This window comes from Pseudophryne corroboree, chromosome 4 (assembly GCF_028390025.1).
Source record: "Pseudophryne corroboree isolate aPseCor3 chromosome 4, aPseCor3.hap2, whole genome shotgun sequence".
Classification (NCBI taxonomy): Eukaryota; Metazoa; Chordata; class Amphibia; order Anura; family Myobatrachidae; genus Pseudophryne; species Pseudophryne corroboree.
In genome coordinates, this window is record NC_086447.1 from 846,869,866 (window position 1) to 847,158,223 (window position 288,358).

The 288,358-nt window shown below is 48.5% G+C and overlaps 1 protein-coding gene, 1 long non-coding RNA gene and 1 pseudogene across 4 annotated transcripts; 1 reads left to right on the top strand and 2 right to left on the bottom strand.

Moving 5' to 3' along the window:
- Positions 1-205: 205 nt before the first annotated feature.
- On the bottom strand, positions 206-138,862 carry MTIF2 (mitochondrial translational initiation factor 2). 3 transcript variants are annotated; one of them, XM_063918629.1, is made up of 14 exons: positions 138,691-138,861; positions 135,392-135,599; positions 122,704-122,824; positions 116,277-116,448; positions 99,058-99,218; positions 69,726-69,902; positions 51,453-51,592; positions 43,727-43,851; positions 30,042-30,246; positions 13,926-14,178; positions 12,007-12,147; positions 11,019-11,183; positions 604-744; positions 206-519 (listed from the first exon to the last, which is right to left on the bottom strand). In XM_063918629.1, exons 2-14 carry the CDS (start codon positions 135,593-135,595, stop codon positions 347-349), a joined length of 2,178 nt encoding a protein of 725 aa, XP_063774699.1. In that variant the 5' UTR covers positions 135,596-135,599; positions 138,691-138,861; the 3' UTR covers positions 206-346. The 3 variants fall into 3 exon arrangements, with proteins under 3 accessions (XP_063774699.1, XP_063774698.1, XP_063774700.1); XM_063918628.1 differs by having other exon boundaries at positions 138,625-138,861; XM_063918630.1 differs by lacking the exon at positions 69,726-69,902 and having other exon boundaries at positions 138,625-138,862.
- A 114-nt stretch (positions 138,863-138,976) lies between these two features.
- LOC134911824 (uncharacterized) lies at positions 138,977-186,786 on the top strand. The gene is made up of 3 exons (XR_010176874.1): positions 138,977-139,086; positions 156,497-156,769; positions 184,519-186,786. It is a non-coding gene; the product is annotated as an uncharacterized LOC134911824 (long non-coding RNA).
- On the bottom strand, positions 176,055-176,173 carry LOC134912594 (5S ribosomal RNA; annotated as a pseudogene).
- Positions 186,787-288,358: the final 101,572 nt, after the last annotated feature.

The window sequence follows — 288,358 nt, forward strand, 5'->3', positions numbered from 1 at the left end:
AACCAAGACTGACATGGGGTCCATTAAAGGATAACGCAGGATAACATGGAGGCCGGATTAAAACAGTTCAGGACGGTCAATGGATACAGACACCTCAGCAACCACAACTCTCACCTTTTACACTGTACACACTGGCAGGCCCATTACACAGGCACCATCTAGTCACGGGATTAGGGAAAGCGACAGGTGGTGGATACTACTAATGTTCAATGAAAAAGTCTCATTTATTAAGTCCCGTTTACTAGGAGCGCACTCACATTAGTAGTACAATAGCAGCACCTCATTAATTGGGAGGACAGTACAGGTAAGTGCTCATGTGTATTACACACACCAAACAACTGGACACCTAAAATCCAGGATCCCATGATATTTTCTGAGGTACGGTTTTCTCCTCAATGCAGATTATTTCATCTCCAACTTTTATCTCAACATCATCATCATCCAAACTCATGCCGCACTCCACTCCTGTCTTTACTGTGGGGACATCGTTCTTGTGGTGCTTCAGGGATGTTAGTGACCCTGTGGGGAAAATCATTCAGAGTAAATGAAATGTTGACACATATATGGAGCTGACTAACGGAGGTCAGAATCCGCCTCATTTACCTTCCCAAATAACTTCACGGTTACGGATCAACCTAATTTTCATCTTCTTATCTATGACACCGCTCTGAACCCTGCAGCCTGCCACTTGTACCGTCTTCTTGCCTACGGCAACGTCAAATAAAGCCAGAACAGAAGCTTCTCCTGTACGGGTGAGAAATCATTTACGTTACTGATCTGTGCGGATGAATGCAGTGTATTGCCATGGGGTTACATCACCCTAAGATGAGACAGTACATTCTGACAGTAACCACAGAATACTGCTATAGTCATGCTTGCTTCATGTCATATTCCCTGCTGAGGAAGGAATCTGCTTGGGGACGTCAGTGTCATTCTCGTACTATACCGCTAAATGCGCAGCTCCTCGCAGATGTCAGCAGCCATTTGTGGACACAGATACAAAGGAACAGATGTGGTGTTGCCTATAGCAATCAATTAAATGTTTGCTTTAATTAACTGCCATATAATTTCTTGTGATGAGCAACTTCATCTTTTCATCGTTTTGCATCAATTTGAAAGAATACTCCCATTTGACAACGCAAAGATCGGCAATTTGTCTAATATGGTAGAAGGTGTTCTCAAAAATGACCCCCATGGACCATTATCAGACATGGCAGTCTATTTACTAAGCCCTGGACGGAGATAAAGTGGGCAAAGATAAAGCACCAGCCAATCAGCTTCTGTCAATTTTCAAACACAGCCTGTAACATGGCAGCTAGGAGCTGATTGGCTGGTACTTTATCTATGTCCAAGGCTTAGTAAATAGACCCCATGGGTGGTAAATGCTTTTTTATGGTTAGTTGCTTTTCCTTCTGTAATATAAAGAGGAGGAGCCAGGTTGGCTTGGAAACAATCGTTCTGTCGCCTCCTGTAGAAGACCAGAGCCCGCGGGACGGCTGTAGCAGTTACTTCACATCTAATTACTGCTACAGCCGCATCCTGCCTGATAGTACAAACCGTTCACATCACTCAGGTACTATGATCTGTACACAAGGAACAGAGACCTCTCTAAGGGTCAGATGTTGTATGCCTTAGAGGGCAGGATGTACTAAAGGTGAAAATGGGGCCAAAAATCCTGTTTTCTGTGGTTTGGCTGCATTTCCATAAGTACCAAGCTCCGGAATGCGCTACTTTCCGGAGCTTGGATCCTTATGTGGCGCTACCCAACAAAAGCCTTATGTGGCGCTACCCAACAAAAGCCTTATGTGGCGCTACCCAACAAAAGCCTTATGTGGCGCTACCCAGCAAAAGCCTTATGTGGCGCTACCCAGCAAAAGCCTTATGTGGCGATACCCAACAAAAGCCTTATGTGGCGCTACCCAGCAAAAGCCTTATGTGGCGATACCCAACAAAAGCCTTATGTGGCGATACCCAACAAAAGCCTTATGTGGCGCTACCCAGCAAAAGCCTTATGTGGCGATACCCAACAAAAGCCTTATGTGGCGATACCCAACAAAAGCCTTATGTGGCGATACCCAACAAAAGCCTTATGTGGCGATACCCAACAAAAGCCTTTGGGCTTCTCTTCACGTTTCCCCCTTTGTGTTATAAACGCCGGTATGTACCCGATAAGTAGCAAGATGTATCGCATCGCAGATGTGATTCTTTAGTACATCCCGTCCAGACAGCGATAAAGTGGAGAAAGAGATAAAGTACCAGCCAATCAGCTACTGTCATGTTACAGGAGGTGTTTGAAAAATGATAGTTAGGAGCTAACTGACCGGTACTTTATCTCTCTTCACTTTATCATTCTTCAAAGCTAGTACATATGCCCCTTAGGTAGTGATTTATCAAAGCTTTGAGTGAGAAACTATCAACCAATCAGCTCCTGTAATTTTTCAAACACAGCCTGTAAGACAAAAGTAAGAAGCCGATTGTTTCATTATGTCTCTCTACTTTATCTCTTGCTCCAAGATTTGATAAATCTCCTCCAAGATCACTTTAACCACTTGCCTGGCATGGTTGCATCAGATGCGACCATGCCTGCAAGTGCTTTATCTGACCTATACCACAAACAGAAAATGGTCACTCGCGCCCCTGCTGCGGCTCAGTACCAACCCCCAAGAGCACAACTCCTTGAGACAATTTATACAACAAAAAATAAGAATTTACTTACCGATAATTCTATTTCTCGTAGTCCGTAGTGGATGCTGGGGACTCCGTCAGGACCATGGGGATTAGCGGCTCCGCAGGAGACAGGGCACAAAAGTAAAAGCTTTAGGATCAGGTGGTGTGCACTGGCTCCTCCCCCCATGACCCTCCTCCAAGCCTCAGTTAGGATACTGTGCCCGGACGAGCGTACACAATAAGGAAGGATTTTGAATCCCGGGTAAGACTCATACCAGCCACACCAATCACACTGTACAACCTGTGATCTGAACCCAGTTAACAGCATGATAACAGCGGAGCCTCTGAAAAGATGGCTCACAACAATAATAACCCGATTTTTGTAACAATAACTATGTACAAGTAATGCAGACAATCCGCACTTGGGATGGGCGCCCAGCATCCACTACGGACTACGAGAAATAGAATTATCGGTAAGTAAATTCTTATTTTCTCTGACGTCCTAAGTGGATGCTGGGGACTCCGTCAGGACCATGGGGATTATACCAAAGCTCCCAAACGGGCGGGAGAGTGCGGATGACTCTGCAGCACCGAGTGAGAGAACTCCAGGTCCTCCTCAGCCAGGGTGTGCCCCTGACCAAGTAGCAGCTCGGCAAAGTTGTAAAGCCGAGACCCCTCGGGCAGCCGCCCAAGATGAGCCCACCTTCCTTGTGGAATGGGCATTTACATATTTTGGCTGTGGCAGGCCTGCCACAGAATGTGCAAGCTGAATTGTACTACACATCCAACTAGCAATCGTCTGCTTAGAAGCAAGAGCACCCAGTTTGTTGGGTGCATACAGGATAACAGCAAGTCAGTTTTCCTGACTCCAGCCGTCCTGGAAACCTATATTTTCAGGGCCCTGACAACATCTAGCAACTTGGAGTCCTCCAAGTCCCTAGTAGCCGCAGGTACCACAATAAGCTGGTTCAGGTGAAACGCTGACACCACCTTATGGAGAAACTGGGGACGAGTCCGCAGCTCTGCCCTGTCCGAATGGACAATCAGATATGGGCTTTTGTGAGACAAAGCCGCCAATTCTGACACTCGCCTGGCCGAGGCCAGGGCCAACATCATGGTCACTTTCCATGTGAAATATTTCAAATCCACAGATTTGAGCGGTTTAAACCAATGTGATTTAAGGAATCCCAGAACTACGTTGAGATCCCACAGTGCCACTGGAGGCACAAAAGGGGGTTGTATATGCAGTACTCCCTTGACAAACTTCTGGACTTCAGGAACTGAAGCCAATTCTTTCTGGAAGAAAATCGACAGGGCCGAAATTTGAACCTTAATGGACCCCAATTTGAGGCCCATAGACACTCCTGTTTGCAGGAAATGCAGGAATCGACCGAGTTGAAATTTCTTCGTGGGGCCTTCCTGGCCTCACACCACGCAACATATTTTTGCCACATGTGGTGATAATGTCGTGCGGTCACCTCCTTCCTGGCTTTGACCAGGGTAGGAATGACCTCTTCCGGAATGCCTTTTTCCCTTAGGATCCGGCGCTCAACCGCCATGCCGTCAAACGCAGCCGCGGTAAGTCTTGGAACAGACATGGTACTTGCTGAAGCAAGTCCCTTCTTAGCGGCAGAGGCCATGAGTCCTCTGTGAGCAACTCTTGAAGTTCCGGGTACCAAGTCCTTCTTGGCCAATCCGGAGCCACGAGTATAGTTCTTACTCCTCTACGTCTTATAATTCTCAGTACCTTAGATATGAGAAGCAGAGGAGGGAACACATACACCGACTGGTACACCCACGGTGTTACCAGAACGTCCACAGCTATTGCCTGAGGGTCTCTTGACCTGGCGCAATACCTGTCCAGTTTTTTGTTCAGGCGGGACGCCATCATGTCCACCTTTGGTCTTTCCCAACGGTTCACAATCATGTGGAAGACTTCCCGATGAAGTCCCCACTCTCCCGGGTGGAGGTCGTGCTGAGGAAGTCTGCTTCCCAGTTGTCCACTCCCGGAATGAACACTGCTGACAGTGCTAACACATGATTTTCCGCCCAGCGAAGAATCCTTGCAGTTTCTGCCATTGCCCTCCTGCTTCTTGTGCCGCCCAGTCTGTTTACGTGGGCGACTGCCGTGATGTTGTCCCACTGGATCAATACCGGCTGACCTTGAAGCAGAGGTCTTGCTAAGCTTAGAGCATTGTAAATTGCTCTTAGCTCCAGTATATTTATGTGGAGAGAAGTCTCCAGACTTGATCACACTCCCTGGAAATTTTTTCCTTGTGTGACTGCTCCCCAGCCGTTCAGGCTGGCATCCGTGGTCACCAGGACCCAGTCCTGAATGCCGAATCTGTGGCCCTTTAGTAGATGAGCACTCTGCAGCCACCACAGAAGAGACACCCTTGTCCTTGGAGACAGGGTTATCCGCTGATGCATCTGAAGATGCGATCCGGACCATTTTTCCAGCAGATCCCACTGAAAAGTTCTTGCGTGAAATCTGCCGAATGGAATCGCTTCGTAAGAAGCCACCATTTTTCCCAGGACCCTTGTGCAATGATGCACTGACACTTTTCCTGGTTTTAGGAGGTTCCTGACTAGCTCGGATAACTCCCTGGCTTTCTCCTCCCGGAGAAACACCTTTTTCTGGACTGTGTCCAGAATCATCCCTAGGAACAGCAGACGTGTCGTCGGAGACAGCTGCGATTTTGGAATATTTAGAATCCACCCGTGCTGTCGTAGAACTACTTGAGATAGTGCTACTCCGACCTCCAACTGTTCTCTGACCTTGCCCTTATCAGGAGATCGTCCAAGTAAGGGATAATTAAGACGCCTTTTCTTTGAAGAAGAATCATCATTTCGGCCATTACCTAGGTAAAGACCCGGGGTGCCGTGGACAATCCAAACGGCAGCGTCTGAAACTGATAGTGACAGTTTTGTACCACGAACCTGAGGTACCCTTGGTGAGAAGGGCAAATTGGGACATGGAGGTAAGCATCCTTGATGTCCAGGGACACCATATAGTCCCCTTCCTGGTTCGCTATCACTGCTCTGAGTGACTCCATCTTGATTTGAACCTTTGTATGTAAGCGTTCAAATATTTCAGATTTAGAATAGGTCTCACCGAGCCGTCTGGCTTCAGTACCACAATATAGTGTGGAATAATACCCCTTTCCTTGTTGTAGGAGGGGTACTTTGATTATCACCTGCTGGGAATACAGCTTGTGAATTGTTTCCAATATTGCCTCCCTGTCGGAGGGAGACGTTGGTAAAACAGACTTCAGGAACCTGCGAGGGGGAGACGTCTCGAACTTCCAATCTGTACCCCTGGGATACTACTTGTAGGATCCAGGGGTCCACTTGCGAGTGAGCCCACTGCGCGCTGAAACTCTTGAGACGACCCCCCACCGCAGCTGTTTGTACGGCCCCAGCGTCATGCTGAGGACTTGGCAAAAGCGGTGGAGGGCTTCTGTTCCTGGGAATGGGCTGCCTGCTGCAGTCTTCTTCCCTTTCCTCTATCCCTGGGCAGATATGACTGGCCTTTTGCCTGCTTGCCCTTATGGGGACGAAAGGACTGAGGCTGAAAAGACGGTGTCTTTTTCTGCTGAGATGTGACTTGGGGTAAAAAAGGTGGATTTTCCAGGTGTTGCCGTGGCCACCAGGTCCGATGGACCGACCCCAAATAACTCCTCCCCTTTATACGGCAATACTTCCATGTGCCGTTTGGAATCTGCATCACCTGACCACTGTCGTGTCCATAAACATCTTCTGGCAGATATGGACATCGCACTTACTCTTGATGCCAGAGTGCAAATATCCCTCTGTGCATCTCGCATATATAGAAATGCATCCTTTAAATGCTCTAGTCAATAAAATACTGTCCCTGTCAAGGGTATCAATATTTTTAGTCAGGGAATCCGACCAAGCCACCCCAGCGCTGCACATCCAGGCTGAGGCGATCGCTGGTCGCAGTATAACACCAGTATGTGTGTATATACTTTTTAGGATATTTTCCAGCCTCCTATCAGCTGGCTCCTTGAGGGCGGCCGTATCTGGAGACGGTAACGCCACTTGTTTTGATAAGCGTGTGAGCGCTTTATCCACCCTAAGGAGTGTTTCCCAACGCGCCCTAACTTCTGGCGGGAAAGGGTATAACGCCAATAATTTTCTATCGGGGAAAACCCACGCATCATCACACACTTCATTTAATTTATCTGATTCAGGAAAAACTACAGGTAGTTTTTTCACACCCCACATAATACCCTCTTTTGTGGTACTTGTAGTATCAGAAATATGTAACACCTCCTTCATTGCCCTTAACATGTAACGTGTGGCCCAAATGGAAAATACGTTTGTTTCTTCACCGTCGACACTGGAGTCAGTGTCCGTGTCTGTGTCGACCGACTGAGGTAAATGGGCGTTTTAAAGCCCCTGACGGTGTTTGAGACGCCTGGACAGGTACTAATTGGTTTGCCGGCCGTCTCATGTCGTCAACCGACCTTGCAGCGTGTTGACATTATCACGTAATTCCCTAAATAAGCCATCCATTCCGGTGTCGACTCCCTAGAGAGTGACATCACCATTACAGGCAATTGCTCCGCCTCCTCACCAACATCGTCCTCATACATGTCGACACACACATACCGACACACAGCACACACACAGGGAATGCTCTGATAGAGGACAGGACCCCACTAGCCCTTTGGGGAGACAGAGGGAGAGTTTGCCAGCACACACCAAAACGCTATAATTATACAGGGACAACCTTTATATAAGTGTTTTTCCCTTATAGCATCTTAATATATATAATCATATCGCCAAATAAGTGCCCCCCCTCTCTGTTTTAACCCTGTTTCTGTAGTGCAGTGCAGGGGAGAGCCTGGGAGCCTTCCCACCAGCATTTCTGTGAGGGAAAATGGCGCTGTGTGCTGAGGAGAATAGGCTCCGCCCCCTTTTCGGCGGGCTTCTTCTCCCGTTTTTCTGAGACCTGGCAGGGGTTAAATACATCCATATAGCCCCAGGGGCTATATGTGATGTATCTTTTAGCCAGTATAGGTATTTCATTGCTGCCCAGGGCGCCCCCCCCAGCGCCCTGCACCCTCAGTGACCGCTGGTGTGAAGTGTGCTGACAACAATGGCGCACAGCTGCAGTGCTGTGCGCTACCTCATGAAGACTGAAAAGTCTTCTGCCGCCGGTTTCTGGACCTCTTCACTCTTCGGCATCTGCAAGGGGGTCGGCGGCGCGGCTCTGGGACCGGACTCCATGGCTGGGCCTGTGTTCGATCCCTCTGGAGCTAATGGTGTCCAGTAGCCTAAGAAGCCAATCCATCCTGCACGCAGGTGAGTTCACTTCTTCTCCCCTAAGTCCCTCGTAGCAGTGAGCCTGTTGCCAGCAGGACTCACTGAAAATAAAAAAAACCTAACAAAACTTTTACTCTAAGCAGCTCTTTAGGAGAGCCACCTAGATTGCACCCTTCTCGGCCGGGCACAAAAATCTAACTGAGGCTTGGAGGAGGGTCATGGGGGGAGGAGCCAGTGCACACCACCTGATCCTAAAGCTTTTACTTTTGTGCCCTGTCTCCTGCGGAGCCGCTAATCCCATGGTCCTGACGGAGTCCCCAGCATCCTCTTAGGACGTCAGAGAAATATGGGGTGGTCCACAAGCGCTGCAGATAATGAATGAGTGGTTCTCAGTTTATCAGAACCATATACGACTTCACGGAACACATGGATTCTTCCAATACGTGACACTTTGCAACTTCTCAAAGGTTCGCACCTTACGACTAACCTCCTCAACACGGGATATATACGTCAAAAGGTTTCTTTAGACAATCTTCTCATCTATATTTATTTCTCCAGGATCACAATGATTCCACAACCCGTCCCTTAGAGGGGGCACTCACCTCATTAAGATGCCCTATATTCCTTGAAAGGTATCTTTATTGGCAGCAGGCCCCAAGGTTTCCACTGGTAACCAACGATTTTATAGCCGATCACAGCATGTCTCAAACTCTGTCTAAAGAAACCTTTTGACGTATATATCCCGTGTTGAGGAGGTTAGTCGTAAGGTGCGAACCTTTGAGAAGTTGCGAAGTGTCACGTATTGGAAGAATCCATGTGTTCTGTGAAGTCGTATATGGTTCTGATAAACTGAGAACCACTCATTCATTATCTGCAGCGCTTGTGGACCACCCCATATTTTTGCTTTATCTGACCTGATCGCACAAGATGCAACCAGGCAGATAAACTGTGTTAGCTGCGGTAGGGAAGAGAAACTTCCCTCCGCTGCTGCTGTCAGAGGGACCCGGAAGGTCCCTCTGCCTCCCTGCACCCCCCCTCCCCCCCTTGCTGTGTCTGCTGTGCTGCCGATCAGCAGATCGGTCAGCTTGGAGGATCCCCCACTCCCAGCGGCTGCAGACAACAGAGTGTAAATTAACCCCTTCCCAAGCCACACCCAGACCCCCCTTGTATACCTGGAGGCTGTCCGGGATCTAAAAAGTAAAGTTGCAATGTTACCGATGTTCTGATGGTTGCGATGTTCCCGATCGATGTTTGGGGGGGAAATATTTTTTTTTTAAATCCAAAAAATAATAATATTTTTTTAAGTCAAATCATTTTGGATAGGGTTAAATTCATGTTCTTCACCTAAATTCACTCATAAAAAAAAAAAACAATTTCGGAGCGTTTTTTTTGGAAAAAAATTGTCAGTTAAGTGGTTAAAAGAACAGTGAATCCAACGTCTCTTTTCTAGAACGGACCCAGTCTCCTATCAATCAGACTGGGGCTTAGGGGGCACTGCGTGTGAGGTCCTGTGCATGAGCAGCTCCCCAACCATCTGCTTGTACACAAACCATCAGGTCTGCGTACATGTCTGAATCAGGCCATAACTGCAAAGCAAAGCCTGCTGGAAGTAAACTGTGGGAGTGAAAGACATTAAGTTGCCCTATTTCTGCCAACTGGCAGCTTTGCTATAAGCAGTAAGATCCCATAAACAGTAGAAACCTCTGTGCTGCACCCGGCTTCCTCCATCAGATACACATCTGTAGAGAACATTAAAGGTGTTTGGATGATCTGATACATCCGGCAGTCACCCACGCTATTTGTTATGGACACGTTATTACACTACATCAGATGTGTCCGGAACGGAGAGCAGGAGCAGCAGCCAAAGTAGACACAACGGGTATCATATGTGGTCATTGGTTACTGTGCAATATTGTATTTCATATGGAGAGCGGGCCTGGACTGAACACTCTAGCTTCTTATAATGGGATGTGCTACCTTGCTGGGACTTAGTACTACAATATAGGAACAAGGTGCAGGTGCACCATACACCAGTAAAATTATAACCATAACATTCGAGGTTCTTGGCATATATTAGCCAGTATATCAGCCTGCCCACCTACTTCACGGTGACCTCGTTGGACAGGTCCCTAACACTATAGGGGTTCGCCTCTGGGGCGCAGAGCACCCCCAAACTACCCCAGCCACACCACCCCAGGGCATCACACAGAAAAAGAATAGGAGTGAAAGATGTGTTAAGCAAATGAAAGAGGCTGCTGAGTGTTAAAGAAAAAAAAGAGGACAGCAGTAAGGTGTCAGAGTGTAAGAAAGTGAGGTTTAGCTTGGGACGCCCTCATCTCTGGATTAGCACCCCACCCGCTGCCTCTCAGGCTTTTAAACAGGGAACCAGCACATGTTGACTGCACAAAAGGCATAGATAAGATCCTTTCAATTATATACAAAGTCAGTTCGGGGGGGGGGTGAACATTTGGGGCGTGGAGCTCCCTGTATTGCTCTGGCTGGGCCACTTTGAGGCATCACCACCTTACATTTATTTTTAACACATATCACCTTGTGTTTGTTTTATATTTATGTAGCATTTTTCACATATCATTTACACTTGTAACACTGCTCAGCTAAACCTCACTTTCTAACACTCTGACACCTTACTGCTGTCCTCTTTTTTTCTTTAACACTCAGCAGCCTCTTTCATTTGCTTAACACTTGTGTTTCACTCCTATTCTTTTTCTGTGTGATGCCTTGGGGTGGTGTGGCTGGGGTAGTTTGGGGGTGCTCTGCTACCCAGAGTGAAACCCCTATAGTGTTAGGGACCTGTCTGACGAGGTCACCGTGAAGTAGGTGGGCAGGCTGATATACTGGCCAATATATGCCAAGAACCTCGAATATTATGGTTATAATTTTAATGGTGTATGGTGCACCTGCACCTTGTTCCTACATTATTGTATTTCAAAGATAGGAGAACATGCTTAAGCCTATAATGTTCTCTTACTGGTGGGAATCTATTTATTACTGACTGTAGACCATTTACTGACAGTTGGCTATCGACTCCTGTTGCGCACCTTTTACAGTCTCTTCTACTAATGGCTGCAATTTACTGCTGAGTTCGCCTTTCAAATCTTCGATAAGATGATAGATGACCTTGTGAAGTTTGATGGAAACATCCTTCTTGGCTGCAAGCTGCTGGATGGACTTGTTAGCATTCACATTGAATCCATACACACAACCTGGTTAAAAAACAAACAACAACAACAACACAGATAACAAAAATGGGAAGCATTTATTTATCCAAATGTGATGTAACACCTACAAAAATATAGCCTTGTCAATCCTTCCCTGGCTTTCAAGTCTGAATTCAGCTATTAATGTGAAATCTTGGCAACCTAAATTATCTGCTTTGAACTTGTATCTTCAACTTTTGCAAGTGAGTAGTATTTGTGGTGTAGGATTCGATTTGTCCAATAGAGACACAGGACCTGATTCTGAGATGGAAATAAAGCAAGAAAGAGCAAGTAACTGTGCACTTGGACAAACCATGTTGCAATGCAAAAGGGACCAATACATTCATTGTTTTTGCATGCAGGGTAAATACTGACTGCTTTTGCATGAAGCCCACAAATACTGGACAGCTTTATTTGTACACTGCACTTTAGATTTGAGTTTGGACACTCCCCGCTCAGATCTAGTTACTTCTTTCTTGATTTATTCCCACCTCAAAATCAGGCCCAAAGTAATGACTTTATTTTAATTTTTGTGAGATTTTCCCTACAGTTGGTGCAAGACCAGCCAGCTGGATTTAGGCAATAAGAGAACAGATCCATTGTTTTGCTAAGTGTTTTACCTCTCTGTGATGCACTTTGTTACTCCGACACCAGAGGTAAAAAAAAAAATGATCACCTCCTCCCAAGTTCTTGTCTTCCAAAAGTGACATGTTCAAAATCTCCGATACAGGGTAATGCGAGGGTTGGGGCTCAGTGCAAAGAGCAGAATGGGGGTGGGAAACATATACGACCCTTTCAGCTGGGCTTGCCTAAATAATAGCAACTGTACCTTTAAATGTTTCTGCCAGAACAACGTCACTCTCACTGATGTCCCCAACTCCAAAATGGATCAAATCCAGGTCACACTCTTCCTCTGCATCATAGGAGTCTATAACATTGAGAATGGCTTCTACAGACCCATCAACATCACCTACATGGAGGAACAGAGAGGACATGAACAGCCACGGGTGGGATGTAGACTGATCCTTATAGGACACTTGTGATTCTCTAGCACTTGACCATTAAAACTACAAATGGTTAGCAAAATATTCTGGGAATTACTGCTCAGCACCACCAAGCAGTTCATCAGACAGCTAGTCTGCCTAACTGTGGATTAGGGGTTTGCTTTAGCTAAGTCTGCTTGGGTGAGGTTATCACTGAGATGGGTGGTCTTCACTTTGCCGGTGGCCGGGCTCCCGACGACCAGCATACCGGCGCCAGAATCCCGACTGCCAGCATACTGACTGTTCTTCTCCCTCTTGGGGGTCCACGACCCCCCTGGAGGGAGAATAAATAGCGCGGCAAGCGCAGCGAGCCCGCAAGGGGCTCATTTGCGCTCGCCCAGCTGTCGCTATGCCAGCGGTCGGGATTCCGGCGCCGGCATGCTGGTCGCCGGGAGCCCGGCCGCCGGCATAACATACTACACCCCACTGAGATACCGCAGTCGCATCCCCAATCATTGACCGATGAATTAGCCATTTTGCAAACTGGCGCTCCAGGGCGTTACATAAGTAAAGGTATATAAATAGTAGTTAAAAAAATCAAAGTTGCTTTAATGGAATGATTGACCTGTTATTGGGTATGATGAACGAAATAATAAAAGTAGTGTATTCTGCTTTTTTTATTAGAAGAATAAACTTTACAGACAGAGGCCTAAATGGGGCGAGCAAAATATCAAAGCACTCCATGTAACAGGCAGATTTAGTACATATATTACGTATGGCCTGACTTGGATCTGTGAAATGAAATAGCGAACCAGAGAACTAAAGTAAAGCTGCATACACACAGTGCAATGTAACCTTATATACTATATAGTCAAAATCGTAAGGAAAGTTAGTGCAAATCGCACCGTGTGTACACAGCTTGCGATACCGGTGAGCGGCCCCGATTTTACTATGAGATTTCCAAGCCCAGAAGCATCAATATGGTCTATACACACGGTGTGATTTTAGCTGTGGACGTTCTTGACTATACTTTGTACACAATATAGTGAAAATTGCCTTGCCTGCACAGTCTATTTTTCATGCGATACCGATGTGCGGCCCCACTGGGTCATTATTGCACGACAAAACAGACTGTACAGGCAAGGAAATGATGACTATATTGTGTACAATCTAGTACAAAGTATTAAGGAAACAGCGAACCAGAGGACTAAAACAACAGAGAGAGAGAGAAAATGGAACTAGGAAAAGAATTCTGCAACTGCAAGAATGGGGTTATAAATTGTGCACAATACGTGTAACAATGGAAAGTGGACACAGCTAGACTGACCGCAACACTCCACACTTGTGCTAGATGTTATTGGACACATCTCAAGCGATGTAGCACAGACCGCTCAGCACAGATCTCTGCCCCGCTCAGCACGATGTGTGCTGGGCGAGGGTGGGGGAACGGGAGGCGCTCGCTTCACACAGCAGTGAAGTGAGCAATCTCCTAGATTTGGCATGCATGCCTGCCAAATCTAGAGTCAGCGATAGTACCGCGCATCGCTACGGGCATACACACGGACAGATCCGTGCTTAATTTCTAAGCAATCAAGTCAGATTGCTTTGAATTTAGGCACGGATCTCTCCGTGTGTACCCCCCTTTACAGCTACTATATTCCAACTTGGTAAACAAGACCGGGCTTTCCACCAGAGGTTTCTTATCCCGATCTAAGCATCAAAAGCAACAGAGTTACACAAACGACAGCTAAAATTAAATAGTCACCTTTTATTATAAGAGGGACTACCGGTTTGTCATCTGTTAGCTTTTCCGATGGTCTCTTTCCCATGAGATACTTGTTAGCCTTATACAACATATATTTCTTCTGTTTCCAGGTCAGGCCCAGGTAAGTATCCAAATTTTGTCTGTGAGCCTCTCTGTGCTCTTTCTGCTTAACTTCAATCACTTCCATGTCCTTTTTGATTTCTTCCTGCTCTTCTACATACGTCCTCCACTGAAGAACTTCCTTGGCCCGGTGCTAGAAAGTGACAAGAACAGGAGATTTATGGTAAGACTTACCATTGTTAAATCTCTTGCTACGAGGTACACTGGTTTCCACAGGGAATAACATTGGGGTGTAGAGTTGGATCTTGATCCGAAGCACCAACAGGCTAAAGCTTTGACTGTTTGCAGGATGCACTGCACCGCCTTCTCTACAGCCCCACCTCCAGGCACAGGAGCTCAGTTTTGTTAACCAGTCCAATGCAGTAAAAGGTAAGAGACGGTAGATGTTAGTCACATAGAACCACATTCTCACGACAGGAGAAGGGACTAGCGGCTAATGCCATACGACCCCAAAGAAGCCAAGTGAGTCAGGGTGGGCGCCCTGTGGAAACCAGTGTACCTCGCAGAAAGAGATTTAACAATGGTAAGTCTTACCATAAATCTCCTTTTCTGCAGCGGGGTATACTGGTATTCCACAGGGAATAACATCAGGGATGTCCTAAAGCAGTTCCTTATGGGAGGGGACGCACTGTAGCAGGCACAAGAACCCGGCGTCCAAAGGAAGCATCCTGGGAGGCGGAAGTGTCAAAAGCATAGAACCTGATGAATGTGTTCACTGAGGACCATGTAGCCGCCTTGCACAAATGTTCTGCGGACGCGCCACGGTGGGCCGCCCGAGAAGGTCCAACAGACCGAGTAGAATGGGCTTTGATAGCAACAGGAGCTGGGAGCCCAGCCTGCGCATAGACTTGTGCAATCACCATTCTAATATCCATCTTGTTAAGGTTTGCTTATTCGCAGGCCAGCCACGTTTGTGAAAACCAGAAAATACAAAAAGGGAATCTGACCTCCTGATAGAGAGAGTCCTTTCCACATAAATACGGAGAGCCCGTACCACGTCCAAACATCTCTCTTTGGAGGACAAATCAGAAGAGATGAAGGCCGGAAACCACAATCTCCTGGTTAAGGTGAAAAGATGATACCACATTAGGTAAATAACCAGGGCACGTTCGAAGAAGTGCCCGGTCACGGTGAAAAATCAGAAAGGGCGGACGACAGGACAAAGCACCTAAGTCCGACACCCTCCTAGCAGAGGCAGTAGCCAACAGAAAAACGACATTAAATGTAAGGCATTTAAGGTCCACAGACTCAAGAGGTTCGAATGGAGACTCTTGCAGGGCATTTATTGACAACAGACAGATCCCATGGAGCCACAGGAGGGACATAGGGAGGCTGAATACCTAGAACTCCCTGAGTGAAAGTGTGAACATCAGGAAGAAACGCAATCTTTCTCTGAAACCACACCGACAAGGCAGATATATGAACCCTGAGGGAGGCCAGGCGAAGGCCCAAGCCTAGGCCTTGCTGTAGAAAATCCAAAAGTCTGGAAGCTTTGAAAGTATATGTATCATAATTCTTAGCAGCACACCACGTGAAGTAAGAATTCCAGACCCTGTAATAAATCTGAGCCGAAGCTGGTTTACGGACCTTCAACATAGGTTGAATGACCGCCTCAGAGAATCCTTTTGCTCTCAGGAGTGATGCTTCAAGAGCAATGCCGCCAAAGCCAGTCTGGTCAGGTCCGGGTAGACACAAGGGCCCTGAACGAGGAGTCCTGGGCGTTGAGGAAGTAGAAGAGGACGCTTTATCGAGTGACCCTGTAGATCTGAGAACCAATGTCGTCTGGGCCACGCTGGAGCGATTGGAAACAGTATTCTTCCTTGAACTTCCGTATTACCCTGGGCAGAAGTGACACGTACGGAAGCCGAAAGATCCATGGAATTGCCAGTGCGTCCACGAACGCTGCTTGATGATTCTTTGCCCTTGCTTCGAAGACCGGAATCTTGTGATTGTGTTGAGACGCCATCAGGTCTACATCTGGTAGGCCCCACTTGTTCACTAGGAGTTGAAAGACTTCTGGATGAAAGCTCCACTCTCCGGCGTGCACGTCCTAATGACTGTGGAAGTCCGCTTCCCAGTTGAGGACTCCTGGAATGAACACTGCCGATACAGTTGGCAGATGGCGTTCCACCCATCGGAGGATATTTGACTTTTCCAACATCGCCATGCAGCTTCGAGTGCCACCTTGATGATTTATGTACGCCACCGTGGTGGGGTTGTCTGAATGTACTTGAACAGGCCTGTTCTGTACCAGAGGCAGGGCCAGAGTCAACGCATTGAACACTGCCCGCAATTCCAGAATGTTTATCGGGAGGAGAGATTCCTCCCTGGTCCACCGACCCTGGAGAGAGTGTTGCTCCAACACCACGCCCCAACCTTGCAGACTGGCATCCATTGTCAGGAGGACACAGTTGGAGATCCAGAAGGGACGGCCCCTGCTAAACTGTTGGTCCTGTAGCCACCAGCTCAGTGACAGACATACCTCCAGAGTCAAGGAGATCAGTTGAGACCTGATCCGGTGAGGCAGTCCGTCCCATTTGGAAAGGTTTAACCTCTGTAGAGGGCGGGATTGAAATTGAGCGTCCTCTACCATGTCGAATGCCGACACCATGAGGCCTAGTACTTGCATCGCCGAGTGTACTGACACTCTCTGGCGAGAGAGAAGGCATCTGATCCTGTCCTGAAGTTTCAGGATCTTTTATGGAGACAAGAACACTCGATGGTTGTGCGTGTCCAACAATGCCCCCAGGTGTACCATGCTCCGAGCGAGGACTTCTTCCAGTTGATGAGCCACCTGTGGGCTTGTAGGAATTGGACCGTCTGTTCAAGATGACTGAGGAGAACCTCTGGGGAGTTCGCCAGGATCAGCAAGTCGTCCAGATACAGCAGGATCGTGACAACCTGACAGCGGAGAAGATCCGTCATGACTGCCATGACCTTGGTGAAGATCCAAGGAGCCGTGGTCAGTCCGAAAAGGCAAGGCCTGAAATTGATCATGTAGGTTGCCAATAGCAAACCGCAGATATTGCTGATGTGACATGGCAATAGGAATGTGCAGGTAAGCATCCTGTATGTCCAGGGATACCATACAGTCCTTGTGTTCCATGGCCAGAACAATAGAACGCAGAGTTTCCATACGGAATTTGGATACCCTCACAAATTTGTTCAAAGATTTGAGGTTGAGAATAGGCCGGGAGGACCCATTTGGTTTCGGGACTAGAAACAGGGTTGAATAGAAGCCCCTGCCTCTTTGCGACAGAGGCACCGGCACAATTACTCCAGTATCTAGTAGAGATTGTACAACCAAGTGTAAAGTCTGTGCTTTCAGCGGATCCGAAGGGATAACCGTTGAGCAGATTTGGTGAGGAGGACGTCTCTTGAATGAGATTGCGTACCCGTGAGAGACAACTTCCCGCACCCAGGTGTTTGAAGTAGTCTTTAACCAGGCCTGGGCAAAATGCAGAAGTCGGCCTCCCACCCTGGAGTCCCCCAGGGGGAGGCCCGCCCCGTCATGCAGCAGGCTTGTCCGGTTTGGAGGCAGGCTGATGGGCAGCCCATGAAAGTTCAGGTTTGGGCTTAGAGGATTTGGAAGTGCGAAACTGTCTCGGGTACGCCTGACTCTTTGCTTTACCTGGAGAGCGAAAGGAACGAAAAGTAGTACTCTTAGCTTTCGGAGCCGAATGATTAGTACTTGGGAGAAACGCAGTCTTGGCCGACAACAAGTCAATCACAATCTTATTCAAATCATCTCCATATAGTATATCTGCAAGGTCTTCTTAGAGTCCAGGTCCGCCGACCAGGACCGTAACCACAGAATTCGTCGAGCTAGGATAGACGTAGTAGATGCCTTAGCCGCCATAACGCCTGCATCAGTGGTCGCCTCCTGAATATAGTGGGAGGCTGTAGTAATATATGACAGATATTGTCTGGCAGTGTCCGAAAAATTCAGAGGTAGCTCTTCGTCAATAGCTTGAACCCATGCTTCAGTGCCTTTTGCAGCCCAAGAGGCTGCCATAGTGGGTCTATGTAAAGCGCCTGTAAGGGTGTAAATAGACTTCAAGCAACCTTCCACACGCTTATCCGTCGGTTCCTTCAAGGAGGTAACGGTGGTGACAGGCAGAGTAGATGACACCATAAGACGGGCTACATGTGAGTCCACTGGTGGCAGGGTTTCCCACTTGTTACTCAACTCCGCAGAAATAAAAAAACGAGCTATCAACTTTTTAGACAGGGAAAATTTCTTTCCTGGAGAAGACCAGGATTCCAGACGTATGTCAATTAATTGGTCAGAATGTGATAAAACTAATTTAGTAACCTTCTGATGTTTGAACTTATCAGGTCTTTAAGACAAGTCAGGAGGGTCAACGTCATCATTAATCTGAAGAATCCGCTTGATAGCCTCCACTAGGTCAGGGACATCTACCTGTGTTGTAGAATCATCATCAGAAGCAGCGGTATCAGCATCTGATGGATCAGTATATTCCCCATCCGAATCGGAAGAATCATCCGAAATATTAGTAGATTGTGAGGAAGAAATGGCCCGCTTAGATGACCCTTTGGTCCCAGTAGGGCGAGGGTTAGGTTTTTGTATAACCAAGGACTGATTTAATTGCTGTAACAGGGTTGACAGAATATCCGCTCATGGTGGATTAACTACAGGGACAATATGTGGTTGTAATGACACAGGAGGTCCCACGGGGAGGGGGGGCGTAAGCCGTGTTACAATCGTAGTCCGCATATTGGAAAATGCAGCCAAAGGTTGGACTTGATTTGCCACAGGTGCTGCGGGTTGACTAGGGGGGCAGAACACCCAGTACCTGAACCCTCAGCAGAAATCTTTTCCTCAGATAAATCCATGACCTCAGCACTGCATGATGCAGGAGCGTCTGCGGATTTCCCGCCCTGTGTAGCAGACATTATTGGGAATGTAGCCGTAGGGCATAATAGTACAATACAGCCAGACAAACACAATACCTGACAAAAAAAAGCTGTGTTATGTGACCGCAAATGCACAGGACAACAGAGGATTTAAGTGGTATGAGGTGACTGAAACACACAGTGCACCTAGACCCCCAGTGTACAGAATATAGTGATAGCAATATGAGTGGTACACAGAAAAGAATCCACACAGCAGCTATAGGCACACACAGTCACAGATGCAATGCAGAAATTATTACATATAATCAATAAAACTGCACTGGACTAGTAATACTACATATAGCTATGTATGTATACAGATATAACAATGCACAGTAACCACTGGATGTATATCACAGAATACTTATACTAAATATCCATATAGAGATGCACTTGTTCTTAACTAACGCTGTCTAAATGACATGTAGAATACTCAAGTGTTCTGTAAATGCACAGCACTGATAAGGCAGGTGGCTTTACAGAGGAGACAGTGCCCAGCAGACCCAGGATCAGCGCAGCTCTGTGAAATGGCACCCAAACACTGACAGGGAGTGAGAGTGAGAGTGAGTGAGTGAGTGAGTGAGTGAGTGAGTGAGAGAGAGAGAGAGAGAGAGAGAGAGAGAGAAGCAGATCCAGGGCAGGAATACCTGCTGTAGATGGGCATGGTGCTGGGGTAGGGGCTACAGGTCAGCTCCTTATCCCCTCTGCTGGACTTCACCACCGGGTACTATGGAGCCTATATTAAATGGATTTTAGTAAATCCGACCTGTGCGCCCTGCCCTGGTGGATATAGTGGGGTCCCTGCACGGCCACAGTGTCCACGCCAGTGGCGCGGTCCGTCTCCTGGGACCGCGCCCGTATCGCAATTTCGGCGGGTCCCAGTTAGGGGACCCTTTTACCTCCACCCTGAAGTGCGGCCACGCGATCCAGGAGAGAAGCAGTGGTGATGTGTGCCTTATGGGAACCGGAGAGCCTCCGCTGCAAGTACCCATCAACCAGGGTGCGGGAGTATGCAGACCGACATGCCTGTGCTGCAGCTCTTGAAGTCTTCTTTCTTCTATAAAAAAAAGCTCTTTTCAGGGCTGCCTAGCGCAGCCCCACCTGTTAGCTACCAACTTACAAACTGAGCTCCAGTGCCTGGAGGCGGTGCAGTGCATCCTGGGAACACTCAAAGCTTTAGCCTGTTGGTGCCTCGGATCAAGATCCAACTCTACACCCCCATGTTATTCCCTGTGGAATACCAGTGTACCCCGCTGCGGAAAATAAGAATTTACTCACCGGTAATTCTATTTCTCGTAGTCCGTAGTGGATGCTGGGAACTCCGTAATGACCATGGGGGAATAGCGGGCTCCGAAGGAGGCTGGGCACTCTAGAAAGATCTTAGACTACCTGGTGTGCACTGGCTCCTCCCACTATGACCCTCCTCCAAGCCTCAGTTAGGTACTGTGCCCGGACGAGCGTACACAATAAGGAAGGATTTTGAATCCCGGGTAAGACTCATACCAGCCACACCAATCACACCGTACAACTCGTGATATGAAACACAGTTAACAGTATGAAACAATAGAGCCTCTCAACAGATGGCTCAACAATAACCCGATTTAGTTAACAATAACTATGTACAAGTAATGCAGATAAACCGCACTTGGGATGGGCGCCCAGCATCCACTACGGACTACGAGAAATAGAATTACCGGTGAGTAAATTCTTATTTTCTCTAACGTCCTAGTGGATGCTGGGAACTCCGTAAGGACCATGGGGATTATACCAAAGCTCCCAAACGGGCGGGAGAGTGCGGATGACTCTGCAGCACCGAATGAGAGAACTCCAGGTCCTCCTCAGCCAGGGTATCAAATTTGTAGAATTTTGCAAACGTGTTTGCCCCTGACCAAGTAGCTGCTCGGCAAAGTTGTAAAGCCGAGACCCCTCGGGCAGCCGCCCAAGATGAGCCCACCTTCCTTGTGGAATGGGCATTGACAGATTTTGGCTGTGGCAGGCCTGCCACAGTATGTGCCAGTTGAATTGTACTACAAATCCAACGAGCAATAGTCTGCTTAGAAGCAGGAGCACCCAGCTTGTTGGGTGCATATAGGATAAACAGCGAGTCAGATTTTCTGACTCCAGCCGTCCTGGAAACATATATTTTCAGGGCCCTGACAACGTCTAGCAACTTGGAGTCCTCCAAATCCTTAGTAGCCGCAGGCACCACAATAGGCTGGTTCAGGTGAAACGCTGACACCACCTTAGGGAGAAACTGGGGACGAGTCCTCAATTCTGCCCTATCCATATGGAAAATCAAATAAGGGCTTTTACAAGACAAAGCCGCCAATTCTGATACTCGCCTGGCAGAAGCCAAGGCCAATAACATAACCACCTTCCATGTGAGATATTTCAGATCCACGGTTTTTAGTGGTTCAAACCAAAGTGATTTTAAGAAAACTCAACACCACGTTGAGATCCCAAGGTGCCACAGGAGGCACAAACGGGGGCTGACTATGCAGCACTCCTTTTATAAATGTCTGAACTTCAGGTACTGAAGCTAGTTATTTTTTTAAAGAAAATCGACAGAGCCGAGATCTGTACCTTAATGGAACCCAATTTAAGGCCCATAGTCACTCCTGCTTGCAGGAAATGCAGAAATCGACCTAGTTGAAATTCCTCTGTTGGGGCCCTTTCGGCCTCACACCATGCAACATATTTTCGCCATATGCGGTGATAATGAGTTGTTGTAACCTCTTTCCTGGCTTTAGTAAGCGTAGGAATTACTTCCTCCGGAATACCCTTTTCCTTTAGGATCCGGTGTTCAACCGCCATGCCGTCAAACGCAGCCGCGGTAAGTCTTGGAACAGACAGGGCCCCTGCTGCCGCAGGTCCTGACTGAGTGGCAGAGGCCATTGGTCCTCTGATATAAATTCTTGAAGTTCTGGGTACCAAGCTCTTCTTGGCCATCCACGAGTATCGTTCTTACTCCTCGCCTTCTTATTATTCTCAGTACCTTTGGTATGAGAGGCAGAGGGGAGAACACCTAAACCGACTGGTACACCCACGGTGTTACCAGAGCGTCCATAGCTATCGCCTGAGGGTCCCTTGACCTGGAGCAATATCTTTTATAGCTTTTTGTTAAGGCGGGACGCCATCATGTCCACCTGTGGCCTTTCCCAATGGTGTACAATCCTATTGGAAGACTTCTGGAGGAAGTCCCCATTCTCCCGGGTGGAGGTCGTGTCTGTTGAGAAGATCTGCTTCCCAGTTGTCCACTCCGGGAATGAACACTGCTGACAGTGCTAACACATGATTTTCCGCCTATCGGAGAATCCTTGTGGCTTCTGCCATCGCCATCCTGCTTTTTGTGCCGCCCTGTTGATTACATGGGCGACTGCCGTGATGTTGTCTGATTGGATCAGTACCGGCTGGTTTTGAAGCAGAGGCCTTGCTGGCCTCAGGGCATTGTAAATGGCCCTCAGATCCAGAATATTTATGTGTAGGGAAATAACCTGACTTGACCAAAGTCCCTGGAAGTTTCTTCCCTATGCGACTGCCCCCCAGCCTCAAAGGCTGGAATCCATGGTCACTAGGACCTAGTCCTGTATGCCGAACCTGCGGCCCTCTTGAAGATGGGCACTCTGCAGCCACCACAGTAGAGATACCCTGGTCCTTGGAGACAGGGTTATCAGCCTATGCATCGGAAGATGCGATCCGGACCACTTGTCCAACAGGTCCCTCTGAAAAGTTCTTGTATGGAACCTGCCTAATGGGATTGCTTCGTAAGAAGCTACCATTTTTCCCAGGACTCGCGTGCAATGATGCACCGCTACCTATTTTGGTTTCAGGAGGTCTCTGACTAGAGATGACAACTCCTTGGCTTTCTCCTCCGGGAGAAACACTATTTCTGGTTTATGTCCAGAACCATCCCCAGGAACAGTAGACGTGTCATAGGAACCAGCTGTGACTTTGGACTGTTTAGAATCCACCTATGCTGTTGTAGCACTTTCCAAAATAGTGCTACCCCGACTACCAACTGCTCCTTGGACCTCGCCCTTATAACGAGATTGTCCAATTACGGGATAATTACAACTCCCTTTTTTTTTTTGAAGGAGTATCATCATTTCGGCCATTACCTTGATAAAACACCCTCGGTGCCATGTACAGTCCAAACGGCAGTGTCTGGACTTGGTAATGGTAATCCTGTACCACAAATCTGAGGTACTCCTGGCGAGGATGGTAAATGGGGACATGCAGGTAAGCATCCTTGATGTCCCGGGATACCATGTAATCCCCCTCGTCCAGGCTTGCAATAACCGCCCTGAGCGATTCCATCTTGAACTTGAATTTTTTTATGTTCAAGGATTTTAAATATAAAATGGGTCACACCGAACCATGCGGTTTCGGTACCCCAACCCGTGTGGAATAGTAACCCCGTCCTTGTTGAAGTAGGGGCACCTTGAGTATTACCTGCTGGGAATACCGCTTATTAATTGCCTCTAGCACAGCCTCCCTGCTTGAGGGAGTTGTCAGCAAGGCATATTTTAGGAAACGGCTGGGGGGAGACATCTCTAATTCCAGCTTGTACCCCTGAAATACTACTTGGAAGAAACAGGGATCCACCTGTGAGCGAGCCCACTAATTGCTGAAATTTTTGAGGCGGCCCCCCACCGTACCTGGCTACACCTGTGGAGCACCCGCGTCATGGTGTGTACTCACAGGAGGCGGGGGAAGAATCTTGATTCTGGGAACAGGCTGACTGGTGCAGCTTTTTCCCTCTACCCTTGTCTCTGTACAGAAAGGAAGCGCCATTTGACCCGCTTGCTTTTCTGAAGCCGAAAGGACTGTACCTTTTTCTGTGAGGAAACCTGAGGTAAAATTATTTCTTCCCAGCAGTTGCTGTGGATACGAGGTCCCAGAGACCATCCCCAAATAATTCCTCACTCTTATAAGGCTCTCTATGCGCTTTTTAAGTCAGCATCACCTGTCCAGTGACAGGTCTCTAATACCCTCCTGACAGAATGGACATTACATTTATTTTGGATGCCAGCCGGCAAAATATCCCTCTGTGCATCCCCCATATATAAGACAACGTCTTTAATATGTTTTTATGTTTGCCAACTATTATCCCTGTTTGACAGGGTCAGCAACCATGCTGCAGCAGCACTATCTGCAGGTCTCAGTCTAGTACCTGAGTGTGTAAATACAGACTTCAGGATAGCCTCCTGTTTTTTTTATCAACAGGTACCTATTAAAGTGGCCGTATCCTAAGACGGCAGTGCCACCTTTTTTGACAAACGTGTGAGCGCCTTATCCACCCTAGGGGATATCTCCCAGCGTAACTTATCCTCCTGGCGGGAAAGGGTACGCCATCAGTAACTTTTTATAAATTACCAGTTTCTTAACGGGGGAACCCACGCTTTTCACACACTTCATTTATTCATCTGATGGGGGAACAAAACACTGCCTGTTTTTTCTCCCCAAACCTAAAACCCATTTATAGAGGTTAAAGTCAGAAATGTATAACACATTTTTTATTGCCGGGATCAAGTCACGGATTGGATTGTGTATATGTCTCCACCTTGTGGACACTGGAGTCAGACTCCGTGTCGACATCTGTGTCTGCCATCTGAGAGAGCGGGCGTTTTTGAGCCCCTGATGGCCTTTGAGACGCCTGGGCAGGCGCGGGCTGCGAAGCCGGCTGTCCCACAGCTGTTACGTCATCCACCCTTTTATGTAAGGAGTTGACACTGTCGGTTAATACCTTTTACCTCTCTATCCACTCTGGTGTCGGCCCCACAGGGGGCGACATCACATATATCGGCCTCTGTTCCGTCACCATATAAGCCTCCTCATTCAACATGTCGACACAGCCGTACCGACACACCGCAGACACACAGGGAATGCTCTAAACGAGGACAGGACCCACAAAAGCCCTTTGGGGGGACAGAGTGAGAGTATGCCAGCACACACCAGAGCGCTATATACTGCAGGGACTAACTGAGTTATGTCCCCTATAGCTTTATATCTATATATATAATGTATACTGCGCCTAAATTTAGTGCCCCCTCTCTCTTTTTTTTAACCCTTGTAGACTGCAGGGGAGAGCCAGGGAGCATCCCTCCAACGGAGCTGTGAGGGAAAATGGCGCCAGTGTGCTGAGGAGATAGGCTCCGCCCCTTTTTCGCGGCCTATTCTCCCGTTTTTTATGGACTTCTGGCAGGGGTATTTACCTCATATATAGCCCCTGGGGCTATATATTGAGGTATTTTTGCCAGCCAAGGTGTTTTTATTGCTGCCTCAGGGCGCCCCCCCCAGCGCCCTGCACCCTCAGTGACCGGAGTATGAAGTGTGTGAGAGGAGCAATGGCGCACAGCTGCAGTGCTGTGCGCTACCTTGGTGAAGACTGAGTCTTCATGCCGCCGATTTTCCGGACCATCTTCTTGCTTCTGGCTCTGTAAGGGGGACGGCGGCGCGGCTCCGGGACCGAACATCAAGGCTGGGCCTGCGGTCGATCCCTCTGGAGCTAATGGTGTCCAGTAGCCTAAGAAGCCCAATCCGGCTGCAAGCAGGCGAGTTCGCTTCTTCTCCCCTTAGTCCCTCGCTGCAGTGAGCCTGTTGCCAGCAGGTCTCACTGAAAAGAACAAATTCTAAGACTATAACTTTCTAAGAGCTCAGGAGAGCCCCTAGTGTGCATCCAACCTCGGCCGGGCACGAAATCTAACTGAGGCTTGGAGGAGGGTCATAGTGGGAGGAGCCAGTGCACACCAGGTAGTCTAAGATCTTTCTAGAGTGCCCAGCCTCCTTCGGAGCCCGCTATTCCCCCATGGTCCTTACGGAGTTCCCAGCATCCACTAGGACGTTAGAGAAAAGATCTATTTATAAACCACAGGGACTTATACGGAATCACAGACAATGCAAGCGTCATTCCGAATGCCACCTGCTAACGGGATGCCAATACGAATGTATGCACGTATTACAAGACGTATCCTCCTGCATAGGCAAATGCGTGGGGTGGGGGGTTCCGGATGCCAGGAAACCCCCCCTACTCTTGGCATGTGGCTCAAATTATGACAATCGCAGTGGTATAAAATAAGAGTTATGGTAAAAACTCTTATTCTCCAAGGTCCATCTACAGGGAACATTGGGGTGTAGGTTGAGGTGAGGACCAGGCACAAGACAGTTTAAGCTTTTCTGATCGTCGAAGACGTTCCGGTCCTTCCCACTATACCCCGCCCCCACCTCAGGGACTTCAGTTCTGTTAGCAAGCCCAGGCAGGAGCAGGATAACAGAGAGAAGGAAGACTGGTACATACAAGAAACACACTCTCACATGATAGAGAAAACAGTGACCAAGATAAAAACCCAGAGAAGCCAGGTGCATCAGGGTGGGCGACCTGTGGATCCTATGGACCTTGAAGAAAAAGAGTTAACAAGGTAAGTTTTACCATAAAGCTTTATTTTCTTCTTCAGGGTCTATAGTCTCCACAGGGAACAGCGGGGATGTCCCACAGCAGTTGTTTAAGGGAGGGGGCGCTCCTGAGCAGAGAGGAGTATTTGACGTCCATATGAAGCTCCCTGAGATGCAAATGTGTCAAAGGCATAAAGTGTGGACAGAGGACCACGTGGCCGCCTTGCATAGTTGTTCAGCAGAAGCCCCACCGCAGGCTACCCACAAAGGACACACAGACCGAGTAGAGTGAGTGGAGACTATATTTTGAACAGGGAGGTCCGCCTTTAAGTAGGCCTGTGATATAGTTGTGCAAATCCATCTGGCCAGGGTTTGTTGGGCGGCCAGACCCTCTTTTGGTATCCATGTAGGACAAAGAGGGAATCCGTTCGCCTAATAGAATTCATTTCATCCACATAAATATGGAGAGCACGGACCATATCCAGAAAGGCCTTGCCTGTTGAAAGATCCGGAGAATAGCAGGCCGTAACTATTATTTCTTCGTTTAGGTGGCAACTAGAAACCCCCTTGGGGAGGTATCCTGGTGTGGTCCGAAGAACAGCTCTATCCAGATGAAAAATCAGAAAGGGGGGGTGGACAGGAGAGCAAGAGAGAGCCCCTAAATCCGACACCCTTCCGGCAGATGTTCCATGTGGAGACTATGGACCCAGAAGAAGAAAATACTATTACTACAGCTGCACCATATGATGCAGTTTAAAGGAAAAGAGCAGAGCTGCTGCACATGCCCATGCACACAGTTTGCTGTGTGTGTAGATCTGAGTCCTGAATCAGTGCACTGGACCAGAGAGCAGCTACCAGGAAAACAGAGACAGGAGACTTACCATTAGGTGACAGAATGTGAGCTTAGAAAATGCATTACTGGTTCTATTATGTTTGTGTATTTATTTATTATGGTATGTTTAATCTTTTCCTGACCACTTATCTTATTTATATTATTTAAATATGTTTGATACAGCCTATAACCTAGATCAGTCGTCTCAAACCTTAATTGGGGTGTGAGCTACTCAAGAAAAAGGAAACCTCCTGAGAGCTACTAAAGTTTTTGAAAAATAAAATGCTGTACTTGAGTGGGTCTTGGGGCTCTCCCAGTGTTGAGACCAGACTTGTAAATTTTGCTCCCCACTGCCAGAAAAGTTTCTGGCACCCCATCCCATTGACCTGAAAAGTAAAGAAGTAGCTTCAAACAATGGGTGTGGCCTCACTGCAAGGGGCATGGCATTGCAGCAAATTAATACCTTATACCCCAGTTTTGCAGCCTGCATGCCCAGACATTGGCCACCAAAGGAAAAAAAAATGTTACTAGGTTCTTCTACCACTTCGAAGTGACTGTAACCAGTGACGATCATCTCCTGCCCATTGACGCGATTACCAGCTTGTGGTCAGCGTAACAACCAGTGTACCTGCAATAACGGTGAGCAACCAGCAGAGGGAACCGGAGCACTGTGGACAGTCCCCATTGATATCTACTCCAGATATTCTGCAGCAAACGGATGAGCACCAGCAGAGGGAGTTTAAAAGTGGGATTGTTTCAACAAATCTAAGTTTGGAGGTGACGTCGAGGCTAATAACGCATGGTAATTACCATGGTAATTACCCATTCAACAAATGTGTGCACACATGTTCATTTGGAACACTGACGAATTGAGGACACATGAACACATTAAGTGTTTGGAATAATTATTCCTAGCTAGTTCATTATAAAATCAGTGGACATTTCTAGATATCAGGGTCCAAGCCTCTGAATTTTAGTGAATTCCAGATAGCTATAACATATTATGGATTGTTTTAGTTTTTATGCTGCAGCATTGTATGTTAACAAATGAATTTACATTTTTAATGTGAAGATTTTCAGCTGTCTCCATTAATTGATGTGGTCAGCGCTCCTTTTTTTCTACAGGGGGTTATATCCCTGCAGTTAGTGTTGGTTCTTGTCTGATATAAGGAATGCAATTATATAAGGAGCAGCAGATCACACCATTATTTAATCTCCATCCTTGGTAGGGACCAGCGCCTGAGGGTGTATACACTTGTCCATACACCCACGAGTGTGTGGACGGCTGTATATACGTTTAGTGTGGGATTTAGTGTCTTCTACCACTCCCCAAGACTCCAACCTTTACTCCAATGTTCCACATAGTGGGAGATTTAAGACTGCATTTGGAACCCCCACTCTAGAAATTCTTTGTTTACCACTGCTCCTGCGTGATTACACTGCTCCATACCTCCATCCACGAAAGGAGCCACCCTCATTATCACTGCCACTTACATCAACGTAGGTGCAGGAGATATTTCTGAATTTGCATAACAAGTAACTCTGGCTACACGCCCACGGTTCTCTTGCCTTCACACCATCACCCAGAAGTGCCCATTTAGCAGCCACAGAGAAAAGGCTGAGATGTGTACGACTCTGAACTGATCGAGAGTTTGCAAAAATTTCTATGCGAGACCTCCCCATCTCCAAGTATAAGAAATCTCTGCTCAAGCACTTGATCAATGAAGCAAAATCGGTGGTTCCGGTTTATTGGAAAGTCCCCACCTTTCTCCGATATTAGTTTAGTTTCAAATACTTCATATGTACATGGACATAGAAGATCTATCACTTTCTAGCCAGGATATATATCAGGAATTTATTTCCACATGGTTTGCCTGGTTGGAATACAAAGTTCCAGCAAAGTACTGGGCCTGGCTGTGAGGATAGGGCTCGCCCAAACCACCCTATTACAGCATTTTCATACTTCATTGCTGGCCCCAGAGCCAACATTCACTATCGTCATAGACTTATTTTCATCCGACCCTCCACTTCCCCCTCCCCAACCCTTTATTTTATATTCCCCTGAGTTCTTTTCCTGTCTCCCTCCCTTCTCCATCATGTTTCATCCAAGTGTTTTTGTGAGTGGCTATGTCAAAAATTGCACTCACACCGTGATTTTGTACATTTGTGACTGCAAATAAACATTGATTACACAAAAAAAGGCATTCAATTGTCTAAAGCAGTGGTTCCCAACCGTGGTCCTCAAGTACCCCCAACAGTTCATTTTTTCCAGGTCTCCTCACAGGATTGCAAGGGAAATAATTTGCTCCACCTGTGGGTCTTTTAAAATGTGTCAGTGAGTAATGAATACACCTGTTCAGCTGCTAGGTGACATGGAAAACATGAACTGTTGGGGGTTCTTGAGGACTGAGGTAGGGAACCACTGATCTAAAACAATACTGTCAACATATCAACAAAGCAAACTGCACTTGACATTTAACTGCTCTAGTTATAGCAGGAATTCTCAACTCCAGTCCTCATCTACCACCAACAAGCAATGTTTTCTGGATTTTTTTTAAATCCTGCACAGGTGAGTTACCGTATTTTGCTGGCTCAGTAATTTTCCTGCCTGCTTCCCTAGACAGAAATCACCACCTGTTGGGGAATACTTGATGGTTAAGGTTGAAAACCACTGAAAAAAAAAAGTTTTTTTTTCACCCCACATTATGTGTACCTTACTGCAATGTACTATATAATATACTATATACTTGAATTTACTACATTAGTTTTACTGTATTATATATAATGTAATATATTCATAATATACAGTAAAGGTAGTGTAAAATGATGCACAGTGGATATAACAATATGCTTACCTCAGATTCTACTTCCAAGATTTCATCGCCAGCAGATGGCAGCTCTCTCCAGCCAACTATTTTTACGGGCATGCTGGGCTCCACGTTCTTCAGCACGGTGTCGTTTTCGTCCAGCATCACCCGTACCTTAGCCCAGGCTTTCCCTGCCACCAGCACTGCTCCCTCTTTCAGGGTTCCCCTCTGCACAATGGCTGTGGTTACTGGACTGAGGTTGTTAGAAAGAAAAAAAAAAAAAAAGGGATTTATGGTCTTACATGGTTAAATCCTTTTCATTGAGTCCATAGGGGGCAAAGGAGCATTACACTGGTTATAGGCTGGATAGGGAGCGAGGCAGGCACCAAAGAGTTACTTTTTTCTTCCCAGCATGCCTCAGTCTCTCTGTCCCCTATACCGCGCCCTAAACCCAAGGCCCACCAGTTTTAGTTAGCAAGCTCCGGGCAGGAGCGGGAAAGGAGAAGACAGGAAAACCACATCATCCTTAGAGACACACTCACAGGATGACCGGCCACACACCGCCAATTATAGGCAGAAGTACCTGCAGAACAGATGCGCCGGGAGGACGTCCTGTGCCCCCTATGGACTCAAAGAAAAGGATTTAATCAGGCAAGACCATAAATCCCTTTTTCTTATTCGTCCACTAGGGGGCACAGGAGCATTACACTGAGACGTCCTAAAGCTGTCCCCACAAGGGCAGGGACGCGCCAGGACAGCGCAAAGGACCTTACGCCCGAAGGCGTTGACACCTGATGCCAGGAGTCCTATAACCTGACGAAGGTCAGGACAGAAGATCACGAGGCTTCCCTGCAAGCTGTGCAACGGGGACCCACCCAGAAGCTGCCCTGAAACAGCAGAAGGAGCAGAAACTCCCCGGCAAGGGACAGAACATTCACCGTGAAAGAAGACCGGCAAATGGGCAACAAAGCAACCTGGCCCAGGTATTTTGTGAAGCTGGCCAGCCCCGTTTGTGGAAATCCGGACAGTGAGCATTCGGAGGCCCGTCCATAGGCCTGCAGAGAGCCCACAGAACAACCAACGAAGACACCACCGGAGTCAAAAACGGAAATACCCAAAGGACCATGCCCAGGTGAACCCAAAACCTGGAAACCACCGACAAGAAGTCCAAGCCCGTGCAAGGAACCACCCTGGCCAGAGAAAACAGTAGCAAGGGATAAAGGTCCACCAGGGGAGCCAACGCAGTCGCCCTGTGTCCAACGGGTCAAAAGGAGCCGAGTGGAGTGCCCGAAGAACTTGGGACACGTCCCCTGGAGTAACTTGAGAGCTTGCTGTTATTCACTTACAATACCCATTATTAAAAAACACATTTCAATATACTGCCATACCCAGGATTCAAACCTATAACCCGTTGAATTCTAATCATTGAGCTATTATGATCACTATATGAAGCTACTGATAACTTTGTAAAAAAAAATAATCAGCATTGAAATTGAGCAGATCTATGTAATGTGCAGCCACACATCCAATCTCTTGCAGCCACACACTACATAGATCTGCTCAGTCGCAATGCTAATCACCCCTCCACAAAGTACAAGGTAAGCTTCAAATAGAATTCTCTAGCTTAGAATTATCTACCTTTCTCTTTAAGGGCACATAGCTCAATGAATAGTGTGTTTGACTGCAATGCCACAGGCAATGGGTTACAATCCTGGACATGTCAGCATCTTGAAATGTAATAAAGGACAGTGTGACTGAATAACAAAGAAATCTCTAGTTGAGTTCATGAATGTTGTATAGGTATTCCCAACAGAAGGGGTGGGGGTAGGAGAAGGGGCGGTCAGGATATACTGGGCTTCAAAAAGGGGGAATCTGCAAGTGAAAGTAATTAAAACAGATAATTGACAAGTGCCAACCGCGCCCCCTATCCAGCAGCACTATGTGCTGTTCCCCCTCCGCACACACCAAGTTACGGCCCTGACTGGTGGTATAAACAGAAGCCGAACAAGAAGACAGCTCTGATGACTGGGAACTGATCCTGCTGACATTGAAAAACGGACTGCCAGAGCCAAGACCCTACTTCTAGAAGATGAAAGTTGTAGACCCATGTCCAGAACCGCCTGGAGAAAAACCAGCAGGGCTGAAAAGCTGAATGAACAGGGAGCAAAACCTTTGTGAGATCCTTAAGCAATGAAGAGTACCAAGCTCCCTGACAAACCTCAGGCTGAAACAGTCTCCCAGGCTCTGAGCATAGTATGAAGGGCTCGCCTGGAAAATCCCTTGATTGTAGGACGGAGGTTCAGACCCTAGGTTGACCCATAAAAGAGAAGGTTTTGGCCAGGATGCCGACCAGGGCCCTGAGACCGAAGAGGCGGTCCCAAAGGTAGCTCAGTCGATCAGCAATAGAGACGAAGGCCAATAGAAAGGCTCCGGAGATCCACGCAGCCCTGCCGAGAAGGCCGATCCAGAGCCAATCAAAATATCCTACCCTCTATCCACTTGGACCTGCAGATGCTTACAGAGGAATGGCTACTGTGTGAGACATGAACAGGGGAGAAAAGTCATGGCAGGATCACAGCATGGGAACCTGAACTCGGCACCCAGAGGACCTGCAAGACCGCATCATGTCTGTTCTTCAAAGGTCCAAACAGCCACTAGCAGTTGAAACCCTTCCAGGTGCGGACCACACCCGTCGAAAGTGTACGGCCTGGCTATGGCCCGATTAAGCATGCTGGTAATGAACCCAGCCAACCAAGCTGGTCTGACTTGACCATAACCAGACAACCCTAGAAGAGACTGAGCCAAGCCAAGCACTCAGCAAAGAGCCCAGAGCCCCCAGCCCTGGGTGGGGAGCTGGTGAACTGGAGGCGTCCTGCGTCCGTGATACCTGTGACCATAGGAAACCACCGACCCAGCGCTGCGTACTGGCAACAGAGGTGATCAAGTCCCAGTCTTGAATACAGAAGAGCAGGGACATTAGTCCAGGCCGTACTTGAGACACCCTCCTGCGAAGCAGTGGCGCACCCCTTGTGAGAGGACCAGGATCCTGAAATGGTATGTGCCAATGAGACCCATTCTAAGTGTAGATGACAAGGGCGGAACTGAACAGATCCCCTCCTGTGAAACGTGGCTACCGCGGAGCCCAGGGTCTCTGCAATGTAGCTCAGCGGTGGCCAACCTGTGGCTCTTGAGCCACATGCGGCTCTCTTTCTTTCTTCAAATGTGGCTCCTAACATACAAAGTCACATGACCACAACAGATCCGGTAACTACTGCTCTCCAGAAATACACGCAGCAGCACTACGGGGACTTAGAACTGAGGAAGCCAGATACTAGAGATGAGATACCCACCAGCATACAAGAGTACACATAAGGGGCTGCTGCAATGGCATGAATTGGGGGAAGCTCAAGTGACACATGAGGGTGCTGGCTGAAGTGACACATGAGGGTGCTGGCTGAAGTGACAGGAGGGTGCTGGCTGAAGTGACAGGATGGTGCTGGCTGAAGTGACAGGATGGTGCTGGCTGAAGTGACAGGAGGGTGCTGGCTGAAGTGACAGGAGGGTGCTGGCTGAAGTGACAGGAGGGTGCTGGCTGAAGTGACAGGAGGGTGCTGGCTGAAGTGACAGGAGGGTGCTGGCTGGAGTGACAAGAGGGTGCTGGCTGGAGTGACAAGAGGGTGCTGGTTGGAGTGACAAGAGGGTGCTGGTTGGAGTGACAAGAGCGTGCTGATTGGAGTGACAAGAGGGTGCTGATTGGAGTGACAAGAGGGTACTGATTGGAGTGACAAGAGGGTGCTGGTTGGAGTGACACATGGGGGAGCTGAAGTGTATTATGTGAATCTGGATTTTTCAATATATTTTATGTGGAAGTGGCTTTTTCAATGTATTTTATCATGTTGGATCTGGCTTTTTCAATGTATTTTATACCAGGGGCGTGGCCTAGAAAGCACAAGGCCACACCTCATTTTTGCATGTGCGCCTTCGGCTCGATGTCAGCTCTTGGATGTACATAACACATTTTTTTAGGCTCTTTGTCTCTGACTGGTTGGCCACCCCTGATATAGCCTATCCTCTGAAGCTGGGAAAGACAAGTCTGCCCCTCGAGCTTCTAGTCCCTAGGCTGAAGAAGCTCCACCATCTCCTGAACGTGCGCTGTCAAGAACTCTTGAGAAAGAGCCTGGAGAAGGAGGTCGACCAAACGTGGCAAATGCCTGACATCCCTGTGACGCAGATGTGCAGCCACAACCAACCACGGATGTCACTGACCTAAACGGCAATGTCCTAAGTGGCAGCGATGTACCTGCATGCCTAATTTGAGGACAAATAGACAAGCAAACAATCAAAACTGCATCCTAAATGCTCTGGGATGCCATGTAAACTCCCAGTCCCCTAACCCCCTCCGCAGGAAGAGGCACAGGAACTCCTCACGGAACCGGGGGACCTGAAGACCCAGTCAAGACTGGAAATGGAGAACAGGACGATAGGTGGCATGCACCACTGAACCTTACACAGAGATGCTGCAGAAAGCCACCGTAAAATAATGGAGAACCGGGGTAATGACCCTGGAGTCCGGGAGGGAGTCCACTGACTCCTGAAGAGCTTCAGCCTAACCGCTATCCCACGGAATACAGAGCCTGAAATCCACTGAGGATGGTTTACCCTAAAAATCATAGCAAGCCGTGAGAGACCAACTGTCTGTTGTGGTCCCAATCCACTGCAGAGTGAAAGACAGACGTAGCCCCCCCTCCATTCCTGGGAACCCCCTGGAGGAGGACCTGCCCGTCACACGGTAGGCCTGCAGCTGGGTCTGGGAGCTGGATGTCCGGTTACCCAGTGCCCTCAAGCGCAGGGCTGCGAACCCCCTGGCTGACGCTAGGTACCAGAAGAAGCCTGACTCTTAATCCTGCCCTGCAGGGGGAGGAAGTCAAGGACCAAGCTGGTGCAGCTAAAGTATAAACATTGTTATGGAAGCTGCCAGCGTGGAAACCATCTTATCCAAATCCTGTCACAGGAGGGTATCCTCGCCTGCCCTGCAGGCGGCGCAGGACGGAACCATCTAAGTTTTGGTAGGGGTAGAGTCAGTGCCAGTAATGGAGGTACAAGGTGCACCGGGTCACTATCATGAAAACCAACCCCCTGAAGGATAACCCTCCAGTGTCCCTGGCTGCACTCACCTAGTAGGTGAATGCCTTTCTAGATGTAAACCCAAAGTGAGCAACTCTGTCTTACTGATCTCAGAGGTAAAGAGCTCCTGTGTTACCACCTAGCTACCAACTACATTAACTACCTAGGTCCTTGAAAAGGGGGAGTGATATAAAGAGAAGACTGGAGGCACCTGTGTCCATGAGAGGACCAGTGCAGTGCTGCATGGAGCCTTGTAAGGAGGGGGCAAGGTCTGTCTCGCATCATGGCCACTAGCCTGTGTCTGAATTTCCGCTGAATGTAGGGGCAGACCTGGGGCCTCTATTCCTGTATGAGAAGAGCAGTCCTCAGAAAATACTCTCGATTTCCGACCGTTGGATCCATTGTATCTCTGAGGGACCAAGTGTCGAAAATAGGTTTGACCGAAGCCTGAGTAGCCGCATGCCCTGGGCATGCAAGCGGAACCACAGAAAGTCGGCTGATACTATGTACCCACTAGGAGGCTCTAGGTGAGCCGAAGAAGGAAACAGTGGTGAGTCCTTCTGTCCGATCATTGAAATTCGGGGCCAGCACGTACCGTGCGGAGGATTGCCTCCACAGCACCTACAGCCCCCCAGTCCCCCCCCCCCCCCCGTGTCAATAGTCAATATACACAGGGTCAGCACTAAGTGGCAGACCCATCGCTGGAAGGAGGGGCCGTGGAGGGGCAGGGTGAGCAATTAGATGCGCCCATACAAGATGTTGCTACGGCAGGCGTGTCCTGTGGAGGAGCTGGGAAGCAATGGACACCCAGGCTATCACTGTCGGGCCCCTGTGGGGATAGGGGGGAGGAGAAAGAGAGAGAGTGTGCACACCAACTCTGGAAGTGCGAGGCACTAGCTTCCCTGGAAACTGGCATCTGAAAGACATGCAATGCAGTGCCAAACCAAGTGTCAGACAATTGTGAAACAACAGGAGACAAGAGAGTAAAGCATACATGTTCAAATGGATATTAACTTTCAGACCCTGGGTCGTTTCCACACAAGCACGGGAAGAACATACAAACTCCACGTAGTCCGCGCCATGGTGGGAATCGAACCTATGACCTCAGTGCTGGGAGGCAGCGATGCTTACCATTACACTATCTCCCACAGGCACACCAGCTGAAAATACACAGGCACACAGAACCGTTTACGGCTGCGGGTCCTCCAATGCTGTGCGCCGATGTCCTGGAGATCTGCGGCGAAGTCATCGACCCAGTCGACGGTGCTGCCACCAACGGCGCCGGGTGTCTTGTAGTGTCCGTCCACACCGCTGCTCATCTTGTTGTTGAAAAAGAAAAGAAATCAAATAACGTAAATCAGGACTGATATACAACCACCTCATGTAAAAGGTGCATGCTCCTGCCCGGCACCAAAGAAAAAACTGGTTAAGGGAGGTGGGTATAGGGGACAGAGAGACCGAGGCATGCTGGGAAGAAAAAAGTAACTCATTGGTGCCTGCCTCGCTCCCTATCCAGCCTATACCCAGTGTAATGCTCCTGTACCTCCTAGTGGACGAATAAGAAAAAATAAGATTTTACTTACCGGTAAATCTATTTCTCGTAGTCCGTAGAGGATGCTGGGGACTCCGTAAGGACCATGGGGAATAGACGGGCTCCGCAGGAGATAGGGCACTTTAAGAAAGACTTTAGGATTCTGGGTGTGCACTGGCTCCTCCCTCTATGCCCCTCCTCCAGACCTCAGTTAGGGAAACTGTGCCCAGAGGAGACGGACAGTACGAGGAAAGGATTTTTGTTAATGGAAGGGCAAAATTCATACCAGCCACACCAATCACACCGTATAACTTGTGATATACTATCCAGTTAACAGCATGAACAACATAGACTCGGTTCAAACCGATGAAACTATAACATAACCCTTATGTAAGCAATAACTATATACAAGTCTTGCAAAAGAAGTCCGCACTTGGGACGGGCGCCCAGCATCCTCTACGGACTACGAGAAATAGATTTACCGGTAAGTAAAATCTTATTTTCTCTAACGTCCTAGAGGATGCTGGGGACTCCGTAAGGACCATGGGGATTATACCAAAGCTCCCAAACGGGCGGGAGAGTGCGGATGACTCTGCAGCACCGATTGAGCAAACAGGAGGTCCTCCTCAGCCAGGGTATCAAACTTATAGAACTTTGCAAAGGTGTTTGACCCCGACCAAGTAGCTGCTCGGCACAATTGTAATGCCGAGACCCCTCGGGCAGCCGCCCTAGAAGAGCCCACCTTCCTAGTGGAATGAGCCTTAACCGATTTAGGCAATGGCAATCCTGCCGTAGAATGCGCCTGCTGAATCGTGTTACAGATCCAGCGAGCAATAGTCTGCTTTGAAGCAGGAGCGTCAAACTTGTTGGCCGCATACAGAACAAACAGAGCCTCAGTCTTCCGGATTCTAGCTGTTCTGGACACATAAATCTTCAAAGCCCTGACCACATCCAGGGACTCGGAATCCCCCAAGTCCCGCGTAGCCACAGGCACAACAATAGGTTGGTTCATATGAAAAGATGACACCACCTTTGGCAGAAATTGAGGACGAGTCCTCAATTCTGCCCTAGCCACATAAAAAAACAGGTAGGGGCTTTTACATGACAAAGCCGCCAATTCCAAAACACGCCTTGCAGAAGCCAAAGCCAATAACATAACCACTTTCCAAGTGAGATATTTCAATTCCACCGTCTTGAGTGGTTCAAACCAAGGTGACTTGAGGAAACTTACTACCACGTTAAGATCCCAAGGCGCCACCGGAGGTACAAAGGGAGGCTGAATATGCAGTACCCCCTTCACAAATGTCTGTACTTCAGGAAGAGAAGCCAATTCTTTTTGGAAGAAAATGGATAAGGCCGAAATTTGGACCTTTATGGACCCTAATTTTAGGCCCAAATTCACCCGTTTGCAGGAAGTGAAGCAGACGGCCCAAATAGAACTCCTCCGCAGGAGCAGTTCTGGCCTCACACCAAGAAACATATTTTCGCCATATACGGTGATAATGTTTCGATGTCACATCCTTCCTAGCCTTGATCAGGGTAAGAATGACCTCCTCCGGAATACCTTTTTCCGCTAGGATCCGACGTTCAACCGCTATGCCGTCAAATGCAGCCGCGGTAAGTCTTGGAACAGACAGGGCCCCTGTTGCAACAGGTCCTGTCTTAGAGGAAGAGGCCACGGATCTTCTGTGAGCAACTCTTGCAGATCCGGATACCAAGTCCTTCGTGGCCAATCTGGAACAATGAGAATTGTTCTCACTCCTCTTTTTCTTATTATCATCAACACCTTGGGTATGAGAGGAAGAGGAGAAAACACATAGACCGACTGGAACACCCACGGTGTCACTAGGGCATCCACAGCTACCGCCTGAGGGTCTCTTGACCTGGCGCAATACCTTTGTAGCTTTTTGTTGAGACGGGACGCCATCATGTCTATCTGGGGCAGTCCCCACCGACCCACGATCAGTGCGAAGACTTCTGGATGAAGTCCCCACTCCCCCGGATGCAGGTCGTGTCTGCTGAGGAAGTCCGCTTCCCAGTTGTCCACCCCGGGGATGAATACTGCTGATAGGGCGCTTACATGGCCTTCCGCCCAGCGAAGAATCCTGGTCGCTTCTGCCATGGCCACTCTGCTCCTTGTGCCGCCTTGGCGGTTTACATGAGCCACTGCTGTGACATTGTCTGACTGAATCAGAACCGGTTTGTCCCGAAGCAATGCCTCCGCTTGGCGTAGGGCGTTGTATATGGCCCTCAACTCCAGGACGTTGATGTGGAGACCAGTCTCTAGATTTGACCAGTGACCTTGGAAATTTCTTCCCGGTGTGACCGCTCCCCAACCTCGGAGGCTTGCGTCCGTTGTCACCAGGATCCAGTCCTGAATTCCGAACCTGCGCCCTTCTAGGAGGTGAGCACTGTGCAGCCACCACATGAGAGATACCCTGGCTCTGGGAGACAGGGTGATCCTCTGATGCATTTGTAACTGGGACCCGGACCATTTGTCCAGTAGATCCCATTGAAAGGTCCTCGCATGGAACCTGCCGAAGGGGATGGCCTCGTACGATGCCACCATCTTCCCCAGGACACGTGTGCAATGATGCACTGAAACCGTTTTTAGCTTTAATAGGTTCCTGACCAGGAGCTCTTGAGCCTTTTCCATCGGAAGAAACACCTTTTTCTGGTCTGTGTCTAGAATCAGGCCCAAAAAGGTCAGACGCGTTGTAGGGACTAGCTGGGACTTCGGTAAATTGAGAATCCAGACGTGCCCCTGCAACATCCTTACCGACAGTGACACGCTGTCCAGCAACTTCTCCCGAGATTTCGCCTTTATGAGGAGATCGTGCAAGTATGGGATAATTGTAACACCCTGCTTGCGCAGGAGCACCATCATTTCCGCCATTACCTTGGTGAAAATTCTCGGGGCTGTGGAAAGCCCAAACGGCAACGTCTGAAAATGGTAATGACAGTCCTGTACTGCAAATCTCAGGAACGCCTGGTGAGGAGGGAAAATCGGAACATGAAGGTATGCATCCTTTATTTCCAGGGACACCATCCAATCCCCCCCTCCAGGCTGGCGATGACCGCTCTGAGCGATTCCATCTTGAACTTGAACTTTTCAAGTACAAGTTCAGGGATTTTAGATTCAAGATGGGCCTGACCGAACCGTCCGGTTTCGGGACCACAAACAGGGATGAGTAATACCCCTTTCCTTGCTGGAGAAGAGGAACTATGACTATTACCTGTTGAAGATACAAGTTTTGAATTGCAGTCAACACTAACTCCCTCTCTGACGGGGAAGCTGGCAGAGCAGATTTGAAAAACCAGCGAGGAGGCACGTCTTCGAATTCCAGCCTTTATCCCTGAGAAACAATCTCTATAGCCCAGGGATCCACCTGTGAGTGAACCCAGACCTGGCTGAAAAATCGAAGACTCGCCCCCACTTGAGCTGACTCCCCCCGGGAAGCCCCAGCGTCATGCGGTGGACTTTGCAGATGTAGGGGAGGACTTCTGCTCCTGGGAACTAGCTGCATGCAGCTTTTTTCCCTTGCCTTTTCCTCTGGCAAGGAAGGACGATCCCCGTACCTTCTTGCTTTTATTGGAACGAAAGGACTGCATTTGATAATGAGGTGCCTTTTTAGTATGCTGCGGGGGGACATAAGGTAAGAAATTCGATTTACTGGCCGTAGCAGTAGAGACAAGGTCCGAGAGGCCTTCTCCAAACAACTCCTTCCCCTTGTAAGGCAACGACTCCATATGCCGCTTTGAGTCGGCATCCCCCGTCCACTGTCGAGTCCACAGGAGTCGCCTAGTAGAAATAGACATAGCATTTATTCTGGAGCTTAGTAAACAAATGTCTCTTTGAGCATCCCTCATATATAAAGCAGCATCTTTGATATGCTCTAGGGCAGGCCTGGCCAACCTGTGGCTCTCCAGATGTTGTGAAACTACACATCCCAGCATGCCCTGCCACAGTTTTACCATTCCTTAATAGCAAAACTGTGGCAAAGCATGATGGGACTTGTAGTTTTGCAACAGCTGGAGAGCCACAGGTTGGCCAGGCCTGCTCTAGGGTCATTAGAATGGAATCCTTATCTAGGGTTTCAAGTTCCATAGATAAGGAATCTGTCCATGCTGCGATAGCACTACACACCCAGGCCGATGCCATAGCCGGTCTAACAATAGTACCGGAATGTGTGTAAATGTGCTTCATGGTAACCTCCTGCTTACGATCAGCAGGATCCTTGAGGGTAGCTGTATCCTGAGAAGGCAGTGCCACCTTCTTGGATAAGCGTGTCAGCGCCTTGTCTACCTTCGGCGAAGATTCCCATCGTATCCTGTCCTTTTGTGGAAAGGGATACGCCATAAGAATCCTTTTGGGAACTTGTAGTCTCCTATCTGGAGATTCCCAAGCCTTTTCTCACAAGTCGCTTAGTTCAAATGAGGACGAAAAAGTGACCTCAGGCTTTTTCCCTTTATACATGTATACCCTCGTGTCAGGGACAGGGGGTTCCTCAGTGATATGTAACGAATACCTTTCGCCACCTTTGGCTGTAATTTTGCATCCTCATAGTCGACACTAGAATCAGTATCTGTGTCGGTATCTGTGTCAGTGATCTGGGATATGGTGCGTTTTTGAGACCCCGAAGGTCCTGGTGTCGCAGGGACAGGCATGGTCTGACTACCTGACTGATCCCTAGCTTCAGCCTTGTCTAATCGTTTATGCAGTAAATTTACATTTGCATTCAAGACATTCCACATATCCACCCAGTCCGGTGTCGGCGTTGCCGACGGCGACCTGACCATCATGCACCCCCCCTCCTCCTTAGGTGAGCCTTCCTCGTCAAACATGTCGACACGCACGTACCGACACACTTCACACACACACACACACACACACACACACACACACACAGGGAATCTCTATTCTGAAGACAGGTTCCCCCTGAGGCCCTTTGGAGAGACAGAGAGAGAGTATGCCAGCACACACCCCAGGGCTATATGTCCCTGGAGAAAAACACAGAACGTTTACCCAGTAGCGCTGCTGTAGTGTATAAACGCCAATAATGTGCCCCACCTCTACTTTAAAACCCCCTTTCACCGTGTGTCAAGCAGGGGAGAGTCCGGGGAGCTTCCTCTCAGCGGTGCTGTGGAGTGAAAATGGCGCTGGTGAGTGCTGAGGGAGAAGCCCCGCCCCCTCGGCGGCGGGCTTCTATCCCGCTCAAACTTATTAAAAAATGATAGGGGGCTCTTTTATATACATGTACAGTGCCCACCTGTACATGTATATACACTTTTGCCATAGGAGAGGTTTTATTGCTTCCCAGGGTGCCCCCCCTGCGCCCTGCACCCTTACAGTGACCGGAGTGTGTGAGGTGTAGCGGAGCAATGACGCACAGCTGCAGTGCTGTGCGTTACCTCTGTGAAGCACCGAAGGCTTCTGCCGCCTGAGACGTCTTCTGTCTTCGTTTCTTCTGGCTCTGCGAGGAGAACGGCGGCGCGGCTCTTGTGAACGCCCAGGACGAACCTGTGTTCATTCCCTCTGGAGCTAATGGTGTCCAGTAGCCAAGGAATCAGAGCCTAACATTTAAGTAGGTCTGCTCCTCTCTCCTCAGTCCCTCGATGCAGGGAGCCTGTTGCCAGCAGTGCTCCCTGAAAAAAAAGAAAAAATCCTAACAAAAATGCTTTCTAAGCAGGAAACTCAGGAGAGCTCCCTGCAGTGCACCCATTCTCCTCTGGGCACAGGCTAAAACTGAGGTCTGGAGGAGGGACATAGAGGGAGGAGCCAGTGCACACCCAGAATCCTAAAGTCTTTCTTAAAGTGCCCTATCTCCTGCGGAGCCCGTCTATTCCCCATGGTCCTTACGGAGTCCCCAGCATCCTCTAGGACGTTAGAGAAATAATAATAAGCGTAAAGACAAAGACGTAGATTTATCAATCCTTGGAGACTGATAAATTGCACGGTGATAAAGTGCCAACCAATCAGCTCCTAACTGTAATTTTTCAAATATAGCCTGTAACACGGCAGTTAGGAGCTGATTGGCTGCCTGGTACTTTATCACCGTGCAATTTATAACTCCCCAAGGCTTGATAAATCTGGGCCATAGTTATTTCCTTGTGTGAGCATAATGTTATATACCACACTGGTTTAAAAACCTGGGGGAGATTTATCAAAGCTTGGAGAGAGAGAAAGTGGGGCAGATGTACTAAGCCTTGGAGAGGGATAAAGTACCAGCCTATCAGCTCCAGTAATTATTCAAACCTAGCCTGTAACATGGCAGTAAGGAGATGATTGGCTGGCTCTTTATCTCTGTCCATCTCTCTCCAAGGCTTAGTACATATACCCCAAAGTACCAACCAATCAGATCCTAACAGCTATGTTACAGGATGGGTTTGAAAAATGACAGGAGCTGATTGGCTGGGAATTTATCTGTTTCCACTTTAACACCCTCTAAGCGTCGACAAATCCCCCCGCCCCTGGTTCTTATGGCACCAAAAGTGCATCTCCTCATGTCATGTGAGCAGATTCTTGATACATTAGGCAAGGCCTAAAGCTGGCGACATGCACTGGTGTAATCCAGTTTTGCTTCCCAGCTCATTAATGGTCACATATGTGAGTAGTTTGTCTACACACGACCAGTCACAGGTAGCGCTGTAAAGGAGGCACATATACTTCCAGGTCAGCAATGACCTCCTACCACAGTGCATTTTGTTCATGCTGAATAACTGCTTCTGTAAGTGGCCAGAAAATGGCAATGTTGTTAGAGCAGAGTTCAGAATCCCAATACTGTAGAATGTGTGGCCGATAACAAACCTACTAAAAGAGAATCATTATATAGCATGGGGGAATATGTGGTTGGAAGGTGACTGCTATCAGCCTTTGTATGCAGTCATCTCTGGACGGCACTGCCAGGCTGCCCTGAAAGCTAGTAGTGATTCAGAGTATCCAACCGCTAGGTCCCATACAATTAGACTGTTCTCAAGTATTACCAAACTGTATGGCTGACAGTGATACTGTAGGATCGGCAGGTTTCTAGGCACCTTCATGCACCATGGCTATAAATGATACAATGTGGATATATACCCCTTTCCCTTGTCTGTAGATGATTCAATAACTGTTCCTTCCACTAGTCCTGTGGGGTCAGCCTTCAACTCCAGCACCTCTGCTAGGGTGATGATGGCTTCACCTAAGGCCTGCAAGTTTTCTCCCTGCAAAAGATAGGAATATTACACACACAGCCCCCCGTACTTATGACCAGCGACGACATAACTTTGCTATTTAGAGACGCAGCATTTATCCTTGCTGCGGAATTCTTTACATTCTTTAGAAAATAGCTTTTCCAGATCTGCCTAATCTCAACGTGTTGTTACCTTTGTGATAATGCAATCCCATAGTATCAGAACAGTTCTAGGTCTCACAACAAGTGCCATCAGATTTTAGGACATCTTCTATGCAATGCCCTGTACACAGGCGTGTCCTCTAAGATACACCTATCCTTTTGTCCAATGTGGCGCAACCTAGACAATCCAGCAAGAGTAGCGATTCCCGGTCTGGTGTATGTTTTACTTCTTAATTCGCACAGAGTGTACTAAGGGTCTGATTCAGAGTGGTATACAATGTCTGTATTTACGGAGATAAGGAATTACTGCGCATTGTCACGGTCGCACTGCACACGCGCCAAGGTTCCATAGGTATGTCACCCACAGTGACGATTCAGTCACAATGTTATTGACCGTCAAACCCTGTGTGGGGAGGTAATGGAGAGTGCTGGCAAAACTGCAGACTTCGAGTCCACATACACAAAACATGGCGCCGGTGCCTCAATTCCTTAGTAGGATCTGTGACCACCGCTGCGTATCTGTATGCAATTACTAGGATCTGTAAAGCCGCCTGTGGGTGTCTCAATACAAAGCCAGATGTCTCTGTCATTTGCATATTTTCATATAACCACTGTGCACGGGATCGCACTGGCACACATCTCTGAATCAGGTCCTTAGTACTTAGGATTAGTATTTATTGTCCCAGGAACTGGCATGGTGCGATCACGGTCTTTTGCCTTTTTACCCAGCTATTGTACTTGTTTTGTGTCTTGTTTTGCAATTGTGTAGTATGTGCTTAGGATGAGTATTTTTGTTGCAATAGAGGTAATACCTCCTTCCCTTTTCTTTACTGTACCTATTAACCGCAACCGCCCGCATTACACTTGATGTGAGTGCCGCTTTAAATTGTCAAAACCTGCAGCTTTGTAAATATAGCCCTTATGGGCCTAATTCAGAGTTGATCGCGGCAGCAAATTTGTTAGCAGTTGGGCAAAACCATGTGCACTGCACGGGGAGAAGATGTAACATGTGCAGAGAGAGTTAGATTTGGGTGGGGTGTGTTCAAACTGAAATCTAAATTGCAGTGTAAAAATAATAAGAATTTACTTACCGATAATTCTATTTCTCGTAGTCCGTAGTGGATGCTGGGAACTCCGTAAGGACCATGGGGAATAGCGGCTCCGCAGGAGACTGGGCACAAAAGTAAAAGCTTTAGGACTACCTGGTGTGCACTGGCTCCTCCCCCTATGACCCTCCTCCAAGCCTCAGTTAGGATACTGTGCCCGGACGAGCGTACACAATAAGGAAGGATTTTGAATCCCGGGTAAGACTCATACCAGCCACACCAATCACACCGTACAACCTGTGATCTGAACCCAGTTAACAGCATGATAACAGAGGAGCCTCTGAAAAGATGGCTCACAACAATAATAACCCGATTTTTGTAACAATAACTATGTACAAGTATTGCAGACAATCCGCACTTGGGATGGGCGCCCAGCATCCACTACGGACTACGAGAAATAGAATTATCGGTAAGTAAATTCTTATTTTCTCTGATGTCCTAGTGGATGCTGGGAACTCCGTAAGGACCATGGGGATTATACCAAAGCTCCCAAACGGGCGGGAGAGTGCGGATGACTCTGCAGCACCGAATGAGAGAACTCCAGGTCCTCCTCAGCCAGGGTATCAAATTTGTAGAATTTAGCAAACGTGTTTGCCCCTGACCAAGTAGCTGCTCGGCAAAGTTGTAAAGCCGAGACCCCTCGGGCAGCCGTCCAAGATGAGCCCACTTTCCTTGTGGAATGGGCTTTTACAGATTTTGGCTGTGGCAGGCCTGCCACAGAATGTGCAAGCTGAATTGTACTACAAATCCAACGAGCAATAGTCTGCTTAGAAGCAGGAGCACCCAGCTTGTTGGGTGCATACAGGATAAACAGCGAGTCAGACTTTCTGACTCCAGCCGTCCTGGAAACATATTTTCAGGGCCCTGACTACGTCCAGCAACTTGGAGTCCTCCAAGTCCCTAGTAGCCGCAGGTACCACAATAGGCTGGTTCAAGTGAAACGCTGAAACCACCTTAGGGAGAAATTGAGGACGAGTCCTCAATTCTGCCCTGTCCGTATGAAAAATTAGGTAAGGGCTTTTATAGGATAAAGCCGCCAATTCTGAGACACGCCTGGCTGACGCCAGGGCTAACAGCATTACCACTTTCCATGTGAGATATTTTAAGTCCACAGTGGTGAGTGGTTCAAACCAATGTGATTTTAGGAACCCCAAAACTACATTGAGATCCCAAGGTGCCACTGGAGGCACAAAAGGAGGCTGTATATGCAGTACCCCCTTGACAAACGTCTGAACTTCAGGAACTGATGCCAGTTCTTTCTGGAAGAAAATCGACAGGGCCGAAATTTGAACCTTAATGGACCCTAATTTTAGGCCCATAGACAGTCCTGTTTGCAGGAAATGCAGGAAACGACCCAGTTGAAATTCCTCTGTAGGGGCCTTCCTGGCCTCACACCACGCAACATATTTACGCCAAATACGGTGATAATGTTGCACGGTTACATCCTTCCTGGCTTTGATCAGGGTAGGGATTACTTCATCCGGAATGCCTTTTTCCTTCAGGATCCGGCGTTCAACCGCCATGCCGTCAAACGCAGCCGCGGTAAGTCTTGGAACAGACAGGGTCCCTGCTGGAGCAGGTCCTTTCTTAGAGGTAGAGGCCACGGGTCCTCCGTGAGCATCTCTTGAAGTTCCGGGTACCAAGTCCTTCTTGGCCAATCCGGAGCCACGAGTATAGTCCTTACTCTTCTCCTTCTTATGATTCTCAGTACCTTGGGTATGAGAGGCAGAGGAGGGAACACATACACTGACTGGTACACCCACGGTGTTACCAGAGCGTCCACAGCTATTGCCTGAGGGTCCCTTGACCTGGCGCAATATCTGTCTAGTTTTTTGTTGAGGCGGGACGCCATCATGTCCACCTTTGGTTTTTCCCAACGGTTCACAATCATGTGGAAGACTTCTGGGTGATGTCCCCACTCCCTCGGGTGGAGGTAGTGTCTGCTGAGGAAGTCTGCTTCCCAGTTGTCCACTCCCGGAATGAACACTGCTGACAGTGCTATCACATGATTTTCCGCCCAGCGAAGAATCCTTGCAACTTCTGCCATTGCCCTCCTGCTTCTTGTGCCGCCCTGTCTGTTTACGTGGGCGACTGCCGTGATGTTGTCCGACTGGATCAACACCGGCTGACCCTGAAGCAGAGGCCTTGCTTGACTTAGGGCATTGTAAATGGCCCTTAGTTCCAGGATATTTATGTGAAATGACGTTTCCATGCTTGACCACAAGCCCTGGAAATTTTTTCCCTGTGTGACTGCTCCCCAGCCTGGCATCAGGCTGGCATCCGTGGTCACCAGGACCCAGTCCTGAATGCCGAATCTGCGGCCCTCTAGAAGATGAGCACTCTGCAACCACCACAGGAGAGACACCCTTGTCCTTGGAGACAGGGTTATCCGCTGATGCATCTGAAGATGCGATCCGGACCATTTGTCCAGCAGATCCCACTGAAAAGTTCTTGCGTGGAATCTGCCGAATGGAATCGCTTCGTAAGAAGCCACCATTTTTCCCAGGACCCTTGTGCATTGATGCACTGACACTTGGCCTGGTTTTAGGAGGTTCCTGACTAGCTCGGATAACTCCCTGGCTTTCTCCTCCGGGAGAAACACCTTTTTCTGGACTGTGTCCAGAATCATCCCTAGGAACAGCAGACGTGTCGTCGGAATCAGCTGCGATTTTGGAATATTTAGAATCCACCCGTGCTGTCGTAGTACTACTTGAGATAGTGCTACTCCGACCTCTAACTGTTCCCTGGACCTTGCCCTTATCAGGAGATCGTCCAAGTAAGGGATAATTAAGACGCCTTTTCTTCAAAGAAGAATCATCATTTCGGCCATTACCTTGGTAAAGACCCGGGGTGCCGTGGACAATCCAAACGGCAGCGTCTGAAACTGATAGTGACAGTTCTGTACCACAAACCTGAGGTACCCTTAGTGAGAAGGGCAAATTGGGACATGGAGGTAAGCATCCTTGATGTCCAGAGACACCATATAGTCCCCTTCTTCCAGGTTCGCTATCACTGCTCTGAGTGACTCCATCTTGAATTTGAACCTTTGTATGTAAGTGTTCAATGATTTCAGATTTAAAATAGGTCTCACCGAGCCGTCCGGCTTCGGTACCACAAACAGCGTGGAATAATACCCCTTTCCCTGTTGTAGGAGGGGTACCTTGATTATCACCTGCTGGGAATACAGCTTGTGAATGGCTTCCAATACCGCCACCCTGTCGGAGGGAGACGTTGGTAAAGCAGACTTCAGGAACCGGCGAGGGGGAGACGTCTCGAATTCCAATTTGTACCCCTGAGATATTACCTGCAGGATCCAGGGGTCCACTTGCGAGTGAGCCCACTGCGCGCTGAAATTCTTGAGACGACCCCCCACCGTACCTGAGTCCGCTTGTAAGGCCCCAGCGTCATGCTGAGGACGTGGCAGAAGCGGGGGAGGGCTTCTGTTCCTGGGAAGAGGCTGCCTGCTGCAGTCTTTTTCCCCTTCCTCTGCCCCGGGGCAGATATGAGTGGCCTTTTGCCCGCTTGCCCTTATGGGGACGAAAGGACTGAGCCTGAAAAGACGGTGTCTTTTTCTGCTGAGAGGTGACCTGGGGTAAAAAGGTGGATTTCCCAGCCGTTGCCGTGGCCACCAGGTCCGATAGACCGACCCCAAATAACTCCTCCCCTTTATACGGCAATACTTCCATATGCCGTTTGGAATCCGCATCACTTGACCACTGTCGCGTCCATAACCCTCTTCTGGCAGAAATGGACAGCGCACTTACTCTTGATGCCAGAGTGCAAATATCCCTCTGTGCATCTCGCATATATAGAAATGCATCCTTTAAATGCTCTATAGTCAATAATATACTGTCCCTGTCCAGGGTATCAATATTTTCAGTCAGGAAATCCGACCAAGCCAGCCCCGCACTGCACATCCAGGCTGAGGCGATTGCTGGTCGCAGTATAACACCAGTATGTGTGTATATACTTTTTAGGATATTTTCCAGCTTCCTATCAGCTGGCTCTTTGAGGGCGGCCGTATCAGGAGACGGTAACGCCACTTGTTTTGATAAGCGTGTGAGCGCCTTATCTACCCTAGGGGGTGTTTCCCAACGCGCCCTAACCTCTGGCGGGAAAGGGTATAATGCCAATAATTTTTTAGAAATTAGCATTTTTTTATCGGGGGAAACCCACGCTTCATCACACACCTCATTTAATTCATCTGATTCAGGAAAAACTACGGGTAGTTTTCACACCCCACATAATACCCTTTTTTGTGGTACTTGTAGCATCAGAAATGTTCAAAGCCTCCTTCATTGCCGTGATCATGTAACGTGTGGCCCTACTGGAAAATACGTTTGTTTCCTCACCGTCAACACTGGAGTCAGTGTCCGTGTCTGGGTCTGTGTCGACCATCTGAGGTAACGGGCGCTTTAGAGCCCCTGACGGTGTTTGAGACGCCTGGACAGGTATTAACTGTTTTTCCGGCTGTCTCATGTCGTCAACAGTCTTTTGTAAAGTGCTGACGCTATCACGTAATTCCTTCCATAAGACCATCCAGTCAGGTGTAGACTCCCTAGGGGGTGACATCACTATTACAGGCAATTGCTCCGCCTCCATACCATTTTCCTCCTCATACATGTCGACACAACGTACCGACACACAGCACACACACAGGGAATGCTCTGATAGAGGACAGGACCCCACTAGCCCTTTGGGGAGACAGAGGGAGAGTTTGCCAGCACACACCAGAGCGCTATATATATATATACAGGGATAACCTTATATAAGTGTTTTTCCCTTATATAGCTGCTGTATTTATTAATCTGCCAAATTAGTGCCCCCCCCTCTCTTGTTTTACCCTGTTTCTGTAGTGCAGGACTGCAGGGGAGAGCCAGGGAGCTTCCCTCCAACGGAGCTGTGAGGGAAAATGGCGCTTGTGTGCTGAGGAGATAGGCTCCGCCCCCTTCTCGGCGGCCTTTCTCCCGCTTTTTTAAGGAAAAACTGTCAGGGGTTAAATGCATCCATATAGCCCAGGAGCTATATGTGATGTATTTTTAGCCATCTAAGGTGTTTTTATTGCGTCTCAGGGCGCCCCCCCCCAGCGCCCTGCACCCTCAGTGCCTGGAGTGTGAAGTGTGCTGAGAGCAATGGCGCACAGCTGCGGTGCTGTGCGCTACCTTATTGAAGACAGGACGTCTTCTGCCGCCGATTTCCCGGACCTCTTCTGTCTTCTGGCTCTGTAAGGGGGCCGGCGGCGCGGCTCTGGGACCCATCCATGGCTGGGCCTGTGATCGTCCCTCTGGAGCTAATGTCCAGTAGCCTAAGAAGCCCAATCCACTCTGCACGCAGGTGAGTTCGCTTCTTCTCCCCTTAGTCCCTCGGTGCAGTGAGCCTGTTGCCAGCAGGACTCACTGAAAATAAAAAACCTAATTTAAACTTTTACTCTAAGCAGCTCAGGAGAGCCACCTAGTATGCACCCTTCTCGTTCGGGCACAAAAATCTAACTGAGGCTTGGAGGAGGGTCATAGGGGGAGGAGCCAGTGCACACCAGGTAGTCCTAAAGCTTTTACTTTTGTGCCCAGTCTCCTGCGGAGCCGCTATTCCCCATGGTCCTTACGGAGTTCCCAGCATCCACTAGGACGTCAGAGAAAAAGCAGCCAGTATTTACCCTGCACAGAAACAAAATAACCCACCCAAATCTAACTCTCTCTGCAAATTATATATCTGCCACACCTGCAGTGCACATGGTTTTGCCCAACTGCTAACAAATTTGCTGCTGCGATCAATTCTGAATAACCCCCCATGTCTCCTCTCTCCCTCCCGGGTCAGACTATTCTGCTCATGCATACGGACAGGAGCCTTTATACCTGCGAGATAGTCTAAGGCAGTGGTTCCCAAACTTTTTGGAATCACGGCGCCCTAGAGTATCAGAATTTTTTTCACACCACCTCCAGGACAAAAGCTTCTTATTAAGACATTTAGAAAGAAATATTAAATAAGGTAAATTGTGTTTATGTGTCATCCATAAGTTAAATTATGTGGTGAGGGACAGGATTTGCATCAGTTTGTCCACATATTTTACGATTAGCAGCCACCAGCAGAGGTTTTCTCTATTACATTGACCATAAATAATTTTAATTGGTCCTAGACCACCAATCCAAAGGCACCCCTACAAGTGTCCCGAGGCACCCCAGGGTGCCACGGCACACAGTTTGGGAACCACTGGTCTAAGGAATCTTTCTGTTTTTCTCATGTTACAAAATTTTACAGGTTTAAGTTGAACGTTTTCAAAACCTTTAATCTAGATGTTATTTACACCACACATGGTACATTTGTGCATCCAGTAGGTTAATAAACACGTGTGTTGCACTGACTGTACCTTTAATGCAGATATAGGTATAGCTTGGACATCTCCCCCAAACTCCTCACACACGATATCATGAGACAGGAGCTCCCTCTTTACCCTGTCTGGGTCAGCCTTAGGCTTGTCGCACTTGTTTATGGCCAGGATGATGGGAACTGTGATAGTGGGAGGAAAAGACTCACACTCAGAAGGTTACAACACAGCAAGGAGTAGACGATCTCAAGTGTAAAGAGCTTCATTAATATTAATAATAATAATAACTATAACAACTATAATAATAAATAGGACTCAAGGTGCTAATTAGATAGAAGCACATAATACAGGAAAGAAGCAATGAAGAGGAGAAATGATTTCATAATTAAACGGAAATGTAAGCCAGTATAATGAGTCTCATAACAAACTGTAAGTCGTGTCTACAGAATAACCCATTAGACGAGAAACAGACCTTTAAACCTTAAAAAAAACATTATATAAGCCTTAAAATCATTTAAGTTAAAAGAAGAAACGGTGCTAAATTAGTCGTTTTTATAGAACAAATAAGCGAATATAATGAACCAAACACAAAAACTTAAATTTCATTAAAGTTCTGTTCACGGCTGAAAAAGATTTTACGGTTATTTTAGTCGGAAATGGGAACAAAACGACAAAGAAAACCTTTTAGTCCGTTATTCCTATGTACTTATATTCTGTCTCTGCCGCTTCTTCTCACTGAGAATTATTATTTCTACAAATCATTTTATTGACTTCAGCTGCCTCACTGTGGATGATAATTTTACTCTATTCTCTGAAGACTGCAGTATTTTATAAATGTAGGGGTTGTCCACTAAAGACAATTGTATTGGCATTAAAGCTGGAACTGTTACACGCAACCAACAATCCCCCAGTGGTACAGTGGTTAGTACTGCTGGTAATGCACAATCTGTTTGGACTTTGTATATTCTGCCCATGCTTCTGGGGGGTTTCTCCTGGTGCTCAGACTCCCACCCCCAGTCCAAATACATAGTGATAGGTTAATTAGATGCTGACACAATAAATCATAGAGAGAGAGAGAGAGTGTGTGTGTGGTAGAAAATAAAGGGGGAGATGTATCAAGTCTTGGATAGAGATAAAGTGTAGAGCGATAAAGTAACAACCAATAAGCTTCTAACTGCAGTCTTACAGGCTGTGTTTACAGGCTGATTGGCTGGCACTTTATCCCTCTCCGAGCTCTGATAAATTTCCCTCTTGATTCCAAAGCTAAACTGCACACTGCAATGGGGCAGAGACCAATGTGACTGAGTGAGTATGCTTTTAGTGAGCTACTTCATATGGTGGAACTGTATAATACCCTTTCACACTGCTACAAAAATCTGGGTTATTGCCATGTTAACCCGGGTTACGGGGCAGTGTGAATGGGTAACCCAGGTTATCAGACCCTGGTCCCGGTCACTGCATAGAGATCCGCATTCCAGGTGTTGGCGATGTCATTTCCAAGTGCCGGCAGAGGGAAGCCCTGCGGTGTGAATGGGTTTGAAACCGATGTGACTCAGCTTTAAACCCAGTTTCAGTAACCCAGGGTTTCAGTCTGAAAAGGGGTGTTATTAAACTATAATATAATAACTGTAGCATTGCATTGGCTTTCCAGTGTTGTAGATCCAACCTCTGTGACAATCCCGTTATTCTGTGTATTATGATAGATAATGTTTGCTCTATGCTACCCACTTGCAGTCACTGTCTGTTCCCTGATGGGCTGAATATGCAGTTAGGAGGTACTTCAATTATCGAGGTTCTATTGGAAACTTGCACAGTAATATAACATGGGTTATCCTGGCACCCCATAGAGCTGCCTACAAAGAACAAGGCGGCATTCCTCCCGTAATTACCTGCTATGTCCACAACTGGTACAAATTTTACAGAGAGAAAAGAAAATCAACTTTTAAAAGCGCCACTCTTTCCCTTCCACAAGAAAATTACTTCTTTAATAGAGATAACATGTTTGATACTTTATTAATAATCTTATAAAATAAAGAAGAAGCTCCAACACCCATATGTGATGTAGAAATCATCTTTATTATCATCATCACATATGATGTATTATATGTCCCCATATTTTTTAGGGGTCATGTAGAGTGAAATAATAAGAATTTACTCACCGGTAATTCTATTTCTCGTAGTCCGTAGTGGATGCTAGGAACTCCGTAAGGACCATGGGAATAGCGGGCTCCGAAGGAGGCTGGGCACTCTAGAAAGATTTATGACTACCTGGTGTGCACTGGCTCCTCCCACTATGACCCTCCTCCAAGCCTCAGTTAGGACACTGTGCCCGGACGAGCTGACATAATAAGGAAGGATTTAGAATCCCGGGTAAGACTCTTACCAGCCACACCAATCACACCGTACAACTCGTGATACTATATCCAGTTTGACAGTATGAAAACAACTGAGCCTCTCAACAGATGGCTCAACAATAACCCTTTAGTTAACAATAACTATTTACAAGTATTGCAGACAATCCGCACTTGGGATGGGCGCCCAGCATCCACTACGGACTACGAGAAATAGAATTACCGGTGAGTAAATTCTTATTTTCTCTGACGTCCTAGTGGATGCTGGGAACTCCGTAAGGACCATGGGGATTATACCAAAGCTCCCAAACGGACGGGAGAGTGCGGATGACTCTGCAGCACCGAATGAGAGAACTCCAGGTCCTCCTCAGCCAGGGTATCAAATTTGTAGAATTTTGCAAACGTGTTTGCCCCTGACCAAGTAGCTGCTCGGCAAAGTTGTAAAGCCGAGACCCCTCGGGCAGCCGCCCAAGATGAGCCCACCTTCCTTGTGGAATGGGCATTTACAGATTTTGGCTGTGGCAGTCCTGCCACAGAATGTGCAAGCTGAATTGTACTACAAATCCAGCGAGCAATAGACTGCTTAGAAGCAGGAGCACCCAGCTTGTTGGGTGCATACAGGATAAACAGCGAGTCAGATTTTCTGACTCCAGCCGTCCTGGAAACATATATTTTCAGGGCCCTGACAACGTCTAGTAACTTGGAGTCCTCCAAATCCCTAGTAGCCGCAGGCACCACAATAGGCTGGTTCAGGTGAAACGCTGACACCACCTTAGGGAGAAATTGGGGACGAGTCCTCAATTCTGCCCTATCCATATGGAAAATCAGATAAGGGCTTTTACAAGATAAAGCCGCCAATTCTGAGACTCGCCTGGCTGAAGCCAAGGCCAACAACATGACCACTTTCCACGTGAGATATTTCAGATCCACGGTTTTTAGTGGCTTAAACCAATGTGATTTTAAGAAACTCAACACCACGTTGAGATCCCAAGGTGCCACAGGAGGCACAAACGGGGGCTGAATATGCAGCACTCCTTTCACAAATGTCTGAACTTCAGGTACTGAAGCTAGTTCTTTTTGAAAGAAAAATCGACAGAGCCGAGATCTGTACTTTAATGGAGCCTAGTTTTAGGCCCATATTCACTCCTGCTTGCAGGAAATGCAGAAATCGACCTAGTTGAAATTCCTCTGTTGGGGCCTTTTTGGCCTCGCACCATGCAACATATTTCCGCCATATGCGGTGATAATGCTTTGCCGTAACATCTTTCCTGGCCTTAATAAGCGTAGGAATGACTTCTTCCGGAATACCCTTTTCCTTTAGGATCCGGTGTTCAACCGCCATGCCGTCAAACGCAGCCGCGGTAAGTCTTGGAACAGACAGGGCCCCTGCTGTAGCAGGTCCTGTCTGAGCGGTAGAGGCCACGGGTCCTCTGAGAGCATCTCTTGAAGTTCCGGGTACCACGCTCGTCTTGGCCAATCCGGAACCACGAGAATTGTGTTTACTCCTCGCTTTCGTATTATTCTCAATACCTTTGGTATGAGAGGCAGAGGAGGGAACACATAAACCGACTGGTACACCCACGGTGTCACTAGAGCGTCCACAGCTACCGCCTGAGGGTCCCTTGACCTGGCGCAATATCTTTTTAACTTTTTGTTGAGGCGGGACGCCATCATGTCCACCTGTGGTTTTTCCCAACGGTTTACCAGCATCTGGAAGACTTCTGGATGAAGTCCCCACTCTCCCGGGTGGAGGTAGTGTCTGCTGAGGAAGTCTGCTTCCCAGTTGTCCACTCCCGGAATGAACACTGCTGACAGTGCTAGTACATGATTCTCCGCCCATCGGAGGATTCTTGTGGCTTCTGCCATCGCCATCCTGCTTCTTGTGCCGCCCTGTCGATTTACATGGGCGACTGCCGTGATGTTGTCTGACTGGATCAGCACCGGCTGGTGTAGGAGCAGGGATTTTGCTTGACTTAGGGCATTGTAGATGGCCCTTAGTTCCAGAATATTTATGTGAAGGGAAGTCTCCTGACTCGACCATAGTCCTTGGAAGTTTCTTCCCTGTGTGACTGCCCCCCAACCTCGAAGGCTGGCATCCGTGGTCACCAGGACCCAGTCCTGTATGCCGAACCTGCGGCCCTCTTGAAGATGGGCACTCTGCAGCCACCACAGTAGAGACACCCTGGTTCTTGGAGACAGGGTTATTAAGCGATGCATCTGAAGATGCGATCCGGACCACTGGTCCAACAGGTCCCACTGAAAGATTCTGGCATGGAACCTGCCGAAGGGAATTGCTTCGTAAGAAGCCACCATCTTTCCCAGGACCCGCGTGCAGCGATGCACTGATACCTGTTTTGGCTTCAGGAGGTCTCTGACTAGAGAAGACAACTCCCTGGCTTTCTCCTCCGGGAGAAACACTTTTTTCTGGACTGTATCCAGAATCATACCCAGGAACAGTAGCCGTGTCGTCGGAACCAGCTGTGACTTTGGGATATTCAGAATCCAGCCGTGCTGGTGCAGCACCTCCTGAGATAGTGCTACTCCCACCAACAACTGTTCCTTGGACCTCGCTTTTATTAGGAGATCGTCCAAGTACGGGATAATTAAAACTCCCTTTTTTCGAAGGAGTATCATAATTTCCGCCATAACGTTGGTAAATACCCTCGGTGCCGTGGACAGTCCAAACGGCAGCGTCTGGAATTGGTAATGGCAATCCTGTACCACAAATCTGAGGTACTCCTGGTGAGGATGGTAAATGGGGACATGCAAGTAAGCATCCTTGATGTCCAGGGATACCATGTAATCCCCCTCTTCCAGGCTCGCAATAACCGCCCTGAGCGATTCCATCTTGAACTTGAATTTTTTTATGTACGTGTTCAAGGATTTCAAATTTAAAATGGGTCTCACCGAACCATCCGGTTTCGATACCACAAATAGTGTGGAATAGTAACCCCGGCCTTGTTGAAGTAGGGGTACCTTGATTATCACGTGCTGGGAATACAGCTTGTGAATTGCCGCTAGCACCGCCTCCCTGTCTGAGGGAGCAATCGGCAAGGCAGATTTTGGGAACCGGTGGGGTGGAGACGCCTCGAATTCCAGTTTGTACCCCTGAGATACTATTTGAAGGATCCAGGGATCCACCTGTGAGCGAGCCCACTGATCGCTGAAATTCTTGAGGCGGCACCCCACCGTACCCGGCTCCGCCTGTGGAGCCCCACCGTCATGCGGCGGACTTGGCAGAAGAAGCGGGGGAGGACTTTTGCTCCTGGGAACCTGCTGTTTGTTGCAGCCTTTTTCCCCTACCTCTGCCTCTGGATAGAAAAGACCCGCCTTTTCCACGCCTGTTTTTCTGGGTCCGAAAGGACTGCACCTGATAAAACGGCGCCTTCTTAGGCTGTGAGGGGACATGGGGTAAAAATGCTGACTTCCCAGACGTTGCTGTGGAAACTAGGTCCGAGAGACCATCCCCAAATAATTCCTCACCCTTATATGGCAACACTTCCATGTGCCTTTTAGAATCTGCATCTCCTGTCCACTGGCGAGTCCATAAGCCTCTCCTAGCAGAAATGGACAATGCACTAACTTTAGATGCCAGTCGGCAGATTTCCCTCTGTGCATCTCTCATATATAAGACTGAGTCTTTTATATGGTCTATGGTTAACAGGATCGTGTCTCTGTCTAATGTGTCAATATTTTCTGACAGTTTATCTGACCACGCAGCGGCAGCACTGCACATCCAAGCTGACGCAATAGCTGGCCTAAGTATAATGCCTGAGTGTGTATATACAGACTTCAGGATCGCCTCCTGCTTTCTATCAGCAGGTTCCTTGAGGGCGGCCGTATCCGGAGACGGTAGTGCCACCTTTTTAGACAGACGTGTGAGCGCTTTATCCACCCTAGGAGGTGTTTCCCAACGTGACCTATCCTCTGGCGGGAAAGGGAACGCCATTAGTACCTTCTTAGGAATTACCAATTTTTTATCAGGGAAAGCCCACGCTTCTTCACACACTTCATTTAATTCATCTGATGGGGGAAAAACTACGGGTAGTTTTTTCTCCCCAAACATAATACCCTTTTTTGTGGTACCTGTATTTATATCAGAAATGTGTAACACCTCTTTCATTGCCTCAATCATGCAGTGAATGGCCTTAGTGGGCATCAGGTTAGACTCATCGTCGTCAACACTGGTGTCAGTATCAGTGTCGACATCTGGGTCTGCGGTCTGAGGTAGCGGGCGTTTTAGAGCCCCTGATGACCTGTGCGACGCCTGGACAGGCACGAGCTGAGAAGTCGGCTGTCCCACATTTGGCATGTCGTCAAATTTCTTATGTAAGGAGTCTATACGTGCACTCATTTCTTTCCATAAGCTCAACCACTCAGGTGTCTGCCCCGCAGGGGGTGACATCCCTTCTAAAGGCATCTGCTCCGTCTCCACATCATTATCCTCATCAAACATGTCGACACAGCCGTACCGACACACCGCACACACACAAGGAATGCTCCAACAGAGGACAGGACCCACAAAAGCCCTTTGGGGGGACAGAGTGAGAGTATGCCAGCACACACCAGAGCGCTATATAATGCAGGGACTAACTGAGTTATGTCCCCTATAGCTGCTTTATAATTTATACAGCGCCTAAATTTAGTGCCCCCCCTCTCTTTTTTTACCCTTTTCTGTAGTGTAGACTGCAGGGGAGAGCCAGGGAGCTTCCTTCCAGCGGATCTGTGAAGGAGAAATGGCGCCAGTGTGCTGCAGGAGATAGCTCCGCCCCTTTTCCGCGGCCTATTCTCCCGCTATTTTCCACATATATAGCCTCTGGGGCTATATATTGTGGTATTTTTGCCAGCCAAGGTGTTATAATTGCTTCTCAGGGCGCCCCCCCCCCCAGCACCCTGCACCCTCAGTGACCGGAGTGTGAAGTGTGTGTGAGGAGCAATGGCGCACAGCTGCAGTGCTGTGCGCTACCTTGGTGAAGACTGATGTCTTCTGCCGCCGATTTTCCGGACCTCTTCTTGCTTCTGGCTCTGTAAGGGGGACGGCGGCGCGGCTCCGGGACCGAGCACCAAGGACTGGGCCTGCGGTCGATCCCTCTGGAGCTAATGGTGTCCAGTAGCCTAAGAAGCCCAGTCCGGCTGCAAGCAGGCGAGTTCGCTTCTTCTCCTCTTAGTCCCTCGCTGCAGTGAGCCTGTTGCCAGCAGGTCTCACTGAAAATAAAAAACCTAAATCTATACTTTCTTTCTAAGGGCTCAGGAGAGCCCCTAGTGTGCATCCAACCTCGGCCGGGCACAAAATCTAACTGAAGCTTGGAGGAGGGTCATAGTGGGAGGAGCCAGTGCACACCAGGTAGTCATAAATCTTTCTAGAGTGCCCAGCCTCCTTCGGAGCCCGCTATTCCCATGGTCCTTACGGAGTTCCCAGCATCCACTAGGACGTCAGAGAAATAAAATTAATAGAGACAGAATAACTTGTAGAAAAGATAATAAATTCTCGTGAGTAGAGATGTTTTAAAATAATTTTTTTAAAAGCTAGTACGCTGTCTTTATTCTGTGAATTGGTCCAATACCTGTGATTTAAATTAGTATTCCTTAGATAACCACTGGCTAATACTGGCAGTGATGCCTGAGGAGGGTTACAGATGTAGCAATATTTGCATGAAGTTAACAAATTCTTATAGGCCCTACACACTGGCCGATTTTTTGAAAGATATGAACGATCTCGTTCATAAATGAACGAGAACTCGTTCATATCTTTCAGTGTGGAGACTCCAGTGATGAACGATGCGCGGCCCCGCGCTCGTTCATCGCTGGTCTCCCGTCGGCTGTGCATGCAGGCCAATATGGACGATCTCGTCCATATTTGCCTGCACTTCAATGCAGCCGCGTGACGGGGGGAGTGAAGAAACTTCACTCCCCCCGTCACTGCCCCCCCCGCCGCCGGGTCGCTCGTCGGCCGTATCCGCCGTCGGGCAGCTCGGCCAGTGAGTAGGGCCCCTTAGTTCAGTGATCAGATTGCAACATTTGTTGCTTTTGGATGATGTGATGAAGGTGTTTGGAACAACCCTGCAATGTGGACTATATGATTGTTGTTTTTAAATTGCTGGATGATAATATATCTTCCTGCTCTCTAAATGTGGGATGATACCAGCTATAATTAGCACTAATAGTCTCTATTGCTGGCTTATTCCAGCTATATTTTTCAGAAATGGTGTCAAGGATACAAATCTATATTTCTTAACACTTTATAGACCTCCCATCATTAGTATTTGAAGTAGACTATAGTGTTGCTGTGTTATTTCTTCCTCATGTATCCATATAACCGTTTTAATGTCTATTCATGCATAACTATCAGGCTCATGTTGCCCTGAATGACTTGAATAGTACGGGTATATATTTCCATCTTTTTAATAACTTGCTCTTAAACACTGAATGTAATGTGAGTTGCCACTGTTAGGATATATGATGTAAAATTACTGATAAATATCCCTTAGTCCATCTAGTGCCTCATAACTCTCCTGACTGAAAAAATAAGACATAATGGGGGTCATTCCGAGTTGTTCGCTCGTTACTTTTTTTTCGCAACGGAGCGTTTAGTCGCTAATGCGCAAAGTCCGCAGTGCGACTGCGCCAAGTAAATTTGCTATGCAGTTAGGAATTTTACTCACGGCATTACGAGGTTTTTTCTTCGTTCTGGTGATCGTAATGTGATTGACAGGAATTGGGTGTTTCTGGACGGAAACTGGCCGTTTTATGGGTGTGTGTGAAAAATGCTGCCGTTTCTGGGAAAAACGCGGGAGTGGCTGGATAAACGGAGGAGTGTCTGGCCGAACGCTGGGTGTGTTTGTGACGTCAAACCAGGAACGACAAGCACTGAACTGATCGCACTGGCAGAGTAAGTTTCGAGCTACTCAGAAACTGCACAGAGATGTCTTTTCGCAATATTGCGAATCTTTCGTTCGCAATTTTGATAAGCTAAGATTCACTCCCAGTAGGCGGCGGCTTAGCGTGTGCAAAGCTGCTAAAAGCAGCTTGCGAGCGAACAACTCGGAATGACCACCAATAATCTGAATATCTCACATAAATAACAGATTAATCAGTAACTATTAGAGATAATTAATTAGTAAGAATGTTTCCAGCAATGTGTTTTACTGATACTGTAGGAATTGAATCATAACATTGGGAGCTAAACCTCCCCTTCTCACATTCTTACATATACATAGCCAGTATTGATCTTAATGCTGACTGATTGACCCTTCTTAACACCTGTTTGGTGAATTATACTATGAGAAGCCACAGGATTTAGACGTATATAATGTTAACAGTACAGACAGCGCACAGCAATACCTAATTACATTTTTAATAAATATGATTAGAAAGGATTGCCAGTGCCCTGTCTTTATTATGTAACTTAATCACGTACCTGTGATGTAATAGATGTATTTATGATTCTTCACATAGCCACTGATTATTTTTTAGCCAGTGATATATATTAAGGGTTACACATGTAACAATATTTGCATGATATTTGCAAATTCCTCGTTCAGTAATCACTGTATAATATTTGTTACTTTCCAGTAATATGCTCGGGATATTTATACCAATACTCCAATGTAAAATATATTCCTGCTTTCCATTATTAGATGGTAGTGTGTATTAAATGCTGAATAATCATAGCTGATATTTCGGCTACTATTGTCTCTTGCTGAATTATTCAGACTCTATTTATCAGGAATAATGCCAGTATATGCCTCTGTATTCCTAGCACACATTAATTGAATATAGAACAAACTAATTTGCTATTGTATTGTATTTTCTCATATACACAAATAGCAATTTGAATGCCTATTCTTGCTTAGATATCTGGCTGATATTGCCCTAGGCAGTGCAGGTATACATTCCCATGCTTGAAAAAAGTTTATTTTTGCTCAATGGATTTTATATGAGTTACAGGTTGAGTATCCCTTATCCAAAATTCTTGGGACCAGAGGTATTTTGGATATCGGATTTTTCCGTATTTTGGAATAATTGCATACCATAAGGAGATATCATGGTGATGGGACCTAAATATAAGCACAGAATGCTTTTATGTTACACCTTATATACACAGCCTGAAGGTAATTTTAGACAATATTTTTTATAATTTTGTGCATTAAACAAAGTGTGTCTACATTCACACAATTCATTTAGGTTTCATATACACCTTATACACACAGCCTGGGGGTCATTTAATACAATATTTTTAATAACTTTGTGTATTAAACAAAGTTTGTGTACATTGAGCCATCAAAAAACAAAGGTTTCACTATCTCACTCTCACTCAAAAAAGTCCGTATTTCGGAATATTTGGATATGGGATACTCAACCTGTACCACTATTTAAATGTAAATTATTCAGTTATTAGCAGATGGACTTCAGTCTAACTAGTTCCCTTGATAGCTCTCCTAACAGGGAAGAAAAAGCAAGACTGAAGAGTGGTTAATAATTTTATGTTATAATTATCACTTGAGTATAAATAATTCACATATGAAATAACCTTATAATATAAATACTACATACATGAAAACCTCTAGTTTCTTTGATTTCCTCAGTACTATAGCCCTGATGAAGCTTAGTAAAGTGAAATGCGCATAAGCATTGCTGTGCACTGTCTGCACGGTCACTAATATGTATATTTAAATCCTGTGGACCTTATGATTTAATTTACAAATCAAATGTTAGGAAGGGTTACTACTCAGTATCACAGAATCATGCTGGCATTATATATGTGAGCAAGGGGAGATTCATTCCCAAATGTCAGCTCTTGTTTAATTCATTATTATGTGGGATATGTGGATGAATAAGTTGTTTATTAAGTAATGCAAAGTAACTAATAAATTATAATTATCACATCATCCAAAAGCAACAAATTCATCACATCATCCAAAAGCAACAAATGTTGCAATCTGATCATTAAACTAAGAATTTGTTAACTTCATGCAAATATTGCTACATCTGTAACCCTCCTCAGACATCACTAGCAATAATAGCCAGTGGTTATCTAAGGAATACTGGCCCTCATTCCAAGTTGATCGCTCGCTAGCTGCTTTTAGCAGCATTGCACACGCTAGGCCGCCGCCCTCTGGGAGTGTATCTTAGCATTGCAGAATAGCGAACAAAAGATTAGCAGAACTGCTACTAAATAATTCCTTGCAGTTTCTGAGTAGCTCCAGACCTACTCCTAGATTGCGATCACCTCAGTCCATTTGGTTCCTGGTTTGACGTCACAAACACGCCCTGCGTTCGGCCAGCCATTCCCCCGTTTCTCCAGCCACTCCTGCGTTTTTCCCTGACACGCCTGCATTTTTTAGCACACTCCCGGAAAAGGCTCAGTTACCAGCAGTGCGACGGAAAAGCGCCGCACGAACAGCAGCAAAACTGCTAAGTTTTTTGTTAAATAACTAAGCGCATGCGCGCTGCGTACCATGCGCATTTAGCAGCAAATCGCAGCATAGCGAAAATCGGCAACGAGCACACAACTCGGAATGACCACCACTAATTTAAATCACATGTATTGGACCAATTCACAGAATAAAGACAGCGTACTAGCTTTTAAAAAAAATATTTTAAAACATCTCTAATCACGAGAATTTATTTTCTTTTCTACACGTTATTCTGTCTATTAATTTTATATTTCACTGTACATGATCCCTAAAAAATATGGGGACATATAATACATCATATGTGATAACAGGATTTTAATACCTACCGGTAAATCCTTTTCTCCTAGTCCGTAGAGGATGCTGGGGTCCACTTCAGTACCATGGGGTATAGACTGTTCCGCAGAAGCCATGGGCACTTTAAGATTTTTTCAGAGTGTGAACTGGCTCCTCCCTCCATGCCCCTCCTCCAGACCTCAGTATAGGAACTGTGCCCAGGGAGACGGACATTTCGAGGAAAGGATTTACTTTTAAGTTAATGGCGAGATTCCTACCAGCTCACACTTCAACCATGCCGCACAACATGGTATTCAACAAAACACATGAAAACGGCATGAACATTACAGCAAACGTGCTGAAACATTTTTAACAAATTAACAAAAGTACGGTAAAGTACGCACTGGGCTGGGCGCCCAGCATCCTCTACGGACTAGGAGAAAAGGATTTACCGGTAGGTATTAAAATCCTGTTTTCTCATACATCCTAGAGGATGCTGGGGTCCACTTCAGTACCATGGGGTTATACCAAAGCTCCAGTACGGGCGGGAGAGTGCGGATGACCCTGCAGCACCGATTGACCAAACTGTAGGTCCTCATCGGCCAAGGTGTCAAAACCTGTAAAGCTTAGCAAACGGTTTGCCCCTGACCAAGTAACTGCTTGGCAAAGTTGCAATGCCGAGACCCCCCCCCCCCGGGCAGCCGCCCAGAATGAACCCACCTTTCTAGTAGAGTGGGCATTCACCTAATTCGGCACCGGCAATCCTGCCGTGGAATGAACGTGCTGAACCGTACCACAGATCCAGCACGCAATAGTCTGCTAAAAAGCAGAACACCCAATCTTGTTGGGAGCATACAGGACAAACAGAGCCTCTGTTTTCCTTATCCGAGCCGTTCTTGTGATATAGAATCTCAAAGCCTGACCACGTCTGGAGACTTTGAAGCAGCTAAGGTATCAGTAGCCACTGGCACCACAATAGGCTGGTTTATATGGAAAGAAGAAACCACCTTTGGAAGAAATTGTTGACGAGTTCTTAACTCAGCCATATCTTCATGGAAAACCAAGTAAGGGCTCTTGTGAGACAAGGCCCCCAACTCAGACACCCTTCTTGCGGATGCCAAGGCCAACAGCATGACCAATTTCCAAGTGAGAAATTTCAACTCTATCTCCTGGAGAGGTTCAAACCAATCCGATTGAAGGAATCGCAACACCACGTTTAGGTCCCATGGTGCAACAAATGGAGGTTGGATGTGCAGAACCCCTTTCACGAATGTCTGGACTTCTGGAAGGGAAGCCAATTGTTTCTGAAAGAAAACGGACAAGGCCGAAATCTGGACCTTGATTGAACCCAATCGTAGGCCCGCATCCACACCCGCCTGGAGAAAATGGAGAAAACGCCCTAACTGAAAACTCTTCCATTGGAGCCTTCTTGGTTTCACACCAAGACACATATTTTCTCCAAATACGGTAGTAATGTTTAGACGTTACTCCTTTCCTGGCCTGAATAAGAGTGGGAATGACTTCTTTGGGAATACCCTTTCGGGCTAGGATTCGACGCTCAACAGCCATATCGTCAAACGTAGCCGCGGTAAGTCTTGATACACGCACGGCCCCTGCTGCAGCAGGTCCTCGCGAAGAGGAAGAGGCCGAGGATCTTCTATGAGCAATGCCTGAAGATCTGGGTACCAAGCCCTCCTTGGCCAGTCTGGGACAATGAGGATCGTTTGAACTCCTGTTCTTCTTATGATTTTGAGATCTTTTGGTATAAGTGGAAGTGGAGGGAAGACCTATACCGACCGAACACCCACTGGGTCACCAGTGCATCCACTGCTATTGCTTGAGGGTCGCTCGAGCTGGAACAATATCTCTGAAGCTTCTTGTTGCGACGAGACGCCATCATGTCTATTTGAGGAATTCCCCAAAGACCTGTCAACTCTGCGAAGACTTCTTGGTGGAGGCCCCATTCTCCTGGATGGAGATCGTGTCTGCTGAGGAAGTCTGCTTCCCAGTTGTCCCCTCCCAGAATAAAAATTGCAGACAGAGCTTTTGGATGTCTTTCTGCTCAGAGGAGGATCTTTGACACCTCTGCTATTGCCGCTCTGCTTTTCGTTCTGCCCTGACGGTTTATGTACGCAACTGCTGTTACATTGTCCGACTGGATCTGTACGGGTTGATCTTGAAGAAGATGCACCGCTCGTAGAAGGCCGTTGTAAATGGCTCTCAACTCCAGAACGTTTATGTGAAGACAAGTTTCTTGACTTGACCATCTTCCTTGAAAGTTCTCCCCCTGTGTGACAGCTCCCCAGCCTCGGAGACTTGTATCCATGGTCACCAGGATTCAGTCTTGAATAACGATCCTGTGTCCCGCAAGGAGAAGAGAACTGTGTAGCCACCACAGGAGCGAAATTCTGGCTTTGGATGACAGGATTATCCTCTGATGCATGTGTAGATGGGATCCGGACCACTTGTCCAATAGGTCCCACTGGAATACTCTTGCATGGAATCGGCCAAACTTTATGGCCTCGTAGGCCGCTACCATCTTCCTCAACAACCGAATGCATTGATGAATCGACACTCTTTTTGGTTTCAGAATTTGTTTGACCATTCTCTGGATTTCCAGAGCCTTTTCTACTGGAAGAAATACCCTCTGTACTTCTGTGTCCAGTATCATCCCCTGAAAGGACAATCTTGTCATCGGTTCCAATTGTGACTTTGGAAAATTTATGATCCTACCATGATGTTGAAGTACTGTCAGGGAGAGTGCAATGTTCTGCACCAACTTTTCCCTGGACCTCGCTTTTATCAGGAGATCGTCCAGGTAAGGAATTATATTGACTCCTTGCTGTCGAAGGAGGACCATCATCTCTGCCATCACCTTGGTGAACACCCTCAGTGCCGTGGAGAGTCCAAACGGCAACGTCTGAAATTGGTAATGACAATCCTGCACTGCGTATCTCAGATAAGCTTGATGCGGAGGATAAATGGGAACATGTAAGTATGTCCACTGACACCATGAATTCCCCCTCCTCCAGACTGGAAATCACTGCCCTCAGAGATTCCATCTTGAACTAGAACCTTTGCCGGTAGAGATTCAGAGTATACAGGTTCAGAATCGGTATGACCGAGCCGTCCGGCTTCGGAACCACGAATAGTCTTGCAATAAAACCCTTCTCCTTGTTGTAACAAGGGAATCAGGACAAAGACTTGATCCTGACACAACTTTTGTATTGCTGCTGCCACCACTTCCCTGTCTGGGATAGTAAGATCGATTTGAAAATACGGCCTGGGGAAAGGTCTTGAAACTCCAGTTTATACCCGTGGGACTCTATTTGTACGACCAACGTGTCTAGGCCAGATTGAACCCAGAACTGACTGAAGAGTTCCAGACGTGCCCCCACCTGAGCGGACTCCCGCAAGGGAGCCCCAGCGTCATGCTGAAGATTTGGCATAAGCAGAGGTTGATTTCTGCTCCTGTGATCCTGGAGACACTGTGGACTTTATTTCCTTTTCCCCTTCCTTTACCCACAAAGAAAGGGGAACCTTTACCCTTATTGTATTTATTGGGCCGAAAGGACTGCATCTGAGAGTGGTGTTTTTTTCGCCGGCGAGGAGCATTAGGCAAAAATGTCGACTTACCTGCGGCAGCCGCAGAACTAAAAGCATCCAGCCCATCTCCAAGTAAGGCCTCACCTTTACACGGGAGAGCCTCCATATTCTTTTTGGAATCTGTGTCAGCATTCCATTGGTGAATCCACAACGCCCTCCGTGCTGAGATTGCCATGGTAGCGGCTCTTGATCCCAAGAGACCAATATCTTTCATCTTTGATATGACCTAACGTTAGGAGTATCTCGTCTCTATCTATTGTGTCAATGTCTGATGACAAGTTTTCTGACCACTTTTTCATAGCACTACTCACCCACGCACAAGCAATGGTAGGCCTGAGTAGTGTCCCATTGGCCACATCAATAGATTACAACGTAGTCTCCAACTTGCGGTCTGTCGGCTCCTTAAGTGAAGCCGTCCCAGGCGCAGGGAGAAACACCTTTTTTCTTTAAACCGTGACAGTGCACTGTCTAAAATGGGGGGGTGACTCCCACCTTTTCCTGTCCTCCGCATGGAAAAAGGTAAGCTGCCTGAATTCTTTTTGGGAATCTGAAATTTCTTTTCGGGTTAAACCAGACTCCCTCCAAGAGACTGTTCAGCTCATGAGGTGGAGGGAAAGTTACATTACTTCTTTACTAAAGTAAGCCTTCTCCTGTGGTAAAGGAGGGGGCTCCATAACTTCTAACACCTCCTTTATAGCAACCAACATGTTTTGAATGTTTTCCGCTAATTTAGGACCTATTCCCCTGGAATCACTAGTGTCGACACCGGAATCAGAGTCCGTGTCGGTATCAGTTTGTAGTACTTGTGCAAATGTTAATGTGACCCAGAGGGGTCCCCTGTGGATGAAAGGCAGAACTATTAAAATCACATCTTCAACAGATTATTTTCAGTTTTCTGCATGAGACTCCGACTTATCCAATCTCTTACTGATATGATTCACACTATCGCGTAAATCTTTCACCCAGTCAGGCTCTTAGTGTCACATTACAACTCTGTGTCCCTAACATGGCTCCCACAGAGGAAGAGCTCCCTGCCTCAGACATGTCACACATGTGCACAATCACATCACAGACACTCCGGGGCTTATAGGGGACAGACCCACAGTAAAAACTGTCAGAGGGACACAGAAATGAATTGCCAGTCCACAACTCAGCGCTTAAATAAAAAATCCCTGTGTCATGTACTTTGTACACAGAGACTTTCCGCGCAACTTTCTCTCTCTCTCTATATATATATATATATATATTGCCAATAATAGGTTATAATACCACAATATACACTTTCCCCCCTTTTTTGTACTCTGATACTAAAATCAGAAGTTGAGAGGAGGATCAGCGTTTCTTCCCCTGCTTTTTGCTGGAAGAAGATGTCGCTGAGCAGTGTGCTGGCTGACTGAGGAGGAAGCCCTGCCCCCTGTAATGGCGCGTTTCTCCTCAGAAATTTTCACAATATTTTTTATACTGGCGGCGGCGTAGGACTGTGCCTCGGCATCATATGCTACATTTAGCCAGTTTAGAGTAGGTTTCAAGCTACCCCCCCCCCCCCCCCCCCCCTGCTGTGCCTGTGTTATGGAGAGCATGCTCGCACAGCGGTCCCGCCCGCTGCACAGTACCTTTTGCCGTCACGATGACCGGATATCCTCTCTTCTGCAGACCTCTGGTAATACACTCACCTGTCTTCTGACTTCTGGCTCTGTTAAGGGGGTGACGGCGTGCTGTGGGAGTGAGCGCATAGCCGCAGCTAGTGTTCAGTACCCTTCAGGAGCTAATGGTGTCCTGTCAGCAAGAAGCAGAGCCATGAAACTATTCAGGAAGTTGGTTCTTACTTCTTTCCCCTAAGTCCCACGAAGCAGGGAGACTGTTGCCAGCAGCTTCCCTGTAAAATAAAAAACCTAACAAAGTCTTTTAGTGAAACTCAGTAAAGCTCCACTAGAGTGTGACCAGTCTGCCTGGGCACATTTTCTAAACTGAGGTCTGGAGGAGGGGCATAGAGGGAGAAGCCAGTTCACACTCTGAAAAAGTCTTAAAGTGCCCATGGCTCCTGTGGAACCGTCTATACCCCATGGTACTGAAGTGGACCCCAGCATCTTCTAGGACGTATGAGAAAATAAAGATATCTACATCACATATGGGTATTGGAACTTCTTCTTTATTTTATAAGAGTATTAATAAAGTATCAAACATGTTATCTCTATTACAGAAGAATTAATTTTCTTGTGGAAGGGAAAGAGTGCCGCTATTAAAAGTTGATTTTCTTTTCTCTTTGTAAAATTTGTATATGTATATTTAAATCAATGAGCAGCACCACTTATATGTGCTTTGTGTTGAAATATTTGTCTTGTCAACACAAACTGTTATGCCATTAATATTCCCTGTATAATACTTATTATCTAAAATCTGGTGCGGGAGTATCTTTAACTCAAAATTCAATGTTCACAACTGGACCTTGCATTTAATTGAATCCCCCCTTAAACTGGGACTGCTGCTTATACAGTGAATACAGTCCTTGTGTCAACTGAACCAATATTCATGAGAAACAGCTAATACAATCTATTGGAGCCAGGGACATCAGGCTTTAGTAAATGGCACACAGTAGGTAGGCAGCCGCTTAGCTAGAAAATAATTCTATGTTAGATATAGTGAGAGAGAAACTGGCTATTGCCATTTACCTCTAGCAGCTTTGGCATGCCGGATGGACTCAACGGTTTGTTTCATGACTCCATCATCTGCAGCTACCACCAGTACAATAATATCGGTAACGTGAGCTCCTCTCTCGCGCATCGCTGAGAATGCCGCATGTCCCGGGGTGTCGAGAAATGTGATCTTGTCCCCTGAAGCTAAATAAACTTAATAAAAAAATATATGAAAGGATAATTAAACATGGCATTTATCTCTAGTACAGACATACTCTGTAGCTCAATAAGAGGCTGATACTGAGTAGGGAGCAATGCAAAAAGAACAAATAGCTCTGCAGCTTGGTTAAACCATGCTGTGCTGCAGGTGGACCAGATGTAACATGTGCAGAGAGATTTAGCTTTGGGAGGGGCGTGGCCAAACTCGGCTATAAATAATATAGCTGTCCAGCATTTGTGGGCTACATGCAAAATGGTGTGTTCCAAAAACAAAAATACTTGTGTTTTTTTTTTGGCTTTGCCCCCCAACTCAGAATCAGCCCTTAAAAGTGCATTATGCAAAGAAAAATGAGTATGTTTAATAAAATTCACATTTTTGGCTACTTGTGCTTCAGAATTTAAAGCATCGCGTTTTTTATTTTTTGTACAAGTCATGGCTGATGAGGTCTGATGTGATATCATTTAAGTTATGTGGTCAATTTTACATTTTGGGAAATAATGCATGGTCATGTGATCTAAAATGTCCAATCATGTTGGTGAAATTTGTATCAATGTACCATCACATGACCGTGCATTATTTCTCAACGACCGCACACCCCAGGCCTGATGTACTTCCAACTGTCATTTGAAACCTCATCACACAGCCGCAGCTGTATCACTCCACAAGTGTCACCAGTACCAGCTCTCACGGAGAGGGCAAGATTCAAATGATTTTTGGCCGGCAGCCACTAGATGGCGCCGAATGGAGATATGCAAACATAGCTCCGTTTGGGCGCGACCGGCTGCCAGCATCTACATTTCAGCTCGCACCCACCGGGTGTGGCGAGCTGAAATGTGTGAAAAGTGATCTGTTGGGCGAAAAAAACGCCACTTTTCCCGATCGCACCTATTAGTTTAGTCGGTTTAAGCGGCTTAACCTGACACTAATGGGCGTGGTCAGCGCAATAGGGGGCATCAAATGAACCTCATCACAGATGACTTGTGCAATGATGATCTATTCAAGCAGCCACTTCAGAATCAGCAAAACATCTGTGTAATTCTGCACTGAGTAGCTCCACATAGAACTTGGGCAACTGAACGCACACCAAGGCCGTCACAACGCAGAGCAAGGCGTACATATATTACAGCGCAACCACCCAGCCAAGAGTGGTATATATATTCCTTATGTCACATATTAGAATGTAGAATTTTTAGTCCACGTGTGATTTTTCTTACAGGGATACGAAGATGAAATTTGTATAATTTTATTATCAGGGTCTTATAATGGGCTGACGATCCCTAGGATTATTATATTATTTATATATACTATATTATTGTCAGTGGTACTTACACCTGTAGGTTATCTCTAATATGAGAATAAATGGATAATGTACATTTGTGTGTAGTGCTCTAAGTGTCCTGACTTAATGCCAGGGGCTGTGACTCTGCTGTAAGACAATGGGGTAAATTTACTAAAATGGGAGTTCTATTTAAGATGGGATGTTGCCCATAGCAACCAATCAGATTCTACTTCTCATTTATCTAGCACCTTCTAGAAGATAATACCTGCAATCTGATTGGTTGCTATGGGCAACATCCCATCTTAAATAGAACTCCAATCTTAGTAAATTTACCCCAATGTCTCTGGGAAATAGTTCTCTTGGTTACAGCAACTTACTTTCTATGACATTGGTTTTAATTTTTGCAATGTAAAATTCTACTGTACTTTGTATTCATAAATCTAAAATTACAGGATATACTGTTGTTACACTATTGTAGGTTCATAGAAGATCAAATATAAAAACAAATGAAAAACTTTTATTTTATAATTTTTCTTCTTCTTTTAAACTTTGGCATTACTGCACGTGACCGGAGAGTAGATCTAAAGAAACCATCCCAGTTTACCTCAGCACAGAACTTTTCAGAAGACGGTGGGTCATGCATTTACAGGGAAAGATGGACTAGGAGCAGAGGCAGCAGATAGTGGCTAATCCGCTCACAGGTGAAGATGCACTAGGAGCAGAGGCAGCAGATAGTGGCTAATCCGCTCACAGGTGAAGATGCATTAGGAGCAGAGGCAGCAGATAGTGGGTAATCCGCTCACAGGTGAAGATGCACTAGGAGCAGAGGCAGCAGATAGTGGCTAATCCGCTCACAGGTGATGATGCACTAGGAGCAGAGGCAGCAGATAGTGGCTAATCCGCTCACAGGTGAAGATGCACTAGGAGCAGAGGCAGCAGATAGTGGGTAATCCGCTCACAGGTGAAGATGCACTAGGAGCAGAGGCAGCAGATAGTGGGTAATCCGCTCACAGGTGAAGATGCACTAGGAGCAGAGGCAGCAGATAGTGGGTAATCCGCTCACAGGTGAAGATGCACTAGGAGCAGAGGCAGCAGATAGTGGCTAATCCGCTCACAGGTGAAGATGCACTAGGAGCAGAGGCAGCAGATAGTGGCTAATCCGCTCACAGGTGAAGATGCACTAGGAGCAGAGGCAGCAGATAGTGGGTAATCCGCTCACAGGTGAAGATGCACTAGGAGCAGAGGCAGCAGATAGTGGCTAATCCGCTCACAGGTGAAGATGCACTAGGAGCAGAGGCAGCAGATAGTGGGTAATCCGCTCACAGGTGAAGATGCACTAGGAGCAGAGGCAGCAGATAGTGGGTAATCCGCTCACAGGTGAAGATGCACTAGGAGCAGAGGCAGCAGATAGTGGCTAATCCGCTCACAGGTGAAGATGCACTAGGAGCAGAGGCAGCAGATAGTGGCTAATCCGCTCACAGGTGAAGATGCACTAGGAGCAGAGGCAGCAGATAGTGGCTAATCCGCTCACAGGTGAAGATGCTGACAATGCTAAATTCCTTTGTCGTATAAACAACCCTTTATGAAGCTAAGAACACTGTACGCTGTTTACTTAAGAAGTACCGTAATGGTACGCTAGTTGCGTAACGATCGCTCAGCCGTAGGCGAGACGCTCAAGCGTCACGTTCGCTCACGGCCCAGGGATCACAGGACACGTTATTGGCTATGACTAGAGTAATGATTCGCTATGGCGTAGCTTACGCTCGAGACCACGAGGAGGTCACCAGCGGCGCAGACGCTCACAACGCTATACCTTAATGTTTAAACCTTATACCAAAGAAATACACAGAATACCTTAATGTGAGTACAGGGTGTAAGTGCAACCTTGTGTAACCTGACTAACTACAAAGCTGCTTGAGCGTCACCGACGCTCAAGTGAACACTTAACACTATAGAAAATACACAGATACTGGTTTAGGTTCCAAAGCCTATTAACTGTATTATATCTAATATACTTGTAAAAGGGGATAACAGTACAAATGATACACTACAATATAACAGAGACTTCCTAACCACAGAACTAAACTATAAATACAAAAGACAATACTACTCTGACCTAAATGCAATACAATACAATGCTATAATACTATGAGAGATATAAGAGAAAAGAGGAGAGAGAGAGATAGAGAGAGAGAGAGAGAGAGAGATTGGCTCACAGAAAGACAATGATAACGGAGAGAAACTTACGCACAAAGGGTATGATCGCCTGCGCCTCGATATCCAGCTCCCGGCTATCAGCAGATAACCGTTGATGAGAGAGTGAGAGCTGGATGTGGTCGGCCTGCCTATTTATGCCCCACACACAATGCAATCTCCTGGTCCTACAATCCCATTGTCCATTGGCCGAAGGAATTCGGCCCTGCATCATAACAAAAGGTCATAGGGTGATTCATACAGGTGGGCTGTGACGATTTCCAACAGCTCAGGTGGGTGGGAAACTGGGTTTCCCGCCGCATACCTGAGTATGTGCAAATAATAGAAATGGACATAAACTTCTTATGTCCATAACTATTCGCACGAGCGATTAATACGCTCCAAACCAACACCGGAATATTGCTAATTAAATACTCTTCCGATGGGTACCAAACACTGCTGTATGATTCCTGTTAGACCCTTCGTACGATATAAAGAGGGATTCCTCAGCTCTGGGACATTGTATTTTAACCAAACTTTCAGAATCTATCAAAGGGACCATGATCTATAAACTACATTAATTGTGAACATTTGTAACGAATGAGTCGCACGCTACGACTACATAAACTCTACCGTAAATACGCATACCGCGCCTGCGAGTGCACGCTATTGCGGGTATGCGCCTCCACGGGAGAGCGTACGCACGCGCAGCGCGGACCAGTGTGCGGTGCAAATATGGCAACGTGCATTGAGACATTTTTCTGACTTTGACAGTCCACCCTTTGGCAGTCAATAATAACTGCCACAAAACATTTAAGGAAAAAAATGTAAGTCAGGGGTTAATTGATTTCCATGGTTGGGTAGGGGAGGAGAGAGGAGAAGGTGTGAAGAGGGTATGACCTAGTGAGATAGCAGAAGCATGTGTGTATGAATCCATGTTTGGGGGGTCATGTATCATCGTGCCGTACGTGTTGTAAATCAAGCTTCGAGGTATTGCGAAGTATACATTTGAATTCCTTCTTATCCTGTGGTACAGGTCTGTGGATGGGCTGTCAAACTCTACCGAGCTCATTTCGGCTGTGGTTGTAACAAAATGGGGATGCACATTTTAGTTGATGATACATGAATGGGGGAGGTATGTGGTTGCTGATATCTGTGCCTGTATTCCCTATCGTCTATGTGTGTCGTTACCTGAGGGTTGTAGAGATGAAGATAAAGAACACTTACGAAAAATGCAATGATATTCTATGTCAGGGAAATGTACATCTGTTGTTGAAGTTGTGTTCGGTATCTGTTGAGAGTCGTCTTCTTTGCGCTGTTTTGCTCCTTAGGCATGAGCAACAAGCTTTGTCAGTGCCATCAGATTTACAAAAATGTTGGGCTAGCGTGAGTTTAAAAATACTAGGGAAACTGGGGATCCATGGCAAAGTTCATCAAGTGTCCATATTTAAAGTTGTCAAATCTTCTTCTTTGGTCAATCCGTTGTCTGTATACATCTCGTCTCGTCAGCTTCCTCGTCCAAGGGGGTCTTTGTATCTTGGAGAAAAGCAGAAAAACAGGTGAAAGAAACGGACCGTATAATCGCATTTTCATCACATCCTGGTTTCTATCATTGGGTCATAAATCAAATCCAGGTTAATTACGGTTTCCTCACTCCTCAAGCTCATCACTTTTGTACTTTGTTTGCACCTCATTAAAGCCTGCCCGCATCTAAATATCAATCCAATCGATATAACGACACCCAAGATACATAGTAGAAACTTTCCAACATCCATTATGACTCCTTGAGCCCAGTCTCCCAAACCGGAGAACCAATTTCGCGGGTTCAACCATGACACCCAACCAGTCAGCTCATTACCTACAGCAGCAAGGGTGAGATTGTGTTTTCGACGAAATTCCCACTTCAATTGGAGAATATCGTCCATCTTTTGGTCTATGACCTCTACCGGATCCTCGGTGCTATTTGTGATATACGTGCAACACTTTATGCCGTACTGTGTTGCCAATGTAACACAATATCCGCCTGTTACTGCTGTAAGATAATTAAGAACCATCCTATGCTGAACTAGTTCTGTTTTATAAGCTTGAAGTTCTCTTCCAGTGTATCTAAACGTGTCATCATACATTTCAGTGATATTATCTAACAAATTGGCGAGTGCGGAAATGTATTTATAATTCATCACACCTCGAGCGGTGCGAGTGAAATCTAACGCTACCAGAACCTGAATCCCGGTGGATTCATGGATAAGATCAGAGGCCGGATGCTCTAACCTTTCTGACAGTTGTCTTTTAACTCGGTGCTCGTAATGAGTGTGAGTATAAGGAGCTTGGGCACCACGGTGTATGTCCTTCATTTTGTCATGTGTAACAGTCATCACTTCAGGCAATACTTTTCCAATATAACACAATCCTTCAGAGTTTGGGGCAAGCCACTTGTACGCCTTTCTCCCGCATATGAAATATGCGTCATCGGGGAGAACATAAGGGACGGAGAAGGACATGACCATGTTACAAACCTTCCAGGTGAAATCTCCTGACCCTAATTCTTCCATCTGCCTAATGCACGTATCGGTTTGTACGATATGTGCACAGTATCCTGGTGATACCTCTCCAACTCTAGTAATCCTATTTCCTAAGGTATATCGATACCGGAAAGATTTTCCTCTACTGGCTATGTGGCGTACGAGCTCTGTATCTGTAGGCATTCTATCTGCTCTGTGTGAAAAGGTCATGGTAAGGTTGCTCCATGACACTTCCCAATTTCCCGGTTTTCTGGGATTGGAGATGTTAAAACATATGAGGGACCTATCCACATGGTATTGGTGGAGCTTCAAACTAGGAGGGCTGGAGATGTTAAACCTCCGGTCCACCGGTCTCCCACCATTTAGCTCAAGTACCTCCCCTAACGTTAAAGGAAATGGTACTAGCCCTGATTTACTGTGACCCTGAGGTACTTGAGAGCATACCCAACAATCGGTCTTGTTTAACACATTACCCACTAGAGAGTGATAGTCACTCAATGGATGCCGGTCCATATGGATATTAAAACTAGATTGGCATTTCTTTATGCATCCATCTTCAACCAGATTATCACAGAGCCTACAGATACAATTTTCTTCAGCTAACAATCCATCACAATTTCTTCTATCGGATCGTTTTCTGATACTCGCCTTTGCTTGTTGGTTTGGTTGATCTTGGAAAACTACACCTCCATCATCATAATCGGAACCCATTCCAGAACCTCTTTCGACCTCTATGGTACTCTCGCCGGAACAGACTGCTCTGGTCAACATCATGGTTAACATCAAAATCCGGATCACAGTCTCTTGGGGCAAGTCCATCTTTGAGGAGGAAATAGAGAAGAATGAGAAGGGGGAAAAAGAAATTTTAAGGGAGAGGGGCTGGGAAGTGGAGAAAAACAATAAAAGGGAGAAGGGAGTCGACAACTGCTTTCGGTCTTCAAGGCTCAGGTGCCGCCTCAGTCCTCCTGGAACAGACACTCTAGTGATACAACCTCTACCGTCTGTTCCTTATCACGGGACTTCTCTGGATCAGCAACCTTTTTGCAGTGGGATGAATGGACCCAAGTCTCTCTCTCAGCAACCTTCAATGCTGTGGTGCTGGTCAATAAGACCTGGTATGGTCCTTCCCATCTATCAATAAGACAACCTGAGCGTAGAAAATTTCGTATCATTACATAATCCCCAGGTTCAATGTCATGACAATTACTATCTGGTAAATCAGGAATCACCAACTTCAGATTATCATTTTGATTCCTCAACTGTTTACTCATGTTAATCAAGTATTTTACAGTTATTTCATTGTTACATTTCAAATCATCCTGAGGGTTAATCATGACATGCGGTTGTCGACCAAACAGAATTTCAAAAGGGGACAGGTTAAGAGGGGACCTGGGAGTGGTTCTGATGCTATACAAAACAATGGGTAAAGCTTCTGGCCACGTCAATCCTGTCTCTGCCATTACTTTACTCAATTTATTTTTAATAGTGCTGTTCACTCTTTCGACCTTCGCACTCGCCTGTGGACGGTACGGAGTGTGCAGCTTGCTATCAATACCCATCAACTTACACATTCCTTGAAAGACATCACCTGTAAAATGGGTACCCCTATCACTTTCAATGATTCTAGGGATACCATATCTACATACAAATTCCTGCACAATTTTCTTAGCTGTAAACATAGCGGTATTTGTAGCTGCTGGAAAAGCTTCGACCCAATTCGAGAAAACATCTATACAGACAAGTACATATTTCAAATTTCGACATGGGGGTAATTGAATGAAGTCAATTTGTATTACCTGGAAAGGGCCGCCGGCAGGTGGGATATGGGATGGTTCTGTAGGTATTGCTTTTCCAATATTCTTTCTCAGACAGGTAAGGCATGACATTGCTCTTTTACCCGCATGAGAGGAGAATCCTGGGGCGCACCAGTATGCTCTTACCAATTTGCACATCCCCTCCTTGCCTAGATGAGTCAGCCCGTGAGCTGCTTCAGCCAGACATGGAAGGTATGCCCTGGGGGCCACCGGTTTACCATGTCCATCCGTCCAGAGCCCTGAGGACTCCTGGCCATATCCCTTTGCCTTCCAGACTGCTCTTTCCTGTGTGGAACACAAATTCTGCATCTCACACAACTTCTGTGTGTTGATGGTATTAAATACCATCAACTGTGTGGTGTTTGTCCGTGTGGGGGTAGCAGCTGCAAGCTTTGCGGCTTCGTCTGCTCGGCTGTTACCAAGGGATACTGGGTCTTGGCTATATGTATGTGCTTTACATTTGATAACAGCCACTCTGTCGGGTTCCTGTATCGCTGTTAGAAGCCTTTTTATGTGAGCTGCATGCGCTATCGGTGTACCAGCTGCCGTCATGAAATTTCTGAGCCGCCATAGCGCTCCGAAATCATGGACTACCCCGAACGCGTATCTGGAATCGGTGTAGATATTGGCTGACTTACCCTTAGCCAATTCACATGCTCTGGTTAGGGCGACCAGTTCAGCAACCTGGGCTGAGTGAGGTGGGCCTAGCGGTTCCGCTTCTATGGTGTCTTGGTCATCTACGACTGCGTATCCAGTACACAAGTCTCCCGAGTCTGACTGTCTGTGACAACTACCGTCCGTGTAGAACGTGAGTTCTGCATCTTCCAGTGGATTGTCACTGATGTCAGGCCTTGCGGTAAAATTTTGGGTCAAATATTCCATACAATCATGTGTATCTTCCTTTGCATTAAATCCTCCTTCCCCATCACTCTCACCTCCCACCCTTTGTGCCTGACCAGGCACACCTGGGAGAAATGTTGCAGGGTTTAATGCACTGCATCTCCTTATGGTGATGTTTACTGGGGCCATTAATGCCAATTCCCATCTCGTAAACCTTGCAGATGAGACGTGTCTGGTTTGGGCAGAATTCAATAAGGCAGATACCGCATGCGGTGTATGGATTGTGAGGTTGTGGCCTAGCACAACATCTTCGCTTTTTGTCACTAGCAATGCTATCGCCGCAACGCTACGCAAGCATGTGGGGAGGGATCGCGCTACCGTGTCTAGCTGAGCGCTGTAGTATGCAATTGGCCTGCTGGCATCACCGTGTTTTTGTGTTAGTACACCTGCTGCGCACCCAGCACTTTCTGTTCCGTATAGTTCAAAGGGTTTCCCATAGTCTGGCATACCTAGTGCTGGTGCCTGCGTTAGACACTGTTTGAGTCTCTCAAATGCTGTTTCGGATTCGTCTGTATGCGAAATCCGATCAGGTTTGTTTGAAGAGACCATTTCCTGCAAAGGTAGCGCCAATATGGAAAACCCTGGGATCCAATTACGGCAATACCCACACATTCCTAAAAACGTCCTGATCTGTTGTTGGGTTTGTGGCAGTGTCATGTCTCTAATGGCTTGGATTCTATCAGCGGTCAGGTGTCTCAGTCCTTGTGTTAGACAGTGTCCCAAATATTTTACCTTAGCTTGGCATAATTGCAACTTGTCTTTGGAAACCTTGTGACCTGTGTCTGAAAGATGAAACAGGAGCTGTTTCGTATCCTTCAGACATGCTTCCAGTGAATCTGAACACAGTAATAAATCGTCCACATACTGTATCAATACTGATCCACTGTCTGGTTGGAAAGACTGTAAACAATCATGCAAAGCCTGAGAAAATATACTTGGACTGTCTATGAAACCTTGGGGTAACCGAGTCCACGTGTATTGGACTCCTCTGTATGTGAATGCAAACAAATATTGGCTGTCAGGGTGCAGAGGTACCGAAAAGAATGCGGAGCAGAGGTCAATAACAGTGAAAAATTTGGCAGTGGGAGGAATTTGCATTAGGATGACAGCTGGATTAGGCACTACGGGGAACTGACTCTCAACTATTTTGTTAATCCCCCTTAGATCCTGCACTAGCCTGTAACCCCTCCCCCCACTCTTTTTAACAGGGAAGATGGGACTATTTGCGGTGCTGGACGTTCTTACTAGAATGCCCTGTTGTAGCAAGCGCTCTATTACGGGAAAAACTCCTAGCTCCACCTCTGGCTTCAGAGGATACTGTGGGATTTTTGGAGCTATCCTACCATCTTTTACTTGCACAACTACTGGAGCTACGTTTGCCATTAATCCAGTGTCCTGTCCATCTTTTGTCCAAAGCGACTCTGGTATCTGAGATGTCATCTCTTCTACTTGGGATGGATTCCTATTTGTCATAATGGAATGTGACATTAATTTTGATGGGGAGTCTAACATGTCTCGTACTTCCTGAGCGTGATTCTCAGGGATGTCCAAGAATACACCTTCAGGAGTACAATAAATGACGCAACCCATTTTACATAGTAAGTCTCTTCCCAGGAGATTAGTTGGTGCAGATGCAGCCAGCAAAAAGGAATGCTTGGTATGCAAAGGCCCTATTGTAATCTCGGCTGGTTTGCTAACAGGGTAGTGCTGGACTACTCCTGTTACTCCCATGGCTGGAATTGTCCTACCAGTGGTTCTCATGCCCACTGTCGAATTTATCACTGACTTGGCCGCCCCTGTGTCTACAAGAAAGTTTAAAGTTTTACCAGCCACATTGATTGCAATCTCTGGTTCGCTTCCAAGACTGGCAATCAACTTAACTGGCTGCAGATTACAGGTATGGCCACACCCCTATTGGGTATGCTGACCTCCCTGAATCCCATTGGCAGCAACTACTTGTGAGGGGGTTAGCTGGGAACTACCAGAGGCATGCCAATCTCTGTTCGGGGGATATCTTTTTGTTTCCCCTGTATGTGGCTCAAAACTCCGCCTCTGTGGACCCTGCTCCCAATGTCGTGTGTTGTGTTGTTGTCTAGGGGGTTGAAAAGATCTTTGTACATTCTTTGTTCTACATTCTCGTGCAAAGTGTCCCGGTCTGTTACAAGAAAAACATGTTATTACACTTGCCTTACCCACAGGATTCGGTGGTACATACGCAGGCTGCCTTGTGGTCAGCGCCTGTATACTTACGGACATCAACTTATCACTTTGCGATTCCCTGTGCCTAGTGATGTTTCTGTCGTGATCAATAGCAGCCTCTCTCAAGCCGGACACTGACAGACCTCGCCAGCATGGTTGCGTGGTCTGAACCCTAGTCTTTAATGTTTCCTTTAAACCATCCATCAGTACGGATACTGCTACTTCTCGATGGTTTGGGTTGGTCTTAATGTCTTCTATACCAGTGTACTTTGCCATTTCTAATAGTGCCCGGTGAAAATACTCTGTTGCCGTTTCGGACTCCTTTTGCTTAATGGAAAATATCTTGTTCCATTTAACAACGGCTGGGAAATACTCCTTTAGCTGTAAATTTATCCTTTTTACATTATCCTTGTTGTACACGTCTGTAAGCGGTACATCTTTATCCAATGCACAGTCAGCTAAGAACTGAGTTGCGTCAACATTGGAAGGTAAACAAGCTCTTAGCAGTATCTGCCAATCCTTGTTGTTGGGTTCTACAGTGTTACCTAGATCCCTGATGTATTTTTGGCTAGCAACTAAATCCTTCCTGGGGTCAGGAAATTCGGACACTATTGTTCTTAATTCCATTCTGGAAAATGGAGTGTACATGGCAATGTTCCTTATGGGAGTGGCTCCAGACACATCTGTTTTTCCATTGGGAACTGCTATTACCCTTACAGGAGCAATTCTAACAGCCTCTTCCTGTGTAGATTCTACAGCTTGTTGTGGTACAATTGTTTCAGTGTAGTGCATGGTGCCGTACTTACCCGTTGACACGACCTCACCTATCCCTCCGCTAGGGGCTTTCACTAATCTCGTGGGTGTCGCTGTGCCTACTGTGGTCTCTGCTATGGTGGCTGCAAGAGAGAGAGCTGAAATTGTTGCTGAATCGTCTTCTTGATCACACTCCTGAGGAAGGTTCAAAACAGGGTACATCTTGCACGGGTTAATACTTGCATGAGTTATTTGGTTAACATCATTAACATTTACAGGGTTACTAAGAGTTTGTGTTTTACAACCCAGTGCGTTTCTCTCCGCAATCAACTTCTCTCCTGCAATGTATGGTGGAGGAGGAGCTGTGGCAATCAACTTCCTGACTGCCCCAGATCCTGCCGCCAGAGCCAAACCTCTCTGTATCTCACCTTCCTGGTGCCATAACTGTAAATAATCATGATGTTGAATTCGTCTCTTTGCTGATTTTACGAGACATATCCTCCTCCTTAAATTTTGTAACACTTCTGGACTAAAGCTACCTATTCTTGGGAATTTGTCCCTGTCTTGTACAGTCATTCTCTCCCATTCATCACATAAAACCTCTGTGTGACTACCGTATTTTTCACACATTACATATCGTGCCGACCCAACTGGTCGGTTCTCTGAATCAACCCGAACCGAGGTTGATCGCCCCCTACCTGAACAAATGTCCCCCATAATCTGCAGGCGTTGCTTATTCCTCCTTGAATATCAAGGCTTTCAGCGAACCCTTACAAACAAACCAAGATGTCCTTGGGCAGGCCGGCGGTGGTGGTTTATCAAGTACCCCACTTACTTCTCGCCCACGTTGGCCAGTACTGCAATCACTGTAACCAGAGCTGCTGTACCCAACCTAGGGCCCCTGTGAACCTTTATTTACTGGGGCGCGTTCCCCAGCAAGTATCGGTTGTTGGATAGTTCCTGAGTGACCAGCGAACTTCCCTTCCAAAAATAAAAAAATAAGAATTTACTTACCGATAATTCTATTTCTCGGAGTCCGTAGTGGATGCTGGGGTTCCTGAAAGGACCATGGGGAATAGCGGCTCCGCAGGAGACAGGGCACAAAAGTAAAGCTTTTACAGGTCAGGTGGTGTGTACTGGCTCCTCCCCCTATGACCCTCCTCCAGACTCCAGTTAGGTACTGTGCCCGGACGAGCGTACACAATAAGGGAGGATTTTGAATCCCGGGTAAGACTCATACCAGCCACACCAATCACACCGTACAACTTGTGATCTAAACCCAGTTAACAGTATGATAACAGAGGAGCCTCTGAAAGATGGCTTCCTAAACAATAACCCGAATTAGTTAACAATAACTATGTACAAGTATTGCAGATAATCCGCACTTGGGATGGGCGCCCAGCATCCACTACGGACTCCGAGAAATAGAATTATCGGTAAGTAAATTCTTATTTTCTCTATCGTCCTAAGTGGATGCTGGGGTTCCTGAAAGGACCATGGGGATTATACCAAAGCTCCCAAACGGGCGGGAGAGTGCGGATGACTCTGCAGCACCGAATGAGAGAACTCCAGGTCCTCCTTTGCCAGGGTATCAAATTTGTAAAATTTTACAAACGTGTTCTCCCCTGACCACGTAGCTGCTCGGCAGAGTTGTAATGCCGAGACCCCTCGGGCAGCCGCCCAAGATGAGCCCACCTTCCTTGCGGAATGGGCCTTAACAGATTTAGGCTGTGGCAGGCCTGCCACAGAATGTACAAGTTGAATTTTGTTACAAAACCAACGAGCAATCGACTGCTTAGAAGCAGGTGCACCCAACTTGTTGGGTGCATACAGTATAAACAGCGAGTCAGATTTTCTGACTCCAGCCGTCCTTTAAATGTATATTTTTAAGGCTCTGACAACGTCCAACAACTTGGAGTCCTTCAAGTCGTCTGTAGCCGCAGGCACTACAATAGGCTGGTTCAGGTGAAACGCTGATACCACCTTAGGGAGAAAATGCGGACGCGTCCGCAGCTCTGCCCTATGTCGAATGGAAAATTAAATAAGGGCTTTTATAAGACAAAGCCGCCAGTTCAGATACTCTCCCGGCCGAAGCCAGGGCCAGTAACATAGTCACTTTCCATGTGAGATATTTCAAATCCACATTCTTTAGTGGTTCAAACCAATTGGATTTGAGGAAATCTAAAACTACATTTAGATCCCACGGTGCCACCTTAGGCACCACAGGAGGCTGTATATGCAGTACTCCTTTGATAAAATCTGGACCTCAGGGACTGAGGCCAATTCTTTGTGGAAGAATATTGATAGGGCCGAAATTTGAACCTTAATAAATCCCAATTTGAGACCCATAGACAATCCTGATTGCAGGAAATGTAGGAAAACGACCCAGTTGAAATTCCTCCATCGGAGCACTCCGCTGCTCGCACCACGCAACATATTTTCGCCAAATACGGCGATAATGCTTCGCGGTGACTTCCTTCCTTGCCTTTATCAAGGTAGGAATGACTTCTTCTGGAATGCCTTTTCCTTTTAGGATCTGGCATTCAACGCCATGCCGTCAAACGCAGCCGCGGTAAGTCTTGAAAAAGACAAGGACCCTGCTGAAGCAGGTCCCTTCTCAGAAGTAGAGGCCACGGATCGTCCGTGACCATCTCTTGAAGTTCCGGGTACCAAGTCCTTCTTGGCCAATCCGGAGCCACTAGTCTTACTCCTCTTTGCCGTATAATCCTCAATACCTTTGGTATGAGAGGCAGAGGAGGAAACACATATACCGACTGGTACACCCAAGGTGTTACCAGCGCGTCCACAGCTATTGCCTGCGGATCTCTTGACCTGGCGCAATACCTGTCCAGTGTTTTGTTGAGGCGAGACGCCATCATGTCCACCATTGGTTTTACCCAACGGTTTAATAGCATGTGGAAAACTTCTGGATGAAGTCCCCACTCTCCCGGGTGAAGGTCGTGTCTGCTGAGGAAGTCTGCTTCCCAGTTGTCCACGCCCGGGATGAATACTGCTGACAGTGCTATCACGTGATTCTCCGCCCAGCGAAGGATCCTGGCAGCTTCTGCCATTGCCCTCCTGCTTCTTGTGCCGCCCTGTCTGTTTACATGGGCGACTGCCGTGATGTTGTCCGACTGGATCAACACCGGTCTTCCTTGAAGCAGAGGTTCCGCCTGGCTTAGAGCATTGTAGATTGCTCTTAGTTCCAGAATGCTTATGTGAAGAGACTTTTTCAGGCTCGACCACACTCCCTGGAAATTTCTTCCCTGTGTGACTGCTCCCCAGCCTCTCAGGCTGGCATCCGTGGTCACCAGGATCCAATCCTGCATGCCGAATCTGCGGCCCTCCAATAGATGAGCCTCCTGCAACCACCACAGAAGGGATACCCTTGTCCTCGGCGACAGGGTTATCCGCAGGTGCATCTGAAGATGCGACCCTGACCATTTGTCCAACAGATCCCTTTGCATGGAATCTGCCGAAAGGGATTGCTTCGTAAGAAGCTACCATTTTTTCCCAGGACTCTTGTGCATTGATGTACAGACACCTTTCCTGGTTTTAGGAGGTTCCTGACCAGGTCAGATAACTCCTTGGCTTTTTCTTCGGGAAGAAAAACCTTTTTCTGAACTGTGTCCAGAATCATCCCCAGGAACAGCAGACGAGTTGTCGGCATTAATTGGGATTTTGGAATATTCAGAATCCATCCGTGCTGCTTTAGCACCTCTTGAGATAGTGCTAAACCCATCTCTAGCTGTTCTCTGGACCTTGCCCTTATTAGGAGATCGTCCAAGTATGGGATAATTAATACGCCTTTTCTTCGAAGAAGAAATATTATCTCGGCCATTACCTTTGTAAAGACCCGAGGTGCCGTGGACAAACCAAACGGCAGCGTCTGAAACTGATAGTGACAGTTTTGTACAACGAACCTGAGGTACCCCTGGTGTGAGGGGTAATTGGAACGTGGAGATACGCATCCTTGATGTCCAAGGATACCATAAAGTCCCCTTCTTCCAGGTTCGCTATCACTGCTCTGAGTGACTCCATCTTGAACTTGAACTTCTTTATGTATAGGTTCAAGGACTTCAGATTTAGAATAGGCCTTACCGAGCCATCCGGCTTCGGTACCACAAATAGAGTGGAATAATACCCCTTCCCTTGTTGTAGAAGAGGTACCTTGACTATCACCTGCTGAGAATACAGCTTGTGAATGGCTTCCAAAACCGTCTCCCTTTCTGAGGGGGACGTTGGTAAAGCAGACTTCAGGAAACGGCGAGGTGGCTCTGTCTCTAATTTCAACCTGTACCCCTGAGATATTATCTGCAGGATCCAGGGATTTACCTGCGAGTGAGCCCACTGCGCGCTGTAATTTTTGAGACGACCGCCTACCGCCCCCGAGTCCGCTTGCGAAGCCCCAGCGTCATGCTGAGGCTTTTGTAGAAGCCGGGGAGGGCTTCTGTTCCTGGGAAGGAGCTGCCTGTTGCTGTCTCTTCCCTCGTCCTCTGCCTCGTGGCAGATATGAATAGCCCTTTGCTCTCTTATTTTTAAAGGAACGAAAGGGCTGCGGTTGAAAGGTCGGTGCCTTTTTCTGTTGGGGAGTGACTTGAGGTAGAAAGGTGGATTTCCCGGCCGTAGCCGTGGCCACCAAATCCGATAGACCGACCTCAAATAACTCCTCTACGCATCGCCTGTCCACTGTCGTGTCCATAAAGCTCTTCTGGCCGAAATGGACATAGCACTTACCCGTGATGCCAGTGTGCAGATATCTCTCTGTGCATCACGCATATAAAGAAATGCATCCTTTATTTGTTCTAACGACAGTAAAATATTGTCCCTGTCCAGGGTATCAATATTTTCGATCAGGGACTCTGACCAAACTACCCCAGCACTGCACATCCAGGCAGTCGCAATAGCTGGTCGTAGTATAACACCTGCATGTGTGTATATACCTTTTTGGATATTTTCCATCCTCCTATCTGATGGATCTTTAAGTGCGTCCGTCTCAGGAGAGGGTAACGCCACTTGTTTTGATAAGCGTGTTAGCGCTTTGTCCACCCTAGGAGGTGTTTCCCAGCGCTCCCTAACCTCTGGCGGGAAAGGGTATAAAGCCAATAACTTCTTTGAAATTAGCAGTTTTTTATCGGGGCACCCCACGCTTCATCACACACGTCATTTAATTCTTCTGATTCGGTAAAAACTACTGGTAGTTTTTTCACACCCCACATAATACCCTGTTTAGTGGTACCTGTAGTATCAGCTAAATGTAACATCTCCTTTATTGCCAAAATCATATAACGTGTGGCCCTACTGGAAAATACGGTTGATTCGTCACCTTCACCACCGGAATCAGTGCCTGTGTCTGGGTCTGTGTCGACCGACTGAGGCAAGGGACGTTTTACAGCCCCTGACGGTGTTTGAGGCGCCTGGACAGACACTAATTGAGTGTCCGGCCGCCTCATGTCGGCAAACGACTGCTTAAGCGAGTTGACGCTATCCCGTAATTCCACAAATAAAGGCATCCATTCTGGTGTCGACCCCCTAGGAGGTGACATCCTCATATTTGGCAATTGCTCCGCCTCCACACCAATAACGTCCTCATACATGTCGACACACACGTACCGACACACAGCAGACACACAGGGAATGCTCTATACGAAGACAGGACCCACTAGCCCTTTGGGGAGACAGAGGGAGAGTCTGCCAGCACACACCAAAAAGCGCTATATATGACAGGGATAGCCTTATGATTAAGTGCTCCCTTATAGCTGCTTTTATATTAATATATTGCCATTTATTCTGCCCCCCCTCTCTGTTATACCCTGTTTCTGTAGTGCAGTGCAGGGGAGAGACCTGGGAGCCTTCCTGACCAGCGGAGCTGTGACAGAAAATGGCGCCGTGTGCTGAGGAGATAGGCCCCGCCCCTTTTTCGGCGGGCTCGTCTCCCGCTATTTAGTACATTTAGGCAGGGGTAAATATCTCCATATAGCCTCTGGGGCTATATGTGAGGTATTTTTAGCCTTTTTAAAGGTTTTCATTTGCCTCCCAGGGCGCCCCCCCCCCAGCGCCCTGCACCCTCAGTGACTGCCGTGTGAAGTGTGCTGAGAGGAAAATGGCGCACAGCTGCAGTGCTGTGCGCTACCTTAAGAAGACTGCAGGAGTCTTCAGCCGCCGATTCTGGACCTCTTCTTGCTTCAGCATCTGTGAGGGGGCCGGCGGCGTGGCTCCGGTGACCATCCAGGCTGTACCTGTGATCGTCCCTCTGGAGCTTCATGTCCAGTAGCCAAGAAGCCAATCCATCCTGCACGCAGGTGAGTTCACTTCTTCTCCCCTCTGTCCCTCGTTGCAGTGATCCTGTTGCCAGCAGGAATCACTGTAAAATAAAAAACCTAAGCTAAACTCTCTAAGCAGCTCTTTATGAGAGCCACCTAGAATTGCACCCTTCTCGGCCGGGCACAAAAATCTAACTGGAGTCTGGAGGAGGGTCATAGGGGGAGGAGCCAGTACACACCACCTGACCTGTAAAAGCTTTACTTTTGTGCCCTGTCTCCTGCGGAGCCGCTATTCCCCATGGTCCTTTCAGGAACCCCAGCATCCACTTAGGACGATAGAGAAATTACACAAATCACGTCAGAATGTACAAATAGCGTTTGTGACCACTTTACTCTAATGGTATTAGGTCAGATTACTAACTACTGCACACAATTACGTGCGGTCCAATCGTTCAGTACACGAGCACTACTTGTCATGTACTGAAAGATCAATGGAATCGATGTTTCCGGCCGCGATTCCTTCAGCAAGAGCTTGTATGGCCTATATGGGTTCTGCACCAACACCCCAGGCGTTGTGCCACTGGACTTTTATAGCGGACCTCTTTGTCTATTTTACCTGTTACCTTATGACCTCCTGGTCTGTTACCTTATGACCTCCTGGTCTTGTTACCTTATGACCTCCTGGTCTTGTTACCTTATGGTCCGCTATACTCTAATGCTCAAATATTATTTAACCAGGGATGCCTCCCTAGCCACCGTATATGTCACTTACACGTGTGTCCCTTGACGAGTACCCGGCTTTCCTTTTGGTTCCACCTTAAAGTTATATAAACTTTTGTATACAAAACACACTCACTCAACACATGTACACTTTTGTTTCTATATCTATTTCTGCGCAGAAATTGTCTTTAGGCCAAAAGTGTTACCAATTAGGAGCAGGATCTGTTAAACTAAATTTCAGATTTTTCCAAAAATAGATTTGCGTTATTTACCGCGTCGCGTTATCTACCGCTGTGCGTTACTTATCGCCTTTGCGTTACTTCACTTTATCACAGCTTGAGCTACGTGGGCGTAACCGGACGCTACGTTGCGTAATGAACGCTGCGTGCGTCTGCCTTTGGATTGCGTACGCTAGTCTTTGTTAGCGACACGTGTACGCAATATAAAGATCCACCGTAACACAATTTCTATTTTTATCAATGTAAATGATCCCTGATCATCTACCGCAATCCACACTGACTGCCTTGTATCTCAGACAAACCGTGTGTTGTTCTATACTTTAACTATTACCTCTACTATTAAATAACAGCAAATCTCTTTTTAGCACTTTCTATCAACTATAAAATTTGGCAAACAGGAATAGTGATATACGAAAATGAAACAGAAAATGCAGATATATGTATGCGTGCGTGTATACGCAAGACAGAAGAGAAATAAACAGTTTTAAAAGACACAAGCGTTTTGTTCTTACTTCCGGTTCCCGGATTCCTTCAGCACTCTTTATCTAAGCGAAGCAGACGCTTATCCCGTCAGCACTGTGAGACAACCTCCCACCCTTTGCTGGAGGGATAATGTCTGCTGATCTACCTAGTGCAGATATGAGAAGGATAGGACGAGTCCCCAATTGACAATGCTAAATTCCTTTGTCGTATAAACAACCCTTTATGAAGCTAAGAACACTGTACGCTGTTTACTTAAGAAGTACCGTAATGGTACGCTAGTTGCGTAACGATCGCTCAGCCGTAGGCGAGACGCTCAAGCGTCACGTTCGCTCACGGCCCAGGGATCACAGGACACGTTATTGGCTATGACTAGAGTAATGATTCGCTATGGCGTAGCTTACGCTCGAGACCACGAGGAGGTCACCAGCGGCGCAGACGCTCACAACGCTATACCTTAATGTTTAAACCTTATACCAAAGAAATACACAGAATACCTTAATGTGAGTACAGGGTGTAAGTGCAACCTTGTGTAACCTGACTAACTACAAAGCTGCTTGAGCGTCACCGACGCTCAAGTGAACACTTAACACTATAGAAAATACACAGATACTGGTTTAGGTTCCAAAGCCTATTAACTGTATTATATCTAATATACTTGTAAAAGGGGATAACAGTACAAATGATACACTACAATATAACAGAGACTTCCTAACCACAGAACTAAACTATAAATACAAAAGACAATACTACTCTGACCTAAATGCAATACAATACAATGCTATAATACTATGAGAGATATAAGAGAAAAGAGGAGAGAGAGAGATAGAGAGAGAGAGAGAGAGAGAGAGAGAGATTGGCTCACAGAAAGACAATGATAACGGAGAGAAACTTACGCACAAAGGGTATGATCGCCTGCGCCTCGATATCCAGCTCCCGGCTATCAGCAGATAACCGTTGATGAGAGAGTGAGAGCTGGATGTGGTCGGCCTGCCTATTTATGCCCCACACACAATGCAATCTCCTGGTCCTACAATCCCATTGTCCATTGGCCGAAGGAATTCGGCCCTGCATCATAACAAAAGGTCATAGGGTGATTCATACAGGTGGGCTGTGACGATTTCCAACAGCTCAGGTGGGTGGGAAACTGGGTTTCCCGCCGCATACCTGAGTATGTGCAAATAATAGAAATGGACATAAACTTCTTATGTCCATAACTATTCGCACGAGCGATTAATACGCTCCAAACCAACACCGGAATATTGCTAATTAAATACTCTTCCGATGGGTACCAAACACTGCTGTATGATTCCTGTTAGACCCTTCGTACGATATAAAGAGGGATTCCTCAGCTCTGGGACATTGTATTTTAACCAAACTTTCAGAATCTATCAAAGGGACCATGATCTATAAACTACATTAATTGTGAACATTTGTAACGAATGAGTCGCACGCTACGACTACATAAACTCTACCGTAAATACGCATACCGCGCCTGCGAGTGCACGCTATTGCGGGTATGCGCCTCCACGGGAGAGCGTACGCACGCGCAGCGCGGACCAGTGTGCGGTGCAAATATGGCAACGTGCATTGAGACATTTTTCTGACTTTGACAATGCACTAGGAGCAGAGGCAGCAGATAGTGGCTAATCCGCTCACAGGTGAAGATGCACTAGGAGCAGAGGCAGCAGATAGTGGGTAATCCGCTCACAGGTGAAGATGCACTAGGAGCAGAGGCAGCAGATAGTGGGTAATCCGCTCACAGGTGAAGATGCACTAGGAGCAGAGGCAGCAGATAGTGGCTAATCCGCTCACAGGTGAAGATGCACTAGGAGCAGAGGCAGCAGATAGTGGGTAATCCGCTCACAGGTGAAGATGCACTAGGAGCAGAGGCAGCAGATAGTGGGTAATCCGCTCACAGGTGAAGATGCACTAGGAGCAGAGGCAGCAGATAGTGGGTAATCCGCTCACAGGTGAAGATGCACTAGGAGCAGAGGCAGCAGATAGTGGCTAATCCGCTCACAGGTGAAGATGCACTAGGAGCAGAGGCAGCAGATAGTGGGTAATCCGCTCACAGGTGAAGATGCACTAGGAGCAGAGGCAGCAGATAGTGGGTAATCCGCTCACAGGTGAAGATGCACTAGGAGCAGAGGCAGCAGATAGTGGGTAATCCGCTCACAGGTGAAGATGCATTAGGAGCAGAGGCAGCAGATAGTGGGTAATCCGCTCACAGGTGAAGATGCACTAGGAGCAGAGGCAGCAGATAGTGGGTAATCCGCTCACAGGTGAAGATGCACTAGGAGCAGAGGCAGCAGATAGTGGGTAATCCGCTCACAGGTGAAGATGCACTAGGAGCAGAGGCAGCAGATAGTGGGTAATCCGCTCACAGGTGAAGATGCATTAGGAGCAGAGGCAGCAGATAGTGGGTAATCCGCTCACAGGTGAAGATGCACTAGGAGCAGAGGCAGCAGATAGTGGCTAATCCGCTCACAGGTGATGATGCACTAGGAGCAGAGGCAGCAGATAGTGGGTAATCCGCTCACAGGTGAAGATGCACTAGGAGCAGAGGCAGCAGATAGTGGGTAATCCGCTCACAGGTGAAGATGCACTAGGAGCAGAGGCAGCAGATAGTGGGTAATCCGCTCACAGGTGAAGATGCACTAGGAGCAGAGGCAGCAGATAGTGGCTAATCCGCTCACAGGTGATGATGCACTAGGAGCAGAGGCAGCAGATAGTGGCTAATCCGCTCACAGGTGAAGATGCACTAGGAGCAGAGGCAGCAGATAGTGGGTAATCCGCTCACAGGTGAAGATGCACTAGGAGCAGAGGCAGTAGCGGTTGGGTAATGAGCTTACAGGGCAAGAAAATCTAGGAGCAGAGGCAGCAGATAGTGGGTAATCCGCTCACAAGTGAAGATGCACTAAGAGTAGAGGCAGCAGCGGTTGGGTAATGCGCTTACAGGGCAAGAAAATCTAGGAGCAGCCGCGACTAGTGCCGCAGAGCTGCAACGCCGAACACACAGGGGGGAAGCTGGTCAGAGTAAAAATACATGTAATGTATGTAATATATGTGATGGCTGCCTTACCCAGTGATCAGTAGCACCTCTGCTGCAGCACAAGATGTCTATTGTAGAAGTGTGGAATACTGCAGTCCCCAGGAGCCCCAGAGATGAATGTCTACCTCAGCCAGCGGGCCTGACACACCCTCTGTAGTAATGAAAGTGGTGTTGCGTCTATGACATATATTGCGGATAGATGTTCTCATCCAGCTAATCAAGCCTCGCCAGCCCGAGCGTGGGGTATTTTCTTGGATGATGTTATTTAATCTTCTCTTCTCTTGCTGTAGTCCTCTCAGTTCAGCTTCTTTCTTTTTTATTTCATCCTTCACTTCTCTTTTGCGCTGCTGTGCTGCCTCGATCACAGCCTCATTGGGAGGAGCCGGTGTTATATCCTCCTGCTGGCTGCTCCTTTCCCTGTTCCTCCAGTCAATGCCTGGACTTTCTGTCAGGGTCCACCTTGCACTGTAGTTATGTGCCTTTACTACCCAGCGTCCGCAGGGTTCATTACTCCAGCATTTCGGAGCACCAGACGCCGCAATCTCTACAGTGCCATTCTTGGTGGTCACCATAATTTGGTCGTCTTCTTGATTGTCTGGACAAACTTCAGTTTCGTCACAGACGCGTGCTGTTATTGCATACCGTAGTTCCAGATCTTGGTCATCCATACGTTCTGCACTGGATTCCGCTACGTTGCAGGATAATTCAGCCATAGTTTGATTAGATGCAATGACAAAATTCATCATGCTTCTCCGTACCTTGTCTATAGAACAAGACTGGTGTCTGTACAGTGGGCAGCCTTTTATTACAGTCCTGGGACAAATGCTATTATGACATCACTAGCTATTGTGAGGCCTCTCTCCCAGTTGACCGTTTGCCCCTCTTTATGTTTTTGATAAGACATTTTATATTGTGGTAAAAAAAAAAAAAAAAAAAAAAAAGATTACGAGCCGCGAGTACAGTGAGCAGTGATCGGCCGAGCACATTATAACGTTACAGGGTTGGAGGCGGGTGGGACTCGATCTGCAGCCACCTTCACGTGGCGAGTCCTGGGTTGTTACATGTATTTGTTCGCAACAAGCTGAGAGCTCGACGGCGACAGACAGAACAATATGTAGAGAATGACAATTGCACAGGATACGGTCTGTATAAGAATATCAAGAAAGTAACCCCCTATTTTACTTAAGTATCATCTTATATAAATATTATCGCATGGGGTGTGCTTCCACATGACAAATAATCATATACATGTATCAAGAGAGAGAAAAGGATGTCTTGGTGTTGTGCACCTAAAGATACAAATTTACTTTTCTTTATTTGTTTAAAAATAGATTTAAAAACTGGGAAATACTGAAGAGAAGAAGGTGAGAACGTAAGAAAGATGTGGTATAAATTACTGTATACTGTGTGTGAGAATGGCAATGCACATATTGTGACTCTCCTATATACTGCAAATTGCATTGTAGAATTTATGTAGGATTGTATCTTATTTTTGTTTGTTATCTAGATTCAGTCTCCCGCTCTATCACAAGTGTCATGATTTATATATTGATGGCGCTAACAATAGCATCTCAATCTCAATTTTTAATATAAGATATTATGATTCCACCCTTGATTTGAAGTGTGGTGCTAGTTTGCCAATTAATATACAATATGACTCCCCAAAGATTATACGTAGGAGTCATAGGGGTATATTCAATTTGCGTCGGATCCATTCCGACATGCATTTGTCGGAATAGATCCGACATCCCCTATTCTCTCCCATCTCAATTCGACTTTTTCAAGTCGAACTGAGATGAGGAACCCAGAGGAGGAGGGGGGGGAAGGGGGAGGCACGGGGAAGCCAGTGGGGACAGCCGCGGGCAGCCAGAGGAGATCAGCGCTACAGCACAGCGCTGCAGGAGGATGTCACACAACTGCCCGACCCCACGGCAGCTTCCACCCGGCTCCAGTAAGCGTGACCTCACTTGCTGAAGCCGGGTGGAAGCTGCCGTGAGCGGTGCGGCTGTGTGACATCCTGATGTAGCGCTGATCTCCTCTGTCTACCCGCAGCTCTCCCCCTGTCTCCCTGCGGCTCTCCCCCCTCTCCTCCTCTGGGTCCACATCTCAGTCCGACTTTTTTTTATGTCCGACTGAGATGGTCGAAAAGGGGGCCCCGTTTTCGACACACGCACATGGATTGGCAGCTATACCGCCGAACCACCTGCTTTTCGACAAGTCGAATTTCTCAACTTGTCGAAAATATTGAATAGGTTGGAACCCCTTCCGACCTAAAAAAAAAAAGTTGAAAACCGACGTCTTTTCGGCAGACGGCAGCTTTCGACGTCAATTGAATATACCCCTTAGTGGGCAGATGTATTAAGCCTGGAGAAGTGATAAGTGGAAGGTGATAACACACTAGCCAATCATTACAGGTTTGAAAAATGACAGTTAGGAGCTGATTGGCTGGTGCGTTATCACCTTCCACTTATCACTTCTCCAGGCTTAATACATCTGCCCCAATATGTGCATTGGCATTCTCACACACAGTATATTTTATACCACATTTTTCTTACTTTCAGTATTTCCAAAGTTTTTAAATATATTTGTAAACAAATTAATAAAAGTTATTTTTTTATCTTGGTGCACCACACCAAGACAAATCCTTTTCTTTCTCTTGTTACAGAGGGCAACAGATAGCCATATCATCTAAAATGCAGTAGTTGAGCGCACTTACGAGTCAGAACTATTGTATTATGATACTTAGCAACAAACAGTACGGAAAAGGCGCTGCCAGAACACTTTGCAGTGGTGTTCTGCGGGCATGCCTATAGAGCAATACAAAATCTTTAGGCGCCATTTGGCCAAATAAGGTATATTCCAATTTTGAAAAAACTAAATGCCAATCTTCTTGAGTAGTCCCACAAATTTTTCACCACTTTTCAATCCACCCTAATGTATACACACCCGATTAATGTTTGTTTTTTCTTTTATTAAAGCAGTATAATTGTTCTCAATCTTCTCAAGTTCAGAATATTGCTGGACTTCAGGTCGCTGTGGATAATGGGTACAGTAGCTTTAGTGCTGGACACAGGTCACTGTGGATATTAGGGTGATGTGACTTGCGATACCCAGGACGCCAAAGTGTAAAGGTGCATACACACGGAGAGATTTTGGCTATGAGAGATTTTGACTGAGAGATTTCCCTTGAACTGGCAGTCGGAGATTTTGACTAACTTTTCCAGCAATTTTGTCTAACTATGCAAGAGATTTTGGCTCTCTCATTTAAATAGGGGGATGCTTTTACAGATTGGGGGAGTGTCATATATAGGTGAGTATTTTTTTATTACAGGTACACCAATGGATTCTACATGTAAAAGGGGACCGAAGTGCTGCATGGGACACTAGGTAAGTATGTGAGTGTATAATACCCCTTTCACACCAGCACATCTGAATACAGGTTTTTGGCACATAAACGTGCATAACCCGTGTTCATGTGCGGTGTGAAAGGGTGCCGGGGTTCAAATACTGGGTCCAGTGATCCGTTATTTCAACCCTGCTCTTGTGCAGGGTTGAACTTGTGTCCAACCCGGCTCACTGTGTGGGTGTGAACGGGAGCCAGCTCCCGTTCACGCTCTATGTGCTGGCGGGGCTTAGAGGTCATGTGATCTCCAAACGCCGCCCCCGCCGCGTCATCGCTGACGTTAGAACCCGGCAATATGCCAGGCTGCTGACTGCGGTGTGAAAGGCGCCTAACCCGGGAATGTCCCGGCATGATCACGGGACTGTATTCCCGGGTAAGACCCTGCATATTAGGTATGAAAGTGGTATTAGTGTGCATCTTTGTGCAAAGTTCCCCTGCTCTACCTTAATCTATACTGTAATAGGCCCTACACACTCGTCGATCTGACTGAAAGATATGAACCATATCGTTCATTAATGAACGAGATACCGTTCATATCTTTCAGTGTGGAGTCACCTGCGATGAATGATGCGCGGCCCCGCGCTCGTTCAACGCTGGTGCCCCGTCGGCTGTGCATGCAGGCCAATATGGATGATCTCGTCGATATTTGCCTGTACTTCTATGGAGCCGGGTGACCGGGAAAGTGAAGGAGCTTCACTCCCCCCGTCACTGCCCCCCGCCGCCGGGTCGCCCGTCGGCCGTATCTGCCGTCGGGCAGCTCGTGGCAGATCGTTAAATGTGTAGGGCCCAAAGAGGGGGAGTTACTTTGCTGCTGCTACGAGCCCCCTACAGGTATTAGTGAGGGAACGACGGGGGAGGAGGGTGTGGATGTGAGCGGCTGGGGACAGGTATTAGTGATCAAACAATGGAGTAGAGGGTATGCAAGGCAGGAGATAGAACAGCAGCACATCTCTGAGATGCAGAGGCTGCAAGGCTTGCTAGTCACACGGGAGAATGAGGCTGCCACTAGCGGGAGAATGAGATCTGAAGCTCACAAAGTACTGCACAGTTAACAGCCCTGCAGGTCATCACTTCATGTGCCCTGCACAACACAGGTGACCCGCATCCTGTTACCTGCTGAACCTGCTGCAGCAAGCAATGGGATACATCGCAGCTCAGAGGAAAATGGAAATTGGAGATGGGAGAAATCCTTTACACAACTATCAGATACACATATACATTTTCACACTGATGCCATCCTCCCCCCCTCCCTGACTCCTCATACTACCATCCTACTCCCCCCCCCCCCCTTTCTCTATCTTTCCTCTCTTTCCTTTTCTTCACCTATATACAATCTGCTCCTTATGTTTTTTTAATTTAGTCCCCCCACCTGGTTTCCACCTTCTCTTCCTGTGAGCTGCATCACATCGCATTTACAAGGGAGTTGTAGACCGCACAGCACCATTTTTTTTTATCCCCCCCACCACCACCACCCACCAGCCCAAGGTGAGCGCAGCACAACTTCAGTTTTTTTAAATTTAACTGCTTCAGCGCTGTTCACTCCAGATGCTGGCACCACGGAGAGAGACGCTGCGGACGGAGAGTGGGGACTGGGAGCCGGGAAGGGGCAGAGCTTGCATGCAGTGCAGAAGATGCCGCTGGCTGACCGTTGTGAGCATTGTAGCCGCGGCCAGAAAAGCATAGTGAGCGGGGCGGTTCAGTGGCAAACGGACAGGCTGACCAGGCATCCCGGCACACCAACCCGCCGCTGCCAGGGACACACTTGGTGGAATCTCTCTCCGACTACCACACACTCGGCGGCATCTCTCTCCGACTACCATTAACCCCCCCCTTCCCTTCCCCCGCCGGCCGCCCTCCGCCCCCACCTCCTTGCTATCGCTGGGAAAAATTGACCAGCCTGCACAGACTTTTTCCCAACGATAGCGACCTGGCGGGGACGCGCATCGCTATCGCTGCCTGTATACACACGGAGCAATATGCACTAACTTTCTGAGAGATTTTGACTATATAGTCAAAATCGCTCAGATATATCGCTCCGTGTGTATGGACCTTAAGGGTAACGCTTTGGGACGGCACATGTGGTATATTTAAGATCACTGAACAAAGAGTTACCAGAAAAGATATCTACAAAAAAATCATAGGCAATCACAGCAATGCGGCATTAGATTTTATATTATATATATATATATATATATATATATATATATATATGTATATACACACATACACACACAGGTGCAAAGAACAGCGCCAGAAAGGAGGTAGGTACTGTATGTAGTCTCATCGTCCAATCACAATAGTGTGGCTCAGAGCCATAACCATAAATCCTGCATCAGAAGGCATCCTGGGGGGGGCACAGTGGTAACAGTAATGGATCAGCATCATCACTAGAAGACTAAACCGGGACTCGCACCACCAAACCCAAAACTTATGGTAGTTATGTATAGATTCGCTATTTGTATACATATCTCTCCCATGGTCAGCTGACTTGTTAGCCAAAGCTGGCCACGTCTGACGTTAGGGGGGCTCTGGTAATGATGACCGTGGCTAATGTAGAGACAAAGTGCAGATCTGTAAATAACAACAGAGTCTCCTCCAGTGACAACAGGCTAGTTTGTTGACACAAGAAGGGGGCACAGAGGGGGGTATCCAAATCCATTCTGTATTTACTCACATATTAACAACATTTCTTGTGTTTATTTTATGTAAACAATTGGAGACCAACATCCTTAGAGTAAATACAGGATTGGATGGAGGAAGGTTCATCTTATTTGCAGTAATTTAATTACATAGGATTAGCCAAATACGATATCCAAAACAAGGTGTCGCCAAAACACCTGAATGATATCGATAAAAACAAAATTCTGAATGCTGATGCTACTGTATTACAAAAGCCCAATAGTAAATGTCCATTTCTGTCAGCCGGATGCTGTGTCTGTAGAGGTGCAGGTAGTTCTGTTTCAATATCTGTTATCTAGGATAAGGTAAAAATCCAGCAATTCTACCATTACTTGACTGAAGCGGATTGTGCTTTGGTCTATTCCGCTTTACTCGACACCTAGCAGTGAGTGTTTGTTAGTCAGACATTACAGCATCAGCCATTTTATCCTCTTGCTGACATGGTGAGAGCAAGGAACCCTCACTGTGGAGCTACAAGGGGCTGGGACACAGAGGGTTTTCTGAGGTAAGTCAGTTAGGAAGCTCCCTGCAGATTAGATATCTAATCTATGCCATACCATGCCTAGGCCATGCTGGTATAAATAAAAAATAAGAGAAGTAATAACATGACAGGAAAAGAAGATGGTAAAACTATTCACACTGGCCTCACCACTAAATGCTCCGATATGCTGGGTAATACCGCCTGCCTCCATCGCGGCTACCTGGGTTTTCCGCAGCTGGTCAAGCAGTGTTGTCTTTCCATGATCCACATGCCCCATTATAGTAACCACAGGGTGCTTGGGCACTAGCACAGAGGGGTCTGCAGAGCCCCTGTAAGTAGAAAAAAACAAAAAAGAACGATTATACAGGTATAATAGGAGGCCACGAGCTGTGTACTAGACCTAGTGTTCCCAGATCTGCTCATTTCCCACTAATATGGAATATTAAATTGGCCTCTCTTGCTGTAAGACACAGGGGGTCATTCCGAGTTGATCGTAGCTGTGCTAAATTTAGCACAGCTACGATCATGTTCCCAGGCATGCAGGCCAGCAGAGGGCTAGCCCGCCCCGCATATCTGTCCCCCCCCCACCCCACACACACACACACACACACACACACACACAAGTACAAAAGCATCGCACAGCGGCGATGCTTTTGTACTTGTTGAGTAACTCCCGGCCAGTGCAGCTCCTGTGGCTGGCCGGGAGTTGCTTGTCGCTGCCCCTGGTCGCAGCGGCTGCGTGTGACATCACGCAGCCACTGCGGCCCGCCCCCCGCATGGTCCGGCCACGCCTGCATTGGTCGGACCGCGCACCCAAAACGGAGGCCAAATGCTGCCGTGCCGCCCCCTCCCGCCTCTTCCTGTCAATCAGGCAGAGGCGATTGCTAGGGAACGACAGCCTTCGGCCGCCCGGCATGCGCACTGCGGCGCCGGTGCAGTTCCGACCCGATCGCTACGTTGCAATAAACTGCAGAGAGCGATTGGGTCAGAATGACCCCCACTGGGCGAGATTTATCAAACCTTGCAAAGAGCAGCTTCTAATGGTCATTTTTCTAGAACCTGTAAAAATAGGATTTTAATACCTACCGGTAAATCCTTGTCTCTTGGTCCGTAGAGGATGCTGGGGACACCAAAAGAACCATAGGGTATAGACGGGATCCACAGGAGACATGGGCACTTTAAGACTTTGAAAAAGGGGTGTGCACTGGCTCCTCCCTCTATGCCCCTCCTCCAGACTCCAGTTATAGGAACTGTGCCCAGGGAGACGGACAAATTTCGAGGAAAGTATTTATTGTTAAACTAAGGTGATATTCATACCAGCACACACCGCAAACATGCCGCACAACATGGCATTCAACAGAACCCAAGCCAACGGCATGAACCAATGTCAGCAACAGGCTGACTATAAACATAACACAACATGCGTGTAACCAGAATTAATAACTGCAGATACAGTACGCACTGGGACGGGCGCCCAGCATCCTCTACGGACTAAGAGAAAAGGATTTACTGATGTGAATGACCGAATATTCTCTGTAAAGCGCTGCAGAATTTGTGTGCGCTATATAAATAACTGGTAATAATAATTTACCGGTAGGCATTAAAATCCTATTTTCTCATACGTCCTAGAGGATGCTGGGGACACTAAAAGAACCATGGGGTTATACCAAAGCTCTAGAACGGGCGGGAGAGTGCGGATGACTCTGCAGCACTGATCGACAAAACTTGAGGTCGTCATCGGCCAGGGTATCAAACTTGTAAAACTTCGCAAAAGTGTTCAAACCCGTCCAAGTAGCAGCTCGACAAAGTTGCAATGCCGAGACCCCTCGGGCAGCCGCCCAAGAAGAGCCCACCTTTTTAGTAGAATGGGCCTTCACCGAATCCGGTAATGGCAATCCGGCCGTGGAATGAGCATGCTGAATCGTGTTACAAATCCAGCGTGCAATGGTCTGTTTGGAAGCAGGACACCCAATCTTGTTGGGAGCATACAGGACAAACAGAGCTTCGGTTTTCCTAACCCGAGCCATTCTGGCGACATAGATTTTCAGAGCTCTGACCACATCCAAAGATTTTGACTTAACGAAAGAGGCAGTAGCCACTGGCACAACAATAGGTTGGTTCATGTGGAAAGATGAAACCACCTTCGGCAAAAATTGTTGCCGAGTCCTCAACTCTGCTCTATCTTCATGAAAGATTAAATAAGGGCTCTTGTGAGACAAGGCCGCTAACTCAGACACCCGCCTTGCGGACGCCAAAGCCAACAGGATGACCACTTTCCAAGTGAGAAACTTCAACTCCACCTTCTGTAAAGGCTCAAACCAATGCGATTGAAGGGACTGCAACACAACGTTAAGATCCCATGGTGCCACAGGGGGCACAACTGGAGGTTGGATGTGCAACACACCCTTCACGAAAGTTTGAACTTCTGGAAGGGAGGCCAATTATTTTTGAAAAAGAACTGAAAAGGCTGAAATTTGAACCTTAATTGAGCCCAACTTTAGGCCCGCCTCTACACCTGCTTGTAGAAAATGGAGAAAACGTCCTAGCTGAAACTCTTCTGCAGGAGCCTTCTTGGATTCACACCAAGACACATACTTCCTCCAAATGTGGTGGTAATGTTTAGACGTTACTCCCTTCCTGGCCTGAAGAAGTGTGGGAATGACTTCACTGGGAATAACCTTCCTTGCTAGGATCTGGCGTTCAACCGGATGCCGTCAAACGTAGCCGCGGTAAGTCTTGGTATACGCACGGCCCCTGCTGTAACAGGTCCTCGCGTAGAGGAAGAGGCCAGGGATCTCCTATGAGTAATTCCTGAAACTCTGGATACCAAGCCCTCCTTGGCCAGTCTGGGACAATGAGGATCGCTTGAACCTTTGTTCTTCTTATGATCTTTAGAACTTTTGGAATGAGAGGACGTGGAGGGAACACATACACCGACGGAAACACCCATGGTGTCGCCAGTGCATCCACTGCTATTGCTTGAGGGTCCCTGGACCTGGAACAATATCTCTGAAGCTTTTTGTGGAGACGCGACGCCATCATGTCTATGTGAGTAATTCCCCAACGACTTGTCACTTCTGTGAAGACCTCTTGATGCAGGCTCCATTCTCCTGGATGGAGATCGTGTCTGCTGAGGAAGTCTGCTTCCCAGTTGTCCACTCCTGGAATGAAGTTCGCTGACAGCGCTCTTGTATGCTTCTCTGCCCAGCGGAGAACCTTTGTGACTTCTGTCATTGCCGCTCTGCTTTTTGTTCCGCCCTGGCGGTTTATGTACGCTACTGCTGTCACATTGTCCGAATGGATCAGCACGGGGAGATTGCGAAGAAGATGTTCCGCCTGCACAAGGCCGTTGTAAATGGCCCTTAACTCCAGAACGTTTATGTGGAGACAAGTTTCCTGGCTTGACCATCTTCCTTGGAAGTTTACCCCTTGCGTGACTGCACCCCATCCTCGGAGACTTGCATCCGTGGTTATTAGGATCCAGTCCTGGATCCCGAACCTGCACCCCTCCAGGAAGTGAGAGCTGTGCAGCCACCACAGGAGTGATATTCTGGTCCTTTAAGACAGGACTATCTTCCGGTGCATGTGCAGGTGGGATCCGGACCACCTGTCCAACAGGTCCCACTGAAATACTCTGGCATGGAATCTGCCAAACTGAATGGCCTCGTAGGTCACCACTATCTTCCCCAGCAACCGAGTGCACTGATGGATTGACACTCTTGGTGGCTTCAGGATCTGAAGTTCCTAAACCTTTTCCACTGGAAGAAAAATTCTCTGTGGGTCTGTGTCCAGTATCATTCCTAAAAATGACAACCTCGTTGCCGGAATCAACTGTGATTTTGGCAAGTTCAGGAGCCAACCGTGTTGTTGAAGAACTGTCAGGGACAGGCCAACGTTTTTCACCAACTGGTCCCTGGATCTCGCCTTTATCAGGAGATCGTCCAAGTACGGAATAATTGTGACTCCTTGCTTGCGAAGTAGAACCATCATTTCCGCCATTACTTTGGTGAAAATCTTCGGGGCCGTGGACAGACCAAACGGCAATGTCTGAAATTGGTAATGACAATTCTGAATTGCAAACCTCAGGTAAGCCTAATGTGGAGGATAAATGGGAACATGTAAGTAGGCATCTTTTATGTCCACCGACACCATAAAATCCCCTTCCTCCAGACTGGAGATCACTGCTCGGAGAGACTCCATTTTGAATTTGAATTTTTTTCAAGTAGAAATTGAGGGATTTCAGGTTCAGGATTGGCCTGACCGAGCCATCCGGCTTCGGAACCACAAATAGACTTGAATAAAAGCCTTCTCCCTGTTGTGACTGGGGAACCCTGATGATAACCTGATTTTGACACAACTTTTGTATGGCGTTGCAAATTATCTCCCTGTCCGGAAGAAAAACTGGCAAGGCAGATTTGAAAAATCGGTGAGGGGAGACGTCTTGAAACTCCAGTTTGTACCCTTGGGATATTATTTGTAAAACCCATGGGTCCAGGTCCGAACGAACCCAGAACTGACTGAAGAGTTTGAGACGTGCCCCCACCGGTGCGGACTCCCGCAGAGGAGCCCCAGCGTCATGCGCTGGATTTGGCAGAAGTCGGGGAGGACTTCTGCTCCTGGGAACCCGCCACGGCTGGTGATCTTTTACCCTTTCCCCTTCCTCTAGCAGCAAGGAAGGAAGACCCTTGCCCTTTCTTGTATTTACTGGGCCGAAAGGACTGCATTTGATAGTGGTGTGTCTTCTTTGTTGCGAAGGCACATAAGCCAAAAATTATGACTTACCCGCGGTAGCCGTAGATACCAAATCAGCGAGGCCGTCACCAAATAAGACACCACCTTTGTACGGTAGGGATTCCATATTTTTCTTAGAGTCAGTATCAGCATTCCACTGATGAATCCATAATACTCGCCTAGCTGAGACTGCCATGACATTGGCCTTTGATCCCAAAAGGCCAATATCCCTTGCAGCTTCCTTTAGGTAAATTGCCGCGTCCTTGATATAACCCAGCGTCAAGAGGATGTTATTCCTATCTAGGGTATCTATGTCAGATGACAAGTTATCTGCCCACTTTTCAATAGCACTACTCACCCATGCAGAGGCAATGACCAGTCTGAGTAGTGTACCTGTGGTCGTATAAATGGATTTTAACGTAGCTTCCTGCTTACGATCTGCAGGGTCTTTAAGGGCTGCCGTGCCAGGTGACGGAAAAGCACCCTTTTTAGACAACCGCGATAGGGCCTTGTCCACAATGGGGGGGTGACTCCCACTTTTCCCTATCCCCAGAGGGAAACGGATAAGCTACCGAAATCCTTTTGTGAATCTGAAATTTTCTGTCAGGACTTTCCCAGACTTTATCAAATAAAGAATTCAGTTCATGAGAGGGAGGAAACGTTATCTCAGGTTTCTTTTCCTTATACATACAGACCCTTTTATCCGGAACAGCAGGAGCCTCAGTGATATGCAATACCTCTTTAATAGCCACAATCATGTACTGAATGCTCTTTGCCGATTTAGGATCTAATCTGGAATCACTATAGTCGACACTGGAATCAGTGTCCGTGTCGGTATCAGTGTCTGCCAACTGGGTAAACGTACGTTTCTGAGACCCCGAGGGGACCTGAACTTGTAATAACATATCTTCGCAAGAAAAAAGGCATTTGTTTCCCCCAGCACCCTGAATGATAACAGTAACCAGATATAAATTCCACATAATAATAGAATTCAGAGATCTTCGTTACACATATTTGCGCAAATGTGTGAATAAGCCCCAAAGCCGCATCAAGGCGTCTCTGTATATTTGGGGTCCCTAGCGCTATATCTAGGTGCAGGGTGTGGAACCCCAAAACACCAGCATAAACCAGAAAGCCCAGTGTAGCATACCAGTGAAAACACTATAGTGTTAATAAATTAGTATTTAGGAAGCCGAAGCTATAGAGAAGGGGATACAAAAATGAAATGCAATTAAAATAGAGAAATAGTGTTAAAAAATTAATAAGTGAAAAGTGTTAGTAGAATATAAAGGTATGCCACACTAAGGCCATCCAGCTCAGCCAGTCCAGAGGCACCACACCTCACACCTCCATTACTCCAGTCTGGGTCTAAGATTAACCAGCAAGGAGCCACATGATAATGGCTCCTTACTACAATATGTCTAAGCTAAGAGCTACCTACCTTGGAGCAACCCCATAATGCTCCATGTGGCATGTCAGGGCCTGCACCTCCTCCTAATGCAGGAACCTCTCTGCCTCTCACAACAAACATATATATTGGTAGATGCTCAATTAGCTTAGTGATATCATTCAGGTGCTCGAAAGGGAGGGGTATTTCTAAGCAAGAAAAAAAAAAACATTTGTTTCCACCCGGCAGCCTGAATGATAACCGTAACCAGATATAAATTCCACATAATAATAGAATTCAGAGATCTTCGTTACACATATTTGCGCAAATGTGTGAATAAGCCCCAAAGCCGCATCAAGGCGTCTCTGTATATTTGGGGTCCCTAGCGCTATATCTAGGTGCAGGGTGTGGCACCCCAAAACACCAGCATAAGCCAGAAAGCCCAGTGTAGCATACCAGTGAAAAAACTATAGTGTTAATAAATTAGTATTTAGGAAGCCGAAGCTATAGAGAAGGTGATACAAAAATGAAATGCAATTAAAATAGAGAAATAGGGGTAAATTTACTAAATTTCGTATTTTTCCGAATGAGGTTAAAGTTCAAACACGAATGACATCGAAAGTATAAATTTGCAACTTTTTGAATTTATTACGACTAATTTACTAAGCTGTCGTATTCTGCATTTTCGTATTTACCGATGTCGATGTCATTCGTATTTTTTGGCAGTGTTTTACGGGAGTGAATTGTAAAACACTGCCGACTTTAACACAATGAATCTCGGCCGGATCTGTGAGATCCGTGCTGGGCTTCATTGTGCACCTTTCGTGAAAAATAAAAGCATTGTTAAAAATAAAAAAAATAAAAAAATGCGTGGGGTCCCCCCTCCTAAGCAAAACCAGCCTCGGGCTCTTTGAGCCGGTCCTGGTTGAAAAAATATGGGGGAAAAAGTGACAGGGGTTCCCCCATATTTAAATCAACCAGCAACGGGCTCTGCGCCTGGTCCTGGTTCCAAAAATACGGGGGGACAAAAAGCGTAGGGGTCCCCCGTATTTCTGAAACCAGCACCGGGCTCCACTAGCCAGGTACATAATGCCACAGCCGGGGGACACTTTTATATTGGTCCCTGCGGCCCTGGCATTACATACCCAACTAGTCACCGAAAGTAACCTCACCGCTGACCACAAAGTTCCCACCATTGGTTACAATGTAGCGCATAGGCGCTACATTGTATCACTGCCGTGTGCTGCCTGACAGACACTACAGGAGCACACTTTTTTTCCCATATTTTTTCAACCGGGACCGGCTCAAAGAGCCCGAGGCTGGTTTTGCTTAGGAGGGGGGACCCCACGCATTTTTTTTCAACAAATGTAACACTTTCCCACCCCTTCCCACTGATAAACATGCACGGATCTCATGGATCCGTGCATGCCTATCAGAACACGGTAAAAAAAAGCAGGTCTGTTTTATTTTAGCACTTTTTTACGATTTGTATTTTTTCACGGCAGTGTTTGGCTATTGCTGGCAGTGTTTGTGAATTACACTTTTTAGTAAATTACAGAGTTCTACCAAATTACAAGCGTATTTGACCGATGGTGTATTCATTCGTAATTTTTTTCTTTGAGTTCCAAAAAAATACGAATGCCCTCATCACTGCCGTGATTTGAGTTTAGTAAATTCCCGAGATGACACTTTGAAGAAAAAACACCATCTCGGTCAAAATCGGGAGCTTAGTAAATTTCCCTAATAGTGTTAAAAAAATTAATAAGTGAAAAGTGTTAGTAGAATGTAAAGGTATGCCACACTAAGGCCATCCAGCTCAGCCAGTCCAGAGGCACCACACCTCACACCTCCATTACCCCAATCTGGGTCTAAGATTAACCAGCAAGGAGCCACATGATGGCTTATGCTGGTGTTTTGGGGTGCCACCCCCTGCACCTAGATATAGCGCTAGGGACCCCAAATATACAGAGACGCCTTGATGCGGCTTTGGGGCTTATTCACACATTTGCGCAAATATGTGTAACGAAGATCTCTGAATTCTATTATTATGTGGAATTTATATCTGGTTACGGTTAATAGCCCCCTTAATAGCGTGCTTCCGTCCCGCTCTTTTATAATACGGATTATACTGGCGGGGGTTAGGACAGTGTCTTACATTAATGTCCCCTCTTGCCTGACATTTGCCGAGGTATTTTAAGCTGCCAAGGGCGCCGCCCCCCCCCCCCCCCCCGCACCCAGAAGTGCTGTGTGTGTGAGCGGGAGCTTGGCGCGCAGCGTCCATCCGCTGCGCGGTACCTCAGGAAAATGCCGTCGCTGAAGTCTTCTTTCTTCTTCTACTCACCTGTCTTCGGACGTCTGGCTCTGTAAGGGGGGTGATGGCCGGCTGCGGGAGCGAGCATCTGAGCGTACCCAGCGATCAAACCCTCAGGAGCTAATGGTGTCCTGTAGCCAGAAGCAGAGCCCTTGAACTCACTAGAAGTGTGTCATACTTCTCTCCCCTCAGTCCCACGAAGCAGGGAGACTGTTGCCAGCAGCCTCCCTGAACATAAAAAACCTAACAAAAAGTATTTTCAGAGAAACTCAGTAGAGCTCCCCTGTAGTGCGTCCAGTCTCACTGGGCACAAATCTAAAACTGGAGTCTGGAGGAGGGGCATAGAGGGAGGAGCCAGTGCACACCCCTTTTTCAAAGCCTTAAAGTGCCCATGTCTCCTGCGGAGCTCGTCTATACCCCATGGTTCTTTTGGTGTCCCCAGCATCCTCTAGGACGTATGAGAAATAACAGTTAAAAGCTGATTAATTGGTACTTCATCTCTGCCCAACTTATCTCAGTGCAAGATTTGATAAATCTCCCCCAATGTCATTAGAAAACAGGATTTTGGTACTTACCAGGTAAATCCTTTTCTTTGAATCCATAGGGGGCACTGGAGTACTCTTGGGGATATGGACGGCTTCCGTAGGAAACAGCACTGAATATTTAAATTTAGCACACTCCACCCCTCCATATCCCCGAGTACCTCAGTGTTTTTTACTGAGCCGAACAGGAACTATAGAGAGGTTGACAATGGAGTATTACATACAACATAACGGACAACAACGGAGTTGACACATAACGTTACTGACAACTAAACAGTTGACACCATAACCAGCACTTGATAATTTGAACCAGTCGGTGAGAGTGTGTTACCATAAGATCCTCAGAACTTACCACAAACCAGGTAAAACTGCTCTGGGTGGGCGTCCAGTGCCCCCTATGGATTCAAAGAAAAGGATTTACCTGGTAAGTACCAAAATCCTATTTTCTTTTTCATCCACTAGGGGTCACTGGAGTACTCTTGGGACGTACCAAAGCTTCCCCCGTGGGCGGGAGAGCTGTTTGGCACCTGTAACACTAGGCGGCCAAAGCTAGATGCTGATGCCGCAAACGTATCAAACTTGTAAAAGCGCACAAACGTGTGCACTGAAGACCATGTAGCCGCACGGCAAAGCTGCATCGTAGAAGCTCCCCGACCAGCTGCCCATGAAGTTCCCACAGAACGTGTGGAATGAGCGGTTACTGATGTAGGCGGCTGTAACCTAGCATGAAGGTAAGCCTGACGTATGGTCAGTTTTATCCATCTGGATAAGGTTTGTTTAGACGCTGGCCAACCCATCTTGGCAGCATCATAGAGTACAAACAACGTATCCGTTTTACGAACTGAAGACGTTCGGGATACATAAACGCGTAATGCGCGTACCACATCCAGAGTTCCAGAATGTGCTGTCAACACAGGAACTACTATTGGTTGATTGATGTGAAAAGATGACACTACCTTTGGTAAGAAAGCGGGATTCGTCCGAAGTTCCGCTCTGTCATCATGAAACACCAAATACGGTGGCTTGCATGACAAGGCACCCAAATCTGAAACACGCCTTGCCGAAGCTAAGGCTAGAAGAAAAATTGTTTTCCAAGTGAGAAACTTTATATCCACTTGCTGTAAGGGTTCAAAATATGAAGACTGTAAGAACTCTAAAACCAGATTCAAGTCCCATGGCGCTGTAGGTGGAATGAATGGAGGCTGAACTCTGAGGACACCTTGGAAAAAAGTGTGTATAGACGGCAATAGAGCCAATCGTCTTTGAAAGTAAATTGACAAAGCAGATACCTGCACTTTTAGTGTAGATAAACGCAGTCCTCCATCTAAACCCGTCTGTAGAAATAACAAAAGGCGGGATAACTTGAAAGATGATGTCGGAAACTTCCGAGCTTCACACCAACCTATATAGGTACGCCATATTCTGTAATAATGAGCTGCCGTAACCGGCTTCCTAGCTCGTAACATGGTTGGTATAACCGAATCTGGGATGCCCTCTCTTCTTAAGAGGGCGGTCTCAACAGCCACCCCGTCAAACGCAGCCGCGCTAAATCGGGGTAAAGGAACGGACCCTGTTGTAACAGGTCTGGACGTAGTGGGAGCGGCCAAGGATCGTCTGCGAGTAGTCCTCGGAGATCCGAGAACCAAGCACTCCGAGGCCAATGAGGCGCCACTAGTATGACTGTGACAGACTCTCTTTTGATCCGTTTTTGCACCAGAGGGAGCAATGGAAACGGTGGAAACAGATACACAAGGCTGTACAGCCACGCAACGGTGAGAGCATCCACCGCAACTGCCTTTGGATCTCTGGACACATACTGGAGCGTTTGGTGATTGTGGCGAGACGCCATCAGGTCCACCTGAGGATAACCCCATCGCTGAACCAACATGTGAAACACTTCTGGATTTAATGCCCATTCTCCTGGATGAAAATCCCGACGACTGAGATAATCCGCTTCCCAGTTGTCCACTCCCGGAATGAACACGGCCGACAATATCACCTGGTGGTATTCCGCCCAATTGAGGATTCGAGCTCCTTCCCGCATTGCCATGCGGCTTCTCGTTCCTCCTTGTTTGTTGATGTATGCGACCGCCGTCGCATTGTCTGACTGCACTTGGACAGTCTGAGAGCGAAGCATGTGCACTGCTTGTCGTAGCGCATTGTAAATTGCGCGGAGTTCCAGGACATTTATAGACAGCAATCTTTCGTGATCCGCCCAGAGACCCTGGAGCTGACAATTTTGCTCTACAGCTCCCCAACCTCTGAGACTGGCGTCGGTCGTTAGAATTATCCAATTCCAGCCTCCGAACAGTCTCCCTGCGGTTAAATTGTGTTCCTTGAGCCACCAGAGCAGAGACACTCTTGCCCTTGGCGACAACCTCACCCTGTGGTGAATCTGCAGATGCGAGCCCGACCACTGGGCGAGCACATTCAGTTGAAATGGACGCGAGTGAAATCTTCCGAACTGAAGCGCTTCGAAAGCTGCCACCATTGTGCCTAAGAGGCGAATGCACAAATGTACAGACACTGTGCGTGACTTGAGCACTAATTGTACTAGATGGCGTAGAATTTGTACTTTCTGCTGTGGTAGGTAAATTCTTTGATTGACCGTATCGAGAATCATACCTAGGAATTGAAGGCGTTGAGACGGAATCAGATGTGATTTCTTGAAGTTGACAACCCAACCGTGGTGAACCAGTACATTGTACGTTAGCAGCGCATGTTGGAGAAGCATCTGTTGAGACGGGCTTTGATGAGCAGATCGTCTAAATACGGAACTATTGTCACTCCCAGGGATCTGAGATGAGCTATCATCACAGACATCACTTTGGTGAATACCCGAGGCGCGGACGACAGGCCAAACGGTAGAGCCTGAAACTGGTAATGGTTCTGGCGTATTGCAAACCGCAAGAATTTCTGATGAGGCTGCCAAATTGGAATGTGCAAGTACGCATCCTTGAGATCTAGCGCAATCATAAATTCCTTTGGCTCTAAACCCGCAATCACAGAACGCAGAGACTCCATCTTGAATCTGTAGTAAGTTACGTACTGATTGAGACCCTTTAAGTTCAATATTGGTCTGACTGAGCCATCTGGCTTCGGTACCACAAACAGACTGGAATAATAACCCTGACCCTGTTGATGTACAGGGACCGGAATCAAAACTGCTGAATCCAGTAGGGACTGAATGGCAATTTGCAGAACCGCCCTCTTGTCGTCCGACAGAGGCAATCCTGTCTTGAAAAACCGCAGAGGCGGAAGACAGTCGAACTCTATTTTGTAACCTTTTAACACTAAATTGCGGATCCACCCATCCGCGGATGTCTGGAACCACGCCAACTGGAACGTCTGAAGGCGTGCTCCCACAATCGGAGAACCGAGATGGGCTGGTAGCCCGTCATGCCACTGGCTTGTCGGTAACCTTAGCGTCCGGACGACTTGTGTTGGTTTGTTGAAAACCACGTCCACGACCACGTCTACCAGGCGTGGCTGTTCCTCTGCCACGTCCTCGAAAGGACTGAGGTCTAAAAGATTTGAACTAAGGTCCAGAGTACCTCCTTCTTGGTACCGGTGGAGGCAATGGTAAGAAAACCGACTTTCCTCCCGTAGCCTCAGCAATCCATGTGTCCAATTTAGGACCAAACAACTTCTTGCCATCGTAAGGTAACGCCTCTATACCTCGTTTGACCTCTGCCTCCGCTTGCCAAGCACGCAGCCAGAGTGCTCGTCGTGCTGTAACTAGCGACGATGAAATACGAGAAGTGAGCTGACAGACGTCAGTAGAAGCTGTACAGAGATACTCTGCAGCCTCACACATTTGATCAGCAAGAAGTATAAGGTGTTCGTCATGTAAGGCAGACTTAAGTTCTGTTATCCATACTATGAGTGCCTTAGTGACCCAGATACCAACCAAGCCAGGTCTCAGCAGCACTCCTGCTGCTACATACATGGACTTTAGCATATTTTCTATTTTGCGGTCTGAAGGGTCTTTAAGCGTAGTAGCCGCTGGCACTGGTATGGTTAATTTCTTTGTAAGCTTCGACACTGACGAATCAACTCTTGGTGGATTCTCCCATGTACAGGTCACAGAGTCTGGAAACGGGTAACTAGACTTAAATCTGCGAGGTATAGAAAACCGTTTATCTGGAGTCTGTCGTGTTTCTACTAACATCTGATTAAGAGATTCCGACACAGGAAAACTTATTGGAGTTCTTTGTCGTTTAGTAAATACGACCTGATCATTTGTGAGAGGCTCTTCAGTTTCTGTAAACTTCAGAGACTGACGCACCGCTCTGATGAGATTATCAATGCCGGAGCTGTTAAAATCCTCACTATCTGACTCCACTTCGCCCTCCTCACCCTCATCTTGTGCCGTGAGGTCTGGCATGGAATCGTCAGAATGCAACATAGCAGAAACTGGTAAATCATAAGACATATGAAATTTATCCCCTCTACCCAAAATGGATTTGGACCTTTCGCAAGGCTGAGAGGCCTCCGGTAGTTCTGGCGGTCTCATCCTAGACTCAGCTCTTGCCGTTTCCCGCTCCTGTCGAGCGGCGGTCAATTCTGATTGCAACCCAGCCAGTACATTGGCTAGCATTTCCCAAGGAGGGTTCGGTGAGGAAATCGGCTTTAAAACCGGAGCAGAAATTGTATTCTGAACCGAATCCACAAAACATACTGTACATGTGGTAGATCCATCCGGTAATACACTGCTACAGACTTTGCAATTATGCTTTTTAGTTTTTGCTGGTGCCTTACTCATTATGGCGACAGACAACACAATACACAAAAAACAGACACTTGCACGACTCAGTAAAATAGTAGTAAGGTGTCTCTATGTATATATATCTGGCCAAGTGCAGTACACGTGGCCAGTACTATGAAATGTGATCCCAAATTCCCACTAACACCCCTGCGCCTCCGGTGGAGTAGAGATGTAGTACTGGAACGTTCTGGAATCACAGAGGAAGACACAGGAAGCATGGTTAAAATGGCTGCCATGCTTAAAGTTATAACCACAATACAGGTTACCACCTTAAAGTGACATTTATCCTGTGTAATTAACCCTGCAGCCTAGCATACTGCTGTTGCTGCAGGGTAACCCCCCTCATGCCCCTTATAGTATATCACCGTAATGCCCCCCCCTGTACTCCGTGCAGTGCGGGCGGCAGCGTGTGGGGCCGCCAGCGGGAGCCGGGTATTGGGACGCAGGGACCGACAGCGGGGAGCGCGTATTGCAGCGCTCTGAGCAGCGCCGGATCAGCGGTGGGGGCTGGCGACGGCCGGAGCAGCGGTGGGGGCTGGAGACGGCCGGAGCAGCGGTGACGGCCGGAGCAGCGGCGGCGGGCTGTAGAGGTTCCCGGCGTCAGCATAAAAACAATGTCCCCACACAGCGGGGCGGCAGCGGGAGCTGACCGCCCCGTTTCACATACCTGCACTCCTGCTGCTTTTGGTAAGGCTCCGACGGGGCTTCTCAGTAAGCGCCGGCCAGCCAGTGTGCAGGAGATCTGTGTGTGGCTGTGAGGGTGCTCATTCAGTGAGGACCGACACGCCACTGCTGCTATCAGCAGCTTGCACTATCCCTGACCCTGCCTTTTGGAAGGGGGAAAGGGATGTGTATAAAATAGAACAACAAAAAAAATATCCTAAAAAAAAAATTCAAAGTAATTGTGGCTCAGCCACAGAGCTGTTACTACGTCGAGCACAGAAAAAACACTGAGGTACTCGGGGATATGGAGGGGTGGAGTGTGCTAAATTTAAATATTCAGTGCTGTTTCCTACGGAAGCCGTCCATATCCCCAAGAGTACTCCAGTGACCCCTAGTGGATGAAAAAGAAATTGGGTTATCTGCGAGTATTCAAGTTATGCAGAGACTCTAGGCTGCGACAGACACGGCATTCTGCCATGTACATAAAGCACGCTATCTCAGGCATACTCATTTACAGCTAATTGTATCATTCATTTATACGTTCATGTTTAGGAGTCATTCAATGTCTCTTAGCTTCCTGCATTCACTGGCACCATAAATAACATAACTTGTTTCTCTATTATGATCGATTAGTACTCCTATGTATATGCCAGCCTTCTACAGACATTCATAGCCAGAGACACGCTCTTCACTGATACAAAAAAATAAATAAAAAAATGTTTAGAAAGAAATTACAACATATGATGGTGGGAAGTTGGGGAAGGGGGGCCAGTATAGCAATAGGTATTGTGTATCTTTGGATTACAGTACCAGTCATTACCACCCACACTCCACATGCAAAATCTATACTGTGCACCAGGACATCTATTCCCAACAGCCTCCTCCTTCTGTCTCCAACTACCTGTGCACCTTTACCCTCCACCGGGTATGAAGTCTGTACACGTTTCTCATCCTCTCCTCTCCCATATGCCCACTTAAGCACATTCACTCTCACCCAAATTGTCCTCTCCTCTCTTGACCACTCTCTATCTTCTCTCATGTCTCAGTCTTTCTGCCATCTCCTCCTGGAAATCCCAGCACATACACAAACTAAACATGACTAAAGCTGAACACACTGTATTCCACCCAACCAGACCTCCTCACCTCCCCAACCCTCATCTCTATCTGCAGACAGCACCACACTCTCTGTTCCTCAAGACCCCTACCTGGGTGTCATCACCCACTCTCCAACTTCAGTCTCTCACCACTGATATCACCAAAACTCTGATCAATGCACTTAGAATTTCCCACCTTGACTACAGCAACCACAATGTATTTGGTTTTCCTCGCACCTACCTCTCCCCATTTCAACCTATCTTTAATGCCGCTGCCCATCCGTTACCTCTCCTGCTACACTGCATCAGCATACCCCTCTGCAAACCCCTTCACCAGCTCTCCATCTATGATAGAATAGAGTTTAAACTATTGACCCTTAAATATAAAGCCCTCAATCGCTCCACTATGCATTCAAAGTCGTTCATAGTGTCCTAGATGCTTCAGAATAGTATTTTCGCTGCAAAGGAATTAGTATTAAGCAGAATGATGCACAGTGAGACTCACTCCTATCAGATCTCAGTCTTTCGCCTTCTTACCCAGGTTCTGTCCACACTCATTCCGGCTCTACCCACTTTTCCACTGACTGTTGCTACACCTCTGTTCTCCACTCCTAGCATTACCCCTCTCCCCAATGCGCCGTGTTCCCATCTACCTTTATTCAACCAGTAACTCAGACCCTGTTTGTCCAGCCATTATGTCAGTACAGCTTAACCGCATGCTTTTTGCTTCCTATTCAAGGGCGTATATACCATAGGTGCAGGCAGTGCAGCTGCTATGGGGCCCAGAGCTGAGAGGGGCCCACCTTCCCTGTCACAGTTACATGTGTTATATACATTTTTCGCCATTGGCTGGTACGTAGGGGTTCTTTCAAACTTTTTCCTTGGGGCCTGCAATATATCTAGGTATACCCCTGGACCTGCTTATTGTAGTGTGGTATAAAATGAGCTGTATGGCATTTTAATGTTATATAATATGAACCAGGGCACTGTAATGATGCACAATATGAATGGGGAGCACTATATATCATATGTGAATTGGGGGTACTGTGCGGCATAATGTGTACAGGCAGCTCTGAAATGTGACATAGGGGAAACTTAAGCACTACTGCGATTCATAAAAGAAACTAGGGCACTACTATGGGGCATAACATTAAATAAGGCTCTACTATGGTTCAGAAAATGAACTAGGGGACTATTATAGGGCATAAAATGAACAAATGCTGCAGAGAAGTGTCTCTCTAGAAGCATTGGGACGGGGACCCCTTCAAAATGTTGTTATGAGGCCCACAAAGTTCTGGCTACGCCCTTGTTCCTATTCCCTCCCTACATGCTTCTACAAGCCATAATAAATCACTCTACCCCAAACCCTTTACCTGTCCTTGATTGTATTGTGTTTATAGTTATCCTATTTATTCATATTGTGTTTATGTGTGTTGTGATGATTGTATTGTGATTATAGTTATCCTATTTATTCATATTGTGTTTATGTGTGATGTGATGATTATATTGTGTTTATATCCTATTTATTCATATTGTGTTTATGTGTGTTGTGGTGATTGTATTGTGTTTATAGTTATCCTGTTTATTCATATTGTGTTTATGTGTGTTGTGCTGCTTGTCACGGTCTCTGCAGAAATCTTGTGGTGCTATGTAAATAAGAGAATTATATATTCCTAGTTCAGGTTAAATAAATGATATTAATAGGTTTGATTTGTTGCTATGGGTTTCGGTGATGCTCCCCTGCTGTGTCTGCCTGTAATATAATCATTCCCTGGCCAAGCAATGCATTGATGACCTCCTCCTCCATGTAGCTGGCATCTCATACCTCATTCTTACATGGCCCATTGCTGCCCTATTCATGTTACAATATAGAACGTAAGCGAACAAATACCTTTTTATAGCATCTTTATTTTCCCTGACTTTCTCTTCTTTTTCCTGTTGATAAGTGACCTTTACGTCAAATTTCTTTGCTGCTTCCAGCACCATTTCCCGACTCAGCGCCGACGATGGCTTTAGGTTGTCCACATCGTAGTTTGCGTACATTAGAGCCTTATAAACATCATCTGAGGACCAAGACAGGAATATAACTAACACTGAACATCGATATCCTGTAACTGCTACCTATATACAGCAACTAACAAAACCTGTGCTGTTTCATTGCCAGAAAGAGATTCTGAGATTCCTTGGCAGGTTTACACATTGTGAAAATATAATAAGTCATCTAGACCCACAGACCCCCCCCTATACTGAGTATGCAACATCTCTCAGCTCCATCAGCGGTTGCCGAGGGCAGGAGCTTCTGTATTAAAGTGATAGTATGCATAAACTGCAGTCTCCTTTAGGTTCCCTCCAGCAACCCATGGCGGCCGGTACCCCCCAGATTGGTTGATTGATAAAATAAGAATTTACTCACCGGTAATTCTATTTCTCGTAGTCCGTAGTGGATGCTGGGAACTCCGTAAGGACCATGGGGAATAGTGGGCTCCGAAGGAGGCTGGGCACTCTAGAAAGATTTATGACTACCTGGTGTGCACTGGCTCCTCCCACTATGACCCTCCTCCAAGCCTCAGTTAGGACACTGTGCCCGGACGAGCTGACATAATAAGGAAGGATTTTGAATCCCGGGTAAGACTCATACCAGCCACACCAATCACACCGTACAACTCGTGATATTATATCCAGTTTGACAGTATGAAAACAACTGAGCCTCTCAACAGATGGCTCAACAATAACCCTTTAGTTAACAATAACTATTTACAAGTATTGCAGACAATCCGCACTTGGGATGGGCGCCCAGCATCCACTACGGACTACGAGAAATAGAATTACCGGTGAGTAAATTCTTATTTTCTCTGACGTCCTAGTGGATGCTGGGAACTCCGTAAGGACCATGGGGATTATACCAAAGCTCCCAAACGGGCGGGAGAGTGCGGATGACTCTGCAGCACCGAATGAGAGAACTCTAGGTCCTCCTCAGCCAGGGTATCAAATTTGTAGAATTTTGCAAACGTGTTTGCCCCTGACCAAGTAGCTGCTCGGCAAAGTTGTAAAGCCGAGACCCCTCGGGCAGCCGCCCAAGATGAGCCCACTTTCCTTGTGGAATGGGCATTTACAGATTTTGGCTGTGGCAGGCCTGCCACAGAATGTGCAAGCTGAATTGTACTACAAATCCAGCGAGCAATAGTCTGCTTAGAAGCAGGAGCACCCAGCTTGTTGGGTGCATACAGGATAAACAGCGAGTCAGATTTTCTGACTCCAGCCGTCCTGGAAACATATATTTTCAGGGCCCTGACAACGTCTAGCAACTTGGAGTCCTCCAAATCCTTAGTAGCCGCAGGCACCACAATAGGCTGGTTCAGGTGAAACGCTGACACCACCTTAGGGAGAAACTGGGGACGAGTCCTCAATTCTGCCCTATCCATATGGAAAATCAGATAAGGGCTTTTACAAGATAAAGCCGCCAATTCTGACACTCGCCTGGCTGAAGCCAAGGCCAATAACATGACCACTTTCCACGTGAGATATTTTAGATCCACGGTTTTTAGTGGCTCAAACCAATGTGATTTTAAGAAACTCAACACCACGTTGAGATCCCAAGGTGCCACAGGGGGCACAAACGGGGGCTGAATATGCAGCACTCCTTTCACAAATGTCTGAACTTAAGGTACTGAAGCTAGTTCTTTTTGAAAGAAAATCGACAGAGCCGAGATCTGTACTTTAATGGAGCCTAGTTTTAGGCCCATATTCACTCCTGCTTGCAGGAAATGCAGAAATCGACCCAGCTGAAATTCCTCTGTTGGGGCCTTTTTTGCCTCGCACCATGCAACATATTTCCGCCATATGCGGTGATAATGCTTTGCCGTAACATCTTTCCTGGCTTTAATAAGCGTAGGAATGACTTCTTCCGGAATACCCTTTTCCTTCAGGATCCGGCGTTCAACCGCCATGCCGTCAAACGCAGCCGCGGTAAGTCTTGGAACAGACAGGGCCCCTGCTGTAGCAGGTCCTGTCTGAGCGGTAGAGGCCACGGGTCCTCTGAGAGCATCTCTTGAAGTTCCGGGTACCACGCTCGTCTTGGCCAATCCGGAACCACGAGAATTGTGTTTACTCCTCGCTTTCTTATTATTCTCAATACCTTTGGTATGAGAGGCAGAGGAGGGAACACATAAACCGACTGGTACACCCACGGTGTCACTAGAGCGTCCACAGCTATCGCCTGAGGGTCCCTTGACCTGGCGCAATATCTTTTTAATTTTTTGTTGAGGCGGGACGCCATCATGTCCACCTGTGGTTTTTCCCAACGGTTTACCAGCATCTGGAAGACTTCTGGATGAAGTCCCCACTCTCCCGGGTGGAGGTCGTGTCTGCTGAGGAAGTCTGCTTCCCAGTTGTCCACTCCCGGAATGAACACTGCTGACAGTGCTAGAACATGATTCTCCGCCCATCGGAGAATTCTTGTGGCTTCTGCCATCGCCATCCTGCTTCTTGTGCCTCCCTGTCGATTTACATGGGCGACTGCCGTGATGTTGTCTGACTGGATCAGCACCGGCTGGTGTAGGAGCAGGGATTTTGCTTGACTTAGGGCATTGTAAATGGCCCTTAGTTCCAGAATATTTATGTGAAGGGAAGTCTCCTGACTCGACCATAGTCCTTGGAAGTTTCTTCCCTGTGTGACTGCCCCCCAGCCTCGAAGGCTGGCATCCGTGGTCACCAGGACCCAGTCCTGTATGCCGAACCTGCGGCCCTCTAGAAGATGGGCACTCTGCAGCCACCACAGTAGAGACACCCTGGTTCTTGGAGACAGGGTTATTAAGCGATGCATCTGAAGATGCGATCCGGACCATTGGTCCAACAGGTCCCACTGAAAGATTCTGGCATGGAACCTGCCGAAGGGAATTGCTTCGTAAGAAGCTACCATCTTTCCTAGGACCCGCGTGCAGCGATGCACTGTTACCTGTTTTGGTTTCAGGAGGTCTCTGACTAGAGATGACAACTCCCTGGCTTTCTCCTCCGGGAGAAACACTTTTTTCTGGACTGTATCCAGAATCATACCCAGGAACAGTAGCCGTGTCGTCGGAACCAGCTGTGACTTTGGGATATTCAGAATCCAGCCGTGCTGGTGCAGCACTTCCTGAGATAGTGCTACTCCCACCAACAACTGTTCCTTGGACCTCGCCTTTATTAGGAGATCGTCCAAGTACGGGATAATTAAAACTCCCTTTTTTCGAAGGAGTATCATCATTTCCGCCATAACCTTGGTAAATACCCTCGGTGCCGTGGACAGTCCAAACGGCAGCGTCTGGAATTGGTAATGGCAATCCTGTACCACAAATCTGAGGTACTCCTGGTGAGGATGGTAAATGGGGACATGCAAGTAAGCATCCTTGATGTCCAGGGATACCATGTAATCCCCCTCGTCCAGGCTTGCAATAACCGCCCTGAGCGATTCCATCTTGAACTTGAATTTTTTTATGTACGTGTTCAAGGATTTCAAATTTAAAATGGGTCTCACCGAACCGTCCGGTTTCGGTACCACAAATAGTGTGGAATAGTAACCCCGACCTTGTTGAAGTAGGGGTACCTTGATTATCACCTGCTGGGAATACAGCTTGTGAATTGCCACTAGCACCGCCTCCCTGTCTGAGGGAGCAATCGGCAAGGCAGATTTTAGGAACCGGTGGGGTGGAGACGCCTCGAATTCCAGTTTGTACCCCTGAGAAACTATTTGAAGGATCCAGGGATCCACCTGTGAGCGAGCCCACTGATCGCTGAAATTCTTGAGGCGGCCCCCCACCGTACCTGGCTCCGCCTGTGGAGCCCCACCGTCATGCGGCGGACTTGGAAGAAGAAGCGGGGGAGGACTTTTGCTCCTGGGAACCTGCTGTTTGTTGCAGCCTTTTTCCCCTACCTCTGCCTCTGGACAGAAAAGACCCGCCTTTTCCACGCCGGTTTTTCTGGGTCCGAAAGGACTGAACCTGATAAAACGGCGCCTTCTTAGGCTGTGAGGGGACATGGGGTAAAAATGCTGACTTCCCAGACGTTGCTGTGGAAACTAGGTCCGAGAGACCATCCCCAAATAATTCCTCACCCTTATATGGCAAAACTTCCATGTGCCTTTTAGAATCTGCATCTCCTGTCCACTGGCGAGTCCATAAGCCTCTCCTAGAAGAAATGGACAATGCACTTACTTTAGATGCCAGTCGGCAGATTTCCCTCTGTGCATCTCTCATATATAAGACTGAGTCTTTGATATGGTCTATGGTTAGCAGGATCGTGTCTCTGTCTAATGTGTCAATATTTTCTGACAGTTTATCTGACCACGCAGCGGCAGCACTGCACATCCATGCTGACGCAATAGCTGGCCTAAGTATAATGCCTGAGTGTGTGTATACAAACTTCAGGATCGCCTCCTGCTTTCTATCAGCAGGTTCCTTGAGGGCGGCCGTATCCGGAGATGGTAGTGCCACCTTTTTAGACAAACGTGTGAACGCTTTATCCACCCTAGGAGGTGTTTCCCAACGTGACCTATCCTCTGGCGGGAAAGGGAACGCCATTAGTACCTTCTTAGGAATTACCAATTTTTTATCAGGGAAAGCCCACGCTTCTTCACACACTTCATTTAATTCATCTGATGGGGGAAAAACTACGGGTAGTTTTTTCTCCCCAAACATAATACCCTTTTTTGTGGTACCTGTATTTATATCAGAAATGTGTAACACCTCTTTCATTGCCTCAATCATGCAGTGAATGGCCTTAGTGGGCATCAGGTTAGACTCATCGTCGTCGACACTGGTGTCAGTATCAGTGTCGACATCTGGGTCTGCGGTCTGAGGTAGCGGGCGTTTTAGAGCCCCTGATGACCTGTGAGACGCCTGGACAGGCACGAGCTGAGAAGTCGGCTGTCCCACATTTGGCATGTCGTCAAATTTCTTATGTAAGGAGTCTATACGTGCACTCATTTCTTTCCATAAACTCAACCACTCAGGTGTCTGCCCCGCAGGGGGTGACATCCCTTCTAAAGGCATCTGCTCCGTCTCCACATCATTATCCTCATCAAACATGTCGACACAGCCGTACCGACACACCGCACACACACAGGGAGTGCTCCAACAGAGGACAGGACCCACAAAAGCCCTTTGGGGGGACAGAGTGAGAGTATGCCAGCACACACCAGAGCGCTATATAATGCAGGGACTAACTGAGTTATGTCCCCTATAGCTGCTTTTTCTATATATTGTATACTGCGCCTAAATTTAGTGCCCCCTCTCTTTTTTACCCTTTTCTGTAGTGTAGACTGCAGGGGAGAGCCAGGGAGCTTCCTTCCAGCGGATCTGTGAAGGAGAAATGGCGCCAGTGTGCTGAGGGAGATAGCTCCGCCCCTTTTCCGCGGACTATTCTCCCGCTTTTTCCCATATTCTGGCAGGGGTATTTTCCACATATATAACCTCTGGGGCTATATATTGTGGTATTTTTGCCAGCCAAGGTGTTATTATTGCTTCTCAGGGCGCCCCCCCCCCCAGCGCCCTGCACCCTCAGTGACCAAAGTGTGAAGTGTGTGTGAGGAGCAATGGCGCACAGCTGCAGTGCTGTGCGCTACCTTGGTGAAGACTGATGTCTTCTGCTGCCGATTTTCCGGACCTCTTCTTGCTTCTGGCTCTGTAAGGGGGACGGCGGCGCGGCTCCGGGACCGAACACCAAGGCTGGGCCTGCGGTCGATCCCTCTGGAGCTAATGGTGTCCAGTAGCCTAAGAAGCCCAAGCTGGCTGCAAGCAGGCAGGTTCGCTTCTTCTCCCCTTAGTCCCTCGCTGCAGTGAGCCTGTTGCCAGCAGGTCTCACTGAAAATAAAAAACCTAATTTCTATCTTTCTTTCTAAAGGCTCAGGAGAGCCCCTAGTGTGCATCCAACCTCGGCCGGGCACAAAATCTAACTGAGGCTTGGAGGAGGGTCATAGTGGGAGGAGCCAGTGCACACCAGGTAGTCATAAATCTTTCTAGAGTGCCCAGCCTCCTTCGGAGCCCGCTATTCCCCATGGTCCTTACGGAGTTCCCAGCATCCACTAGGACGTCAGAGAAATATATTTACTGTATCTTTAAAACTGCACTGCAAGCACTACTTAAATGCATATTGAGGTTCCTTCTACAGTGTCCATACTTGTGCTTGGGGGGTGGACGCCTGAGAAGTGGGTGAGCTCAACAGTACACAATAAACCTTCTGTAAGAATGCCGTTATGAAGCACAACAGAATAATATGGTAAAATATGGCGGCAGTCATTCACTGAATAGCTTAAATCTGACTTCAAAACAGATGGAAGAACTCACCAGTATCTTTACCCACGGCTCTCGCCAACTCATGAACTTTGATGTTGTGCCAGACCTCCACCACCTTCTTCCGCTCCTTCACTTTGCTTGGCAGCAGCCTCGGTTTCTTATGTATTTTCTCCTAAGAAATAGTAAAATTAGTGCAGCAGACACACAAACGTTATTAACATACTAAAGGAAAAAGATTTTGGAAAAATAGAAAAGTAGATATATCGACCTCGGAGAAAGTACACTGGAACACCGCCCCCGCCCCCCCCCCCCCCCCCCCAGTAAGGTCACCGAGCGCCTGGTGTTCAATGTATCCAGTTACTATGCACTGACATATGATGATTTACAGGACCATCACACCACACAATTGTCATTTTAATATATGAAAGGTAAAATACATACATTGTCTAGTCCTATCTATGGGCCCAATTCATACTTGGACGCTAGTAAAACATTGTGGGCAAGCGCCTAATGTTTTACTTCTGTGCTTGTGTCTGATACGCACAATGCATGCGTCCCAATGGTTAACAACGGGGGATACAGACGGAATCAGCATGCAGATCCATGCAATTCCGATAGGTGTTCCTGGGCGGTGACTGGTAAGTTGCTATAGTGCGACGTTTAGTGAAGGATTAGGACAATACCCCACATAGCGCAGATACGAATATTAGGCATTCCCTCATCGTACAGAGAACCAGACTGTACTGTACATTAGACAAATACATGAATAAAAGAATGACACAAATATTATCATTTGTACTATTATGCTACAAGTGGGTTTCTTAGCAATGGGGACATCATAATGTAGGATTTTAGTTGTGTAATTAAGTTTGATTTAATAGTACAGTACAAATTTCCTGTACTACATGGCGACCAGCAATACACTAGCGCCAGTAAGATTTCTGAAGTCGACTGATTAGTTCCCATCACATAGCAACATATTACCCCAACCATAGAGCTACCTGGCGCTGCCGCTCCCGACTGGAAGATGTCAATCCATTCATAGGTATTCCATGAGTACTTTACAGAAATGCTATGGGTGAACCAGGTGTGGATCAATGACAAAAAAAAAAAAAAAAATCTACAATTTTATGGTCGACAGTCATTAGGTCAACATGCACAATAGGTGAACATGACTAAGGTCGACACACAAAATGGTCAACACGTTTTTTGGGGCGAAATCTTGTATATTTTATGTTCTGTGACAACCATCAGTACAAACGTGGACCCTTGTGGGCTCACTTTGCACGCCACACCTCGGGCAAGGTGTCTCGCTCCGCTCCACTGGTAACTTTCCCAATAGATGTTCACATGAGTAGTAAATCAAGTTGACAAAATATGCGTAAAACAAAAAAACATGTGTCGAACATTTATGTGATGATCATTATCATGTTGACTATAATAAGATTTTAAACCTACCGGTAAATCTTTTTCTCCTAGTCCGTAGAGGATGCTGGGGACTCCATAAGGACCATGGGGTATAGACGGGCCCCGCAGGAGACATGGGCACTATAAAGAACTTTCTAGTATGGGTGTGCACTGGCTCCTCCCTCTATGCCCCTCCTCCAGACCTCAGTTAGAGAAACTGTGCCCAGAGGAGATGGACAATATGAGGAAAAGATTTTGTTAATCTAAGGGCAAGATTCATACAAGCCCACACCAAACACACCGTATTACCTGGAATATACGCAACCAGTTAACAGTATGAACAAAAAACAGTATCAGTCAAAGACCGATCCTAACTGTAACATAACCCTTATGTAAGCAACAACTATATACAAGTCTTGCAGATTTAGTCCGCACTGGGACGGGTGCCCAGCATCCTCTACGGACTAGGAGAAAAAGATTTACCGGTAGGTTTAAAATCTTATTTTCTCTTACGTCCTAGAGGATGCTGGGGACTCCGTAAGAACCATGGGGTTTATACCAAAGCTCCAAACCGGACGGGAGAGTGCGGATGACTCTGCAGCACCGATTGAGCAAACGCGAGGTCCTCATCAGCCAGGGTATCAAACTTGTAGAATTTAGCAAAAGTGTTTGAACCCGACCAAGTAGCTGCTCGGCACAACTGTAATACCGAGACGCGTCGGGCAGCCGCCCAAGAAGAGCCCACCTTCCTAGTGGAATGGGCCTTTACCGAATTTGGTACCGGCAAACCAGCCGTAGAATGAGCCTGCTGAATCGTGTTACAGATCCAGCGAGCAATAGTCTGCTTAGAAGCAGGCGCGCCAACCTTGTTGGCTGCATACAGGACAAACAGAGCCTCTGTTTTCCTAACCTCAGCCGTCCTGGCTACGGAAATTTATAAGGCCCTGACTACATCCAGGGACTTGGAGTCCTCCAAGTCACCCGTAGCCACAGGCACCACAATAGGTTGGTTCATATGAAAAGAAGAAACCACCTTAGGCAGAAATTGAGGACGAGTCCTCAACTCTGCTCTATCCACATGAAAAATCAAGTAGGGGCTCTTGTGAGACAAGGCCGCCAACTCTGACACCTGCCTTGCAGATGCCAAGGCTAATAACATGACCACCTTCCAGGTGAGAAATTTTAATTCCACCGTTTGAAGAGGTTCAAACCAGTGTGATTTAAGGAACTGTAACACCACGTTAAGGTCCCATGGTGCCACTGGTGGCACAAAAGGAGGCTGGATGTGCAGCACTCCCTTTACGAAAGTTTGGACTTCTGGGAGAGAAGCCAATTCCTTCTGAAAAAATATAGATAGGGCCGAAATCTGTACCTTAATGGAGCCTAATTTTAGGCCCATATCCACTCCTGTCTGTAGGAAGGAGAAAACGGCCCAGATGGAAATCTTCCGTAGGAGCATTCTTGGTTTCACACCAAGATACATACTTCCTCCAGATACGGTGATAATGCTTCGCAGTTACTTCCTTCCTAGCCTTTATCAGAGTAGGGATAACTTCATCCGGAATACCTCTCTCAGCTAGGATTTCGTGTTCAACCGTCATGCCGTCAAACGCAACCGCGGTAAGTCTTGGAACATGCAAGGCCCCTGCTGCAACAGGTCTTCCCTGAGAGGAAGAGGCCACGGATCTTCTGTGAGCATCTCCTGAAGATCCAAATACCAGGCCCTTCGAGGCCAATCTGGAACCACGAGTATTGCTTGTACTCTGTTTCGTCTTATGATTCTCAACACTTGAGATGAGAGGCAGAGGAGGGAACACATAGACCGACTGAAACACCCATGGTGTCACTAGGGTGTCTACCGCTACTGCCTGAGGGTCCCTTGACCTGGCACAATACCTCCGAAGCTTTTTGTTGAGGCGTGACGCCATCATGTCTATTTGAGGAAGTCCCCAAAGACTTGCTATCTCTGCAAAGACCTCTTGATGAAGTCCCCACTCTCCTGGATGGAGATCGTGTCTGCTGAGGAAGTCTGCTTCCCAGTTGTCCACTCCCGGTATGAAGACTGCTGACAGAACACTTACGTGATTTTCCGCCCAGCGCAGAATTCTGGTGGCTTCCGCCATTGCCACTCTGCTCCTTGTCCTGCCTTGGCGGTTTACATGAGCCATGGCTGTGACGTTGTCTGATTGAATCAGAACCGGTAGGTCGCGAAGAAGAAACTCCGCTTGTCGTAGCCCGTTGTATATGGCCCTCAATTCCAGCACGTTGATGTGTAGACAAGCCTCCTGGCTTGACCATAGTCCCTGAAAATTTCTTCCTCTTGTGACTGCTCCCCATCCTCGGAGGCTCACGTCCGTGGTCACCAGAACCCAGTCTTGAATGACGAACCTGCGACCCTCTAGAAGGTGAGCAATCTGCAGCCACTACAGGAGAGATACCCTGGCCATGGGGGACAGGCTTATCTTTTGATGTAGGTGTAGATGGGACCCCGACCATTTGTCCAGAAGGTCCCACTGAAACGTCCTCGCATGGAACCTGCCGAAGGGATGGTCTCGTAGGCTGCCACCATTTTTCCCAGAACTCGAGTACATTGATGAACAGACACTCTTTTTGGTTTTAGCAGGTCCCTGACCATGTTCTGGAGGTCCTGGGCTTTTTCTATTGGTAGATAAACCCTTTTCTGTTCCGTGTCCAGAATCATGCCTAGGAATGATAGTCGAGTCGTTGGAATCAACTGTGACTTTGGCAGATTGAGAATCCAACCGTGTAGATGTAACACTCTCAGGGAGAGCGACACGCTTTTCAGCAATTGATCTCTTGATCTCGCCTTTATCAGGAGATCGTCCAAGTACGGGATAATTGTGACTCCCTGTTTGCGCAGGAGCACCATCATTTCCGCCATTACTTTGGTGAAAATTCTCAGGGCCGTGGAAAGCCCAAACGGCAACGTCTAAAACTGGTAATGACAGTGCTGTACCGCGAAACGCAGGTATTCCTGATGAAGAGGAAATATGGGGACATGAAGGTAGGCATCCTTCACGTCCAGCGACACCATAAAATCCCCTGCTTCCAGACTGGATATCACAGCCCGGAGTGATTCCATCTTGAATTTGAACTTTTTCAAGTATAGGTTCAGGGATTTTAGATTCAAAATGGGTCTGACCGAACCATCCGGCTTCGGGACCACAGACAGTGTTGAATAGTACCCTTTTCCATGTTGGCCTAGGGGAACCTTGACAATCACTTGCTGTTGACACAGCTTTTGAATTGCATCTAATACCACTTCCCTCTCCGGGGAAGAGGCTGGCAAGGCCGACTTGAAAAATCGGCGAGGGGGCACCTCTTCGAACTCCAGTTTGTAACCTTGGGATGCAATTTCCAACGCCCAAGGATCCACGTCTGATAGAACCCAGACCTGGCTGAAGAGTCGAAGACGTGCCCCCACCAGTGCAGACTCCCTCCGTGGAGCCCCAGCGTCATGCGGTGGATTTAGCAGAAGCCGGGGAGGACTTCTGCTCCTGGGAACTAGCCGAAGCTGGTGTTCTCTTACCTCTACCCTTACCTCTGGCGAGGAAAGAGGAGCCCCAATCTCTTCTGGACTTATGCGACCGAAAGGACTGCATCTGATATTGTGGGGTTTTCTTTTGCTGTGGGGGAACAAATGGCAAAAATGTAGATTTACCCACGGTAGCTGTGGAAACCAGGTCCGCGAGACCATCCCCAAACAAAACTTCACCCTTGTAAGGTAAAACCATATGCTTCTTTGAGTCGGCATCACCCGACCATTGGCGGGTCCACAGAGCTCGTCTTGCTGAAACTGCCATGGCGTTGGCTCTGGAACCAAGCAGCCCCACGTCTCTTTGAGCGTCTCTCATATATAAGACTGCGTCTTTAATGTGACCTAAAGTCAGTACAATGGTATCCTTATACAGGGTATCCATGTCAGCCAACAAGGTATCTGTCCATGCTGCAACAGCGCTACAAACCCATGCCGATGCTATTGCCGGTCTGAGTAAAGCACCCGTATGTGCATAAATAGACTTTAAGGTAGTTTCCGGTCTACGATCCGCAGGATCCTTAAGGGCCGCAGTGTCTGGAGACGGTAGCACCACCTTCTTGGACAGACGCGTTAACGCCTTGTCCACCCTGGGCGAGGATTTCCACCGTATCCTGTCCTTTGCAGGGAAAGGATTTGCCATAAGGATCCTCTTGGGAATCTGCAGTTTTTTGTCTAGAGTTTCCCAAGCTTTTTCAAATAATTTGTTCAGTTCATGAGATGGGGGAAAGGTTACCTCAGGTTTCTTTCCCTTAAACATGTGTACCCTCGTGTCAGGGACAGAGGGGTCATCTGTGATATGCAAAACATCTTTTATTGCCATAATCATATAATGAATATTTTTGGCCACCTTAGGGTGTAACCTTGCCTCATCATAGTCGACACTGGAGTCAGAATCCGTGTCGGTATCAGTGTCTGCTATTTGTGATAGGGGAAGCTTTTGAGACCCTGACGGGCCCTGTGACCCAGTCAAATCCACGGATTGACTCCCTGCTGTTTCCCTGGACTCAGCTTTGTCCATTCTCTTATGTAATAAGGTCATATTAGCATTTAAAATTGGGATTTTTGTTTACTTACCGTAAAATCTCTTTCTCTGAGTCCATCTGGGGGACGCTGCGCCGTTACTTGTGGGTTAGAGGTGTGTGGTAGTGGAGTTTGGCACAGAACTATCAAAAGCTGACTCCTCCCCCCTCTAACCCCTCCCATCTCCTTCCTGCTCAGCCATATTCAGTTAACGTTTAGCCAAGCCAAAGGAGATAGACCAGAATAAAAAATAACCAATTAAACCAGACAAGCTATGGGAGGGATCGCAGCGTCCCCCAGATGGACTCAGAGAAAGAGATTTTACGGTAAGTAAACAAAAATCCCAATTTCTCTGTCCTCCATCTGGGGGACGCTGCGCCGTTACTTGTGGGACTTCCCAAAGCAAGCTAATGAGAGGAGGGAGACGTTGACGGCATAGCCGTCTGTAAAATACGACGCCCAACAGAGGCAGTCTCCAAACCAAAAGTATGAAACCGGTAAAACTTTGTGAAAGTATGGACTGACGACCAGGTCGCCGCCCTGCATAGTTGCTCAACAGATGCACCACCGCGAACAGCCCAAGACGCTCCAACTGCTCTAGTCGAATGAGCCCTAATTGAGTCAGGAACCGAAACGTTTGAGGACACGTAAGCCTGTCTGATGGCCGAAGTTACCCAACGGGCCACAGTGTTCTTAGAGGCAGGCCAACCTCGTTTGGGAGCATCAATCAATACCAACAAGGAATCCGTACGACGGAAAGACTCCGTGCGAGACAAATAAATACGTAAGGCCCGAACAACATCCAAGAGGGCCAAATGGGAATTTTCTCCCTGGAGAAGATGACGGAGTAAAAGCTGGAAGAACAATGTCCTGATTTAAATGGAATGCTGAAACAACCTTTGGAAGAAATGAAGGTTTTGTCCGCAGAACCACCCGATTTTCATGAAACACTAACAAGGGCGGCCTGCAAGAAAGAGCCGCCAACTCAGACACTCGTCTAGCTGAGGCAATAGCCAAAAGAAAAACAACTTTTTGTGTTAGATAACGTAGTTCCACAGATTCTAAAGGTTCAAATGGAGAGTTTTGAAGGGCCGTAAGTACCAAGTTTAAATCCCAGGGAGGAATCGGAGGAACAAAAGGTGGTTGAATTCGAAGTACTCCCTGCAGGAATGTTTGAACCTCTGGGATGATTGCTAATTTCTTTTGAAAAAGAACCGACAAGGCCGAAACCTGACCCTTCAGGGAAGAAAGTCTCAAACCCTTGTCAAGACCCTCCTGGAGAAAGGAGAGCAGGCGAGGAAGCCTAAACAAATGTGGAGTCAAGTCCCGTTTTTCGCACCAAGCAATGTAAATACGCCATACTCTATGGTAAATGCCAGAAGTCACCGGTTTTCTAGCTCAAATCATCGTCTGAACAACCGCACGAGAAAGACCCTTTGCTTTTAAAATGTTGGATTCAAGAACCAAGCCGTCAAAGCCAGCCGATTTAAATCTGGGTGGCGACAAGGTCCTTGAAGAAGAAGATCTGGTCGCAGAGGGAGGCGAAAAGGATCTCCGACGACCATGCTGCTTAGAAGAGTGTACCACTGTCGGCGCGGCCAATCTGGAGCCACCAGAATTACTGCAAGGCCTTCTCGCCGAATGCGTTGGAGTAGACGTGGAAGCAATGGAATTGGCGGGAACACGTAACCCAGCTGAAACTGCCACGGAGCGGTTAGTGCATCGATCAGAAATGCTTGAGGATCCTGAGTTCTTGATCCGTAAAGAGGAAGTTTTTTGTTGAGGCGTGACGCCATCAGGTCTATGTCTGGCATTCCCCAGCGATCCACTAGAGAAAGAAACACTTCCTGGTGAAGTTCCCATTCTCCCGGATGAATCGTGTGACGACTCAAAAAATCTGCCTCCCAGTTCTCGACTCCTGGAATGTGAATTGCTGAAAGCACGGGAATCCAACGCTCCGCCCACGTGAGAATCTGAGCAACCTCTCTCATTGCGGACCAGCTGCGAGTTCCTCCCTGTTTGTTGATGTAAGCCACTGCCGTGGCATTGTCGGATTGCACCCGAACTGGATGGCCTTGCACCATGTTCTGAATCCGAATGAGTGCATACCGGATCGCCCTCAATTCCAGAATGTTGATCTGTAGTTTTGACTCTTGAGTGCTCCAGCGCCCCTGTAAATGATGAGTCTGGAACACTGCTCCCCAACCGCTGAGGCTTGCGTCCGTGGTTACCATCATCCAAGACCAGACCGTGAACGGCGCACCCTTCCTCAAATTGTGACTGTGAAGCCACCAGTGGAGCGACTGACGAGTCCTTACCGACAAGCGGATCAACTGCAGTTCGAGACGTGAATCCGTCCGAGTCCAACAGTGGAGAATCTGAGCTTGAAGAGGTCGGGCATGAAATCTGGCGTATGGAACTGCCTCGAATGAGGACACCATCTTGCCCAGTACCTGCATGCATCTGAGGACTGACACTGCCGGTAATTTTAACAGGGTTCTGATTCTGGCTTGTAAGTCCTGAATCTTGTCTGTAGAAAGAAACACCCTCTGGCTGTTGGTGTCGAATACAAGACCCAGAAAAACCATTTTCTGTGACGGGAGTAAAGACGACTTTGGAAAATTGATTATCCACCCGAACGACTGTAGAGTCTCTGTCGTTAGACGCAAATTCTGAGTGAGAATCTCTGGTGACGGGGCCTTGATCAACAGGTCGTCCAAGTATGGGGTGATGTTGACCCCTTGGCAACGGAGAACTGCTACGACATGACCCAAGACCTTTGTAAAAACCCTGGGAGCCGTAGAGAGACCAAAGAGAAGGGCCCGAAACTGAAAATGCCACGGACCTACTGCAAATCTCAGAAGAGATTGATGTCCTATCCAAATTGGAACATGTAGGTATGCGTCCTTTATGTCTATTGAAGCCAAATATTCCCCTGGCTCCATGGCTGCGATAATGGAGCGAATGGATTCCATCCTGAATTTTTGGGATGAGAGGTACGGATTGAGAGCTTTTAGATTCAGAATGGGTCGAAACGAACCGTCCGGCTTGTCCACGAGAAAAAGACCAGCGTAAAAGCCCCGACCTCTTTGAGGAGCTGGGACCGGAAGGATTACTCCATTTTGTAATAAGGTTGCTGTTGCCTGAAGGAGAGCTTGACGTCTGGAGGGGTCGTCTGGGAGAGGTGTGACGAATAGTCGGGTTGGGACTGTCTCTTCGAAGTCCAACATATATCCTCTGGAAATGACCCCCATTACCCACCAATCTGGTTTCGATAGGAGCCACACTTCCCTGAACTGAAGTAAACGAGCCCCAACCTGTATTGATCCCTCCAGAGGGCCCGAAGCGTCATGCCTCAGGCTTGTCGGCAGGCTTACTGGCCGGTCTGCGAGTAGCCTGAGCTCCTCTACCTCTGAATGATCCCCTTCGTGGAAATCTGGAGAAGGGGCGAAAGCACTGGAAGTTACCTCTGCCCTGCGTACGAAAAGGACCGAAATCTTGTAGGTTTTGGTTTGTTAGGAGCAGATGGAAGAAAAGGGCTCTTTCCTCCCGTAGTATCTGAAATAATCTTCTTTAACTCTGATCCAAAGAGAAACTCGCCTTCAAAAGGAACTGCCGTCAAGGTCTGCTTTGAGTCCGAATCAGCATTCCAAACCCTAAGCCAAAGAGACCGTCTTGCGGATACTGTCAAGGCAGAAACACGGGACTGTAGCGCAACCGAATCCAATAAGGCCTCACCCACGTAAGTAAGAGCCTCTGAAATCTGTTCTGCTAATTGAATGGCCTCCGACGGATCGTCCGACTGCATCCCAGATACAACCTGTGCAAGCCACTCATCCACAGCTTTAAGCACCCAGGCACTCGCCAGAACTGGACGGAGAGAGAGACACCTGATAAGGAAAACATAGATTTTAGTAATGCTTCTATCTTCCTATCGGTAGAGTCTTTTAAAGTCACAGACTGTACCGACGGAATAACCGTAGCTTTTGATAAATGCGAAATAGGAGCGTCTACCTTTGGGGCAGTCTCCCAAAATTTTGTATCTTCCTCCGTAAAAGGATATAGAAATTTTTACTTTTTAGGAGCCTGGAAACGAGAATCCGGTTTTAGCCAGGGTTCTTTTAAAATATCCGCAAAGTGCGAGTAAGAAGGAAAGGCAGTAACCTGTCTCTTCTGTCGTTTGAAGAAGGGGGAAGAAGTCTCGGCTACTGCCGCATCCTGAATATTAAGTGTCTGACGAATGGCTTCGATTAGTAACCTAACACCTGAACTAGTAGATAATTCCTCATCTTCCCAAGCCGAATTTTCGTCCCATTCAGGATCTACCTCCCCTTCCTCCAATGGAGATGTCAGAGTATCCAACTCCTCTCCCGGAAACGTTACAGCGGGCAACGGCTGCGTTCGCTTAGGAGCCGCCGAACTACTGGCAGAATTTACAAATTTATTTACAGACTGAGTCAAATCAGTGAGACACTTTCCCATATTCTGGGCCCACAGCGGTTCCACCTGAGTCTGGGCCAATGCTGCTTCCGACCTTGACTGACGCAAATCTGAAATTGCATCCACCATGGCCTTGACCCAAGGGGGCATCGACTGATCTGTGGAGCTGTCCTGCTGATCTGCCGCTGATGCACCAGAGCATGATGTACAGAGGGTCCCTGCGTCAGCACTCCCCTTAGCCAGCTTTGTGCCACATTGTGAACATGAAAAATAAACCACTGAGGTTGCTTTACCCTTTGCAGGTTTCTCTGGTTTACTGGTCATCCTGTACCCTGATGTACTATGATTCTAGCAATTATCTTCTTGTCCCCGCAAGTCTGTGTGATCCCCCCCCCCTCATATACTTGCGGTTTTGTGTGTAAGTGCCTGTAGCACAGCGTCCCCCCGTCTGCAGGTAGAGAAGATGGCGCCGTAAGCTGAACAGCAGCGCGCGCGCGGGCAGAGCTGGGCGGGAAGACGGCCCTGCCCGCCTGACGTAACTTCTCCCCTCTCCGGCGAAACCGGAAGTTCGGCTCCCGTACGCCGCTACACACAGCGGTTGTCGCGGTAGCATAGTAATGGTCCCAGGGAGTGTATAACACTCTCCCGGACCTAAACACAGTCCGCCCCCACCACTTTCCAGCTCAGTCAGACACATAAAGTATGATCCGGCTGCCCGTGGATGGTCGCGCGCCCGGGGGGGGGGGGGGGGGGGGGGGGTTTGGGTGCGTGCGGGAGTACACATAAAGGGTAAAATCCAAAGAAGTAGGGACAGCCCAATACTGTCAGTGACAGATTGTGGCTGTCCAGTACCTGATTTTGCCGTTCTTCTTCCCTGAAGGCCCCAGTGACCAAAGTATAGTGGCCTCCATATAGCAGTCTGGAGTGGGATACTAAACCACTCCATTTTTATACCTGTCACCTGTAAACAGGGACTAGGTACTTGTTAAAAGAGGAAGGAAAAAAACAAAAACCTAAAGAGAAATAAAAACTGTGTCTGTACTCCACAGGCACAAAACTAAAACTGAATATGGCTGAGCAGGAAAGAGATGGGAGGGGTTAGAGGGGGGAGGAGTTAGCTTTTGATAGTTCTGTGCCAAACTCCACTACCACACACCTCTAACCCACAAGTAACGGCGCAGCGTCCCCCAGATGGAGGACAGAGAAATATTCCACATATCATAGCAATCATGAGTCAGCGTTGCCGACGTAGACACCACAATCATCTGCTCCACCTCCTCCTTGGATGAGCCTTCCGCTTCAGACATGCCGACACACACGTACCGACACCCGCACACACACACACACACAGGGATATATCTATAAGGGGACAGTTCCCCAACAAGGCCCTTTGGAGAGACAGAGAGAGAGTATGCCAGCACACACCCAGCGCCAACTGACACTGGAAACAATTCCCAGATATAGCGCTTTTAGATATATATTAACAGTGTAATACAGTCACTGCGCCTAAATGTGCCTCCCCCCCCCCCCCCCACTCTCTTTCAGACCTATGTCACCGTTCTGCAGGGGAGAGTCCGGGGAGCCAGCTTCTCTTCAGATCACTGTGGAGAAAATGGCGCTGGTTAGTGCTGAGACCAAGCTCCGCCCCCTCTAGTGGCGGGCTTCGGTCCTGCTCAAAATTACATTTAATGGAGGGGGATGTACATATCTACTGACTCCGCAGCCCATATGTGAAAAACATGCCAATACAGAAGTTTATATTGCTGCCCAGGGCGCCCCCCCTGCGCCCTGCACCCATCAGTGCCTGTCAGTGTGTGTAACGTGTGGGAGCAGTGGCCAGTGCACACCCATACTAAAAGTTCTTTATAGTGCCCATGTCTCCTGCGGAGCCCATCTATACCCCATGGTCCTTACGGAGTCCCCAGCATCCTCTAGGACGTAAGAGAAATGGTGTTTACCAATACATTGTTGATCTATCACAGTGGTTCTCAACCTCGATCCTCAAGTACCCCCAACAGTTCATGTTTTCCAGGTCACCTAGCAGTTGAACAGGTGTATTCATTACTCACTGACACATTATAAAAGACCCACAGGTGGAGCAAATTATTTCACATGCAATCCTGTGAGGAGACCTGGAAAACATGAACTGTTGGGGGTACTTGAGGACCGAGGTTGAGAACCACTGATCTTTCATCTGGATACGGGATGAACTGTAGCCCTCTTGTCTTTCCTGCAATGTTGCTGCAATTCCACTATCAAGGACGATAAGACAATCCTGAGTCATTTCTGCACGATCACAGACAGAACGATTACCTGTTTAGCAGACAAGAAGCGGTACTGCAGAAGGGCCATATTTAGGAATGAGCTTGCTTGAGGACAGTGCTGGACAGTGGGCACAGACTGGAAAGGGACTGGTCTCCATCTCATTGTATTTCGGACGCACAAGGTACGTAGTGGCTGATGCGCCTTGTGGAACTTCACCGCATGTTCTATCCGCAGTAAGAGGTTCCTGTTCATTTTCCTGCGAGGGACAGAAGCAGTAATACAAATGCTGGAAAGGGTAACCGGTAATCGCTTTATCCCAAGCCTGGGCAATACTGTGTTTCTCACACCGGCCTGGTCATACACAGCAAGGCTGCATTTCAGAAGGGGGACTTTAAATTATTTTAATTTACAATAAATTTGCATTGCATTGCCCACAAGAAACGTTACCTACAAACACGGGCACATGATTAGTGTGCAGTCAGTAGTACTGTCTACTGTGCTACCCACTGTGTGTGTACATAAGCCAAAGACTCTATAGACCAGAGGTATTCAACAGTTTTAGGGGGTCATTCAGAGTTGATCGCTCGCTAGCTGTTTTTAGCAGCCGTGCAAACGCTATGCCGCCTCCCACTGGGGAGTGTATTTTAGCTTAGCAGAAGTGCGAACGAAAGGATTGCACAGCGGCTACTAAATAATTTTGTGCAGTTTCAGAGTAGCTTCAGACCTACTCAGCGCTTGCGATCACTTCAGACTATTCAGTTCCGGATTTGAAGTCACAAACCCACCCAGCGTTCGGCCAGCCACGCCTACGTTTTTTCGAACACTCCCTGAAAACGGTCAGTTGACACCCAGAAACGCCCACTTCCTGTCAATCACTCTGCGGCCAGCAGTGCGACTGAAAAGCTTTGCTAGACCTTGTGTGAATCTACATCGGCCGTTGTGAAAGTACGTCGCGCGTGCGCATTGCGCCTCATACGCATGTGCAGAAGTGCCTTTTTTTTGCATTATCGCTACGCAGCGAACATTTTCAGCTAGCGATCAACTCGGAATGACCCCCTAAGTATGCTCTAATAGCAAAACTGTGTCAGTACGTTGGGCTATCCCTGAAAGAACAATAATGGCCAATTTTACATGACTAATGGACCTCCCAGGTGTTTCCTAATCCAAGCTTCACTTTCCACATGGTGGATCATTATACACCTCCAGTAAATATGTTGCCTGGGACGCCCCGTTATGTATTTGTTTACTATTTATTTAACGGCTTAAAGCAGGAAATATATATTTTCTTGTTTCTTTTTAATAATAAATGTTTTTATTGAAACGCCACAATGTAACATTACATGAGCAGTCCAGAAGGTAAATCCAAATCCTTTCTTAAAATTATGTTACACACAATATCTGAGTTTAAGATACAATTACACATAATAAATAACGCTCACAATTACTAGTCAAACTGTAGATAGATGAAAAAACAATTTCATTTGAACTCACTGAATTACATTTAACGGTCTTAGATTAACAAATACCTTCAGCTGTTATAGGGTGAGATTTTTGTTTTGAAATTACACACCAAGGTTTTGTTTGTTTTTACTGCTCATTAAGGGGCCCATATCCCAATGATCGCATATGCAATGCAATCCTAGGCGCTAATATCGCTCCCAGAATGCATTGCTTAATGCAATCATATCAGGTGGATGTATCACCTGCCACAGGCAGGAACAGGGGCTCCAAAAAGGAGACCCTTCCCTGCGAAGCACTAAGTGAAGTGCAGGGGCCGCTGAGCATGCGCAGTTATAGTGAACACCGTGCACAAGGGCCATTTCCGCCGGAGGGTTCCTGGTGAACCCTGCCGGAACTACATCGCACGAAGTGTAGTCCATAGGCTACTATGGGCTACCGCATATGGTGGCCAATCCTGGAATCGTCGGGATCCCGGGATTTAGGGCCAAAAACGGCCGGGATTCAATCCCGGGATTGGAAGCTCCAATCTCGGGGATTGAGGGATCAGCATTGAGCGTCCACAGGACGCTCAGACGCTGCCCGGCTTCCGGCTCCCCATCGCAGAGTGAGGGGTCACGCTAAGCTGTCACACGCCGCTGGGAGCTGCCAGGAGAGAGCGGAGGATGTTCCCCACCCAGTATATGATGAGTTATGTGTGGTGGGTGGGTGGGGCGAGGGGGCGGCCACATAGTTAAAAGCCAATCCCGGGATTGGCCATTTTTCAATACCGATTCCCTGGATTGAAAAAATGGCCCAGGATTGGCTTCCCTACTACCGCAGTCAGAAGATTGCGGGAGCAACTTGGATATATCTGTCAGCATCCCATTCCCAATGGAAACCTATAGGAGATGCGGCTGCAGGCGGAAAGGGAGAGATCGCAGCAGATATCAGAGGTACCTGCTGCGATCCCTCCTTCTTACATTGGGGGATACATAATATTTGCTGCTAGACCCCAAAACAGGTGTTTTCGTGGACATAGCTGCAAATATTATATCATAAATGGGATCCCAAGTCATAAAACTACAGTTTACGGAACTTGTCAATTGTATGGATGCCGCCACATTTAAAACAAATTCTGGGGTCCACTTATCAACCTGTGATGAAACTCGTTGTGAATGATAAAATTTGTTGCATATGATAAATGGTGCTCCAGCCAATCAGCTGCCACCTGTCATTTTTCAAAACACATGACAGTTGTAACAAGTTTTATCACGTGTTGATAAATGAGACACCATCTGCCTGATATTCTGACTAGTTTATCCCGATCATGAGCGGGCACATGGGTTAGCATTACTGCTTCACAGCACTGAGGTCTTGGTTTTGATTAAAATCATGTGTGGAGTTTGTACGTTCTCCCATTCTTACATGGGTTTCCTCTGGGTCCTCCCACAAGTCAAAAACAAATGATCTAGGTTACTTGAATTTTGGCAAAAAGAAATTAACGCTAGGCTAGTGTGTGTACACGTGGTAGGGAATATAGAGTGCAAGCTCCAAGTCTAAAGCAAATGACTGAAAATGCTCAATGTGCCACACCTGCATGGCAAACAAGTACCACATATGGCAATTGGGCTGGTAACTGTGTTTAACTGGCCATACGTATACAGGTAGGATTTGTCCCCCAGCATGCGTCATACACCCACCCTGAGCTACCTACCTCTACCCTAAGAGGCAGCTGCTTATGACTTCTATATCATAGTGACCGCCCTCCAGCTGTGCATGGCCTGTGCCTGGCTATAACTACAGTGGAATACTGCTCACTAGCTTCTGCCGCCCAACTGTACCTTATCCTATGTACACCCGGCACCATACACATCACCCGTCTGCAGCTCTATAGGGACCATGCTGACCTCTGACGTCATTCCCGTCCTCCTTTGCTTCACGCCAGGGCAGAGAAACTGCTGTTACAGTATGGTAGCGTCTAGGATGGGTTGTATCTATGTTGCCTTCGTGCAAAGGACCTGGACGTGACAAAACGAGTGGGTAGGAGAGAACTTCCGCCCTTACAGCTCCTAAATGACCTAGTTCACGTCAGGCAGTGGGCGGTGCTGGGGGCGGAGTCGAAAGAAGCGACGCGCGCGTACGCGTGGTACGCGGGAACTTTAAATAGCAGCGCAGTGCAGTCAGTGTGACAGAAGGAAAGGACAGTGCGGCCGCGATATTGAAGCTCTCCGGCGCTGGGTTATATTAGTGGGATCCCAGGACAGGACTTGATTAGCACCTTCCTGCCGTCAGACTGCTGGAGAGTAAGATTAATTTAATGTTTTATTTAGCTTATCGTGGTTAGGTGTTATGGATGGGAGCTGCTCAACGTGCCCTGTGGGTTAATGACTGCCCCCCCCCCTCATGTCTGCACAGAGTGGGTTAATGCCCCCCCCCCTCATGTCTGCACAGAGTGGGTTAATGCCCCCCCCCCTCATGTCTGCACAGAGTGGGTTAATGCCCCCCCCCCATGTCTGCACAGAGTGGGTTAATGCCCCCCCCCCCTCATGTCTGCACAGAGTGGGTTAATGCCCCCCCCCTCATATCTGCACAGAGTGGGTTAATGCCCCCCCCCCCTCATATCTGCACAGAGTGGGTTAATGCCCCCCCCCCTCATATCTGCACAGAGTGGGTTAATGCCCCCCCCCCTCATGTCTGCACAGAGTGGGTTAATGCCCCCCCCCCCTCATGTCTGCACAGAGTGGGTTAATGCCCCCCCCCCCCATGTCTGCACAGAGTGGGTTAATGCCCCCCCCCCCCTCATGTCTGCACAGAGTGGGTTAATGCCCCCCCCCCCCTCATGTCTGCACAGAGTGGGTTAATGCCCCCCCCCCCTCATGTCTGCACAGAGTGGGTTAATGCCCCCCCCCCCTCATGTCTGCACAGAGTGGGTTAATGCCCCCCCCTCATGTCTGCACAGAGTGGGTTAATGCCCCCCCCTCATGTCTGCACAGAGTGGGTTAATGCCCCCCCCCCTCATGTCTGCACAGAGTGGGTTAATGCCCCCCCCCCTCATGTCTGCACAGAGTGGGTTAATGCCCCCCCCCCTCATGTCTGCACAGAGTGGGTTAATGCCCCCCCCCCTCATGTCTGCACAGAGTGGGTTAATGCCCCCCCCCCTCATGTCTGCACAGAGTGGGTTAATGCCCCCCCCCCTCATGTCTGCACAGAGTGGGTTAATGCCCCCCCCCCTCATGTCTGCACAGAGTGGGTTAATGCCCCCCCCCCCTCATGTCTGCACAGAGTGGGTTAATGCCCCCCCCCCCTCATGTCTGCACAGAGTGGGTTAATGCCCCCCCCCTCATGTCTGCACAGAGTGGGTTAATGCCCCCCCCCCTCATGTCTGCACAGAGTGGGTTAATGCCCCCCCCCTCATGTCTGCACAGAGTGGGTTAATGCCCCCCCCCCTCATGTCTGCACAGAGTGGGTTAATGCCCCCCCCCCCTCATGTCTGCACAGAGTGGGTTAATGCCCCCCCCCCTCATGTCTGCACAGAGTGGGTTAATGCCCCCCCCCCTCATGTCTGCACAGAGTGGGTTAATGCCCCCCCCCTCATGTCTGCACAGAGTGGGTTAATGCCCCCCCCCTCATGTCTGCACAGAGTGGGTTAATGCCCCCCCCCTCATGTCTGCACAGAGTGGGTTAATGCCCCCCCCCTCATGTCTGCACAGAGTGGGTTAATGCCCCCCCCCCTCATGTCTGCACAGAGTGGGTTAATGCCCCCCCCCCTCATGTCTGCACAGAGTGGGTTAATGCCCCCCCCCCTCATGTCTGCACAGAGTGGGTTAATGCCCCCCCCCCCTCATGTCTGCACAGAGTGGGTTAATGCCCCCCCCCCCTCATGTCTGCGCAGAGTGGGTTAATGCCCCCCCCCTCATGTCTGTGCAGAGTGGGTTAATGCCCCCCCCCCCCTCATGTCTGCACAGTGGGTTAATGCCCCCCCCCCCCCTCATGTCTGCACAGAGTGGGTTAATGCCCCCCCCCCCTCATGTCTGCACAGAGTGGGTTAATGCCCCCCCCCCCTCATGTCTGCACAGAGTGGGTTAATGCCCCCCCCCCTCATGTCTGCACAGAGTGGGTTAATGCCCCCCCCCCCTCATGTCTGCACAGAGTGGGTTAATGCCCCCCCCCCCCCTCATGTCTGCACAGAGTGGGTTAATGCCCCCCCCCCCTCATGTCTGCACAGAGTGGGTTAATGCCCCCCCCCCCTCATGTCTGCACAGAGTGGGTTAATGCCCCCCCCCCTCATGTCTGCACAGAGTGGGTTAATGCCCCCCCCCCCCTCATGTCTGCACAGAGTGGGTTAATGCCCCCCCCCCCCTCATGTCTGCACAGAGTGGGTTAATGCCCCCCCCCTCATGTCTGCACAGAGTGGGTTAATGCCCCCCCCCCCCCTCATGTCTGCACAGAGTGGGTTAATGCCCCCCCCCCCCTCATGTCTGCACAGAGTGGGTTAATGCCCCCCCCCCCCCCTCATGTCTGCACAGAGTGGGTTAATGCCCCCCCCCCCTCATGTCTGCACAGAGTGGGTTAATGCCCCCCCCCCCTCATGTCTGCACAGAGTGGGTTAATGCCCCCCCCCCCTCATGTCTGCACAGAGTGGGTTAATGCCCCCCCCCCCTCATGTCTGCACAGAGTGGGTTAATGCCCCCCCCCCCCCTCATGTCTGCACAGAGTGGGTTAATGCCCCCCCCCCCCCTCATGTCTGCACAGAGTGGGTTAATGCCCCCCCCCCCCCTCATGTCTGCACAGAGTGGGTTAATGCCCCCCCCCCCCTCATGTCTGCACAGAGTGGGTTAATGCCCCCCCCCCCCCCTCATGTCTGCACAGAGTGGGTTAATGCCCCCCCCCCCCCTCATGTCTGCACAGAGTGGGTTAATGCCCCCCCCCCCCCCTCATGTCTGCACAGAGTGGGTTAATGCCCCCCCCCCCCCCTCATGTCTGCACAGAGTGGGTTAATGCCCCCCCCCTCATGTCTGCACAGAGTGGGTTAATGCCCCCCCCCCCCCTCATGTCTGCACAGAGTGGGTTAATGCCCCCCCCCCCCCTCATGTCTGCACAGAGTGGGTTAATGCCCCCCCCCCCCCTCATGTCTGCACAGTGGGTTAATGCCCCCCCCCCCTCATGTCTGCACAGAGTGGGTTAATGCCCCCCCCCCCTCATGTCTGCACAGAGTGGGTTAATGCCCCCCCCCCCCTCATGTCTGCACAGAGTGGGTTAATGCCCCCCCCCCCTCATGTCTGCACAGAGTGGGTTAATGCCCCCCCCCCCTCATGTCTGCACAGAGTGGGTTAATGCCCCCCCCCCCTTATGTCTGCACAGAGTGGGTTAATGCCCCCCCCCCTTATGTCTGCACAGAGTGGGTTAATGCCCCCCCCCCTTATGTCTGCACAGAGTGGGTTAATGCCCCCCCCCCTTATGTCTGCACAGAGTGGGTTAATGCCCCCCCTTATGTCTGCACAGAGTGGGTTAATGCCCCCCCCCCCTTATGTCTGCACAGAGTGGGTTAATGCCCCCCCCCCTTATGTCTGCACAGAGTGGGTTAATGCCCCCCCCCTTATGTCTGCACAGAGTGGGTTAATGCCCCCCCCCCCCCTCATGTCTGCACAGAGTGGGTTAATGCCCCCCCCCCCCTCATGTCTCCACAGAGTGGGTTAATGCCCCCCCCCCTCATGTCTGCACAGAGTGGGTTAATGCCCCCCCCCCTCATGTCTGCACAGAGTGGGTTAATCCCCCCCCCCCTCATGTCTGCACAGAGTGGGTTAATCCCCCCCCCCCTCATGTCTGCACAGAGTGGGTTAATCCCCCCCCCCTCATGTCTGCACAGAGTGGGTTAATGCCCCCCCCCCTTATGTCTGCACAGAGTGGGTTAATGCCCCCCCCCCCCCTCATGTCTGCACAGAGTGGGTTAATGCCCCCCCCCCCTCATGTCTGCACAGAGTGGGTTAATGCCCCCCCCCCTCATGTCTGCACAGAGTGGGTTAATGCCCCCCCCCCTCATGTCTGCACAGAGTGGGTTAATGCCCCCCCCCCCCCCCTCATGTCTGCACAGAGTGGGTTAATGCCCCCCCCCCCCCCCTCATGTCTGCACAGAGTGGGTTAATGCCCCCCCCCTCATGTCTGCACAGAGTGGGTTAATGCCCCCCCCCCCCCTCATGTCTGCACAGAGTGGGTTAATGCCCCCCCCCCCCTCATGTCTGCACAGAGTGGGTTAATGCCCCCCCCCCCCTCATGTCTGCACAGTGGGTTAATGCCCCCCCCCCCTCATGTCTGCACAGAGTGGGTTAATGCCCCCCCCCCCTCATGTCTGCACAGAGTGGGTTAATGCCCCCCCCCCCCCCTCATGTCTGCACAGAGTGGGTTAATGCCCCCCCCCCCTCATGTCTGCACAGAGTGGGTTAATGCCCCCCCCCCCTTATGTCTGCACAGAGTGGGTTAATGCCCCCCCCCCCTTATGTCTGCACAGAGTGGGTTAATGCCCCCCCCCCCTTATGTCTGCACAGAGTGGGTTAATGCCCCCCCCCCCTTATGTCTGCACAGAGTGGGTTAATGCCCCCCCCTTATGTCTGCACAGAGTGGGTTAATGCCCCCCCCCCTTATGTCTGCACAGAGTGGGTTAATGCCCCCCCCCCCTTATGTCTGCACAGAGTGGGTTAATGCCCCCCCCCTTATGTCTGCACAGAGTGGGTTAATGCCCCCCCCCCCCCTCATGTCTGCACAGAGTGGGTTAATGCCCCCCCCCCCCCTCATGTCTCCACAGAGTGGGTTAATGCCCCCCCCCCTCATGTCTGCACAGAGTGGGTTAATGCCCCCCCCCCCCTCATGTCTGCACAGAGTGGGTTAATGCCCCCCCCCCCTCATGTCTGCACAGAGTGGGTTAATCCCCCCCCCCCTCATGTCTGCACAGAGTGGGTTAATCCCCCCCCCCCTCATGTCTGCACAGAGTGGGTTAATGCCCCCCCCCCTTATGTCTGCACAGAGTGGGTTAATGCCCCCCCCCCCCCTCATGTCTGCACAGAGTGGGTTAATGCCCCCCCCCCCCTCATGTCTGCACAGAGTGGGTTAATGCCCCCCCCCCCCTCATGTCTGCACAGAGTGGGTTAATGCCCCCCCCCCCCTCATGTCTGCACAGAGTGGGTTAATGCCCCCCCCCCTCATGTCTGCACAGAGTGGGTTAATGCCCCCCCCCCCTCATGTCTGCACAGAGTGGGTTAATGCCCCCCCCCCCTCATGTCTGCACAGAGTGGGTTAATGCCCCCCCCCCCCTCATGTCTGCACAGAGTGGGTTAATGCCCCCCCCCCCTCATGTCTGCACAGAGTGGGTTAATGCCCCCCCCCCTCATGTCTGCACAGAGTGGGTTAATGCCCCCCCCCCTCATGTCTGCACAGAGTGGGTTAATGCCCCCCCCCCTCATGTCTGCACAGAGTGGGTTAATGCCCCCCCCCCTCATGTCTGCACAGAGTGGGTTAATGCCCCCCCCCCTCATGTCTGCACAGAGTGGGTTAATGCCCCCCCCCCTCATGTCTGCACAGAGTGGGTTAATGCCCCCCCCTCATGTCTGCACAGAGTGGGTTAATGCCCCCCCCCCCCTCATGTCTGCACAGAGTGGGTTAATGCCCCCCCCTCATGTCTGCACAGAGTGGGTTAATGCCCCCCCCCCTCATGTCTGCACAGAGTGGGTTAATGCCCCCCCCCCTCATGTCTGCACAGAGTGGGTTAATGCCGCCCCCCTCGTGCCCTCACTGAGTGGGTTAATGCCCCCCCCTCGTGCCCTCACTGAGTGGGTTAATGCCCTCACTGAGTGGGTTAATGCCCCCCCCCCTCATGCCCTCACTGAGTGGGTTAATGCCCCCCCCCTCATGCCCTCACTGAGTGGGTTAATGTCCCCCCGCCCCATCATGTCTGCACTGACTGGGTTAATGGGCTCTCCTCCTCTCCCCCCCCTCATGCCCTCACCGAGTGGGTTAATGCCCCCCCTCCCTGCCCCATCATGTCTGCACTGACTGGGTCAATGGGCTCTCCTCTCCCCCCCCTGCCCCCGCCCCCTCATGTCTGCGCTGAGTGTGTTAATGACACCCTATGTTGGCACGGAGTGGGTTAGTATCACCCTTTATCAGCACAGAGAAAAAGACGATGCCTAGCATGAGTTGTGTATAAACTTCAACTCTGTTACTAGTATCGCCGGGGCCTATCATATTAGCTACGATGCCGGCAATTATTGTGGATTACTCTTCTGGTGCCTCAGGAACCGGAATCATAATCACAATTTCTCTAACGTCCTAAGTGGATGCTGGGACTCCGTAAGGACCATGGGGAATAGCGGCTCCGCAGGAGACTGGGCACAAAAGTAAAAGCTTGAACTAGCTGGTGTGCACTGGCTCCTCCCCCTATGACCCTCCTCCAAGCCTCAGTTAGATTCTTGTGCCCGAACGAGAAGGGTGCATGCTAGGTGGCTCTCCTGAGCTGCTTAGAGTAAAAGTTTATTTTAGGTTTTTTATTTTCAGTGAGTCCTGCTGGCAACAGGCTCACTGCATCGTGGGACTAAGGGGAGAAGAAGCGAACTCACCTGCGTGCAGAGTGGATTGGGCTTCTTAGGCTACTGGACATTAGCTCCAGAGGGACGATCACAGGTTCAGCCTGGATGGGTCCCGGAGCCGCGCCGCCGGCCCCCTTACAGAGCCAGAAGAACGAAGAGGTCCGGTGAAATCGGCGGCAGAAGACGTTCCTGTCTTCAACTAAGGTAGCGCACAGCACTGCAGCTGTGCGCCATTGCTCTCAGCACACTTCACACTCCGGTCACTGAGGGTGCAGGGCGCTGGGGGGGAGCGCCCTGAGACGCAATAAAAACTGAAATACCTTAGGATGGCAAAAGAAATACATCACATATAGCTCCTGGGCTTTATGGATGTATTTAACCCCTGCCAGTTTTCCAGAAAAAAGCGGGAGATAAGGCCTTCGTGAAGGGGCGGAGCCTATCTCCTCAGCACACAAGCGCCATTTTCCCTCACAGTTCCGCTGGAAGGACGGCTCCCTGACTCTCCCCTGCAGTCCCTACAGAATCAGGGTAAAAATCGAGAGAGGGGGGGCACTATTGGCAGCTAAATTTTAAACAGCAGCTATAAAAGGGAGTAACACTTTATATAAGGTTATCCCTATATATATATATATATATATATATATATATATATATATATATATATATATATATATATATATATATATATATATATACACATACACATACACATACACATACACATGTGTGTGTGTATATATATATATATATACACATACATATATATGTGTGTATGTATGTATGTGTGTGTGTATATATATATCTATATATCTATATATCTATATATCTATATATCTCTATCTATCGCGCTCTGGTGTGTGCTGGCAAACTCTCCCTCTGTCTCCCCAAAGGGCTAGCGGGGTCCTGTCCTCTATCAGAGCATTCCCTGTGTGTGTGCTGGGTGTCGGTACGATTGTGTCGACATGTATGAGGAGGAAAATGATGTGGAAGCAGAGCAATTGCCTGTGTTAGTGATGTCACCCCCTAGGGAGTCGACACCTGACTGGATGGTTGTATTTAAAGAACTACGTGACAATGTCAGCACTTTACAAAAAACTGTTGACGACATGAGACAGCCGACAAATCAATTAGTGCCTGTCCAGGCGTCTCAGTTACCTCAGTGGGTCGACACAGACACAGATACTGAGTCCAGTGTCGATGGTGAGGAGACAAACGTAATGTCCAGTAGGGCCACACGTTACATGATCACGGCAATGAAGGAGGCATTGAACATTTCTGACACTACAAGTACCACAAAGAAGGGTATTATGTGGGGAGTAAAAAAACTACCAGTAGTTTTTCCTGAGTCAGATGAATTAAATGAGGTGTGTGATAAAGCGTGGGTTTCCCCCGATAAAAAAGTGCTAATTTCTAATAAATTATTGGCACTATACCCTTTCCCGCCAGAGGTTAGGGCGCGTTGGGAAACACCCCCTAGAGTAGATAAAGCGCTCACACGTTTATCTAAACAAGTAGCGTTACCGTCTCCTGATACGGCCGCCCTCAAAGAACCAGCGGATAGAAGGCTGGAAAATATCCTGAAGGGTATATACACACATACTGGTGTTATACTACGACCAGCAATCGCCTCAGCCTGGATGTGCAGTGCTGGAGTGGCGTGGTCGGATTCCCTGACTGAAAATATTGATACCATGGATAGGGACAGTATATTACTAACTATAGAGCATTTGAAGGATGCATTACTATATATGCGTGATGCACAGAGGGATATTTGCACCCTGGCATCAAGAGTGAGTGCTATGTCCATTTCTGCCAGAAGAGCGTTATGGACGCGACAGTGGTCAGGGGATGCGGATTCCAAACGACATATGGAAGTATTGCCGTATAAAGGGGAGGAGTTATTTGGGGCCGGTCTATCGGACCTGGTGGCCACGGCAACGGCCGGAAAGTCCACCCTTTTACCCCAGGTCACCTCTCAGCAGAAAAAGACACCGTCTTTTCAAACTCAGTCCTTTCGTTCCCATAAGTACAAGCGGGCAAAAGGCCACTCATTTCTGCCCCGGGGCAGAGGAAGAGGAAAAAGACTGCACCAGGCAGCCTCTTCCCAGGAGCAGAAGCCCTCCTCTGCTTCTGCCAAGTCTTCAGCATGACGCTGGGGCTTTACAAGCGGACTCGGACACGGTGGGGGCCCGTCTCAAAAATTTCAACGCGCAGTGGGCTCACTCGCAAGTGGACCCCTGGATTCTGCAGGTAGTATCACAGGGGTACAAACTGGAATTCGAGACGTCTCCCCCTCGCCGGTTCCTGAAGTCTGCTCTACCAAAGTCTCCCTCCGACAGGGAGGCAGTTTTAGAAGCCATTCACAAGCTGTATTCCCAGCAGGTGATAATCAAGGTACCTCTCCTACAACAGGGAAAGGGGTATTATTCCACGCTGTTTGTGGTACCGAAGCCGGACGGCTCGGTGAGACCAATTTTAAATCTAAAATCCTTGAACACTTACATAAAGAGGTTCAAATTCAAGATGGAGTCACTCAGAGCAGTGATAGCAAACCTGGAAGAAGGGGACTATATGGTGTCTCTGGACATCAAAGATGCTTATCTCCACGTCCCGATCTATCCTCACCAAGGGTACCTCAGGTTTGTAGTACAAAACTGTCATCAGTTTCAGACGCTGCCGTTTGGGTTGTCCACGGCACCTCGGGTCTTTACCAAGGTAATGGCCGAAATGATGATTCTTCTTCGAAGAAAAGGCGTTTTAATTATCCCTTACTTGGACGATCTCCTGATAAGGGCAAGGTCCAGGGAACAGTTAGAAGTCGGAGTAGCACTATCTCAGTTAGTGTTACGTCAGGACGGGTGAATTCTAAATATTCCAAAATCGCAGCTGATTCCAACAACACGTCTCCTGTTCCTAGGAATGATTCTGGACACAGTCCAGAAAAAGGTGTTTCTCCCAGAGGAGAAGGCCAGGGAGTTATCCGAGCTAGTCAGGAATCTCCTAAAACCAGGCCAGGTGTCAGTGCATCAGTGCACGAGGGTCCTGGGAAAAATGGTGGCTTCTTACGAAGCGATTCCATTTGGAAGATTCCATGCAAGAACGTTTCAGTGGGATCTTCTGGACAAATGGTCCGGATCGCATCTTCAGATGCATCAGCGGATAACCCTGTCGCCAAGGACAAGGGTGTCTCTTCTGTGGTGGCTGCAGAGTGCTCATCTACTAGAGGGCCGCAGATTCGGCATTCAGGATTGGATCCTGGTGACCACGGATGCCAGCCTGAGAGGCTGGGGAGCAGTCACACAGGGACGAAATTTCCAGGGCTTGTGGTCAAGCATGGAAACATCTCTTCATATAAACATTCTGGAACTAAGGGCCATTTACAATGCCCTAAGTCGAGCAAAACCCCTGCTTCAGGGTCAGGTGGTATTGATCCAATCTGACAACATCACGTCAGTCGCCCACGTAAACAGACAGGGCGGCACGAGAAGCAGGAGGGCGATGGCAGAAGCTGCAATGATTCTTTGCTGGGCGGAGAATCATGTGATAGCACTGTCAGCAGTGTTCATTCTGGGAGTGGACAACTGGGAAGCGGACTTCCTCAGCAGACACGACCTTCACCCGGGGGAGTGGGGACTTCATCCAGAAGTCTTCCAAGAGATGGTAAACCGTTGGGAAAAACCAAAGGTGGACATGATGGCGTCCCGTCTCAACAAAAAACTAGACAGATATTGCACCAGGTCAAGGGACCCTCAGGCAATAGCGGTGGACGCTCTGGTAACACCATGGGTGTACCAGTCAGTGTATGTGTTCCCTCCTCTGCCTCTCATACCAAAAGTACTGAGAATCATAAAAAGGAGAGAAGTAAGAACTATACTCGTGGTTCCGGATTGGCCAAGAAGGACTTGGTACCCGGAACTTCACCGTGGCCTCTACCTCTAAGAAAGGACCTGCTCCAGCAGGGGCCTTGTCTGTTCCAAGACTTACCGCGGCTGCGTTTGACGGCATGGCGGTTGAACGCCGGATCCTGAAGGAAAAAGGCATTCCAGAAGAAGTCATCCCTACCCTGATAAAGGCCAGGAAGGATGTAACCGCAAAACATTATCACCGCATTTGGCGAAAATATGTTGCGTGGTGTGAGGCCAAAGAGGCCCCTACAGAGGAATTTCAACTGGGTCGCTTCCTACATTTCCTGCAAACAGGACTGTCTATGGGCCTAAAATTAGGGTCCATTAAGGTTCAAATTTCGGCCCTGTCGATTTTCTTCCAAAAAGAACTGTCTTCAGTGCCTGAAGTCCAGACGTTTGTCAAAGGGGTACTGCATATACAGCCTCCTTTTGTGCCCCCGGTGGCACCTTGGGATCTCAATGTGGTTTTGGGGGTTCCTAAAATCACATTGGTTTGAACCACTCACCACTGTGGAATTAAAATATCTCACATGGAAGGTGGTAATGCTGTTAGCCCTGGCTTCAGCCAGGCGTGTCTCAGAATTGGCGGCTTTCTTATAAAAGCCCTTACCTGATTTTTCACACGGATAGGGCAGAATTGAGGACTCGTCCTCAATTTCTCCCAAAGGTGGTTTCAGCGTTTCACGTGAACCAGCCTATTGTGGTGCCTGCGGCTACTAGGGACTTGGAGGACTCCAAGTTACTGGACGTAGTCAGGGCCCTGAAAATATATATTTCCAGGACGGCTGGAGTCAGGAAATCTGACTCGCTGTTTATCCTGTATGCACCCAACAAGCTGGGTGCTCCTGCTTCTAAGCAGACGATTGCTCGTTGGATTTGTAGTACAATTCAGCTTGCACATTCTGTGGCAGGCCTGCCACAGCCAAAATCTGTAAAAGCCCATTCCACAAGGAAGGTGGGCTCATCTTGGGCGGCTGCCCGAGGGGTCTCGGCTTTACAACTTTGCCGAGCAGCTACTTGGTCAGGGGCAAACACGTTTGCTAAATTCTACAAATTTGATACCCTGGCTGAGGAGGACCTGGAGTTCTCTCATTCGGTGCTGCAGAGTCATCCGCACTCTCCCGCCCGTTTGGGAGCTTTGGTATAATCCCCATGGTCCTTACGGAGTCCCAGCATCCACTTAGGACGTTAGAGAAAATAAGAATTTACTTACCGATAATTCTATTTCTCATAGGCCCTCATTCTGAGTCGTTCGCTCGGTAATTTTCATCGCATCGCAGTGAAATTCCGCTTAGTACGCATGCGCAATAATCGCACTGCGACTGCGCCAAGTAATTTTACCATGAAGATAGTATTTTTACTCACGGCTTTTTCTTCGCTCCGGCGATCGTAGTGTGATTGACAGGAAGTGGGTGTTACTGGGCGGAAACACGGCGTTTTAGGGGCGTGTGGATAAAAACGCTACCGTTTCCGGAAAAAACGCAGGAGTGGCCGGAGAAACGGGGGAGTGTCTGGCCGAACGCTGGGTGTGTTTATGACGTCAAACCAGGAACGATAAGCACTGAACTGATCGCAGATACCGAGTAAGTCTGAAGCTACTCTGAAACTGCTAAGTAGTTTGTAATCGCAATATTGCGAATACATCGGTCGCAATTTTAAGAAGCTAAGATACACTCCCAGTAGGCGTAGGCTTAGCGTGAGCAACTCTGCTAAATTCGCCTTGCGAGCGATCAACTCGGAATGAGGGCCATAGTCCGTAGTGGATGCTGGGCGCCCATCCCAAGTGCGGATTGTCTGCAATACTTGTATGTAGTTATTGTTACAAAATTCGGGTTATTATTGTTGTGAGCCATCTTTTCAGAGGCTCCTTCGTTTATCATACTGTTAACTGGGTTCAGATCACAGGTTGTACGGTGTGATTGGTGTGGCTGGTATGAGTCTTACCCGGGATTCAAGATCCTTCCTTATTATGTACGCTCGTCCGGGCACAGTATCCTAACTGAGGCTTGGAGGAGGGTCATAGGGGGAGGAGCCAGTGCACACCAGCTAGTTCAAGCTTTTACTTTTGTGCCCAGTCTCCTGCGGAGCCGCTATTCCCCATGGTCCTTACGGAGTCCCAGCATCCACTACGGACTATGAGAAATAGAATTATCGGTAAGTAAATTCTTATTAACTCTCTGCTGGAGCTGCGATAACAAAAATATTATTGGGAGCTTATACCGTATACCTACTTCTACTTAGTTATGGGCTCTGCTTCTTGGGCTACTGGACACCATTAGCTCCAGAGGGTTCGATCACTTGGTTCGCCTAGCTGCTTGTTCCCGGAGCCGCGCCGTCACCCCCCTGCCAGAAGAAAGAAGCCGGGTGAGTATGTGAAGATCCGAAGGCATCAGACGGCAGAAGACTTCAGTAACTAGGTACAGCGCAGCGGTAGCGCTGCGCTCCATGCTCCCACACACTTCACCAACGGCACTTGCGGGTGATTGGGGGGGGGAGCGCCCTGGGCAGCATGTTACTGGGTCTTCTAAGGGCTGGCAGAAGGTATTTTCGGTGCCCGGGCATCGTTTTCTGTACCCCCGCTAGCATTTCAAGTTTAAATTTTAGCGGGACTGAAGAGCGCAGGGAAGGGGCGGGGCTTAGCCGCACAGCTCACCAGCGCCATTTTCTCTCATCCACAGCTGCTGCATGAGACGCTGGCCCGGGACCTCCAAGCTCCAATTCAAGTAAAAGGGAGCAAATCGAGGGGGGGGCACAGATATTTGGTGCATATATATTCTAATTAACAGCAGCGCTTACCACATATATCGTTTGGTGGGTGCTGGGGTGTGAGCTGGCACACTCACTCTGTGTTTTCTCTATCCGGGCTTCCTTGTGAGTCTGTCCCCTAGTTGAGGCAGTGTGGGTGTGTCTGTACTACGTGTCGGCTACGTGGGTTCCCCCCCCCCCCCCCCCCCCCCCCCCTCTCATGAAATGAATACTCTTTGTAAAAAGGCTTGGGAGTCGCCATTAAAGAGGTGGCAGATTCCCAAGAGCATTTTCATGGCGTATCCTTTCCCCTCTGATGACAGGGAAAAATGGGAGTAGTCTCCTAATGTCAACAAGGCTCTATCCCGTTTGTCTAAGAAGGTGGCGCTTCCGTCCCCTGACACGGCAGCTCTCAAAGATCCGGCAGATCGCAAGCTGGAGACATCTCTGAAGGCCATTTTCGCTAATTTGGGTGCATTGCTCAGACCTGCTGTGGCATCGGTATGGGTGAGTAGTGCTATTGCTAAATGGGCTGAGAATGTAGCTTCTGATATGGATGCCCTTGATAAAGATAATGTTCTTTTGACTCTTGGTTATATCAAGGACGCTGCAGATTACCTGAAGGATGCGGCGAGGGATGTTGGTCTCTTGGGATCAAGAGCCAATGCCATGGCGATCTCGGCCAGGAGAGCGCTATGGATTCATCAATGGAATGCTGATGCTGACTCCAAGAGAGCTATGGAAGCTTTACCCTTCAAAGTTAGTGTCTTGTTTGACTGACCTGTTGTCTACCGCGACTGCGGGTAAGTCATCTTTTCTTCCTTATGTTCCCACACAGCAGAAAAAGGCACCCCATCAGCAGATGCAGACCTTTCGTCCAAATAAATACAAGTGAGGAAAAGGCTCGTCCTTTCTCGCTTCAAAGGGTAGAGGATGGGGAAGAAAGTCACCTGCAGTATCAGGCGCTCAGGACCAAAAGTCCTCCCCCGCCTCTACCAAGTCCACCGCATGACGCTTGGGCTCCCCTGGGGGAGGCCGGACCGGTGGGGGGCTATCTGCGGATCTTCAGTCAGGTCTGGGTTCACTCAGGCCTGGATCCTTGGGTCCTAGAAATAGTGTCTCAGGGATACAGGCTGGAGTTTCAGGAGATGCCCCCTCACCGCTTTTTCATTTCGGCCTTGTTAATGTCTCTTCCGGACAGGGAGGTCGTGAAGGCAGCAATACAAAAGTTGTGTCAACAGAGGGTCATTGTTCCCGTTCCTCCGTCCCAACGGGGGGAGGGGTTCTACTCGAGCCTCTTTGTTGTACCGAAGCCGGACTGTTCGGTCAGACCTATTCTGAACCTAAAATCCCTCAATCCTTACTTAAAAGTTTTCAAGTTCAAGATGGAATCACTTCGAGCTGTGATCTCCAGCCTAGAAGGGGGGATTTTATGGCATCAGTCGATATAAAGTATGCCTATTTACACGTCCCGATATAATCCTCCGCATCAAGCTTTCCTCAGATTTGCGATACAAAATTGTCATTACCAATTTCAGACGTCATGGCGGAAATGATAGTTCTCCTTCGCAAACAAGGGGTTACAATTATCCCGTACTTGGACGATTTCCTGATAAAGGTGAGGTCCAAGGAAAAATTGTTAAGAAATGTGGAATTGTCTGTCTGTTCTGCGACAACACGGTTGGGTTCTAAATTTACCAAAGTCTCAGTTGATTCCGACCACTCTGCTGCCCTTTCTGGGCATAATTCTAGATATAGAGGTACAGAGTTTCTTCCGGAAGAGACAGCTCTGGACTACAGACAATGGTCAGGGAGCTTCTGAGGCTGACAAGTGTCGATTAATCAGTGTACTCTGGTTCTGGGGAAAATGGTTGCGACGTACGAAGCCATTCCGTTTGGCAGGTTTCATGCCCGGGTGTTTCAGTTGGATCTGCTGAGCAAATGGTCCGGGTCTCGCCTGCACATGCACCGGATAATAAGTCTATCCTCCAGGGCCAGGATTTCTCTCCTGTGGTGGCTACAAAGCTCTCACCTTCTAGGAGGACGCTGATTCGGAATCCAGGACTGGGTCCTACTGACAACGGAAGCAAGTCTCCGAGGCTGGGGCGCAGTCACCCAAGGAAGAAATTTCCAGGGGAAATGGTCAAACCAGGAATCTTGTCTCCACATAAATGTCCTCGAGTTAAGAGCCATTTACAACAGCCTTCTACAAGCAAAGAGCCTTCTTCAGGGTCGACCTGTCCTGATCCAGTTGGACAACATAACAGCAGGGGTGCATGTAAACCGTCAAGGCGGAACAAGAAGCAGGGCGGCTATGGTGGAGGCCACAAGAATCCTTCGCTGGGCGGAACAGCATGTGAGCGCTCTGTCAGCAGTCTTTCTCCTGGGAGTGGACAACTGGGAAGCAGATTTCCTCAGCAGACACAATCTCCATCCGGGAGAGTGGGCTCTTCCCCAAGAGGTATTTGCAGAAGTGACGAAGCGTTGGGGAATTCCTCTGATAGACATGATGGCGTCTCGCCTCAAGAAGAAGCTTCCGAGGTATTGTTCCAGGTCAAGGGACCCTCAAGCCAGTGCAGTGGACGCCCTGGTGACTCCGTGGGTGTTTCAGTCGGTATATGTGTTCCTTCCACTTCCTCTCATTCCAAAGGTGCTGGGAATCATACGACGAACTAGGGTTTGGGCGATTCTCGTAGTTCCAGATTGGCTGCGCAGGGCCTGGTATCCGGATCTTCAGGAATTATTGGTGGAAGATCCTTGGCCGCTCCCTCTAAGAGAGGACCTGTTACTGCAGGGTCCATGCGTATTTCCGGACTTACCACGGCTGCGTTTGACGGCATGGAAGTTGAACGTCAAATTTTAGTTCGAAAGGGTATTCCTGGGGAGGTCATCCCAACTCTCCTTAAGGCGAGGAAGGAGGTTACGGCGAAACATTATCACCGTATTTGGAATAAGTATGTTTCGTGGTGTGAGACCAAAACTGCTCCTGCGGAGGAATTTCACTTGGATCGGTTTCTCCATTTTTTGCAGGCAGGCGTCCATGCAGGCCTGACATTTGGTTCCATCAAAGTGCAGATTTCGGCTTTATCTATTTATCTTCTTTCAAAGGGAATTGGCCGCCCTTCCAGAGGTTCAGACCTTTGTGAAGGGAGTGCTGCATATCCATTCTCCATTTGTACCACCTGTGGGATCTTGAAGTGGTCTTGCAGTTTCTTATGTTTCCCTGGTTTGAACCTTTACGTAAGGTTGAGTTAGTTTCTCACGTGGAAGATAGTCATGTTTTTGGCTCTGGCGTCTGCCAGGCGAGTGTCAGAGTTGGCGGCCTTATCTCACGAGTCCATATTTGATCTTCCATTCGGATACAGCAGAATTGAGGACTCGTCAACAATTTCTGCCGAAGGTGGTTTCTTTGTTTCACATAAACCAACCTATTGTGTTGCCTGTGGCTACGGATGCTGCGGCAGTTCCAGAGTCTCTTGATGTTGTAAGAGCTTTGAAGATTTACATCGCCAGAACTGCTCTTGCCAGGAAAACTGAGGCTCTCTGTCCTGTATGCTTCCAACAAGATTGAAAATCCTGCTTCCAAGCAGACTATTGCACGCTGGATTTGTAGTACAATTCAGCAAGCTCATTCTTAGGCTGGGCTACCGTTGCCAAAGTCAGTAAAGGCCCATTCTACCAGGAAGGTGGGCTCATCTTGTGCGGCTGCCCGAGGGGTCTCGGCACTTCAGCTTTGCCGAGCTGCTACTTGGTCGGGTTCAAACACTTTTTTTTTGCTAAGTTTTAAAAGTTTGATACCCTGGCTGAGGAGGACCTCATGTTTGCTCAATCGGTGCTGCAGAGTCGTCTGCACTCTCCCGCCCGTTCAGGAGCTTTGGTATAAACCCCATGGTCCTTTTGGAGTCCCCAGCATCCTCTAGAACGTAAGAGAAAATAGGATTTTAGTACCTACCAGTAAATCCTTTTCTCCTGCTCCGTAGAGGATGCTGGGCGCCCTTCCCAGTGCGGACTGTTACTTGCAGTGTATTATTGCTGGTTAAATTTGATTACATGCGGGTTGTGTATTAGTTGTATTCAGCTTGTTGCTGTTAGTTCATACTGTTATCTGGTTTCCCGATACTCTGGTTGTACGGTATGTTGTGGTGTGGGCTGGTAGGTTTTCTCGCCCTTGGTTTAAACAAAAATCCTTTCCTCAAAATGTCCGTCTCTCCTGGACACAGTTCCTATAACTGAGGTCTGGAGGAGGGGCATAGAGGGAGGAGCCAGTTCACACCCAGTCAAAGGCTTTTCAGTGTGCCCAAGCTCCTGCGGATCCCGTCGATACCCCATGGTACTTTGGGAGTCCCCAGCATCCTCTACGGACTAGGATAAAAGGATTTACCGGTAGGTACTAAAATCCTATATATATATATTTTTTTTTTATTTTTTTTTTTTTGTATAAAGCCAGTAATATTTAATAACTAATGTGCCCCTTATGCTTCATCTAGGTATACCCTGGAAAGACATGATGCTTCTAAATATTATTTCCATGTAACTACTACACTACCTGCTGTATGGTGTATTGTGTCCTGTCTGACACCCAGCACATTATATGGGAAGATGCGATGAATGTGTGTGTAAACCAGATTGTTAACACACTACACATTGGGGTTGCAGTTACAATCCCGACAAGATACCGGCTGCAGAATCCCAAAAGGTGACAGGACACTGACGCTGGAATTCCAACTGTTGGGATCTCTATCATTTACACATTAAGATGGGTAAGCACTACGCCAGGGATGTGAGGTTTAGGCGGCACCCCCCCCCCCCCCCCCCCCCCCCCCTGGGGACTTAAATCGATATGTACTAAACAGTGATGAAAGTGTAGAAATGAGCCAGAGGAGAATCGGCATTTACGTAACATTTTAAAATTTGCATACTATAAAGGTATACAGACCAGCTAATTGGTTGCCATTGGCAACTTCTCTGGCTTACATCTCCACTTTTATCACTGTTTAGTACATGTCCTTCTTACAGTGTGGGGGGGGTAGGGTTGCGTTTAGGGAGCAGGGAGGGTTACTAATAAGCGTTCGGGGGGTGGCGGTGGTTGGGGTTATGCATTTTTTCCGTAGGGTTACAATGTCAGCCTTTCATGTGTCAGGATGTCTTTCTCCTGACCTCAGCATTTCAGACCCAAACCACACAATTGGCTTAGTTCATATCTGATCACTTCCGTGCATTTTAATACAGCAAATGATCAAATCCGAACTGCTTATGCACCACAGTGCGCATTGGACGGATACAATGGGCATCGTCTATCAGCGACAGGATGTTGCGAAGAATCCAGTTGCACAAGCGTTTGCAAGGAGGAAGCAATTTGTGGGTGGCAACTGAAAGTTTTCAAGTAGTGTACGGAAAAACTCAGATGTGTCCAAGCGTTTTTTAGGGAGGGTGTCTGACGTCTGGTCTGGCCCCAATCAGCAGGATTCAATAGCACTGGCTAAGTAATGGTGCCCATACACCTTTGAGATATGGCATACAATCCTTCGATTTCTCATACGTCCTAGAGGATGCTGGGCCCCACTTCAGTACTATGGGGTATAGACTGTTCCGCAGGAGCCATGGGCATGTTAAGACTTTTCGAGGGTGTGAATTGGCTCCTCCAGACCTCAGTTTAGAAAATGTGCCCAGGCAGACTGGATGCACTCCAGAGGGGCTATACTGAGGTTTTCTGAAAGACTTTGTTTTTTATTTTCAGGGAGGACTGCTTCTGCCAAATCTGCAGCATGACGCTGGGGCTCCCTTGTGGGAGTCGGCTCGGGTGGGAGCACGCCTGAAACTTTTCAGACAGATCTGGGTTCACTCTGGCCTGGACCCATGGATACAAACTGGAGTTTCAAGACATGCGTATCCCCCCCCCCCCCCCCTCCCTAACCAAGCCGCATTATTATTTCTCTAACGTCCTAAGTGGATGCTGGGGACTCCGTCAGGACCATGGGGAATAGCGGCTCCGCAGGAGACAGGGCACAAAAATAAAGCTTTAGGATCAGGTGGTGTGTGCTGGCTCCTCCCCCTATGACCCTCCTCCAAGCCTCAGTTAGGTTTTTGTGCCCGTCCGAGCAGGGTGCAATCTAGGTGGCTCTCTTAAAGAGCTGCTTAGAAAAAGTTTTTTAGGTTTTTTATTTTCAGTGAGTCCTGCTGGCAACAGGCTCACTGCATCGAGGGACTTAGGGGAGAGAATTTCAACTCACCTGTGTGCAGGATGGATTGGATTCTTAGGCTACTGGACACCATTAGCTCCAGAGGGAGTCGGAACACAGGTCTCACCCTGGGGTTCGTCCCGGAGCCGCGCCGCCGACCCCCCTTACAGATGCTGAAGATTGAAGGTCCGGAAACAGGCGGCAGAAGGCTCTTCAGTCTTCATGAAGGTAGCGCACAGCACTGCAGCTGTGCGCCATTGTTGTCACACACTTCACACCAAGCGGTCACGGAGGGTGCAGGGCGCTGCTGGGGGCGCCCTGGGCAGCAATATTTTATTACCTTAAGGCAAAAGAATACATCACATATAGCCATTAAGGCTATATGTATGTATTTAACCCATGCCAGTTATCTAAATCCACGGGAGGAAAGCCCGCCGAAATAGGGGGCGGGGCTTATTCTCCTCAGCACACAGCGCCATTTTCCTGCTCAGCTCCGCTGTGAGGAAGGCTCCCAGGACTCTCCCCTGCACTGCACTACAGAAACAGGGTAAAACAGAGAGGGGGGACATTTTTGGGCGATATACTGGATATATTTAAGCTGCTATAAGGAACAACACTTATATAAGGTTGTTCCCATATATTATAGCGCTTGGGTGTGTGCTGGCAAACTCTCCCTCTGTCTCCCCAAAGGGCTAGTGGGGTCCTGTCTTCGATAGGAGCATTCCCTGTGTGTCGGTACGTGTGTGTCGACATGTATGAGGACGATGTTGGCGTGGAGGCAGAGCAATTGCCGATAATGGTGATGTCACCCCCTAGGGAGTCGACACCGGAATGGATGGCTTTGTTTATGGAATTACGTGATAATGTCAGCACATTACAAAAATCAGTTGACGACATGAGACGGCCGGCAAACCAGTTAGTACCTGCCCAGGTGTCTCAGACACCGTCAGGGGCTGTAAAGCGCCCTTTACCTCAGTCGGTCGACACAGACACTGAATCTAGTGTCGACGGTGATGAAACAAACGTATTTTCAAGTAGGGCCACATGTTATATGATCACGGCAATGAAGGAGGCTTTGCATATCTCTGATGCTGCAAGTACCACAAAAAGGGGTATTATGTGGGGGGTGAAAACTACCTGTAGTTTTTCCTGAATCAGAGGAATTAAATGATGTATGTGATGAAGCGTGGTTTAACCCAGATAGAAAAATGCTAATTTCAAAAGTTATTAACATTATACCCTTTCCCGCCAGAGGTTAGGGCGCGCTGGGAAACACCCCCTAGGGTGGATAAGGCGCTCACACGCTTATCCAAACAAGTGGCGTTACCGTCTCCGGATACGGCCGCCCTCAAGGATCCAGCAGATAGGAGACTGGAAACTACCCTAAAAAGTATATACACACATACTGGTGTTATACTGCGACCGGCCATCGCCTCAGCCTGGATGTGCAGTGCTGGGGTCGTCTGGTTGGATTCCCTGACTGAAAATATTGATACCCTGGATAGGGACAGTATTTTATTGACTATAGAGCAATTAAAGGATGCTTTCCTTTATATGCGAGATGCGCAGAGAGATATTTGCACTCTGGCATCGAGAGTAAATGCGATGTCCATATCTGCCAGAAGGAGTTTATGGACGCGACAGTGGTCAGGTGATGCGGATTCCAAACGACATATGGAAGTATTGCCGTATAAAGGGGAGGAATTATTTGGCGTCGGTCTATCGGATCTGGTGGCCACGGCAACTGCCGGAAAATCCACCTTTTTACCTCAGACCCCCTCCCAACAGAAAAAGACACCGTCTTTTCAGCCGCAGTCCTTTCGGTCCTATAAGAACAAGCGGACAAAAGGACAGTCATATCTGCCTAGGGGCAGAGGAAGGGGTAAGAGAGGGCAGCAAGCAGCCCCTGCCCAGGAACAGAAGCCCTCCCAGGGTTCTGCAAAGCCCTCAGCATGACGCTGGGGCCTTACAAGCGGACTCAGGAACGGTGGGGGGTCGACTCAAGAATTTCAGCGCACAGTGGGCTTGCTCACAGGTGGACCCCTGGATTCTGCAGGTAGTATCTCAGGGTTACAGGTTGGAATTCGAGAAGTCTCCCCCCTCGCCGGTTCCTAAAGTCTGCTTTGCCAACGTCTCCCTCAGACAGGGCGACGGTATTGGAAGCCATTCACAAGCTGTTTGCTCAGCAGGTGATAGTCAAGGTACCCCTCCTACAACAGGGAAAGGGGTATTACTCCACGCTATTTGTGGTACCGAAGCCGGACGGCTCGGTAAGACCTATTCTAAATCTGAAATCTTTGAACCTGTACATACAAAAATTCAAGTTCAAGATGGAGTCACTCAGAGCAGTGATAGCGAATCTGGAAGAAGGGGACTTTATGGTGTCCCTGGACATAAAGGATGCTTACCTGCATGTCCCAATTTGCCCTTCACATCAAGGGTACCTCAGGTTCGTGGTGCAAAACTGTCATTATCAGTTTCAGACGCTGCCGTTTGGATTGTCCACGGCACCTCGGGTCTTTACCAAGGTAATGGCCGAAATGATGATTCTTCTGCGAAGAAGAGGCGTATTAATTATCCCTTACTTGGACGATCTCCTGATAAGGGCAAGGTCCAGAGAACAGCTGGAGGACGGAGTAGCACTAACCCAAGTAGTGCTGCAACAACACGGGTGGATTCTGAATTTTCCAAAATCTCAGTTGACCCCGACAACACGTCTGCTGTTCCTGGGAATGATTCTGGACACGGTTCAGAAAAAGGTGTTTCTTCCGGAGGAGAAAGCCAGGGAGTTATCCGAACTTGTCAGGAACCTCCTAAAACCAGGGACAGTGTCTGTACATCAATGCACAAGAGTCCTGGGAAAGATGGTGGCTTCTTACGAAGCGATTCCATTCGGCAGATTCCACGCACGAACTTTTCAGTGGGATCTGCTGGACAAATGGTCTGGATCGCATCTGCAGATGCATCAGCGGATAACCTTATCGCCACGGACAAGGGTGTCTCTTCTGTGGTGGTTGCAGAGTGCTCATCTGTTAGAGGGCCGCAGATTCGGCATACAGGACTGGGTCCTGGTGACCACGGATGCCAGTCTGAGAGGCTGGGGAGCGGTCACACAAGGAAGAAACTTCCAGGGAGTATGGTCAAGCCTGGAGATGTCTCTTCACATAAATATACTGGAGCTAAGAGCGATTTACAATGCTCTAAGTCTGGCAAAACCCCTGCTTCAGGGTCAGCCGGTGTTGATCCAGTCGGACAACATCACGGCAGTCGCCCACGTAAACAGACAGGGCGGCACAAGAAGCAGGACAGCAATGGCAGAAGCTGCAAGGATTCTTCGCTGGGCGGAAGATCATGTGATAGCACTGTCAGCAGTATTCATTCCGGGAGTGGACAACTGGGAAGCAGACTTCCTCAGCAGACACTATCTACACCCGGGAGAGTGGGGACTTCATCCAGAAGTCTTCCACATGATTGTGAACCGTTGGGAAAAACCAATGGTGGATATGATGGCGTCCCGCCTCAACAAAAAACTGGACAGGTATTGCGCCAGGTCAAGAGATCCTCAGGCAATAGCTGTGGACGCTCTGGTAACACCGTGGGTGTTCCAGTCAGTGTATGTGTTCCCTCCTCTGCCTCTCATACCAAAAGTACTGAGAATTATACGGCAGAAGGGAGTAAGAACGATACTAGTGGCTCCGGATTGGCCAAGAAGAACTTGGTACCCGGAACTTCAAGAGATGCTCACGGAGGATCCGTGGCCTCTACCTCTAAGAAGGGACCTGCTTCAGCAGGGACCGTGTCTATTCCAAGACTTACCGCGGCTGCGTTTGACGGCATGGCGGTTGAACGCCGAATTCTAAAGGAAAAAGGCATTCCGGAAGAGGTCATTCCTACACTGGTAAAAGCCAGGAAGGAGGTGACTGCACAACATTATCACCGCATTTGGAGAAAATATGTTGCGTGGTGTGAGGCCAGGAAGGCCCCCACGGAGGAATTTCAACTGGGTCGATTCCTACATTTCCTGCAAACAGGATTATCTATGGGCCTCAAATTGGGGTCCATTAAGGTTCAAATTTCGACCCTGTCGATTTTCTTCCAGAAAGAATTGGCTTCAGTTCCTGAAGTCCAGACTTTTGTAAAAGGAGTACTACATATACAGCCCCCGGTTGTGCCCCCAGTGGCACCGTGGGATCTTAATGTAGTCTTGGATTTTCTCAAATCCCATTGGTTTGAGCCGCTCAAATCGGTGGAGCTGAAGTATCTCACATGGAAAGTAACCATGCTACTGGCCCTGGCTTCAGCCAGGAGAGTATCAGAATTGGCGGCTTTATCATATAAGAGCCCATATCTGATTTTCCATACGGACAGGGCAGAACTGCGGACGCGTCCTCATTTTCTGCCTAAGGTGGTGTCAGCGTTTCACCTGAACCAGCCTATTGTGGTGCCTGCGGCTACTAACGAGTTGGAGGATTCCAAGTTGTTGGACGTGGTCCGGGCATTGAATATATATATATTTCAAGAACGGCGGGAGTCAAAGTCTGACTCACTGCTTATATTGTATGCACCCAACAAGATGGGTGCTCCTGCTTCTAAGCAGACGATTGCTCGTTGGATTTGTAGCACAATTCAACTTGCACATTCTGTGGCAGGCTTGCCACAACCTAAATCTGTCAAGGCCCATTCCACAAGGAAAGGGGGCTCATCCTGGGCGGCTGCCCGGGGAGTCTCGGCATTACAACTCTGCCGAGCTGCTACTTGGTCAGGGGCAAATACGTTTGCAAAATTCTACAAATTTGATACCCTGGCTGAGGAGGACCTTGAGTTCTCTCATTCGGTGCTGCAGAGTTATCCGCACTCTCCCGCCCGTTTGGGAGCTTTGGTATAATCCCCATGGTCCTGACTGAGTCCCCAGCATCCACTTAGGACGTTAGAGAAAATAAGAATTTACTTACCGATAATTCTATTTCTCGTAGTCCGTAGTGGATGCTGGGTGCCCATCCCAAGTGCGGATTGTCTGCAATACTTGTACATAGTTATTGTTACAAAAAAATCGGGTTGTTATTTGTTGTGAGCCGTCTGTTCAGAGGCTCCTACGTTTGTCATACTGTTAACTGGGTTCAGATCACAAGTTATACGGTGTGATTGGTGTGGCTGGTATGAGTCTTACCCGGGGTTCAATATCCTTCCTTATTGTGTACGCTCGTCCGGGCACAGTATCCTAACTGAGGCTTGGAGGAGGGTCATAGGGGGAGGAGCCAGTACACACCACCTGATCCTAAAGCTTTATTTTTGTGCCCTGTCTCCTGCGGAGCCGCTATTCCCCATGGTCCTGACTGAGTCCCCAGCATCCACTACGGACTACGAGAAATAGAATTATCGGTAAGTAAATTCTTATTTTCTCTGACGTCCTAGTGGATGCTGGGAACTCCGAAAGGACCATGGGGAATAGCGGCTCCGCAGGAGACTGGGCACAACTAAAGAAAGCTTTTAGGTCACCTGGTGTGCACTGGCTCCTCCCACTATGACCCTCCTCCAAGCCTCAGTTAGATTTTGTGCCCGGCCGAGGTTGGATGCACACTAGGGGCTCTACTGAGCTTCTAAAAAGAAAGTATATAATTAGCTTTTTTATTTTACAGTGAGACCTGCTGGCAACAGGCTCACTGCAGCGAGGGACTAAGGGGAGAAGAAGCGAACCTACCTGCTTGCAGCTAGCTTGGGCTTCTTAGGCTACTGGACACCATTAGCTCCAGAGGGATCGACCGCATGGAACTGGCCTTGGTGTTCGGTCCCGGAGCCGCGCCGCCGTCCCCCTTACAGAGCCAGAAGCAAGAAGAGGTCTGGAAAATCGGCGGCAGAAGACATCAGTCTTCACCAAGGTAGCGCACAGCACTGCAGCTGTGCGCCATTGCTCCTCATACACACTTCACACTCCGGTCACTGAGGGTGCAGGGCGCTAGGGGGGGGGCGCCCTGAGCAGCAATAAAAACACCTTGGCTGGCAAAAATACCACAATATATAGCCCCAGAGGCTATATATGTGATAATTACCCCTGCCAGAATCCATAAAGCGGGAGAAAAGTCCGTGAAAAATGGGCGGAGCTATCTCCTTCAGCACACTGGCGCCATTTCTCCTTCACAGCTCCGCTGGAAGAAAGCTCCCTGGCTCTCCCCTGCAGTCTACACTACAGAAAAGGGTAAAAAAGAGAGGGGGGGCACTAAATTTAGGCACAGTATATATAACAGCAGCTATAGGGGACAATTCAGTTAGTCCCTGCATTATATAGCGCTCTGGTGTGTGCTGGCATACACTCACTCTGTCTCCCCAAAAGGCTTTTGTGGGTTCTGTCCTCTGTTAGAGCATTCCCTGTGTGTGTGCGGTGTCGGTACGGCTGTGTCGACATGTTTGATGAGGATAATGATGTGGAGGCGGAGCAGATGCCTATAGAAGGGATGTCACCCCCTGCGGGGCAGACACCTGAGTGGATGGACTTATGGATGGAATTGCGTGCACGTGTCGACTCCTTACACAAAAAATTTGACGACATGCCAAATGTGGGACAGCCGGCTTCTCAGCTCGTGCCTGTCCAGGCGTCTCAAAGGCCATCGGGGGCTCTAAAACGCCCGCTACCTCAGATGGCAGACGCGGATGTCGACACGGATACTGACACCAGTGTCGACGACGATGAGTCTAGTCTAATGTCCGCTAAGGCCATTCGTTGCATGATTGAAGCAATGAAAGAGGTGTTACAAATTTCTGATATAAACCCAGGTACCACTAAAAAGGGTATTATGTTTGGGGAGAAAACTACCCGTAGTTTTTCCCCCATCAGAAGAATTAAATGAAGTGTGTGAAGAAGCGTGGGCTTTCCCTGATAAAAGATTGGTAATCTCTAAGAAGTTACTAATGGCGTTCCCTTTCCCGCCAGAGGATAGGTCACGTTGGGAGACACCCCCTAGGGTGGATAAAGCGCTCACACGTTTGTCTAAAAAGGTGGCACTACCGTCTCCGGATACGGCCGCCCTCAAGGAACCTGCTGATAGAAAGCAGGAGGCGATCCTGAAGTCTGTATATACACACTCAGGCATTATACTTAGACCAGCTATTGCGTCAGCATGAATGTGCAGTGCTGCCGCTGCGTGGTCAGATTCCCTGTCAGAAAATATTGACACCATAGACAGGGACACTATTCTGCTAACCATAGAGCATATAAAAGACTCAGTCTTATACATGAGAGATGCACAGAGGGAGATCTGCCGGCTGGCATCTAAAATAAGTGCATTGTCCATTTCTGCTAGGAGAGGCTTATGGACTCGCCAGTGGACAGGGGATGCAGATTCAAAAAGGCACATGGAAGTTTTGCCTTATAAGGGTGAGGAGTTATTTGGGGATGGTCTCTCGGACCTAGTTTCCACAGCAACTGCTGGGAAGTCAGCATTTTTACCCCATGTTCCCTCACAGCCTAAAAAGGCGCCGTTTTTATCAGCTACAGTCCTTTCGGACTCAGAAAAACAGGTGTGGAAAAGGCAGGTCCTTTCTGTCCAGAGGCAGAGGTAGGGGAAAAAGGCTGCAATAAACAGCAGGTTCCCAGGAGCAAAAGTCCTCCCCCCGCTTCTTCCAAGTCCGCCGCATGACGGTGGGGCTCCACAGGCGGAGCCAGGTACGGTGGGGGGCAGCCTCAAAAATTTCAGCGATCAGTGGGCTCGCTCACAGGTGGATCCCTGGTTCCTGCAAATAGTATCTCAAGGGTACAAACTGGAATTCGAGGCGTCTCCACCCCACCGGTTCCTAAAATCTGCCTTGCCGATTACTCCTTCAGACAGGGAGGCTGTGCTAGCGGCAATTCACAAGCTGTATTCCCAGCAGGTGATAATCAAGGTGCCCCTACTTCAACAAGGACGGGGTTACTATTCCACACTGTTTGTGGTACCGAAACCGGACGGTTCGGTGAGACCCATTTTAAATTTGAAATCCTTGAACACATACATAAAAAAATTCAAGTTCAAGATGGAATCGCTCAGGGCGGTTATTGCAAGCCTGGACGAGGGGGATTACATGGTATCCCTGGACATCAAGGATGCTTACCTGCATGTCCTCATTTACTATCCTCACCAGGAGTACCTCAGATTTGTGGTACAGGATTGCCATTACCAATTCCAGACGCTGCCGTTTGGACTCTCCACGGCACCGAGGGTGTTTACCAAGGTAATGGCGGAAATGATGATACTCCTTCGAAGAAAGGGAGTTTTAATTATCCCGTACTTGGACGATCTCCTAATAAAGGCGAGGTCCAAGGAGCAGTTGTTGGTGGGAGTAGCACTATCTCAGGAGGTGCTACACCAGCACGGTTGGATTCTGAATATTCCAAAATCACAGCTGGTTCCGACGACACGTCTACTGTTCCTGGGTATGATTCTGGATACAGTCCAGAAAAAAGTTTCTCCCGGAGGAGAAAGCCAAGGAGCTGTCATCTCTAGTCAGAGACCTCCTGAAACCAAAACAGGTATCGGTGCATCACTGCACGCGGGTCCTGGGAAAGATGGTGGCTTCTTACGAAGCAATTCCTTTCGGCAGGTTCCATGCCAGAATCTTTCAGTGGGACCTGTTGGACCAATGGTCCGGATCGCATCTTCAGATGCATCGCCTAATAACCCTGTCTCCAAGAACCAGGGTGTCTCTGCTGTGGTGGCTGCAGAGTGCTCATCTTCTAGAGAGCCGCAAATTCGGCATACAGGGCTGGGTCCTGGTGACCACGGATGCCAGCCTTCGAGGCTGGGGGGCAGTCACACAGGGAAGAAACTTCCAAGGACTATGGTCGAGTCAGGAGACTTCCCTACACATAAATATTCTGGAACTAAGGGCCATTTACAATGCCCTAAGTCAGGCAAAATCCCTGCTTCTACACCAGCCGGTACTGATCCAGTCAGACAACATCACGGCAGTCGCCCATGTAAATCGACAGGGCGGCACAAGAAGCAGGATGGCAATGGCAGAAGCCACAAGGATTCTCCGATGGGCGGAAAATCACGTACTAGCACTGTCAGCAGTGTTCATTCCGGGTGTGGACAACTGGGAAGCAGACTTTCTCAGCCGGCACGACCTCCACCCGGGAGAGTGGGGACTTCATCCAGAAGTCTTCACGCTGATTGTAAATCGATGGGAACGGCAACAGGTGGACATGATGGCGTCCCGCCTAAACAAAAATCTAGAGAGATATTGCGCCAGGTCAAGGGACCCTCAGGCGATAGCTGTGGACGCTCTAGTGACACCGTGGGTGTACCAGTCAGTTTGTGTTCCCTCCTCTGCCTCTCATACCAAGGGTACTGAGAATAATAAGAAAACGAGGAGTAAGAACAATACTCGTGGTTCCGAATTGGCCAAGACGAGCGTGGTACCCGGAACTTCAAGAGATGATCTCAGAGGACCCATGGCCTCTGCTGCTCAGACAGGACCTGCTGCAGCAGGGGCCCTGTCTGTTCCAAGACTTACCGCGGCTGCGTTTGACGGCATGGCGGTTGAACGCCGGATCCTGAAGGAAAAGGGCATTCCGGAGGAAGTCATTCCTACGCTGATTAAAGCCAGGAAAGATGTAACTGCAAAGCATTATCACCGCATATGGCGGAAATATGTTGCTTGGTGTGATGCCAAAAAGGCCCCAACAGAGGAATTTCAACTAGGTCGATTTCTGCATTTCCTACAAGCAGGAGTGACTATGGGCCTGAAATTAGGCTCCATTAAGGTACAGATCTCGGCTCTGTTGATTTTCTTCCAGAAAGAACAAGCTTCACTACCTGAAGTTCAGACGTTTGTGAAAGGAGTGCTGCATATTCAGCCCCCGTTTGTGCCTCCAGTGGCACCTTGGGACCTCAACGTGGTGTTGAGTTTCTTAAAATCACATTGGTTTGAGCCACTTAAAACCGTAGATCTAAAATATCTCACGTGGAAAGTGGTCATGTTATTGGCCTTGGCTTCAGCCAGGCGTGTGTCCGAATTGGCAGCTTTGTCATGTAAAAGCCCTTATCTGATTTTCCATATGGATAGGGCGGAATTGAGGACTCGTCCCCAGTTTCTCCCTAAGGTGGTATCAGCTTTTCACTTGAACCAACCTATTGTGGTGCCTGCGGCTACTAGGGACTTGGAGGATTCCAAGATACTGGACGTAGTCAGGGCCTTGAAACTTTATGTTTCTAGGACGGCTAGAGTCAGGAAAACTGACTCGCTATTTATTCTGTATGCACCCAACGTACTGGGTGCTCCTGCTTCTAAGCAGACGATTGCTCGCTGGATTTGTAGCACAATTCAGCTGGCGCATTCTGCGGCTGGACTGCCGCATCCTAAATCGGTAAAAGCCCATTCCACAAGGAAGGTGGGCTCATCTTGGGCGGCTGCCCGAGGGGTCTCGGCTTTACAACTTTGCCGAGCTGCTACTTGGTCAGGGGCAAACACGTTTGCAAAATTCTACAAATTTGATACCCTGGCTGAGGAGGACCTTGAGTTCTCTCATTCGGTGCTGCAGAGTCATCCGCACTCTCCCGCCCGTTTGGGAGCTTTGGTATAATCCCCATGGTCCTTTTGGAGTTCCCAGCATCCACTAGGACGTCAGAGAAAATAAGATTTTACTCACCGGTAAATCTATTTCTCGTAGTCCGTAGTGGATGCTGGGCGCCCATCCCAAGTGCGGATTGTCTGCAATACTTGTACATAGTTATTGTTAACTAAAGGGTTATTGTTGAGCCATCTGAGAGGCTCAGTTGTTTTCATACTGTTAAACTGGGTATAGTATCACGAGTTATACGGTGTGATTGGTGTGGCTGGTAGGAGTCTTACCCGGGATTCAAAATCCTTCCTTATGTCAGCTCGTCCGGGCACAGTGTCCTAACTGAGGCTTGGAGGAGGGTCATAGTGGGAGGAGCCAGTGCACACCAGGTGACCTAAAAGCTTTCTTTAGTTGTGCCCAGTCTCCTGCGGAGCCGCTATTCCCCATGGTCCTTTCGGAGTTCCCAGCATCCACTACGGACTACGAGAAATAGATTTACCGGTGAGTAAAATCTTATTTATTTATTTTTAATATCGACCTTGCCAGCTTCTCTCCCGGACAGAGAAGTAGTAACAGCTCCAATTCAAAAATTATGTCGGGATCAAGTCGTTGTCCTGGTGCCCTTGTCACAACAGGGAGAAGGTTTTTATTCAAGCCTCTTCGTAGTTCCGAAGCCAGACGGCCCGGTCAGACCAATTTTAAACCTGAATCTCTACCTGAAAAGGTTCAAGATGCAATCTCTGAGGTCAGTGATTTCAAGTCTGGACGAAGGTGACTTCATGGTGTCGGTGAACATAAAAGATGCCTACGTACATGTCTCCATTTATCCTCCTCATCAAGCTTATCGGAGATTTGCAGTACAGGATTGCCATTACCAGTTCCAGACGTTGCCGTTCGGACTCTCCACGGCACCGAGGGTATTCACCAAGGTGATGGCAGAGATGATGGTCCTCCTTCGACAGCAAGTAGTCAATATAGTCCCTTACCTGGACGATCTCCTTATAAAAGTGAGATCCAGGGAACGGTTGGTGCAGAACATTGCACTCTCCCTGTCCATACTCCAACAACACGGTTGGATCATGAATTTTACGAAGTCGCAGTTTGAACAGATGACAAGATAGTCCTTTCTGGGGATGGACACAGAAGTACAGAGGGTATTTCTTCCAGTAGAAAAGGCTCTGAAAATCCAGAGAATGGTCAAACCAATTTTGAAACAAACAAGAGTGCCGATACATCAATGTATTCGGTTGGGAAAGATGGTAGCGGCCTACAAGGCCATACAGTTTGGCCGATTCCATGCCAGAGTTTTCCAGTGGGACCTGTTGGACAAGTGGTCCGGATCCCACCTACACATGCACCAGACGCTAATCCTGTCCTCCAAAACCAGGATTTCACTCCTGTGGTGGCTGCACAGTTCTGACCTGTTAGAGGGACGCAGGTTCGGGATTTAGGACTGGGTCCTAGTAACCACGGATGCAAGTCTCCTAGGCTGGGGAGCAGTCACACAGAGAAAAAGCTTCCAATGAAAATGGTCGGGTCAGGAAACCTATCTTCACATAAACGTTCTGGAATTGAGAGCCATTTACAACGGCCTTCTACAAGCGGTGCATCTTTAAGATCAACCCGTGCAGATCCAGTCGGACAATGTAATAGCAGTCGCATACATAAACCGCCATGGCGGAATGAAAAGCAGAGCAGCGATGGCAGAGGTGACAAAGATCCTCCTCTGGTCAGAAAGACATGCAAGAGCTCTGTCTGCAATTTTCATTCCGGGAGTGGACAACTGGGAAGCAGACTTCCTCAGCAGACACCATCTCCATCCAGGAGAGGTGACAAGTCTTTTGTGAGTTCCTCAAATAGACATGATGGCATCTCGTCTCAACAAGAAGCTTCAGAGATATTGTTCCAGGTCGAGAGACCCTCAAGCAATAGCGGTGGATGCGCTATTTTGAGATTTTTGTGAAAGGGGTTCACATCCAGCCTCCAGTGGCACCATGGGACCTTAATGTGGTGTTGCAGTTCCTTCAATCGTGCTGGTTTGAGCCTCTACGAGAGAGAGTTGAAGTTTCTCACTTGGAAAGTGGTGATGCTTTTAGCATTGGCATCCGCACGGCGGTTGTCTGAGTTGGGGGCCTTGTCTCACAAGAGCCCTTACCTAATCTTCCATGAAGATAGGGCAGAGTTGAGAACTCGTCAACATTTTCTTCCAAAGGTGGTCTCCTCTTTCCACTTAAACCCGCCTATTGTGGTGCCAGCAGTTACTGACACATTCACTGAATCAAAGTCTCTAGATGTGGTTAGAGCTTTGAAGATTTATGTCGCTAGAACAGCTCCTAATTCGGAAAACAGTCTTTGTTTGTCCTGTATGCTCCCAACAAGATTGGGTGTCCTGCTTCTAAACAGACCATTGCGCGCTGGATTAGAGGGACGTTTCATCACGCTTATTCCACGGCAGGATTGCAGATACAGAAGTCTGTAAATGCCCATTCTACTAGAAAGGTGGGCTCGTCCTGGGCGGCTGCCAGGGGGGTCTCGGCATTACAACTTTGCCGAACAGCTACTTGGTCAGGGGCAAACACGTTTGCAAAGTTTTACAAGTTTGACACCATGGCCGATGAGGACCTCAAGTTTGGTCACACGGTGCTGCAGGGTCATCCGCACTCTCCTGCCTGTACTGGAGCTTTGGTATAACCCCATGGTACTGAAGTGGACCCCAGCATCCTCTAGGACGTATGAGAACAGAATTTTAATACCTACTGGTAAATCCTTTTCTCCTAGTCCGTAGAGTATGCTGGGCGCCCGACCCAGTGCGTACTTTTACCTGCGGTTGTTGGTTTGTAGTAGTGATGTGCACCGGAAATTTTTCTGGTTTTGTATTTGGTTCCGCAGCCGTGTTTTGGATTCAGGCGCGTTTTGGCAAAACCTACCTGAGAATTTTTTGTTGGATTTGTGGTTTTTGTTTTTTTTTTTTTTTACAAAAACCCTCAAACAGCTTAAATCATAGAATTTGGGGGTCATTTTGATCCCATGGTATTAACCTCAATAACCATAATTTCCACTCATTTCCAGTCTATTACACCTCACAATATTTTTAGTCCTAAAATTTGCACCTAGGTCGCTGGATGACTAAGCTAAGCGACCCAAGCGGCCGACACAAACACCTCGCCCATCTAGGAGTGGCATTGTAGGGTCAGACAGGATGGCCCTTAAAAACTTAGCCCCAAACAGCACATGATGCAAAGTTAAAGGAAAGAAAAAAAAGAGGTGCAAGATGGAATAGTCCTTGGGCCCTCCCATCCACCCTTATGTTGTATAAACAGGACATGCACACTTTAACAAACCCATCATTTCAGCGACTGGGTCTGCCACACGACACTGACTGAAATGACTGGTTGGTTTGGGCCCCCACCAAAAAAGAAGCAATCAATCTCTCCTTGCACAAACTGGCTCTACAGAGGCAAGATGTCCACCTCCTCCTCATCCTCCGATTCCTCACCCCTTTCACTGTGTACATCCCCCTCCTCACAGATTAATTCGTCCCCACTGGAATCCACCATCTCAGGTCCCTGTGTACTTTCTGGAGGAGTTGATTATAATTCATTTTGATGAACATCATCTTCTCCACATTTTCTGGAAGTAACCTCGTACGCCGATTGCTGACAAGGTGAGCGGCTGCACTAAACACTCTTTCGGAGTACACACTGGAGGGGGGGCAACTTGCATAAAATAAAGCCAGTTTGTGCAAGGGCATCCAAATTGCCTTTTTTTCCTGCCAGTATACGTATGGACTGTCTGACGTGCCTACTTGGATGCGGTCACTCATATAATCCTCCACCATTCTTTCAATGGTGACAGAATCATATGCAGTGACAGTAGAAGACATTTCAGTAATCGTTGGCAGGTACTTCAGTTCGGACCAGATGTCAGCACTCGCTCCAGACTGCCCTGCATCACCACAAGCAGGTGGGCTCAGAATTCTTAGCCTTCTCCTCGCAGCCCCAGTTGCGGGAGAATGTGAAGGAGGAGCTGTTGACGGGTCACGTTAACATAGAAACCTAGAACTTGTCGGCAGATAAGAACCACTTGGCCCATCCAGTCTGCACCCCCCTTTTTTTTTTTTTTTTTTTTTTTTTTTTTTATCTCTAACCTTAATTGATCCTTATTTCTTTGTAAGGATATCCTTATGTCTATCCCATGCATGTTTAAATTTCTTTACTGTCTTAGCCTCTAGCACCTCTGATGGGAGGCGCTTCCACTTGTCCACTACCCTTTCTGTGAAGTAATTTTTCCGCAAATTTCCCCTGAACCTCCCCCCCCCCCCCTCCTCCAGTCTCAGTGCATGTCCTCGTGTCCTATTGCTTCTCTTCATTTGGAGAATGTTTCCCTCCTGTACTTTGTTAAAACCCTTGATATATGAATGAAAGTTTCTATCATGTCCCCCCTTTCCCTTCTCTGCTCCACACTATACATATTGAGATTTCTTAGTCTTTCTGGGTATGTTTTGTGATGTAGGCCATGCACCATTTTAGTTGCCCTTCTTTGTACAGTTTCTAATGTATTAATATCCTTTTGAAGATATGGCCTCCAGAATTGAACACAGTATTCTAGATGAGGCCGTACCAATGACCTATACAGTGGCATTATTACTTCTTTCTGCTGCTGATTCCTCTCCCAATGCAGCCAAGCATCTGACTAGCCTTCCTCATTGCTTTGTTACATTGCTTACCTGCCTTTAAGTCATCTGAAATAGTGACTCCTAGATCCCTTTCCTCAGTAGTTTCCAGTATAGTGCCATTAATACTATATTTAGCCTTTGGATTTTTGAGACCCAAGTGCATGATTTTGCATTTTTTGGCATTAAACTGTAATTGCCACACTCTTGACCATTCCTCTAGTCTACCTAGATCCTCAATAATTTGTTTTACCCCACCTGGTGTGTCTACCCTGTTGCATACCTTTTGTGTCATCTGCAAACAGGCATACTTTCCCTTTAATGCCATTTGCAATGTCACCAATAAAGATATTATAAAGCACTGGTCCAAGTACAGATCCCTGGGGTACTCCACTGGTAACATTTCCCTCCTGTGAATGCACTCCATTTACCACAACTCTCTGTTTTCTATCCTTCAACCAAGATCTTATCCATTCAATAATCCTAATATCCAATCCCAAACTTTCAAGTTTATTTAGCAGTCTGCGATGTGGAACAGTGTCAAAAGCCTTACTAAAGTCTAGATAAGCTATATCCATGGCTCCACCTTTATCCATCACTTTAGTCACACAGTCAAAAAAGTCAATAAGATTTGTTTGACATGATCTCCCCCCTGTGAATCCATGCTGTTTGGGATCCTGTAAATTGCTGGATTTGAGATAATCTACAACTTTCTTTTAAGAGTGTTTCCATCAATTTCCCTACTACTGATGTAAGACTCACTGGTCTGTAGTTGTTTGCCTCTTCCTTGCTTCCACTTTTGTGCAGTGGGACTACGTTTGGTCTTTTCCAGTCCCCTGGAATTATTCCTGTAGCTAATGACTGGTTGAATAATTCTGTCAATGGTGCTACCAGCACCTCTTTAAGTTCTTTTAGTATCCTTGGATGTATCCCATCTGGCCCCATAGATTTGTCCACTTGCAGCTTTGAGAGTTCTGTTAGGACCTTCTCCTCTGTAAATGTACTTGTGTCATTTTCCTGAATGTCCCTGAAACTTAACTGTGGCCCCCTTCCCCTCTCTTTCAGTAGTAAATACTGAGCAAAAATAATTAAGATCTGCTATTAAATTCTCTCCCTCAACAAGACTCCCAGTGTCTGTCTTTAGTTTTATTATTCCGCCTTTTGTTTTTCTCCTTTCGCTTATATACCTAAAAAAAAGTTTTGCCTCCTTTACCCACTGACTGGGCCATTTTCTCCTCAGCTTGTGCCTTTTGCACATCTGATTACCTTCTTAGTATCCTTCTGTCTAACAAGATATATCTTTGTCTTCATTATTTTGTCTGCTTATATTTCCTAAAAGCCATCTTTTTTGCTTTCACATTATTTGCTACTTCTTTTGCAAACCGCACTGGCTTCCTTTTTCTTGTTTTTCCTAACTCTTTTGATACAATGGTCTGTTGCCTTTAATATTGCACATTTTAATGTTTCCCACCTCTCCTGCACAGCTTCCAAGTTCCTCCACTCTACCAAAGAATCGCTTACACATTTTCCCATCCCTACAAAATCAGCCTTCCTAAAATCCAACACCTTTGTTTTTGTATGGGATGAGTCGGTCTCTGTCTTTATGCTGAACCATACTGCTTGATGATCACTGGATCCCAGGTTTTCACCCACTTTTACGTCCGATATTCTGTCTCCATTTGTAAGTGTTAAGTCTAATATAGCGTCTTTCCGAGTGGGCTCCCTCACCAATTGGTGGAGGGATGCTCCCTGAATGGAATTTAAAATGTCCCTACTTCTAGTGGTACTAGCAACAGACACTTCCCAGTTTACATCAGGAAGATTAAAGTCTCCCATGATTATTACCTCTCCTTTTTAATGCCATTTTAGTTATGTCCTGCAATAGGTTCTTGTCGAGTTCCTCTTCCTGACCTGGTGGCCTGTATATCATGGGAACAAAAAGAGGAGCGACCCGGCACTGGTATATAATTAGTACAGTTTTAATCAGTAGGAACCAAAAATGGACAATTATATAGGGAAATCCCAATTTCTGTGTCCGGTTTGGTGGTGCGCCCAGAGCCAGAAACAACGTATTTCAAGCTAGGGGAGAAAAAAGAAAGCTCTTGTGTGGGCGTACTCTTATCTATTTGTAATCACATGAAGTGATTATCCAATTATTAATGCAAATTACTAATAAAACATAATTTTATTGAGATATCCTTTAAGATCCTTGTATTAGCCCATTATCAGGAATGTGCATGATCCAAGTAAATTACACTCTGGTGGGATTCAATTTATAAACAAGGTGTATGTAATAAAATGTTCTGGTCCTAACTCAGGCGATGAGCTAAGAAAGGATATAGATACTGCAAATCATACATCCATTTCAACCTGACCAGTACAGGTAATCTGTATTGATGAGACCAATTATGTAAATTGATTTGTGATTCTCTTATTAGTCAAAAACAACTGGTGTCATTGACGTCACGGTATAAGGTTCATATTGTTATAACAACTTCACAAAATGGGTGTGTATCACGGTATTGGGTCCTGGAGGAGTCGGGACTAGTTCCCCAGCTGGTGGGAACACCTTGCCTCGGCAAAAGGTTAGTAAGGGATAGGGAAAAATTGGTGATACTGCTGTTGAAGTCACATACCACACATCATATGAAATGATTATTGATCTACAACACTGGATATTCCCTGTGAGTCTCCTCCTCAGGTACTAGCCCAGCCCAACACCGTTTCGCTTCCAAGATCGGACGAGATCGGGCATTGGCGGTGTGGTTTGATAGTAGAAAAAGGTGGGTCAGACTCCAATGAGAGTGCACCTAGAATAGGGAAGGGTGACTGGTTTTGGTCACAGGGTTAAAGTGTGGATCTGCTTTTCATGTTAGGCAGGAAACATCAAAATCCCACCGTGGTGGTATTGTGTCCCTGGATCATGAATGAGAGTCCACGGAAAAGAAGTATAAAAGGATGAAGCTGGGTTCATAAATTGGTTAGTATAAGTTGATGCTATAACTGAGTAGGAGGAGTAACAGTTGTATCAGAAATTGTGATCTGAATGAAAGTGCACTTAAGACAAAATGCAAGGTATCTATTAGTGCAGAGGAATCTGAACATAAATGAAATTGCTCACATTAGACTTTTAAGGAGAAACACTTTGGTCATAAGAAAAAATAACAATTTAATATAAATTGCTGGTACTGGTCATGTAAATTAATCTCTGTGATATTGCACCAGAGAGATTACTATAATAGCAGATGCAGGATATCTATTGGTGCAGAGAATTCTACAATTATATGAAATTGCTCACAATAGAGCTGAAGGAGAATCACTCTGGTCATAGGAGAAAATAACAAAATGTTATAAAGCTGCTAATGCTGATCATACAATTGAATCTCCGTGATATTGCACCAGAAAAGAAGCTAAAATAGCAGAAGTTTGCAGAGATGATTGTTGCAGCTACCGGAAAAAGTCACTAGATCCTGACTAAAATAGGCTGGTATAAGCTATGGTTAAGAAAATCAGGCTTTTATAATTGCATGTAAGAAGTACCTGACCTGAAAGCTTTCAGGGATAAGGTGCCGTTTTTTTCCGATGAAGAAGCCAGGAACCTATTAGGACCAATGTAGCTGCATTGAGAATCCTGTCCTGTGGTTGGAACCATGAACAGGTATAGCTGGATAGAAGAATCCCACCGAGATGGACCCACTGGAAAACGCGTTTCACCCGTTTTAGGGCTTGCTCACTTCCTGGGTCTGTATGTGAGAGTAAGCTGGCGGTTTAAATTGCCGCATTCTAGAGGTTAGGACCAATCGGGATAGAGGTTCGCGGGTGTACCGCATCAGCTGTGATTCAGTGGAGAGCCGCTGGTGACGGTGGCCGGGATTGTCCACAATCGAGGGCGTTGCTTGTAAACTGAATTGATGTGCGCCATATTAGAAGAGGGCAATTATGCCCTTAGTTCGGCGTAAGAAATGACTGCTAATTCCATTAGTGGGAGGCACTTAGAGGAGGCAGACGGCACTTGCGCCATGTTTGGACATGCAATTATAAAAGCCTGATTTTCTTAACCATAGCTTATACCAGCCTATTTTAGTCAGGATCTAGTGACTTTTTCCGGTAGCTGCAACAATCATCTCTGCAAACTTCTGCTATTTTAGCTTCTTTTCTGGTGCAATATCACGGAGATTCAATTGTATGATCAGCATTAGCAGCTTTATAACATTTTGTTATTTTCTCCTATGACCAGAGTGATTCTCCTTCAGCTCTATTGTGAGCAATTTCATATAATTGTAGAATTCTCTGCACCAATAGATATCCTGCATCTGCTATTATAGTAATCTCTCTGGTGCAATATCACAGAGATTAATTTACATGACCAGTACCAGCAATTTATATTAAATTGTTATTTTTTCTTATGACCAAAGTGTTTCTCCTTAAAAGTCTAATGTGAGCAATTTCATTTTATGTTCAGATTCCTCTGCACTAATAGATACCTTGCATTTGTCTTAAGTGCACTTTCATTCAGATCACAATTTCTGATACAACTGTTACTCCTCCTACTCAGTTATAGCATCAACTTATACTAACCAATTTATGAACCCAGCTTCATCCTTTTATACTTCTTTTCCGTGGACTCTCATTCATGATCCAGGGACACAATACCACCACGGTGGGATTTTGATGTTTCCTGCCTAACATGAAAAGCAGATCCACACTTTAACCCTGTGACCAAAACCAGTCACCCTTCCCTATTCTAGGTGCACTCTCATTGGAGTCTGACCCACCTTTTTCTACTATCAAACCACACCGCCAATGCCCGATCTTGGAAGCGAAACGGTGTTGGGCTGGGCTAGTACCTGAGGAGGAGACTCGCAGGGAATATCCAGTGTTGTAGATCAATAATCATTTCATATGATGTGTGGTATGTGACTTCAACAGCAGTATCACCAATTTTTCCCTATCCCCTACTAACCTTTTGCTGAGGCAAGGTGTTCCCACCAGCTGGGGAACTAGTCCTGACTCCTCCAGGACCCAATACCGTGATACACACCCATTTTGTGAAGTTGTTATAACAATATGAACCTTATACCGTGACGTCAATGACACCAGTTGTTTTTGACTAATAAGAGAATCACAAATCAATTTACATAATTGGTCTCATCAATACAGATTACCTGTACTGGTCAGGTTGAAATGGATGTATGATTTGCAGTATCTATATCCTTTCTTAGCTCATCGCCTGAGTTAGGACCAGAACATTTTATTACATACACCTTGTTTATAAATTGAATCCCACCAGAGTGTAATTTACTTGGATCATGCACATTCCTGATAATGGGCTAATACAAGGATCTTAAAGGATATCTCAATAAAATTATGTTTTATTAGTAATTTGCATTAATAATTGGATAATCACTTCATGTGATTACAAATAGATAAGAGTACGCCCACACAAGAGCTTTCTTTTTTCTCCCCTAGCTTGAAATGGCCTGTATATCACGCCAATACGAATACTCGACTTTTCCCCTGTTTCTATGGTCTCCCAAAGGGCCTCAGTTTTTTCTTCAATACTTTGTATTAATGTAGTATTTATGCATTTTTTATTTTATTTTACATACATTGCTACCCCTCCTCCGATTTTTTTCCAATTCTGTCCTTCCTAAATAAAGTATATCCCGGTATAGATATGTCCCAGTCATGATTTTCATTTTACCATGACTCTGTAATTGCCACAATGTCTAGATCATCCCTTGTCATTATTGCAATTAGTTCTGGGATTTTATTTCCTAAGCTCCTAGCATTTGCACACATAGCTTTTAGAGTTTTGTTTGTGCTTTTCCTGTTCCTAGCTATGTTTCTCTCTCTGCCTATTTTTATTTGGTTTTGATCTGAATTATCTTCTATTGCTGTGGATATGCTACCTATTCCCTTTGCCTGCAGAAACAATACCTCTGTGTTGGGGGAGCAGATTTCTTTATTCTTGTTTGGTTCACTGCCCCCCTCTGTTAGTTTAAATAGTTCTTGATGAAGCATCCAAACTGTTCAGTTAGTATTCTCGTTCCCCTTGAAGATGGGTGCAGGTCGTCACTTTTGTATAAGCTCCTATCTTGACTTGACAAGTGTCTCACCAGCAGGTCTTTGCACCTCTGCATACTTGTGTTTGCCGGAAAGAGAGATACAACGTAGGCTTTAAACCTAGGATCGAGCACGGTGGCCAAAATGTAGTGCTCAGATTGACCAGCCGTGAATCCTGGTTAAGCGAATTAAGGGCTCCATCCACAAGTCCTACATGCCTAGTGGAATCGCTATGTTTTAGCTCCTCCTTCAATCTCTCCAGCTTCTTCTGCAAAAGCCTGATGAGGGGAATGACCTGACTCTGGCTGGCAGTGTCTGAACTGGCTTCACGTGTGGCAAGTTCAAAGGGTTGCAGAACCTTGCACAACGTTGAAATTATTCTCCACTGCGCTTGAGTCAGGTGCATTCCCCCTCCTTTGCCTATATTGTAGGTAGCTGTATAGGCTTGAATGGTCTTTTGCTGCTCCTCCATCCTCTGAAGCATATAGATGGTTGAATTCCACCTCGTTACCACCTCTTGCTTCAGATGATGGCGGGGCAGGTTCAGGAGTGTTTGCTGGTGCTCCAGTCTTCGGCACGCGGTGGCTGAATGCCGAAAGTGGCCTGCAATTCTTCTGGCCACCGACAGCATCTCTTGCACGCCCCTGTCGTTTTTTTAAAAAATTCTGCACCACCAAATTCAATGTATGTGCAAAACATGGGATGTGCTGGAATTTGCCTACATGTAATGCACGCACAATATTGGTGGCGTTGTCCGATGTTGCAAATCCCCAGGAGAGTCCAATTGTGGTAAGCCATTCTGCGATAATGTTCCTCAGTTTCCGTAAGAGATTGTCAGCTGTGTACCTCTTATGGAAAGCGGTGATACAAAGCGTAGCCTGCCTAGGAACGAGTTAGCGTTTGCGAGATGCTGCTACTGGTGCCGCCGCTGCTGTTCTTGCTGCAGGAGGCAATGCATCTACCCAGTGGGCTGTCAGTCATATAGTCCTGAGTCTGGCCTGCTCCACTTGTCCACATGTCCGTGGTTAAGTGGACATTTGGTACAACAGCATTTTTTAGGACACTGGTGACTTTTTCTGAGGTCTGTGTACATTCTCTGTATCGCCTGCCTAGAGAAGTGGAACCTAGATGGTATTTGGTACTGGGAACACACTAACTCAATAAATTTTCTAATTCCTTGTGAATTAACGGTGGATACTGGACACACGTTGAACACCACCCAGGCTGCTAAGGCCTGAGTTAACTGCTCTGCAGCAGGATGACTGCTGTGATATTTCATCTACCTCCCAAAGGACTATTGGACAGTCAATTGCTTACTGGAAGTAATACAAGTGGTCTCCCGACTTCCCCTCTGGGATGACTATCGACTCCCAGCAGTAACAGCAGTGCCAGCAGCAGTAGGCGTTACACTCAAGGATGCATCGGAGGAATCCCAGGCAGGAGAGGACTCATCAGACTTGCCAGTGACATGGCCTGCAGGACTATTGGCGTTCCTGTCTAAGGAGGAAATTGACATTGAGGGAGTTGGTCGTGGGGTTTGCAGGAGCTTGGGTATAAGAGGAAGAAGGGATTTAGTTGTCGGTGGACTGCGTCCGCTGTCACCCAAAGTTTTTGAACTTGTAGATGACTTGTGATGAATGCGCGCCAGGTGACGTATAAGGGAGGATGTTCCTAGGTGGTTAACGTCCTTACCCCTACTTATTACAGCTTGACAAAGGCAACACACGGCTTGACAATATTCGTCCCACGGACAAAAGGTGTCTCCCCGGGTGCCTGACTTAAACAAACCACCTCACCATCAGAATCCTCCTTGTCCATTTCCTCCTCAGCATTAGCAACACCCATATCCTCATCCTGGTGTACTTTAACAGTGTCCTCTTCAATTTGACTATCAGAAACTGGACTGCGGGTGCGCCTTCCAGCACTTGCAGAGGGCGTGCAAATGGTGGAAGGTGCCACCTCTTCCCGTCCAGTGTTGGGAAGGTCAGGTATTGCAACCGACACAATTGGACTCTCCTTGGGGATTTGTGATTTAGAAGAACGCACAGTTCTTTGCTGTGCTTTTGCCAGCTTAAGTCTTTTCATTTTTCTAGCGAGAGGATGAGTGCTTCCATCCTCATGTGAATCAGAACCACTAGCCATGAACATAGGCCAGGGCCTCAGCCGTTCCTTGCCACTCTGTCGTAAATGGCATATTGGCAAGTTTACGCTTCTCATCAGATGTTTTTAATTTAGATTTTTGGGTCATTTTACTGAACTTTTGTTTTTTGGATTTTACATGCTCTCTATTATGACATTGGGCATCGGCCTTGGCAGACGACGACGATGGCATTTCATCGTGTCGCCCATGACTAGTGGCAGCAGCTTCAGCACGAGGTGGAAGTGTATCTTGATCTTTCCCTATTTTACCCTCCACATTTTTGCTAATTTTTTAATGTGTGGAATTATATGCCAGTACTATATCTATAGCAATGGCCTACTGTACTGTACTGCTATATATTATATACTGGTGGTCAGCAAAATTCTGCACTGTCCTCCTACTATATAATACTGCACACAACTAAAATGCACCACAGGTATGGATGGATAGTATACTTGACGACACAGAGGTAGGTAGAGCAGTGGTCTACTGTACTGTACTGCTATATAATACTGGTGGTCACTGGTCAGCAAAATTCTGCACTATACTACAATGCAGCACAGATATGGAGCGTTTTTCAGGCAGAGAATTTAGATATTTGCAGCACACAGCACAGATATTTGCAGCACACTGAACACAAACTGAGAGCACGCTGCACATCCTCTCCGTATCATCTCCCATGCACGAGTGAAAATGGCGGCGACGCGCTGCTCCTTTATATAGAATACGAATCTCGCGAGAATCCGTCAGCGGGATGATGACGTTCGGGCGTGCTCTGGTTAACCGAGCAAGGCGGGAGGATCCAAGTCTGCCTTGGAACCGTGTAAAATGGGTGAAGTTCGGGGGGGGTTCGGATTCTGAGAAACCGAACCCGCTCATCACTAGTTTGTAGTTACACAAGTGTTACGGTCATTTTTTTTCAGCGTGTTGCTGTAAATTGTTCATGCCTGTTGGCATGTGTTATGTTGAATGCCATGTTGTGCAGCATGGTTGAGGTGTGAGCTGGTATGAATTTCACCGTTAAATTAAAAGTAAATCGTTTTCTCTAAATGTCTGTCTCCCTGGGCACAGTTCCTATACTGAGGTCTGGAGGAGGGGCATAGATGGAGGAGCCAGTTCACACTCTGAAAAAGTCTTAATGTGCCCATGGCTCCTGCGGAACAGTCTATACCCCATGGTACTGAAGTGGACCCCAGCATCCTTTACAGACTAGGAGAAAAATATTTACCGGTAGGTATTAAAATCCTGTTTTCGACTGCATCTGTGAGAAATCGAAGGAATGTATGCACGTTTAAGGTACCATGCGACACGGGTGGTCTTCTGTTTGCCGGCGGTCGGGCTCCCGGCGCTCAGTATACCGGCGCCGGGAGCCCGACAGCCGGCATACCGACACTTATTTTCCCTCGTGGGGGTCCACGACCCCCATAGAGGGAGAATAAAATAGTGTGGCGCGCGTAGCGCGGCGAGCCCGCAAGGGGCTCATTTGCGCTCGCCAAGCTGTCGGTCGGGCTCCCGGCGCCGGTATGCTGGTCGCCGGGAGCCCGACCGCCGGCCAGCCGTAGTGAACCCTGCGACACACGGGCACGCTGGTCTAATCTCGTAAGTAAGTGCTGCACTTAATATTTGCACCCACCCATCACGTGATTACCATGCGATCTATTGCATGGTAATCACTTTGTCAGTTCAGGTGTGATTTCGTCGCACCTGAACTGCTGGTGCGATGTTGCGGGGGATCGCATAACTTTATGGGCACCATTAGTCCTGGGCTGGTATGTAATTGGAATCCCTACTGCCGCCCCGTATTACCACTCGTGGTGGTCCATGCCACCACCCAAGGGGGAATAAGAGTGTGGTTAGCGAAGCACGCCACCGTGCCTGATGAGTGGTGTGTGCAGCGATACCGCAAGGGGACTTGCTGCGTTCTCAGTTGGGATTCCGGCGTTGGTCTCCTGACCGCCAGTATTCTGGCACCAACCCTTTGTAACTGTTATACCAAGTAGTTTAATTGTACCCTGAACCAAATTGCATTCAGGTTAAGTAACCCATGAAAGACCCCTATTCCACTTCATCAGTAACCTCGTTTATTGCTTGATCTATCTGGTTTGTGGTTCGTTGCGATACCCCTTTCAGTCTGCCACAAAAATCTGGGTTACTGCACATAAATCCACGTTGATGTGCGGTCTGAAAAGGGCCAATTGAAATAATCATGGTTGATCGACATGGTATCTCAAGTCTGGTAGCTACCAGGGTTGAACACTAATTTAACCTGTCTTGCATTGAGGAGTGAATGGGTAAGCCAGGTCTATGCAACGTGTTACAATTTTACGCTATAAGAAGAGGTGGCACTTTGAGATCATCTCCAAGTGCCACCTACGCACGCGTCACTGTTGAAGTCACAACCACGGCATATTGTTGTGTAAAAGGGTCAGTTAAAAATAACCCAACTCCAGTGACCTGTGAATCCCAGCCTGTTATCAACCAGATTTGGACCTGGGGAAGTGTGCTGTGTAAATGTCATGTCCTGAGTTATGCTTAAAAGATGCTGATTGACTGTATATGCAGAGGACTGCCTCAAGGGAGTGTCTGAGAGTGACAATCAGGGCAGACACGGGCTCGGTGTAAATGGGGCCAACCTGGGAATAACCTAGGTTCAGGGTGCAGGGTAAACGTTCTTGGGTCATGGTTGTAACAGTCTCTGAAAGCCCAGGTTGGACCTGGCTTTTTTGTGGGAAAAGTGTTATACGCGTTTGCTGTTTTTAAATGGCAGATTAGTATGCCAGGTAAGTAATTGTGAACCTTTAGCCATTTGCATTTGCTCATGTAAGTCGGTAAACTCTTGCATTTCGGTTAAATGTGGCAGGGATTGAAGTGTGTTCTGAAATCACTTTTACTGGTTCTATCCATGTTTTCTCTTGCAGGGTACACAGGTTATCCACAGGATAAACAGTGGGATATGATGTATCAACAGCGGATTGGCACCATTGATCAAAGTTTTCAGGCTCACAGAATGCACCAGGCCAGTCCCTCTATATCCCCTCCTCCTTTCTCAGGCAATTCAGTTTGTTTGGAGCGGCAGGAGGCAGACCATGGTCATTGGGCTACTGTTTTTATAGCAGCCATAAGCTTTTTATTTTATAGTTTTGTTTTTTTTTTGTTTTTTTTTCCGGCGAGATCTTTCTAAAACGTCCTATGCGTACCATTTAGAGTCGCTCCAACAACTCTCCGCTGGGTCACAACAATGCTGTTTTTTGGTGGGCATCTGTGTAGGATATACTAGCATGTACTGCAGACATTACCTGGCTATGGCTGGAGCACGGGGAGAAGATAAGGCATGGGTTCCGCTTAGGAGGGAAAACACTAGACACGGCAGCACTGCTTTGGGAAGGATACTACCTCAGGGATCATAGGCTCCAGGGTGATGGGCCCTACACACTGGCCGAGCTGCCAGACGGCGGATACGGGTGACCGGGGGGCAGTGAAGTTTCTTCACTCCCCCCGTCACCCGGCTGCACTGAAGTGCAGGCAAATATGGACGAGATCGTCCTTATTGGCCTGCATGTACAGCCGATGGGGCACCAGCGATGAACGAGCGTGGTGCCGTTCATCGCTGGAGCCTCCACACTGCACGATATGAACGTTATCTCGTTCATTAATGAACGAGATTGTTCATATTGTGCAGTCATGTCGGCCAGTGTGTAGGGCCCTTTAGTCTGAGACTGGGGTTGATGTCTGCAGTGGGGAGTAAGACACTCTCTCCTGGTTGCCCCTCCCCGGTTCGTGACCAGTTTCCTCAGAGTTTCCATCTGTGAGGCTCTGTATCTGGAAAGACCCAGTCGCAGCATAGTCCGCTGTATGACTAGTGCGTCGGTGTTCACTTGGGCATTTGTGTTCACTGTAGGTTCACATGGCCATTGTGTACCCTAATAGCGTCTGGATACACTCCAGGGACGTGCGGGGAGCTAAATGGCTCAGGAGGCTCTGGCTAGCACCAGAGACAGATTCACACACAATATATGAACCAAAGCGTACATCTGGGCATTATACACAGGTGCAGCGGTATATACATCTGGGCATTATACACAGGTGCAGCAGTATACACTCCTGAAAATTTTGTGAGTTTTGATCAGAGATGAGCGTAAAAGATAGGCAGGTGAGGCCGTTCAGCGTTAATGTATTGATCGATCCTGGAAGTGGTGTTAAGTCTCCCTGTATCCCACTCTCCTGAACTATAGTAGGTGATATAGCACTAAGGGGGTCATTCTGAGTTGATCGTAGCTGTGCTAAATTTAGCACAGCTACGATCATGTTCCCAGACATGCAGGGGGACGCACAGGGTTAGCCCGCCCCACCCCCTCCCCCGCACAAGTCCAAAAGCATCTCACAGCGGTGATGCTTTTGTACTTGTTGAGAAACTCCTGGCCATTGCAGCTCCTGCGGTTGAACGGGAGTTGCTCGTCGCTGCCCATGGTCGCAGCAGCTACATGTTACGTCACGCAGCCGCCCGCCACCTGCACGGTCCGGCCATGCCCTCAAAACGCAATTGTAGAATATACCTGTTTCTTGTATATGTGTTAATGCACTCTGTACTGGGTAGGGTTTGGCAATAGGATTAATTAAAAAATGTATATTTGAAATCTGGCACTTTGAATATTGATAAGGGTTTATCAACCGCTTCTATAGATGTGCCACAACCACATTCCCTTACCACCACTCGTTCCTAACGAGGGGTCCCATGTACTTTTGCTCTCATGGGCATTCAGTGCCCAAATGAAACTGTATTTAGAGCAGTGCGCCTATCTGCTACAATAAAGATTTGCAGCATTACTATATTTTATTGTGTACACCTTGTTAGTTACCATATTAGTGAGAACACTTGCAGAGACTGAACGCAGACTATTTTATTTCCATTTCATCACTACAGAGCGTGGTACCTCTATGAACAGTCTGCATTATGCTAGTGAGTGCTAGGTCTACTCCCCTGATACTCACAAAAGTTTAGATGATGTTTAAAGCTGTCCATGTTAGGAAGTGGTTATGTTTGTTATTTAACGTAAGTTGGATTTATTGCTGATCTGTTCAGCACTTTTCAATATAAGTGAAACGCTGTAAACATATATAATATGTTTACAAAACTACAAAAATGTTGTTCTATATTTAAATTTGTTTTAAAAATTATTTATTGCAAATTTGTATTGTTTTTATTTTAATATATATTGATTTTTCAAATTTAAATGTAATTTACTGTTCCGGTTCAAATACAGCAGAATAAAAACTGTTTTAATTTGGCATAATAGAGGACATTTTGAATGGGGAAGACAAAAGCTGTACCCTAAGGATACTCAAATATATTCTATAAAACATTGGTATACTTCTACCCAACCATGGGGGTTATTCTGATCGGGTGGGAAATTTGTGGCGTCTGCATTGCGCATGTGCAACGTCGCTGGACAACGACGCTGCCAACAAGAAATGTGATTGCACCTGCGATAGCAATAAGACGGTCAGGCGGAAGGCGTTACGGGGAGGATACTCACCGGTTTCCAGGTGTGGTAAGTCCAACACAGGCGTTTGGAGGGTGGATGTCTGACGTCAGGACTGGGACCTTCATCGATGGATCTGTCGCACAGGGTCTTGTTTTGATAGAAACATTTTTAGCATAGCAGTGCTGCACAAGCGTTCATAGCACTGCTATGCTATAATACACTCCCCCATAGGCGACGTCAGGTTGATCGCACGAGCAGCAAAAAGTTGCTACATGCGATCAACTCGCAATGACACCCACCCCAATCCCCCATATGTGCCTTGGAGTTCATGTCCACCACGCTGTGTGCATTACGGGCTTAATGACTGTTCTGTGCCGACCAGCTAACATGCCTGGACATCACTCGAGGTTCATTATCACTTAGGCAAAATTAAAATAAAATTAAACTTGTTATGTATTCATATAATTCTGAAACAAATGCCTGATAACATTTTTAGATATAAACTGCAGTCATTGTACAATACCTAACTTAAATAACTCACTAATCTGCCACACACGCTCGGTGAAAGGTCCATCCATACTTGTCCTCATACATATAGTATAGGCGCATTCTTTTGAGGACTCTGTTACTGCAATGGTTCAAGATACTTTACTTAGCCCATATTGGGTCAAACTAATAGAACATATATCCTAAACACAAGTTTTACTCTGCCATCACCATCATATGGGATGCGGTCAAGATGCCGCCGGCCGGAATCCCGGCGGTCGAAATACCGACGCCGGAATCTCGACCGCCACAATCCCGACATATTCTCCCTCCGTGGGTGTCCACGACACCCATAGAGGGAGAATATAATAGTGTGCCGAGCGTAGCGAGCCCGCAAGGGGCTGCGTTCCGCTCGCTACCCCTGTCGGGATTGTGTGTCCGGGATTCCGGCGTCGGTATTTCGACCGCCGGGATTCCGACCGGCGGCATTTAGTACTGATCCCCATCATATAGGGTATCCGGTTGATAGACAGTGTCTAGTTACAGTCAATAGATAGACACCATGGGGGGGAATTCAAATGTTTGAAAAATCGGTTGGTTGTCTTTTTCAACCCTATATATTAGATATGAAAAAACAGACACCCAACTGACTTTTCAAACATTTGAATTCTCCCCCATATGTTAGACAGTACAAAAGGTTGACATGAAAGTGGTCGACAAAAAAAAGATAGACAATTTTTTTTTTTTTAATGTAACATGTATTTGGACTATTTCATACCTTCTCTATCCATGTTGGCATAGAGTTGGTTATAAACCTTGTGGCAAGTGAGGCGAGGGTAAATCTACAATTGGAGTCCCAGTTGACAAAATTATCCACAAAAATGTAAAAAAACAGGGTGTCTTTTAGTGGTCAACCATTTTCATGTTGACATTTTGACCATGTCGACCTAATGTCTGTCTAACATATGGTGTCTATCTATTGACTGCCTATCACACTGCAACCATCATATAGACCCTATCACCTATGTCGTCAACTAAATTTTAAAGGAAAAATGTATTAATGAACCTTGTAGATGAAAATAGTTTTACATTGTGGCTGATTATTATTCCAGTATTGGTGCTTCTTCAAACTTGAAAATTATTCCTAGTTTGGAATATTGGTCCTCAATTGTGAAGGCCACAGGCTTGTCAGATTCTACTTTGTAAATTGAAAATGATAAAATACATCCATCATTTTGTATTATTTATGGACTGCTATTGTCCTAGGAAGATAACTAGCTTCAAACAGAATATTTTTTCATGTGAAATAACATTATTTAAGTAACGCACATATTTTAAACAGACCTTAAATTATAAAAATTCACATCAGTCTCTGCCCCAGGGGAGTTTACAATATTTATACCCCCTCGTCTGTATATAAGTACTAGGACAGACTCCAACTCTGTCCTCGGGTCCACAAACAGTTCATGTTTTCACGTTCTAAACAAAGAATAATAATAGTTGGCTCCACCTGTTGATCTTTTAAAATGTCTGAGCAATGAGTACACCTAAGTTCATGATAGTTCATCTCTAAAATGTGCTCGGTTTGTGGTCCTGTGGACAGAGTCTGAGAACCATTGCTATATATCTATTAACTAACTTCAAAGTACATATGTAATTTGAAAAAATAAGATGACCAATATATCATAAAAATTATTTTTATTCACAGAAGCGGACCTATTAGAAGAAAGAAATAAAAGTAACAGCAAAGGGGAAATAGCTTGGTTGCACTGCATAGGTCTTCAATCTGTGGCCCTCCAGCTTTTCTGAAACTACACGTTTCAACCTGCCTTAATATCAAAACTGGGGCAGGGGATGCTGGGATGTGTTGTTCCACAGCAGCTGGAGGGGCACAGGTTGGAAATTTGGAATGATTGGGGGACCCTTGGTACATAGGGGTCAAAAGTCACGACCCTGACCTCTGGACACTTCACAACACTTTGGTTCAGGTTTTGGGGGATCCTGATCCCCTTTGGAGCTTAGACCCCAATGGGGCACAGGTAGCCCCAGTGATTCTTTACCCCAATACGAAATTTCTAGTCTTTGGGGTCAAAAATGGGGGTGTTAGGCTCTGGGGGACACTGCCCCCCCCCCCCCCCCCCCCCACTGCTTCCGGGCCATGCACCCCAAAATTTTTAAACTTGGTGGGTTGATAGAGACTCTTCTGTATGCCTGCCAAATTTGGGGTCACTGGCACTCCAGGAATGGAAGTTATAGCTCCAGAAGTGGACCCCACTTGACTTTTCCGCCTGCGGGAGAGCCCCGGGTAAGTCGATGGGAAAACACCGCTGGCTGGAAGTCATGGATCTCTGGTTCCCGTGGAGCTATTTAAACCCAATTTGTTACAGTAGTAGCAGAGTATCCCCTCTATATTTGGGTCAAATTTGGGGTCATTGGGTCAAACAGAACCGGAGATATAGACCGGTAAATCCCCCAACTTTTACCGGGGCTCTTCCGGGTAAGACAATGGCCAAGTACCGCTGTCTGGAAGTCATGGATCTCCGGTTCCTGTGGAGCCATTGACCCCAAATTTGGTACAATAGTAGCTGAATATCACCTCTAGATGTGGTCCAAACTTGGGGTCGTTGGATCCAACAGAACCTGAGATATTTTGACCCAAATTTGAAACTTTTGGCCCCGTTCAAAGAACCAGAGATGAGCTGCAACCAGCGCCGTTGTCATTAAAGTACTCTCCAAAAAGGGCTCCAGAAAGAAAAAATGTGCCCCCCCTAATGGCCCCCACCGGTGGAAGTGATGTTTTGGATCCAGGGTGTATGGAAGGGTCCCTGGGTTCAAAGAGGCCCTCCTGTCCTGGTGGGTGCCGTTTTGGTGAATCCCAGGTCGGGAACCAGGATATTTGTGGCCATAAGTCGGTGCTCTGGGAACTTGTACCGAAACAAGACTTAGTGCAATGAAATCAGCGCATCAACAACTTCCAGGCGGTGGATGGTGGGCTTTGAATCCGGGGAGGGGGGCCAGTCGGGGTGGGCTTAATAGTCCATATTTTTTGGAGGGGGGCTGGTTCCCTTCCACCACTTATGGAGCTTGATCCTGGGAACATCTCCACCAATTTTGGTCTGTTTTGGAGGTATGGAGCTAGGTCAACCGTCCGGTCACCCGTGATTCCTTTACCCGGTCTGAGCCTGGGTAAGCAAGTGACCAAGTACCGGTGCCTGGAAGTCATGGATCTCCGGTTCCCGAAAAGCCAAATATATGGGACTTGTTCGACTGTTAGCAGAGTATCCCCTCTATATCTGGGCCAAATTTGGGTTCATTGGGTCCAACAGAACCGGAGATATTGACCGACCAATCCCCAAAACCTGTAACCGTCAGAGCCTGGGTAAGCAAGTACCGGGGGATGGAAGTCATGGATCTCCGGTTCCAGAAAAGCCAAATTTATGAGATTTGGTACACTAGTATCCCCTCTATCACTGGGCCAAATTTGGGGTGATTCGGTCCAACAGAACCAGAGATATACCCCTTTAAACTTACCGCCACTCTCTTTTCCCATGGATTTCAGTTGGGGAAATGATTGTATGGATTGAGCTCAGTTTCTGGAATCAAACTCCGGTTCCCGGGCAGGTAGAAAGTTGGTTCCGGTACCGTTGGAAATCTGAATATCTCAGCTTTCAGGAGAACTTGGAACCAAGTTTATTGTTGCCCGGGATCCTAAGTTATGCCCGGTTGAGCAGTCAAAATACCGCCTCAATGGGAGCGTTTTGGCCGGGTTTGAGCAGGTATAACACCGGTTCCAAGAACGGTATAAAAAAACGGAGATATAGGGAGGTGGAACGTGGCTTTCATGGGAGCCATCCCCCATATTTCTACCGACTATGAAACCGGAGCTAGACCGTTTGAAAGTCCGGGTCATGTTTGAATGGCGGTTCTCCGTCTTTGATCCAGAATAACTCCGATTCTGGACAGGCTAGAAACTAGGTTTCAACGGTTCCTGAATCCTCAGGATCCACTCTTTCCAACGAGCCCCCCCCCCCCCCCCCGCATAATTTTGGGGTGCAAGGAGAAGCAACTTGGAAGTCAGGCTGAAAAAGTGTGGACTTTGGACGGGGGTCGACTTTGAACGGTCATATCTCCGGTTCCCGGGTAGATACATTAAATCTTCTGGTACCCCCTGATAGCTGAGAGTCCCCTCTAATTTATGAGATCCTAGCCGAGCATGTGAGTCCAAAGGCGGCTGAGATATCAGGGTTCAGGCAGAAATTAACGGGTCCCATTATAGTCTATGGGAATTTGGGTGAACTTTGGCCGGTTGTATCTCCGGTTCCCGGGGGTCAATAAACTATCTGAGATATACGTTTTGTAGGTCTGGATCTCCTCTCTGGGCAAGTACCAGCTCCACGAGGAAATGGAGCTACACAGGTTGAAAGCCAGTGCCCCGATCTGCTGGACCGAATCAACCCAAATTTGGCACAAATATAGAGGGGTTACTCATCTACTAGTGTACCAAATTTGGAATAAATAGCTCCACAGGAACCGGAGATCCATGACTTCCAGCCACCGGTACTTGGTCTTTGGACTTACCCGATGAGTGCCCGGGTACATGTTTTTAAATTTGACGGTCTATATCTATATATATCTTATAGAGGTGATATACCTCTACTAGTGTACCAAATTGGGTGTAAATAGCTCCACAGGAATCGGAGATCCATGACTTCCAGTCAGCGGTACTTCGCCATTTCTTTACCCGGGAGAGCCCAGGTAAAGATTTTTTACTTTGTCGGTCTATATCTCTGGTTCTCCAATACCGAATCACCCCATATTTGGCAAATGTGCAGGTGATACCCCTCTACTAGTCTACCAAATTGGGTGTAAATAGCTCCACAGGAACCGGAGAACCATGAGTTCCAGTCAGCGGTACTTGGCCATTAGCTTGCCCGGGTACAGGTTCATGACTTTGCCGGTCTATATCTCCGGTTCCCCTGGACTGAATCACCCCAAAATTGGGCCAAATATAGAGAAGATACTCATCTACTAGTGGGTGTAAATAGCTCCACAGGAACCGGAGACCCATTACTTCCAGCCAGCGGTGTTCTCCCGCAAGAGATGAAGTGGGGTCCACTTATGGAGCTATATCTTCCGTTCCTGGGGTGCCAGTGACCCCAAATTTGGCAGGCATACAGAAGAGTCTCTTCTCTATCACCCCACCAACTTTCAAAATTTTGAGGTGCATGGTCCGGAAGAGGTGAGGGGGCAGTGTCCTCCGGAGCCCAGCACCCCCATTTCTCTAACGTCCTAGTGGATGCTGGGACTCCGTCAGGACCATGGGGAATAGCGGGCTCCGCAGGAGACAGGGCACATCTAAATAAAGCTTTTAGGATCACATGGTGCGTACTGGCTCCTCCCCCTATGACCCTCCTCCAAGCCTCAGTTAGGTTTTTGTGCCCGTCCGAGAAGGGTGCAATCTAGGTGGCTCTCCTAAAGAGCTGCTTAGAAAAAGTTTTTTTAGGTTTAAATCTCAGTGAATCCTGCTGGCAACAGGATCACTGCATCGAGGGACTTAGGGGAGAGATTTCCAACTCACCTGCGTGCAGGATGGATTGGAGTCTTAGGCTACTGGACACTTAGCTCCAGAGGGAGTCGGAACACAGGTCCTCCTGGGGTTCGTCCCGGAGCCGCGCCGCCGATCCCCCTTACAGACGCTGAAGACGGAGGTCCGGAAAGCAGGCGGCAGAAGACTCCTCAGTCTTCATGAAGGTAGCGCACAGCACTGCAGCTGTGCGCCATTGTTGCTACACGTCTCACTGATTCAGTCACGGAGGGTGCTGGGGGCGTCCTGGGCAGCAATATTAAATACCTTTAGTGGCACAATAAATACATCACATATAGCCATTAAGGCTATATGTATGTATTTAACCCAGGCCAGTTTTCTTAAAACCCGGGAGAAAAGCCCGCCGAAAAAGGGGCGGAGCTTATTCTCCTCAGCACTCAGCGCCATTTTCCTGCTCAGCTCCGCTGGTGAGGAAGGCTCCCAGGACTCTCCCCTGCACTGCACTACAGAAACAGGGTAACAAAGAGAAGGGGGGCATAATTTGGCGATATTGATATATTAAAAGCGCTTATATCAAAAACAACACCTTCTAGGGTTGTTTATATACATTTATAGCGTTTTTGGTGTGTGCTGGCAAACTCCCTCTGTCTCCCCAAAGGGCTAAGAGGGTCCTGTCTTCGATTAGAGCATTCCCTGTGTGGCTGCTGAGTGTCGGTACGTGTGTGTCGACATGTATGAGGACGATGTTGGTGTGGAGGCAGAGCAATTGCCGGTAATGGTGATGTCACCCCCTAGGGAGTCGACACCGGAATGGATGGCTTTAGTTATGGAATTACGTGATAATGTTAGCACATTACAAAAGTCAGTTGACGAAATGAGACGGCCGGAAAACCAGTCAGTACCGGCTCAGGCGTCTCAGACACCGTCAGGGGCTGTAAAACGTCCCTTACCTCAGTCAGTCGACACGGGTACCGACACAGATGAATCTAGTGTCGACGGTGAAGAAACAAACGTATTTTCCAATAGGGCCACACGTTATATGATCACGGCAATGAAGGAGGCTTTGCAGATCTCTGATACTGCTGGTACCTCAAAAAGGGGTATTATGTGGGGGGTGAAAAAACTACCTGTAGCTTTTCCAGAATCAGAGGAATTGAATGACGTGTGTGACGAAGCGTGGGTTAACCCAGATAGAAAACTGCTAATTTCCAAGAAGTTATTGGCATTATACCCTTTCCCACCAGAGGTTAGGGCGCGCTGGGAAACACCCCCTAGGGTGGATAAGGCGCTCACACGTTTATCAAAGCAAGTGGCGTTGCCGTCTCCTGATACGGCCGCCCTCAAGGATCCAGCAGATAGGAGGCTGGAAACTACACTGAAGAGTATATACACACATACTGGTGTTATACTGCGACCGGCAATAGCCTCAGCCTGGATGTGCAGTGCTGGGGTAGTGTGGTTGGATTCTCTGACTGAAAATATTGATACCCTGGATAGGGACAGTATTTTATTGACTCTAGAGCAATTAAAGGATGCTTTTCTTTATATGCGAGATGCTCAGAGAGATATTTGTACTCTAGCATCAAGAGTAAGCGCGATGTCCATATCTGCCAGAAGAAGTTTATGGACGCGACAGTGGTCAGGTGATGCGGATTCCAAAAGGCATATGGAAGTATTGCCATATAAAGGAGAGGAATTATTTGGGGTCGGTCTTTCGGACCTGGTGGCCACGGCAACTGCCGGCAAATCCACTTTTTTACCTCAGACCCCCTCCCAACAGAAAAAGACACCGTCTTTTCAGCCGCAGTCCTTTCGCTCCTATAAAAACAAGCGACCAAAAGGACAGTCTTATCTGCCGCGAGGCAGAGGAAAGGGTAAGAGAGGGCAGCAAGCAGCCCCTGCCCAGGACCAGAAGCCCGCCCCGGGTTCTACAAAGCCATCAGCATGACGCTGGGGCTTTACAAGCGGACTCAGGAGCGGTGGGGGGTCGACTCAAGATTTTCAGCAATCAGTGGGCTCGCTCACAAGTGGACCCGTGGATCCTGCAGATAATATCTCAGGGTTACATGTTGGAGTTCGAAAGGTCTCCCCCTCGCCGGTTCCTAAAGTCTGCTTTACCAACGTCTCCCTCAGAAAGGACGTCGGTTTTGGAAGCCATTCACAAGCTGTATTCTCAGCAGGTGATAGTCAAGGTACCCCTCCTACAACAGGGGATGGGGTATTATTCCACACTATTTGTGGTACCGAAGCCGGACGGTTCGGTAAGACCTATTCTAAACCTGAAATCCTTGAACCTGTACATACAGAAATTCAAGTTCAAGATGGAGTCACTCAGAGCAGTGATAGCGAATCTGGAAGAAGGGGACTTCATGGTGTCCCTGGACATAAAAGATGCTTATCTGCATGTCCCAATTTACCCCTCACACCAAGGGTATCTCAGGTTCGTGATACAAGACTGTCATTATCAGTTTCAAACGCTGCCGTTTGGTTTGTCCACGGCCCCTCGGGTCTTTACCAAGGTAATGACCGAAATGATGGTTCTTCTACGAAGAAAAGGCGTATTAATTATCCCTTACTTGGACTATCTCCTGATAAGGGCAAAGTCCAGAGAACAGCTGGAAGTCGGTGTAGCACTAACCCAGGTAGTGCTTCAGCAACACGGGTGGATTCTGAATCTTCCAAAATCTCAATTGACCCCGACAACTCGTCTGCTGTTCCTGGGAATGATTCTGGACACGGTTCAGAAAAAGGTGTTTCTCCCGGAGGAGAAAGCAAGGGAGTTATCCGAACTTGTCAGGAACCTCCTAAAACCAGGAACTGTGTCAGTACATCAATGCACAAGAGTCCTGGGAAAGATGGTGGCTTCTTACGAAGCGATTCCATTCGGCAGATTCCATGCACGGACATTTCAGTGGGATCTGCTGGACAAATGGTCCGGATCGCATCTGCACATGCATCAGCGGATAACACTGTCACCAAGAACAAGGTTGTCTCTCCTGTGGCGGTTGCAGAGTGCCCATCTGTTAGAGGGCCGCAGATTCGGCATACAGGACTGGGTCCTGGTGACTACGGATGCCAGCCTACGAGGCTGGGGAGCAGTCACACAGGGAAGAAACTTCCAGGGCGTGTGGTCAAACCTGGAGACGTCCCTTCACATAAATATACTGGAGCTAGGAGCGATCTACAATGCTCTAAGCCTGGCAAAATCGCTGCTTCAGGGTCAGCCGGTGTTGATCCAGTCGGACAACATCACGGCAGTCGCCCACGTAAACCGACAAGGCGGCACGAGAAGCAGAAGAGCAATGACAGAAGCTGCAAGGATTCTGCGCTGGGCGGAGAATCATGTCATAGCACTGTCAGCAGTGTTCATCCCGGGAGTGGACAACTGGGAAGCAGACTTCCTCAACAGACACGACCTTCACCCGGGAGAGTGGGGACTTCATCCAGAAGTCTTCCACATGATTGTGAACCGTTGGGAAAAACCAAAGGTGGACATGATGGCGTCTCGCCTCAACAAAAAATTGGACAGATATTGCGCCAGGTCAAGAGACCCTCAGGCAATAGCTGTGGACGCTCTGGTAACACCGTGGGTGTACCAGTCAGTGTATGTGTTCCCTCCTCTGCCTCTCATACCAAAGGTACTGAGAATTATACGGAAAAGAGGAGTAAGAACAATACTGGTGGCTCCGGACTGGCCAAGAAGAACTTGGTATCCGGAACTTCAAGAGATGCTCACGGAGGATCCGTGGCCTCTACCTCTAAGAAGGGATCTGCTTCAGCAGGGACCTTGTATGTTCCAAGACTTACCGCGTCTGCGTTTGACGGCATGGCGGTTGAACGCCGGATTCTAAAAGAAAAGGGCATTCCAGAGGAAGTTATTCCTACCTTGATTAAGGCTAGAAAGGAAGTGACTGTACAACATTATCACCGCATTTGGCGGAAATATGTTGCGTGGTGTGAGGCCAAGAAGGCTCCAACGGAAGAATTTCAATTGGGTCGATTCTTACATTTCCTGCAAGCAGGATTGTCTATGGGCCTAAAATTGGGGTCCATTAAAGTTCAAATTTCGGCCTTATCAATCTTCTTCCAGAAGGAATTGGCATCAGTGCCTGAAGTACAAACTTTTGTCAAAGGTGTACTACATATACAACCCCCAATAGTGCCTCCAGTGGCACCGTGGGATTTGAACGTAGTTTTGAATTTTCTCAAATCTCATTGGTTTGAGCCTCTAAAATCGGTAGATTTAAAATACCTTACATGGAAGGTAACCATGCTATTGGCCCTGGCTTCAGCCAGGAGAGTTTCAGAGTTGGCGGCTTTATCATACAAAAGCCCATATCTGATTTTCCATTCGGACAGGGCAGAACTGCGGACACGTCCTCATTTTCTCCCTAAGGTGGTTTCGGCTTTTCACTTGAACCAGCCTATTGTGGTGCCTGCGGCTACTAGCGACTTGGAGGACTCCAAGTTACTGGACGTTGTCAGAGCATTAAAAATATATATTTCAAGGACAGCTGGAGTCAGAAAATCTGACTCGTTGTTTATATTGTATGCACCCAACAAGATGGGTGCTCCTGCGTCTAACGTTGGATCTGTAGCACAATCCAACTTGCACATTCTGTGGCAGGCCTGCCACAGCCTAAATCTGTAAAGGCCCACTCCACAAGGAAAGTGGGCTCATCTTGGGCGGCTGCCCGAGGGGTCTCGGCATTACAACTTTGCCGAGCAGCTACGTGGTCAGGGGAGAACACGTTTGTAAAATTTTACAAATTTGATACTCTGGCTAAGGAGGACCTGGAGTTCTCTCATTCGGTGCTGCAGAGTCATCCGCACTCTCCCGCCCGTTTGGGAGCTTTGGTATAATCCCCATGGTCCTGACGGAGTCCCAGCATCCACTAGGACGTTAGAGAAAATAAGAATTTACTTACCGATAATTCTATTTCTCATAGTCCGTAGTGGATGCTGGGCGCCCATCCCAAGTGCGGATTGTCTGCAATACTTGTACATAGTTATTGTTACAAAGATCGGGTTATTACTATTGTTGTGAGCCATCTTTTCAGAGGCTACTTCGTTTTTTGTTATCATACTGTTAACTGGGTTCAGATCACAAGTTGTACGGTGTGATTGGTGTGGCTGGTATGAGTCTTACCCGGGATTCAAGATCCTTCCTTATTGTGTACGCTCGTCCGGGCACAGTACCTAACTGAGGCTTGGAGGAGGGTCATAGGGGGAGGAGCCAGTACGCACCATGTGATCCTAAAAGCTTTATTTAGATGTGCCCTGTCTCCTGCGGAGCCCGCTATTCCCCATGGTCCTGACGGAGTCCCAGCATCCACTACGGACTATGAGAAATAGAATTATCGGTAAGTAAATTCTTATTTTTTTACCCCAAAGACTAGAAATTTCGTATTTGGGTACAGAATCGCTGGGGCTACCTGTGCGCCATTGGGATCTAAGCTCCAAAGTGGATCGGGATCCCCCAAAACTTGGATCACAGTGTTTGGAAGGAATTTTATCCTTTTCCTTGCAGCTCCAGTGGCGGTAGAAAATTTAAGGAGGAGTTGTTGGCGGGTCACGTTCCGCTTGACTTGACAATTGTCTCACCAGCAGGTCGTTGAACATATGCAGACTTGTGTCTGCCGGAAAGAGAGATACAATGTAGGCTTTAAACCTAGGATCAAGCACGGTGGCCAAAATGTAGTGCTCTGATTTCAACAGATTGACCACACGTGAATCCTGGTTAAGCGAATGAAGGGCTCCATCCACAAGTCCCACATGCCTAGCGGAATCGCTTCAATCTGACGGGGAAGCAGAGTCATTTCAGCACTGTAAGGAATGTAACAAAATATGCAAAAAGGAAATAAGTGCGGCTAAAGTAGAAAATGAAAAACTAGTAGCAAAGGAAAGCAAAGCGAATCCCCAAAAATTATTAAATACATTAATAGCAAGAGATTAAAGAAGGAGAGTATAGGCCTTTAAAAGACAAGTTGGGAGTCTTAAGCAAAAATGATAATGACATAGCGGACACACTAAATGAGTTTTTTTCAACAGTATTTACTAGAGAGGACCCAATTCAGGGACTAACACATAATCTCAATAATGAGAATATCCCACAGATAGGTACTTATTTAAGCGAGGAAATAGTCCGTGACCGATTAAAACATTTAAAGATTTATAAGTCACCAGGTCCCGATGGTATTCACCCAAGGGTTCTAATGGAGCTTCACTCTGAACTTGCATAACCGCTATTTTTGATCTTTAAGGATTCAGTAATATCAGGTATGGTTCCCAAAGACTGGCGTATAGCGGAAGTAGTGCCTATATTCAAAAAGGGAAGTAAAGCTGAACCAGGTAATTATAGACCAGTTAGTCTTACATCTATAGTGGGGAAAGTATTGGAAGGTATTCTAAGAGATAGTATTCAGAAGTTCCTTGAAGTCAATAAGGTAATTAAAAGGAATCAACATGGGTTTATGAAGAAAAGATCCTGTCAAACCAACTTACTTGGCTTTTATGAAACAGTAAGCGCAAACCTAGATCAGGGTAAAGAGGTGGATGTAATCTTTTTAGATTTTGCCAAAGCATTCGACACTGTACCACACATGAGACTTCTCTACAAGCTACAAGAATCAGGGCTAGGGAGCACAATATGCACTTGGGTCAAAAACTGGTTAGATAATAGGGAGCAGTGCATTGTGGTTAATGGATCTTTTTCAACTTGGACTGAAGTACTAAGTGGTGTGCCGCAAGGCTCAGTATTAGGACCGCTATTGTTCAATATTTTCATTAACGACCTAACAGAAGGTCTAGAGAGCATGGTGTAAATTTTTGCAGATGATACCAAATTGTGTAAAGTTATAAATGCGGAGGGGGATGCTGAGTCGCTTCAGAATGACTTAGTTAAATTAGAAGCTTGGGCAGCGAAATGGAGAATGCGCTTCTTATTTACATGTGTAAAGTAATGCACTGTGGTAACAAGAACAAAAATAACACCTACCTACTAAATGGGGTAAAATTAGGGGATTCTGTATTGGAAAAGGACTTAGGTGTCGTCATAGATAGCAAACTAAGTAGTAGTACCCAAAGTAGGACTGCAGCAAAGAAGGCTAATAAGATATTCGCATGCATAAAACGGGGAATTGATGCTAGGGACGAGAGTATTATACTCCCGTTATATAAATCACTTGTGAGGCCACACCTTGAATACTGTGTACAATTCTGGGTACCTTACTACAAAAAGGATATCCTGGAGCTAGAAAAGGTTCAAAGGCGGGCGACCAAACTAATTAAGGGTATGGAGACGCTGGAATACGAGGAAAGGCTTGCAAGGCTAGGCATGTTTACACTGGAAAAGAGGAGAATAAGAGGGAACATGATCAACATTTACAAATATATAAGGGGACAATATACAGATCTTGTGCAGGACCTGTTTTTCATTAGATCAACACAGAGAACTCGTGGACACTCACTCAGGTTAGAGGAGAGGAGATTCCGCACAATACAGCGTAAAAGCTTTTTTACGGTAAGGACGATACGTGTTTGGAATTCCCTGCCTGAGGGAGTTGTAATGGCCGACTCAGTCAACACCTTTAAGAATGGGTTAGATAAATTCTTAATGGATAAGGATATCCAGGGTTACGGGGCATAGTCACACATTATGGTTATAAAAAAGAGGGGTAAAACGTAACGGCAGTCATCAACTTCAGTCAAAATTTTATACAAAATAATCGTGCATAGGAGACCACAAATAGGTTGAACTCGATGGACAATTGTCTTTTTTCAACCTTAGATACTATGTTACTATGTTACCACTCAAAGATCTTCCGGAGGAATCCCGGTTGGGGGAGGACTCCTCAGTCTTGACAGTGACATGGCCTGCAGGACTACTGACGTTCCTGACTGAGGAGGAAGTTGACGTTGAGGGAGTTGGTGGTATAGTTTGCAGGAGCTTGGGTACAGGAAGAAGAAGGGATTTAGGTGTCAGTGGACGGCTTACACTCTTAACCAAAGTTTCACAACTTGACACTAACTTCTGATGAATGCGCAGCAGGTGACGTATAAGGGAGGATGTTCCTAGGTGGTTAACATCCTTACCCCTACTTATTACGGATTGACAGAGGCAATAGATGGCTTGACACCTGTTGTCCGGATTTGTGTAGAAATAATTCCACACCGAAGAGGTGGCTTTTTTGGTAGTTTGCCCAGGCATCACAATGGGATTCTTCATCCCACGGACAACAGGTGTCTCCCCCGGTGCCTGACTTAAACAAACCACATCACCATCAGAATCTTATTCGTCAACTTCCTCCTCAGCGCCAGCAACACACACATCCTCATCCTGGTGTAATTCAACAGTGACATCTTCAATTTGAATATCAGGTACTGAACTGTGGGTGCTCCTTCCAGCACTTGCAGGGGGCGTGCAAATGGTGGAAGGAGCCACCTCTTCCCATCCAGTGTTGGGAAGGTCAGGCATTGCAACTGGCGGCACACTTGGACTCTCCTTGGGGATTTGTGATACCATCTCAAAACGCACAGTTCTTTTCTGTGCTCTTTCCAGCTTAACTCTAAATTTTAGTGGGAGGATGAGGGCTTCCATCATCATGGGAAGCTGAACCACTAGCCATGAACATAGGCCAGAGCCTTAGCCGTTCCTTGCCACTCCGTGTCGTAAATGGAATATTGGCAAGTTTACGTTTCTCCTCAGACAATTAAAAAATGTTTTGGTTTATTTTTACTGAACTTTGGCTTTTTGGATTTTACATGCCCTCTACTATCACATTGGGCATCGGACTTGGCAGACAACGTTGATGGCATTTCATTGTCTATGTCATGGCTAGTGGCAGAAGCTTCAGCACTAGGAGGAAGTTGTTCTTCTTGATCTTTCACTATTTTATCCTCTAAATTTTTGTTCTCCATTATTTTTTGGGAGTTATGAGAAAATATGCGGCACAGGAATGACGGGAATGACTGATGAACAGGACACTACCACTGGTCTGATGCAGCACAACACAACAACACTGTAAGGGACTTGTGGTTGTTGTTGTTATTATTATTATACGGCAGCAGTGGACATATAGCAGCAGCGTACATCGTCACTGGAATAACTAATGAACAGGACACTACCACTGGTCTGATGCAGAACAACACAACAACACTGGAAGGGACTTGTGGTTGTTGTTGTTGTTATTATTATTATACGGCAGCAATGGACATATAGCAGCAGCATATATCGTCACTGGAATGACTGATGTGATGAACAGGACACTACCACTGGCCTGATGTAGCACAACACAACAAAACTTTATAGAGCTACACTGGATATATGGAAGCAGAGAACACCAACACTGTGACTGGCTGGACAGATGCAGCACAATACACTGACTACACTGGACTGGACAGCACAACACAGCACCACTTTATACAGCTACACTGGAAGGAGAGAACACCAACACTGTGACTGGCTGGACTGATGCAGCACAATACACTGACTACACTGGACTGGACAGCACAACACAGCACCACTTTATACAGCTACACTGGAAGGAGAGAACACCAACACTGTGACTGGCTGGACTGATGCAGCACAATACACTGACTACACTGGACTGGACAGCACAACACAGCACCACTTTATACAGCTACACTGGAAGGAGAGAACACCAACACTGTGACTGGCTGGACTGATGCAGCACAATACACTGACTACACTGGACTGGACAGCACAACACAGCACCACTTTATACAGCTACACTGGAAGGAGAGAACACCAACACTGTGACTGGCTGGACTGATGCAGCACAATACACTGACTACACTGGACTGGACAGCACAACACAGCACCACTTTATACAGCTACACTGGAAGGAGAGAACACCAACACTGTGACTGGCTGGACTGATGCAGCACAATACACTGACTACACTGGACTGGACAGCACAACACAGCACCACTTTATACAGCTACACTGGAAGGAGAGAACACCAACACTGTGACTGGTTGGACTGATGCAGCACAATACACTGACTACACTGGACTGGACAGCACAACACAGCACCACTTTATACAGCTACACTGGAAGGAGAGAACACCAACACTGTGACTGGCTGGACTGATGCAGCACAATACACTGGACTGAGCAGCACAACACAGCACAAGACTTGCCATCCCACTTTCCCGCCCCCACACAGACACTGGACACTGAGAGTCCTCTCAATACACTCTCCGAGACGAGTGAAAATAGCTGCGACGCGCGGCTCCTTATATGGAATCCAAATCCTGTGAGAATCCGACAGTGGTATGATGACGTTTTGCCGCGTTTGGGTTTCCAAGTCAGGCGGGAAAGTACGAGTCTTATATACAGACACACATACGTCACACTCGTACATTTACACACGTCTTACACATACACATGTCACACTCAAACACACATACATGTAATATATACACACATGCCAAATTCATATATACACATAAACTCACACTCAATCACACACACACTCTCACCCCAACAGGCCTGTTTTTGGTGGCGCCGGCTGCTTCAACTATTCACAGCAGCACGGACTCCAGCAGCTGGCGCAAGCCCTCTCTTCACTCTGGCCTCCTTCAGGCAGCCACGCCAATCAGGGGCGACCTGGGAGCACCTTTCAGACCTAAACTGGGTTGTCATCCCGGGACTTGAGTCCCGTGAAAAACCCTGGTTAATTGCAGGGTTGGCGACCTGGATCACGTTCCTGGGTCGGTGCATTTCAGACATACCAAATTCCTGGGTTGATGCGCGTTCATGTGCAAAACCCCGGGAATTTAGAGCATGTCTGAAAGGGCAAAAAAGGGCAAAAAGTAGCAAAGAGGTCCTTATGGCGAAGAGAGAATAGCATTATTTTCATTAATCTGGCTAGTTTCTCTTCGCCGTAAGGACATAACCATGAGAGGGCTAATAAGGTCCTTTCGGATAAGAACGTGACCATAATGTCCTTATGGCGAAGAGAAAATAGCTGATTTTAGCATATTCTGGCTATTTTCTCTTCACCGTAAGGACATAACCATGAGAGGGCTAATAAGGTCCTTTCGGATAAGAACGTGACCATAATGTCCTTATGGCGAAGAGAAAATAGCTGATTTTAGCATATTCTGGCTATTTTCTCTTCGCCGTAAGGACATAACCATGAGAGGGCTAATAAGGTCCTTTCGGATAAGAACGTGACCATAATGTCCTTATGGCGAAGAGAAAATAGCTGATTTTAGCATATTCTGGCTATTTTCTCTTCGCCGTAACGACATAACCATGAGAGGGCTAATAAGGTCCTTTCGGATAAGAACGTGACCATAATGTCCTTATAGCGAAGAGAAAATAGCTGATTTTAGCATATTCTGGCTATTTTCTCTTCGCCGTAAGGACATAACCATGAGAGGGCTAATAAGGTCCTTTCGGATAAGAACGTGACCATAATGTCCTTATGGCGAAGAGAAAATAGCTGATTTTAGCATATTCTGGCTATTTTCTCTTCGCCGTAAGGACATAACCATGAGAGGGCTAATAAGGTCCTTTCGAATAAGAACGTGACCATAATGTCCTTATGGCGAAGAGAGAATAGCATTATTTTCATTAATCTGGCTAGTTTCTCTTCGCCGTAAGGACATAACCATGAGAGGGCTAATAAGGTCCTTTCGGATAAGAACGTGACCATAATGTCCTTATGGCGAAGAGAAAATAGCTGATTTTAGCATATTCTGGCTATTTTCTCTTCACCGTAAGGACATAACCATGAGAGGGCTAATAAGGTCCTTTCGGATAAGAACGTGACCATAATGTCCTTATGGCGAAGAGAAAATAGCTGATTTTAGCATATTCTGGCTATTTTCTCTTCGCCGTAAGGACATAACCATGAGAGGGCTAATAAGGTCCTTTCGGATAAGAACGTGACCATAATGTCCTTACGGCGAAGAGAAAATAGCTGATTTTAGCATATTCTGGCTATTTTCTCTTCGCCGTAACGACATAACCATGAGAGGGCTAATAAGGTCCTTTCGGATAAGAACGTGACCATAATGTCCTTATAGCGAAGAGAAAATAGCTGATTTTAGCATATTCTGGCTATTTTCTCTTCGCCGTAAGGACATAACCATGAGAGGGCTAATAAGGTCCTTTCGGATAAGAACGTGACCATAATGTCCTTATGGCGAAGAGAAAATAGCTGATTTTAGCATATTCTGGCTATTTTCTCTTCGCCGTAAGGACATAACCATGAGAGGGCTAATAAGGTCCTTTCGAATAAGAACGTGACCATAATGTCCTTATGGCGAAGAGAAAATAGCTGATTTTAGCATATTCGGGCTATTTTCTCTTCACCGTAAGGACATAACCATGAGAGGGCTAATAAGGTCCTTTCGGATAAGAACGAGACCATAATGTCCTTATGGCGAAGAGAAAATAGCTGATTTTAGCATATTCTGGCTATTTTCTCTTCGCCGTAAGGACATAACCATGAGAGGGCTAATAAGGTCCTTTCGGATAAGAACGTGACCATAATGTTCTTATGGCGAAGAGAAAATAGCTGATTTTAGCATATTCTGGCTATTTTCTCTGCGCCGTAATGACATAACCATGAGAGGGCTAATAAGGTCCTTTTGGATAAGAACGTGACCATAATGTCCTTATGGCGAAGAGAAAATAGCTGATTTTAGCATATTGTGGCTATTTTTTCTTCGCCGTAAGGACATAACCATGAGAGGGCTAATAAGGTCCTTTCGGATAAGAACGTGACCATAATGTCCTTATGGCGAAGAGAAAATAGCTGATTTTAGCATATTCTGGCTATTTTCTCTTCGCCGTAAGGACATAACCATGAGAGGACTAATAAGGTCCTTTCGGATAAGAACGTGACCATAATGTCCTTATGGCGAAGAGAAAATAGCTGATTTTAGCATATTCTGGCTATTTTCTCTTCGCCGTAAGGACATAACCATGAGAGGGCTAATAAGGTCCTTTCGGATAAGAACGTGACCATAATGTCCTTATTGCGAAGAGAAAATAGCTGATTTTAGCATATTCTGGCTATTTTCTCTTCGCCGTAAGGACATAACCATGAGAGGGCTAATAAGGTCCTTTCGGATAAGAACGTGACCATAATGTCCTTATGGCGAAGAGAAAATAGCTGATAGCATATTCTGGCTATTTTCTCTTCGCCGTAAGGACATAACCATGAGAGGGCTAATAAGGTCCTTTACATGAAGAGAAAATAGCCAAGTGTTAGTAGAAGTGGTTGATTTACTTTCATGTGCAGGACCTGACCACTAGGTGGCAAAAAGGTCCTTATCACGAAGGTAAAGTAGACTGCTCTGCATAGATTGAGATAATTTCTCTTCATCATAAAGACCACGTCCTTACGGCGAAGAGAAAATATACTCAACCGTTACAGTATGGAAGGGACTAGTTCCCCCTTCCCCTTCCGTAGATGTGAGCCGGTGACGTCACAGGCCATGTGACCAGACCATGTGACTCACACACTGCAGCGTTTCTTGGCGCGCACTTCAAATTGAGTTCGCTGTTATGACAGGTAACAAATTCTCTTCTATAGAGCTGTGGAACAAATTAGGCACATGGAGGGAGCAGGCTGCAGCGGAGGAGGGCACGGACCACCTGGGGAGCAGGGGAGGGGAGCACTAGAGGACCAGGCTGCAGGGGGGCATGGAGCACCTGGGGAGCTGGCTGCAGCTGGGGCACGGAGCACTAGGGGACAAGGCTGCAGGGGGCACGGAGCACTTGGGGAACAGCGGAGGAGGGCACGGACCACCTGGGGAGCAGGGGAGGGGAGCACTAGGGGCCAAGCTGCAGGGGGGGAAGGAGCACCCGGGGTGCAGCAGTGGGAGGCACGGAGCACTTGGGAAGCAGGGGAGAGGGGCACTGAGCACTTGGGGAGCAGGGGGCACAGAGCACTTGTGAGGGGGCACGGAGCACTTGGGGAGCAGGCTGCAGGGGGGCACGGAGCACTTGGGGAGCAGGCTGCAGGGGGGCACGGAGCACTTGGGGAGCAGGCTGCAGGGGGGGCACGGAGCACTTGGGGAGCAGGCTGCAGGGGGGGCACGGAGCACTTGGGGAGCAGGCTGCAGGGGGGGCACGGAGCACTTGGGGAGCAGCGGAGGAGGACACTGAGCACTTGGGGAGCAGGGGAGGGGGGCATGGAGCATTAGGGGACCAGGCTGCAGGGGGGCACGGAGCAACTGAGGAGCAGGGGAGGGGGCACGGAGCTCTTGGGGAGCAGGCTGCAGGGGGGCACGGAGCACTTGGGGAGCAGGCTGCAGGGGGGCACGGAGCACTTGGGGAGCAGGCTGCAGGGGGGGGCACGGAGCACTTGGGGAGCAGCGGAGGAGGACACTGAGCACCAGGGGCCAGGCTGCAGGGGGGCAAGGAGCAGGCTGCAGGGGGGCACGGAGCACTTGGTGAGCAGGCTTCAGGGGGGGCACGGAGCTCTTGGGAGCAGGCTGCAGGGGGGGGCAAGAAGCTCTTGGGGAGCAGGCTGCAGGGGGGGCACGGACCACTTGGGGAGCAGCGGAGGAGGACACTGAGCACTAGGGGCCAGGCTGCAGGGGGGCAAGGAGCAGGCTGCAGAGGGGCACAGAGCACTTGGGGAGCAGGCTGCGTGGGGGGCACGGAGCACTTGGGGAGCAGGCTGCAGGGGGGCACGGAGCACTTGGGGAGCAGGCTGCAGGGGGGCACGGAGCACTTGGGGAGCAGGCTGCAGGGGGGCACGGAGCACTTGGGGAGCAGGCTGCAGGGGGGTCACGGAGCACTTGGGGAGCAGCGGAGGAGGACACTGAGCACTAGGGGCCAGGCTGCAGGGGGGCAAGGAGCAGCGGTGGGGGGCACGAAGCACTTGGGGAGCAGGGGGCACGGAGCACTTGGGGAGCAGGCTGCAGGGGGGCACGGAGCACTTGGGGAGTAGGCTGCAGGGGGGCACGGAGCACTTAGGGAGCAGGCTGCAGGGGGGCACGGAGCTCTTGGGGAGCAGGCTGCAGGGGGGCATGGAGCATTTGGGGAGCAGGGGAGGGGGGCATGGAGCATTAGGGGACCAGGCTGCACGGAGCACCTGGGGAGCAGGGGAGGGGGGCACGGAGCTCTTGGGGAGCAGGCTGCAGGGGGGCACGGAGCACTTGGGGAGCAGGCTGCAGGGGGGCACGGAGCTCTTGGGGAGCAGGCTGCAGGGGGGCACGGAGCTCTTGGGGAGCAGGCTGCAGGGGGGCACGGAGCACTTGGGGAGCAGGCTGCAGGGGGGCACGGAGCTCTTGGGGAGCAGGCTGCAGGGGGGCACGGAGCACTTGGGGAGCAGGCTGCAGGGGGGCACGGAGCACTTGGGGAGCAGGCTGCAGGGGGCACGGAGCTCTTGGGGAGCAGGCTGCAGGGGGACACGGAGCACTTGGGGAGCAGGCTGCAGGGGGGCACGGAGCACTAGGGGAGCAGGCTGCAGGGGGGCAAGGAGCAGTGGTGGGGGGCACGGAGCACTTGGGGAGCAGGCTGCAGGGGGGCACGGAGCACTTGGGGAGCAGGCTGCAGGGGGGCACGGAGCACTTGGGGAGCAGGCTGCAGGGGGGCACGGAGCACTTGGGGAGCAGGCTGCAGGGGGGGGGCACGGAGCTCTTGGGGAGCAGACTGCAGGGGGGGCACGGAGCTCTTGGGGAGCAGGCTGCAGGGGGGGCACGGAGCACTTGGGGAGCAGCGGAGGAGGACACTGAGCACTAGGGGCCAGGTTGCAGGGGGGCAAGGAGCAGGCTGCAGGGGGGCACGGAGCACTTGGGGAGCAGGCTGCAGGGGGGCACGGAGCACTTGGGGAGCAGGCTGCAGGGGGCACGGAGCACTTGGGGAGCAGGCTGCAGGGGGGCACGGAGCTCTTGGGGAGCAGGCTGCAGGGGGGCACGGAGCACCTGGGGAGCAGGGGAGGGGGGCACGGAGCTCTTGGGGAGCAGGGGAGGGGGGCACGGAGCACTTGGGGAGCAGGCTGCAGGGGGGCACGGAGCACTTAGGGAGCAGGCTGCAGGGGGGCACGGAGCACTTGGGGAGCAGGCTGCAGGGGGGGCAAGGAGCACCTGGGGAGCAGGGGAGGGGGGCACGGAGCTCTTGGGGAGCAGGGGAGGGGGGCACGGAGCTCTTGGGGAGCAGGGGAGGGAGGCACGGAGCACTTGGGGAGCAGGGGAGGGGGGCACGGAGCACTTGGGGAGCAGGGGAGGGGGGCATGGAGCATTAGGGGACCAGGATGCAGGGGGGCACGGAGCACTTGGGGAGCAGGCTGCAGGGGGGCACAGAGCACTTGGGGAGCAGGCTGCAGGGGGGCACGGAGCTCTTGGGGAGCAGGCTGCAGGGGGGGGCACGGAGCACTTGGGAAGCAGCGGAGGAGGACACTGAGCACTAGGGGCCAGGCTGCAGGGGGGCAAGGAGCAGCGGTGGGGGGCACGGAGCACTTGGGGAGCAGGCTGCAGGGGGGCACGGAGCACTTGGGGAGCAGGCTGCAAGGGGGCACGGAGCTCTTGGGGAGCAGGCTGCAGGGGGGCACGGAGCACTTGGGAGCAGGCTGCATGGGGGCACAGAGCACTTGGGGAGCAGGGGAGGGGGGCATGGAGCATTAGGGGAGATGGGCATGGAGCATTAGGGGACCAGGCTGCACGGGGGCACGGAGCACCTGGGGAGCAGGGGAGGGAGGCACGGAGCTCTTGGGGAGCAGGCTGCAGGGGGGCACGGAGCACTTGGGGAGCAGGCTGCAGGGGGGCACGGAGCTCTTGGGGAGCAGGCTGCAGGGGTGCACGGAGCACTTGGGGAGCAGGCTGCAGGGGGGCACGGAGCACTTGGGGAGCAGGCTGCAGGGGGGCACGGAGCTCTTGGGGAGCAGGCTGCAGGGGGACACGGAGCACTTGGGGAGCAGGCTACAGGGGGGCACGGAGCACTTGGGGAGCAGGCTGCAGGGGGGCACGGAGCACTTGGGGAGCAGGCTGCAGGGGGGCACGGAGCTCTTGGGGAGCAGGCTGCAGGGGGGCAAGGAGCAGCGGTGGGGGGCACGGAGCACTTGGGGAGCAGGCTGCAGGGGGGCACGGAGCACTTGGGGAGCAGGCTGCAGGGGGGCACGGAGCTCTTGGGGAGCAGGCTGCAGGGGGGCATGGAGCACTTGGGGAGCAGGCTGCAGGAGGGCACGGAGCACCTGGGGAGCAGGGGAGGGGGGCACGGAGCACTTGGGGAGCAGGGGAGGGGGGCATAGAGCATTAGGGGAGGGGGGCATGGAGCATTAGGGGACCAGGCAGCACGGGGGCACAGAGCACCTGGGCAGCAGGGGAGGGGGGCACGGAGCTCTTGGGGAGCAGGCTGCAGGGGGGAAAGGAGCACTTGGGGAGCAGGCTGCAGGGAGGCACGGAGCTCTTGGGGAGCAGGCTGCAGGGGGGCACGGAGCACTTGGGGAGCAGGCTGCAGGGGGGCACGGAGCACTTGGGGAGCAGGCTGCAGGGGGGCACGGAGCTCTTGGGGAGCAGGCTGCAGGGGGACACGGAGCACTTGGGGAGCAGGCTGCAGGGGGGCACGGAGCACTTGGGGAGCAGGCTGCAGGGGGGCAAGGAGCAGCGGTGGGGGGCACGGGAGCACTTGGGGAGCAGGCTGCAGGGGGGCACGGAGCACTTGGGGAGTAGGCTGCAGGGGGGCACGGAGCACTTGGGGAGCAGGCTGCAGGGGGACACGGAACACTTGGGGAGCAGGCTGCAGGGGGGGGCACGGAGCTCTTGGGGAGCAGACTGCAGGGGGGGGCACGGAGCTCTTGGGGAGCAGGCTGCAGGGGGGGCACGGAGCACTTGGTGAGCAGCGGAGGAGGACACTGAGCACTAGGGGCCAGGCTGCAGGGGGGCAAGGAGCAGGCTGCAGGGGGGCACGGAGCACTTGGGGAGCAGGCTGCAGGGGGGCAAGGAGCAGCGGTGGGGGGCACGGAGCACTTGGGGAGCAGGCTGCAGGGGGGCACGAAGCACTTGGGGAGCAGGCTGCAGGGGGGCACGGAGCTCTTGGGGAGCAGGCTGCAGGGGGGCACGGAGCACTTAGGGAGCAGGCTGCAGGAGGGCACGGAGCACCTGGGGAGCAGGAGAGGGGGGCACGGAGTTCTTGGGGAGCAGGGGAGGGGGGCACGGAGCACTTGGGGAGCAGGCTGCAGGGGGGCACGGAGCACTTAGGGAGCAGGCTGCAGGGGGGCACGGAGCACTTGGGGAGCAGGCTGCAGGGGGGGCACGGAGCACCTGGGGAGCAGGGGAGGGGGCACGGAGCTCTTGGGGAGCAGGGGAGGGGGGCACGGAGCTCTTGGGGAGCAGGGGAGGGGGGCACGGAGCACTTGGGGAGCAGGGGAGGGGGGCACGGAGCACCTGGGGAGCAGGGGAGGGGGGCATGGAGCATTTAGGGGAGGAGGGCATGGAGCATTAGGGGACCAGGCTGCAGGGGGGCACGGAGCACTTGGGGAGCAGGCTGCAGGGGGGCACGGAGCACTTGGGGAGCAGGCTGCAGGGGGGCACGGAGCTCTTGGGGAGCAGGCTGCAGTGGGGGGCACGGAGCACTTGGGGAGCAGCGGAGGAGGACACTGAGCACTAGGGGCCAGGCTGCAGGGGGGCAAGGAGCAGCGGTGGGGGGCACGGAGCACTTGGGGAGCAGGCTGCAGGGGGGCACGGAGCACTTGGGGAGCAGGCTGCAGGGGGGCACGGAGCTCTTGGGGAGCAGGCTGCAGGGGGGCACGGAGCACTTGGGGAGCAGGCTGCAGGGGGGCACAGAGCACTTGGGGAGCAGGGGAGGGGGGCATGGAGCATTAGGAGACCAGGCTGCACGGGGGCACGGAGCACCTGGGGAGCAGGGGAGGGGGGCACGGAGCTCTTGGGGAGCAGGCTGCAGGGGGGCACGGAGCACTTGGGGAGCAGGCTGCAGGGGGGCACGGAGCTCTTGGGGAGCAGGCTGCAGGGGGGCACAGAGCACTTGGGGAGCAGGCTGCAGGGGGGCACGGAGCACTTGGGGAGCAGGCTGCAGGGGGGCACGGAGCTCTTGGGGAGCAGGCTGCAGGGGGACACGGAGCACTTGGGGAGCAGGCTGCAGGGGGGCACGGAGCACTTGGGGAGCAGGCTGCAGGGGGGCACGGAGCACTTGGGGAGCAGGCTGCAGGGGGGCACGGAGCTCTTGGGGAGCAGGCTGCAGGGGGGCAAGGAGCAGCGGTGGGGGGCACGGAGCACTTGGGGAGCAGGCTGCAGGGGGGCACGGAGCACTTGGGGAGCAGGCTGCAGGGGGGCACGGAGCTCTTGGGGAGCAGGCTGCAGGGGGGCACGGAGCACTTGGGGAGCAGGCTGCAGGAGGGCACGGAGCACCTGCGGAGCAGGGGAGGGGGGCACGGACCACCTGGGGAGCAGGGGAGGGGAGCACAAGGGGCCAAGCTGCAGGGGGGGAAGGAGCACCTGGGGTGCAGCAGTGGGAGGCACGGAGCACTTGGGGAGCAGGGGAGAGGGGCACTGAGCACTTGGGGAGCAGGGGGCACAGAGCACTTGGGGAGCAGGCTGCAGGGGGGCACGGAGCACTTGGGGAGCAGGCTGCAGGGGGGCACGGAGCACTTGGGGAGCAGGCTGCAGGGGGGGCACGGAGCACTTGGGGAGCAGGCTGCAGGGGGGGCACGGAGCACTTGGGGAGCAGGCTGCAGGGGGGGCACGGAGCACTTGGGGAGCAGCGGAGGAGGACACTGAGCACTTGGGGAGCAGGGGAGGGGGGCATGGAGCATTAGGGGACCAGGCTGCAGGGGGGCACGGAGCACCTGAGGAGCAGGGGAGGGGGCACGGAGCTCTTGGGGAGCAGGCTGCAGGGGGGCACGGAGCACTTGGGGAGCAGGCTGCAGGGGGGCACGGAGCACTTGGGGAGCAGGCTGCAGGGGGGGGCACGGAGCTCTTGGGGAGCAGGCTGCAGGGGGGGCACGGAGCACTTGGGGAGCAGCGGAGGAGGACACTGAGCACCAGGGGCCAGGCTGCAGGGGGGCAAGGAGCAGGCTGCAGGGGGGCACGGAGCACTTGGTGAGCAGGCTTCAGGGGGGGCACGGAGCTCTTGGGAGCAGGCTGCAGGGGGGGGCAAGAAGCTCTTGGGGAGCAGGCTGCAGGGGGGGCACGGACCACTTGGGGAGCAGCGGAGGAGGACACTGAGCACTAGGGGCCAGGCTGCAGGGGGGCAAGGAGCAGTGGTGGGGGGCACGGAGCACTTGGGGAGCAGGGGAGGGGGGCATGGAGCATTAGGGGAGGGGGGCATGGAGCATTAGGGTACCAGGCTGCAGGGGGGCACGGAGCTCTTGGGGAGCAGGCTGCAGGGGGGCATGGAGCACTTGGGGAGCAGGCTGCAGGGGGGCACGGATCACTTGGGGAGCAGGCTGCAGGGGGGCATGGAGCACTTGGGGAGCAGGCTGCAGGGGGGCACGGAGCACTTGGGGAGCAGGCTGCAGGGGGGCACGGAGCACTTGGGGAGCAGGCTGCAGGGGGGCATGGAGCAATTGGGGAGCAGGCTGCAGGGGGGGGCACGGAGCACCCGGTGAGCAGGGGAGGGGGGCACGGAGCTCTTGGGGAGCAGGGGAGGGGGGCACGGAGCTCTTGGGGAGCAGAGCTTATAATAAATAGTCTAGTTCCTCTTCAGTTAGTGAAACTGAAGAGGAACTAGTCTTTTCCGTTACAGTATGTGAGGAACAAAAAGCTAGAGGCAAAACTGTAGTGTAAGCCGGCGTCTCTCACCGCAGCGCCCACACGGCGGCTGGAGCTGTGAAGGATAAGATGGAGTAGAGCGGCGGAAAAAAAAAAGCTACCGGCAGGCGCATATCTCTTCCTGATAATAACCTCTGAGAAGCTGAGAGTATTGGGCTTCAGAAAGATGGCACCTACATTGAAGACAAGAAATTACCTAAATGGATTATCGTGTTTTTCGAGTGACCTGAAGCGTGAGCAAGGTTGTTAATTTGGGTTGACGCTATAAATTGCAGTATTCTGATATTTGTATGATATTGGCCCTCGTTCCGAGTTGATCGCTCTCTAGCTACTTTTAGCAGCCGTGCAAACGCATAGTCGCAGCCCACAGGGGAGTGTATTTTCGCTTTGCAGGAGTGCGAACGCCTGTGCAGCTGAGCGGCTGCAAACACATTTTGTGCAATACAAGACGAGCCCTGTAGTTACTTAATCTGTGCGTTGATTGGTGCGACGAGTGACACGGTAATGACGTCAGATACCCGGCCACACCTGCGTTTTTCCAAACACTCCAATAAAACGGTCAGTTGCCACCCAGAAACTCCCATTTCCTGTCAATCTCCCTGCGTTCGCCATTGTGACTGAAAGCATAGCTAGAACCTGTGCAAAACATGATGCTCTTTGTATTTGTTTGCCGCGCGTGCGCATTGCGGTGCATACGCAGTGTTGCCATTTTTTTCACTGATCGCTACGCAGCGAACAATGGCAGCCAGCGATCAACTCGGAATGAGGGCCATTGTCCCTCATGTGTGGACAGCTGCTTAGACACAGTGACTGGATGGACACCCATGACACGATATACATTTATCATAGATAACAAGTGTTGTCTCCCCAAACATATACACCCAACATGCTACACCTAGAAATGGGCTGTTTCTGCATCATGACAGACTGTGTCCAAAGATGGCAATCAATTATTGATTGTTAGCATAGCAACCATCATTGGCTTGCTACTTTATGATCGATGGTGGATGTCTGTTGTTTCTCCGCCATCAATGAGGGCTGATGATAATATAGTAACATAGTTAATGTAACATACTTAATGTGGTTGAAAAGTGGCAAAATGCCCATCGGGTTCAACCTGTATTCGGTATTAAGCTGTGCACATAATGCACCAGCTGAAGTAATGGTTTCGTACCAATTGACAACTATATTTCGTACCATTCCCAGATGCTTAATGTCAATATATTAAATGCTATAGCCTTGGATACTTTTTTCAGCTAGAAAGCTGTCCAGTTCGTTTTTAAATACATTTCTGCAGCAGGGTACATTGGTATTCCACAGGAAATAACATCGGGGTGTAGAGTTGGATCTTGATTCGAGGCACCAACAGGCTAAAACCTTTGACTGTTCCCAGGATGCACTGCACCGCCTCCTCTATATATAACCCCTCCTCCGTGCACAGGAGCTCAGTTTTTAAAGTTGGTGCCTGCATAGCAGGTCACTAAGAGGCGAGGGCTGCGTTAGGCAGCCTTGAAGAAGAAAGGTTTTTGAAGACTGAGCAGCAGCACTTTTGTGTCCTTGGGACATGCTGTGCTGCGGCTCCATCACCTCCCCTCTGTGGCGCTGTATACTCCCGTGGCCTGGTTCCCGGGTACTTACAGTGGAGACGCACCGGTATCTTGGCACACCGCCACTGCTCATCTCCAGGATTGCATGGCTGCAGGACATGGGGAGGAGGTAAGAGGGTCCCCCAGGTGGGACCCGCCGGGTTGAAATCGCGATCCCGTGCGGTCTCTAGGAGATGGACCGCGCGGCTGATGTGGACACTGTACTGCTCAGGAACCCCACTATATCCACCAGGGCTATAGGAGCACAGGTTACTTTTTATACAGGCTCCGTTTATACCGGTGGTGAAGTCCAGCATGCGGGGATAGAGCGCTAACCTGTAGCCCCTCCCCCCCGCTATGGGCGCCATCTCCCGCAGATGTTCCCGCCCTGGAGCTGCTTTCACTTTCTCCCTCAACTCCCTTCTGAGACCAGGCGCCATTTCTACTTCAGGGCTGCTCTCCATGGGATTGCTGGGTGCTGTCTCCTCTGTATAGCCGCCTGTCACAGCGCCGTGCTTCTACAGACACTTGAGTATTGTACATGTCATATAGACAGCGTTAGTTAAGACACAAGTGTGCTTCGGGGGCGTGGCCTGGTCATGGAGAGGGGAGGACGTGCTGAATCAGTGCTCCTGCTCCTGACAATATAAATCACCCTCCCGGCAACAGATACAGCCTCATAACCAACACCCCAAGGCTGTTGAGCTCCTGCTGGCTGTGGAGCGGTGGGTTGCGGAGCCAGCGGGTGCCCCTGAGACCCGTGCGGGTTGCGGCCTACCTGCTCTGCAGAAGCCGGGGGCTGGACTAGTGCAGCACCCGGACCGGAAGTGCCGAGGCGAGATTGTGAGCGGGGCCGCAGCGGTGGATCGGGGTCTCTGGACAGCTTCCCCGTGGTGCGGTCTCCCCACCTGCAGTGAGCCGACCGGGCCGGAGGACTCCCCCGGAGCTGATCACGACCCCGCTGGGTGGCCGGACGGCGCGGGAGCGCGAAACCGCGGCGGTGCCGCTCGATCTGTCTGCTGCTGCCGCTGTAACCAACCTCATTGCGGATGCCAGATCCGGCGGGAGAGGCTGTGACCGCGGGGATCAGACCCACTAACACCACCACCGAACCTGGAGGGAATCTCCTCTCCCTTCCACTAAGGCCTGTGACAGGAATCCAAAGCCGCCATCTTGCTCCCTGGCACTCGGCCGGAGTAAAGGTAAAGCTGCACTGCATCATACTTTCCTCACCCCTGCAGGATTGCAGAACCAGCTCGCACTACCGCCCGTAGCTGAGACGGCCATAGAAATACTTTAATACCTACCATGTGTACCTAGGCCACTGGATGAGAGGTTGGGCTGCGATTCACCCCAGCTGCAGGGATAGCACGTGAAAGAGTTACGGCTCCATTATTGTGACACACAGATCCATGTATCCTCGAATCATTCTTATGATGATATAATACAATATAATAAAATACTATGCGTGCCATAATTATGTAGCTGGACTTTATATATAATACTCTTTGGCACCTTCCTCCCGACTCCTTTGTTGGTGTACCTGAAGCTGACAATCCGTCCCCCTCTGGTGGCCGCTGCTGTTAATTACTTGATCTACACTAACTGAAGCCTGGAATAACTCACAATTTGGACTTCGGTTAATCTCTACGAATTTGCTGCGGCTCCCTCCTCCACCCTACGAGCTACCTAAAGACTGAAATACTTGCCTTCCCGCTCCCATAGGAGCCCGGGCTGGAGCCGTAAGTCAGCAACCTGACCTGCCTGGGCCGCTCGCCTACTATACAACTTACGGACTGTGTCCTTTCTTTAATAATTTTTTCTTCCTTTTTTTTTTCTCTCCCACTCCTTTCCCCCTTTTTATATATACCATTATGTCCAAAAGCAAGAAAGCAATGCAAGCCCCGACTAACTTCTTTGGCTCAAAATCAAAGGGCCCGCAGAACCCCAACATGACCACAAACTCCCCTCCCTCTCCGTGCTCTTCAGAAGCGGGGATCGACCCCCAGATTCAGGCGGTAATGTCGAGCCTACTGGAGGGAGTGCAGTCCGTGTTCAGACAGGAACTCTCTAACGCTATTGCAGAATTTAAATCGGGCCTAACAGCTCTCGGTAACCGAACGGATGCATTGGAAACAAAGACTGATGATCTCTGCCGCTCCCAACACCGCCTTGACAGAGAGCTCATTAGGTTGCACGAAGAAATGGAGACTCTTAAAGAGCGACAAGAGGACCAAGAAAATCGCTCGCGTAGGAATAACTTACGAATACGCAATGTTCCGGAATCGGTCCTCGGCCCATCACTGCCGTCTTTCCTGAGAGAATTCTACACACACCTCGTACCAGACCTCACAGACGAAGAGTGTCTCTGTGATAGGGCTCATAGAGCACTTCGTGCAAAACCCTCTCCCGCTCAACCGCCCAGGGATGTTATCGTCCGTTTCCATTATTTCCGTTCAAAAGAGAAAATCCTGTCCTCTGTCCGGGACTCCCCAGAGATCCTGTTTAAAGGTATGCAGTTACAAATCTTTCAGGATCTGGCTCCCTCCACTGTCCAAAAACGACGGGACCTCCAATCGGTCACCCGAGTCCTGCGACAGCACCAGATAAGTGTTAGGGTCTCCTGCCCTGTGCTGCCACGTCGTCATGGCAACCGGGAGACAAGTGCTAGCGGAGTAACCTGAGCGCAGCTGATACTCCGGTTCGGGTCTTTTGCTGTGCAGTGGTTACAGGCAGGGTATCCGGTGCTGGTTTTTGTGCTCACAGTCTGTGAGGTCTGAGGGGGGCGTGGACAGCACCTGCTTTATAAGGCCTCTTCTCAGGTTAAGCAGATGCTGCTGAATCTTTGTTGGTTAGTCAGTTCCTGAAAGTTAGCCAGTACTGTGTAGCTTTGTATTTGTTGTTGCTTACTGCAAATAGGCCTGGGGATTTGGTACTACACTCTGCCAATCCAGACCTAGCAGTAAGACTGGAGTCAGTCGTTTAGCCTGCTGAGGTTCTTTTGATATTCTGTGAACCCAGCAGGTTTGTGGCTGTACTTTCAGACCTGCCTGCTTAATCCTCTCTCACTGTGCAGGGTGTCCATGTGTCAGTTTAGTGGCAGTAAGCTGTACCTGGGCCCTGCAAGTGAGAATTAGGATTGTGGAGACTCTCCTTGTGTCTATTATTCCATCTCTGACCAAGGAGTTTACTGCCACACCCGTTGGTAACCCTTTAGGGTTTTGCTGTTGCCCTTAGCAAAAGCATTTCGGGTTCTCTACGTATTAAAACACAACATCTTGCTTTTTCCATCTGAGCATTTCTAATACTAGGGAGACACCCAGTTTCTTAGCCTCTGGGCTTCTCTGTTCACTCTGTGTTGGTTTTGTTACCCTATCACCTTCTGTGTACGTTATGTCATATTTCCCAGTCTGTCTGTGAGTTCATTTGTTTTGCATCCCTCTCTGTTCAGACACCAGTACATTCCTGCAGGCACTGGTGTGCATAACAGTTCAAACACCAGTACATTCCTGCAGGCACTGGTGTGCATAACATATTCAGCAGCCCAATACTCCTGTTGAAATTTTGTGGGAATATGGAGCATACCCCTCAAAATACGTTGCAACAGGTGGTCGATCAGGTGCAGGTCCTGACTCGTCAATTTAATGATTTGTCCATTAAAATGCACACCTCCCAGGCCGCTGGCGGAGCTCCCGCAGCAGCAGCACCTTCAGGGGTTAAGGAGCCGAAAGTAAATCTTCCAGATCGTTTTTCTGGAGATCGCTCGCAGTTCTTTTGTTTCAAGGAGAGCTGCAAGTTATATTTCCAGCTTAGGCCTCAGTCTTCTGGGTCAGAGATTCAGCGGGTGGGCATAGTGATTTCCTTGCTACAAGGAGACCCACAGGTCTGGGCATATGGGTTGCAGCCTGACTGTCCGTCGCTTAAAAGTGTTGATGCTTTTTTTACGGCACTGGGCATGTTGTATGATGACCCTGACAAGACGGCCTCAGCCGAGGCTCAGATTTCGATCCTTAAGCAAGGGCGAAGGCCAGTTGAGGTTTACTGTACGGAGTTTCGGAGGTTGGCCCATGATACCCAGTGGAATGACCCAGCCCTGAGACACCAGTACCGAAGAGGTCTTTCTAACCAGATAAAAGACCAACTGGTACAATATCCCTTGCCTGATAGCTTGGATCAGCTCATGCAGTTATCCATCCGGGTGGATAGACGGCTGAGAGAGCGTAGGCTTGAAAGGGAGACCGAGGTTTCCTTCTTTCCCAAGGGAACCTCAGACTCTGAGGAATTTTCCGAGGAGCCTATGCAGATTGGGGCTACCCGCCTCTCCTCGCGTGAGAAGACACGGAGGAGACAGCAGGGGTTGTGTTTGTACTGTGGGAATAAGGGTCATGTGGTAGTATCATGCCCAGAAAAGCCGGAAAACTTCAGGGCCTGAGGGTGATGGGAAATATCCTGTCAGGCCAGAAGTCAGAATTTCCCAAGAAGACTTTTATCATTCCGGTGACCTTGAAGATCCTCGGTCAAACTGTCAAGACTGGGGCCTTTGTGGACAGTGGGGCCGACGGGGTTTTTATGGACCGCCAATTCGCCCTGAAACACTCTGTTTCCTTAGTACCCTTGGCGTCGGAAATTGAGATTTGTGGGTTAAACGGGGAACCATTATCCCAGGGTAAAATTACCTCTTGCACTAGCCAGATTTCTTTGTGTATTGGAGCCACACACTCTGAAAAATTGTCCTTTTATGTGACTGTCTGTACTTTTGCCCCATTGGTGTTGGGGTTACCCTGGTTAAGGGCCCACAATCCTCAATTTGACTGGGTCTCTGGGGAGATTCTTAGTTGGGGTACTGATTGTTTCAGGAGTTGCTTGAGCCTTCCAGTCAGGCTCTCGCAGCTAAGTTTGCCAGGGTGTTATGCAGATTTTGCGGACGTGTTCTCCAAAAAAGTTGCAGAGGTACTACCTCCCCATCGCCCCTATGACTGTGCCATTGATTTGTTGCCGAATGCTAAGCTTCCCAAGAGCAGGTTGTACTCTCTGTCACGTCCTGAGACTCAGGCTATGGCAGAGTACATTCAGGAGAACTTGGCTAAAGGATTTATCAGACCTTCACAGTCTCCAGTTGGGTCGGGGTTCTTCTTCGTGGGTAAAAAGGACGGTTCATTGCGACCCTGCATCGACTTCAGGGAATTGAACCGTATCACGATTAAAAACTCATACCCACTGCCTCTCATTTCGGTCTTGTTTGACCAGCTTCGTACTGCCACCATTTTTTCTAAGATTGACCTACGCGGTGCGTACAATCTAATCCGAATAAGAGAGGGGGATGAATGGAAGACTGCCTTTAATACCCACTCAGGGCATTATGAATATTTGGTGATGCCTTTTGGGCTCTGTAATGCCCCGGCAGTCTTCCAGGATTTCATGAACGATGTGCTCAGGGAATATTTGGATAGATTCTTAGTTGTATACTTAGATGACATCCTAATCTTCTCCCATTCCCTGGAGGAACATCGGAAGCATGTACGCTTAGTCCTCCAGAAACTCAGAGACCACCGGCTTGGGGCGAAGCTGGAGAAGTGCGAATTTGAAGTTCAGCAAATCGCATTTCTAGGATATATTATCTCCCCAGAAGGTTTCCAAATGGAGGGTTCCAAGGTACAGGCAGTCCTGGATTGGGTGCAGCCCACTAGTTTGAAGGCGCTTCAGCGTTTCCTGGGCTTTGCAAATTTTTATAGACGATTTATCGCTGGATTTTCGTCTATAGTGGCGCCCTTGGTGGCACTCACTAAGAAAGGGGCGGATGTTGCTCACTGGTCTCGTGAGGCCAAAGCGGCTTTTGCCCGTCTCAAAAGGGCATTTGTCTCGGCCAAGGTGCTGCGACACCCAGATCCAGAGCGTCCTTTTGTGGTGGAGGTGGATGCCTCTGAGATGGGTATTGGGGCAGTGCTCTCTCAGATGGGAGTGTCTGATAATCGCCTTCATCCCTGTGCTTACTTTTCCCGTAAATTTTCGCCTGCCGAGATGAATTATGACGTGGGTAACCGGGAATTGTTGGCTATTAAGGATGCACTCGAGGAGTGGAGACACTGGCTTGAGGGGGCTAAGTTTGTGGTCTCAATTCTCACCGACCATAAGAATTTGGCATATTTAGAGTCAGCGAAGCGTCTCAATGCCAGGCAGGCACGATGGGCTTTGTTTTTTGCTCGCTTTAATTTTTTGATAACATATCGCCCTGGGTCAAAAAACATCAAGGCTGATGCACTCTCGCGGAGTTTTGCTCCAATCCAGGAGACCACAGAGGAGCCGTTGCCCATTGTGTCCCCATCATGTATTAAAGTGGGCATTACCCAGGACCTCTTGTCATTAGTCCTTAGAGCACAGGAGCAGGCTCCTCCAGACCATCCGGTAGGTCTTTTGTTTGTGCCTCCTAGGTTAAGACAGCGAGTGTTCCTGGAATTCCATGCCAAGAAGTCGGCAGGTCACCCGGGTATTGCCAGAACTCGGGAGTTGCTATCTAGGGCGGTGTGGTGGCCCTCGGTGGCTAAGGATGTGGATCAGTGGGTTCGGGCATGTGACATCTGTGCCCGAAATAAGACTCCTAGAGTGGTTCCTGTTGGCCCATTACATCCACTCTCTATTCCATCTAAGCCATGGACCCACATTTCAATGGATTTTGTTGTGGACTTGCCCAAATCCTCGGGGATGACAGCCATCTGGGTTGTCGTTGACAGGTTTTCGAAGATGGCGCACTTCGTTCCACTGGTTGGGCTGCCATCGGCCAGACGCCTGTCTGAATTATTTATGCTGCATGTTGTGCGTCTCCACGGGTTGCCACTTGATGTGGTCTCTGACCGCGGATCCCAGTTTGTGGCCAAATTCTGGAGGGCATTTTGTTCCGATCTCCAGATTTCTGTCAGCTTGTCGTCAGGCTACCATCCGCAGTCTAATGGGCAGACTGAAAGGGTGAACCAGTCCTTGGAGCAGTTCCTCAGGTGTTATGTCTCCAAGTGTCAGACTGACTGGGTTGCTCATCTGTCAATGGCGGAGTTTGCCTATAACAACGCGGCTCACTCTGCTACAGGGATCTCTCCCTTCCTTTGTGTGTATGGGCATCATCCTAAGGCCAATTCTTTTGACCCCCTGGACTCCACGCCTGGTGGTTCCTCTGTCGTTTCGGTCCTTAGAGGTATTTGGAGGAAAGTGAAGAAAGCCCTTGTGTCTGTGTCAATAGTGACCAAAAGGGTTTTTGATAAGCGGAAAAGACCCTGCAGCTTCAAATTAGGAGACTTCGTCTGGTTGTCTACCAAGAATTTGAAGTTGAGACAGCCATCTCATAAGTTAGGCCCCCGGTTCATCGGCCCTTATAAGATCACCAGGGTTATCAATCCGGTGGCATTTCAGTTAGATCTGCCCCGTTCTTTGGGTATCAATAAAACATTTCATTGTTCCCTTTTAAAACGGGCGATTAGTAATCCTTCTTCCAGAGGAAGACCTTCCCCTCTTCTGATACGTGGCCAGAGGGAGTTTGTTGTTGAAAGGATTCTTGACTCCAAGATGGTTCGGGGTCGGCTGTCATTTTTGGTGCACTGGAAGGGGTTTGGCCCGGAGGAGCGGTCGTGGGTGCGCAGTTGTGATCTTCATGCCCCCAGACTGATACGCTCTTTCTTCTCGCAGTTCCCCGATAAACCCGGTGGTAGGGGTTCTTTGACCCCTCGTCAGAGGGGGGGTACTGTTAGGGTCTCCTGCCCTGTGCTGCCACGTCGTCATGGCAACCGGGAGACAAGTGCTAGCGGAGTAACCTGAGCGCAGCTGATACTCCGGTTCGGGTCTTTTGCTGTGCAGTGGTTACAGGCAGGGTATCCGGTGCTGGTTTTTGTGCTCACAGTCTGTGAGGTCTGAGGGGGGCGTGGACAGCACCTGCTTTATAAGGCCTCTTCTCAGGTTAAGCAGATGCTGCTGAATCTTTGTTGGTTAGTCAGTTCCTGAAAGTTAGCCAGTACTGTGTAGCTTTGTATTTGTTGTTGCTTACTGCAAATAGGCCTGGGGATTTGGTACTACACTCTGCCAATCCAGACCTAGCAGTAAGACTGGAGTCAGTCGTTTAGCCTGCTGAGGTTCTTTTGATATTCTGTGAACCCAGCAGGTTTGTGGCTGTACTTTCAGACCTGCCTGCTTAATCCTCTCTCACTGTGCAGGGTGTCCATGTGTCAGTTTAGTGGCAGTAAGCTGTACCTGGGCCCTGCAAGTGAGAATTAGGATTGTGGAGACTCTCCTTGTGTCTATTATTCCATCTCTGACCAAGGAGTTTACTGCCACACCCGTTGGTAAAAAATATATACAAGTGCTGCGCTTGAAGTGAGCTTGGTTAATTGCTACTTGGTGAAAATATAAATATAAAGGTGTCTGCTCCAATCAATCAACAGCTCACACGGAACTTGCTAATAAACAAATTTAATAATACACATAAAAATAAAATAAAATGAAATAAAATAAAAGACAATTATAAAAACAAATGTTTAAAACTAGCTCAAGCACACTGATACATTTGCTGTATGGATCACTGAAATGAAAGTTTGTAAATAGTGTCACTTTAATGTTGCCACAAAGGACCTAATTGTGGTCTCTTTGTATCAATAGGGACTGGTAAGTAGCAGTTCGTACAGCCTGTTGGAGAATAAATGAAACAAACTCTTGTGCCTCTAGGCTACTGGCGTCCCAGTGCAGAGGAGAAGCCGCTGATTATAATTACCCGTCCTGCGGGAAATGTAGTGATGCGGCACAAGAGGTACCGGAGCAGCTGCCGTGCGTCTGCCGTTGGCACTAGCAAAGTGCAGATGGTAAGATCTAGGCAAGCCGGTCGTAATGCTGCAGTAATACGCTGGGCTGGCGTTCCGGTTGGAAATTCTCCACGGCTGATCGAGCAGATTCAAGGAGCACCACTGCGGGTGAGAATGACTGGCAACACTCAGTGCGTCCGTGAGCAATGTGAAGGAGTGACGTCAACGCGTTTCGTCCCGTATCCCGGGACTTCCTCAAGACGAACGGGATACGGGACGAAACGCGTTGACGTCACTCCTTCACATTGCTCACGGACGCACTGAGTGTTGCCAGTCATTCTCACCCGCAGTGGTGCTCCTTGAATCTGCTCGATCAGCCGTGGAGAATTTCCAACCGGAACGCCAGCCCAGCGTATTACTGCAGCATTACGACCGGCTTGCCTAGATCTTACCATCTGCACTTTGCTAGTGCCAACGGCAGACGCACGGCAGCTGCTCCGGTACCTCTTGTGCCGCATCACTACATTTCCCGCAGGACGGGTAATTATAATCAGCGGCTTCTCCTCTGCACTGGGACGCCAGTAGCCTAGAGGCACAAGAGTTTGTTTCATTTATTCTCCAACAGGCTGTACGAACTGCTACTTACCAGTCCCTATTGATACAAAGAGACCACAATTAGGTCCTTTGTGGCAACATTAAAGTGACACTATTTACAAACTTTCATTTCAGTGATCCATACAGCAAATGTATCAGTGTGCTTGAGCTAGTTTTAAACATTTGTTTTTATAATTGTCTTTTATTTCATTTTATTTTATTTTTATGTGTATTATTAAATTTGTTTATTAGCAAGTTCCGTGTGAGCTGTTGATTGATTGGAGCAGACACCTTTATATTTATATTTTCACCAAGTAGCAATTAACCAAGCTCACTTCAAGCGCAGCACTTGTATATATTTTCTATCTCTGCCTTTGGGGGAACTAGCAGTCCCCTAGTGCTTGCAGCTGTTGTTCAGCTTTTTTTATTATTCATTTAATTAAGGTGCGCCAGGAGTGGGAGTGTTCACACACTCCCTATTAAATTCTTTACACCCGTTGGTAACCCTTTAGGGTTTTGCTGTTGCCCTTAGCAACAGCATTTCGGGTTCTCTACGTATTAAAACACAACATCTTGCTTTTTCCATCTGAGCATTTCTAATACTAGGGAGACACCCAGTTTCTTAGCCTCTGGGCTTCTCTGTTCACTCTGTGTTGGTTTTGTTACCCTATCACCTTCTGTGTACGTTATGTCATATTTCCCAGTCTGTCTGTGAGTTCATTTGTTTTGCATCCCTCTCTGTTCAGACACCAGTACATTCCTGCAGGCACTGGTGTGCATAACAGTTCAAACACCAGTACATTCCTGCAGGCACTGGTGTGCATAACAATAAGATATAGATGGGGATTCCCCTTTCAACTTCATGTTTCAGTCAACAATTCTGTTCACTCTGTCAAAACTTTGACTCAAGGACAGGAATTGCTAGCAAAACTGGATCTCCTCCCAGTATCATCTGCGGTCGACTTGGCGACCCCATCATCTAAATCGTCACACCCTCAGCCTCCCCGTCCTGACTGGACAAGGGTGACCCGCCAGCGCACTGTGGACAGTGATCCTCCCGCAGTGGTTTGCCCTCACAATGTCGGAGCAGCGCCTCCGTGCCTCGTAATGAGCAATGGCTGCGGAGGATTTGACCTCTGTCCAAAATCCAATGTTGTAACTATCTTCTGTTACTGCTGTTACAGTTAAGTTATATTAGTTTGTACTCCCGTGGTACGACATCCCTGCCTCGGGCCTCCCGCACTCTCACTGCTACCTTGAAACACCACGGCCTCTGTGACACCTGGTGATCCCAACACCCCCACACCAAAGATTTTACCCATTTCTCAGCTCCACACCAACACTATTCCAGGATCGATATGATCCACATCTCCTCTGCCCTTGTACCACTGATTTCTGATGCGGGTATCACGCCACTGACATGGACGGACCATGCTGGGGTTTACCTTCTCATAGATATATACCACTCACCACGTAGGAAATACAAATGGCGTCTTGACGATTCGCTTTTGCAACACCCTTCTGCACTGGAGGAAATTCGACTAGCAATTACACATTACTTCACCGAAAATACATCTCCTGACATCTCGCTTAGTGTCCTGTGGGAAGCTCACAAGGCCACGATTCGCGGCGCTTTTCTGGCGAAATCGTCGGCAATTAGGAAAAAAGCTGCGCAGGAGATTACCTCACTCGAATCAGAGATAGCCACCTTACTAACTAGACATAAAGCATCCCCCGACGCTTCCCTGCTCCCTCAGATTGACTCCCTCCGGGGACAACTTAATACCCTTCTTTCTAACCGTGCAGCACTAATTCTTCGGAAGCTACAGCAACGCTTTTATGATAAAATGGATAAAATAGACTCCCTACTGGCCAACAAACTACGTCGTAAACAGGCGCTGGGCGCAATAGATAAGTTGTACTCGCCACAAAGGGGAACCTACACATATGACCCTGAAGTGATGACCGAAGATTTCCGCTTGTTTTATAGCTCCCTCTATAACTTGTCTGACTCGCCCCCTCTGTCTCCTGACGGGGTTGGAGGAGTACACTCATACTTGTCTGAGACCCCCCTCCCAGCCCTATCTGACACTCAGTTAGACGCCCTTAATAGTCGGATCTCGGATGAGGAGACAATAGCCGCTATACGCTCCATGCGTTCGTCAGCCGCTCCGGGACCGGATGGTTTCACAGCCCAATACTATAAACTGTTTGCGAGAGAGCTGGCCCCACATCTATCCTCTTTATTTAACAATATTCTTGAGGGAGCCTCCTTTATGCCGGAGACGACCAGGGCCGACATAGTGGTAATCCCAAAGCCTGACAAAGACCCGACTAGTTGCTCAAATTATAGACCAATCTCACTATTGAATGTCGATCTGAAGATATATGCGAAAATATTAGCCAACCGCCTGGCTCCCCTAATGCCCGGTCTGGTCCATCCGGACCAGGTCGGCTTCATTCCTGGACGCCAGGCGTCTGACAACACTAGAAGGGCTATAGACCTAATTTACTCCATTCAAAAGCGGAAGTCTTCCTCTCTCATTCTGGCCCTCGACGCGGAGAAGGCTTTCGAACGCATTTCGTGGCCTTTTGCCTTCGCAGTCCTTGGCAAAATGGGATTCTCTGGAAAATTTCTAGAGGGGATTAAAGCACTCTACCGCTCCCCATCTGCCCAGGTTTTGGTTAACGGTGTTTCCTCCGCCAGTTTTGGGATTGCCAATGGCACCAGGCAGGGATGCCCCCTCTCCCCTTTAATTTTCGCACTAGTCATGGAGCCCCTTGCAGCAAAGATCCGTAATAACACCACTATCCACGGAGTATCCACAGGCCTATCCGAGCACAAGATAGCTTTATATGCTGATAATGTCCTGATTTCCCTCACAAATCCAACCCAGTCCCTTCCCTCTCTTTTAACTGAGATCCGTTCATATTCACGGTTTTCCGGTTATAAAATCAATGTTAACAAAACAGAGGTCCTTAACTTTCATATCCCGGCAGCTCTCAAACAAGACCTACAAATTATCCTACCCTGTAACTGGTATACAAAGAAAATCAAGTACCTCGGTACGTACTTGACCCATCATCACCAACTTTTCCAAGCAAATTACCCCCACTTATTGCAGAAAATCAAGGAAGATTTGCTGGAATGGTACAGCTACTTCATCTCATGGATAGGCAGAATAAATTCTGTCAAGATGAGTGTGCTCCCCCGACTTCTGTATTTGTTTCAGACTCTCCCGAATTATGTTCCTACCTATGTCTTTAAGACTTTGCAACGCCAATCTTCCTTTTTTATCTGGAACCGTAAACACCCCCGCTCAGACTTAAACTGCTTCAGCGCCCTTCCAGAGGTGGGGGGCTGGGTATCCCGGACTTTAGGAAATAATTCTATGCTGCGCAACTCTCTCAATGTGCACAATGGTGCAACGAGGGCGGGACAGGGAACATTTGGGTGGGGATTGAGGCAGAGGAGATGGGTCTAGCTACACTATCCTCCCTACTATGGCTTAGCCGGAACCAGCACCCTGTGGTAAGACGCTCATTAGCGACATGGGACCTGGCTAACAGACGGTTCACTTTGGCCCCACACCCGTCCCCGCTAATTCCGTTATTTCATAATCCAGCCTTCCCCCCGGGTACGTGTAGATCCACGTATACATCCTGGCGTTCGAGCGGTATGCTATATGTTAATGACATCACTTCTAACGCTACCTTCCCACAATTCGCAGATATTCGAGAAGGAACAGTAATCCCTCCTTCGGACTTCTTTCGCTATCTGCAAATTAGACATTTTCACTCCACCATTACCACTACCCTTCTCCACAGACAATTATCCCCCTTCGAATACATTAGCTGGAAACGCACCAACACTAAGGGCCTCATTTCAGATATTTATGCTTTACTTAGCGATCACCCTACCTCATCCCGGGCCCCTCACGAGTTGGCATGGGAAAAGGAGCTGGGATTCACTATAGACAATGAAGATTGGGTGGATATCTGGGATAATGCAGCCTCCAGTTCCATATGTGTAAGAATTAAAGAAAATATCTACAAATTACTCTATCGCTGGTATTATGTCCCTTCCCGTCTACACACTATGTTTCCAGACACTCCGGATAGATGCTGGAGGGGTTGTGCGGACGTTGGCTCGTTCTTACACATATTGTGGACCTGCCCAAAAATCTTTAAAATTTGGGGTGAGCTTATTACCTTGCTCTCGCGCTTATTTGACACCTCCATTTCTCCTGACCCCCAATACTTTCTGCTCCCTATGACCCTCCCTACTCTTAACAGACACCAAAACAAGCTATTTCGACATGTAGTTTCGGCAATGACATGCCAAATAGCCACGGACTGGAAGAGCCCGACTCCCTCCCCAATGCCGGTGATAATCTCCCGAATTTGGTATGTACATAAAATGGAATACATGACTGCTGTTATCCGTAACACCGCAAAACAATTTGATAAAGTATGGTCCCCATGGCTAACCTTACAACAAGCTCCTTCCCCATTTGCAACTTGACACCATGCATCGTAGCTCTACCTACCTCTTGTCTCTGGAGGACACCCCTCCACCCCTTTCTACTCCCTTTCTTTTTCTTTTGACTGGATTTGCTCTATCTCCTCTTTTTTTCTGTCCCCTTCTATTCTCTCTCCGAGTATTATTTTCTTCTAATTTTCACTGTCAACTCTCTTTGACGGACGGCCACTCCGTTGCCGAGAGTTACCCATTTCAATTGCCTTAACTTTAATAAAAAAAAAAAAAAAAGGATCCACTCAGTTGATGTTACAACTCACTGTACTTACATTTGTACTTCGATTACCCACTTTGCCTGGTATGTTCTGTTATTATTGTAACAATTGTGTGATCCATCTAATAAAATGTGTTTGAAAAAAAAAAAAAAGACATAAGTGTGCTTCTAACAGAATAGGTGGTACAATTATTCTGTGATATACATCCAGTATTGCTGTGCATTGTTATATCTCTCTGCATATACATATCTGCTATTCTATGTAAATTGCCTGTCCAGTGCAGTGTTATTGTTTCTGGCGTCCAAAGCGTCCATTACGTCTATTTTGGCTCGCCGGATTCTATGGTTGCGGTCCTGGAAGTTGGACCTTGATTCCAAGAAAACTCTGGAGGTGCTCCCTTTTAAGGGTGACATCCTATTTGGAGAAGATCTTAATAAAATCGTGACTGACTTAGCCTCTGCTAAGACTGCGTGCCTCCCTAATACTACTTCTGCCCCCGAAAGCGAAAAGTACTACTTTTCATTCCTTTTGGACTTCAGGTAAATCAAAGGGTCAGGGGTACTCGAGCAAGCCTCGAACTTCCAAGGCCGGTAAACCCAAATCTAAACAATACTAGGTTGCCCGTCAGCCTGCTTCCAAACAGGACAAGCCTGCAGTATGACGGGGCGGGCATCCCCCTGGAGGACCCCAGGGTGGGAGGCCGTCTCCTGCAGTTCACCCAGGTCTGAGAAAAAGATGCAGGTACACTGTCTCACACTAACTAAACCTGTAATAACCAGAGGCATTTAGCATAATCCTGGCCAGGGCTATGAGCTTACCCGCTGCACCAAGGTAGCCTCTCATTGGGTAACTCCCTAACACTAACTACAAGGGTTCAGGTCCAGGGGGCAGGACACCCCAAAGCCACCCAGCCAGACAATCCCAGGGCACCGCAAGAGTAATACAAGTAAAGAATTAGATAGGTAGGAGCAGCTACTGCTGCATGTGTGAATAATGTGAAGAGTGAAAAAGAATGGTGTAAAAGTGTTACACAGGGCCGGTGCTAGGGTGTACGGCACCCCCCTGCAAACCATAAGTTTGTGCCTTATCATACTTCACAAGGGGGGGGGGGGGGGGGGCAGGTAACACAATAGCTGGGACAGAACACAGAGGGGTGGGGTATGCGAAACAGTGACAGAATACGGGGAGGAGGGGTGTGTGAAACAGTGACAGAACAAGGGGGGGGGGGGTTGTTTGACACAATGACAAAACACAGAGGCGGAGGGGTAAAACGGTGACAGAAAATGTGTGTGTGTGAAATAGTGACAAAACACGGGGGGTACAGAACACAGAGGGGAAGGGTTCTGTGAGAAAATGGCTGGGACAGAACATGGGGTGGGGGTTTGAAAGTGACAGAACAGTGAGAACACAGAGACCGAACACTGTGCATCCCCCATGCCCTCCTCCAGACCACTGACCTGAAATGCTGTAGAGCTGAAAGCTGCGTCCCCCCACTAAGGATGCCGAGTTTCTGGCTATGTGGCTGCCTTGTATAACCGGTTCACTTGACAGGAGAGCGTGCTTCCTGTACAGAGTGACGAGCTGTTGGACTCTTGGGGCTTTATTGCTGCCGCGGAGGGGCAAATCATGGCGTCTCAGGTCTGCAGCAGGAATATGAGGCGCTGCGATGATGTAAGGGGGCGGAGCTTACCACACTCTCCGTGTGCGGTCTCCACTGGTGCCGGAGAGGAGCCCAATAAAATTATGCCACAGTTTATAATAGAGCTGCCGTCGCCGCAGCCTGTGCACAGCGGCAGCAAGTCAGGTACAGGGGGATGCAGAGCAGGTAGAGCACCTCTCCACCCTGGCGCCTACCTGCACTGCATCCCTCTGCTGAGCGGGTTGCGCAGGGCCTGGTGTTGCACATATATAAAACAAACTATAAGTGCCATAGTGTATTAAAATAAATGTTAGATTGCGATACCCCGAGGGTGTCCAGCCACGGCAGGTCCAGGAATCCCCCCAATATTGACTGCCATAATAAACAAATGTAGGAGTCTTACCTCATTCCACATATGAATACATAGAATTGTATTAAGTCTCAAGCAGAGTAGCACCTCATTACCTAATTATGGTGTGCAAACTAGCCCTCGCCACCCCCCCCCCCCCCCCCACCCCCCACCACCCTTCCTTTGCAACTGATTCAATGGGGGAGATTCAAATGTTTGAAAAGTCAGTTGGGAGTCTGTTTTCTCCTATCTAATAGACAGGAAAAAACAGACACCCAACCGACTTTTCAAAGATTTGAATCTCCCCCTATGTATTCATACATATATCTGAAGGCATGAGACACTGGAGTACAGTAGCTGTAAGTACTAAGAACCAAACCTTTACAGTGCTTGACATGTGTCCGATAAGATCTCCATTGCCAAAAATTTCAAGCGGAATTGTCCATATTCATATTTCGTGTAGCTCCTAAGGGTTATTTTATAATGTAGAAAATTAATAAGTTAAACACCCCTGGAACGGGTGTAGTAGGGTATGCCGGCGGCCAGCATACCGGCGCCGGAATCCCGACCGCCGGCATACCGACTGCTGGGCTAGCGCAAATGAGCTCCTCGTGGTCTCGCTGCGGATGCGCCACGCTATCTATTCTCCCTCCAGGGGGGTCGAGGACCCCCAAAAGGGAGAAAAGGTGTCGGTATGCCGGCTGTCGGGATTCCGTCGCCGGTATAATGTGCGCTAGAATCTTAACAGCCGGCAAACTGAAGGCCACCCCCCTGGAACATATCAACTGGTTTGTAACAATTAATATATAGAAATTAAATTACTTATGTTGATGGGATGTCCTGAAACCTTGTTGGTTATTTTCCATGAACTAAAATCTATCTACTGAGAGGAGATTGGAGTGCTAATTAATTTTCCTCCCATATTAACTAATTTTCCTCCCTTATTCTCAGAAACCCCTAATTACAAAATGAGCTAATTGCAAAACCTTCATTACAGTTCAGATCAATTGTTTCCACCCATTATCGTGTTCCCATAAATGTACTAGATGTTGGGTCATGGGGGCAGTAATTGTGACCATCAAATCAATCCTTGATGCGGAATTACTATATGACTTGGAAAAATAACAATACATAATTAACCTTATGTTTTGTTAGTAATTCGGACTTTCTGTAAAGTGTTTGCAGTATTATTGCTGCTTGTACCACAAGCTATGTACAATGTACAACACTCCATATGACTGGGATGACTTCACTATATCAGTTATAGGAAAACCAATGGCTGGGCATGTCTTAGCAGCTTGTCAGAACTCTGTGGATGGGGCTGCAGCTCATGTCGCAAAGTTCTGATGTTCGGGATCTTTCGTATGCGCCAGACACGTACTGCGCTTGTGCAATACGGATCTGTGACATCAGATGTAGATTGGCAGCAGACTGTCAGTGATTCCTTAGTGTTTACCCCAGGTTTAGGGCGGGACAGGATGCTGAGGTGCCAGGCAGGTAGCACAAGTGTGGCTGGAAAGGGAACGGTGATGGCCGAGGAGGTGGCGTGGCCCTGTCAACGTCACTACTGGGGGTGATCCGGCCTTCTCAACGTCACTAATGGGGGCGTACCCCAGCCATGGCATCACTGATTGGGGCGTGCCCAGCACCTACGGAGGTGCTGGGCTTCCCCCAATCTCTCCCTTTAATGTGAATACTGTAGATATCGTGCAGCATCTATTCATGTGTCGCGGTGGTGGCGGCAGGCTATTTTAGAAGGTGTAAAAATCGGAGAGGGTGCAGCTTACTGTTTAAACAGCCTAGCGGCCCACTTGAGCGACCCCATGGGTCATGCAGCCGGCTGATGTTATTGCAGATGGATCACTAATGCATGCAAGAGGAATCTGCTTATATCAGATGACTGTAAGCAGCAGTGATATCTCCAACCACATCTGCATCAGATTCTATGGCTCAATTTATCAAGCCTTGGTGAGTGATAATTTGCACTGTGATAAAGTACCAAGCAATCAGCTCCTGTCATTTTTCAAACAGCCTGTAACATTGCCTATTGCCTAACATTGTTTTTTATTGCAAATATATGTACAGATGTTCTGTGAATGAGCTCTGCATCTTTTTTTTCTGCTTTATATCTTCAAATATGAGCAATTCTGAATCTAGCACAGGTAAGCCAAGTGCAAAAACAAAGCTCTAGTCGTCATCATCAAATTTCTGCACAAGTATATGCTCCTTATAAGGTGGATCTTAAAGAGATGTAAGGAAAAACCCGTTGTGTGCTTAAGGGGCGTGCTTGATTTATGTCTCCATGCCGCAATGTACTGGTCTTACAGTATACGTGATGCCCCTCACACATCTCTCCAAACACAAGTGGTGGCAAATATACTGTACGCTCTACTGAAAACATGGACATCCACAGTGCAACTAATATCACACACACCACAAATATAGTAGAAGTATTCTGGACTTGTCATTCACCAGGTCGATAGCTATTGTGCTGATGTTAATGTCTCTCTTATCTTTGTCCACCTTCCCTCCTACCCCTGTCTGTCTCTGTCTGGTTCATCTCTGTCTCTCTTGTCTCTGTGACCCCTCCCCCTGTCTCTCTATCTCTCATCTCTGCCCCCCTCTATCTCTTTCATTTCTGCCAGACCTCCACCATATCTCTTTTATTCCCCCCCCTCTCTGTTATCTCTATCTCCCCTCCTGAGTAGCTCTCTGATTTGTCACCCCTAACCTTCTCTATCTCTCCTGCCCCTCTCTGTCTCTCTAATTTCTGTCTCCTGAGAATCTTTCTGATCTGTCACCCCTCCATCTCTCTCATCTCTGTCACTCCATCTCTCCCATTTCAACCACACCCCCACCATCACTATATTTATTTTCTGCCCTTGTCTCTCTCATCTGTCTTCCCTCGTGAGTATCTCACTAATCTGTCACCCCCCTCTATCTCTCTTCCTGTACCCTCTCAGTGAGCGTGCTCATCGTGAGAGGCTTACATTATAAAGTGAGGCTTGGCTTATTAAGTGAGTTTGAAACAGCAGCAGGTGAGTATTCTCTGTCTATCCATATAAGGATTGTAATATTGTGGGAAAACGGAGTGAGAATTTGGCTGTGTTTGTCTCTGTGCTTTCACTTGTGCTTTCTTAGAGTGTGAAAAGAAACTAGGAGGAGGAGTGGCTGAATCTAGGTGTGAAGTGATTAGGAGGAGGGGCTGAATAGAACAGCTATCTGAGAAACTATATAAACAGTGACCAGACTCAGTGAGCGTGCTCATTGTGAGAGGCTTGCATTATAAAGTGAGGCTTGGCTTATTAAGTGAGTTTGAAACAGCAGCAGGTGAGTATTCTCTGTCTATCCATATAGGGATTGTAATATTGTGTGAAAAAGGAGTGAGAATTTGGCTGTGTTTGTCTCTGTGCTTTCACTTGTGCTTTCTTAGAGTGTGAAAAGAAACTAGGAGGAGGAGTGGCTGAATCTAGGTGTGAAGTGATTAGGAGGAGGGGCTGAATAGAACAGCTATCTGAGAAACTATATAAACAGTGACCAGACTCAGTGAGCGTGCTCATTGTGAGAGGCTTGCATTATAAAGTGAGGCTTGGCTTATTAAGTGAGTTTGAAACAGCAGCAGGTGAGTATTCTCTGTCTATCCATATAGGGATTGTAATATTGTGGGAAAACGGAGTGAGAATTTGGCTGTGTTTGTCTCTGTGCTTTCACTTGTGCTTTCTTAGAGTGTGAAAAGAAACTAGGAGGAGGAGTGGCTGAATCTAGGTGTGAAGTGATTAGGAGGAGGGGCTGAATAGAACAGCTATCTGAGAAACTATATAAACAGTGACCAGACTCAGTGAGCGTGCTCATTGTGAGAGGCTTACATTATAAAGTGAGGCTTGGCTTATTAAGTGAGTTTGAAACAGCAGCAGGTGAGTATTCTCTGTCTATCCATATAAGGATTGTAATATTGTGGGAAAACGGAGTGAGAATTTGGCTGTGTTTGTCTCTGTGCTTTCACTTGTGCTTTCTTAGAGTGTGAAAAGAAACTAGGAGGAGGAGTGGCTGAATCTAGGTGTGAAGTGATTAGGAGGAGGGGCTGAATAGAACAGCTATCTGAGAAACTATATAAACAGTGACCAGACTCAGTGAGCGTGCTCATCGTGAGAGGCTTGCATTATAAAGTGAGGCTTGGCTTATTAAGTGAGTTTGAAACAGCAGCAGGTGAGTAGTCTCTGTCTATCCATGTAGGGATTGTAATATTGTGGGAAAACGGAGTGAGAATTTGGCTGTGTTTGTCTCTGTGCTTTCACTTGTGCTTTCTTAGAGTGTGAAAAGAAACTAGGAGGAGGAGTGGCTGAATCTAGGTGTGAAGTGATTAGGAGGAGGGGCTGAATAGAACAGCTATCTGAGAAACTATATAAAAAGTGACCAGACTCAGTGAGCGTGCTCATTGTGAGAGGCTTGCATTATAAAGTGAGGCTTGGCTTATTAAGTGAGTTTGAAACAGCAGCAGGTGAGTATTCTCTGTCTATCCATATAGGGATTGTAATATTGTGGGAAAACGGAGTGAGAATTTGGCTGTGTTTGTCTCTGTGCTTTCACTTGTGCTTTCTTAGAGTGTGAAAAGAAACTAGGAGGAGGAGTGGCTGAATCTAGGTGTGAAGTGATTAGGAGGAGGGGCTGAATAGAACAGCTATCTGAGAAACTATAAACAGTGACCAGACTCAGTGAGCGTGCTCATTGTGAGAGGCTTGCATTATAAAGTGAGGCTTGGCTTATTAAGTGAGTTTGAAACAGCAGCAGGTGAGTATTCTCTGTCTATCCATATAGGGATTGTAATATTGTGGGAAAACGGAGTGAGAATTTGGCTGTGTTTGTCTCTGTGCTTTCACTTGTGCTTTCTTAGAGTGTGAGAAGAAACTAGGAGGAGGAGTGGCTGAATCTAGGTGTGAAGTGATTAGGAGGAGGGGCTGAATAGAACAGCTATCTGAGAAACTATATAAACAGTGACCAGACTCAGTGAGCGTGCTCATTGTGAGAGGCTTACATTATAAAGTGAGGCTTGGCTTATTAAGTGAGTTTGAAACAGCAGCAGGTGAGTATTTTCTGTCTATCCATATAAGGATTGTAATATTGTGGGAAAACGGAGTGAGAATTTGGCTGTGTTTGTCTCTGTGCTTTCACTTGTGCTTTCTTAGAGTGTGAAAAGAAACTAGGAGGAGGAGTGGCTGAATCTAGGTGTGAAGTGATTAGGAGGAGGGGCTGAATAGAACAGCTATCTGAGAAACTATATAAACAGTGACCAGACTCAGTGAGCGTGCTCATTGTGAGAGGCTTGCATTATAAAGTGAGGCTTGGCTTATTAAGTGAGTTTGAAACAGCAGCAGGTGAGTATTCTCTGTCTATCCATATAGGGATTGTAATATTGTGGGAAAACGGAGTGAGAATTTGGCAGTGTTTGTCTCTGTGCTTTCACTTGTGCTTTCTTAGAGTGTGAAAAGAAACTAGGAGGAGGAGTGGCTGAATCTAGGTGTGAAGTGATTAGGAGGAGGGGCTGAATAGAACAGCTATCTGAGAAACTATAAACAGTGACCAGACTCAGTGAGCGTGCTCATTGTGAGAGGCTTACATTATAAAGTGAGGCTTGGCTTATTAAGTGAGTTTGAAACAGCAGCAGGTGAGTATTCTCTGTCTATCCATATAAGGATTGTAATATTGTGGGAAAACGGAGTGAGAATTTGGCTGCGTTTGTCTCTGTGCTTTCACTTGTGCTTTCTTAGAGTGTGAAAAGAAACTAGGAGGAGGAGTGGCTGAATCTAGGTGTGAAGTGATTAGGAGGAGGGGCTGAATAGAACAGCTATCTGAGAAACTATATAAACAGTGACCAGACTCAGTGAGCGTGCTCATTGTGAGAGGCTTACATTATAAAGTGAGGCTTGGCTTATTAAGTGAGTTTGAAACAGCAGCAGGTGAGTATTCTCTGTCTATCCATATAAGGATTGTAATATTGTGGGAAAACGGAGTGAGAATTTGGCTGTGTTTGTCTCTGTGCTTTCACTTGTGCTTTCTTAGAGTGTGAAAAGAAACTAGGAGGAGGAGTGGCTGAATCTAGGTGTGAAGTGATTAGGAGGAGGGGCTGAATAGAACAGCTATCTGAGAAACTATATAAACAGTGACCAGACTCAGTGAGCGTGCTCATTGTGAGAGGCTTACATTATAAAGTGAGGCTTGGCTTATTAAGTGAGTTTGAAACAGCAGCAGGTGAGTATTCTCTGTCTATCCATATAAGGATTGTAATATTGTGGGAAAACGGAGTGAGAATTTGGCTGTGTTTGTCTCTGTGCTTTCACTTGTGCTTTCTTAGAGTGTGAAAAGAAACTAGGAGGAGGAGTGGCTGAATCTAGGTGTGAAGTGATTAGGAGGAGGGGCTGAATAGAACAGCTATCTGAGAAACTATATAAACAGTGACCAGACTCAGTGAGAGGCTTACATTATAAAGTGAGGCTTGGCTTATTAAGTGAGTTTGAAACAGCAGCAGGTGAGTCAGAAAGAATACAGCAAAAGGTGAGTTTTATAATATACAAAGTGACACAAAAATTTGCAATACCATTAACATCTGATACAATGTTTGGCCTTGTGCAGTACAATGGATGTAAAGCATTTGTTTGGAAAGAGGCAGTGTGGAGACTCGGCTGCTGTCCAATCTGTGAGCAATTTTCTCTGCTGAAGGAGGAGATAGCAAAACTGCATGCTGAGATTTGTAGGATGTCTGTGTCTTTGAAGCCTCCACTGCCTCAGAGAGCCATCAGAAGACATTCTGCCTGGACTACTGTGGGCTCTCAAGGGCACAGATTTCCAGAGGGACACAGACACCTCCCGCAAGCGGTGACACTGCAAAACTCGTATGCTACTCTTGCAGGTCTGGAAGATACAACTAATAGAGGCACTACAGAACAGGAAGATATGGGAACTTCTACCAACTATAGGAACAGGAAATGGAACAGGAAAATTGCATCTCCAAAAAGGACTGCACTTCTCTTGGGAGATTCCATTATTAGAGGAATACATCTGGGAAATGCAAATGAAGTAGAGAAAGAAGTAAGGTGCTTACCTGGAGCCACAGCTCCAAGGGATAAAGAGCGCATGCTAAGAATTGTAAAGGCAGCAAGAAAAGAAAAGATGGGGAGGTGGATGTCATTGTCCACCTAGGGACAAATGACCTGACAAATGCTGAACTCATGGCCGTAAAAGATGAATTTAGGAAGTTAGGGACTGCTCTGAAGCAGGTGACAACCACTGTATCTTTTTCAGAAGTATTGCCAGTACACAGAGGGGAAGACAGAACTCATTGCATCAGAAACTTCAATGTTTGGCTAAGGACATGGTGCAATGAGGAGAGATTTGGATTTATAGGCCACAGTCACACCATCTGGCAAGATAGTAGCTTATACAAAAGTGACGGCCTGCACCCATCTTCAAGGGGAACAAGAATACTAACTGAACAGTTTGGATGCTTCATCAAGAACTATTTAAACTAACAAAGGGGGGCAGTGAACCAAACAAGACTAAAGAAATCTGCTCCCCCAACACAGAGGTATTGTTTCTGCAGGCAAAGGGAATAGGAAGCATATCCACAGCAACAGAAGATAATTCAGATCAAAACCAAATAAAAATAGGCAGAGAGAAGAACATAGCTAGGAACAGAAAAAGCACAAACAAAACTCTAAAAGCTATGTGTGCAAATGCTAGGATCTTAGGAAATAAAATCCCAGAACTAACTGCAATAATGACAAGGGATGATCTAGACATTGTGGCAATTACAGAGTCATGGTACAATGAAAATCATGACTGGGACATAGCTATACCGGGATATACTTTATTTAGGAAGGACAGAATTGGAAAAATCGGAGGAGGGGTAGCAATGTATGTAAAAAATACCATAGATACTACATTAATACAAAGTATTGAAGAAAAAACTGAGGCCCTTTGGGTGACCATAGAAACAGGGGAAAAGTTGATTATTCGTATTGGCGTGATATACAGGCCACCAGGTCAGGAAGAGGAACTCGACAAAAACCTATTGCAGGACATAACTAAAATGGCATTAAAAGGAGCGGTAATAATCATGGGAGACTTTAATCTTCCTGATGTAAACTGGGAGGAGTCTGTTGCTAGTTCCACTAGAAGTAGGAACATTTTAAATTCCCTTCAGGGAGCATCCCTCCACCAATTGGTGAGGGAGCCCACTCGGAAAGACGCAATATTAGACTTAATACTTACAAATGGAGACAGATTATCGGACGTAAAAGTGGGTGAAAACCTGGGATCCAGTGATCATCAAGCAGTATGGTTCAGCATTAAGACAGAGACTGACTCGTCCCATACAAAAACAAAGGTGTTGGATTTTAGGAAGGCTGATTTTGTAGGGATGGGAAAATGTGTAAGCGATTCTTTGGCAGAGTGGAGGAACTTGGAAGCAGTGCAGGAGAGGTGGGAAACATTAAAATGTGCAATATTGAAGGCAACAGACCTTTGTATCAAAACTGTTAGGAAAAACACAAGGAAAAGGAAGCCAGTGTGGTTTGCAAAAATAGTAGCAAATATTGTGAGAGCAAAAAAGATGGCTTTTAGGAAATATATGCAGATACAAAATAATGAAGACAAAGAGATATATCTTGTTAGACAGAAGGAGACTAAGAAGGTAATCAGATGTGCAAAGGCACAAGCTGAGGAGAAAATGGCCCAGTCAGTGGGTAAAGGAGGCAAAACTTTTTTTTAGGTATATAAGCGAAAGGAGAAAAACAAAAGGCGGAATTATAAAACTAAAGACGGACACTGGGAGTTTTGTTGAAGGAGACAATTTAATAGCAGATCATCTTAATGATTATTTTTGCTCAGTATTTACTACTGAAAGAGAGGGGATGGGGCCACAGTTAAGTTGCAGGGATATTCAGGAAAATTAAACAAGTACATTTACAGAGGAGAAGGTCCTAACAGAACTCTCAAAGCTGAAAGTGGACAAATCTATGGGGCCAGATGGGATACATCCAAGGATACTAAAAGAACTTAAAGAGGTGCTGGTAGCACCATTGACAGAATTATTCAACCAGTCATTAGCTACAGGAATAATTCCAGAGGACTGGAAAAGAGCAAACGTAGTCCCACTGCACAAAAGTGGAAGCAAGGAAGAGGCAAACATCTACAGACCAATGAGTCTTACATCAGTAGTAGGGAAATTGATGGAAACTCTCTTAAAAGAAAGAGTTGTAGATTATCTCAAATCCGGCAATTTACAGGATCCCAAACAGCATGGATTCACTGGGGGGAGATCATGTCAAACAAATCTTATTTACTTTTTTGATTGTGTGACTAAAGTGATGGATAAAGGTGGAGCCATGGATATAGCTTATCTAGACTTTAGTAAGGCTTTTGACACTGTTCCACATCGCAGACTGCTAAATAAACTTGAAAGTTTGGGATTGGATATTAGGATTATTGAATGGATAAGATCTTGGTTGAAGGATAGAAAACAGAGAGTTGTGGTAAATGGAGTGCATTCACAGGAGGGAAATGTTACCAGTGGAGTACCCCAGGGATCTTTACTTGGACCAGTGCTTTTTAATATCTTTATTGGTGACATTGCAAATGGCATTAAAGGGAAAGCATGCCTTTTTGCAGATGACACAAAGGTATGCAACAGGGTAGACACACCAGGTGGGGTAAAACAAATGATTGAGGATCTAGGTAGACTAGAGGAATGGTCAAGAGTCTGGCAATTACAGTTTAATGCCAAAAAATGCAAAATCATGCACTTGGGTCTCAAAAATCCTAAAGCTAAATATAGTATTAATGGCACTATACTGGAAACTACTGAGGAGGAAAGGGATCTAGGAGTCACTATTTCAGATGACTTAAAGGCAGGTAAGCAATGTAACAAGGCAATGAGGAAGGCTAGTCAGATGCTTGGCTGCATTGGGAGAGGAATCAGCAGCAGAAAGAAAGAAGTAATAATGCCACTGTATAGGTCATTGGTACGGCCTCATCTAGAATACTGTATTCAGTTCTGGAGGCCATATCTTCAAAAGGATATTAATACATTAGAAACTGTACAAAGGAGGGCAACTAAAATGGTGCATGGCCTACATCACAAAACATACCCAGAAAGACTAAGAAATCTCAATATGTATAGTTTGGAGCAGAGAAGGGAAAGGGGGGACATGATAGAAACTTTCAAATATATCAAGGGTTTTAACAAAGTCCAGGAGGGAAACATTCTCCAAATGAAGAGAAGCAATAGGACACGAGGACATGCACTGAGGCTGGAGGGGGGGAGGTTCAGGGGAAATTTGCGGAAAAATTATTTCACAGAAAGGGTAAAGGGTAGTGGACAAGTGGAATAGCCTCCCATCAGAGGTGGTAGAGGCTAAGACAGTAGAGCAATTTAAACATGCATGGGATAGACATAAGGATATCCTTACAAAGAAATAAGGATCAAATAAGGTTAGAGATAAAAATAATGTAAAAAAAAAAAAAGGGGGCAGACTAGATGGGCCAAGTGGTTCTTATCTGCCGACAAATTCTATGTTTCTCTCTGGCTGTCTTATATCTGTCCCATTCCCTGTTTCTTTCTCTCTCATCTGACACCCCTCCACCATCTCTCATCTCTGTTCCCCTGTCTCTCAACTCTGCCTCCCCTCCCCCATCTGTTTCTTATCTCTGTACTCCCTTCCCCATCTCTCTCTAATATCTGTCCCCCTCCCTCGGCTCTCTCTCATCTCTGTCCCCGTCCCTCATTTCTTTCTGATTTCTGTCACCCTCCCCATCTTTCTTTCATCTCTGTCCTCCCCCATCTCTCTCTCATCTCTGTCCCCCTCCCCAGCTCTAATTTTTGTAAACCCCCTGTCTGCCTCTCTTATGTCTGCCCTCCGCTGTATCTCTCTTACACTCCCCTTGAGTGCTTGCTGGTTGAGAAGAGTTCTTCTGTGTTCTGTAAATGAAGAATGTCTTTTGTGGGCATGCACAAATTAACGATATGGAGAGAGGGAGAAAAAAAAATAGGATTTTGGTTACCTACCGGTAAATCCTTTTCTCGTAGTCCGTAGAGGATGCTGTGGTCAACATTAGTACCCTGGGATATAGACGGGTCCACCAGGAGCCATTGGCACATTAAGAGTTTGACAGTGTGGGCTGGCTTCTCTCTCTATGCCCCTCCTACCAGAATCAGTCTAGAGACTGTGCCCGAGGAGACGGACATCTTTGAGATAAGGATTTAACACAGATAGTGGAGAGATTCATACCAGCTCACACATAAAAAGCAAATCAAGCTAACTTAGCTTGAAAACTCAGCAACCGCTGAAACATTACTTACCAAGTAACAATGCAGTATTTAACTAAAAACAAAGTTGTACTAAACCAGATAACAATTGCAGGAAAACGAAGTGCTGGGCGCGCGTCCAGCATCCTCTATGGACTACGAGAAAAGGATTTACCGGTAGGTAACCAAAATCCTATTTTCTCTTACGTCCTAGAGCATGCTGGGGTCCATATTAGTACCATGGGGATGTACCAAAGCTCCCAGAATGGGAGGGAGAGCGCGGAGGCTCCTGCAGAACTGATTGACTGAACTTCAGATCATCAGAGGCCAAAGTATCGAACTTGTAGAACTTTGCAAACGTATTCGACCCAGACCAAGTTGCAGCTCGGCAAAGTTGTAATGCCGAGACACCCCGGGCAGCCGCCCAGGAAGACCCCACCTTACGAGTAGAGTGGGCCTTGAAAGACGTAGGACATGGCAAGCCTGCCGTAGAATACGCATGCTGGATAGTGAACCTGATCCAGCAAGAGATCATCTGCTTAGAAGCAGGACACCCAATTTTCTTGGGATCATACAGGACAAACAGAGAGTCCGATTTCCTGTGATGAGCAGTCCTCTTCACATATATTTTCAGAGCCCTTACAACATCCAAGGACTTTGATGAAATTGAGGAGTCAGTAGCCACTGGAACCAGAATAGGTTGGTTGATATGCAATGCCGACACAACCTTCAGAAGAAACTGCTGACGTGTCCGAAGCCCAGCTCTATCTCTGTGGAAGATCAAGCATGGGCTTTTACAATACAAAGCCCTCAACTCTGACACACGTCTAGCAGAAGCTAAAGCCAACAACGTGACAGCCTTCCACGTAAGAAATTTGACCTCAACCTCCTGTAGAGGCTCGAACCAGTCTGATTGGAGGAACTGCAACACCACGTTAAGGTCCCAAGGCGCCATAGGCAGTACAAAGGGAGGTTGGATGTTCAGAACTCCCTTCAAAAAGGTCACTCTGAACCTCAGGGAGGGCAACCAGTTGTTTCTGGAAAAAAATGGATAGGGCCGAAATCTGGACCTTCACAGATCCCAACTTCATGCCATATCCACACCAGCTTCTAGGAAGAGGAGAAACCATCCCAGTTAAAACTCCACTGCAGGAAATTTCTTGGACTCACACCAAGATACATATTTTTTCCAAATTTGATGGTAATGTTTAGACGTTACTCCTTTCCTAGCCTGTATCGGTAGGAATAACCTTGTTCGGAATGCCCTTCCGAGCTAGTATCGGGCTTTAACCTCCATGCCATCAAATGTAGCTGTGGTAAGTCTTGATAGGCGAACGGCCCCTGCTGCAGCAGGTCCTCCTGAAGAGGAAGAGGCCTCGGCTCTTCTTGCAGTAGATCCAGAAGGTCCGCGTACCAAGCCCTTCTTGGCCAGTCTGGAGCAATGAGGATTGCTTGAACCCTTGTTCTCCTTATGAGCTTTAGAACTCTTGGGATGAGTGGAAGTGGAGAAAACACGTACACCGACTGAAACACCCACGGAGTCACTAGGGCCACTGCTTGTGGGTCCCTCGACCTGGAACAATACTGCTGAAGCTTCTTGTTGAGACGAGAGGCCATCATGTCAATCTGGGGTATGCCCCAAAGATCTGTTACTTCCTTGAACACCTCCGGTTGGAGACCCAACTCATCAGCAGATCGTCCAGATATGGAATTATGTTCATTCCCCCCCCCCCCCCGTCTGCGGAGGAGAATCATCATTTCCGCCATCACCTTGGTGCTGTGGAGAGGCCGAATGGGAGTCCAACAGTGCGAATCAAAGATAAGCTTGATGCGGCAGCCAAATCAGAATGTGGAGGTACGCATCCTTGATATCCAGGAATACTAGGAATTCCCCCTCCTCCAGACCTGATATCACTGCCCTTTGAGACTCCATTTTGAACTTGAACTCCCTCAGAAAGGGGTTTAGTGATTTTAAGTTCAGAATGGGCCTGACCGAACCATCCGGTTTCGGTACCACGAAAAGGTTTCGAATAGTAACCTTTGTTTTGCATATGAGATAGTACTGGCACAATGACCTGTGCCTCCACCAACTTCTGGACGGCTTCTTGCAGGACAGTCCTGTCCGCTAGCAGAGCTGGCAAGCCTGATCTGAAAAATCGGTGAGGAGGGAGATTTTGAAATTCCAGCCTGTACCCCTGGAACACAATATCTTGCACCCAGGGGTCCAGGCCGGAGACCCAGACATGACTGAAATGTCTGAGTCTCACTCCCACCGGCCCCACCTCCGGGGCGTGCATTCCACCGTCATGTGGATGATTTTGGTGTACCTGAAGCAGGTTTCTGTTCCTGGGAACCTGCAGCCGCAGGTTTCTTGGACTTGGGCCGACCTCCCTGAAAGAAGGTGTTGGACGGTTTGGCTTTTTTGTTTTAGCAAACCCAAAGGACTGTGATGTAGCCGAAGAAAAAGGTTTCTTCGTAGCAGGTGCAGCTGAGGAGAGAAAAGGTGACTTATCCACTGTAACCGTGGACATCCACGCATCCAACGCTTCCCCAAAGAGAGCCTGACCTGTGTAGGGTAGGGCCTCCACACCTCTTCTGGATTCCGCGTCGGCAGACCACTGGCAAGCCATAGGCCTCAGCGAGCTGAGACAGACATGGAAGGAATTCCTGCAGCCATGAAACCCAGATCTTTCATGGATTTCACCATAAATCCCGCAGAATCCTGAATGTTACGTAAAAAACAATTCAACGTCACTTTTATCCATTGTATCCAAATCTTCAAGTAATGTGCCTGACCTCTTTACTATAGCTTTGGAAATCCATGCACAGGCAATAGTAGGACGAAGTATAGCCCCTGAAGCCGTGTATATGGATTTGAGCGTAGAATAAATTTTGCGATCAGCCGGCTCCTTTAAGGCGGTAGATCCTGGGACAGGTAAAACCAACTTTTTCGACAGACAGACGCGTCCCCATTTCTTTCTATCCTCCTCAGGGAAGGGGAAAGCAACCAGAACTCTTCTGGGGATCTGGATTTTTTTCTCTCGGTTTTCCCATGCTTTTTCAAAAATAGAATTTCATTCTTTGGACGCAGGGAAGGTTAGCGAGGCTTTCTTATTATCAGTGAAGTAAGCCTCCTCAACCTGTTCAGGTGTTGTATCAGCAATATTCAACACATCCCTGATAGCCTCTATCATCAACTGCATCCCTTTAGCAAGAGATGCGGCCCCCCTGAGTACATCCCCATCACCGTCTGCCGTGTCAGAATCGGTATCTGTGTCATTTTGCATAATCTGGGCAAGAGCACGTTTGTGGCAACCTACAGAGAGGGACCCTGAGGTAACAGAACCAGTCCAAACTGCCATAGAGTTCTGTAAAACCTGAGTTGCAGATTCATTTTGTGCCACCCTAGTAGAAATTTGAGAAATCATAGATTTGATAGAGGATAACCCAGAGGTTCTCAAACTCGGTCCTCGGGGGCCCATACAGTGCATGTTTTGCAGGTCTCCTCACAGAATCGCAAGTGAAATAATTAGCTCCACCTGTGGACCTTTTAAAATGTGTCAGTGAGTAATTAATACACCTGTGCACCTGCTGGGTTACCTGCAAAACATGCACTGTGTGGGCTCCCGAGGACCGAGTTTCAGAACCTCTGGGATAACCACTCAGGCTCCCTTGCTGGAATCTGTGCTAAACAAGTGCAATCCTGATTACATGGAATGGGATCATCCTGAGAGGACATATCCTCTGCAGCATATGACGGTATCCGGACTCCAGGTCGCCAGCACAAAGGTCGACACACCTTAGGTTGACGCCAATTGGTCGACACACCTTAGGTCGACATGGACAAAAGGTCGACATGGACAAAAGGTCGACAGGAACAAGGTCGACATGGAAAAAGGTCGACATGAGTTTTTCACGATTTTTTTCTTTTTTTGAACCTTTTCATACTTAACGATCCACGTGGACTACGATTGGAACGGTAAAGTGTGCCGAGCGAAGCGGTAGCGGAGCGAAGGCACCATGCCCGAAGCATGGCGAGCGGAGCGAGCCATGCGAGGGGACGCGGTGCACTAATTGGGGTTCCCGTTCACTCTACGAAGAAAACAACACCAAAAAAACATAAAAAACTCATGTCGACCTTTTTCCATGTCGACCTTGTTCCTGTCGACCTTTTGTCCATGTCGACCTAAGGTGTGTCGACCAATTGGCGTCGACCTAAGGTGTGTCGACCTTTGTGCTGTCTACCCTCAGTCCCAGACCCCATATGACAACCCTGTTGCCGCCATCTTCACACCAGCCCCCCGCTTGCTTGGGGGGGTCGGTGACTCACTCACCACTGATTTTTGGCTCTGTAAGGGGGTGGCGGCAGGCTGCTGGGGTGAGCGATCCCCTGTGGCGGGGAACGATCTATCCCCTCAGGAGCTCAGTGTCCTGTCAGAGGAGACAGTGGCTCAGTCCCCGCAGGGTGGACACTACTGCCCCCCTTAGTCCCACGAAGCAGGGAGGCTGTTGCCAGCAGCCTCCCTGTAAAATAATAAACTCTAAAAATAAACTTTACTAGAGAAACTCTGGAGAGCTCCCCTAACTGTGACCAGCTCCTCCGGGCACATTTTCTAAACTGAGTCTGGTTGGAGGGGCATAGAGGGAGGAGTCAGCCAACACTCTCAAACTCTTAAAGTGCCAATGGCTCCTGGTGGACCGTCTATACCCCATGGTACTAATGTGGACCCCAGCATCCTCTAGGACGAAAGAGAAATATTACAAGGACAAAGGGCGTGCGCTGGTTATGGGGTCGAAGACCTTTGAAACTGCGTGAACAGCGCACGCAGGTCCTGATGAATCACCTACTTGGTGCTGTGGTTGAAGGAGTGGCGTGTGCGGGGGAGACGCGGATGGGGGCCAAGGGTGCCGCTGGTGGGGGAGGGGCAGTTGTGGGGGTGCTGCAGCTGGAGAAGGGACTGGTGCGGTGGTGCCACGGGTAGGGGAGGGTGCGTGGGTGCTGCGGGTGTGGGTCCGGAGCCACCGCAGGTGGTGGAGGAGTGGTTGCGGGGGTTCCGCGGGTGGGGGAGGGGCGGGTCTGGTGGTGTGGGGAAGGGGCAGGTGCAGGGGTGCTGCGGGTGGGGGAGGATGTCCGGAGCCACCACACGGCTGGAAGGGGTGTGTGGGGGTGCCGCGGATGGGGCCCAGAGGTACTGCGAGTGGGGAAGCGGCGAGTAATGCTTCTCCTGCTTCTCCTCCTGGAAGCAGCTAAGCTGCTGTCCTCCCTTTGGCAGTGGCTTTTGCGGAGAGTCGCACAGCAGCCAAGCAGTCAGTCACTATTGTTAGCGCCGGTGTTCCAACCCTCCGCATTACAATTAATGCATTTAATTACAATTAACTAGAGCTCCCAGCAGCCCTTAGTGCCGGAATGCTTCAGTGCTAAGGGCTGCGCTGGGAGCTGTAGTTTAGTGCGTCTACTTCCCTGTAATGCAGCGTGTTGGGACACTGGCGCTAAAGGGCCCCATACACTTCTATGACATGTTCGTCTGACATGTCGCAGGCGATCACCCCGGCAGCCTCCCGGGGGGTAGGTTCGCCCAAGATACATCGTATGCTGTCCTTTTGCATACAATGTATCTTGGGTGATCCCAGCTATGCCTGCAGGGTCGGACGTGATTGAATGTGCAGCACATTCAATCTGGAGGATCTGATCCGATGCTCATGGGAACGCGTATCAGATCGGAAACCCCTCTAAAATGCCCGATTTCATCCGATATATCGGGCCGCATGTCCGAAATCGGATGAAATCGGGCATTATCGTCCTAATGTATGGGGCCCTTAACAATAGTGACTGTCTGGCAGAACTGACTGACTCGCTGAATCAATATAAAAGGTGAGAGTGCTATGCAGTGTCAGTGACACTGCACACACACTGCACAGCACTGTCACCTTTTATATTGATTCAGCCAGAGGCGGAACTACCGGCAGTGCAGGCAGTGCACTGCACTGGGGCCCGCCTCTGTCCAGGGGCCCAAGCATGTAATGAGTCAAACTGACTCATTACATGCCGCTGTGCGCTGCGGGCAACCGCTGCCCGCAGCGCACAGCCGCCCGGCGAAGAGAGGAGAGGAGAGGAGCAGCGGTACTACAGACGGGGGAAGGAGGAGGAGGGAGGCTGAGAAGGGAGCCGCAGCAGCGCTTTGTTACTGGTGGAGGCGCTGCTGCTGCTGCCCCTCTGCTTCCCTATAGGCTGTCTTCCGAGAACAGCCTATAGGGAAGCAGAGGGGCAGCAGCAGCAGCGCCTCCACCAGTAACACAGCGCTGCTGCGGCTCCCTTCTCAGCCTCCCTCCTCCTCCTTCTCTCCAGCCCGGGAATCGTCTCTGACGCTGCACCGAGGAGCCTGAGCCAGCGGAGAGGGTAAGTATAATTCTTCTTTCTTTCTTTCTTTCTTTCTTTCTTTCTTTCTTTCTTTCTTTCTTTCTTTCTTTCTTTCTTTCTTTCCTTCTTTCTTTCCTTCTTTCCTTCTTTCTTGTGCCTGCCTGCCGCAATGTGTAAAAATGGGGGACTACCTGCCGCACTGTGTAAAAATGGGGGACTACCCGCTGCACTGTGTAAAAAGGGGGGACTACCTGCCGCAATGTGTAAAAAGGGGGGCATACCTGCCGCAATGTGTAAAAAGGGGGGACTGCCTGCAGCAATGTGTAAAAAGGGGGGACTGCCTGCAGCAATGTGTAAAAAGGGGGGATTGCCTGCCGCAATGTGTAAAAAGGGGGGACTGCCTGCCGCAATGTGTAAAAAGGGGGGACTGCCTGCCGCAATGTGTAAAAAGGGGGAATCAGCCTGCCGCAATGTGTAAAAATGGGGGACTGCCTGCCGCTATGTGTAAAAAGGGGTAATCTGCTCGACGCAATGTGTAAAAAGGGGAATCTGCCTGCCGTAATGTGTAAAAAAGGGGGACTGCCTGACGCTATGTGTAAAACAGGGGGACTGCCTGACGCTATGTGTAAAAATGGGGAATCTGCCTGCTGCTATGTGTAAAAATGGGGAATCTGCCTGCCGTAATGTGTAAAAATGGGGACGCTGTCTGCCGTAATGTGTAACAAGGGCACGCTGTCTGCCGTAATGTGTAACAAGGGCACGCGGTCTGCCGTAATGTGTAACAAGGGCACGCTGTCTGCCGTAATGTGTAAAAAGGGCACGCTGTCTGCCGCTATGTGTAACAAGGGCACGCTGTCTGCTGTAATGTGTAAAAAGGGCACGCTGTCTGCCGTAATGTGTAACAAGGGCACGCGGTCTGCCGTTATGTGTAAAAAGGGCACGCTGTCTGCTGTAATGTGTAAAAAGAGGAATCTGTTCGCTGTAAGGTGTAAAAGGGTCTCTACCTGGTGTAGTGGTGCTACTGTGCGGCGTAATTTGAATAATGGAGACTACTGTGTTGGTATTATTTTGTGGCCACACCCCTTCCCCACGAAGCCACGCCACTATGTATTTTTGCGCGCGCCTACGGCGCGCACTGCCCCTGGGGTGGACTTGGATGGGGGGGGGGCCCAAAGCATTTTGTCGCACCTGGGCCCACCGCTTGCTTGTTCCGCCACTGGATTCAGCGTCCAGACATTACCCTCCACGATATCACCCACTCTATCCGTTACATTAGCCATCTCGGGGCTTCCAGGCCGGCAGGCCAGGTGCTGTGTTGCGGAGTCAGGGGATCTGGGCGCGGCTATGGCAAGGAGACACTTCTGTGACATCACGCGCAGAGGAGGCTCCGGGGCTCAGAGAGTATGCGGCGCAGGGAGGACTATGAAAGCCTTCCGCTGCTCCACTTTCATACACATGTATGCTGGTGGCCGCAGCAGCTTTTGTTCCACCTGCGCTGCGGCTAGGGAGTGGGGATTGTTGATGCCGGAGGGGGCAGGTGGACTGGCAGCAGGACATAGGATGCTGCAGTAAAACGATTTTTTACCCCCTATCTACAGCGCAGAGACTTGCTGCAGATGCAGTGGCATACCCTCCAGCTGTACCTTTTTGGCAGGTACAGTCCATTTTTTTATGGTCTGTACCGATTTTTGGCTCTCCAAACTTCCATTGAAAGTATAGAAAAAGGGTCATGGTCCTGCGGGCTTCTCTCGGGGAGCTTGAAACGGAGGGAGATGGGAGAGGCACTGTCATTGCTGTGGATTGTTGGCGGTGCGGTGAGGAACTCTCCCCCCCCCCTGGCCCCTTGTGACCTGACCGCCTTTTCCTGCTGCCTGCGGTCCCGCGGGGCTGCCCGCGAGGGGACCGCGGTTTGGGGCCCACCACCACTTTTTCAGCCATAGCCTCGACTTCCCGGCCACCCCTGCCGCAGACATCACACTGACGTGGAGGTCCGGCTGAGCCTGCTATTTGGCCCACAGACGCCCCATTCCTGCCTGGGGACACAATACTACTGGCCTGCAGTGTCTACATACCCCTGCCGCCTCTCTCCGCTTGGCTCCGGCTCGTGGGGAATGATTAGTGGGGGAATGTATCCCCCGCCATCCTTATAGCTCATCTCCACGGTCCCTGAACGGAGGTGGTCCTTCACGGAGCTCCGCCTCCTGCGTCCTCTGTCTGTCTGACTCCTCTCCGGGGCCACGCAGGCCCCCTGCTCTCCTGGGACTCCCTGGACCTACCTCGTCTGCCATGCTCGGCTGACCACACCATGATGCCTCCTTAAGACCCTCGCCTTACCTTCCCTGGTTCTGAGCCTCACTGCTGGAGCACCACCTCTACTTCCCACCCTGCTGTCCTTCCCCTTCTTCATATGTTCACGATGCCCAGGGGTGGCAAAAGGTCACAGGGGTCCGACCTCACACCATTCCTTACCAAAAAAAAAACCCCGGCCAAGAGCAGGCCTGATGCTCCTGGACCCCCCTAGGGTCCCTCCGACTCGGAGGACGACGATCTCACGCCCCTCACCCGCAAGGACTTTCTCTCCCTCCTTAAGGAGATGCGGGATATTAAGACCTCAGTCCAGGCTCTCCACTCCCTGAAATCCAATATTGCTGACATCGGCTCCAGAACCGATCAACTTGAACGACGAGTGGAAGAGGTGGTGTCGTTCCAACAAACGGTCGAGACCGACTTCCATCAACTCCGCCAAGATGTTGCCCACTTGCAGGAGGAGCATGAGGATCAGGACATGATGAGAAACAACCTGAGGATTCGGGGTGTCCCTGAGGAGGTCGAGGCGGCCCATTTTGACCTCTACCTCAAGCGCCTCTTTGCACACCTGTCGCCTGACACCCCCGAGGAACATCTCCTCCTGGATCGAGCGCATCGAGCCCTGCGACCTCGCTCCCAGGACTCCTCCCAGCCCAGGGATGTCATTCTCCGACTGCACTACTTCACTGCGAAGGAGGCTGTCATGAGGGAGGCCCGACGGCTGGGGTCTGTGACTTTCCAGAATACCCCTCTTCAGATTTTCCAAGACTTATCTCCGCTCACTCTGGCCAAACGCAGAGACTTCAAACCCGTTACTTCCCTGCTCTCCCGTCATAATGTTAAATACCGCTGGGGTTTCCCTTTTCATATCCTGGTTTGGCACCAAGGGAAGCTCCTCACGGCCACAGATCTATCCGAGGCTCAAACGCTGCTCTCCAAGCTGGGCATCCCCACCGCCGAACAAGATATCCATACTCAACGCCTGCAGCCACGGACACAGCGGGACCCGCTTCAGCCCCCTCGATCTGAGTGGTTTACGGTCCCGGCCTCTGCGGCCTCCCAGGCTCCACCTCCGGTTCCCTGATGGACTTTCAGCTTTCTAATTCAATGTCTTCTCTACTTAATTGGGTCGACCCTTCCTGGTCGCACTCCCCTACCCGGGGAGCTGTTCCACTTTAGGCTCCCCGTATCCTGATCTCCCGGCCCTAATGCCCCTTTCACATCGCACAAATAACCCGGTACCGACACGGCATATTGCCGTGTCGAACCGGGTCAGTGTGCGATGTGAAAGCACACTGGCCGATTTAGCGGGTCGCCTGACCCGGTAAATCAACCCGGTAAAAAAGAAGGGTTTTACCCGGGTTGATTACCGGGTCAGGTGCGGTGTGAATGGGAGCCGTGTCGATGCGACACGGTTCCCATTCACAAGATAGGGAGAGGCGGCGCTGGAGATGAGCTCATCTCCCGACGCCGCCTCCACCCCCGCCCCTGATGCTGCTGCGCGCTCCGTTGTTATGGCAACCGACCCGGTATATTGCCGGGTCGGAAAGCCAGCAGCGGAGTGCAAATGCCGGATCCCACCCGGTAAGTACACGTTTGTCTTACCGGGTAGGATCCGGCATTTGCAGTCTGAATGCAGCATTAGTTACCTCACGACTGTTCTGTTGTTACCCCCTGTTCAAATGTTGCTGCTGATATGGTAACATGCTGAAAACTGACTTTCAGTTTTCCATCTACCCCCCCCCCCCCCCTCTCCCTTCCCTTCCGCCACTGGCGCTCCATCTGTCTTCTGTTCCTGTCTTCTCTCCAGCTTTCTCCCTCAGGTACCTCCAGGGGAGGTTTGCCTCCTACCCTTCGCCAAGCGGCTTGTGATCCGTGGTCCGGACCCCATGCTGCGCCCCCTTAGGGCTTTGAGCCCTCTCGCTGACCTAGGTGCCCTCCCGACACCTAGTACCCCTTTCCCCGTCAGCACTACCGGTCCTGGCCTCTACTGCCGGAAGACCAACCACCCTCCCTCCCCTCCCGGTTTCCTTTCCTTCCTCCCTCCCTTCTGACCACACTCTCTCTCGCTTTATATCCTTCTTCTCTATCTTTCTCTCTCCTCCCTCTACTTTCAGTGCTCTCCGCTCTTTCTAATCTGCCTACCTCATCGTTGCTTGCCCATGGGTCTCAGGGTACTATCTTTTAATGTGAAGGGCTTGAATAGTCCCCAAAAGAGAGGGTAAGCTCTTTGCCTCCCTTAAACTCCATAAAGGTGACTTGGTCTTCCTACAGGAGACTCACTTCCTGCATGACTCCCACCATACCCTGCAATGTAAACCATACCCTGACTCCTTCCATGCCTGTGACCACTCGGCCAAGAAACGGGGGGTTGCGATTTTATTTGCCCGCCACCTCACCTTTGAGCTTCTAGATTCATATCCCGACAAAGATGGCCGGTTTCTTGTTCTGGTGGGGAAACTTAATAACAACCTCTGTACCCTAGCCAACGTTTATGCCCCTAACCAACTACAGGAACGATTCTTTACAAAGCTAGATAACCTCCTTACTCGAGTCCGGCAAGGCGACCTCATACTTGCTGGGGACTTTAACTCCGTTTTGAATCCACAGATAGACCGCTCTCCCTCTCCCCTTACTGCTTCCTCGTCGGACTCCCTCCGCTCCAGATCCCTCCTCCGTCTCATGCGTTCCCAACTTCTCTACGACTCCTGGAGGATAAAAGACTCCTCTGCCCGCGACTATACCTTTTACTCTGCCCCTCATAATTACTACTCCCGCATTGATATGGTCCTGCTCAGCCACGATCTCGCCTTAAATCTCCACGATGCCCATATTCATCCGCTGATCTGGTCCGATCATGCCCCTATCACCTGCGATCTCTCAGGTCTGGTTTCAAGCCCTCGCCCCATGACATGGCACCTTAACGACTCCCTCCTCCACAACCCTGAGATACGTTCCCATCTTCGGGACACGATCTCCGACTATTTTACCTTGAATGATACCCCTGATATCTCTAGGTCCACTCTCTGGTAGGCACACAAGGCAGTTCTTCGTGGACACGTTATCAGCCTAGCTTCAAAAGCTAAAAAACAATCCCTCTCTCAGTTTAACAAACTCTCTATTAAACTCCACTCACTTGAGACCCAGCATAAGGCGTCCTCCGACCAGGCTGTCTTGTCCGAACTTCGTACTGTTAAGGCGGAACTTGATCTCCTTCTCACTGCACGGGTGGCCAAACGTCTTAAGTGGCTTTGTCAATCCTTTTATGAGAAGGGAGACAAGGCGGACAAGATCCTAGTGGCACGACTCCGTTCCACGAGAGCCAAAACTAATATTGTCTCTATCAGAAACTCTCTCAATCAACTTGTCCAAGACCCCACTGCCGTTAGAGCGGCCTTCCAATCCTACTACGCTGACCTATACAACCTCCCCCCCCCCACACCTGGTTCCTCCCCTCTGCCCCACTCCGATCTAGTCTCCCACTTTCTTTCTGCTTCTAATTTGCCTAGATTACCCCAGGACGCCATGGACCATCTTAACAGTGAGATCTCGGTGGAAGAAATTGCTCAGACTATACTCATGCAAAAAGTTGGCAAATCCCCGGGCCCGGATGGGTTCACGGCTCTTTACTACAAAAAATTCTCTGCTATTCTCTCCCCCCACCTTCAGTCCCTGTTCAATAGGATTGTCCATGGCGATCCTTTTACCCCTGAGATCTTGGAGGCTAGAATTGTGCTGATCCCCAAAGAAGGCAAGGACACCCTTAACTGCGCTAGCTACCGCCCTATATCTCTCTTGAACTTGGACTTGAAAATCTTTGCTAAGATCCTGGCCAACCGTCTTAACCCATACCTCCCTTCCCTTGTTCATTACGACCAGGTGGGGTTTATCCCGGGCCGTCAGGCGAGAGATAACACCAGGCGTGCTATTGATCTTATACATATCTCGAACTCCAGGAGATCCCCCACTATCATGCTCTCCTTGGATGCTGAAAAAGCATTTGACCGGATCTCCTGGAGTTTTCTGAGAGCCGCCCTGGAGGCCTATGGCTTGTCCGGTGGCTTTCTCACTGGCGTCCTGGCACTATACTCCGCCCCCTCTGCCACAGTCTTAATCAATGGTGTCCCATCCGCCCCACTTAGCATCTCAAATGGTACACGTCAGGGTTGCCCCCTCTCGCCGCTAATATTTGCCCTCATTATTGAGCCCCTTGCTTCTCAAATTAGAGCGCACCCAGATATACACGGAATACAAGTAGGCCGCACCGACCCTAAAATCTCCCTCTTCGCTGACGACATCCTACTTTCTCTGACCCAACCCCTTATCTCACTCCCAAACTTATTCTCAGTCCTGCATTCTTATAGCCTTATATCAGGGTATAAGATCAACTACTCCAAATCCGAGGCTATGCTGCTTCATATCCCTCATCGAGAGGCTGAGTCCCTTCGCGCTAACTTTAATTTTAAATGGCAGCACACAAAGATTAAATATCTAGGAATATACCTGACTTCTCGTTATGATTCCCTCTTCCGGGAAAACTTTCCACCCCTCCTCACCAACACACTTGCTGACCTGACCTCCTGGAACAGTCTTTTTATTTCGTGGCTGGGCAGGATCATAGCGGTTAAAATGACCATAGTCCCCAAATGGCTTTATCTTTTCCAGACCCTCCCAGTAGCAGTCCCGGCCTCCTTTCTTCGCACTATCCAACGAGCCCTTGTGCGTTTTATTTGGAATCACAGACCCCCTCGCATCGCCGCCAACACCCTGAAAAGGCCATCCTCCACGGGAGGTAGAGGCCTTCCTGACGTCAAACTTTACTACCTCGCCTCTCACCTATCCCATATTGTCACCTCTTATGCTCCTCCGGGATCTGTATCTTGGCTGGATATTGAGGCAGCCTTCATTGGTCTCCCGGACCTGACCCCCTTGTGGGGTCTGCCCTCCACCTCCCGACACCCAACCTCTAAACTTCTCCCCACTATTAAATTTAACCTTAAAACTTGGGACTCCCTCTCCCTGAAGAAGGGTCTCACCACTACCCCCTCGCCCTTGACCCCTATCTGGCAGTACCCTATGTTTCCTCCTGGACTCTCAACTGTGAGGTTCCGTTTATGGATAACGCTGGGCTTCAAATTCCCAACCAACTTTGCCGATCGGGGCCAATGGCTGTCCCTGCCTGACCTCCAACAAAAGACCCCCTCACACCCACTTAATCCCTTCCAATTCCTACAAATACCCCACTTCCTAGGCTCTCTCCCCTCCACCACCTTACTTCGTGCCCTCACCCCCTTTGAAAGCTTATGCATCAACTCCCATCTCTCCAAAGGCCTAATCTCCCAACTCTACTCTCTTTTACTAGATTCCTCCCTTCCCCCCTCCCGGCCCCATGAGCTCGCATGGGAACGTGATCTTGGGCCCCCACCAGAAAGTGAAGATTGGGAAGACATGAGACTGGGGAGTGCTAAATGCTCTATTGCCACTGCTTTTAAGGAAACGGCCTACAAAGTTTACTACCGTTGGTACTACACCCCCGACCGACTTAACAAATTATTTCCGTCTTCCTCCCCTACTTGCTGGAGGAACTGCGGGGCTAGAGGCAGTATGCTCCACATATGGTGGACCTGCCCGGCCATTGCTTCCTTCTGGAACCTAGTCCACTCCCTCCTCAATTCACTTTTGGAATCTCCTGTGCTGAAAGATCCTTGGATCTTTTTGCTATGTTACCCTCCCCCGTTGCTCAATAAATATTCCCAAAAGCTGGCCACACATATCCTAACGGCGGCAAAGTCGCTGATAGCTCTTAACTGGAAGAGCCCCTCCCCACCCTCCCTCCCGTCCCTTAAAACTAAAATTTGGCACATTGCCTCAATGTAAAAGATTACATACTATCTCCACGACCGGGGTCACATTTTTTAGCAGGTCTGGGCCCCCTGGCTCGCTGCTGAACGTAGATTGCCATCACCCTCCTCTTGCTCCTAGCTTCCTCCGCAGACCCATGGGCACTGCCTACTATTCCTCCTTCCGGCCCTTCTCCTTCTCTTTTCTTCTCTCTCTCTTTCTCCTCTTCCTTCCCTTTTCCTTGTCTGCTCTTGTCTCCTCCTTGACCCCCCTCTTCCTCTTTCTTCTGATCTTACTATTTCCAGGATATATACTGTGCACAGATTATACCGTGGTTCTCCCCCCCCCCTGTCCCCCTCCCCCCCCCCCCCCGAATTCTACATTTGAAGGTTACTGTTCTTTCTTCATTGACTAACTTTGTTGTCTATTTGAAAATTTGTGGTTTATGCTGGACACTGGTTCTGATGGCCAACTGTCCCATGTCTTCATGTAATGTTTTCTTACTGTGCTTAACCACGTATAAATAAAGAATTAAAAAAAAAAAAGAAAAAGGGTCATGGCCACGCCAACTTTTCAAATTTGTAGCGTTTTTTATGTGTAAATTGTTGGGGGGTATGTTGCTGCAGATGCAGTGGGCCTATTTTGGGGTGTGGGCCTGGAGCTGCAGCTCCATCAGCCCCATTGTTAATCCTGCTCTGGGAACACACAGCAACCAAAGGGCAGAGCCTCCCATTGGATGTAACCTGTGTGGGAGGGCATTTCTCGCCCAATCAGCTTTGGGCTGGGTGTGATAGCATACCTCCCAACTTTTCATCTCTGTAATGAGGGACAAAAGGGGGCGTGGTATATGAAAATAGGGCATGGCTTCGTGGCGGACCCGCGATAGCGAGCCACGCCCCGTTTTCGTCAGTGAGGGGGCATGCCCAGCGCTCTGTGAGCCGCTGGCATGCCCCCTCTCCCTCTGACTCCAGTGAATAGACACTGTGCGCATGCGCACAGCGTCTATTCACCGCTGCTCTGCTAAGCAGGGCAGCGAGAGACAGAGCCTCCCAACTGCCCTACCCCCCCACCGCGGGACACTGCGGCCCACGGGTGGGACAGCGGGACAGTCCCCAAAAAACGTGACTGTCCCGCGAAAAATGGGACAGTTGGGAGGTATGTGATAGACCTGCCACTAACCCAATGAGAGTTCCTAGCTACGCCCAGCGTTAGACACACAGGCACAGAGTCACAGATCTGGGCTATTATATAGGAGATTACATGGTCTGATACTGGTCCAATTGCCTGATATGAGCTTCCATATCGCAGCGTGAATAGTCAGCAGAATGAGTCATCTGTAATTACATTCTCAATTCTAATCTGGTCAATGATGAGAAACACTTACGGAGCAGTTAGAAAACAGAATAATGATGTACAAAATAAAATTGCTGTGCTATTTAGAAAGGTATAGCTGGCATCTATTCTACCTCCGTTCTCTTTGTGAAGGCATCAATGTGCCTGATTAAAATGTCACTCCTCCCGTCTTCTATTTGTGATACACACGGAACATACTGTTGTAGCATATGGCCAGGACTACTTAACGTTGGCTTATAGACATCTGAGTGTAAGTTTTCATACTGTGGGGGAGGTGTATCAAACCTTCCAGCGAGATAAGGTGGAGAAGTTATCTAAAGCAACTAAACAGGTTCTGTCATTTTATAAACTGTGCTAGATAAATGACAGGACGTGATTGGTTACTATGACCCGGCAGGGTCCTGGCTTGGTGTGAAAGGGTCAGGGCGGGTTGTGTTATTCGACCAGGCAGTGACCAGAGTAGAACCCGGCACTGACCCAGCTAGCTTGTTGTGTGAACACTGCGATCCTGGTTATCTGACCCGGGTCACTGGAAAATCAATAGTTCCACTCCCCCCAAACACAACATTGGGACTGAGAGACAGTATCAGGGCTGCAGCAAAGACTAGGGAGTCCTACACGCACTCACCGGGGACCCAGTTTAGACTATTTAGCTATTGTTACAAATAACTTAAATTCCTGGCCCTTACACATATACTGTATACTGTACGCACATATGTGAGTGTTATTATTGCTCTTTTATTTAAGAACACTTGCATTATAATTGTCATTATAGCAGTTGATTTTAGTGAGTAATATTTTTTGTGGAACAGTAATATATTAGTGACTTTAAATAACAATGGCCCTCATTCCGAGTTATTCGCTCATTGCCGAGTTTCGCTATATTGCGATTAGTCGCTTACTGCGCATGCGCAAGGTTCGCAGAGCGCATGCGCTTTAGTTATTTTACTCAAAAGTTAGGTATTTTACTCACGGCATAACGAGGATTTCTCTGACGTCCTAGTGGATGCTGGGAAATCCGAAAGGACCATGGGGAATAGCGGCTCCGCAGGAGACTGGGCACAACTAAAGAAAGCTTTTAGGTCACCTGGTGTGCACTGGCTCCTCCCACTATGACCCTCCTCCAAGCCTCAGTTAGATTTTGTGCCCGGCCGAGGTTGGATGCACACTAGGGGCTCTCCTGAGCTTCTAAAAAGAAAGTATATAATTAGGTTTTTTATTTTACAGTGAGACCTGCTGGCAACAGGCTCACTGCAGCGAGGGACTAAGGGGAGAAGAAGCGAACCTACCTGCTTGCAGCTAGCTTGGGCTTCTTAGGCTACTGGACACCATTAGCTCCAGAGGGATCGACCGCATGGAACTGGCCTTGGTGTTCGGTCCCGGAGCCGCGCCGCCGTCCCCCTTACAGAGCCAGAAGCAAGAAGAGGTCCGGAAAATCGGCGGCAGAAGACATCAGTCTTCACCAAGGTAGCGCACAGCACTGCAGCTGTGCGCCATTGCTCCTCATACACACTTCACACTCCGGTCACTGAGGGTGCAGGGCGCTAGGGGGGGGCGCCCTGAGCAGCAATAAAAACACCTTGGCTGGCAAAAATACCACAATATATAGCCCTAGAGACTATATATGTGATAATTACCCCTGCCAGAATCCATAAAAAAGCGTGAGAATAGTCCGCGAAAAAGGGGCGGAGCTATCTCCTTCAGCACACTGGCGCCATTTCTCCCTCACAGCTCCGCTGGAAGGAAGCTCCCTGGCTCTCCCCTGCAGTCTACACTACAGAAAAGGGTAAAAAAGAGAGGGCGGCACTAAATTTAGGCGCAGTATATATAACAGCAGCTATAGGGGACATAATTCAGTTAGTCCCTGCATTATATAGCGCTCTGGTGTGTGCTGGCATACTCTCACTCTGTCTCCCCAAAGGGCTTTGGTGGGTCCTGTCCTCTGTTAGAGCATTCCCTGTGTGTGTGCGGTGTGTCGGTACGGCTGTGTCGACATGTTTGATGAGGATAATGATGTGGAGGCGGAGCAGATGCCTATAGAAGGGATGTCACCCCCTGCGGGGCAGACACCTGAGTGGATGGACTTATGGAAGGAATTGCGTGCAATATAAACCCAGGTACCACTAAAAAGGGTATTATGTTTGGGGAGAAAAAACTACCCGTAGTTTTTCCCCCATCAGAAGAATTAAATGAAGTGTGTGAAGAAGCGTGGGCTTTCCCTGATAAAAGATTGGTAATCTCTAAGAAGTTACTAATGGCGTTCCCTTTCCCGCCAGAGGATAGGTCACGTTGGGAGACACCCCCTAGGGTGGATAAAGCGCTCACACGTTTGTCTAAAAAGGTGGCACTACCGTCTCCGGATACGGCCGCCCTCAAGGAACCTGCTGATAGAAAGCAGGAGGCGATCCTGAAGTCTGTATATACACACTCAGGCATTATACTTAGACCAGCTATTGCGTCAGCATGGATGTGCAGTGCTGCCGCTGCGTGGTCAGATTCCCTGTCAGAAAATATTGACACCCTAGACAGGGACACTATTCTGCTAACCATAGAGCATATAAAAGACTCAGTCTTATACATGAGAGATGCACAGAGGGAGATCTGCCGGCTGGCATCTAAAATAAGTGCATTGTCCATTTCTGCTAGGAGAGGCTTATGGACTCGCCAGTGGACAGGGGATGCAGATTCAAAAAGGCACATGGAAGTTTTGCCTTATAAGGGTGAGGAGTTATTCGGGGATGGTCTCTCGGACCTAGTTTCCACAGCAACTGCTGGGAAGTCAGCATTTTTACCCCATGTTCCCTCACAGCCTAAAAAGGCGCCGTTTTATCAGGTACAGTCCTTTCGGACTCAGAAAAACAGGCGTGGAAAAGGCGGGTCCTTTCTGTCCAGAGGCAGAGGTAGGGGAAAAAGGCTGCAACAAACAGCAGGTTCCCAGGAGCAAAAGTCCTCCCCCGCTTCTTCCAAGTCCGCCGCATGACGGTGGGGCTCCACAGGCGGAGCCAGGTACGGTGGGGGGCCGCCTCAAAAATTTCAGGGATCAGTGGGCTCACTCACAGGTGGATCCCTGGATCCTGCAAATAGTATCTCAAGGGTACAAACTGGAATTTGAGGCGTCTCCACCCCACCGGTTCCTAAAATCTGCCTTGCCGACAACTCCCTCAGGCAGGGAGGCTGTGCTAGAGGCAATTCACAAGCTGTATTCCCAGCAGGTGATAGTCAAGGTGCCCCTACTTCAACAAGGACGGGGTTACTATTCCACACTGTTTGTGGTACCGAAACCGGACGGTTCGGTGAGACCCATTTTAAATTTGAAATCCTTGAACACATACATAAAAAAATTCAAGTTCAAGATGGAATCGCTCAGGGCGGTTATTGCAAGCCTGGACGAGGGGGATTACATGGTATCCCTGGACATCAAGGATGCTTACCTGCATGTCCCCATTTACTATCCTCACCAGGAGTACCTCAGATTTGTGGTACAGGATTGCCATTACCAATTCCAGACGCTGCCGTTTGGACTCTCCACGGCACCGAGGGTGTTTACCAAGGTAATGGCGGAAATGATGATACTCCTTCGAAGAAAGGGAGTTTTAATTATCCCGTACTTGGACGATCTCCTATTAAAGGCGAGGTCCAAGGAGCAGTTGTTGGTGGGAGTAGCACTATCTCAGGAGGTGCTACACCAGCACGGTTGGATTCTGAATATTCCAAAATCACAGCTGGTTCCGACGACACGTCTACTGTTCCTGGGTATGATTCTGGATACAGTCCAGAAAAAAGTGTTTCTCCCGGAGGAGAAAGCCAAGGAGCTGTCATCTCTAGTCAGAGACCTCCTGAAACCGAAACAGGTATCGGTGCATCACTGCACGCGGGTCCTGGGAAAGATGGTGGCTTCTTACGAAGCAATTCCTTTCGGCAGGTTCCATGCCAGAATCTTTCAGTGGGACCTGTTGGACCAATGGTCCGGATCGCATCTTCAGATGCATCGCCTAATAACCCTGTCTCCAAGAACCAGGGTGTCTCTGCTGTGGTGGCTGCAGAGTGCTCATCTTCAAGAGGGCCGCAGATTCGGCATACAGGACTGGGTCCTGGTGACCACGGATGCCAGCCTTCGAGGCTGGGGGGCAGTCACACAGGGAAGAAACTTCCAAGGACTATGGTCGAGTCAGGAGACTTCCCTACACATAAATATTCTGGAACTAAGGGCCATTTACAATGCCCTAAGTCAGGCAAAATCCCTGCTTCTACACCAGCCGGTACTGATCCAGTCAGACAACATCACGGCAGTCGCCCATGTAAATCGACAGGGCGGCACAAGAAGCAGGATGGCAATGGCAGAAGCCACAAGGATTCTCCGATGGGCGGAAAATCACGTACTAGCACTGTCAGCAGTGTTCATTCCGGGAGTGGACAACTGGGAAGCAGACTTTCTCAGCAGGCACGACCTCCACCCGGGAGAGTGGGGACTTCATCCAGAAGTCTTCACGCTGATTGTAAATCGATGGGAACGGCCACAGGTGGACATGATGGCGTCCCGCCTAAACAAAAAACTAGAGAGATATTGCGCCAGGTCAAGGGACCCTCAGGCGATAGCTGTGGACGCTCTAGTGACACCGTGGGTGTACCAGTCAGTTTATGTGTTCCCTCCTCTGCCTCTCATACCAAGGGTACTGAGAATAATAAGAAAACGAGGAGTAAGAACAATACTCGTGGTTCCGGATTGGCCAAGACGAGCGTGGTACCCGGAACTTCAAGAGATGATCTCAGAGGACCCATGGCCTCTGCCGCTCAGACAGGACCTGCTGCAGCAGGGGCCCTGTCTGTTCGAAGACTTACCTTGGCTGCGTTTGACGGCATGGCGGTTGAACGCCGGATCCTGAAGGAAAAGGGCATTCCGGAGGAAGTCATTCCTACGCTGATTAAAGCCAGGAAAGATGTGACTGTAAAGCATTATCACCGCATATGGCGGAAATATGTTGCTTGGTGTGAGGCCAAAAAGGCCCCAACAGAGGAATTTCAACTAGGTCGATTTCTGCATTTCCTACAAGCAGGAGTGACTATGGGCCTGAAATTATGCTCCATTAAGGTACAGATCTCGGCTCTGTCGATTTTCTTCCAGAAAGAACTAGCTTCACTACCTGAAGTTCAGACGTTTGTGAAAGGAGTGCTGCATATTCAGCCCCCGTTTGTGCCTCCAGTGGCACCTTGGGATCTCAACGTGGTGTTGAGTTTCTTAAAATCACATTGGTTTGAGCCACTTAAAACCGTGGATCTAAAATATCTCACGTGGAAAGTGGTCATGTTACTGGCCTTGGCTTCAGCCAGGCGTGTGTCAGAATTGCTAGTGTTAGGTACTGCAGCAGAGTGGAGTCCCTTGCCGCGGGGCTGCAGCTTCATGCATTGATCAATTCATAACTAAACTCCACTATTTATTATATGCTAAGCTATATGATATCAGTAATGCTAGAGACAGTGCACCTACAACACCCCCTTTTTTCTTGTGTGTCAGAATTGGCAGCTTTGTCATGTAAAAGCCCTTATCTGATTTTCCATATGGATAGGGCGGAATTGAGGACTCGTCCCCAGTTTCTCCCTAAGGTGGTATCAGCTTTTCACTTGAACCAACCTATTGTGGTGCCTGCGGCTACTAGCGACTTGGAGGATTCCAAGTTACTGGACGTAGTCAGGGCCTTGAAAATTTATGTTTCCAGGACGGCTAGAGTCAGGAAAACTGACTCGCTATTTATCCTGTATGCACCCAACAAGCTGGGTGCTCCTGCTTCTAAGCAGACTATTGCTCGCTGGATTTGTAGCACAATTCAGCTGGCGCATTCTGCGGCTGGACTGCCGCATCCTAAATCAGTAAAAGCCCATTCCACAAGGAAGGTGTGCTCATCTTGGGCGGCTGCCCGAGGGGTCTCGGCTTTACAACTTTGCCGAGCTGCTACTTGGTCAGGGGCAAACGCGTTTGCAAAATTCTACAAATTTGATACCCTGGCTGAGGAGGACCTTGAGTTCTCTCATTCGGTGCTGCAGAGTCATCCGCACTCTCCCGCCCGTTTGGGAGCTTTGGTATAATCCCCATGGTCCTGACGGAGTCCCCAGCATCCACTAGGACGTCAGAGAAAATAAGATTTTACTCACCGGTAAATCTATTTCTCATAGTCCGTAGTGGATGCTGGGCGCCCGTCCCAAGTGCGGATTGTCTGCAATACTTGTACATAGTTATTGTTAACTAAAGGGTTATTGTTGAGCCATCTGTTGAGAGGCTCAGTTGTTTTCATACTGTTAAACTGGGTATAGTATCACGAGTTATACGGTGTGATTGGTGTGGCTGGTAAGAGTCTTACCCGGGATTCAAAATCCTTCCTTATTATGTCAGCTCGTCCGGGCACAGTGTCCTAACTGAGGCTTGGAGGAGGGTCATAGTGGGAGGAGCCAGTGCACACCAGGTGACCTAAAAGCTTTCTTTAGTTGTGCCCAGTCTCCTGCGGAGCCGCTATTCCCCATGGTCCTTTCGGAGTTCCCAGCATCCACTACGGACTACGAGAAATAGATTCACCGGTGAGTAAAATCTTATTTTTTCATCGTTCTGGTGATCGGAGTGTGATTGACAGGAAGTGGGTGTTTTTGGGCGGAAACTGGCCGTTTTATGGGAGTGTGCGAAAAAACGCTGGCGTTTCTTGGAAAAACGCGGGAGTGGCTGGGGAAATGGGGGAGTGTCTGGGCGAACGCTGGGTGTGTTTGTGACGTCAAACCAGGAACAAAACTGACTGAGCTGATCGCAGTGGCTGAGTAAGTCTGGAGCTACTCAGAAACTGCTAAGAATTTTCTATTCGCAAATCTGCTAATCTTTCGTTCGCAATTCTGCTATGCTAAGATACACTCCCAGAGGGCGGCGGCTTAGCGTGTGCAATGCTGCTAAAAGCAGCTAGCGAGTGAACAACTCGGAATGAGGGCCCATGTCTTTTGTTTAAAAAAATAGATATCTCTAATTTGACTGACAGATTACATGGGTCAGTTATTCAGAAAATAGTAGATTACCCAATAAAAAGCGTTTGATCTGGTAAGTGTAGCCAATGGCCCCTTGGATTTGGCCTTGTAGAGCAGCATTCCTGAGGCTAGAACATTTCCTGTACATCAGCTGGCCCAGGGCTAGGCATGTGGCCTTGTGGTGTGGCTTCTTCTCTCCGTAATCCAAAGTGACATCCCCAAGAGCCTCGGAAAATTTTATCATACAAAAATAAAAACAAGGCCAGAGCGTGAAATGTCTGAACATGAGATAAAAGTTACAGAAAATGTAATGTGGAGCTGAAAATTATCTTTGGGGAGTTTAATTTAAAACCAGGACTGACTGTGAAACATACCTGACTGTATTCCTACCCTCGCCCATGATGTGATTTTACATAACTGAGTCAGTCTCTGGTGTAACTGGCATAATTATCTCCCTTCTGCTATACCTCCCACTGCTCCACTGTACACTAATCTGGATCTGGGCAGTTGGTGAATACAGGTACTGTGCTAGATCCTGACTCTGGGTAGTTGGTGGATACAGGTACTGTGCTAGATCCTGGATCTGGGTAGTTGGTGGATACAGGTACTGTGCTAGATCCTGACTCTGGGTAGTTGGTGGATACAGGTACTGTGCTAGATCCTGGCTCTGGGTAGTTGGTGGATACAGGTACTGTGCTAGATCCTGACTCTGGGTAGTTGGTGGATACAGGTACTGTGCTGTCCTGGTTCTGGGCAGTTGGTGGATACAGGTACTGTGCTAAGTCCTGACTCTGGGCAGTTGGTGGATACAGGCACTGTGCTAGGTCCTGACTCTGAGTAGTTGGTGAATACAGGTACTGTGCTAGATCCTGGCTCTGGGTAGTTAGTGGATACAGGTACTGTGCTAGATCCTGGCTCTGGGTAGTTGGTGGATACAGGTACTGTGCTAGATCCTGACTCTGGGTAGTTGGTGGATACAGGCACTGTGCTAGGTCCTGACTCTGGGTAGTTGGTGAATACAGGTACTGTGCTAGATCCTGACTCTGAGTAGTTGGTGAATACAGGTACTGTGCTAGGTCCTGACTCTGGGTAGTTGGTGAATACAGGTACTGTGCTAGATCCTGGCTATGGGTAGTTGGTGGATACATGTACTGTGCTAGATCCTGACTCTGGGTAGTTGGTGGATACAGGCACTGTGCTAGGTCCTGACTCTGGGTAGTTGGTGAATACAGGTACTGTGCTAGATCCTGACTCTGAGTAGTTGGTGAATACAGGTACTATGCTAGATCCTGACTCTGGGTAGTTAGTGGATACAAGTACTGTGCTAGATCCTGGCTCTGGGTAGTTGGTGGATACATGTACTGTGCTAGATCCTGGCTCTGGGCAGTTGGTGAATACAGGTACTGTGCTAGATCCTGACTCTGAGTAGTTGGTGAATACAGGTACTGTGCTAGGTCCTGACTCTGGGTAGTTGGTGGATACATGTACTGTGCTAGATCCTGACTCTGAGTAGTTGGTGAATACAGGTACTGTGCTAGGTCCTGACTCTGGGTAGTTAGTGAATACAGGTACTGTGCTAGGTCCTGACTCTGGGTAGTTGGTGAATACAGGTACTGTGCTAGATCCTGGCTATGGGTAGTTGGTGGATACAAATACTATGCTAGCTCCTGCTCTGAGTAGTTGGTGAATACAGGTACGTTGCTAGATCCTGACTCTGGGTAGTTAGTGGATACAAGTACTGTGCTAGATCCTGGCTCTGGGTAGTTGGTGGATACATGTACTGTGCTAGATCCTGACTCTGGGTAGTTGGTGAATACAGGTACTATGCTAGATCCTGACTCTGGGTAGTTGGTGAATACAGGTACTGTGCTAGATCCTGACTCTGGGTAGTTGGTGGATACATGTACTGTGCTAGATCCTGACTCTGGGTAGTTGGTGAATACAGGTACTATGCTAGATCCTGACTCTGGGTAGTTGGTGAATACAGGTACTGTGCTAGATCCTGACCCTGGGTAGTTGGTGAATACAGGTACTGTGCTAGGTCCTGTCTCTGGGTAGTTGGTGGATACATGTACTGTGCTAGATCCTGACTCTGGGTAGTTGGTGAATACAGGTACTGTGCTAGGTCCTGGCTCTGGGTAGTTGGTGAATACAGGTACTGTGCTAGGTCCTGACTCTGTGTAGTTGGTGAATACAGGTACTGTGCTAGGTCCTGACTCTGTGTAGTTGGTGAATACAGGTACTGTGCTAGATACTGACTCTGAGTAGTTGGTGAATACAGGTACTGTGCTAGGTCCTGGCTCTGGGTAGTTGGTGGATACATGTACTGTGCTAGATCCTGGCTATGGGTAGTTGGTGGATACAAATACTATGCTAGGTCCTGCTCTGAGTAGTTGGTGAATACAGGTACTATGCTAGATCCTGGCTCTGGGCAGTTGGTGAATACAGGTACTGTGCTAGATCCTGACTCTGGGTAGTTGGTGAATACAGGTACTATGCTAGATCCTGGCTCTGGGCAGTTGGTGAATACAGGTACTGTGCTAGGTCCTGCTCTGAGTAGTTGGTGAATACAGGTACTATGCAAGATCCTGGCTCTGGGCAGTTGGTGGATACAGGTACTGTGCTAGATCCTGACTCTGGGTAGTTGGTGAATACAAGTATTGTGCTAGGTCCTGGCTCTGGGTAGTTGGTGAATACAGGTACTGTGCTAGATCCTGACTCTGGGTAGTTGGTGAATACAGGTACTGTGCTAGATCCTGGCTCTGGGTAGTTGTTAAATACAGGTACTGTGCTACGTCCTGACTCTGGGCAGTTGGTGGATACGGGTACTGTGCTAGGGCCTGATGCTGGGCAATTGGTGAATACAGGTACTGTGCAAGATCCTGGCTCTGGGCAGTTGGTGAATACAGGCACTGTGCTAGTAACCGACTCTGTGTAGTTGGTGAATACAGGTACTGTGCTAGATCCTAGCTCTGAGTAGTTGGTGAATACAGGTACTGTGCTAGATCCTGGCTCTGGGTAGTTGGTGAATACAGGTACTGTGCTAGATCCTGGCTCTGGGTAGTTGGTGAATACAAGTATTGTGCTAGGTCCTGGCTCTGGGTAGTTGGTGAATAAAGGTACTGTGCTAGGTCCTGACTGTGAGCAGTTGGTGGATACAGGTACTGTGCTAGATCCTGGCTCTGGGTAGTTGGTGGATACAGATACTGTGCTAGGTCCTGGCTCTGGGCAGTTGGTGGATACAGGTACTGTGCTAGATCCTGGCTCTGGGCAGTTGGTGGTACAATGCTAGATCCTGATGGTGGATACAGGTACTGTGCTAGGTCCTGACTCTGGGCAGTTGGTGGATACAGGTACTGTGCTAGGTCCTGACTGTGGGCAGTTGGTGGATACATGTACTGTGCTAGATCCTGGCTCTGGGTAGTTGGTGAATGCAAGTATTGTGCTAGGTCCTGGCTCTGGGTAGTTGGTGAATAAAGGTACTGTGCTAGGTCCTGACTGTGGGCAGTTGGTGGATACAGGTACTGTGCTAGATCCTGGCTCTGGGTAGTTGGTGGATACAGGTACTGTGCTAGGTCCTGGCTCTGGGCAGTTGGTGAATACAGGTACTGTGCTAGGTCCTGACTGTGGGCAGTTGGTGGATACAGGTACTGTGCTAGATCCTGGCTCTGGGCAGTTGGTGGTACAATGCTAGATCCTGATGGTGGATACAGGTACTGTGCTAGGTCCTGACTCTGGGCAGTTGGTGGATACAGGTACTTTGCTAGGTCCTGACTCTGGGCAGTTGGTGGATACAGGTACTGTGCTAGATCCTGACTCTGGGCAGTTGGTGGATACAGGTACTGTGCTAGGCCCTGACTCTGGGCAGTTGGTGGATACAGGCAGTGTGCTAGATCCCGGCTCTGGGCAGTTGGTGGATACAGGTACTGTGCTAGGTCCTGACTCTGGGCAGTTGGTGGATACAGGTACTGTGCTAGGCCCTGACTCTGGGCAGTTGGTGGATACAGGCAGTGTGCTAGATCCCGGCTCTGGGCAGTTGGTGGATACAGGCACTGTGCTAGGTCCTGGCTCTGGGTAGCTGGTGGGCATTAGTTCCAGGTAGTTGGCAATTACATGTACAGTGCTAGTTTCTGGTTCAAGCAGATGATAATTGCAGGTACAGCACTAGTTCCTGGCTCTAAGCAGTTGGTCATTTGAAGCAGTTGGTACTAGCATGTACATTACTTGTTCCAGGCTCTAGATCTATGTCAGTTAGCAAATATGGTGATTACAGGCGCAGCATTAGTTATGTATCCGTGCAGTTCATACTTGCCTACTTTTGAGAAAACATTTCAGGGAGATTGTGAAAGTACCACCAATCAGCGCGGGCGCGTACTGTTACATCTGAGAGGTGTGTCATGAAAATTTACTTGCATACACCCAAATGTAAATGAACCCCAAAGTTTGTAAGATGTACTTGTTGAAGAAAAGACACTGATATTTTTCAGGAATTTTTCGTGTATTGTGTTTCACAAGAGCTTCCATATAATGTAAGTGGCCACGAGAAACCTTATTTAAAAAGCATGTAGCCATAAGGATCATTGGCCCTCATTCCGAGTTGATCGGTCGGTATTTTTCATCGCATCGCAATGAAAATCCGCTTAGTACGCATGTGCAATATTCGCACTGCGACTGCGCCAAGTAATTTAACAATGAAGATAGTATTTTTACTCACGGCTTTTTCATCGCTCCGGCGATCGTAATGTGATTGACAGGAAATGGGTGTTACTGGGCGGAAACACGGCGTTTTATGGGCGTGTGGATGAAAACGCTACCGTTTCCGGAAAAAACGCAGGAGTGGCTGGAGAAACGGAGGAGTGGCTGGGCGAACGCTGGGTGTGTTTGTGACGTCAAACCAGGAACGACAAGCACTGAACTGATCGCACAGGCAGAGTAAGGTTGAAGTTACTCAGAAACTGCAAAGTAGTTTGTAATCGCAATATTGCGAATACATCGGTCGCAATTTTAAGAAGCTAAGATACACTCCCAGTAGGCGTAGGCTTAGCGTGTGTAACTCTGCTAAATTCGCCTTGCGACCGATCAACTCGGAATGAGGGCCATTGTGCCTTATAACCAATACAAGGATTTGAATGTATGTATCTCTAATTTATTTTTTCCCCAAAAAAATGTAACAGCTGCATAATGGGGTTAAGGTGCAATCAGGGAGATTGATGGACTATTCAGGGAGTGAGGGAGATTGCTACTAATTCAGAGAGTGTCCTGCAGAATGAGGGAGGGTAGGCAACTATGGTGCAGTTGGTGATTACAGGCGCAGCATTAGTAGTATATCCGTGCAGTCGGTGATTACAGGCACAGCAATAGTTGTGTCTCCGTGCAGTCGGTCAGCGCCGTAACTAGGTGTGTGTCGAAGGGGCATTGCCCACAGCGCACACCTAGTTAGAGCGCATTTCCCCTCTGCGCTCCCGCGCCCTCTCTTGGCCCGCTCCGAAGCCGCTGCCCCCGGGTTACCCGCTGCGGCCGGAGAAGAGCCGCTTCCGCCGGGGGGGGGGACAGCCGCTGCTTCTGCCGGGGGTGGGGGAGAGTCGCTGCCTCCGTTACCCACTGCTGCCGGGGAAGAACCGCTGCCTCCAGGTAAGCCACTCACGCTGGGGGGGGAGCCGCTGCCACCAGGGGAGAAGCGCTGCAGCAGGGGAGGAGCTGCTGCCGCCAGGAGGGAGTCGCTGCTGCGAGGGGGGCGGGGGGGGGGGGGGTGAGAGAGCTCAGCCACAGATGTGGTTGAAAATAAAAAGTGTTCGCTGTCTGCTGTAATGTGTATGAAGGGGACGCTGTCTGCTGTAATATGTAAGAAGGGGACGCTGTCTGCTGTAATGTGTAAGAAGGGGATGCTGTCTGCCGTAATGTGTAAAAAAGGGACGCTGTCTACCGTAATGTGTAAAAAAGGGGAATCTGTCCGCCATAATGTGTAAAAGGGTGTCTACCTGGTGTAGTGGCGCTACTGTGTGGCGTAATTTGAATAATGGAGACTACTGTGCACCGTTATATGAATTGGTATTATTTTGTGGCCACACCACTCCCCCATGAAGCCACGTCTCTATATTTTTTGCGCACGCCTTCGGCGCGCACTGCCCGTTTTTCATGGGGGGGGGGGGGCGCCGATGCCGTTTCTTGCACACAGCGCTGAAATGTCTAGTTACGGCACTGCAGTCAGTGATTACAGGCACAGCATTAGTTGTGTATCCGTGCAGTCGGTGATTACAGGCACAGCATTAGTTGTGTATCCGTGCAGTCGGTGATTACAGGCACAGCATTAGTTGTGTATCCGTGCAGTCGGTGATTACAGGCACAGCATTAGTGGTGTATCTGTGCAGTCGGTGATTACAGGCACAGCATTAGTTGTGTATCCGTGCAGTTAGTGATTACAGGCACAGCATTAGTTGTGTATCCGTGCAGTTAGTGATTACAGGCACAGCATTAGTTGTGTATCCGTGCAGTTGGTGATTACAGGCACAGCATTAGTTGTGTATCCGTGCAATTGGTGATTACAGGCACAGCATTAGTTGTGTATCCGTGCAGTCAGTGATTACAGGCACAGCATTAGTTGTGTATCCGTGCAGTCGGTGATTACAGGCACAGCATTAGTTGTGTATCCGTGCAGTTGGTGATTACAGGCACAGCATTAGTTGTGTATCCATGCAGTTAGTGATTACAGGCACAGCATTAGTTGTGTATCCGTGCAGTTAGTGATTACAGGCACAGCATTAGTGGTGTATCTGTGCAGTCGGTGATTACAGGCACAGCATTAGTTGTGTATCCGTGCAGTCGGTGATTACAGGCACAGCATTAGTTGTGTATCCGTGCAGTTGGTGATTACAGGCACAGCATTAGTGGTGTATCTGTGCAGTCGGTGATTACAGGCACAGCATTAGTTGTGTATCCGTGCAGTTAGTGATTACAGGCACAGCATTAGTTGTGTATCCATGCAGTTAGTGATTACAGGCACAGCATTAGTTGTGTATCCGTGCAGTTGGTGATTACAGGCACAGCATTAGTTGTGTATCCGTGCAGTTGGTGATTACAGGCACAGCATTAGTTGTGTATCCGTGCAGTCGGTGATTACAGGCACAGCATTAGTTGTGTATCCGTGCAGTCGGTGATTACAGGCACATCATTAGTTGTGTACCTGTGCAGTTAGTGATTACAGGCACAGCATTAGTTGTGTATCCGTGCAGTTGGTGATTACAGGCACAGCATTAGTTGTGTATCCGTGCAGTTGGTGATTACAGGCACAGCATTAGTTGTGTATCCGTGCAGTTGGTGATTACAGGCACAGCATTAGTTGTGTATCTGTGCAGTCGGTGATTACAGGCACAGCATTAGTTGTGTATCCGTGCAGTTGGTGATTACAGGCACAGCATTAGTTGTGTATCCGTGCAGTTGGTGATTACAGGCACAGCATTAGTTGTGTATCCGTGCAGTTGGTGATTACAGGTACAGCCTTTGTATAGCATATAAGAGTCCTGGGGAGAATGTTGGGTTCTTTAAAACCTATATTCTGCCTAGCAATGTAAATGTTTACACTGTATTCTTGGTAATTGGGATTGAAACTTCAGGGAACAGATAAATTGGTGTCCATTTAAAAAAATTAAAGACGGCATTGTCTGGCAATGGGAATATTTCTTACCTTTGCTGAGTGGGTGTAGTATGGCTGACTGACCGTCAGGAGACTGGCGGTCAGCATACCGATGCCTGGATCCCATTGAGAGTGAGCGAGTGCAGCAAGCCCCTTTTGGGCTCTCTGTGCTCACCACACTGCGGGCTCGTGGCGACCTGCAGTCGCCACAGGTTCTATTCCCACTCTATGGGTGTCGTGGACACCCACGAGTGGAAATAGTCCCTGTTGGTCAGCATGATGACCATCAGGATAGTGAGGGGGCGGGATGTTTGAGGTCATGTGACCGTCGGTCTCCTGACCGCCAGTCACATGATTACCACCCTGCTGAGTTACCCAGTGAACATCAAGCTCTATGTGATCATCATAAGCACTTAGATCCTTCCAGTGTGAGCGCTGCATTCACAGGGTGTTTGGCAGCAGTACTGGTCTCCATAAGAGCCTCAAAGAACCACAGCAGAGGATGGATCTCATCGTTAGTGACTACAACAGCTGCAAAAAAAATACACATATCTTCATCAGTGGCGGCCAACAAGATGTATGTCAGAGGTATCACACCTGGCATGCCACGATAGCTGGTGTTAGATGGATGTGTACACACATAGGGGCTGACGCAGAGTAGAATGTAAGTCAGTTCTGTGGAAGGATCTTGCCTGTATACGCACTGTGCATGCTTCAGATCTGGGGAGCCTCGGGACACTTGCAAAGATGCCTTGGATTGATGGTCCAGGACATAGGCGTGCGCAGCACATTTTATTAGGGGGTGCACCATCGGAGGGGTGTGTCTAGCACCGCCTTTTTGGCCGTGTCTAACATCATCTATTGACGGTCATCGCAATATAAAATATCCACCTTGTACCAATCCTAATAAAGCAGATACATTGCCATCAGGGGTGTTTGTTTGGGGCACACCACAACATCTGACACTCACTGCAATTACACTGCTCCTCCTCAGCCTGGTTTGGCTCCCCCTCTCTTTCCCCTGCAAGCTGCAGCAGCTTACTTACAAGTCAGCAACTCACTGACACTGACAGTCGCAGACTAGTACTGCTGCTGCTGGGAAAACGAGTGACGTGTCAATGCTGCTGCCGACCGCCTGCCAGTATTGAATTTGCCTTCCTAAGAGGAACGCTGGCTGCATGCTGATCCTCATCAGAGGCTGACATTGGCATAGCATAGAAGGAGAGGTGGGCGTGTGGCAGGTGTGATGGGTGGGCGTGCGATCAGCATGACATAATCACGTCACATCACGCTGTTTTTATACATGGAGGTGGAGCCGGGCGTTTGAAAGTCAGTGGCAGTGGCACCCTTGATTAACCCAGGCATCCGTTCAGTAATGCAGTCCTGACAGGGATCAGCGCAGAGGGGACAGTAATCAGCCTGCTCGGCTGCATCAGGCATGTGAGATAGGGGTGCTGGACATTAGGGGGTGCCTGTGCGCACCAGGCACCCCCCCTGCGCACACATATGGTCCAGGACAAGTAATGGTCAATGTAATAGGTAAAACCAGTGCTGGAGGCTGCTAATCATAAAATATGTGGACAAACAGAAGCAAATCCTGGTCCTCACATCATAACTGACTCTAGTGATGACCTATAAATACAATTTATGTAATAATTCTTACTAAATTTCTCGATAAAAAACTATTAGACTAAGAGTGCCATGAAAAAAATTCTGTTAGTCTAGGGCAGTGGTTCCCAGCCTCGATCTGGTTACCTCACCATCTCCTTCATTAAAAATGTAGATCATTGATCTACTCCTCTCCTGCCTCAGTAACAATCGTATCCCAAATATAATTTGCCCACACACTGTAACAAATACTCCATACTCCAGACCTAGCAAGATTATATCAAATAAATAAAGATGAATCTTCGAGTGACAAAAACAGGGAATGCTGCTAGGCCACAAATCTTTTTCAGGTCCGGAATTCAGACTCCTTTATGTTGGAAGGCATACATACATACCAGTAGTGGATCTTGCCACGGGCAAGCAGGACTTTTGCCCGGGGCGCCGCCTTCCGGAGGGCGCCGTCGCCGTCCGGAGGGCGCCACACCACGGCAAGAACTGCTGCTGCTGTGCCCCCCGCTGCCCGGTCTGTCCCGCTGCCCCCCGCTGTGAAGGGAACTAGACGCGTAGCGTCTAGTTTCCCTTCATGGAGAGGACCTCTGCTGTGCGGTGCGCGATGACGTCATTGCATACCGCACAGCAAAGGTCCTCTCCACGAAGGGAACTAGACGTGTAGCGTCTAGTTTCCCTTCGTGGAGAGGACCTCTGCTGTGCGGTGCGCGATTACGTCATCGCGCACCGCACATCATTTCAGCGGCGCTCATACTGTACAGGGGGCGTAACTGACCACGCCCCCTGTATTAAGCCACACCCCCATTGCCTTCCCGGGGCGCTGCTAGCGCTCCAACCGGCCCTGATAGATAGATACATACATACATACATACATACATACATACACACACACTGTAAGACTAATACATGTTAAAAATGCTTACCGCTGCAATTGAGGATGCAAACGATATCCTAGAGGTTGCAAATGTTATTTATAACTTATGATGTGCACCGGACATTTTTCGGGTTTTGTGTTTTGGTTTTGGGTTCGGTTCCGCGGCCGTGTTTTGGATTCGGACGCGTTTTGGCAAAACCTCACCGAAATTTTTTTGTCGGATTCGGGTGTGTTTTGGATTCGGGTGTTTTTTTCAAAAAACCCTAAAAAAACAGCTTAAATCATAGAATTTGGGGGTCATTTTGATTCCATAGTATTATTAACCTCAATTACCATAATTTCCACTCATTTCCAGTCTATTCTGAACACCTCACACCTCACAATATTATTTTTAGTCCTACAATTCGCACCGAGGTCGCTGGATGGCTAAGCTAAGCGACACAAGTGGCCGACACAAACACCTGGCCCATCTAGGAGTGGCACTGCAGTGTCAGGCAGGATGGCACTTCAAAAAAATAGTCCCCAAACAGCACATGATGCAAAGAAAAAAAGTGGCGCATCAAGGTCGCTGTGTGACTAAGCTAAGCGACACAAGTGGCCGACACAAACACCTGGCCCATCTAGGAGTGGCACTGCAGTGTAAGGCAGGATGGCACTTCAAAAAAATAGTCCCCAAACAGCACATGATGCAAAGAAAAAAAGAGGCGCACCAAGGTCGCTGGATGGCTAAGCTAAGCGACACAAGTGGCCGACACAAACACCTGGCCCATCTAGGAGTGGCACTGCAGTGTCAGGCAGGATGGCACTTCAAAAAAATAGTCCCCAAACAGCACATGATGCAAAAAAAAAAAGAGGCGCACCAAGGTCGCTGTGTGACTAAACTAAGCGACACAAGTGGCCGACACAAACACCTGGCCCATCTAGGAGTGGCACTGCAGTGTCAGGCAGGATGGCACTTCAAAAAAATAGTCCCCAAACAGCACGTGATGCAAAGAAAAAAAGAGGCGCACCAAGGTCGCTGGATGGCTAAGCTAAGCGACACAAGTGGCCGACACAAACACCTGGCTCATCTAGGAGTGGCACTGCAGTGTCAGGCAGGATGGCACTTCAAAAAAATAGTCCCCAAACAGCACATGATGCAAAGAAAAAAAGAGGCGCACCAAGGTCGCTGTGTGACTAAGCTAAGCGACACAAGTGGCCGACACAAACACCTGGCCCATCTAGGAGTGGAACTGCAGTGTCAGGCAGGATGGCACTTCAAAAAAATAGTCCCCAAACAGCACATGATGCAAAGAAAAATGAAAGAAAAAAGAGGTGCAAGATGGAATTGTCCTTGGGCCCTTCCACCCACCCTTATGTTGTATAAACAGGACATGCACACTTTAACGAACCCATCATTTCAGTGACAGGGTCTGCCACACGACTGTGACTGAAATGACTGGTTGGTTTGGGCCCCCACCAAAAAAGAAGCAATCAATCTCTCCTTGCACAAACTGGCTCTACAGAGGCAAGATGTCCATCTCATCATCATCCTCCGATTCCTCACCCCTTTCACTGTGTACATCCCCCTCCTCACAGATTATTAATTCGTCCCCACTGGAATCCACCATCTCAGGTCCCCGTGTACTTTCTGGAGGCAATTGCTGCTGGTGAATGTCTCCTTGGAGGAATTGATTATAATTCATTTTAATGAACATCATCTTCTCCACATTTTCTGGAAGTAACCTCGTACGCCGATTGCTGACAAGGTGAGCGGCTGCACTAAACACTCTTTCGGAGTACACACTGGAGGGAGGGCAACTTAGGTAGAATAAAGCCAGTTTGTGCAAGGGCCTCCAAATTGCCTCTTTTTCCTGCCAGTATACGTACGGACTGTCTGACGTGCCTACTTGGATGCGGTCACTCATATAATCCTCCACCATTCTTTCAATGGTGACAGAATCATATGCAGTGACAGTAGACGACATGTCAGTAATCGTTGGCAGGTCCTTCAGTCCGGACCAGATGTCAGCACTCGCTCCAGACTGCCCTGCATCACCGCCAGCGGGTGGGCTCGGAATTCTTAGCCTTTTCCTCGTACCCCCAGTTGCGGGAGAATGTGAAGGAGGAGATGTTGACGGGTCACTTTCCGCTTGACTTGACAATTTTCTCACCAGCAGGTCTTTGAACCTCTGCAGACTTGTGTCTGCCGGAGAGATACAACGTAGGTTTTAAATCTAGGATCGAGCACGGTGGCCAAAATGTAGTGCTCTGATTTCAACAGATTGACCACCCGTGAATCCTGGTTATGCGAATTAAAGGCTCCATCTACAAGTCCCACATGCCTAGCGGAATCGCTCTGTTTTAGCTCCTCCTTCAATGTCTCCAGCTTCTTCTGCAAAAGCCTGATGAGGGGAATGACCTGACTCATGCTGGCAGTGTCTGAACTGACTTCACGTGAGGCAAGTTCAAAGGGTTGCAGAACCTTGCACAACGTTGAAATCATTCTCCACTGCGTTTGAGTCAGGTGCATTCCCCCTCCTTTGCCTATATCGTGGCCAGATGTATAGGCTTGAATGGCCTTTTGCTGCTCGTCCATCCTCTGAAGCATATAGAGGGTTGAATTCCACCTCGTTACCACCTCTTGCTTCAGATGATGGCAGGGCAGGTTCAGGAATGTTTGGTGGTGCTCCAGTCTTCTGTACGCGGTGCCTGAATGCCGAAAGTGGCCCGCAATTCTTCGGGCCACCGACAGCATCTCTTGCACGCCCCTGTCGTTTTTTAAATAATTCTGCACCACCAAATTCAAGGTATGTGCAAAACATGGGACGTGCTGGAATTTGCCCAGATGTAATGCACGCACAATATTGCTGGCGTTGTCCGATGTCACAAATCCCCAGGAGAGTCCAATTGGGGTAAGCCATTCTGCGATGATCTTCCTCAGTTCCCGTAAGAGGTTTTCAGCTGTGTGCCTCTTATGGAAAGCGGTGATACAAAGCGTAGCCTGCCTAGGAACGAGTTGGCGTTTGCGAGATGCTGCTACTGGTGCCGCCGCTGCTGTTCTTGCTGCGGGAGGCAATACATCTACCCAGTGGGCTGTCACAGTCATATAGTCCTGAGTCTGCCCTGCTCCACTTGTCCACATGTCCGTGGTTAAGTGGACATTGGGTACAACTGCATTTTTTAGGACACTGGTGAGTCTTTTTCTGAGGACTGTGTACATTTTCGGTATCGCCTGCCTAGAGAAATGGAACCTAGATGGTATTTGGTACCGGGGACACAGTACCTCAATCAAGTCTATAGTTGCCTCTGAATTAACGATGGATACCGGAACCACGTTTCTCACCGCCCAGGCTGCCAAGGCCTGAGTTATCTGCTTTGCAGCAGGATGACTGCTGTGATATGTCATCTTCCTCGCAAAGGACTGTTGGACAGTCAATTGCTTACTGGAAGTAGTACAAGTGGTCTTCCGACTTCCCCTCTGGGATGACGATCGACTCCCAGCAGCAACAACAGCAGCGCCAGCAGCAGTAGGCGTTACACTCAAGGATGCATCGGAGGAATCCCAGGCAGGAGAGGACTCGTCAGACTTGCCAGTGACATGGCCTGCAGGATTATTGGCTTTCCTGGGTATGGAGGAAATTGACACTGAGGGAGTTGGTGGTGTGGTTTGCAGGAGCTTGGTTACAAGAGGAAGGGATTTAGTGGTCAGTGGACTGCTTCCGCTGTCATCCAAAGTTTTTGAACTTGTCACTGACTTATGATGAATGCGCTGCAGGTGACGTATAAGGGAGGATGTTCCGAGGTGGTTAACGCCCTTACCCCTACTTATTACAGCTTGACAAAGGCAACACACGGCTTGACACCTGTTGTCCGCATTTGTGTTGAAATAATTCCACACCGAAGAGCTGATTTGTTTTGTATTTTGACCAGGCATGTCAATGGCCATGTTCGTCTCACAGACAACAGGTGTCTCCCCGGGTGCCTGACTTAAACAAACCACCTCACCATCAGAATCCTCCTTGTCAATTTCCTCCCCAGCGCCAGCAACACCCATATCCTCATCCTGGTGTACTTCAACACTGACATCTTCAATTTGACTATCAGGAACTGGACTGCGGGTGCTCCTTCCAGCACTTGCAGGGGGCGTGCAAATGGTGGAAGGCGCAAGCTCTTCCCGTCCAGTGTTGGGAAGGTCAGGCATCACAACCGACACAATTGGACTCTCCTTGGGGATTTGTGATTTAGAAGAACGCACAGTTCTTTGCTGTGCTTTTGCCAGCTTAAGTCTTTTCATTTTATTAGCGAGAGGATGAGTGCTTCCATCCTCATGTGAATCTGAACCACTAGCCATGAACATAGGCCAGGGCCTCAGCCGTTCCTTGCCACTCCGTGTCGTAAATGGCATATTGGCAAGTTTACGCTTCTCATCAGACGCTTTCAATTTAGATTTTTGGGTCATTTTACTGAACTTTTGTTTTTTGGATTTTACATGCTCTCTACTATGACATTGGGCATAGGCCTTGGCAGACGACGTTGATGGCATTTCATCATCTCGGCCATGACTAGTGGCAGCAGCTTCAGCACGAGGTGGAAGTGGATCTTGATCTTTCCCTATTTTACCCTCCACATTTTTGTTCTCCATTTTTTAATGTGTGGAATTATATGCCAGTATCAATAGCAATGGCCTATTACTATATATACTGCACACAACTAAAATGCACCACAGGTATAGAATGTAGATGGATAGTATACTTAATGACGACACAGAGGTAGGCACAGCAGTGGCCTTCCGTATCGTACTGCTATATATAGTATACTGGTGGACACTGTGTCTGCAAACTGCAAAACTAAAATGCACCACAGGTATAGAATGTAGATGGATAGTATACTTAATGACGACACAGAGGTAGGCACAGCAGTGGCCTTCCGTATCGTACTGCTATATATAGTATACTGGTGGACACTGTGTCGGCAAACTGCAAAACTAAAATGCACCACAGGTATAGAATGTAGATGGATAGTATACTTAATGACGACACAGAGGTAGGCACAGCAGTGGCCTTCCGTATCGTACTGCTATATATAGTATACTGGTGGTCACTGTGTCGGCAAACTGCAAAACTAAAATGCACCACAGGTATAGAATGTAGATGGATAGTATACTTAATGACGACACAGAGGTAGGCACAGCAGTGGCCTTCCGTATCGTACTACTATATATAGTATACTGGTGGACACTGTCGGCAAACTGCAAAACTAAAATGCATCACAGGTATAGAATATAGATGGATAGTATACTTAATGACGACACAGAGGTAGGCACAGCAGTGGCCTTCCGTATCGTACTGCTATATATAGTATACTGGTGGACACTGTGTCGGCAAACTGCAAAACAGCATTAGTTGTGTATCCGTGCAGTCGGTGATTACAGGCACAGCATTAGTTGTGTATCCGTGCAGTTGGTGATTACAGGCACAGCATTAGTTGTGTATCCATGCAGTTAGTGATTACAGGCACAGCATTAGTTGTGTATCCGTGCAGTTAGTGATTACAGGCACAGCATTAGTGGTGTATCTGTGCAGTCGGTGATTACAGGCACAGCATTAGTTGTGTATCCGTGCAGTCGGTGATTACAGGCACAGCATTAGTTGTGTATCCGTGCAGTTGGTGATTACAGGCACAGCATTAGTGGTGTATCTGTGCAGTCGGTGATTACAGGCACAGCATTAGTTGTGTATCCGTGCAGTTAGTGATTACAGGCACAGCATTAGTTGTGTATCCATGCAGTTAGTGATTACAGGCACAGCATTAGTTGTGTATCCGTGCAGTTGGTGATTACAGGCACAGCATTAGTTGTGTATCCGTGCAGTTGGTGATTACAGGCACAGCATTAGTTGTGTATCCGTGCAGTCGGTGATTACAGGCACAGCATTAGTTGTGTATCCGTGCAGTCGGTGATTACAGGCACATCATTAGTTGTGTACCTGTGCAGTTAGTGATTACAGGCACAGCATTAGTTGTGTATCCGTGCAGTTGGTGATTACAGGCACAGCATTAGTTGTGTATCCGTGCAGTTGGTGATTACAGGCACAGCATTAGTTGTGTATCCGTGCAGTTGGTGATTACAGGCACAGCATTAGTTGTGTATCTGTGCAGTCGGTGATTACAGGCACAGCATTAGTTGTGTATCCGTGCAGTTGGTGATTACAGGCACAGCATTAGTTGTGTATCCGTGCAGTTGGTGATTACAGGCACAGCATTAGTTGTGTATCCGTGCAGTTGGTGATTACAGGTACAGCCTTTGTATAGCATATAAGAGTCCTGGGGAGAATGTTGGGTTCTTTAAAACCTATATTCTGCCTAGCAATGTAAATGTTTACACTGTATTCTTGGTAATTGGGATTGAAACTTCAGGGAACAGATAAATTGGTGTCCATTTAAAAAAATTAAAGACGGCGTTGTCTGGCAATGGGAATATTTCTTACCTTTGCTGAGTGGGTGTAGTATGGCTGACTGACCGTCAGGAGACTGGCGGTCAGCATACCGATGCCTGGATCCCATTGAGAGTGAGCGAGTGCAGCAAGCCCCTTTTGGGCTCTCTGTGCTCACCACACTGCGGGCTCGTGGCGACCTGCAGTCGCCACAGGTTCTATTCCCACTCTATGGGTGTCGTGGACACCCACGAGTGGAAATAGTCCCTGTTGGTCAGCATGATGACCATCAGGATAGTGAGGGGGCGGGATGTTTGAGGTCATGTGACCGTCGGTCTCCTGACCGCCAGTCACATGATTACCACCCTGCTGAGTTACCCAGTGAACATCAAGCTCTATGTGATCATCATAAGCACTTAGATCCTTCCAGTGTGAGCGCTGCATTCACAGGGTGTTTGGCAGCAGTACTGGTCTCCATAAGAGCCTCAAAGAACCACAGCAGAGGATGGATCTCATCGTTAGTGACTACAACAGCTGCAAAAAAAATACACATATCTTCATCAGTGGCGGCCAACAAGATGTATGTCAGAGGTATCACACCTGGCATGCCACGATAGCTGGTGTTAGATGGATGTGTACACACATAGGGGCTGACGCAGAGTAGAATGTAAGTCAGTTCTGTGGAAGGATCTTGCCTGTATACGCACTGTGCATGCTTCAGATCTGGGGAGCCTCGGGACACTTGCAAAGATGCCTTGGATTGATGGTCCAGGACATAGGCGTGCGCAGCACATTTTATTAGGGGGTGCACCATCGGAGGGGTGTGTCTAGCACCGCCTTTTTGGGCGTGTCTAACATCATCTATTGACGGTCATCACAATATAAAATATCCACCTTGTACCAATCCTAATAAAGCAGATACATTGCCATCAGGGGTGTTTGTTTGGGGCACACCACAACATCTGACACTCACTGCAATTACACTGCTCCTCCTCAGCCTGGTTTGGCTCCCCCTCTCTTTCCCCTGCAAGCTGCAGCAGCTTACTTACAAGTCAGCAACTCACTGACACTGACAGTCGCAGACTAGTACTGCTGCTGCTGGGAAAACGAGTGACGTGTCAATGCTGCTGCCGACCGCCTGCCAGTATTGAATTTGCCTTCCTAAGAGGAACGCTGGCTGCATGCTGATCCTCATCAGAGGCTGACATTGGCATAGCATAGAAGGAGAGGTGGGCGTGTGGCAGGTGTGATGGGTGGGCGTGCGATCAGCATGACATAATCACGTCACATCACGCTGTTTTTATACATGGAGGTGGAGCCGGGCGTTTGAAAGTCAGTGGCAGTGGCACCCTTGATTAACCCAGGCATCCGTTCAGTAATGCAGTCCTGACAGGGATCAGCGCAGAGGGGACAGTAATCAGCCTGCTCGGCTGCATCAGGCATGTGAGATAGGGGTGCTGGACATTAGGGGGTGCCTGTGCGCACCAGGCACCCCCCCTGCGCACACATATGGTCCAGGACAAGTAATGGTCAATGTAATAGGTAAAACCAGTGCTGGAGGCTGCTAATCATAAAATATGTGGACAAACAGAAGCAAATCCTGGTCCTCACATCATAACTGACTCTAGTGATGACCTATAAATACAATTTATGTAATAATTCTTACTAAATTTCTCGATAAAAAACTATTAGACTAAGAGTGCCATGAAAAAAATTCTGTTAGTCTAGGGCAGTGGTTCCCAGCCTCGATCTGGTTACCTCACCATCTCCTTCATTAAAAATGTAGATCATTGATCTACTCCTCTCCTGCCTCAGTAACAATCGTATCCCAAATATAATTTGCCCACACACTGTAACAAATACTCCATACTCCAGACCTAGCAAGATTATATCAAATAAATAAAGATGAATCTTCGAGTGACAAAAACAGGGAATGCTGCTAGGCCACAAATCTTTTTCAGGTCCGGAATTCAGACTCCTTTATGTTGGAAGGCATACATACATACCAGTAGTGGATCTTGCCACGGGCAAGCAGGACTTTTGCCCGGGGCGTCGCCGTCCGGAGGGCGCCACACCACGGCAAGAACTGCTGCTGCTGTGCCCCCCGCTGCCCGGTCTGTCCCGCTGCCCCCCGCTGTGAAGGGAACTAGACGCGTAGCGTCTAGTTTCCCTTCATGGAGAGGACCTCTGCTGTGCGGTGCGCGATGACGTCATTGCACACCGCACAGCAAAGGTCCTCTCCACGAAGGGAACTAGACGTGTAGCGTCTAGTTTCCCTTCGTGGAGAGGACCTCTGCTGTGCGGTGCGCGATTACGTCATCGCGCACCGCACATCATTTCAGCGGCGCTCATACTGTACAGGGGGCGTAACTGACCACGCCCCCTGTATTAAGCCACACCCCCATTGCCTTCCCGGGGCGCTGCTAGCGCTCCAACCGGCCCTGATAGATAGATACATACATACATACATACATACATACACACACACTGTAAGACTAATACATGTTAAAAATGCTTACCGCTGCAATTGAGGATGCAAACGATATCCTAGAGGTTGCAAATGTTATTTATAACTTATGATGTGCACCGGACATTTTTCGGGTTTTGTGTTTTGGTTTTGGGTTCGGTTCCGCGGCCGTGTTTTGGATTCGGACGCGTTTTGGCAAAACCTCACCGAAATTTTTTTGTCGGATTCGGGTGTGTTTTGGATTCGGGTGTTTTTTTCAAAAAACCCTAAAAAAACAGCTTAAATCATAGAATTTGGGGGTCATTTTGATTCCATAGTATTATTAACCTCAATTACCATAATTTCCACTCATTTCCAGTCTATTCTGAACACCTCACACCTCACAATATTATTTTTAGTCCTACAATTCGCACCGAGGTCGCTGGATGGCTAAGCTAAGCGACACAAGTGGCCGACACAAACACCTGGCCCATCTAGGAGTGGCACTGCAGTGTCAGGCAGGATGGCACTTCAAAAAAATAGTCCCCAAACAGCACGTGATGCAAAGAAAAAAAGAGGCGCACCAAGGTCGCTGGATGGCTAAGCTAAGCGACACAAGTGGCCGACACAAACACCTGGCTCATCTAGGAGTGGCACTGCAGTGTCAGGCAGGATGGCACTTCAAAAAAATAGTCCCCAAACAGCACGTGATGCAAAGAAAAAAAGAGGCGCACCAAGGTCGCTGGATGGCTAAGCTAAGCGACACAAGTGGCCGACACAAACACCTGGCTCATCTAGGAGTGGCACTGCAGTGTCAGGCAGGATGGCACTTCAAAAAAATAGTCCCCAAACAGCACATGATGCAAAGAAAAAAAGAGGCGCACCAAGGTCGCTGTGTGACTAAGCTAAGCGACACAAGTGGCCGACACAAACACCTGGCCCATCTAGGAGTGGAACTGCAGTGTCAGGCAGGATGGCACTTCAAAAAAATAGTCCCCAAACAGCACATGATGCAAAGAAAAATGAAAGAAAAAAGAGGTGCAAGATGGAATTGTCCTTGGGCCCTTCCACCCACCCTTATGTTGTATAAACAGGACATGCACACTTTAACGAACCCATCATTTCAGTGACAGGGTCTGCCACACGACTGTGACTGAAATGACTGGTTGGTTTGGGCCCCCACCAAAAAAGAAGCAATCAATCTCTCCTTGCACAAACTGGCTCTACAGAGGCAAGATGTCCATCTCATCATCATCCTCCGATTCCTCACCCCTTTCACTGTGTACATCCCCCTCCTCACAGATTATTAATTCGTCCCCACTGGAATCCACCATCTCAGGTCCCCGTGTACTTTCTGGAGGCAATTGCTGCTGGTGAATGTCTCCTTGGAGGAATTGATTATAATTCATTTTAATGAACATCATCTTCTCCACATTTTCTGGAAGTAACCTCGTACGCCGATTGCTGACAAGGTGAGCGGCTGCACTAAACACTCTTTCGGAGTACACACTGGAGGGAGGGCAACTTAGGTAGAATAAAGCCAGTTTGTGCAAGGGCCTCCAAATTGCCTCTTTTTCCTGCCAGTATACGTACGGACTGTCTGACGTGCCTACTTGGATGCGGTCACTCATATAATCCTCCACCATTCTTTCAATGGTGACAGAATCATATGCAGTGACAGTAGACGACATGTCAGTAATCGTTGGCAGGTCCTTCAGTCCGGACCAGATGTCAGCACTCGCTCCAGACTGCCCTGCATCACCGCCAGCGGGTGGGCTCGGAATTCTTAGCCTTTTCCTCGTACCCCCAGTTGCGGGAGAATGTGAAGGAGGAGATGTTGACGGGTCACTTTCCGCTTGACTTGACAATTTTCTCACCAGCAGGTCTTTGAACCTCTGCAGACTTGTGTCTGCCGGAGAGATACAACGTAGGTTTTAAATCTAGGATCGAGCACGGTGGCCAAAATGTAGTGCTCTGATTTCAACAGATTGACCACCCGTGAATCCTGGTTATGCGAATTAAAGGCTCCATCTACAAGTCCCACATGCCTAGCGGAATCGCTCTGTTTTAGCTCCTCCTTCAATGTCTCCAGCTTCTTCTGCAAAAGCCTGATGAGGGGAATGACCTGACTCATGCTGGCAGTGTCTGAACTGACTTCACGTGAGGCAAGTTCAAAGGGTTGCAGAACCTTGCACAACGTTGAAATCATTCTCCACTGCGTTTGAGTCAGGTGCATTCCCCCTCCTTTGCCTATATCGTGGCCAGATGTATAGGCTTGAATGGCCTTTTGCTGCTCGTCCATCCTCTGAAGCATATAGAGGGTTGAATTCCACCTCGTTACCACCTCTTGCTTCAGATGATGGCAGGGCAGGTTCAGGAATGTTTGGTGGTGCTCCAGTCTTCTGTACGCGGTGCCTGAATGCCGAAAGTGGCCCGCAATTCTTCGGGCCACCGACAGCATCTCTTGCACGCCCCTGTCGTTTTTTAAATAATTCTGCACCACCAAATTCAAGGTATGTGCAAAACATGGGACGTGCTGGAATTTGCCCAGATGTAATGCACGCACAATATTGCTGGCGTTGTCCGATGTCACAAATCCCCAGGAGAGTCCAATTGGGGTAAGCCATTCTGCGATGATCTTCCTCAGTTCCCGTAAGAGGTTTTCAGCTGTGTGCCTCTTATGGAAAGCGGTGATACAAAGCGTAGCCTGCCTAGGAACGAGTTGGCGTTTGCGAGATGCTGCTACTGGTGCCGCCGCTGCTGTTCTTGCTGCGGGAGGCAATACATCTACCCAGTGGGCTGTCACAGTCATATAGTCCTGAGTCTGCCCTGCTCCACTTGTCCACATGTCCGTGGTTAAGTGGACATTGGGTACAACTGCATTTTTTAGGACACTGGTGAGTCTTTTTCTGAGGACTGTGTACATTTTCGGTATCGCCTGCCTAGAGAAATGGAACCTAGATGGTATTTGGTACCGGGGACACAGTACCTCAATCAAGTCTATAGTTGCCTCTGAATTAACGATGGATACCGGAACCACGTTTCTCACCGCCCAGGCTGCCAAGGCCTGAGTTATCTGCTTTGCAGCAGGATGACTGCTGTGATATGTCATCTTCCTCGCAAAGGACTGTTGGACAGTCAATTGCTTACTGGAAGTAGTACAAGTGGTCTTCCGACTTCCCCTCTGGGATGACGATCGACTCCCAGCAGCAACAACAGCAGCGCCAGCAGCAGTAGGCGTTACACTCAAGGATGCATCGGAGGAATCCCAGGCAGGAGAGGACTCGTCAGACTTGCCAGTGACATGGCCTGCAGGATTATTGGCTTTCCTGGGTATGGAGGAAATTGACACTGAGGGAGTTGGTGGTGTGGTTTGCAGGAGCTTGGTTACAAGAGGAAGGGATTTAGTGGTCAGTGGACTGCTTCCGCTGTCATCCAAAGTTTTTGAACTTGTCACTGACTTATGATGAATGCGCTGCAGGTGACGTATAAGGGAGGATGTTCCGAGGTGGTTAACGCCCTTACCCCTACTTATTACAGCTTGACAAAGGCAACACACGGCTTGACACCTGTTGTCCGCATTTGTGTTGAAATAATTCCACACCGAAGAGCTGATTTGTTTTGTATTTTGACCAGGCATGTCAATGGCCATGTTCGTCTCACAGACAACAGGTGTCTCCCCGGGTGCCTGACTT

Bases quoted from the DNA above. Each gene is read 5' to 3' on its own strand.
- MTIF2 (XM_063918628.1), bottom strand. From the start codon at position 138,656: ATGTGTATGGTGCCGGGTGTACATAGGATAAG. The intron at 135,600-138,624 runs GTACAGTTGGGC...TGTCCCTCGCAG, and splicing joins CCGGGTGTACATAGGATAAG to GAAAATGAACAGGAACCTCT. The intron at 11,184-12,006 runs GTACAGTTGCTA...TTTTTTAACCAG, and splicing joins TCTGGCAGAAACATTTAAAG to GTTGTGTGTATGGATTCAAT.